Here is a 288358-nt window from a genome sequence, read left to right as displayed (position 1 = left end):
CCTTCCTTGGTACTTGTGCTCGGTTATGACCATTCCATCTGTGCTGTAGATCTAACTCTTGAATTTTCATTGCCGTTGATCCTTAACAAACTTCTTGCACGACATTCCAATCTTCTATAAATCTCCAACTCATTGGCATTCTTCATTTAATAATGTATTTATTCATCCAATGCATTCTGTTACTGCTCGGTTGATACTCGGTAAATACTGAACTTTACTCGGTAGACATTCTTTCTTCTTTAACCGACACTGATAACCTTGGTGTTTACCGACTAGCTCCTTTCTCGGTAAAATAGAATAGTATCAAACCTTTACTCATTTTATTACATGAAATCTTTTCTCCTTCTTATTCAGTCTTTGAATACACATATATAGGATATCAAAATAATCAAAATAACATAATCTCATCACTGTCTAACTCGGTAATAGTTGCCCATTGAATAACTTATTACTCCCCTTCATTTTTCACATTCTTTCTGTGTCACTTACTGACATCTTTATACTCATCAAAACATACTCTTTAAGATATGGCAACATCATACTGAATCAGAATATCAATTGCTTGACATCAATGACAAAATAATGTTATTAAGACAGTAATCATCCTTTATCAATTATATCATCAATCTCCAACAACCTTCTCAATATCCTCATACAAACAAACTTAATGAAATGCCAACAACCAAGTGGAGTCAATGTCTAGTACCTGCAAGATCCTGCAACCACAAAACAACAATACAACATATGCATATATCTCATAACAGACAAGTGATAGGGAATCATGACGGCACATCCCGCTCGCAATGAGTGATGTGACAACGTCCCTCTCACAAAGACAGTTATACAATAATCAAACACATCTCATAAACATCTCATCATATGTAGACATAATCATAATCAATGTCAAATCCATGATCAACATAACCTATCAATGATCCACCATATAGTAAGCATATGAAATCATCACATACATATATCCATCAAATCACATGATCAATAATGATAGTATCAACATCCATATAGATCATCAAAATAGCATATGCCCAATAGCGTCTAACATCAATAGTAAGTAACTGAAACACATGAGTAACCATCATCCAAATCAACAAATATAGTCTAGATAAGTCTATCAAACATAAAATAATAGTCAACTCTAGCTAGAAATAAAGGTGTTCAAACATGTAGAAATGTAATTAGATATTATAAAGTATTGATTACCAATGAACAAACAATAATGACCATGCCCTCTTAAATATCTAAGGGCCATTTAAAATAAAACCAATTAAATAATTAAATAGAAGTTGCCAAGGCTAATAAAATAAAAGTCGACTAAATAAATAAATAAAAAATAACCAAGGCACAATAAATAAATTAAAAGCCACCAATAAATATTAGTCAACATTAAAATATGAAGGCACTATTAAACAATAAATAATAAATAAATAAATGCCAACTAAATAATAAATCAATAATAAATAAATAAATATTAAATACCAAATAAATAATTAAACCATAAACATTAAATGAATAAATAAATAAATAATTAAATAATTAAATATCAAATAAATGATCAAACGTCAATAAAGATTAAACAATAAATATTAAATAAACAATTAAACATCATAAACTAAATAAACTTTAATTATCAAATAATTAAATGCTCAAAGATAATAATTTAAAATATTAAATTAAACATTATTAACTATAGAACCACACATCAAAGATCAAATAATTAAATAAGTCAACAATTACTAACATACTCACAACACTGAGAAGAACGAGCTTACTAATTGAGATGGCAAATTATGCCAAGATGCTAAGGACTCATAGTGAACAACTTAAACCTAGAGTATTTAAGGGGAATTAATGTCATCTTTGAACCACATATACCATTGGGATTAAAGACATGCTCAGACCTGTGGAGCCAGGTGGAGTCGATGTCTCGTACCTGCAAATCCTGCGACCACAAGGCCACTATACAACATATACAAATATACAAATATATATATATATATATATATATATATATATATAAAATAACAAGCAAGTGATAGATAATCACAATGACACTCCCACTCGCAATGAGTGATGTGACATCATCCCTATCATGAAGACAGTTATACAACACTCAAACAAATCATAATTCCAAATAATCACATGTAATCATGAAATGAGGTTAGTATATCCATAATGTTATCAAATCCATAATCTATATAATCCATCTAACCTAACAAGTGCATATAGAGGCCATTAATATAAATCCACCATATCATGATCATCAATAACAAGTATCACCTTAAACATCTAGAATATAACTAGAGTCAGCGCATAGTATATTACCATCAAATATTATCATAAAGTAAGCTAAGCTATGTCAATAGGGTCCATAAATGTACAAGGAGGAGTATGAGTTAGGGTGGGACACTACAATTGTAGAGGATAGTTAGCTCATATTTCTCAAGTTTATGATCCTACAACTAACTTAACCGACAATATTAAAGGACAAATTTTGAATATCATGGAGAAGATTAGGAATTTTGAGAAGGAGAAGGAGAGGATGATCAAGCAAACAGGTGAACTCCAGAACCTAATTGGTCCCTGGTTGGACACCTTAGTGTATCATAAGATGGACTTCATTCAAAACATGTCTCAGGAGACTCCTATTGAGATTGCAGCTATATAATTTCATTCTTATGTTTTGAATGGTTTTGTTTCAATTTTGGAGAAGTTACGAGTAGGATGGAACACATATCTTGGGTTTCTTAAGATGGCATATGGAGATGTCCTAAAACATGTATAGATTTGATCATCAAGTGAATGTGTATATATGTAAAGGCAATTTTGATGCACACCCTATCTTTGGCATTACTGTCAAAGGGGGAGAGGTAAGATGAAAAATGTATAGGCTGATTGTATGTATGGAGTGTACAGTCTGGTGTAATGCAGATTTTTGGATTGTTGATATAAGGGGGAGCCTTTGAATTCTTTTATTCTTTCATTCAGTGTATAGGTTTCAACACTTAGAAATTTTTTATAGGAGTTGCCATCAATGCCAAAGGGGGAGATTGTTGGAAATCGACACTCATCCGGTGATCTTCAATGTCTAATTTATGGTCTAGGGTTGTCTTGATGGAAACTCTTCTTGGAGATTCGATCCGACAGTCGCGATTCATCTTATTCAGAAGATGGAGGTAATCAGTAGGCAGTTAACTAGTAAAATAGGGTATCTCAGTGATGTTTTGGTTCGGAATGATTCCCCATGATTGCGGTAATTTTGGTGGTTGATTTTGTGTTCTTGATGAATGGTAAGATCCTTAGGAAGTTGTGATTATACTCTTTCAGTTTGGTGCTATATTTTGTTTGAGATTGAAGCCAACTTGGAGCTACACGTTACACTTCTTAAAGCCGACTTGAAGGAAATTGATTTTGTGTTAAGACCGGATATATAAGATCAAATAGGCGATTGATTTTTAGTGTATAGGAGGTGTGGTGATCCATTTTGGTGTGATTGAGTGCACTTTCATGTGTGCAGTTTGGTTATTGACAATCCAGTAGCTGACTGAGACAAAAATAGAGTATTCAGCAGAGCAAAGACAACCATAAATTTAGTACTTAACCGGAACTCATTCTTGCATTGTCAGATGCTTCTTGAGAGTTCATTTCATTTTATTTCCTCATTGTAATCAAATTGTAAGTCAGTGAGACTTCCCTAAAGATTGTAGCCTTCCAAGCAATTGTAATTAAGCAGTGAGTTGTAGGCGATGGGCCTAAATGAAAGTGCATTCCCATCTATGTAATATTTATGTACTCCTGGCCATAGTATATGAATATTGTGGGTCCCCACCATGGTTTTTCCATTTCCAGGTTTCCATATAAAAAATTTGTTGTTCTAAATTTGTGGATTATTTGTTGCATGTTTATATTCTTTTTTGTTATGCATTGTTATTGGTGGATAAAGAATAATTTTGTGGATCTGATTTCTAATAGATCACTGATTCACCCCTCCCTCTTAGTGATCCCTAATTCTAACAAATTGTCTATGTCTTGGGTTGGTTGAGCAGACAAAGAGATTAGCAACTTTTTAGTATTTCTTCCATCAAAGATAGTCATATCTCTTGAATGACATCCTATATAAGCATCTATTATGGCCAACCATGGCCTTCCCAAGATAACATGATATCCTCCCAGTGTTGCTTTAGGGGAGAGTATCATAAAATTTGTTTGATACTCCCATGAATCTAAAGTAACCTTTATATCTTCCATGATACCATCAAGTTTGACACTGGAACTATCAGCAAGCTACAAGATGGTAGTAGTAGGCCTTTGATTCATAATATTTATTTATTTGATGATCTCCTTAGTCATCACATTAATTGTTGCACGTAGGTCTATCAAAGCATTGTTTATTTGTACACCATTGATCATGATTGTCACTATAGGGCTACATGGATCAACATACTCTGGGACATTTACTTTCCCAAACATGATGTCTACCAATTGGCCTACCACATGAACAGTAGTGGGATCTTTTGCCTTTCATCTTGGATTTTAGAGACATGCCTCTTTTATTGCTTTCCCATAGTTTGGGACATCCTTAATGGTCTAGAACAAGGGTATATTGACACATGTGTTTCAATTGATCCAAAATGTCAAAGGTGGTTTCTTCCTTTTTCTTGACCATTTCCAACCCGTTGGTTCTCAAATCAATAGATTGGAAAAGTCTATGAGTATGCCTTTCTTAATGATGAAATATTCCAATTGATTTGGCCAACTAATAGAGTGAACCTTTCAATTTTTCTAACTCCCTCACTTCAGGCTCTGCAGAACCTAGGTGGGTGTACCTACTCACCAATTTATTTTCTTACTTGGTGCCTTTTATAGAAGATTTCACGTTGTCTCTTCTACTTCAAATTTTATCTCAAATTGGCATATACCTTTGGGATAAATTATTTTACTATTTTGATTATTTGATTTCTCCTATTTCTTGGTTATCTTCTTTTAACTGATTAATTCTTCTACTTTAATCCAATTCTTACTGTACCTCCTTTAACTATTTCTACTCTAAATCCAACTTATATCTCCTACTAACATAAGAAAAAATGAAAATAATTTGATTGATCCTGAATTGAATTATATGTGTAACTTAACCAGTGCCTTATTTCTTTTGGCCAATAGAGTCATTCACTTGCAAATCTTATGTATATTTTTGAAAGACAATTTTTAAATCCTCTCTTGGATGGATCTGTCAACTACACAACCTCCAATGCTATATAACTGTATGAAGTTCTTCATAGTTAGTTTAATTGAATTTAACCTTCCTTATGAAAGATCAATTAAACAAGACACAATAGGAAAAATGATTCTCATATGTATCTTGATATTCCAACTATGTAATAGCACACAATTTCATTACACAGTGACTTAGAGTAGCAATTATCAACCACAGATAATTATAACAGAGAACTGATTCAAAAATGAAAGATTCCACATCACAATTTGCAAATGAAGAAACTAATTTCTTTGTATTACTTTGAAATGAAATCTTGTTCTTGAAACATCAAATTGTTTGAAACATAAACCTTTTAAAAAATTCTTAAACTTTTGAATTCTCTTCAAATGATTACATTGAGTACTTTATAACATATCAAAGGGTTACATCCTTTGAAAGAAGACTTTTCAAAATAAACTAAATACTTAAAGAAAACTAATCACCTATTTAAACATAAATGCACACTAGTCAAATGTGCCAAGTATTTCTCATTATATTGAGTATCAAAATCATGGATGATATCTCAAGCTTCTACTTCCATTAGCACCATGCTTTCAATGTGTTCTGCCACCCTATCAACATATTCATTCTTGGCAGCCTTCAGTGCATCCTTGAGCACCTTATGACATTCCCGTATCTAATCTACCTTCTCTTTTTGATCTCCATCTTCATCAAGCAGGAGTGGGATGTCGTTTGATCCATTACTAAGGAAATCAGCTCCCTCAAATCTCAATGTCTCCAAATACTATTTATGTACTTTAATCAGTCTCTCAAAATTCTACACGGCCTCGGGATCTGCTTCATCTCTGCCCTGGATCTCTTTGAATCTCTCATGCAATCATTCATCTTTTATATTCCTCAATAATAGTCTAATTCTTAGTGTATACATCCCAATACTTATCCATCCATGCCATCAAGTTAGTAAACCTTTTTTGAATAATCATTGACATGGTTTCACTTTTGGTTTCTCTCGATTTACTAGCCTTAGTTTGAGGTTGTGAGCTCTCACCTTGTATTAACAATCTCTGCGGTTCCTTTTGTTTCAACATTTACTTCAGATGATCAATTTCTTTATTCAGACTGATATTTTAAAGTTTACCAGACTTGTTCTCTTTCAACAATAATTGAATCTGAGCCTTGTTCAATTTAGCAATATTCACCCCCAAATTAGCTTTAACTATGGGGTCTGGTTCACCAACATTCAAGGTCATGATATATCCGAAGGCCTTTTGTGTATCAATCACTATAGGTTTCTTGTTTCGAGGATACAATGACCATATTAACATAGACTACTTATCAGGGTTGTACAATGACCCCATGTATACTTGGGTCACACCTTCTGGAGATAACTTTTGTTTTGCATCAATATTATGAATGAAAATATCAAACACTAATGTTGAACTCATATCCCACCCAACAAAGATCAGGACACCTGCTTCTTCAAGTAGTTTTCTAATGAATAATGATGAACAAAAACTACCCTAATTGATACTGAGAGGCAGGGGGGGTGAATCAACACATACAAAAACTTCTCCACAACTTATCAAGTTAAAACAATGCTAACCAATTGTCTTCATCACTAAACTTAACCATGGAAATACCGGTTAAACACAATAAGAGTTCGGACATCTAAACCAGTAAAACTAAATACTTCAAATAACATTCAACACTTGATAACTACTTCACCAATATACTCATGCATGTGTTGTATCAGTAATACCATAACCATTAGCTTTGCATGCATATTCACCTAAACAAAGACTACTCAATCATCACATGGAAAATGCACAACTCATGACACATAGATTTTTCACGTGGAAACCCAAATGGGAAAAACCACGATGGGGATGAATACCCACAAGCTTGTTTTTGAACTCTTTTGAAGCTCGCTTTGTTAGGAGCCTAGTCTAGTTAAAGACTTTGCAATAAGGTTCTGCTAGGAACCAATCCTGTTAAAGATCACTCGGTTAAGGGATGGTTATATACCTTGTTAAAGGTTCAAACCTTGTTAAAGGTTACCTCGCTAGAGGATTTGAAGAGCTCAATGTTCTTGAGTCACCTGGTTAGAGGATTTGCAATAAGCCTATTAAAGCTACCTGGTAAAGGGATTTTCCTACTGTTGAAATGGTTAGAAGAGAATAGGTAAAGCTCTGATCTGATAACAACACTACATTCCTCTACTTTGCAATCACACTCTGTAGTTTTCTACTCACTAGACTGGAAAGCATCACATCACTCAGATACAAACACAACATTTGCCAACACAAACAATAACAAACATCATCAACCTTATAGACAACAATTAGGTCGGTAGCATAAACCCTAAACCCTAAACATTTTAGGTTTACAATTACAAGCGGTCCAATCTTGACCGTTCAAACACTTTGCATAGAATAAAACAATATCAAACAGATCACAAGTCATTCTGGATCGTCCATACTTTCACCGCATATGGAAATCAGTAACCCATCATGCTCTCTTCAAATACCGCTAAGAAGAATGTTCATTCCTGAGGTAGACATTTAATGCAATCGATCTTCACATGCAAGATCCTCAAGGAAATCCTTCACGTGCACAAAACTAGCATGGCATCTAGATCTCATCCTTATCTCTAAGCTAACTCATCATAGAATGTCACCGCTTGCATCACGCAAGCTAGATTTCCAAACCAAAACCCTAGAGCTGAGAATACCAACTAGTAGTCACACTTAGTGAAACCCTGATACTAGTCCACTTCATCCCTTCATACAGGTTCTCCTACTTGATCATCAATAACAACTTCTTCCAATCTTCCTATCAGTTCACCTATACTTATTGACATCAATGATGACATACATTATCATCATACCGGTTCATCATGTGCCAACAATCAAACACTAATGCTGAACTCATATCCTACCCAGGAAAGATCAGGACACCTGCTTCTTCAAGTAGTTTTCTGATGAATAATGATGTACAACAAATACCCTAATTGATACTGAGAGGGGGGGGGGGTTGAATCAGTCCATATAAAAACTTCTCCACAACTTATCAAGTTAAAACAATGCTAATCGATTGTCTTCATCACTGAACTTAACCATGGCAATACCAGTTAAACACAGTAAGACTTCAAATAGCTAAACTAGTAAAACTAAATACTTCAAATAACATTCAACACTTGATAACTACTTCACCAATATACTCATGCATGTGTTGTATCAGTAAAACCATAACCATTAGCTTTGCATGCATATTCACCTAAACAAAGACTGCTCAATCATCACATGGAAAATGCACAACTCTTGACACACAGATTTTTCATGTGGAAACCCAAATGGGAAAAACCACAGTGGGGATGAATACCCACAAGCTTGTTTTTGAACTCTTTTGAAGCTCGCTTTGTTAGGAGCCTAGTCCGGTTAAAGACTTTACAATAAGGTTCTGTTAGGAACCAATCCTATTAAAGATCACTTGGTTAAGGGATGGTTATATACCCTATTAAACGTTGAAACCCTATTAAAGGTTACCTCGCTAGAGGATTTGAAGAGCTCAATGTTCTTGAGTCACCTGGCTAGAGGATTTACAATAAGCCTATTAAAGCTACCTGGTAAAGGGATTTTCCTATTGTTGAAATGGTTAGAAGAGAACAGGTAAAGCTCTGATCTGATAACAACACTACATTCCTCTACTTTGCAATCACACTCTGTAGTTTTCCACTCACTAGACTGGAAAGTATCTCATCACTCGGATACAAACACAACATTTTCCAATGCAAACAATAACAAACATCATCGACCTTATAGACAACAATTAGGTTGGTAGCATAGACCCTAAACCCTAAACATTTTAGGTTTACAATTACAAGCGGTCCAATCCTGACCGTTCAAACACTCTGCATAGAATAAAACAATCTCAAACAGATCACAAGTCATTCTGCATCATCCATTCTTTCACCGCATATGGAAATCAGTAACCCATCATGCTCTCTTCACATACTGCTAAGAAGAATGTTCATTCCTGAGGTAGACATTTAATGTAATCAATTTTCACATGCAAGATCCTCAAGGAAATCCTTCACGTGCAAAAAAATAGCGTGGCATCTAGATCTCATCCTTATCTCTAAGCTAACTCATCACAGAATGTCACTGCTTGCATCACACATGCTAGATTTCCAAACCAAAACCCTAGAGCTGAGAATACCAACCAGTAGTCACACTTAGTGAAACCCTGATACTGGTCCACTTCATCCCTTCATACCGGTTCTCCTACTTTATCATCAATAACAACTTCTTCCAATCTTCCTATCGGTTCATGTATACTTATTGACATCAATGACGATATACATTATCATCATATCAGTTGATCATATGCCAACAATCAAACAGTAATGCTGAACTCATATCCTACCCAGGAAAGATCAGGACACCTGCTTCTTCAAGTAGTTTTCTGAAGAATAATGATGAACATCAAATACCCTAATCGATACTAAGAGGGGGGAGGGTTGAATCAGTACATACAAAAACTTCTCCACAACTTATCAAGTTAAAACAATGCTAATCGGTTGTCTTCATCACTAAACTTAACCATGGCAATACCGGTTAAACACAGTAAGACTTCAAACAGCTAAACTAGTAAAACTAATTACTTCAAATAACATTCAACACTTGATAATTACTTCACCAATATACTCATGCATGTGTTGTATCAGTAAAACCATAACCATTAGCTTTGCATGCATATTCACCTAAACAAAGACTGCTCAATCATCACATGGAAAATGCACAACTCATGACACACAGATTTTTCATGTGGAAACCCAAATGGGAAAAACCACGGTGGGGATGAATACCCACAAGCTTGTTTTTGAACTCTTTTGAAGCTAGTTTTGTTAGGAGCCTAGTCTAGTTAAAGACTTTATAATAAGGTTCTGTTAGGACACAATCCTATTAAAGATCACTCGGTTAAGGGATGGTTATATACCCTGTTAAAGGTTACCTCGCTAGAGGATTTGAAGAGCTCAATGTTCTTGAGTCACCTGGTTAGAGGATTTGCAATAAGCCTTTAAAGCTACCCAGTAAAGGGATTTTCCTATTGTTGAAATGGTTAGAAGAGAACAAGTAAAGCTCTGATCTAATAACAACACTACATTCCTCTACTTTGCAATCACACTCTATAGTTTTCCACTCACTAGACTGGAAAGTATCTCATCACTCGGATACAAACACAACATTTGCCAACACAAACAATAACAAACATCATCAACCTTATAGACAACAATTAGGTCAGTAGCATAAACCCTAAACATTTTAGGTTTACAATTACAAGCGGTCCAATCCTGACCATTCAACACTTTGCATAGAATAAAACAATCTCAAACAGATCACAAGTCATTCTGCGTCGTCCATTCTTTCACCGCATATGGAAATCAGTAACCCATCATGCTCTCTTCACATACTGCTAAGAAGAATGTTCATTCCCGAGGTAGACATTTAATGCAATTGATCTTCACATGCAAGATCCTCAAGGAAATCCTTCACGTGTACAAAACTAGCATGGCATCTAGATCTCATCCTTATCTCTAAGCTAACTCATCACAGAATGTAACCCCTTGCATCACGTAAGCTAGATTTCCAAACCAAAACCCTAGAGCTGAGAATACCAACTAGTAGTCACACTTAGTGAAACCCTGATACTGGTCCACTTCATCACTTCATACCAGTTCTCCTACTTTATCATCAATAACAACTTCTTCCAATCTTCCTATCGGTTCACCTATACTTATTGACATCAATTACGACATACATTATCATCATACTGGTTCATCATATGCCAACAATCAAACACTAATGTTGAACTCATATCCTACCCAGGAAAGATCAAGACACCTGCTTCTTCAAGTAGTTTTCTGATGAATAATGATGAACAACAAATACCCTAATCGATACTAAGAGGGGGGGGGGGTTGAATCAGTACATACAAAAACTTCTCCACAACTTATCAAGTTAAAACAATGCTAATAGTTGTCTTCATCACTAAACTTAACCATGGCAATATCGGCTAAACACAGTAAGACTTCAAAAAGCTAAACTAGTAAAACTAAATACTTCAAATAACATTCAACACTTGATAACTACTTCACCAATATACTCATGCATGTGTTGTATTAGTAAAACCATAACCATTAGCTTTGCATGCATATTCACCTAAACAAAGACTGCTCAATCATCACATGGAAAATGCACAACTCATGACACACAGATTTTTCACATGGAAACCCAAATGGGAAAAACCACGGTGGGGATGAATACCCACAAGCTTGTTTTTGAATGCTTTTGAAGCTTGCTTTGTTAGGAGCCTAGTCCAGTTAAAGACTTTACAATAAGGTTCTGTTAGGAACCAATCTTGTTAAAGATCACTCGGTTAAGGGATGGTTATATACCCTGTTAAAGGTTACCTCGCTAGAGGATTTGAAGAGCTCAATGATCTTGAGTCACCTGGTTAGAGGATTTGCAATAAGCCTATTAAATCTACCCGATAAAGGGATTTTCCTATTGTTGAAATGGTTAGAAGAGAACAGGTAGAGCTCTGATCTAATAACAACACTACATTCCTCTACTTTGCAATCACACTCTGCAGTTTTCTACTCACTAGACTGGAAAGTATCTCATCACTCAGATACAAACACAACATTTGCCAACACAAACAATAACAAACATGTTCGACCTTATAGACAACAATTAGGTCGGTAGCATAAACCCTAAACCCTGAACATTTTAGGTTTACAATTACAAGCGCTCCAATCCTGACCGTTGAAACACTTTGCATAGAATAAAACAATCTCAAATAGATCACAAGTCATTCTGCATCATCCATTCTTTCACCGCATATGGAAATCAGTAACCCATCATGCTCTCTTCACATACCGCTAAGAAGAATGTTCATTCCTGAGGTAGACATTTAATGCAATCGATCTTCACATGCAAGATCCTCAAGAAATCCTTCATGTGCACAAATCTAGCATGGCATCTAGATCTCATCCATATCTCTAAGCTAACTCATCACAGAATGTCACCGCTTGCATCACGCAAGCTAGATTTCTAAACCAAAACCCTAGAGCTGAGAATACCAACCAGTAGTCACAATTAGTGAAACCCTGATATTGGTCCACTTCATCCCTTCATACCGGTTCTCCTACTTGATCATCAATAACAACTTCTTCCAATCTTCCTATCAGTTCACCTATACTTATTGACATCAATGCCGACATACATTATCATCATACCGGTTCATCATATGCCAACAATCAAACACTAATGCTGAACTCATATCCTACCCAAGAAAGATCAAGACACCTGCTTCTTCAAGTAGTTTTCTGACGAATAATGATGAACAACAAATACCCTAATCGATACTGAGAGGGGGGGGGGGGTTGAATCAGTACATACAAAAACTTCTCCACAACTTATCAAGTTAAAAGAATGCTAATCGGTTGTCTTCATCACTGAACTTAACCATGGCAATACCGCTTAAACACAGTAAGACTTCAAATAGCTAAACTAGTAAAACTAAATACTTCAAATAACATTCAACACTTGATAACTACTTCGCCAATATAGTCATGCATGTGTTATATTAGTAAAACCATAACCATTAGCTTTGCATGCATATTCACCTAAACAAAGACTGCTCAATCATCACATGGAAAATGCACAACTCTTGACACACATATTTTTCATGTGGAAACCCAAATGGGAAAAACCACGGTGGGGATGAATACCCACAAGCTTGTTTTTGAACGCTTTTGAAGCTTGCTCTATTAGGAGCCTTGTCCGGTTAAAGACTTTACAATAAGGTTCTGTTAGGAACCAATCCTGTTAAAGATCACTCAGTTAAGGGATGGTTATATACTCTGTTAAAGGTTCAAACCCTGTTAAAAGTTACCTCGCTAGAGGATTTGAAAAGCTCAATGTTCTTGAGTCACCTGGTTAGAGGATTTGCAATAAGCCTGTTAAAGCTACCTGGTAAAGGGATTTTCCTATTGTTGAAATGGTTAGAAGAGAACAGGTAAAGCTCTGATCTGATAACAACACTACATTCCTCTACTTTGCAGTCACACTCTGTAGTTTTCCACTCACTAGACTGGAAAGTATCTCATCACTCGGATACAAACACAACATTTGCCAACACAAACAATAACAAACATCATCGACCTGATAGACAACAATTAGGTCAGTAGCATAAACCCTAAACCCTAAACATTTTAGGTTTACAATTACAAGTGGTCCAATCCTGACCGTTCAAACACTTTGCATAGAATAAAACAATCTCAAACAGATCACAAGTCATTCTACATCGTCCATTCTTTCACCACACATGTAAATCAATAACCCATCATGCTCTCTTCACATACCGCTAAGAAGAATGTTCATTCCTGAGGTAGACATTTAATGCAATCGATCTTCCCATGCAAGATCCTCAAGGAATTCCTTCACATGCACAAAACTAGTGTGGCATCTAGATCTCATCCTTATCTCTAAGCTAACTCATCATAGAATGTCACTGCCTGCATCACCCAAGCTAGATTTCCAAACCAAAAACCTAGAGCTGAGAATACCAACCAGTAGTCACACTTAGTGAAACCTTGATACTGGTCCACTTCATCCCTTCATACCGATTCTCCTACTTTATCATCAATAACAACTTCTTCCAATCTTCCTATCGGTTCACCTATACTTATTGACATCAATGACGACATACATTATCATCATACCGGTTCATCATATGCCAACAATCAAACACTAATGTTGAACTCATATCCTACCCAGGAAAGATCAAGACACCTGCTTCTTCAAGTAGTTTTTTGATGAATAATGATGAACAACAAATACTCTAATCGATACTGAGAGGGGGGGGGGTTGAATCAGTACATACAAAAACTTCTCCACAACTTATCAAGTTAAAACAATGCTAATCGGTTGTCTTCATCACTGAACTTAACCATGGCAATACCAGTTAAACATAATAAGACTTCAAACAGCTAAACTAGTAAAACTAAATACTTCAAATAACATTCAACACTTGATAACTACTTCACCAATATACTCATGCATGTGTGGTATCAGTAAAACCATAACCATTAGCTTTGCATGCATATTCACCTAAACAAAGACTGCTCAATCATCACATGGAAAATGCACAACTCATGACACATAGATTTTTCATGTGGAAACCCAAATGGGAAAAACCATGGTGGGGATGACTACCCACAAGCTTGTTTTTGAACTCTTTTGAAGCTCGCTCTATTGGGAGCCTTGTCTAGTTAAAGACTTTACAATAAGGTTATGTTAGGAACCGATCTTGTTAAAGATCACCCGGTTAAGGAATGGCTATATACCCTGTTAAAGGTTGAAACCCTATTAAAGGTTACCTCGCTAGAGGATTTGAAGAGCTCAATGATCTTGAGTCACCTGGTTAGAGGATTTGCAATAAGCTTGTTAAAGCTACCCGGTAAAGGTATTTTCCTATTGTTGAAATGGTTAGAAGACAATAGGTAAAGCTCTAATCTGATAACAACACTACATGCTAAGGCATATCCTTTTCAGCTCCTCTACTCTACAATCACACTCTGCAGTTTTCCTCTCACTGGTCTGGAAAGTATGTCATCACTCGGATACAAACACAAAATTTGCCAACACAAACAATAACAAACATCATCAACCTTATAGACAACAATTAGGTCGGTAGCATAAACCCTAAACCCTAAACATTTTAGGTTTACAATTACAAGCGGTCCAATCCTGACCGTTCAAACACTTTACATAGAATAAAACAATCTCAAACAAATCACAAGTCATTCTGCATCGTCCATTCTTTCACCACATATGGAAATCAGTAACCCATCATGCTCTCTTCACATACCACTAAGAAGAATGTTCATTCCCGAGGTAGACATTTAATACAATCAATATTCACATGCAAGATCCTCAAGGAAATCCTTCACGTGCACAAAACTGACGTGGAATCTCGATCTCATCCTTATCTCTTAGCTAACTCATCACATAATGTCACCGGTTGCATCGCACAAGCTAGATTTCCAAACCGAAACCCTAGAGCTAAGACTACCAACCATTAGTCACACTTAGTGAAACCTTGACACCGGTCCACTTCATCCCTTCATACCAGTTCTCCTACTTGATCATCAATAACAACTTCTTCCAATCTTCCTATCGGTTCACCTATACTTATTGACATCAATATCAACATACATTATCATCATACCGGTTCATCATATACCATTAATCAAACACTAATGCTGAACTCATATCCCACCCAAGAAAGATCAAGACACCTGCTTCTTCAAGTAGTTTTCTTCCTCTTCCAGGAGTCATTTGGCCCATTTCTCATTCTATTTCATTATCCAAAGCAACTGACAATTTTTTCTAATTAGAGGTATCCACCTCTCCAACACTTTCTCTTACTGCTTTTCCCTTTACTTTATACAAAAAGGACATGAATTCAGGAGACTTTATGAAATTATCATCAGATATAAAATATTTGTAGGCCAATTGTCTTGGATCTTCTTCTATTGGAACTTCCTCATCAAGATCCCTAATAGGTGATACTTGTTCCTTGATCAACATTTTGGAGAACTGCTCAAATAAAACCTCATCACCTTCTGACGACTCTTCATCTTCTGAGGATGACACATCAATAGACTGTCTCTCCCTTGCCTTTTTCTCCATCTCCCTATTGTGGTTATCAATGGCTAATTTTGTGTCCTTTTCATTCCTTTTTCTAATCAAATCATCCCTCATATATGGGATATGCTCATAGTCACCAAGTTTCTATTTCTTTCTATCCGAATGAATATATCCTTCAAGATCAAAGTTCTTTCTTGGAGCACCCATCTTCATATCATATTGGACCAATCTACTCCATGTGAGCTTTTTCCCCTCTCTCCTATTGCCAATGAATTCACCAATGTATAAGATTTTGGGCATAAAAGTCTGCTTATCATGTGAACCTAAATGCATATGGATTGAATCCCCCATCTACCTTATGATCTCTAAATAGCCTATTCTATCAGGCACTATATTGGGTAACAATAATGTAGATCCTTCAAAGCCATAGACTCTAATCATGGTTACATCAGGAAAGAAATACCAGTCACTCCAGTTGTGTTTAAAGGTCTCAGGTCCTCCAAAATCTGTAGGCCTTAGGAATCTCTTTATATTTTTTGATAGTGCAAAATTGCAAGGGTAATCATAAAACCTGTATAAAGTTTTCACAAAGTATTCCTCATAATGAATGTAACTAGATCTAAAAAATCTGCAGTCCCATATTGAAGTCCATAATTGGACTGGTTGAGGCTTATCATCATTAGCACATCACCGTATCTTCATCTACTTAGGCCAAAGACCCAATTCTTGGTCAGAAAACAACACCATATGCATCAAAAAGGAGTAATATGGAAAATGGATCCAGTATGGATCTCTCTGGATAGCTGTATGGCCTGCCTCAAATTTCCCTTCTACAAATGTAGCATAATCAAATTCTTTGGCCTTCAGGGACTAAATGTTTGCTACAATGATCATGGATTCCACCCTCATGAAATATGGTGTGTTCAACCCTAAAACTTGACCAACTGAGTGTTAGGGTTTCAAGTAGATCTGAAGCAAATATGAACTAACAATTATATGCAGATTTAAATACAAAGATAAAGGAATAAAATAGGACACATATAACACAGAGATTTAATGTGGTTCACCCAGAATGGGTTATGTCCACCATACACAACCATCCAATCTTTCTTATTATCCACCAAAAATAGTACATCAACATTACAATACCTTAAGCATCCCAGCCGCTTATAACATGCATTTTTAGGGCAACAAACAAAGTCGGCCTTTTTAGGGTTTTATTACAATGTCGGTTTTTATCAATAAAATACGGCAAAAAAATTTCAACACTTTGTTGATCAGTTGCCACATTTCAACACCGAGTAGTACATATACTTGAAATAATTTTTGAACATATTTACATGAAATTCAAGACCTTCCCTTGTTTCCAATGGTCCATCAGGATTAATAAAGTGAAAGGGCAATCTCCATCCTGCATATGTGGTATCTAAACTCCGGTATTCTTTGAATAGATTCTGAAGGATAATGGATTAATCATAAATCCTAGGCAAGTTAAAAACTTCAGAGATTGCTTCTCTAGATATAAAGAAACAGGGATTTCCATCTCGGTCACAAATTGCCCTCTTTTTGGGATTGTAATTTTGTATGAACAGTTTCAGGAGATCCACATTACCATAAACATTTGGGACAACTAGTTTTCCCAAGTTCAATTTCCATGGTTTTCCAATTGGCTCAGGCTCTTCACGCCTATGGAAGTGGAACATGAATAATTCATAGCCTCTGATGGTTGTGTATATATCTCCTACATCACCATATTCATCTTCCAACTTCAATTCTATAGACCTATTAGGTTTAGGGGTGGAACCAGGCAATTGGTCTAGTAGATCTTGATTTGATTTTCTCTCTTCCATCTCGGTTTCTACACTAGTCTCCTCGATTTTGTATTTTTTCCCCTTTTCCTTTCTTGTTTCTCCTTTTTGCCTCTTCCTAGAACCGCTATAACTCTCCATTTCACAGTCAATTCAATGAATTTCCTGAGGAAATCATAAGGGAATCTCTTAGGATACTTACTTGTTGCTTTTACTATCCCTTTCTGTCCACTCCAATGTCTTTTCTCTATGTTTGCAATCCTGGTGCAGAAATGTGTTTCTCAAAGAATATCATTCACACAACAATAAATGATCTAGTTTGTAAATCAATGGGACAATATTTTCAAAATTTGAATTTCTCTAATGACATGCGGAATCGACTTAACTCCTTCTGTTGATGTTTCTAAATTTGGTGCCCTTCTCACAATTTTAGCCTCTGTAGATAAATATGGCACTCTCTATAACTGTTTCCTTTTTGCATTATTTCAGAATAGGTTATACCGATAGGTAACCATCAGTTCAATTTTGATCTTTGGGTTACCTATACTGAACACATCTTGGATGATGCCTATCAGTGTCACTTTCATTATCAACATATCAAAAAACAATCCTTTCAACTTCTCAAGTCATCCCAATGAAGATTCTACTCTTGAATTCGCTATGAATTATCTTGATAGAAGTATTTCAACCAAAAGCACGCCATTGGAGTGACTGTTCTGATGTCCACCATCATTCCTATTTTGAAATAAGTTATACCATTGGATCATAAGTGATTTAATATCCTGATCTCATTAGTTATAGCAATAAAGATTCATTTTTCATTGTCCTTTTATCGCCATAGGTTTCTCCGATATTGATTTCTTCAGTCATGAATTCACAATCGGGATACTTATCCCGATATTTTTCTACTTGTTTTTCATTGGGATAGTTTTAATGATCAGAACCCTATTGGTATGCTATTCCAACTTCATAAGTTATCCTAATGAGGGTTCATAAAACATTCTTTTACATTTTACTTTATTGGGATAGCTTTCTCTATCGACATTATATAATGTTGCTACTCCGCCTCTAGTGGTTACTCTGATAAATGTTTATATGTTACGTTCGGTATAATTACACCGAAATAGTGATATCAAGATAGTTTGTTCCATAAGGATTACAAAGAATTGTCGTTTCGCCTTTATTAATTATCCCGATGGGTTGTCAAGACCTTATGTTCAGTAATACTATCCCAATATTAGTGTTTAACATCGATTTATCAGATCAGAATAGCTATTTCTTTGCACACATGAAATATTGACTAGTGAAGGTTATTTTGTTGATTTTTCTTGGGTCTATCAGGAATTCACATGTAGGACTGAGGCACAAGGGAGATAGTTTTTGGGTTTTAATACTAGGTAAAAGAAAAATTATTTAGCTTCAACCTTTTATCATCCTAAATAAAAAAAAATTTTGATGACTCACATGCCACGGATACTAAGTATTGAATTTTTGGGGTTTCAACACAACCTTTTAGAAAATGGTGGATCTGGATTAGATTCAAGATCCTTGAATTTTTCTAGCTAAGAAAGTTCCGCAACCAAATTTGAATTCTCCTCTTCCTCCTTAGGTAGTTCAGTTATGAGAGGAGTGGAAGGAGTAGGCAGGGTAGTTCCTGAACGTAGGTGAATATCACCTAAACTCACAACATATTCAAGATATAAATTTGGATCAACATAATAGACTTGTTGATGTTGTGGTTTATTATTTGGATTAGGTGTGGGTTGAACTGGAAACTGAGTAGGTCTTGGTGTACTAGCATTAGGATTAGGAGGGGGCATGATAGCTTGTTGTTGAGGCTGTGGAGGTGGATTCATGTAACCAGTTGTCTAGTTCGATCATTGTTGTCTGACTCTCCATGGGGGTGTTTATTTTCAATTTCCTTGGGACTACTCCTAATTCCATTGAGAAGGTTGCCATTGAGGTGGATAATTTTGGTAACTAGGCCAAGTGTTTTTAGGGTTATTCCAAGACTGTGGTGGATACCCCCCAAAATTTGATGGATATTGGTATTTCCACTAGTTATTAGATGCATTATAATTCATGATAAAGGTTAAGGTAAAGGATTTAAAATGCAAAATAGGTCCTAAACTAAAAGAGAATGGATCAGGTGTCATACCTTGTCTTCTTTGTGAAACATAGAAGACTTGTTATTCATCTCCATCAATTAGCTTAAACTCAAGTGGAATTTTCTTGCTATCAATGTTGGCCACCATTTTACATTTGCAATCCTTCTTTTGTCTATAATGAGGATACTATTCTACCAACATTGCTTCTACCTCCTCTTGTTTATTTCTTAATTTTAGGGTATCTAGCTAAGTGGCCATATCATTTTTGATATTCTACTTAAAATTTGAAAGAATATTAGTAGTCTCCATCCTTGAGACCCCATTAGCGAATGATTTTCCCATTTGGTAGCCTCTTCCTTTCTTGATAGCTGCTCGAGAGCAATTCTGGCATATCTTCTTAATGTCACCCCAAGGAACTTGAGTAATGTATCATCCTCCTATTAGATCCAAGGAGTCAGTACAACTATCATTGATTCCTCTGAGGAAGAGAAAATTTTAAGATTCTTCATTAAGAGTATGGTTTGAATTTTTCTTAAGACAAAACAATAACCTTGAAATGCAATCCTCCGAATTTTCATCTTCCCTCTGTTGCATTCTAAAGATGTCATCCCCCTACTCATTTACAATTCTATAGTATTCCTTGTACTTATCAAGAAATTTTATTTGCATGTCTTCCCAACTACCAATAGAATCTCTCCCCAAACTCATAAAGCATCTTAAGGCTCCTTCCTTCAAAGTAGCAGATAACAACTTAGTCCTATGATCATCATTGGTGTAGTCATGGCTTCTACAAAGGATGTCAAATTCAAATACAAAGGTATCTGGGTCCTCTATTACAAGGGCATAAAACTTAGGGAGGACTGAAGCAGGGATATTCTTGAGATTATTATTATCATGCTGGTCAATGATGGGGAATTCAAAAGTGGGTTGGTTAGGCTGATTTTGTGCTGCAACAAACATTATTGTTTGATTTTGAGAATAGACCTATAGCTTTCTTTAGTGAGAAGCTCAATGATGACAAGAAGAAGTATTCATCGTATGATCTCGAACTGTATGCTCTTGACCAAGCTCTTAGGAAGTGGAGGCACTACTTGTTACCTAAGGAGTTTGTTGTTTACAAAGATAATAAAGCTTTAAGTTTTCTGAATTCACAAGATAAATTGAGTCATAGGCATGTTAAATGGGTTGAGTATTTGCAGTCATATACTTTTTCTATTAAGCATAAGAAAGGATAGTGTAATAAAGTAGCAGATGCTTTAAGTAGAAGGCTACTAACAATGCAAGAAGTGCATATTTAGAGTATTGGAGTTGATTACTTCAAGGATTTGTACCCGAATGATGAAGATTTTGCAGCCATTTACAAGGTTTGTCAAGAATTTCAGAATCACTTTCATAATGAATATGCTGACTTTACTTTGCAGAATGGTTTGTTGTTTAAAGGTGGACAACTGTGTGTTCCCAAAGGATCGACGAGGGAAAATCTGATCCAAGAAAAGCACAATGGATGTTTGAGTGGTAATTTTGGCCTTAATAAGACAATGGAACTTGTTCAAAGGTTCTACTATTGGCCTAGAGTGCAGAGGGATATCAGAAGGTATACTGAGTAGTGTATGGTTTGTCAGAAAGATAAAGGTATAACTACTAATGTTGGTCTTTATCAGCCATTACCTATTCCTACAAGGCCATGGGAATGTGTAAGTATGGATTTTGTGGTTGGATTACCCAAAACTAAGCTTGGTTGTGATAGTATTTTTGTTGTTGTTGATAGATTCAGTAAAATGACACACTTGTTTTTCAAAGAGGTTATAAGAATCCATGGTTTTATGATTAGTATTATTTCAGATAGAGATATCAAATTCCTTGGACATTTTAGGAAAACTCTTTGGAAAAGACTGGGAACTAATTTGTCTTTTGGTTCAGCTTATCATCCCCAAATAGATGGTCAAACAAAGGTGTTCAATAGGACACTTGGAAACCTTTTAAGGTGTTTGAAATAAGAGTATGGATAGAGTTGGGATCAGGTTCTTCACCAGGCAGAGTTTGCGTACAATGGCAGTGTCAATATGTCTACTAGGAAGAGTCCTTTTGAGATAGTGTATGGTATGTAGCCACGAGGTGTTATGGAATTATGAGATCTTGGTAATCTATCACACAGAAGTGGTCAAGCTTATGATGTTGCTCAATCTATGAAGGACGTTCATGACCAAGTGCGATGAGATCTCTAAGATTCTTCACAAAAAGTTAAAGACAAATTTGATGCCACATGGAGAGATGTGCAATTTTCAGTTGGAGATTGGGTGATGGTACATTTGAAAAGGCTCAACTTTAGAAAGGGGTTCCCAGTAAGCTACAAATGAGGAAAATAGGCCCATGCAAATTTTTAGCCAAGTATGGCTCTAATGCCTATAAGATTGATTTGCCATCTGATATTGCTTTGTCTCCCATTTTCAATGTCACAAATTTGGTTGTCTACAAGGGAAAACTTCCCAAGGAGGATGCATGAGTTTCAGATGTTCAACACTCACTTGCTAACCTGCCCTAACTTTCTTCTTCCATGCCTTAGGTTGATAAATTGTTGGATTCCCGCGTTCTAGAGAAAACTAGACAACAGGTCTACATGGAACATTTGGTCAAATGGATGCATAAACCTGATTCTGAAGCGACCTGGGTCCCTGAATCAGACTTTGTTAAGTCAGGAATTGATCTTTCCTTCCTGTCGCGTGTAGTCACTTGACTTTTTTGTTTTGGGGGGAGTATGGTGCAGGAGCACCTAAGGGTTGAAATGCCCTTAACCAGTTTTGGCTTGCGAGACATTCTAGTGGTCATGTAAATACATAAGGATTGGCTCTAGTCCATTTGTTTGGTTGATTAGTTGCAGTTTTTGATTTTTCCTTATCGGCAAGACCTACCCCAATGAGGTCACCAGAGTTGGAGTGGTTGTATTGGGTATCGGCCAGAATGGTTCACACCTACTCCGATGACGCGATAAGTCATTGGTGTTTGGAGAAGTTGTTATCGAGTATTAGTGAGAGTATTTTCATGTTACCCCGATGTCCTGATGAGAAAGTAGTGGTTTGGAGTGCGTTCACTGGATAGAGTATCAAAGATCGACAAGAGTAGTTTCACGCTACACCAATGACCCAATGGAACCTTCTTCGTATTATCGGTTAATAGGTGAGCGAGTCCGGGATGATCAGACGATTATCACTATACTGCTATGGCGAGATACACCAAGTTTATTCCCCATGACTTGGTGACCATGGTGGGACCTAGTGACAAAGAAGAGCTTCATTCTGGGTGGTTAGTGAGATCGTGCTAAGGTGGCAGGGTAGGGACCTTGGAGCCAATCAGGGGGTGCCACTTGGTAGAGTGCAAAAAGAGAGATCAAGAAAGATCGGACAATCGAGATAGCTATTTGGTTGTCTTCCCGATGACCTGATGGAAATGTCCAGGAAGCAGAGGAAAGCATCAGCCATCAGATGAAGGGATTTCTTGCTATCCCAATGCCCGATGGGAAAAGTGCAAGTGGTGGAAATGGTTATCAGCCATCGGCAAAGGTGTGTTTTGGTTACCCCGATCACCCGATGGAAAAGTGCAAACTTTGTAAGTCACCAATGGGCATCAGAAGCCAGGTTCTAAGGCTACGTCGATGACCCATTATAAAACTATTTTCTCTAGTTTGTAACCATTTATGTTTCACAATGGATGGATGAGCTATAAAAGACTAATTGTAAGGCATTGGATTGGCTAGATACTATAGGAAACACATGAGAAATACATAGAAGTCTATTTTCTGGTTTTCTATCACTGAGTATTGTACTGTCTTGTTTTGTTAAGTTTCATTACAGTTCTATAATTAAAGCTTCCTTTTTGTTGTTCATTTTTTTGTTTTGAATCCACAGTGTAAATATGGCTCTATCTTTGACCTCCACTATGGGATCCACATGGCCATTGGAGTTCTTCAGGAAGATCCAAAAATGTACAGTAAGAGTAGAGTAGCAGTAGGAGGAGACTAGGAAATGACAATCACCATTTTTGCATACTGAGCCTAGGCGAGCTTGGAAGAAGTTCGGCTAGGTTTTAGTAACCATAAAGGAGTAAGTGTAGGGGAGGATTGGTGTAGAAGTCTAATTGCAAAATCAGACAGGAAGATGAATTTATAGACTGCAAGTAAGCAAGGGTAGTCCTACACCTCTGCAACTCATAGTGACAGAATCTAGGAGCATGGAGAACAAGCTTCTTTATGAGCTTGTATCGAGTGTGGTGAGAAAAAAAATGATAGCAAAGCCCTTAAGAGTCTATAGGGGTAGAATTGGAACCCGAAAAGGGATAGAAGAAAACCATCAAAGAAACCTAACTGATGACAAACTAGGTAGCCTTGCTATTTGATGGAGGTCCTACAAGAGAGATTATAATAGACAAAGCGTGACCTAGTAGCATCACAGGCAGAAGTAGCCACATATCATGGGATCATGATGGAGAGGGATCACAGGAGGTCATTGCGGAGTCACTCGTGGTCCATGTCATGATACACCCCCATGGGGCCATACCCATAGCCAGATCAGGAGGGGGCATCTAGCCACCATCTTCTAGCTACTAGTCCTAGGGATAGGAGATGATTTTGATGTATTTATGTATATATGAAGACACTCATGGCTATGTTATTTTAATTCTTAAACAATATATGCATTACTTATATTAGAAGTAACATATTGATTAATGAACATGTATGTCTAATTTTAATTTCCATGTGATTGATTTCTCAACGCTTCATGATTAAATTGATACATGTGTGATTTAATTAAATAACTAAGTATTTAATCAAATGCTACTTTGATGATGTAAAAGAAGAATGTATTAAGGCTAAGAACTATATAACTAATATGATTTAATTAACTCTTAATTAAACACAACATGATATAATTCTACTTAACACATAAGAAATTGTATAATATGCTAGCACATATGAAATGTAAATCTATTCAATTTACATAAAAGAATCCAAGACAAACAATAAAGTAATAAAAAATGCTTGTCAAGAATGAAGTAATGTAAACCAAACAATATAACATCATTTAATCCCACATACTTTAATGAAGATATGCTAACATATTACCCAATTTTGAAGAAAGAAAAGATATAGAAAGAGAACAAAAAGAAGACTAGAAGAGAGAGAGAGAGAGAGAGAGAGAGAGAGAGAGAGAGAGAGAGAGAGAGAGAGAGAGAGAGAGAGAGAGAGAGAGAGAGAGAGAGAGAGAATAGAACTAGGCATAGTATCTATAAAGGTGTATAACATTTATGGGTTCCTTGAGAGGTGTACCTTCCACATCTGCTATCCTGTAAGTACTTGATCCATAGACCTCAACAACAATGTATGGTCCAAGCCAATTAGGACTGAATTTTCCTTTCTCCTCAGGTAAGGCATTCACATTGCACTGATTCTTGTAAAGGACTAAATCCCCTACCAAGAAGGAATGTTGAATAACCTTATCATTGTAGCTTTTGTTGCAAATTTTTATGATATGCTTGAATATGCTCGAGGGTATTTATACGCCATTCATCGAGAATCTCAAGTTGTTTAAGTCTTTTCTCTCTATAGGAATCATCATCCACTATACCCCTAAGAGAAACTCTCAAAGAAGGAATTTCTAACACCAAAGGCATAATGGCATCAACACCATAAACAAGATTATAAGGAGTACAACTCATAGCAACATGTAAACTCATGCAATAAGCCCACAAAGCATAGGCTATATGAGTATGCAAATCTTTACCATGCTTGTTTATAGTCTTTCAAAGAATTTGTTCAATCATCCAATTAGAAGACTCAGCTTGACCATTTGATTGAGGATAATAAGGTGTAGAAAATTTATGCTGAATATGATATTTCTCGAGAAACTTCTTCACATCCTTATTTTTGAATGACGTTCCATTATTTGAAACTAAGGCAGAAGGTATCCCAAATCGAGAAATAATGTTTTCCAAAATGAATTGGCAAATTACTTTAGCAGTAGTGGATCAAAGAGGAACGACCTCCACCCACTTTGTAAAGTAATTAGTGGTAGTTATGATCAAAGTATGTCCTTGAGATGAAGGGGGAGATATTTTAACAACAAGATCCAAACCCCATGTAGAAAAGGGCCAAGATGCTACCTGTGATCAAAGTTCTTGGGTAGGGGCATGGATTAAATTGCTATGTTGTTGACACTGATGACATCATTTAACAAACACAAAGGAATCCTTTTCCATGGTTTGCCAATAATATCCCATTCAGAGCAATATTTGAACTAATGATCTACCCCCAAAATGCCCCCCACAAGCACCTGAATGTGCCTCTTCAAGAGCAATAGAGATGTCAACCTTGTTTAAGCATCAAAGAAGAAGACCATTATAACCCCTCCTATAAAAACATTAGAGAGGATAATGTATCTAGAAGCCAATTTGTGAATCCTAGCCCTAGTATTCTTATTCACGGAGTCAGGAAAGCTACCATCACTCAAATATCTCATGATATGGGAGTACCATTCATCAGAATCTATAATGCAACAATATGCCACATCACTAGGATTATCAGCAATAGCCAGGGTTGTGAGGTTGTGAATAGTGAATTTAAGATCTACCAAGGGGTCCTCTAGAGACAAAAGAGAAGCAACACATGCCATCGCATCAACATGTCAATTATCTTTTCGAGAAACAGGTTCCATGATATAAGAATTGAGTTTTTGCAACAAGGATAAAGGTATATCTCTATATTATGATAATTTGTCTTGCTTAGCTTTATAAACTCCTATCACTTGTCTTATGATTAGTTGAGAATATCCATAAATGTGTAGATGTTTCACATTCAATGCTAAGGCTGCTTTAATTCCAGCTATAAGAGCTTCATATTTAGCAATGTTGTTGGTACATAAGAAATTGAGACGATATGATAAAGGAATGGGCTTCTTTTAAAGAGAGATTAAAACCACCCCTGCCCCCGATCCTGTATGACACTTAGAGCCATCAAAGTACAATTCCCAAGTCTCATCAACCTCAATGGAAAAAATGTATTCATCAGGAAAAGACTCTGGATTAGGTAGGGAGAAGAGTGAAGGAGCATCAACTAAGTGATCAGTCAATGCTTGACCTTTTATTTCCTTTTGTGAGACAAACTTAAGGTCAAACTCGATCAACATCATAACCCACTTAGATAAGCATCTGGAAAGGTCAGTTTTGGAAAAAAGATGTTTAAGAGGATCAAATTTAATGATAAAATGGATCTCAGTATTCAAGAGACAATGCCTCAAATTTTGGGTTACAAAAACTAAAGCAAGGCACTGTCTTTCTATTGTAGAATATCAGACTTTGTAATCAAGTAGAGTGCGGCTTATGTAATAAACTGGGCATTCTCTACCATCCTTATCACATTTTACCAATAAGGCTGCAAGAGCTTGAGGGGAAGCAATGGTGTATAGAAGAAAAGGCTTAGTAGGATCAACAGGTTGAAGAATAGGAGGATTGGCCAAATCGGTCTTTAGGTCTTCAAATGCTTGACAAAAATCCTCATTCCATTGGAAAGTGATATTCTTTTTAAGTAATTGTTTGAAGGGAAAGGTACGATCCGCAAGTTGAGAGATGAACCTACGAATAGCTTGGATCTTTCCTTGCAAACTTTTTTAGTTGGGAGACATTCTTAGGAAGTGACATGTTAACAATATCATCTATCTTCTTCGTATCCACCTCAACACCATGATGTGAAACTATGAATCCCAATAGTTTTCCACTATCCACACTGAAAACCACATTTTTGGGGATTCAAATGCATGTTATACTTACGAATTTTCTCAAAGATTTGAAAAAGGATCTTAATGTGATCTGTACAAAGAATGGATTTGGCTAAGATGTCATCAACATAATATTCTAAGGTCTTATACATATAGTCATGGAAGATGAGAGTCATAGCACGTTGATAGGTTGCGTCCATGTTTTTCAATCCAAAAGGCATCACAACCCAACAGAACGTACCCCAAGAGGTGGTAAAAGAAAATTTATATTGATCTTGAGTATTAATGAAAATTTAATTATATCCTAAGAAAACATCCATAAAGGATAATAAATCATGCCTTGCTACTGAATCCACTATCATATCAATATTTGGGAAAGGAAAGTCATCCTTTAAAGAGGCCTTGTTTAAACCACGAAAAAATCCGTACACATCCTAATCTTGATTTCAGCTTTAGCTACAACCACAATGTTTGGAATCCATGGGGAATAATCAATTGGACGAATAAATCTAGCATCCAATAGTTTTTCAATCCCAACTTTAACAAGTAATGCCACCTTAGGGTGAATCTTTCAAATCTTTTGCTTCACAGGTTTAGCATAAGGAATTAGGACAATGTTATGAGTGACATTCTTAGGATCTATGCCAGGCATGTTAGAATATATCCAAGAAAAGATATTAGGGAATTCATGTAACAACTCAGCATACTATTTCTGCTCTTCTTCATCAAGACATTTCCCTATCTTGATAATTTTATCTTCAACACAAGGATCCATCTTGATATCAATGGTGTCATTTATTAGGAGATTTCTTTGTTGAGGAGCATCTTTCAATTAAGGAAATTATTTAACTATCCTATCATTATTTATTTCTTTCCCAAAGTAAGCTTCCACATTTAGACAATAGGGAAAACTATGGTTATGGTGAAAACGAGGAAGGTTGTCATAAGCTCCCAAGAATTCAGCTAAGGAATCATCGATCGAAAAAACATCCAAAGAAAAGACACAAGAAGGGTCACAGTCAGATATTTTAGTGAGAGTGAAGTATAAATGACATTAACACTAATAGATGGTCTCTTAGAGGCTTTAGTTGTTAGGTCCTAGAGACAACTGAGAGGGGGGGGGGTAAATCAGTTGTCAAAGAAATTCAAACAAAAAATAACTTAACCAACCTTAATGCTTAATACTAGTTATAGACGTCTAAAACTGGTCAACGCTTGCGGAGTTGTATTTTAACATTGGCGCATTGCCTTATTTTAGGGTTTTTGCATTGTGTTAACATTTCTCCTATTTTATGCACTTGGTCTTTATCATTTGTGAGCATCGAGTCCTTCTTCTGCATTCTTCATTTGTCTCGCTTTCAGATTTGGTCTTGTCGATAACAATCTTCAGTCATTGTTTTGGTCGATCTTATCCTGTCGCATCAATATGCGTGTTCATTTGTCATAATTTTGGACATTGTCAATCCTAATTAGGGTTTTGTCCTCTTTTCAATCTTGTCATCTGGCGATTGATTTGTCATTGATCATTGTCATTTTCAATCTTGTCATTTTGCGATCGATTTCTCATCGATCGTTGTCATTTTCAATCTTGTCATCTGGCGATCGATTCGTCATCGATCATTGTCATTTTCAATCTTGTCATTTTGCGATCGATTTGTCATCGATCGTTGTCATTTTCAATCTTGTCATTTTGCGATCGATTTCTCATCAATCGTTGCCATTTTCAATCTTGCGATCGATTTGTCATCGATCGTCATCCTTCTCAATCATGTCAATTTGGATCAATTAGTCATTGTTCCTCGTCAATTGGCACATTTATCAATCAAATCATTTGTCAGCATTGGTCTTTTATCAAGTCAAAATCATGATCAAATCAATCTTATGTCAAGACCTAATTGTCGTCCTTGCATTTCTAATTCATCTTCTAAGGTTTTATGATTTATTCATTTAATCTTGTTTGTCATTTTCCCTCTAGGTTAAATTATTTATTTATTTATCCTAAGTCTTCTTGTCACAATTAAATATTTATTTAATTGGCTAACTAATTCCTTCTCTCTTTGTGAATTAATTAATAAATGAAAAATTATTAACTAATTTACCTAATTTTCCAATTTACTAATTTCTCCTAATTCCTAATTTTCTAATTTTCATCAAATTTCTAATTTCCTAATTTCTAATTCATCTAATTTTCTATTTTCTCTAATATTTCTCCTAATTTCATGGGAATGACATAGCAAATTTGTCATAATTTGTCATAATTTGTCAATCAATCAATTTTGACATAGCAATTTGTCATAAATTGTCATAATTATCAATCAATCAATCTTGCATAGAAAGTGTCAATTTTGTCATAATTTGTCATATTTGTCATTCTTGATTTGAAATTTCCTTTCAAATCTCTTCATGCTAATCTTGTCATCTCTCCAATTTGTCTATAAATTGGATGAATTTCTTCAATCAAAGATCCCAATTGATCACATTTTTTGAATTTCCGAATCAATCACGCTTCTAGTATTCTTGCGCTACCATCTTGTCAATCTTTCTTTCACATTATGCTTATGCACTTGAAGGTGAGATCCACAAAACAAAGCAATTTGAAGGAGAAAGAAGGACAATGGAGAATCATGGAGGAGACATCCGCGTTTGAGATGGTTTGCATTTGAATTGAATGTTTCATTTCCAATATCTCTATTGAATATTTGTAGGTTTTGTTATCATTACAATCTGGTTTTGTGATTGAGCTAATCTAATATCTATTGCTTTGATGATTTTCAAATTCCTATCTACATTAATTGGTGAACCAGACGTGAAACTAACCTTTTAACCATGTTTTGAGTGCCTTTTGAGCTGATTTGCAAGTGAAAACCCAAGAAATAGGGCAATTCAAGGCTTTCTGGGCACTTCTGTGCCTGTGTAGGAGAGATATGCGCATGTGTCAAGGGATCTGCGCCTGTGTCAATGCATTTTGCACCTATGTCAAAGGGATCTGCGCTTGTGTCAATGCATTCTACGCCTGTGTCAATGCATTCTGCGCCTGTGTCAATGCATTTTGTGCCTGTGTAAGACATTCTGCACCTATGTAAGGCCAGAAACAGAGGTAAAATCAGTGATTTCACTTGCAAATTACTTTGTTTTGCATTCTGTTCTGGTATTCTAGTTTTCTTTGGTACTAATTCTCTATGTAGCACCTTTGCATTACGCATGGCGAAGACAAAAATGAAACTACTAACAAATCTTATGCAGGTTTGCTAGTCAAAGACCAAGCAAATCAAACTCCTAACTTAGTGATTTTGTAGGTTGCCTTATATTCCAACCAAACTTTGTGTTTGCAATTCATAATTAGGCACCTAGTATGTTTTCTAAGTAGGATGGAATGAACATGTGTTTGCTTTGATTGTCAAGTTTGACATTGGAGTAGGAGAGTATGCTCTCATCCTTCTTAGGATGATCAAAAATCTAGATCTTTGATACCATTCTCATGTCTTGGATTGTTAGTTACCTTTAGAGGGCTTGCCTTCCCGACCATTTGCTTTCTTTTGCAAGCAAGTGACAATTGTGAGAAGGGAACGACACAAAGTGAGCACAGCCAGAGTACCTTGGCATTCTAACTCACTATAAATAAATACCTGATGGGCAAAAGATTTGAAGGAAGGGTTACGTGGGAATTGTAGTTACTTGGGAAGTGATGCCCTTGGACTCTTTCTCATATCAACATCTAAGTAGGGCCTCACGGTCTAAATCATGCTTGCGCAACTACATTTGTTTGGTATCTTGGTGGACTTATGTCTCAATCACGCTTGCGTGACACCAAGGAGTAACGCTTAACAGAAATCCTTATTAAACAACTTGTATTTAGAGGCCAAAATTCCTTCTAGTTGCTTGAGAAGGAGGAGTTTAGATACTTGGAAGAGATACTAAGTTCACCATGGGGAGATTTTCATGGGGACTGATGCTTGGCTGCCCTGAGAAGTGAGTGCCATGGAGGGGAACCCGTGGGGTCAAGCATCTGTGTATTCTCCTTGAATCTCATAATGAGTCTACCTCTCAAGTACCTACTATCCTTACCTACAATAAGAAATGTGTGAATGAGCATGATTGTTTTGAGTCTAAGTTAAAATATCTTGTCTTCTTTTCTTGTCAAAAGTTGAGTTGTGTCTCATTTCAAAAACAAGACAAATTGATTCAAAACAAGGTTAAACACAAGAGTATTTCATTCAACAAAGTTCAAAACACCTTCAAACATGGTTGTCAAACATTTTTCAAAATCTTGTCTCAACATTCATGTCACTTAGATTTAGGTTCATCCTAGGTTTGCATTTTGCAAATTCAATGTCAACTACCAAGGTTAGGTTTCACCTAGGTCATACTCCTTTGCATATCAATAAGGGTCATCCATTTGCATGTGTCCTCTTGCATTAGAGTAACACCATTTCATAATTCAACCTTAGGTTGACATTTTCATACCCTAGGTTTCTTCATTAAGCTTAGGTCATTATCATATCATATTAGGGTCATTTGCATAGTAGTTGTCCCTTTGCATATAGTCTCAAAACTAGGTTTTGTCATACTTGAGTAATACAAATCTTTGATAAACCCTAAGTTATTGTTAGGAAGTCTAGACCTTATCAAACTTTTGTCTTTTTGTCATCCATGTCATTTGGTCAAACCTAGCTTAGCATCCAAGCATATAGGGGAGACATTGTCATTTTGTCCTTTTGTCACTTGGTCCTTTTGTCCTTTGAGGTTTAGACATCATTTCAATTTCCTAGGGGTCTTTTTTTTAGATTTGCATTCCAAAAAGTTTGTCAAAATCTTGAAAAACAACAAAAACATAGGTTGCATTCTTGCCATAGATTGCATTCTCATCTATTTAGTTTGCATTTAGTTGGATATCATATATTATCCTTGAAAAATTCCAAAAATATTGCATTTGCATAGTGACATGCCTGTTGAAACAAGGTCAAAATCTAAGAAGATGGGCGAACCAACATATCAACCCATTGACAACATATCAAACTCATAGTTTCAAACTAGTCAAACAGTACAAATTGAAGGTTCATCAAGCACATCATTACCACCATATGGAATGGTTCAACTTAGACCACCTCCATTATATGAACCAGTGTTTGTACCCATGAAATCAGGACATGGGAGTGTTCCACCAACACCAAGGGGAAATGCACCTTTTGATTGGAATCAACCAAATTTGCAACATGAAATTCAAACATTATATGAGGAACAAACTCTTTCACAAGGATTTGGTTCAGATCAAGGCATTCAACAAGAAATAAATCTAAATGTTTTACCAGATTCTTCATCAGATTTTGATGCTTCTGATGATGTTGATATGTTCCTTAAAGATCCTAAGATGACAAAAAAGATGGATAAATTCTTGGACAAGGTCTTTAAGATGTTCCCACAAAAATATCTTGACATGATGAGTAATGTGACCTCCTCAAGTGAGCAAATCAATGTGCAAAAACAACAAGGCGGTGAGCTGTTAAGTTTCTCTCCGCATCCAAACGAAGAAAATGTGCAACAAGAAACTCAACCTACCTTGATGAGTAAATGTGCTTCAAAGGCATTGATAGTGACTATTCCTCAAAAGTCACCATTTGAAACAATAAATAATCCATTATTTAACACAACACCTGTAACACAAGATCAAATGAGCACCACACAAATATTGACAGTTGTCCCTCAACAAGAAGTTGTTCCTTGCATGCATAAAATTGGATCAAAATCTAAGATGCAATAAAGCTTTACGATTGGAATGCCTGATCTCACCAATGTCCAAAATAATTCCACAATGCAACAAAGTTCCTATGTCCCATTAAGTTCAATATATTTTCCAAACACTCAAGTACCTATTATGCAAACTATTGTGACAGACCCTTCGATAATGGCGACACAAAGAGCTACAGATAGTGGTTTGCACCAACAGCAAATGTTACAACAATTGAGCAATACACAAAAGGTACAATCGAATGTGCAAACAAACAATGCACAACAACAACAATATCGCATTCGACAACAAGTTGCAGCACCCTCGACACCATTACAAGTTAATACAAACTTGCAACCACCACAGTGGATTGGAAAAACAACATAGCAATTCAATGCAAGTGCCATACCCCATCTTAAGGAGAAACAACAAAAACCTCCCAAACAAAGTTTTTTGCAAATGATGGGATTTACACCGAGACAACAACAATTGACACAAAGTCAGCAAATTCTGATTCGTCAGCATCAACAACAACATGTGCCAAGACAAACAAGTTATCATACTTCACAACCACAATTGACGTCTGTGCAATATCAACAACACCCTCAATTGCAATATCAACCTAGGCTACAAACGATGATTCCACCACAAGAAGCATAGCAACAAGGTCAATATCAAGGCATGGCACAACCACCACAACAAGAGGTGTACCAAGAACATTATATGCTAGAGACACCAAAGACGGCAATTTCAGATCATCAACAACCAATGGAAAATAGGATGTATTGACAAAGCATACACCCAAGAGTAAATGATGAACTTCCAAAATCTTCACTACCTAACACATTTGCACAATAGTTTGAGAAGTTGTAATGACAAGTCGATGCATTGGAAACCAAAGGAACAAAGAAGTTGTATACAGATCAAGATTTATGTCCTAATCCATTTGACAAGAGCTTGTACATGCCTCCCTTCCCTAAGCATTTTGAGGCACCTAATTTTGAGAAATATAAAGGGAATGGCAATCCAAAAGATCACATTCGAGCATTTTTCATGGCATGTACTGAAGTGAGTTATGAGGAAACATACTTAATGTGCTTATTTGCATGAAGTCTCATGGCACAAGCCATGGATTGGTATTCGCATCTACCAGGGAATATAAAGACTTGGTTGGAATTGGCTCAAAAGTTTATATCTCACTTCACATTCAACATTGACAGTGACGTGACCATGTCAGATCTATGCAACACCAAGCAAAAGCAAGGTGAACCATTAGTGACTTTCTTGCAATGATGGCGAAGCTTGTATAGTCATTCTTCCCTAGATATACCTGAAGAACAACAAGTGAACTTATTTATTCAAAATTTGGTCCCAGAAATGATGTATGAACTTAAATTGAAAAGTCCCAGTACCATTGAGAAACTCATTAAGAAAGGGATTAACATTGAAACCGCTCTTGTAGCTAAGGGAATCATTAAGCTCAACAAAGACAGTGACAACACAAACAATTCAGGGGACAAAAATAGATTTTGGTACAAAAACAAGAATGTCACTAATGATGGAGTTGTTGACGCAAGAGCGGTGAATGCAAATCAACCCCTATTCACAATCAAGAAATTGAGTGCTCCTAATATGTCAACTATGGAACAAAATCAAACACCGGAAAGCAATGTTACTCAACAATACACTCAACAATATAATCAACAACAAGGTCAGCAACAAAATCAGCAATGAAAACCTTTCCGATCAAGGGATGGACCTCCTCAACAATTAACACAATTGGGAGAGCCTATTGAGTCAGTAATGAAACAATTAATACAAGCAAAATTTATCAAGTTACCAGATATCAAGGCAGAACCACTGGTAAAGCCGCATTGGTGGAATGATAATGCATATTGTGAATACCATTGGTCAAAAGGACATAAAACTGCATCATGTTTTCAATTGAAACATATGATTCAAGATTTGTTAGAGCAAGGGGTAATTGAGGTAGATCCACCCAACACGACCTCTAACATTGATCATACAATTTTCAAAACTCCTTTGCTTGATCATGACAAGGGTAAAGCATCTTCTTCAAACTCTACCCAAACAGCAAATTATGCCAATACTGGTTATAACAATGTCATCAATTGTTTTCAAACATCAAATGAGTATGTTTCCACCCTAAGAATAAAGGAACAAGATCCTTCTTGCACAGTCACCACTCGTCGATCCAAAATAGTCTTGAAAGGAGCTCTTGTAGTTCCTCCCAAATCAACTTCTACAAGTCAATATAATCTCCTAGATCATCTGGGGAAGACACCTGCACAAATATCAATTCTTGAATTGTTGAAAATGTCCCCTATGCATCACGCAGTCCTAGATAAAGCTTTAATTGAATCCACTGTCCCGACATACATTGATGTTGACCAGTTTCAAGCCCGAATAGGACATCTAGTTGTTTCCCAACACGTTGCATTTTTTGATAATGATATTTCACCTGATAAGCTCCCTCATAATGATCCTTTACATCTTGAAGTCTATGTCCATAATTGCAAAATCCGATGAGTCTTGATAGATGGTGGAGCGGGTCTTAACATCTGTACCTTGAGAGTGGTCATTGGTCTTGGTTATATAGAAAATGATATTGATTCTTCCAGAAGAATAACAATCAAAGCATATGATGATGCTGAGTGCCCATCTAAAGGGATAATTGCATTGCCTATCAGAGTCAGTTCAGTGATAGAAAACACTTTTCTACAGGTCCTAGACCTCGATCTCCCTTACAATATGATTCTTGGCCGTCAGTGGATCCACACAATGAAAGCAGTTCCATCCACTTACCATCAATGTTTAAAATATCCTTACAATGGAACTGAGATAACAATTCCAGGAGATCCTAATCCATTTCAATTTTGTGCTACTCTAAAGGATTCTCCGCAGCAGCAAGTCCCAGTCAATAGAGAGGCCCACTCACATAGTTATGTGGATCCTAATGAATTGTTAGAAGCTATCAAAGGTAAATTGAAAATACAGGACCAAGGATGCAGAGAGTATTCAATGGCTCAAACATTCCTCATTGGGAATTTACCAATATCTCCAAAATCACATGGCAAACCACATTTGTTGCAAAAAGAACCTAAGATAGTCATTCAATATCATCCCCCCACTACATTTACAAGATGGGGTGAACTTGACAAAGAATCTTTGGATGATGATGTCATATATTGGCTTTATAAGGATCCAACTGAGACCCCACCTATCAGGTTGCCGGTGGAGTGGTACAGCAAAGGATTTACTATGCTGCAGAAGAAAGGATATGACGGCTACAATGGCTTAGGGCTTGACAAGAAAGGAAGGCTAGAACCTATTATACCCAAGATGCGACCTCCAACTTTAGGGTTAGGTTTTGTACCATTGCGAATTGGACCCTTGTCTACCAAAATGACTATGTGTAGAAAGGGGCATGACTCTGATGATGAAACAACACCTGAGGATACCTGACCCGAAACTGATTCCAATGAATGGGAGTGGAGTTCTTTCTCTTCTAGCTCCTATGCCCTTGACAATGTTTTCCTTGACCTTGATGATTTTCCCATGGAAGACAAACATGAAATAACTCCCCCTCCTAAAACATGTCCTAATGCTTGGATAGAGTCATTCTGGGATCCAAGCTCCGAATCAGATGCGAGTAGTTCAGACAGTGATACCACAGATGTTTACATCTTTACCATCTTAGCCCTCTCCCTCCTTAAAATTGATGATGACATGCCCCTTGTCTATCTGCAGCTTATCCAACATGATCAACAAGAACCACTCACATTGGATTGTTTTCAAAATGATGAAGCAATTGCAAAATTCCTTGGACTACGGGAAGGCATACCACAAGGTGATCATAAGGCAGGATTTGCTATTGATCTGGATTCCATAGCATATTTTGGGGAGTCAACTCCATCTTCTAGTCATAAAAATGAAAAAAGAAAAGAAAAAGTACAAAATCAAAAAGATAAGTCTTTGAGTGAAAACCGTAAGGTACTCTCTGATCATAAAAAAGTAAAAATAAAAGATGTACCTGTGGGTGAAAACCTCTCTGAGGTGCCCAAAGGTGGAAGATTGGACGTACCCTCAACAAGTCAGGATAAATCAACATTGCTTGTGGAAATGACCGAAGAAATAAATTTGGGTACACCTGACAACCCTAAGGTCATTCATTTTGCTGCTTCTCTATCAAAATAGGAAAAGATAGATTTTGTCAATTTCTTTCTTGAGAAAAAGATCAGTTTTGCATGGTCCTATGCAGATATGCCTCACCTTGATCCAGAATTAGTCCTTCATCACTTGCCATTAAAAGCAGATGCCAAGCCTGACAAACAGAAACTCAGAAAGATACATCCCTAGGTGGCTCTCTTGGTCAAGGTAGAACTAAAAAAATTACTAGACGTGGGCTTTATCAGACCCATTGAATATGCAGACTGTATTTCAAATTTGGTACCAATTAGCAAAGTAACTGGGGGCATCAGAATCTATATGGATTTTAGGGATCTCAATAAAGCATGCCCTAAAGATGATTTTCCACTACCAAATATAGACATCATAGTTGACATGACTACTGGATATGAGATAGTCTCATTGATGGATGGTTTCTCCGGCTATAACCAAATTCACATTGCTCCTGAAGATCAACATAAGACAACATTCACCTATGCTTGGGGTACCTACTATTGGAATGTGATGCCCTTTGGTCTTAAAAATGCTGGAGCAACATATCAAAGAGCTATGACAACAATTTTCCATGATTTCATGCATACTTTGATGGAGGACTATGCTGATGACTTACTATGCAAATCTGTCATAAGAGATAGTCATCTAGCCATCCTTGGCCCAATCTTTGACTGAATGGAAACTTACAAGCTTAGACTCAATCCAAAGAAGTGTGTCTTTGGTGTCACAACCGGCAAAGTACAAGGGTACATTGTTTCTCACAGAGGCATCGAAGTCGACCCTACCAAGGTTAAAGCAATAATGGATATGCCTCCTCATTCCAATCTCCATCAACTAAGAAGTTTGCAAGGAAAGCTATAGTCCATCTGGCGCTTTATAGCTCAATTGGTAGACAAATGTCATCCATTCCAGCATTTATTGCATAAAGGAGTCACTTTTAAATGGACTGAGCAATGTCAATTAGCATTTCAAACTCTTAAGGACTATTTGCTATCGCCGCCTATTTTAATGCCTCCTATAGAAGGAAATCCATTTATATTGTATATTTCTGCAACTGAAATGGCACTAGGAGTTCTCTTGGCCCAACAGGATGAGAAAGGCAAAGAGCGGGCTATTTATTATATCAGTCGAACACTAGTGGGCTTTGAGCTGAATTATTCAACTATTGAATGGGCATGTTTAGCAGTGGTCTTTGCAACACAAAAGCTTTGACACTATATGTTAAGTCATCAGACATTGCTAGTTGCAAAAATTGATCCCTTGAAATACTTGCTTAGTAGGGCAGCTTTGATGGGTCGCTTAGCAAAGTGGGTTATGATCCTCAGTGAGTTTGATATTGAGTACATAGCACGAAAGGAAATAAAAGGATAAGTCATAGCGGATCAACTTGCAGAGGCTCCTATTTATGATGATCATCCCATGTTGACGGATTTTCTGGATGAATCAATCTTCGCTCTCACATCTTCTAATGAATGGAAGTTATATTTTGATGGATCCCATACCAAGTTTGGGTTCGGAGCAGGTATATTGTTTGTCACCCCTCAAGGTGATGCTATTCCAAAATCCTACAGAATAACTTTCCATTGCACCAATAACATTACAAAATATGAAGCTCTGGTCACAGGACTCCAAGTAGCGGTCCACTGGAACATCACACATTTACAAGTCTATGGAGATTATTAGTTAGTCATCCGTCAAGTGAATGATGACTATGAAACAAAAGATGAAAAGATTATTCCCTACAAGCATATGGTAGATTTATTCAAGACAAAATTCACGACTATCCATTTCAGTCAAATTCCAAGAATTCAAAACAAGTCGGCAGATGCGATGGCTATGATTGCTTCCATGTTAAATATGCCCCACAATATGGACAAACGTGAATTTTTGGTCGAATAGTTGCTTGTCCCTTCTTTTGAAATTCTGATAGTAGATGTAATGTGTGTTCTTGTTGGTCCTAACTCCCCGTGGTACAATGATGTCTATCAATATTTGAAATCCCAAACCTTACCACCTAACCTTTCCGCTAACCAATGCCGAGCCTTCATCTGATAGACAGCCAAATATGTCATCATTGCCGACACCCTTTACCATCGTTCCTTTGACCATACCCTCCTCAGGTGTTTGGATTCTGATGAAGCACAAATGGCTTTACGTGAGGTTCACAATGGTATATGTGGGGGCCATTTCAATGGTCTGAGCTTAGCCAAAAAGTTGATTCATGCTGGGTATTATTGGCCCACTCTGGAAAAGGATGTTCATGATTTTGTCAATAAGTGCTACAAATGCCAAATCCATGGATATTATATTCTTGCGCCAGCCCAAGAGCTTCATTATGTCATATCTCCATGGCCCTTTTGTCAATGGGGATTGGATCTTATTGGCAAGATTCACCCGACATCTGCAAATGGACACAAGTTTATCATTACAGCCACAAAGTATTTTACAAAATGGATTGAGGCTATCCCCATGACCTATATCACTGGTGTGCAAATTTCAAAATTCCTATTGAATTATATCATATGCAGATATGGGGTTCCCCTTGCCATAGTCACAGATAATGGTCGTTCCTTCAAGAATAAAGATGTCAAAGAACTCTGTGAAAAGTTTCACATCCAATACCATTTCTCCAGTCCATACTATCCACAGGGTAATGGTCAAGCTGAAGCATCAAATAAAACCATTATCAAGATCCTGAAAAAGGTTGTCAATGATGCTGGTCGAGATTGGCATGTACAGTTGAATCCAGCACTATGGTCTTATCGTACTTCTATCCGCACACCTACTGGTGCAACACCTTATTCCTTGGTGTATGGTGCGGAAGCCATTTTACCCTTGGAAGTGGAGATTCCTTCTTTGCGTGTTTCCTTGCAACATCTGATTGATGATGAGACACACAGAGTCTCTCGATTGCATCAGCTTGAGATGTTAGATGAGAAACGTCAGATAGCCCTAACACATTTGCAAGCATATCAAAACCGTCTCCATCGCTCTTATAATAAGAAGGTCAAAGGGTGACACTTCGAAGTGGGAGATCTGGTTTTAAAGGCAAACCCTAAGAATGCACAATCTACTGACATCATCAAAGGCAAGTTTGAACCTAATTGGGTTGGGCCTTTCATAGTTACTACAGCTTATGGCTCGGGGGCATATCAGCTTGCCACCCCAGAAGGTGAACCTTTGTCAAATCCTATAAATAGCATGCACCTTCACAAGTACTGGGCATAATTTTCTATCAACAGTTGTTCAAATATGATCCTGAAAAAATACAAAAAAAAAATCAAAAAGCTCAAAAAAATACAAAAAAAAGCAAAAAAGTGAAAAAAGAGAAAAAAAAAAGAAAAGAACAAAAAGTAAAGAAAAATGATTCGCCCTCTAGTGAAAACCTGGCAAACAGGCGCTTTGGGCAAGTACCATGGTGAAAACCTAGCAAACAAGCGCCATGTGTAAAAAGATTAGTGCTCTGTCATCTATCATGACCTCTAGCTATGCTTTCTCTCTACAAGTTTATCGTGCCTATCCTTGTCCTGACCCAATGTTCTATTTCAGTCCTGGGATTGGTCAACATCATTGTCTTGCATACTCCGGTTTCTTGTGCATATGTTTCGGTCCTAGTCTCTATATATGTCTTTCAGATGTGCATTGGGTGCGTTCCCCTTGTCATGATCAATCACTGGAACTTTCGAATTGAAAAATGTCCTGAAATAAATCCAAAAACATCAAAAAATGTCCTGAAATAATCCCTAAAAATAAAAAAATGTCCTGAAATAAATCCAAAAAAATCAAAAAATGTCCTGAAATAATCCAAAAAAATAAAAAAAGTCCTGAAATAATCCCTAAAAAAATAAAAAAATGTCCTGAAATAATCCCTAAAAAATAAAAAAACTATCCTGAAATATATCCCTAAAAAGTCAAATAAAGTCCTGAAAAAATGAACACAAAAAAATTGTAAAAACTCGAAAAGCAAAAAAAAAAAAAAAATCCCCTTTGTGCATAGACAGATCACTGAGCATACCTCCAATGACACACAATCACACATTGTGCTTTAATGAAATCATGCAATTCACAGATGAACTTTTTCAATCAAACCAAGCATTCAAACTGATCAACATTGTCTTATCAATCAAACATCGACATCAACATTATCTGTCCTTATCACATTATCATGGGTCTTATATAGGGTGTGGTATACTTGAAACCAGACTATGTCTTGTCTTAGACGGGGTACCGCATTTCCTGAAACCAGACAACATGATCGTCCTATCAACACTTTCAACTTTTGACAATGAAGATCAAGATGTTTGTTTGACTTGTTGGAATTAGCGAGTCTTATCATTTATTGATTTATCTTCGATCATGTTCCTATGTTGCTCGATGATGTCACTGAGTGATTTAGAGTGACTGGGATGGTTCATGGTCCCTTTTGTTTTTTGTTGTGTTTGTTTTTTGTGGAATGTTTGTCACAAACTGGGGCAACTATATCATTGGGTGTCTGTGATAAGTACGTTCGCTTTGTGAATGCCGCACATACCTCGACCCTTGATGTATGCACCCTAGGATGCCTCACTCATTCCTTGTGTGCGATGTGTCTATCTTTTGCAAAAAGGGTTGCGTTTCAGCTCTGGCCTTCAATGCCATGATGCTATGCATCCGTTTTGGTACATTAAATAAAGGTTCTCACCTACAAAGTGCATTAGTGAAAGCAAGTTTTTCTTCATCTCTAACTATTGTTTGTCTCATTTCTTCCGTCAGTTTGGGCAGTCAATTCAGTCTAGTTCTCCGATCTCCACAAAAAAACACATATGCTGCATCTTGCATTCATTGGTTAGTACATTTGCATTATATCAAGCATTTTATCCATTTCATAAATGCATCAAAAACACATAAAAATATATCCATACATGTTCCACAATGGTACATCAACAGTGCATAAGCCATCCATATAGAGAAAATAACTATAAGTCATAACACACTGCATCCCATCATATCATATATCAAAATAATATTGGGGTACAAAATTGGACTGTCTGTCCTAAGTATGGCCCGCAGGCTGACTACATAATGTCACACTACATAATGTCAACTATCTATCATAAAGAGCATGTGCCTCTATCACTGGGTGTTCCCTCTATCCTCCTCATCCCTGCCATGTCTCAAGGATGATGTCCCTCCTTCCCCAGGTCCTGGCTGTGGTGGTCTCATAGGTCCACTCACCCCCATGCTGCTCACTGACCTCTGAGAATGTGACCTGCTCTCTGTCCTTGATCGTGCCCAATATGATGCTGCTCTCTGCTCTAGTGGAATTGCACTCTCATATAGTGTCCTCCAATGGCATATCTCCTCTCCGATCTCTACCAACATCTATGCCATCTCACGTGCAATGGCATCCCTAATCGACCCAATGTACTCAGTGACTCTCTGCCCTTCTTGTTGTGCCTGGGCTATTGCTGTATCTCGAGCTGCTATAAGTCTGGCTATCTCTGCTCTGAACCGATCATGCTCTATCCTCAAGATGGCATTCTGTCTCTCTAATGTCGCAATGTGATCATGCTGACTTACTATGGTAGCCCTGCACATCTCCATCTCCTCTATCCTAACTATCTCTTGCTCTATGGGTATATCCTGCAATGACTCTTGATCGACTGAATTTGGCTCATAATCTTCATCCTCATCATCTCCATCCTCATCATCCCTCTCATCCTCTCCATCCTTATCCTCATCCCTATCCTCATCATCTCCCTCCTCCTCTCTAGCAAGTGGGAAGTCCTCCTATCTCCTAGGTACTGGAATATCAGGATCTGTCAATGGCACTGGCTGCCGTCGTGCAAACCATCGCTCATACTCCTCTATCATCCTAGCATCTACCACATCTGATCTCCAATCCAACTGTCTCTGCTATAGCTGTGTGAAGTTAGCATAGGCTATGTGTGGCTAAATCATCCTTCCCCACTGACTCGTCTCTCTGTGAGATCGGGCAAAGTGTGCAGTCCCTCTAGGTACATCCTGCCTCTCTCCAAACTGTCATTTGACTCTCTTTGGTAGGTACATCTCAATCACTCTTTGGCAATTCACTGGTCACCCAATCAGGTATCTCTCCTATCTACAATACGATAGCTCATCACTATCATCTAACCATCAAGGGCAATCAAGATATGGCCTCCATGTGAACTCTCTCAATCTGTCTAGCTCATGTCGCCAATACAATATGTATCTGAAAGGACCCTATCTTAGTGCTCCCCCATAGCAGTACACATGTGGTCAGTGTGGTAATACCTGTCTCTCTGCAATCGATCGACATATGGCTATGTGCTCAAATGCCCATACTTGTAACAGTGTGACTCTATAGCTCAATGTCTGCACTCCTTGGTATTCTATATGATGCAACTGAAAATATAGCATAGCAAGCACACATGGTCCCCATGCATACACCATCCCCTCTATCGCCATCCACTCTAGCACTCTTCCCCATCTAGTAGGGAATCCATGTCCTCATTTGTCTCTTGCTAATAGGCATACTATAACCACTACTATCACTACATATAGTCGATCGTACTCTGATGCCATGGTCTCCCAGCCAATCTCCCTCTCTATGATATCCAGATCATATGCATCACACTCAAATAATCTCCACAAAGTGTCTCTCCCTATCACTGGGTCATACTCTATCATCTCCCCATGAATCATAATGCATAGGATATGCCATACATCCTCTAGTGTCACAGTTGCCTCTCCAGTCACCAAATGGAATGAGGAGGTCTTTGAATGCCATCGCTCTGCCAATGCAGTGAGTAGTCCTGTGTTTGCCCTAATCTCAGGCATGAATGTGATATAGTATAATCCAAGTCCTGCTAATGTATCTCTATCTATGCTCCTGAGTCTATGTCGTAACATGAAGCAGTCAGGTCGGTTCTCCCACGTAATCAGTGGATACTGTCGACTCTACATCACAATTGGGGCACACATTGCTAGTTTTAGGGTTTGTTCCTATGGGTTGCATTTCCTCATTTCATCCACAAATCAGGGTGTTCTTTATCTATTTTTACATATCCTACCCTTATCCCCTTTTTCGGGATACTTCACATGTTGTTTTTGGTCAAATTAGGGTTCCCAGTGCACAACTGCACCTGTGTAGCATCAACTTGCACCTATGTACCCTACACAAGCATAGGACACCCTACACAAGCACAAGATGCACCCACACAGGTGCAGAAGTCCTTTTTCCCATTCCCTGTGGGCCCTGCAATGTCCCGCATGCAAGTCAAATTCATGAAATTGACAATATGGGTTTTTGAGATACATACCGCTGCTCCCACATTGTCTGGTCATTTGTAGGTGCATACACATTCCCCTAGGTGATCTGCCATTGGCATGTTCACCATTTCTTTGCAAGTATCCTTTTCCAGAGCAACAAATCCTCCACTTTGGCTAGTGCAAATGAGCTCTTCTCACTCTCTTTGTCTCCTTTATAGATCTTTGTCAGTACATAGATGGATGTGCACTCTCTCCATCTTATGCTGGTCATGGTCTTTTGCACCTTCAATTGCTTGTCATTTATGCATCCGATCCTCGATTTTCAGTCTATTTGCTCCTATCATGTTCTATCATTCTTAACGATCAATTGGCCTCTTTTCTGGATGTTTCTGGCCAATTCCTCGAGGGGGCATGCATATGTCATTGTTATTGTCAGGGGCATTTTCATTATTGTTCTTTGAAACAACGCTTAAAATCGCATTGTCTCAAAGAGGGGCAAAATGTAGATGTCTAAAACTGGTCAACGCTTGCGGAGTCGTATTTTAACATTGGCACATTGCCTTATTTTAGGGTTTTTGTGTTGCGTTAACATTTCTCCTATGTTACGCACTTGGTCTTTATCATTTGCGAGCATCGAGTCCTTCTTCTGCATTCTTCATTTGTCTCGCTTTCAAATTTGGCCTTGTCGATAACAATCTTCAGTCATGATTTTGGTTGATCTTATCCTGTCGCATCAATATGCGTGTTCATTTGTCATCATTTTGGACATCGTCAATCCTAATTAGGGTTTTGTCCTCTTTTCAATCTTGTCATCTGGCGATTGATTTGTCATCGATCATTGTCATTTTCAATCTTGTCATTTTGCAATCGATTTCTCATCGATCGTTGTCATTTTCAATCTTGTCATCTGGCGATCGATTTGTCATCGATCGTTGTCATTTTCAATCTTGTCATTTTGCGATCGATTTCTCATCGATCGTTGTCATTTTCAATCTTGCGATTGATTTGTCATCAATCATCGTCCTTCTCAATCATGTCAATTTGGATCAATTAGTCATTGTTCCTCGTCAATTGGCGCATTTATCAATCAAATCATTTGTCAACATTGGTCTTTTATCATGTTAGAATCATGATCAAATCGATCCTATGTCAAGACCTAATTGTCGTCCTTGCATTTCTAATTCATCTTCTAAGGTTTTATGATTTATTCATTTAATCTTGTTTGTCATTTTCCCTCTAGGTTAAATTATTTATTTATTTATCCTAAGTCTTCTTGTCACAATTAAATATTTATTTAATTGGCTAACTAATTCCTTCTCTCTTTGTGAATTAATTAATAAATGAAAAATTATTAATTAATTTACCTAATTTTCCAATTTACTAATTTCTCCTAATTCCTAATTTTCTAATTTTCATCAATTTTCTAATTTCCTAATTTCTAATTCATCTAATTTTCTATTTTCTCTAATATTTCTCCTAATTTCATGGGAATGACATAGCAAATTTGTCATAATTTGTCATAATTTGTCAATCAATCAATTTTGACATAGCAATTTGTCATAAATTGTCATAATTATCAATCAATCAATCTTGCATAGAAAGTGTCAATTTTGTCATAATTTGTCATATTTGTCATTCTTGATTTGAAATTTCCTTTCAAATCTCTTCATGCTAATCTTGTCATCTCTCCAATTTGTCTATAAATTGGATGAATTTCTTCAATCAAAGATCCGAATTGATCACATTTTCGAATTCCCGAATCAATCACGCTTCTAGTATTCTTGCGCTACCATCTTGTCAATCTTGCTTTCACATTATGCTTATGCACTTGAAGGTGAGATCCACAAAACAAAGCAATTTGAAGGAGAAAGAAGGACAATGGAGAATCATGGAGGAGACATCCGTGTTTGAGATTGTTTGCATTTGAATTGAATGTTTCATTTCCAATATCTCTATTGGATGTTTGTAGGTTTTGTTATCATTGCAATCTGGTTTTGTGATTGAGCTAATCTAATGTCTATTGCTTTGATGATTTCCAAATTCTTATCTACACCAGTAAATCAGACTTCATGCTGGTAGATAGTTTATTAGTTAATTACAGTACTGGTAAAGATTAATGCATGAAACAGAAAGACAATAACATCCACAACACATAACAATAATGTTTGTATGTGGAAACCCTGTAAGGAGAAAAACCATGGTGGGAAACCTTACCCACAATCAGATGATACTACTACAGATAGTATGTGTATACAAATGGGGTCTGCACATGCAGAAAGGCCAAGCGCCTAGAGCTCACTACTCAATCACAAATAGGAGTCACATTGACTACAATTGGATGGTTAAATCCAATAATGATGTACTGTTCATGATAGCATCTTCATATGCTGGATTCAATACTTGTGTAGTTCTGATGCTTTCACAAAAACCTTGCTTCACCTTCAAATTATTTCCATGTGTATAGCTCTGCTTATTCTGGCATATACCTTCTTCCAATTCCTTTTTCTAATTGCATATCGATCTTACAAATAAGATCTTACATATATACCATAAACTAAGACCAATTTTAGTAGGTCAGCTCTAAAAGATATTAAAATAAAATAATTAAAAGTAAATCAATAACCAATGCAATATCCAATTCATCATGTCGGCTTAATGCATTTACAATAACAACAAAATCATTTCCAAAGCGTGTCGTGCTGATCTGGAATAGATAAGCCTGTTAGTGCATAACCTGGACCTATTTGCCGGTAACAACAAATATGCAAATACGAATATGTCAATGAACAAATCTCCAAGACAAAGTGTCAAAATGATGTCTTCAACATAACCAAATGTTTTTCATGTCATTCCAAGTGCCGGTGAACAATATATCCTGCCGGTGAACAAAATACCGGTGATTGTGCATAAGTCACTTGCTTGCTGGTGAATATTGTGAATCCTCCAAAGTGCCAGAGTTGATAAGTGTTAAAGGTGTTGAGATCAATGACAAAACCATATCAACATAACCAAAATACCAACAATCTCCCCCTTTAGCATTGATGGCAACACAAGATGGAAAAACCATCAAAGTGCCAAAATAGAAATGCCAAATACCAAAAACCAACAATCTCCCAAAAGAGATCATAACCAGAAATCAAAATTCAGATACAAAGATTAATCAATCTCTCCCAAAGTAACAATCTCTCCCCTTGAAGTAACATGTGTTTTCCTTGTGTTTTTCCATATCAATCTCTCCCCCTTTGACATTAAATGCCAAAGCCAAAAAGCCAAGTTCAAATACAAAATACCAACCAATTCATTATACCAACTATTCCCCCTGAGAAGTAGCTCTCCTCATCAAAGCTGGAGTAAAAGATTTCTCTATTAATTCTGTCGGTTGATGACAAACATCAACTGTCTAAGTCTCTACTGGTGGGGGTATGAACCCAAGCTAGTCTCTGAGATATTCAAAAGTCTCCTTAGGCAAAGGCTTAGTGAAAATATCTGCAATCTACTCTTTTGTATTCACATAAACCAACTTTACTTCATTTGCTTCAACATTCTCTTTCAGAAAATTTAGATTGATAGAAACATGTTTAGTTTTAGAATGTAATACCGAATCCTTAGATATATCAATTGCTGCAGTGTTATCACAATAGATAGTTATAGGTTCCTTGCATTTTACCTTTATGTCCTTCAACATTTGCTTAAGCCATAATACCTATGTATAGTTAGTTGCTACTGCAACATATTCTAATTCTACTATTTATAAAGATTTACAACTTTGTTTCTTACTCAACCAAGTAATTAATCTGTTTCCAAGAAAAAATGCTCCACCGGTGGTGCTTTTTCTATCATCCACATCTCCTGCCCAATTTGCATATGTGTATGCACATAATTCAAAGTTTTCATCTCTAGGATACCATAAGCCAAGATTTGTAGTGCCTTGTAAGTACTGGAAAATCCTTTTTACTGCTGATTCATGATTTTCTCTAGGATTACTCTGAAACCTTGAAACAATAAATACTGCATTCATAATATCAGGTCTTGTTTGTGTCAAATACAGTAGACCTCCTATCATAGATTTGCACCTAGTCGGATTAATAGGTGTAGATTCATCCCTTAGTGATAATTTGTCATTTTTAATCATAGGTGTGTTTACTAGTTTAGAGTTCTCCATCCCAAACTTCTTTAGTAACTCCTTCAAGTACTTGGATTGACTCAAGAATATACCTTTATTAGTCTATGAAATCTACAATCCTAAAAAGAATTTTATCTCTCCAATCATAGACATTTCAAATTCTTGCTGCATCTCAATAGAAAAGTTTTTACGTAATCCATCTTCTCCTCCAAAGATTATATCATCAACAAAAACTTCTATAACTAAGATGTCATCATTAGTCACTTTATAGTATAAGTTGTTGTCAGCATTACCTTTAGAAAATCCAATCTTCAAAAGGTATTTATCCAATCTAGCATACCAAGCTCTTGGAGCTTGCTTCAACCCATACAAAACTTTCCTTAACCTGCAAACCATATCTTTGTTATCTATTAAAGAAAATCCATCAGGTTGCTCAATGTAAACTTCTTCTTCAAGATCTCCATTCAAAAATTCACATTTAATATCCATTTGATATACTTTGTAGTTCTTGTGTGTTGCAAAAGCCAAGAATAATCTGATTGCCTCAATTCTAGCTACTGGTGCAAAGGTTTCATTATAATCAATTCCTTCTTTCTGAGAATATCCCTTACAGACTAGTCTTGCTTTATTTTTTATTACCTTTCCATCTTCATTAAGTTTTTTTCTGAATACCCATTTTGTTCCAATCACATTTTTGTCTTTAGGCTGGGGAACTAATGTCCATGTGTTATTCTTCTCAATTTGTTCTAGTTCCTCTTCCATAGCTTTAATCCAGTGATTATCTTCACATGCCTCATTAATTGATGATGGTTCAATTTGAGAAATAAGACATACCTCTTCATTTTCTAGTCTTCCTCTTGTCATAACTCCTTGATACTTGTTCCCAATTATCTGATTTTCAGAGTCGTTCAATCTTACATACCGAGGTGTCTTCATTTGCCATTGTTCCTCAGTTACAGTGGAATTTTTAGATGATACCGGTGTAACTGGATCTTCATTCTATACTGGTGGATTCAATGTAGGATCATTTGTTAGTATCTTTGTTGCCGGTTCAAAGTCTATATACCTTGAAGTTCCTCTAAACTGTTCATCAATCTTCACATTTGTATTCTCAACAATTTTCTGCAATCTTTTGTTAAAACATCTATATTCCTTTCTCTTAGATGAATAACCAAGAAATATTCCTTCATCACTTCTAGGATCAAATTTTCCAATATACTCATCTCTTCTAATATAGCATTTACTTCCAAATATTCTGAAATATTTAAGAGTAGGAGTAATACCAAACCATAGTTCATGAGGGGTCTTACCAGTTTCTCCTTTGATGTGAACTTTGTTCAATGTATAGACCACTGTTCTTACTGCTTCTCTCCAATATACATGTGGTAGATTCACTTCTGATAACATACTTCTAGCTACATCCAAGATAGTTTTGTTCTTCCTTTCTACAGCTCCATGTTGTTGTGGTGTCCAGGGTACTGATAAATATCTTTTGATTCCATTTACTTCACATAATGCATTAAATTCCTTAGATGTGAATTCACCTCCTTGATCTGATCTTAGACATTTGATTTTCTTACCGGTTTCATTTTCTACCATTGCCTTGAATAGTTTGAATTTCCAAAGTGCTTCTAATTTTTCTCTGAGAAAAGTAACCCAACACATTCTAGAATAGTCATCAATGATTAGCATGAAATATCTGTCACCTTGTAAACTTTTAGTTCTAGCTAGACCACATAAATCAGTGTGAATTAAGTCAAGAGCATTATTGGATTTTTCTGGAATACTTTTAAAAGATGCTCTAACTTGTTTTCCAAATTGATATTCCTTACATACCAGATTGTGAGGTTTAACAATCTTGGGTAAGTCTCTAACTACCTTAGTAGTAATGATTTTTACCATGCAATCAAAATTTACATGACAGAGTCTCTTATGCCATAGCCAACTTTCATCAATATGTGCAATCAAGCATGTCTTTTCATTGTTATTCAAATGAAAGATATTTCCTCTAGTTTGATTACTGGTTGCAATTTCCAAACTAGTTCTGTTCATAATTTTGCATTTTCCATTCTTGAATTGTAACTGAAATCCTTTTTTAACTAATTGACCAACACTCAAAAGATTATGCTTTAAACCTTCTACATAGTAAACATTGTCAGTATTATGTTTACCATCAAGAGATATAGTACCTTTTCCTTTTATCAAACAAGCTTTATCATCTCCAAATCTTACCAGACCTCCATTATATTCCTGAAAGTTTAAGAATTTACCTTTATCACTAGTCATATGATGTGAACATCTTGAATCAATGATCCATTCATCCTTAACTTCAACTTTAGTTGTCAGGGCCTTCTCTACCGGTTGAATAGTAGGTGCCGATTGATATTCTATTAGAGCAACAAAAACCCATCCATTGTCTGTCAGATCCTCATCAGAATCATCAGTGACTCCTTCATCAGCAAGATAACAAGATTTATCTTTATTCTTCTTAAATCTATATCTCTGATATTCAGGGTTAGGCTTGTATGTTCTTCTAGCTTCTTCTCTTAGTCTAGCATGTCTATAAGGGCATCTTGAAGCCATATGACCAATCTTATTATAGTTAAAACATTTAAAGGGTGTTTTACCTTCATACTTACTTCCAACTAGACCTTTAGGCATTTTCTTTGCAAATAGTGCTTCAAGTTCTTCAAGTTCTTCATTTTCTCTCCTACTTTCCTCAAGTTCTCTTGCATAAAAGGCTTTCCAATCATATTTGTCAAATGATGGTGCAGATGATGTTGATGCCTTAAAAACTAAATCTGTCTTTATAGTAGCAACATGACTAAATTCCTCAATTTAAAAAGTTGAAAGTTTTCCAATCAATGTATCCCTAATTACTGATGTATCAAGCATTGTTCTCATATCATTTATAGTAGTAATTTCATTTTATATGCTAGTGGCAATCTTCTTAAAACTTTTGAAACAATTTCATCTTCACTTAAGGTTCCTCCACAATATTTAATACCCAAAACAATTTCATTTACTCTTTCCATAAAAGCAAAAATCCTTTCATCTTCTTCCATTTTCAGATTTTCATACCTGACCCATAAGCTTTCAAGTTTTGCAATTTTGACTATGGAATCTCATTCATTCAATGTTTCCAAATGATCCCAAATAGCTTTAGCAGTAGACCTATCTGATAATCTCATGATTTGCTTTGCAATCATTTTCTTCATCTTTTCCTAAGGTAGGTGGATTCGGCTGACCGGGTGTAGGAGTAGTATAGCCATTCTTTGTAACTTCCTAGATGTCCTTTCCAATGCAATTCAAATGTGTCTCCATTTTGATCTTCCATATGCCATATTTGGTTCCATCAAGTTTAGGACTGTCCTTCCTGAAATAGTTAGTAGACATTGGATCTCCTCAAGCTGTTAAACTTCTGCAAAAAGAGGACTAGGCTCTGATACCAATTGTTAGGTCCCAAAGACAACTGAGAGGGGGGGGTGAACCAGTTGTCAAATAAATTCAAACCAAAAATAGCTTAACCAACCTTAATGCTCAATATCGGTACAGACTTTATGTCGATAGATAGTTTATCAATTAATTATAGTATCGGTAAAGATTAATGCATGAAACAGAAAGACAATAACATCCACAACACATAACACCAATGTTTGTACATGGAAACCTTGTAAGGGAAAAAACCATGGTGGGAAACCTTACCCACAATCAGATGATACTACTACAGATAGTATGTGTATACAAATGGGGTCTGCACATGCAGAAAGGCCAAGCACTAGAGCTCACTACTCAATCACAAATAGGAGTCACGCTGACTACAATTGGATGGTTAAATCCAATAATGATGTACTACTCAAGATAGCAACTTCATATGATGGATTCAGTATTGGTGTAGTTCTGATGCTTTCACAATAACCTTGCTTCACCTTCAAATGATGCCTGCATGTATAGCTCTACTTATTCTCACATATACCTTCTTCCAATTCCTTTTTCTAATCGCATATCGATCTTACATATATACCATAACCTTAGACCAATTTTAGTAGGTCGGTGTGAGGCCCTACCCTGACCCATCCTATCTCTTCAGTTATTTTCATATTGGAACTATTATGGATGCGAGTTTTGACACACTATGGATACAGAACTTTATATGGTCCCACGATTTTTGGTAATATTGATATATATTGATGCTCCATTTCTATGCCTTGTGGATTATAGAATATTATATGATTCTAGATTAGGGTAACATTGTGATGATGTATGTTATTGTCTGAATTTCAGGATTTGTTATAATGCTAGAAATATGTTTGCATATCTTGTAGATGGATCAAATTTTGAGGATTATGATGAATTGCTTTGATTTGTGACAAATTGTATTTTATAATGACAAGTCTTTGCAGAATGAATGTATTGTATTCGAATTATGTGTTTTATATTATATGAGGCTATTGGGAAGTACTAATGTTTAAATTGAGATGTGCAGGAAATTATCCATGTGACCATGGAAATATTATGGAGAATCAAGCCTAGGCCTATGTGTGTTAGTAAAACCAGGGGTTGTCTATTTGGAGAGACAACACCCCGTATGTATTGTATTTTATTCGTAAATGTAAAATGTTGCATGAGTGTAAATTGTATTTATTGAATTGTTTAAATCATTTAAGGGACAATTGCCATGTGTTTATTGTGATGTGGAATTATTTTGTAGTGTCACTTGACACCTATGTAGTATGTTGTGTTGGCAATTTGTCATGTCACCTTTTTGGAGAGTTTTATTTTTTTGTTAATTGTTATATCTCCTAATTATCCTTGAAGGAAATAAGAAATCTAGGTTAGTGAGCCACAAGGAGGGTCAACTCAGAGTTGACCCGTAGGTTAACTTCAGGTGGACTTTCTGAGGGTCAAATCAACACCTAGAGTCAATTTTAGAGCATTTCTATTAGACCTCATGGGGTACCTATGGGTGAAGGCCAAAATTGGCCATGTGTCTTTCCCTTAGGACTTGTTTAACCACCCAAAAAAGTGGTTTTCCCAAGATGGACGAATTCCATCTATAGGAGTGCCCTCCTTGGTAGGATAACCTTCTTGAAGGGAGTAATCCCTCTTCTCCATTCCATTTCCCTTCTCTAGGTACCTAGGTTAGGGAGTGTGTAAGACCTAGGGAAGACCAACCCAATGGGGGATCCCTCACTCTATCCAAGAGGTTGGAAGGAGTGAGAGAGGCCTTCTTAGACTAGGAATGGAAGCTTAGTGAGCTAATCACCCACTCTCCATCCTTGGAGATTTTTGGAGGAATTTTGGAGGAAAAACCAGTTTTTAGGATAGAAAATTTGGGGCTAAGGAATTGCAGAAAAAGATTGAGGATTGGGCAGCTCTTCATCAAGCTTTCCCCTAGATTTCCCTTGGCAGGTCAAGGTTGGTGTTACTTTTCCCTCTTATGTAAATGCAAAAATGTCTAGAATGCTTGAATGGAAATTGTTGTAATTTTTTTAATTGTGTTGTATTTGTAAAAGTCTATGTGATTTCTTGCTTATTTCAGTTTTATGTATTGCTGTGTTTGGGGAGTGTTCAAGACCATCCTTTCCTTGGGAAGAAAGATTGGTCTTGGGGGTGGAAGGAGCTTGACAGCCCTTAGGGTGAGAGGCTCTCATTATGAGAGTGATCTCAAGGGTTTGTCCATGAGACCCTTATTGCTTTCTTTTGTGTTATTTCACTTGGGGGTCATAAGGGGGAGCAAATATGGCATGTTTGCCTTTTTGGGGGTCATAAGGGTGTAGGGATTAAGGATGATTTTTGGTTATGCTTTCATGGGTGCCATGAGTTGGCTGTAAGTTCTATCTAGCAGATTTCTCCCCTAGGGTACTTGGTCCACTTCCACCCTAGTAAGACATCACATTTTGTGATGGAGTTTCAGCTTGGGAAGGGATGTCTCTGTTGTGTTATTTTTCTTTCCCTTTGCTTGTTGTGTTGCTTGGTTGTAACCCCGTCTAGGTCTTGATTCTCCAAGCTCGGGGGTGGCTTCTGGTAAGCCTAGGCTGGGAGGTGAGCATCCCATGGTCACAGCCCTAAAATTTTATATGCAGGTTGCTGGGAAAAGATCTAGGAGTTGTAGATTTTTATTCAGATAAAGATTTCCTATTTAGATGCAGAGAAACAAAAAAAAATGTAATTTTATGAATTGTTGCAAAAAAAAAAAAATATATGTAAATAAAGAGCTTTAGGTTGTTTTCTTTTATTCTCTGTATAAAGATTAAGAATGAGAGTCTGGTTGGATTATTCACCCATTTTATATATGGGCCATTGTAATTAAATAGTCTATAAGCAATGTAAATTTTACTTAAATTTTGATGCCTATTATGTTGCTATAGACTACATCTAAATCTTGTCTCAGAAAGAAGTTTGTAATCTTGTTTATTTTCTGCAATTTAAAGAAAAAAGAAAGGGATGCATTAGGTTTAAATATTTACTTGTATAGTTTATTTACTGCTATTATATTGCTTTGAACTCTGTTTAGGCATAGCTGAAAAGGAACTAGCATTTATACATTGCTGTAGAAAACATGTTGTAAGACTATTTAAAAAAAAAGAGAAGAAAAATAAGACTTATTCATATTGCTGTTAAAAGACAAAGGTCTGTATGCTTAGGTGTTAGAACTTCAAAACAAAATAAGGGTTTCCAGCCCTATTGTCTTAACATTTATTTATATATCTATAAATATATAAGTATATATATATATATTGAAAAATATATACTTATATATATATATATATATATATATATATATATATATATATATATATATATATATATATATATATATATATATATATATATATATATATATATATATATATATATATATGTATAAATTTCTATGTGTATATCCCTGCAACAATAAACAAAAGAAGAAACATATTTGGGACTTGTGTATTCTTGTTACAAAAAAAAAATATAAAGGATTGCATGCTTCTGTGTTAAAATAACTCAAAACAAGTTCCTAACCCTATCAGGTTGATATATATATATATATATATATATATATATATATATATATATATATATATATATATATATATATATATATATATATATATATATATATATATATCCCTGCATCTGAAAACATACTCTATGGATACCTTTTTAAAAACAATATATATATGTTTATGTTCTGGTTATAGCAGTGTTTATATATATATATATAAATATATATATATACAAATATATATATTTACATATATATATAAAAATATGTGCACATAAATATATATATATATATATATATATAAATATATATATATATATAAATATATATATATATATTTTAAAAATATATCATATATAAATCAAACACACACAAAAAAAAGGGAAAACAAGGGTACCAGCCGAACCACTGTGTTTACACATAGTGGGCGACGCGGAAGGCACCGCACTGTGTGTAAACACAGTGGAACGGCCGCGACTGCCACTGTGCTACACACAGTGAACGACGCCCGCCACTATGTGTATACACAGTGGGCGGCAGTTATACCATCCGCCACTGTGTGTGCACACAGTGGACAACGCTACCCGCCACTGTGTGTACGTACAACGGCGTCTAGGAGATCCCCGCGCCACTTCCTCCGCCCTCTTTGAAACCCTCTACCATGCCCTAATCTGCCCCGTACCTGTAATCACACACACACACTCCAAAACAAAAAAAAAGTGGTATAATAAACCCTAACCCATTTCGGGTTAGGGTATAAATTTATAAGAAAATAAAATAAAAATGGGAATAAATAGAAATGCAACCCTAACCCAATTTCGGGTTAGGGTTAGCATTTTATGAATAAGGGAATTCTTTATTTAAAAGAATTTTAAACTAGAGATGGGAAATTTAAATTGGAGTTTTAAAATTTAATTTTAATTAATAATTAGGGTTATTTTAATAATTGAATTATTATATGTTTTTATTCTTTAGAGAATTTAAATTTTAATATAGTTAATTCAAAGGGGTTTAAAAGTAAGGAGTTAATATATTTGGAACACTAGATACTAAATCAAATTAATTTATTTAATTAGTAAATAGATTATCCTCAATTTAAAATGTGGACATTAGGTTATATTGTAAATGGGGATAATTTAAAAAGGAGAAATTGTAAATTAATTTTATGAACCATAAGCCTTTGAGACCGGTTTTGGCCGAATTAATTAAATCATCAAAATTAAGGGCTTAGGGAAAATTAGAACTGGCTTTAGCTTAATATCGGTTTTAGTGGGCAAATGACATTATAGGAATTCGAACCCTTATCGGTTGGATTTAATTAATAAATTTGCTTGTGCATCAATTAATTTATAACATTATCATTTTATGTTGGGAATGATTTAATACATTAAGATAACCAATTAACCCTCATTTTTAATTAGCGACAACTTGATTTAGGTAATTGAGCTAGCTAACTAATCCATGACACTAACTAATCTCCACCAAATAGAGTCGCTCGTTCAAGTTGGTTAATTAACCCAACCTTAGTAAACAATTTTATTTTCACTCTAGATAAGACAAAATTCTAATAAAGTTCTTATAATGTAGGATATGTTGCGAGTTCATGTTGTCAAAAGAAAAAATGTGTTGTTCCGTTTTTGTGCCCAAAAGTTGGGCATGACAGTCGGCTCTAAACAATATTACAATAAAATAATTAAAAGTAAATCAATAACCAATGCAATATCTGATTCAACATGTCGACTTAATGAATTTACAATAACAACAAAATCATTTCCAAAGCGTGTCGTGCTGATCTGGAATAGATAAGCCTGTCGGTGCATAACCTGGACCTATTTGCTGGTAACAACAAATATGCAAATATGAATATGTCAATGAATGAATCTCCAAGATAAAGTGTCCAAACAATGTCTTTGACATAACCAGATGTTTTCCATGTCATTCTAAGTTTTGGTGAACAATATATCCTGCCAGTGAACCAGATACTGGTGAGTGTGCATAAGTCACTTGCTTGCCGGTGAATATTGTCAATCCTCCAAAGTGCCAGAGTTGATAAGTGTTAAAGGTATTGACATCAATGACAAAACAATATCAATATAACCAAAATACCAACATTAGTATGCTTGAAAGGATCATAACCAAGCCCAAATGTCATATCACGAAGTTGCTTTCTAAGGGAACCTTAATCCCTTGTTCTTGAGCACCACATCCATTTCCATTATATCCACACCTAGCTAGGATGTGAAAACCAGGACCATAAAGGTTAGTCATTTCCAAAGAAGGAGGATTTTCAAAAAGTAAAGGATCAAAATCCTCTAGACTAGAAACTAAGGGAGATGGAGGCTCAGAAGCCACCACAAAGTTATTACTCAATGGCCCAGACAAGGTAGATTACTTTTTAGTTTCTTATTCTTCTTCCTTATTTTCAACCTTAGGTTCTCTAGGGGGAATTTTGTATTCCCCTATAAAATTAGGATTGAAATAAAGGGATCCCCAATCATCTTCTACAAGAACCTTTTCAGGAGAAAGTTTTCTCAATCATAGAATTGAGCTAAGAAGACTCTTCCTCAAGAACCTTAGGTCCACTTGAGGAAGTATTGGGAATCAATTCAGATATAAGAGACAAGTTCGATGAATTGATCACACTAATTGGAGTAGAAGATTTAGAGGAATTATCTAAGATAGTTGGGGAAGAATTGATTGAGGAGGATTTAGAAGTTGATGTTTGCAAACAATCTTGAAATTTTGTGTCACCTAACAAGGTGTATGTTGTGTTGTTGTGAATAAACTTGATTTGCCTTTGCAATGTAGAGGGAATAAGTTGCGTGATATGAATCCAAGGTCTCCCTAGCAACAAGTTGTATGTCAACTCTCCAGACATGACATGGATAGGTGTAGGTAAAGTAACAGGACCTACCTTAACAGGTAAAGTGATGATACCTAGTGAAGATTTAGCAACATTATCGAAGCCACAGATGGTGAGATAATCGAGATTAATAAGATATGTATCAACATTGATCTTATGCAACAAGTTAATGCTACAAATATTAAGGCTGGAACCATTGCCCACTAGTGTTCATCTTATCGCACTATCATTTATAATAACCACAATCATTAAGAGATCATATTGTTGTTGAACTTCACTAGAGGGAAGATCATCTTGTGTAAGCACAATTTGAGCCTTGGGTGATGTAATAGAGTGAATCAAGGAAGCCATATTATTAGATGTCACTGCGGATGGAAATTCAATGTTTTCAAGGCATCTTGTAGCATTCCATGATGGGTTGAGGAAGTTTGAAGAAAATCCCAAAGGGATATCTTGGTAGGAGTAGCTTTAAGTTGTTCGACAAGATCATATTACTTGCCAAGGGTTTATGAAATGCAAGGTGCTTGAGGAAGAATGGGTTGAGGATTAGGTAGAGGAGTCAGACCAACCAGAGGAGGGTTAGGTTGCCTATTGTTTCTCGTGTTATAGGTATGGGAAACTACATTATAACTCTCCTTAGCTAGTTGTCTTGCATAGCTATAAGGACTCTTAGTAGGATTCCTTCCTTGAACCATAATGATAGGTTTGTTTGGAGTACTAAAGGAATCATGACTATATCCACCTTGAATTGTGAAAAGAGGTTGATTAGGAAGAGGTGAAGTTGGAGAAGAAAAAGAACCTTGGACAACAAAAAGTGGTTTGCTATGTTCATTCACATTGATCATATTGATCAACCTTTTAGATGCATTATTCTTGTTTGAAATTTTAGGCAAAGACATAAAGTCATCAAGTGCATCATCCAATAAAGCATGATAATAGTGATTGAAAGGCTTACCTTTGGACTCAAAAGGAGACACAACATCACAGAGAGAATTATGAGAGTCAACCATGTTGCTAGATCTAGTGGAGGGGTTGATAGGAATGTACCCATGAGAGGGATCATTCAACTTATCTTTCTCATAACCATGAAATGGCATAGTAACAAGGTTGATTAATTTTTGGGAAAATGAGGATTTAGAAGGCTAAGGGTTCAAATAATCATATAGAGCTTCATCTAATTCATCCTTACTAAACTAATAATCAACAAAATTGCATACATTATCAAAATAATGAACATCTTGCAAATAGAAATCTGACATTTTGAAATGAAAATTGCATGAAACTTAAACACACAATGCAAGGAAAATGAAAGAAACCTCTCTCTTTTTTTTTCCCTTTTTTTTAATGTTTTGCAAGAAAATTAAATAAAATAGATCTAGATCTAACAATGCAATTCAATGTAAATGACATTGGATTCATGTCGGGTTCACCAAAGATGTGTAGGGGAAAAAGTAAGACTAAGTATGGAAACCCTAATCCAACTCTCATACACACTCATGGAATACGAAAGAGCCTAGTGAGGTAACATGCATCAGCTACTTCTTACGAGAAAGAGAGAGTCATGGATTACCTCTTAGGTTTTCTATTCATTTTCTATAAATGAGAGAGAGGAATGATGCAAAATGCAATCCAACCTAGAATGCAAGTAAGCAAGCAAACCCTAATCTAAGAATGTAGATCAAATAACAACTGATACACTGCTGCAAAGTACATATCAGAAGGAAAAATCAGAAGTGCACCTATTTCTAAAATCTAAGTAGAGATGTCTGGGACCAAGGTGCCATGCCATTGTCCTGATTCTGCAATTCTGGAGCTGTAACTGACAAGAGGGATTCTGAGACCTACAAAGTGTTGTTTTGCCAAGTCCTACTGATAGAGGGAAGGACAATGGTGCCACACCACTTTCCTAGGTAGGACCAGAGTTCCATTCCCCTATCCTTAGGGATTTTGCCAAGATCTGTAACCTAGAACTATCCTTGTGTGCTATTTCGGTACCGAAACTTCCAGCGACGCTCGAATCCGAACCTATACCTAAAGATGAAAAAGAGGGTTTGGGGTGGCCATATAGGGTTTTGCCCTAGTAAAACCCCCATATTGGTGATTTCCTTCTCCACGAATAGCCAATAATGTATTGAAAATGTGTGTGCAAGATCCTAAGAATGAAAGTAAACAACCTAGAGCAACCCTAAAGAGTAAACCCTAATTTCTTATAATTGACAAAGTAAATGCTCTAAATCAATAATGCAAAGTGATATAAAGCATGAATGTGAATCAAAATGAAGCTTATGAAAAGATATGCAAACAACATGAAGCCATACCCAACCCCAAGGGAGAGGTACAAGCCAATCGTTAGTCGGTGATCTCGTATTGTTCTTCTAGATCTTCAAAAGCCCTCAATTGATAAAATGATGCTTGATGAATGTTTCATGTATGAATGTTGAATTTTGTTGAATACTATTACTACTTATCAAGTTGCCATTAGTTTTATATTCAAAGTCATACTATACATTCTAGTCAGTTAAGCACTACCGAATCATGCAGTCGGTATACACACAGAGAAGTCGGTATGCACAGTCTAGTTGGTTACAAAAGAAAGCAGTTACAGAACACAGTATACACCGAGCTGTCTACCGAGTATCTTTTTGAGACTATCGAGCAGTAAAGATGACACACCGAGTTGATATTCACCGAGTGAAACGTGTTACCAGATACATTGAACCTAGACATGCATATGAAAATGTGTTACAAGATTGAGGCACATCTAACCATTATTACATTGGAAATTGCACCAGAAGATTGTGTATGATTACAAGGACAATCTAACCAATGAAATATTTTGTATAGTTATTCATTCGATAAATCTTGTTTGTAAGATTGAAGCAATGAATTGGATCACCGTTTTAAGAGATCTATTTGTACAACATGAGTTAAGAGCAAGGTGTGTGCATGTATGAATGAAGGAAGACTGTTACAAAGACACAGAGGTCACCAAGAAGGTTTTCAGAGAACAGTCAAAGAACAGAGTAAACAGAAGGGTTTACCGAGTTACTATATGGGTTATCGAGGTATGCTATAAGCAAGGTAATCTTATTCTGAGCACATAGAATCTACTATAACATTTCAGATGTAAAGTTGCAGATATTTGTAATGATTTTATTGTAATATTGTGAAGTTGAAAGAGAAACCTTTAACAGGGTAAAAGACTCTAACCAAGTCTATAAATTTTAAAGCCTCTAACCAGGTGCAACATTCAAAATAAATGTTGTAAAATCCTTTAACAAGGTAGATCTAATAGAACTTGATACTCCTAACAGGGTAAGCTATCAGAAATAGCTAAATGTAGCTCTAACTGAGCATTCTTTATTATTACAGTAGTGAAGTTGTGGGTGCCATCCCCACCGCAATTTTTCTCTCTAACCAAGAGTTTCTGCATAACCAAAATATGTGTGTTATGGAGTGAATCATGTATGATTGTTACCTATTTGTTTTAACTTTATTTTATGTTTCTGCACTATTCGGTTTATGCATAACATTAAAGTTATTATTCAAGAAAAGTTTTGAAGTACTGATTCACCCCTCCCCTCTCAGTACATTAGCTTTCCATATTGGGCCTAACAATTGGTATCAAAGCTTGAATCTTGGAAAAGGGTTTAACTACCTAAAGAGAAAGCTCTTATCAATGGAAGGCTATAAACAATCTCAGAGGATTGTATATCTGCAAGAAGAGCTGGATCATGCAAATCAAGTGATTGCAGGCATGCAAAGGCAAATGCAAAAATCTCTGAAAGTAAGAAGAAGATTATCTGATGACTTGCAAGATTCTCAAGAGTTAGTGGAACAATTTGAGACATCATCTAAGAATAGTATATCTGAAGAAACTGAAGAAATGATTGGAGTATTGAAAGAAAAGAACAAAGCATTGGCTGGTCAACTAAAAGCAATGAAAAGAGAACATGAACATTTTAGCACACAGATGACTAAAAATCTAGATGCATTAAGGACAGTTGAGGATAAAGCAAGAGATCTACAGAGAGAGAAACAACAACTTGAAGTCTTAGTATCTGATAAGAATGATGAAATCATAAGGTTGACTGGGATTCAACAAATATGACAGATCAACTAGGCTATGCACATCATGAAGCAATTCTAAAGAATGATGAGAATCAAGCATTTAAACTTGAAGTATCAAGGTTGACTGATGAACTTGAAATAGAGAAGAAATCCAAAGAAACATTGAAGAAGAGTTATGAAGCATCAAAGATGTTGGATGAGCAATTGAATACAAGAAGACCAAACAAAGATGCAGGACTCGGTTACAAAGGAAAAGACTCTATCGAGAAAGGAATTCATACTCCTGAGAGAGGAGAATCATCAAAGTAAGCTGGAAACAGGAATAAAATCAAAAGGAAGAAGCCTATTTGCTACTACTATGGAAATCAAGGTCATACTACCAACATATGCTAGATCAGAAAAGGTAAGCAACCGAATATCACTAAGTCAAATGAGTATTGTTACAATTGCAATAAATATGGTCACACATCTAATCAATGTAGGACAAAGTCTGTTAACAACCATCAGAAGGCAAAATTCAAAGGGTTTTGTAAAAACTACAATAGATATGGACATAGGATCGAGAAGTCCTGGTTTAAGCAAAAGAACCACATGTGGTCTGCACACTGAGCAAACACTAGTGGTTACCAAACTCACACAGATCCTTACCAACAATATGCAGCAGTATCATGGGATTACAATACAAGGATATGGTGCGAATGTTGTGGAAGGTATAGACACATTAGTGCTAACTATTTTATAAGGTTTGGAATGAACAAGCCAAGATCATGGAGAAATCCTGGTATGGAATGTTTTCATTGTCACAAAGTTGGACATTTATCTGGAGATTGCAGAGATCAACCTAGAGGAGACACTGAAGAGATAAAAGAAAAATTCAAGATGGTTTGGAAAAAGAAGGAAATCATGTCAAATGAAGAAAGCACCTTACCTACCGAGTTAGGTGCACCTATTCCAAATTAATCAGAAAAGGTATGAAGGGATTGCCTTCTCTGAAGGTTAAAATCATAACAATTCCTATTCTATTATGTACTAAATTCAAAATCTGCATAGTTAAGATGCATTAGTAAGTTTGAAATTCTATCAAAAGTACTTTACAGAAAAAATGTCAAGTTGGTAAACAAGGAAATTTGGTTACTCGGTTAAAACGAAAGAAAAGAGAGTAAATCGGTTAAAGGTAAACCGAGTGCATTTAATGTTTTGACCTAACCCGCATGGATCCCGATAAGGTATTTTGTGTACTTAAAGGTATTTTAGCAGTCATTTTCATTCACCAAGTTTTCAAGAGAGCAGAGCAGAACGAATCAAGGCAATCAAACTTCAAAGTGAATCCAAGGTATTTACATCAAATCTCATCACATTGTCAAGTTGGTTTTTCGATCTTGTCAAATTGCTATTATCTACCGAGTGTGAATCGTCTGTCGTTTGTAAACCGTCAAACCCTAAGGATAGTTTGCTAAGTTTTATCTAAAATTTACAAATGGCACCCAAGATCCAAGATCCCGTAGTTGTCAAGAATGTGGAGAAGCCCTCACTGAAATACACTTTGACTCCTAAAGTTGCCTCTGAACCGAATGACAAAACTTCCTTTTCACTCATCCCGGATCGTGTCTTGTTAGTCGAAGATGTTAGATTCTTCACCAAATGCCATGTTGAAGAACTCGGTCATGTTGAGATTAGTGACACATATGATGAGCTATGTATCGATGGAAAAATGGATAGCAAGTTCGAGCATATCAAAATCAAGGGATTAATTGAAGCCTTAGCCTATCCTTGTGTGTTCAAAACCCAGTGGGTTAAGTTTGTTTTAAGCAGAGTTCATGATGATTTTATGTTGCTAGAGGAGCAACCATTCAAAATCACTAAGGAAATCATTCATGTGATCATCGAATATCCTATCTATGATCATGCACGAGCACAGAAAATGATATCACAGAAGGAATTAATCAGTTTAACTGGAGTAGAATCTGATTATCGAGGACTGAAACTAAATAATGTCACTGATGCAGAACTTAAATTTGCAATTAGAGTAATTGGTTACTGTTTTTTCCAATCAGCAAGGGAAAACAGTGTACCCTGTGCAGCAGTTGACTTAGCCTATGAAATAGTGAAAAAGGGAATGAAAGTAGATTTATGTGAAGTGTTATTGAAAAACTTATTTGAGAATCTGAACACAATAAGGAAGCCAAAAAAGAACAACTCAGCAATTACACTGAAGTTTGGTTCACTTCTTGTATGCATGTTTTTCTACATTGAGAAGTTCTTTCCCTCAGTTGGTAAAGTAGTTTGGGAGCTACACCGACCTATCACCCATCAAATTAATGACTTTATCAAGAAATTGGGAGAAAATTTTAATGATATCATGGATGACTACTTCAACAGATTTCAAGAAAATATGCACAATAGGTACCGGATTCCACCATAGCTGGTAGAGAAATATAAGGATGATATATATTTTGAGGTAGACACCGATTACTACTATGTGAATGTTGTATAACCTAGGACTCAGTCTTTGCCACCAATGGGTTACAAGATTGACTATGATATCACACAACAACAAATTGATGCATATCTTACACTACCAAGGCATGCTACTGAACTAAGATATGGAACTTATGAAGAAGTTAAGGAAAAGGTGAAATGAGCATTGTAGTACCTAAAGCTACAAGAAAGGCTACAAAGATGATAAAGGTTTTATCTAAGAAATTCAGAGAAGAATCCTCCTCTACACTTGTCAAAGGCACTCTTACCATTACTGAAGAGGAATCTGAAGCTCAAGAGGCAGCAATAACATTGAGTACCGAGTTGCCTAAGGGAAAAGTTTTGAAAAGAAAGAAACTGGACACTACAAAGGCGCTACCGACTCCACCAAAAAAGAGACCCAACACTAGAGCATCAGTTGCATCACCGAGTAAGAAACAAAAGAGTGTTAATGTTCCCAAGGTAACCAAAACCTACAAGAAATCTACTCGGAGACTCCTTTTGGCAAAAGAGTCTAGTGATACAGAATCAGAAGATGCCAACAAATTCCAGATTGTAAAAAGCAAGAAGGTAAATATTCATAGTGTTGAAAACTTTTGTGCCAATCTTAAAGAATATGGTGGATTTGTAGGATTTAGATATGTCAAGTATGAGACTAGGAATAATGATGAGAAGCGACAAATAGAAGAAGCTATCATCTGCACACTTCTAAAGTTCCGGCTAGCTCCATTAGAACTAGTAAAGTCACTTTTGAGTGAATTGTACGTACATATTGATAACAGGTGGAAATATGCAATGGACTCAGAGAAAAAAATTAGAGAAAGAAGTCTAGTCCATCTATTTCCTGATATGTCTGTAGTAGAAATAAAGGAGCATTTGACAACCTACAATTCTAAATTTCTTGTCAAATAGAGAGCCTTAAAATTGATGAATGGGCTATACATTGATGTAGAAAAGGAGACAAAAGAAAAGTGGTAGGAAATATTCAAACTAAAAGATGTCGGTGAACAATCTCAAGTTGAAATTGTTGATGTCACTGAGAAAGATCCTGATGTCACCGAGCAAGGTCCTGATGCTACCAAGCAAGACCCAGCTGACACTATTCAAATTGATGAAGATGTCATGGATGCAGAAGCACCAGAGCAGGAAATGATAGAAGGCACTACCTATGCAAAACTTGTATCTAGTGAATCTATTTTAGAACAAGTTTAGCCTTATCTGCCAGTCAAGCCACCTGTCTCTACCTAAGATCCTAAAGATATAGCACAAGGCACCAAAGGTCACAAGTCTGAAGCAACAGAAGGTACAACTAAAGATCAGACCTCTCAAGCACTGTCAAGCACTGAAAATGTTATAGTTGAGACCCCCAGTACCAAGACACCCAAGGAAACCACAATGGCTATAGGAACCGCCCAAAGTGTTGCCTCTACCAAGCAACCTACCGAGGGTCAGCAAGCCTCACAAGCAATTGTCTTGGTACAACCAACCAAAGGTAAAGAGAAGAAAGTGAAAAAGCATAGTTTTAAAGTTGATTTAACTAAACCGATAGTGTTGCCCAATGTGGATATCTCAAAATTAAAGGGGCAAGCACTTATTGATTTTGGTGAACCATGCAAAGAAAAGGTCAAACAAGAAAAACAGATGGCCATTCAAAAGAAGAATAAAGTACTACAAAAGGTGAAAACACTGATAATAGAAATGCTACCATCAACTACAATGTCAACCGATGCAACCATCCACATTCAACTGGATGAACTCCTTAATCAAATAGAAACATCTGGAGTTGATGCATCTGAGTACTTGAGCAAGCTAAAAGATAAAGAGCTTACTACAAAAATGATAGAAGAAGTACAAAAAGCTCTAGCTATAGGAAAAGTCAAGCTTGTCAAATTCATTACTGAGTTGTCCCCTCAAGTCAAGAATATTCTTTATTTATTTCAGTAACTTTGTACATTTTCCTTATTCATTAAAGATATCAAGAATAAAACTGATGCAATTGAGAAAGAGATCACCAATCTCTCAACTAAGTTGACCACAAAGCCAAATTCAGATCAGAATTTTTATACCAAGCTTCAACAGCTCATGGCTCAACAGTTAGAACTCAGAAATGAAGAGCATAAGATTAGGATGGATATAATGACCCTCCAAACATTATTCCTTCCTCATCTTTCATTAGTTCAAGAATAGATTCACCGAGCTACACGCCTATCTACTACACAAGAGGGAAGCACTCTTGATGGCTTAATATCACTATTGGCTGATATTCAAGCACAAAATTCTTTAATGGAAAGTGTAAAGGATGCACTCTCAGTCGCACTCACCGATGCCTGTAAGAAGTATAAATCTTTTTTTGATCAGTTACCGCCCCCAGATGGAAATTAAGTTTTTAATGTTTGTCAAAAAAGGGGAGTAATACTACATAAGGGGAGTAATATACTATATTTAGGGAGTGATACTAAGGGGAGTATATAGAGTATTGATAATACAGTTTTGAGTATTGTATACAAGGGGAGTATACAGAGTATGCAGAGAAAGCAGAGAGCACACTAGCACAGAACCGAGCATACAAAATCAGAGTTATGTATAGTATGATGATAAGGGGAGTATATCTGATTATACTATTTCATTGACTATTGTATATATTGTCATTTATAGTCATTTTGCAAACTATATAGATTTTTGAGTTATGACGTTGAAAGTAGTTTTTGTCAAACATCTCAACTAATGTCAAAAGGGGAGATTGTTACTACTTATCAAGTTGCCATTAGTTTTATATTCAAAGTCATACTATACATTCTAGTCGGTTAAGCACTACCGAATCATGCAGTCGGTATACACACAGAGAAGTCGGTATGCATAGTCTAGTCGGTTACAAAAGAAAGTAGTTACAGAACACAGTATACACCGAGCTGTCTACCGAGTATCTTTTTGAGAGTATCGAGCAGTAAAGATGACACACCGAGTTGATATTCACCGAGTGAAACGTGTTACCAGATACATTGAACCTAGACATGCATATGAAAACGTGTTACAAGATCGAGGCACATCTAACCGTTATTACATTGGAAATTGCACTAGAAGATTGTGTATGATTACAAGGACAATTTAACCAATGAAATATTTTGTATAGTTATTCATTCGATAAATCTTGTTTGTAAGATCGAAGCAATGAATTGGATCACTGTTTTAAGAGATCTATTTATACAACATGAGTTAAGAGCAAGGTGTGTGTATGTATGAATGAAGGAAGATTGTTACAGAGACACAGAGGTCACCGAGAAGGTTTTCAAAGAACAGTCAAAGAACAGAGTAAACAGAAGGGTTTACTGAGTTACTATATGTGTTACCGAGGTATGCTATAAGCAAGGTAATCTTATTCTAAGCACATAGAATCTGCTATAACATTTCAGATGTAAAGTTGCAGATATTTGTAATGATTTTATTATAATATTGTGAAGTTGAAAGAGAAACCTTTAACAGGGTAAACGACTCTAACCAAGTCTATAAATTGTAAAGCCTCTAACCAAGTGCAGCATTCAGAATAAATGTTATAAAATCCTTTAACAAGGTAGATCTAATAGAACTTGATACTCCTAACAGGGTAAGCTATCAAAAATAGCTAAATGTAGCTCTAACCGAGCATTCTTTATTATTGTAGTAGTGAAGTTGTGGGTGCCATCCCCACCGCAGTTTTTCTCTCTAACCAAGAGTTTCTACGTAACCAAAATATGTGTGTTATGGAGTGAATCATGTATGATTGTCACCTATTTGTTTTAACTTTATTTTATGTTAGTGCACTATTTGGTTTATGCATAACAATAAAGTTATTATTCAAGAAAAGTTTTGAAGTACTGATTCACCCCTCCCCTCTCAGTACATTAGCTTTCCATATTGGGCCTAACTTTCTACATCTTCAAAAGCCCTCAATTGATAAAATGATGCTTGATGAATGTTTCATGTATGAATGTTGAATTTTGTTGAATACTTCCAATATCTACTCTTTCGTTGCAAAGAAGGCTCTAATGCTCCAAAAACCTGCTCGTAGGTTCTTAGAAGAATGCCCCTTCAAATGAAGAAAGAGAGCACTTAAGTATGAAACCCTAGATCTTAATTTCATGTTTATGCCAACCTAGGATTTGAATTTCCCACTGATATTTTGGGGGTTAAGCATTATTATACCATAGGATTGTGCTCTTGAAATTTGGGAGAAAAAGTCATGGACCATGTGCATTCCTACCACGGTCCAACCAACTTTTCACCAAATTCTTGGGGCAATTAGATGTGGTGATATTAGAGTGCATCCCAAAGTTATAGCTGATTTCAAGATGTTTTGATATGCGAAATTGGGCCTAAACGGTCAAAATAAGACATAATTAGGGTTTATGATTAAATGATTCATTGGAAGAATAAGATGAAAAGGGGCACGCTTAGGGTAAAGGGCCCAACTTTATAATATGTAAAGTGATGAAACATAAACTTAGATTTAATTAAATTCTTAAAGGGGAATTAGAAATGTAAGATGCAAGACACACTAAGACGTGTGCTAACCTAAGTGTGAAATTGTACCACCCTAGCAAGGGTGTACAATTTACGATACTAGACCAGTTATTTATCTTCATATATAATTCCATCATCCATAGGTGATTGATTTTCATAAGCTCTATATGTTGAATATGTGCTACAACTATGAGTAGACAGGAATTCATAATCATAAGAGTTAGTTATGGTTTCAATGTATGTCTCAATGTTTGATCCTTCTTCATTTAGTTCATCACCTTCCTCAATAGGAGAAAGAGAATTTTTGACTGTATTGACAAATAGTCCAACATTGCTATGACTTGTAGATCCTTGCTCTATTGTACAAAAAGCCCTCATTTCTGGTCAAAGGCGTTCTAGTCTTTCTATAACCAAATCAGTCACTGGTGCTAAACCTATTTCTATCACCATGTTGGCCTATGAGGATGCTATAAGTTCCACATTATTGGATGATGCTATATTAGTATCTTGGGTAAAGAGTTGGAAGCTCTAGACAACTAACTCATTAGTAGGGTCATCTTCAGTCAATTCACTTCTTTGAGATGATGGGACAAACACCACTATTGAAGAATTTCTTTGAGGTGTTGATTTAGAATCTTGTGTAGGTCTATTTAAAATATCCAGTGTATGTTGTCTAGCCTTTGATACTTTTATTATTTTTTTGTATCCCAAACCTTGATTCTTTGGATTTTCCTGAGGTAAAACAAGCTCTATTATTTCTTTTCTTTTTGGTCCCAAGGCTATTGTACCATCATAGCCATGTTTCTGCAAAATTTTCAAACCATTTCCATACTGATCAAAACAAAGCTTGACTATAGTCATGTCATCCTCTTCTATGTATATCCATTAGTTCATATCTTCATCTAGAGATTAATCATGTAAATCTCCCCATCTAATGAATGAGCATGATTCTGAATATCTAACTATCTCTTTCCCTTTATCTTGTCTACTGAGAGTAGATTGAGGTTTCCCAAAAGATATTGGAGAGAGAGATAGTTGTTTAACTATTAGTGCCTCTGCAATAGAATACTCCCCACATCCCACATCTTTGATTTGCAAAGAAGGTGTCGTTGGTGTACGAGGTGTAGAATTATGTGTGTCACTGATTGCTAATGACTCAAATTGTGATGTGAGTGGAGCTTCTTGATTAATAGTCACTTGGTTATCAACACTTTCCTTCAAGTAATTACAATGTTGGAATGGGTCTAGATCTCCGTGTATAGTGATCTCAATGCCATTATGTGGGGACTTGACATATTGGTGAAATGTCGATGGCACAAAATTTATGGCATGAATTTATGGGCACCCGAGCAACATGTTATAACTGAGCTCTCTATCCAATACTTGAAATGTAACATCAGTTGTAATAGTTCCTACTTCTACTAGTAGAATAACCACACCTTTTGATGGGTGGTCTTCATCATCATATGCTTTGATGTTTATTCTCTTTGTGGTATCAATATGAAACTTGGAATAGCCCGATTATTTGATCAACTTGAGTGTAGATATGTTGAGATCTTCTCGTCTGTCTATCAATACTCTCCTAACCTTTTTCTTATGTATATACACTTATGGGTGTAGAAGATCCTTATGTAAAGGCCTATCTATAGGAACATCTTGATCTATGAAAGCAATATGGGTAGAAGCAACTGAATTTCCCACCATGGATTGAAAAGTGTTTTCATCTATGTCTCGTGCCACAACTGAATCTTGAAACACTTTATTTTAAGATAGCTCTGTGATTGGGCGATCTTTGTAGAAACTCAAAAAGTGATATCTGTGCAGGGGTCTTTTTCAACTGAACAACCACATTGTAACTTCCTACTATTGGAGGAGGGTTAGAAGGTACTCCTTGTAAGGTAAATTTTGATTAGTGTACTAAAGGATGTTTTTGGTTGATTTTGACTATTGATATTATAATAGTCAACTCTAGTCAGAACACCTATTATAAAATAATAGTCAACTCTAGTCAGAAATAAAGGTGTTCAAACATGTAGAAATGTAATGAGATATTATAAAGTATTGATTACCAATGCACAAACCATGCCCTATTAAATATCTAAGGGCCACTTAGATTAAAGCCAATTAAATAATTAAATACAAGTTGTCAAGGCTAATAAAATAAACCCAACTAAATAAATAAATATAAAATAACCAAGGCTCAATAAATAAATTAAAAGCCACCAATAAATATTAGTCAACATTAAAATATGAAGCCACTATTAAACAATAAATAATAAATAAATAAATGCCACCTAAACAATAAATCAATAATAAATAAATAAACATTAAATACCAAATAAATAATTAAACCATAAACATTAAATGAATAAATAAATATATAATTAAATAATTAAATATCAAATAAATGATCAAACCTCAATAAAGATTAAACAATAAATATTAAATAAATAATTAAACATCATAAACTAAATAAACATTTATTATCAAATAATTAAATGCTCAAAGCTAATAATTTAAAATATTAAATTAAACATTATTAACTATAGAACCACACATCAAAGTTCAAATAATTAATCTAAACATAATTAAATAAATCAACAATTACTAACATACTCACAACACTGAGAACACCAAGCTTACTAACTGACATGGCGAATTATGCCAAGACACTGAGGACTCATAGTGAACAACTTAGACCTGGAGTATGTGAATGGAATTCATGTCATCTTTGAACCACATATACCATCGGGATTAAAGACATGCTCAAACCTGTGGAGCTAGGTGGAGTCGATGTCTGGTACCGAGGCCACTATACAACATATACAATTATATATATATATATATATATATATATATATATATATATATATATATATATATATATATATATATATATATATATATATATATATATATATATATATATATATATATAACAAGCAAGTGATAGATAATCACAATGGCACATCTCGCTTGCAATGAGTGATGTGATATCATCCCTATCACGAAGACAATCATACAACACTCAAACACATCATAATTCCAAATAATCACATGTAATCATGAAATGGGGTTAGTATATCCATAATGTTATCAAATCCATAATCTATATAATCCATCTAACCTAACAAGTGCATATAGAGACCATTAATATAAATCCATCATATCATGATCATCAATAACAAGTATCACCTTAAACATCTAAAATATAACTAGTGTTAACGCATAGTATATTACCATCAAATATTATCATAAAGTAAGCTAAGCTATGTCAATAGGGTCCATAAATGTACAAGGAGGAGTATGAGTTAGGGTGGGACACTACAATTGTAGAGGACAATTAACTCATATTTCTCAGGCTTATGATCCTATAGCTAACTTAACCAGCAATATTGAAGGAGAACTTTTGAATATCATGGAGCAGATTAGGAATTTTGAGAAGGAGAAGGAGACAATGATTAGGCAGACAAGTGAACTCTGAAACCTAATTGGTCCTCAATTGGACACCTTAGTGTATCATAAGATGGACTGCATTCAAAACATGTCTCAGGAGACTCCTACTGAGATTGCGGCTATATAATTTCATGCTTATGTTTTGAATGGTTTTGTTTCAATTTTGGAGAAGTTACAAGCAGGATGGAACACATATCTTGGGTGTCTTAGGATGGCATATGCAGATGTCCAGAAACATGTATAGATCTGATCATCTCATGAATGTGTATATATGTACATGCAATTTTGATGCACACCCTATCTTTGGCATTGTTGTCAAAGGGGGAGAGATGAGGTGAAAAATGTATAGGCTGATTGTATGTATGGAGTGTACAGTTTGGTGTAATGTAGATTTTTGGATTGTTGATCTAAGGGGGAGCCTTAAAATTATTTTATTCTTTCATTCGTTGTACAGGTTTCAACACTTAGATATTTGTTACAGGACTTGCCATCAATGCCAAAGGGGGAGATTGTTGGCAATTGACACTCATCCGGTGATCTTCAGTACTTAATTTATGGTATAGGGTTGTCATTGATTTCAACTCTTCTTGGAGATTTGATCCAATGACTGTGATTAATCTTATCTAGAAGATGGAGGTAACTGGTAGGCAGTTAGCCAGTAAAACAGGGTACCTCAGTGATGTTTGGTCCCAAATGATTCCTGATGATTGTGGTAATTTTGGAGGTTGATTTCATGTTCATGATGAATGGTAAGATCCTTAGGAAGCGTGTGAATACACTCTTTTGGTCTGGTGCTATGTTTTATTTGAGATTGAAGCTAAATTGGAGCTACACGTTATACTTCTTGAAGCTAAATTGAAGGAAATTGCTTTTGTGTTAAGACTGGATATAAGATCAAATTGGCGATTGATTTTTAGTGTATTGGTGGTGTGGTGACCTATTTTGGTGCGATGGAGCGTAGCTTCATATGCTCACTTTGGTATAGACAATCTGATAGCTAACTAAGACAAAAATAGAGTATGCAGTAGAGCTAAGACAATCAAAGATTTGGTGCTTAACCAGAACTCATTCTTGCATTGTCACATGCTTCTTGAGAGTTCATTTCATTGTAATCAAATTGTAAGTCAGTGAGACTTCCCTGAAGGTTGTACCCTTCCATGAAATTGTAATTTAGTAGTGAGCTCTAAGCAATGAGCTTGAATGCAATTGCACTCCCATCTATGTAATATTTATGTACTCCTGGCCATAGTATATGAATATTGTGGGTTCTAGCCCCATCATGGTTTTTCCCTTTCCGGGTTTCCACATAGAATTTTTGGTGTTGCAGGTTTGTGGATTATTTGTTGCATGTTTATGTTCTTTTCTATTATGCATTGTTAACTGATGGATAAAGAATAAGTTTATGGATTTTATTTCTGGTAGAAAATTGATTCACCCCCCCTCTCAGTGATCCCTAATTCTAATAGATTGTCTATGTCTTGGGTTCATTTGGTAGGCAGATAGATTAGCAATTTTTTTGTATATCTACCATCAAAGATGATTTTATCTCCTGAATGACATCCTATATAAGCATTTGTTGTGGCCAACCATGGCCTTCCCAAGGTAATAGGATATCCTCCTAGTGTTTCTTTAGGGGGGAGTATCATAAAATCCACTAGATACTCCCATGAATCTAAAGTAACCATTATATCTTCCATGATACCATTAGGTTTGAGAGTGGAACTATCATCACGTTGCAAGATGGTAGTAGTAGGCCTTTGATTGATAATATTTAGTTTTTGCATGATCTCCTTAGTCATCATATTAATTGTTGCACCTAGGTATATTAAATCATTCTTTATTTGCATACCATTGATCATGACTACCACTATAGGTCTACATGGATGAACATACTTGGGGACAGTTACTTTCCCAAGCATGATGTCTACCAATTGGCTTACCACATGAACAGTAGTGGGATTTTTTCCTTTCCTCCTAGATTTTTGAGACATGCCTCTTTTATTGCTTTCCCATAGATTGGGAGATCCTTAATGGCCCGAAACAAGGGTATCTTGACACATGTGTTTCAATTGATCCAGAATGTCAAAGGTGGTTGCTTCCTTTTTCTTGACAATTTCCAACCTATTGGTTCTAAAATCAACAGATTGGAAAAGTCTATGAGTATGCCTTTCTCAATGATCAAATCTTCCAATTGATTTGGCCAAATAATAGAGTGAACCTTTCAACTTTGCTAACTTTCTCACTTCAGGCTCTGCAGAACCTAGGCAGGTATACCTACTCACCAATTCATTTTCTTACTTGGTTCCTTTTATAGAAGATTTCAAGTTCTCTTCTACTTCTAATTTTATCTCAAAGCTATATATACCTTTGGGATAAATTATTTTATTGTTCTGATTATTTGATTTCTCCTATTTCTTGGTTATCTTCTTTTAACTAATTAATTCTTCTTCTTTAATCTAATTCTTACTATACCTCCTCTAACTATTTCTACTATAAATCCTACTTATATCTCCTACTAACATAAGAAAACCAAAAAATAATTCGATTGATCCTGAATTTAATTTTATGTGTAACTTAACCAGTGCCTTATTTCTTGTGGGAAATAGAGTCATTCACTTGCAAACCTTATGTATATTTTTGAAAGACAATTTTTAAATCTTCTCTTGGATGGATCTATCAACTACCCAACCTCCAATGATATATAATTGTATGATGTTCTTCATAGTTAGTTTAATTGAATTTAACCTTCCTTATGAAAGACCAATTAAACAAGACACAAACAGGCAAAATGATTCTCAGATGTATCTTGATATTCCAACTATGTAAGAGGACACAATTTCTTTACATGGTGACTTAGAGTAGCAATTATCAACCACATATAATTATAATAGAAAACTGATTCGAAATTGAAAGATTCCACAACACAATTTGCAAATAAGGAAATGGATTTCTTTGTTACTTTGAAATGAAATATTTTTCTTGAAACATCAAACTGTTTGAAACTTAAACCTTTTAAAAGCTTCTTAAACTTTTGAATGCTCTTCAAATGATTACATTGAGTAATTTATAACATATCAAAGTGTTACACCCTTTGAAATAAGTCTTTTGGAAATAAACTAAATACTTAAATAAAACTAATCACCTAGTTAAACATAAATGCACACTAGTCAAATGTGCCAAGTATTTCTCATTATATTGAGTGTCACAATCATGGATGATATCTCAAGCTTCTACTTCCATTAGCACCATGCTTTCAATGTGTTCTCCCACCCCATCAACATCTTCATTCTTGGTAGCCTTCAGTGCATCCTTGAGCACCTGTTGACTTTCACGTATCCAATCCACCTTCTCTTTTTGATCTCCATATTCATCAAGCAGCGGTGGGATGCCATTTGATTCGTCACTAAGGAAATCAGCTCCCTCAGATCTCAATGTCTCCAAATACCCTTATGTACTTTCTTTAGTTCCTTACAATTCCGCATGGCCTCTGGATCTACTTCATCTCTGCCCTAGATCTCTTTGAATCTCTCATGCAATCGCTCATCTTTTATATTCCTCAATAATAGTCTGATTCTTAGTGTATACATCCCAATACTTGTCCATCCATGCCATCAAGTTAGTAAAACTTTTTTGAATAATCATAGACATGGTTTCCCTTTTGGTTTCTCTTGATTTTCCAACCTTAGTTTGAGGTTGTGAGCTCTCACCTTGTATAAACAATCTTTGTGGTTCCTTTTGTTTCAACATTTCCTTTAGATGATCAATTTATTTATTTAGCCTGGTATTTTCAAGTTTACTAGACTCTGAGCCTTGTTCAATTTAGCAATATTCACCCACAAATTAGCTGTAACTATGGGGTCTGTTTCAGTAACATTTAGGGTCATGATATGTTCGAAGGCCTTTTGTGTATCAATCACTATGGGTTTCTTGTTTGGAGGATATGGTGACCATATTAACATAAACTTCTTATCAGGGTTGTACAATGACCCCATGTATACTTGGGTCACGCCTTCTCGAGGTAACTTCTATTTTGCACCAATATTATGAATGAAACTATCAAACACTAATGTTGAATTCATATCCAACCTAGGATAGATCAGGACACCTGCTTCTTCAAGTAGTTTTATTCCTCTTTTAGGAGCCATTTGACCCATTTCCCTTTCTATTTCATTATCCAGAGCAACTGACAATTGTTTCTTATTGGAGGTATTCACCTCTCCAACACTTTCTCTAATTGCTTTTCCCTTTACTTTATATAAAAAGGACATGAATTCATGAGACTTTATGTAATTATCATCAGATATAAAATCTTTGTAGGCCAATCATCTTGGATCTTCTTTTATTGGAACTTCCTCATCAGGATCCGTAACAGGTGATACTTGTTCCTCGATCAACATTTTGGAGAACTGCTCAAATGAAACCTCATCACCTTCTTGGGACTCTTCATCTTCCAAGGATGACACATCAATAATCTACCTCTCCCTTGCCTTTTTCTCCATCTCCCTATTGTGGTTATCAATGGCTAATTTTGCTTCAATTTCATCCATGTTTCTAATCAAATCTTCTCTCATATATGGGATATTCTCATAATCACCATGTTTCTGTTTCTTTCTAGTCGAATGGATATATCCTTCAGGATCAAATTTTGTCCTAGGAGCACCCAAATTCATGTTGGCATTGTATTGTCATTGATTTCAAAGGGGGAGAAAGAGCCCGAATTATGAATAATATGTGTGTTGACATCAAGGCCAAAGGGGGAGATTGTTGGATTATGAAAAATATGTGTGTTGACATCAATGCCAAAGGGGGAGATTGTTGGTATTGTATTGTTATTGATGTCAGCCGGTATGAGATGTCAACCAGTATGGGATGTCAACCAATATGCAAGTTGATATTACTAGTATGCAGATTGATGTCAGATTGATGTTAGATTGATGTTACTGGTATGCATATTTATGTTACAGTTATGCAAGTTGATGTTACCGGTATTACAGATTGTTGACATGTTGTTGTCAACCAGTAAGTATGTCAATCGATAATCAATCAAAGAGGCAAATTGAAGGACTTGGATAAGAAGATGAAAGGATGTGAAGTGTTCACCACTTTGGAAAAATGATTGAGGACTGTCATTGGTAGTATGTTAACATGTCCTAACTGGTAGAATAGAGAAGTTCAGGATATGAAGGTTAACCGGTTAGTGTATATTAATAGAATGTTTGGTCAGTGACCAAGCTTAAACTGACATAGTCAAGTGAGTTGGATGCTGACACAGATGTCATGTGGAATCTAGGTGGCGAACATGCAAGTGGTAGGTGAATGGTGCATTGGTGAGGTAGTTGCCGACTAGGTCGGTATTAAATGAAGACTGTGAAAATCACTGATCGATTGCAGAGGATTGCGGCTCAAATCAGATCAAAAGGAAGAGATTTTCTTTTTGGTATTATGATCGAAGTAGGATATTTGATCTTCTTGTTGATCTAGAGAAAGAAACAGCTAGATCATTTATTGTGATCTACAAAATCAAGACCGATGAACAAGATCCAATTTGCTAGATATAGTAAATGTTCATTGGAAGAATAAATAAGGACAATGCCTTTTGTTGAACTATTTTAGGTTTTTGATTCAAGAAGATGAGATCTAATTTGATACGGATAGTGGTCGGTGAAGAAAACCCTAAACACGTGAAGTTTGAGTTTTTGTTTTGGTGGGAAAACATGTGTATAAATCTACAGATCAAAGACTTAAGTTGATTGAGGATGTCGGAAAAATGATGAGAAAGTGTGATTCTACTAGGTGAGAGTTGACCAGTCTGAGTGTTGGTAGCAAAAATATTGAAGTGATTGAGTGTTACAAGAAGAACTAGTAAGAAGGGTTTAACCAACAAGGCTCAAGGTAATCGTTAAACAATTATAGAGTTTAACACTTCATCTAATCGATAGTGTCTGAACCGGAAAGATAGCATGAGAGAGTGAATTAGAGAAGAGTGAATATCAGAGAAGGTTTGACAAGGTAGAAGCTGAGTAGAAGTGAATTTAGATAGAGAGAAATGAGATCCGGTAGAGAAGAGGTTGGGTAACAAAAAAGAGTTCAATCGACATAGTGATTTGTTTGCAGGGGTTACAAAACTCATTTGTAACAAAGCGTTTATCACTGTACTAGTTTATATCTCATTGTATTTCACTGAGTGGGTGCTCGATGTAGGGGTTGGTGCTCCTTGGCTTGGTACTTGGAATAGATTAGGGGTTGGTGCTCTTTTGGGTAGGTGCCCATAAATTGTTAGGGGTTGGTGCTTCTTAGGTTGATTCCCTAAACTTTGTAATCTATTATTTCATTGTGAGGTTGGATTGGAGTAGTAGATCTCCAGTAGTATTTCTCACCAATGTTTTTCCCATATTGGGTTTTCCTTATATATCCGGTGTTATGTGATGTGATCTTGTGTGTGGTTGGTTGTTAGGGTTTTATTTATCCTACCAGTTGCACACATTGTTTGAAATTGTTTATAATCATTGATTTACCCCCCTTTCAATGATATCTTGTGTTCTACAATTGGTATCAAAGCTTTAGGTTCCCCATTTGTGAAAGATTTCTCTAGCTTGGGTAGATTCTGGTTTAAGAAAATAATGGCAAGGAATGAATCCTCCTCCTCCAAAGATCTCATTTTTTATCATACCAACTATGTCCTCTAGAGTAGAAGAATGGAAACTTATTTGTCCTCCTTGTTCACAATATGGATGAACTGATTATGTGTTGCATTGATGTTTTGTCATTGATGTCAACATTAGCTGTTATGGTTGGTTACCGACAGATAGCTTTTGGTTATCAGTAGAAGATCTAGTGTTACCGGTAGAAAGTACTATATGTTGGATACTTCCAGCATGTTTGGATCAATAAAATATGTTTGAATTTATGTGTTACATGATTTTGGAGCATTATTTGGTCAGTTGGTACTGACTTGGTAATCAGATGCTATCACACACTCTTGTAGACCCTTATCGACATGGGTTTTAGGTTTAACCGACAAATATTTTATTGAGAATCTTGATAGGATGCATAAGTGGTGTTGGTGGGCTTCTAGATACATTTCAGGATGCTGGAGATTTTCTTTGATCGTGCCTCAACTGATTAAGGACATTGCTTTGGTGTGGTGGACCCAGATTAGGTCTGGCACCTATCTAGGTTATGGATCAGTATCATGTTAACATGATCTCTACATGTTACTGGGATGATTTATGGATTGGTTATTGTTGTTTTGGTCTCAAGACAACATGGCATATCATTGTAATATGGATGTATGTAATGATCTTATTGTAATATCTTTTAGGTGGCTGACCTAATTGGTTTAGGCCTTAGGGTTGGGATAAATCAATGTAAGATCTCATTGTAGATTACAGAATGGAATGGAAATTTAATATCATATGCGAAGGAGATTTGGTTGATCATAGATGATCGAATTGGGATTAAGGAAGAGGTCAAAGGCCTCTGGTATTGAGCTTAACCAGGACTATAATCAGGCATGGTAGATGTTATCTCTGGTAGTTCATTATTCTGGATTGTTGTTCATTTATCTTGAGGTGGTTATAACCTCTTTGTAGTCAATGAGACTCTTTTGTAATGAGTAGTACGCTCTAGGCAGTGTGCCTTCCTGCATGTGCAGGCCCCTCATTGTATCACATAGTTTTTGGAGAAGTATCATCTGACTATGGGTAGGCTTCCCACCGTGGTTTTTCCCTTTCTAGGTTTTCCACATACAAATCATGGTGTTATGTTGTTTGGTTGCATTGTGTTGATTATCTATTTTATTGTTAATTTTTATTGCTTACCGGTATCTGTTTCTGCTATTTCGGTACTTAATTTTTATATGATCCGGTTAAAGGTTATTAAGTAGCTTGGTTGATATAATCTATTAACAACTGATTCAATCCCCCCACTCAATTGTTCACCAGTTATCCTAACAATCGGTATGAGAGATTTGGTCCTCTTTTGTAGAAGCTTAACTGCTTGAGGTAGATCCTATGGAAGCTAACACTTCAAATCTACTGGCAACTATTTTCAGAAGAGAAATCCCTAATTTTGATGGAACAAATTATGGGATATGGAAAATATGAATGGAGACTCATCTTAGATGTCTTGGCAAGGATATTTGGGAGATCACTGAGAAAGGATATACACCTTATGATCCGACATCTGGCAATCCTACTTCTGTAGACCTGGACAAGAATATTGAAAATGATTGCAGAGCTAGAGAAGCCCTCTTGTGTGCACTTACTGATTAGAAAATCACGGGATTGACCAATAAATCATCGGCAAAGGCTATGTGGGATAAATTGAAAACTCTAGATGAAGGTGATCCTATTGTCAAAATTGCTAAACTTGATGTTTACTGGATAAGATATGAAAACTTGAAGTTGGAAGATAATGAAAGAATTGTTGTATTTATGGAAAGAGTAAATGAGATTGTTATGGGAATTCAATGTTGTGGAGGATCTCTAAGTGAAGATGAAATAGTTTCCAAAGTCTTGAGAGCCCTTCCACCAGCTTACAAGATGAAGGCAACTACAATTAATGAGTTGAGAACAATGGTGAACACTTCAGTTAACAAAGACATTCTGATTGGGAAATTATCTGCTTTTCAGCTTGAAGAATTTTGATCTTCTAGAGCTCTAAAGTCTGAACCTTGTTTTCATGCATCATCATCAACCGGAAAAAGTGATTGGAAAGCCTTATATGAAAAAGAATTAGAAGATATGAGGAAAGAAGATGAAGAATTTGAGCAACTTGAAGCCTTATTTACTAGAAGAGTACCTAAAGGACAAACAAGAAGTAAGTATGAAGGAAAAGAACCATTTAAATGTTTTGCATGTAATAAGATTGGTCATTTTGCATCTAGATGTCCTGAAAGGAATGCAAGCTTTGAAGAAAGAGTTAAGAAATTATTTAGGCCTAATCAGAATAGATATGGACAAGAAAAGCAAACAATGCTACATAACGAATGAGGAAGGAGTAAGTGATGACTCTGAGGATGAACCAGAAGCAAACTCTACTAGTGGATCTGGCAATGGAAAGGAATGGGTGTTTTATGCTTTAAAAGAAGATGAAATGGAACTGGCTATCAAGAATGAAGAAAATGCGTTGGCAGCAAAAGTTGAAGATAAGGATGAATGGGTAATTGATAGTGGATGCTCGTATCATATGACTGGTGATAAAAGGAAATTTCTATCCCTACAAGAATACAATGGCAGTCAATTCAGATTTGGAGATGACAAAGCATGTATGATCAAATGTAGAGGTATTATTTCTCTGGATGGCAAGCATAATACTGATAATGTCTATTATGTAGAAGGTTTAAAGCATAATATTTTGAGTGTTGGTCAATTGGTGGACAAGGGATTCCAACTTCAGTTTAAAGATAGAAAATGTAAAATCATTAACAAAAATAGTTTGGAGATTGCAACTGGTACTCAGACTAGAGGTAATATCTTTCACTTGAATACTAGTAATAAGACATGTTTGATTGCTCATATTGATGAGTTGGCTATGGCATAAGAGGTTGTTTCATGTTAGTTTTGATTGTATTGTTAAGATTAGTTCAACAAAGGTAGTTAAAGATATACCTAATATTATAAAGCCTCATAATCCAGTATATAAGGAATGTTAATTGGGAAAACAAGTTAGAACTTCTTTTAAGAGCATACATGATAAATCTAATGATGTGCTTGATTTGATTCACACTGACCTATGTGGTCCAACAAGGACTAGAAGCTTTCAAGGTGATAGGTATTTCATGCTGATTATTGATGACTATTCTAGAATGATGTGGGTGACTTTTCTTAGGGAGAAGTCTGAAGCCTCTGAGAAATTCAAGATCTTTAAAGCTAAGGTAGAAACACAAACTGGATTGAAAATCAAATGTCTAAGATCAGATCAAGGTGGTGAGTTCACTTCTCATGAATTTAACAGTTATTGTGAGACAAATGGAATTAGGAGACAATTATCTGCACCTAGGAATCCTCAGCAGAATGGAGTAGTGGAAAGAAAAAATAGAACCATTTTGGATGCAACAAGATCTATGATGATGGAAGCCAAATTGTCTCACATCTACTGGAGAGAAGCAGTGAGTACATCATTCTACACATTCAATAGAGTTCACATCAAAGGTGAAACCGGTAAGACCCCTTATGAATTATGGTTTGGACATACACCTACTGTTAAATATTTCAGAATTTTTGGAAGTAAATGCTATATCAAAAGGGATGATTCAATTGGGAAGTTTGATCCTAGATGTGATAAAGGAATATTTCTTGGATATTCAATTCAAAGCAAATCATATAGATGTTATAACAAAAGATTGCATAAAATTGTGGAGAGTGCTAATGTGAAAGTGGATGACCAATACAGAAATCAATCTATATCATATGGCAGGGAACCGACAATGGAAATAATCATAAGTGAACTGGAAATGCCTCAACCGGTACATGAAACCGAGACAGTTACACTAGTACAATCAAAAAATTCAACTGTGACTGATGATCAAAGAAGTGAACCTGAAGTTCAGAAGACACCAAGATATGTAAGATTAAATGATTCTGAAGATCAAATCATTGGAGATAGGAACAAGGGAGTTATGACAAGAAGAAAACTGACAAATGAAGATATATGTCTTATTTCTCAAATTGAACTGACATCTGTTATTAAAGCTTGTAAAGATAAACATTGGTTAAAGGCTATGGAAGATGAATTAGATCAGATAAAGAAGAATGAGACTTGGACTTTAGTTCCCCGACTTAAAAATAAGAATGTTATTGGAACTAAATGGTTTTTTAGGAATAAATTGAATGAGGATGGTCAAGTTGTAAGAAACAAGGCTAGATTGGTTTGTTAGGGATATTATCAAATGGAAGGAATTGATTATGGTGAGACATTTGCACCTGTAGCTAGAATTGAAGTTGTTAGACTATTTCTTACCTATGCAACTTATAAGAACTATAAGGTCTATCAAATGGATGTTAAATGTGCATTTTTGAATGGTGAACTTGAGGAAGAAGTATACATTGAACAGACTGATGTATTTTCACTGACAGATGATAAATATATGGTTTGTTGATTGAGGAAATCTTTATATGGATTGAAACAAGATCCTAGAGCTTGGTATGCAAGGTTGAACAAATATATTTTGAAGCTTGGTTTTACTAAAGGCAATGCTGATAGTAATTTATATTATAAGATCACTGATGATGATATTCTGATTATTTAAGTATTTGTTGATGATATAATTTTTTAAGGAGAAGATAAATTGTGCATGGAATTTTCTAATAATATGAAGAATGAATTTGAAATGTCCATGATTGGTGAGATGAGATTTTTCTTAGGTTTGCAGATTACTCAAACTGACAAAGGCATTTTTATCTGTCAAATTAAGTATCTAAGGGTATTGTTGAAGAAGTTTGGTATGGATAATTCCAAACCGGTAAGTACTCCTATGGTGACAAGTGATACATTATCTATCAAGGATAAGTCTATGATTGGTGGTGTTTTATATCTAACTCAGACTAGACCGGTTATTATGAATGCAGTAAGTATTGTTTCAAGATATCAAAGTAATCCTAAAGAAAATCATGAATGTGTAGAAAAGAGGATATTCCAGTATTTGCAAGGAACAACAGAATATGGCTTATGGTATTCTAGAGATTATGATTTCACTTTATGTGCATAAATTGATTTTGATTGCGCAGGTGATTTTGATGACAGGAAGAGAACTTTTGGCGGAGCTTTCTTTCTTGGAAAGAAACTGGTTTCATGGATCAACAAAAAATAGTCATGCATTTCTTTATCTACTGTAGAAGCTGAGTATGTTGTAGCATCAACTAATTGCACTCAAGTCTTCTGGATGAAGCAAATGTTGATGAATATCAAGGTAAATTGTAGCGAACCGATAGTTATCTATTGTGATAACTCTGCAGCCATTGGCATGTCTAAGAATCTGGTATTACACTCTGAAATTAAGCATATATTAATAAAGTATAAATTTCTGAAAGACAAGGTAGAAGGAAAGGAAGTCAAATTGGTTTATGTGAACACTAAAGAACATATTGTAGATATATTCACTAAACCATTGTGTAAGGAATTATTTGAGTATTTGAGAGATAGGTTAGCGGTTTCTGCCCCTCCGATAGAGACTTGATTGATGCAGTTTGTCATCAGTCCGGCATGCATTATCAGAGATACTATTCATTTTTGACACTAATTAGTGGTGGTACTACTCAGGGGGAGTAGTCGGCTTTGAGATTCAGAGGCTTACATTATTAATTTGATATTTTTGTTAGATTTCTAGCATTGATATCAAAGGGTGAGAGATAGAGATAGTGATGTGAAAAATAATTTCAAAGATATTATTCACAGGGGGAGAGTTATTGATATTTAGGAGATTGTTGGTTGTCTTCCACAGGGGGAGACATGTTTGGTATTTTTTGGTACTTAGATGTTTTTCACATCTAGTGTTGACATCAATTCCAAAGGGGGAGATTGTTGGCAATATGGATGAACTGATTATGTGTTGTATTGATGTTTTGTCATTGATGTCAACACTAGTTGTTATGGTTGGTTACCAACAAAAAGGTTTTGGTTATCACTAGAAGATATACTGTTACTGACAAAAAGGACTATCTGTTATGGCTGGTTACTGACAGACAAGTTTTGGTTATCAGTAGAAGATCTAGTGTTGCTGGCAGAAAGGACTATCTGTTGGATACTTTCGACATGTTTGGATCAATGGAGTATGTTTGACTTTATGTGTTACATTCTTTTGGAGAATTATTTGGTTAGTTGGTATAGACTTGGTAATCGGATGCTATCACACACTCTTGTAGACCCTTACCGACATGGGTTTAAGGTTTAACCGACAAAGATTTTAATGAGAATGTTGATAGGATGCATAAGTGGTGTTGGTGGGCTTCTAGATACATTTCAGGATGCTGGAGATTTTCTTTGATCGTGCCTAAACTGATTGAGGACATTGCTTTGGTGTGGTGGACCCAGATTAGGTCTGGCACCTATCTAGGTTATGGACCGGTATCATGTTAACATGATCTCTACATGTTACCGAGATGATTTATGGATTGGTTATTGTTGTTTTGGTCTCAAGACGACATGGCATATCATTGTAATACAGATGTATGTAATGATCTTCTTGTAATACCTTTTAGGTGGCCGACCTCATTGGTTTAGGCCTTAGGGTCGGTATAAATTGATGTAAGATCTCATTGTAGATTACAAAATGGAATGAAAATGTAATATCATATGTGAAGGAGATTTGGTTGATCATAGGTGATCGAATTGGGATTAAGGAAGAGGTCAAAGGCCTTTGGTATTGAGCTTAACCAGGACTATATTCAGGCATGGTAGATGCTATCTCTAGCAGTTCATTATTCTGGATTGTTCTCCATTTATCTTGAGGTGGTTATAACCTCTCTTTAGTCAGTGAGACTCTTTTGTAATGAGCAGTATGCAATGGGCAGTGTGCCTTCCTGCATGTGTAGGGACCTCATTGTATCACATACTTTTTGCAGAAGTATCATCTAACTGTGGGTAGGCTTCCCACCATGGTTTTTCCCTTTCTGGGTTCTCCACATAAAAATCATGGTGTTATGTGGTATGGTTGCATTGTGTTGATTATCTATTTTATTGTTAATTTTTATTGCTTACAAGTATTGGTTTCTTCTATTCTGTTACTTAATGTTTATATGATCCGATTAAAGGTTATTAACTAGTTTGGTTGATATAATCTGTTAACAACTGATTAATCCCCCCTTTTAGTTGTTCATCAGTTATCCTAGAACTCCCTAGGTTTTGATGTTTGGATGTCTATGAAGAATGGGTATACAGTCCTTAATGCTCCTCCTACAAATCTGAATGCTAAGGAGTAAGAAAACAATGCCAAGTCCAAGCATGCTATTCTGAGTGGTTTGTCTGATAATAAGTTTGTGAAGGTTATGCACTACTCATGTGCCACAAAAACTTGGGATAAGTTGAAGAGATTGTTTGAAGTAGATATCAAGGTCAACGAGGCTGAACTATAAACACTAAGAAGTCAGCTTGAAGCCTTGAAGATGAAAGATGAAGAAAAGATTGGTGATTATCTTCAAAGAGGTGATGAAACAGTCAACCCTATTAGAGGACTTGGAGAGGATATATCTAATGAAGTTATTATAAAAAAGGTACTTATATCCCTCACATCTAAGTATGATACAAAGGTCTCTACAATAGAAGAAGCCAAGGATCTAAAAACCTTTTCAATGGATTAGTTATTTGGATCCCTAACTGCTTATGAGATAAGAACAAAAAATGAAGGAACTTAAAAGAAAGAGGTTGCCTTCAACTCCATCAAAAAGGGTAAGGAATAAATTACTCTTGGATATTATAGTGAAGACTCAGATACAATGCTAGTAAAATTTGTAAGGAATAATAAAAGAGGATCCGATAGGTACAAAATAAAATTGCCTTTCAAATGTTTTTACTATGAAAATAAAGGACACATTTCCTCAAAATATCCCTATGGTGAGAATGTTGGAGAGGAGCAACAAAGCACCAGCAGACCTTCAACTAAGTATAAAAAGAAGGAAGTATACTAACAAGAAAGAAGAAGCTACCAGAGTTATATCTCATTGTATTTCATTGAGTGGGTGCTCGATGCAGGGGTTGGTGCTCCTTGGCTTGGTACTCAGAATAAATTAGGAGTTGGTGATCCTTTGGGTAGGTGCCCATAAATTGCTAGCGGTTGGTGCTTCTTGGGTTGATTCCCCAAACCTTGTAAATCTATTATTTCATTGTGAGGTTGGATTGGAGTAGTATATCTCCAGCAGTATTTCTCACCAATGTTTTTCCCACATTGGGTTTTCCTTGTATATCTGGTGTTATGTGATGTGATCTTGTGTGTGGTTGGTTGTTAGTGTTTTCTTTATCTTGCTAGTTGCACACATTGTTTGAAATTATTTATAATCACCGATTCACCCCCCCTTGCAATGATATCTTGTGTTCTACAATTGGTATCAGAGCTTTAGGTTCCCCATTTGTGAAAGATTCCTCTAGCTTTCATAGATTCTAGTTTAAGAAAATAATGGCAAGGAATGAATCCTCCTCCTCCAAAGATCTCATGTTTGTTCGTACCAGCTATGTCTTCTGGAGCAGAAGAATGGAAACTTATCTATCCTCCTTGTTGGCAATATGGATGAACTAATTATGTGTTGCATTGATGTTTTGTCAGTGATGTCAACACTAGTTGTTATGGTTGGTTACTGACAGACAGGTTTTGGTTATCAGTAGATGATCTAGTGTTATCGATAGAAAGGACTATCTGTTGGATACTTTCGGCATGTTTGGATCAATGGAGTATGTTTGACTTTATGTGTTACATGATTTTGGAGCACTATTTGGTTAGTTGGTATTGACTTGGTAATCGGATGCTATCACACACTCTTGTATACCCTTACTGACATGGGTTTAAGGTTTAACTGACAAAGATTTTATTGAGAATCTTGACAGGATGCATAAGGGGTGTTGGTTTGGCTTCTAGATAGATTTTAGGATGTTGAACATGTTCTTTGATCGTGCCTCAACTGGTTGAAGACATTGCTTTGGTGTGGTGGACCCAGCTTAGGTCTGGCACCTATCTAGGTTATGGACCAATATCATGTTAACGCAATTTCTGCACGCTTTCAGGATGATTTATGGATTGGTTATTGTTTTTTGGCGTCAAACTGACATGGAATATCATTGTAATATGAATGTATGTAATGATCTTATTGAAATATCTTTTAGGTGGCCAACCTAATTGGTTTAGGCCTTAGGGTCGGTATAAATTGATGAAAGATCTAATTGTAGATTATAGAATGGAATGGAAATGTAATATCATATGCGAAGGAGATTTGGTTGATCATAGGTGATCAAATTGGGATTAAGGAAGAGGTCAAAGGCCTCTAGTATTGAGCTTAACTGGGACTGTAATCAGGCATGGTAGATGCTATCTCTGGCAGTTCATTATTCTGGATTGTTGTCCATTTACCTTGAGGTGGTTATAACCTCTCTGTAGTCAGTGAGACTCTTTTGTAATGAGAAGTACACTTTGGGCAGTGTGCCTTCCTGCATATGCAGGCCCCTCATTATATCAGATAGTTTTTGCAGAAGTATCATCTGACTGTGGGTAGGCTTCCCACCGTGGTTATTCCCTTTTTGGATTTTACACATAAAAATCATGGTGTTATGTGGTATGGTTGGATTGTGTTGATTATCTATTTTATTGTTAAGTTTTATTGCTTACCGGTATCAGTTTCGTCTATTTTGATACTTAATGTTTATATGATCTGGTTAAAGGTTATTAAGTAGTTTGGTTGATATAATCTGTTAACAACTGATTCACCCCCCCTCTTAGTTGTTCACTGGTTATCCTAACACTCCCCAGGTTTTGATGTTTGGATATATATGAAGAATGGGTATACTGTCCCTAATTCTCCTCCTATAGATTTGAATGCTAAGAAAGAGTACGAAAACAATGCCAAGGCCAAGCATGCTATTCTGAGTGGTTTGTCTGATAATGAGTTTGTGAAGGTTATGCACTACTCATTTGCCAAGGAAACTTGGGACAAGTTGAAGATATTGTTTGAAGTAGATGTCAAGGTCAATGAGGCTGAACTATAAACACTAAGAGGTCAGCTTGAAGGCTTGAAGATGAAATATGAAGAAAAGATTGGTGATTATCTTTAAAGAGGTGATGAAATGGTGAACACTATTAGAGGACTTGGAGAGGATATATCTGATGAAGTTATTATAAAAAAGGTACCTATATCCCTCACATCTAAGTACGATACAAAGGTCTCTGCAATAGAAGAAGCCAAGGATCTAAAAACCTTTTCAATCAATGAGTTATTTGGGTCCCTAACTGCTTATGAGATGAGAACAACCGGTTAAGGAACTTCAAAGAAAGAGGCTGCCTTCAACTCCATCAAAAAGGGTAAGAAAGAAATTACTCTTGGAGAATATAGTGAAGACTTGGATATAGTGGTAGAAAAATTTGTAAGGAATCTTAAAAGAGGATCCGGTAAGTACAAAAGAAAATTGCCTTTCAAATATTTTTACTGTGAAAATAAAGGACATTTTTCCTCAAATATCCCTATGGTGAGAATGCTGGAGAGGAGCAACAAAGCACCAATAGACCTTCAGGTAAGGATAAAAATAAGAAAGTATAGCAACAAGAAAGAAGAAGCTACCGGAGTTATATCTCATTGTATTTCACTGAGTGGGTGCTTGATGCAGGGGTTGGTGCTCCTTGGCTTGGTACTCAAAATAGATTAGGGGTTGGTGCTCCTTTGGGTAGGTGCCCATAAATTGCTAGGGGTTGTTGCTTCTTGGGTTGATTCCCTAAACTTTTTAAATCTATTATTTCATTGTGAGGTTGGATTGGAGTAGTAGATCTCCAATAGTATTTCTCACCGATGTTTTTCCCAGATTCGGTTTTCCTTGTATATCCGGTGTTATGTGATGTGATCTTGTGTGTGGTTGGTTGTTAGTGTTTTCTTTATCCTACCATTTAAACACATTGTTTGAAATTGTTTATGATCACTGATTCACCCCCTCTTTCAATGATATCTTATGTTCTACAATTGGTATCAGAGCTTTAGGTTCCCCATATGTGAAAGCTTTCTCTAGCTTTGGTAGATTCTGGTTTAAGAAAATAATGGCAAGGAATGAATGGAAACTTATATTGGCAAGGAATGAATGGAAATAATGTCTTCTGGAGTAGAAGAATGGAAACTTATTTGTCCTCCTTGTTGGTGATATGAATGAACTGATTATGTGTTGTCTTGATGTTTTGTCATTGATGTCAACACTAGCTGTTATGGTTGGTTACCGATAGATAGGTTTTGGTTATTAGTAGAAGATCTAGTGTTACCAGTAGAAAGGACTATATTTTGGATACTTATAGCATGTTTGGATCAATGGAGTATGTTTGACTTTATGTGTTACATGCTTTTGGAGCATTATTTGGTCAGTTGGTATTGACTTGGTAATCCGATGCTATCACACACTCTTGTATACCCTTACTGACATGGGTTTAAGGTTTAAATGACAAAGATTTTATTGAGAATCTTGATAGGATGCATAAGTGGTGTTGGTGTGGCTTCTAGATAGATTTTAGGATGCTGAAGATGTTCTTTGATCATGCCTCAACTAATTGAAGACATTGCTTTGGTGTGGCGGACCCAGATTAGGTCTGGCACCTATCTAGGTTATGGACTGGTATCATGTTAACATGATCTCTACATGCTACTAGGATGATTTATGGATTGGTTATTGTTGCTTTGGTCTCAAGTCGACATGGCATATCATTGTAATATGGATATATGTAATGATCTTATTGTAATATCTTTTAGGTGGCCGACCTAATTGGTTTAGGCCTTAGGGTTGGTATAAATTGATGTAAGATCTCGTTGTAGATTATAGAATGGAATGGAAATGTAATATCATATGCGAAGGAGGTTTGCATGATCATAGGTGATTGAATTGGGATTGAGGAAGAGGTCAAAGGCCTCTGGTATTAAGCTTAACTGAGACTGTAATCAGGCATGGTAGATTCTATCTCTGGCAGTTCATTATTCTGGATTATTGTCCATTTATCTTGAGGTGGTTATAACCTCTCTGTAATCAGTGAGACTCTTTTGTAATGAACAGTATGCTCTAGGCAGTGTTCCTTCTTGCATGTATAGGCCCCTCATTGTCTCACATACTTTTTACAGAAGTATCATCTAATTGTGGGTAGGCTTCCCACCATGGTTTTTCCCTTTCTGGGTTTTCCACATAAAAATCATGTTGTTATGTTCTATGGTTGCATTGTGTTGATTATTTGTTTTATTGTTAAATTTTATTGCTTACCGGTATCTGTTTCTGCTATTCTAATACTTAATGTTTATATGATCCAGTTAAAGTTTATTAAGTAGTTTGGTTGATATAATCTATTAACAACTGATTCACCCCCCCCTCTTAGTTGGTCACCGGTTATCCTAATACTCCCTAGGTTTTGATGTTTGGATGTCTATGAAGAATGGGTATACTATCCCTAATGCTCCTCCTACAGTTCTGAATGCTAAGGAGTATGAAAACAATGCCAAGGCCAATCATGCTATTCTGAGTAGTTTTCCTGATAATGAGTTTATGAAGGTTATGCACTACTCATCTGCCAAGGAAACTTGGGATAAGTTTTAGAGATTGTTTGAAGTAGATATCAAGGTCAACGAGGCTGAACTACAAACACTAAGAGGTCAGCTTGAAGGCTTGAAGATGAAAGATGAAGAAAAAGATTGATGATTATCTTCAAAGAGGTGATGAAATGGTGAACACTATTAGAGGACTTGGAGAGGATATAATTGATGAAGTTATTATAAAAAGATATTTATATCCTCACATATAAGTACGATACAAAGGTCTCTGCAATAGAAGAAGCCAAGGATCTGAAAACATTTTCAATGGATGAGTTATTTGGGTCCCTAACTGCTTATGAGATGAGAACAACCGGTGAAGGAACTTCAAAGAAAGAGGATGCCTTCAACTCCATCAAAAAGGGTAAGGAAGAAATTACCCTTGGATAATATAGTGAAGACTTAGATACAGTGGTAGAAAAATTTGTAAGGAATGTTAAAAGAGGATCCGACAAGTACAAAAGAAAATTGCCTTTGACATGTTTTTACTGTGAAAATAAAGGATGCTTTTCCTCAAAATGTCCTTATGGTGAGAATGTTGGAGAGGAGCAACAAAGCACCAACAAACCTTCAGGTAAGGATAAAAAGAAGAAAGTATACCAGCAAGAAAGAAGAAGCTACTAAAAGAAGAACAAACTGTATAGTTTTGAAGATGATGCCACAGATGAAGAAAGTGCCTCAGAAGATGACTATTGTGAGGAATAAAGAGAAATTAATATCTTTATGGCACTAGATGAACCGATTGATGAAGCTAATAAAGAAGAAGACAATGAACCTGAAGAGGACTTGAAAGGTGAGATCATAAGCGCTCTTTAGGGGTTGATTAAAATAAGAAGGGAACTCAAAAAGGTTAAGTATGTTGCTACTGAAAAACAAGATTGTTTGAAGCAATCACTGGAGGAGACCTAGAAAACAATTTTTGATCTGAAACTCCAATTGGAAGAAGCTAAAATGATATGTGAAGTTACAACCTTTGATTTAATAAAGAAGGAGAAAGAGCATCAGAATCTGGAAGAAGAAATTGTAAGGCTTAGAAAGGAGCTTGAAAAGAGCAAGAATGAATTAAAGACAAGGAGCAAATATGAGAGCAACTAAAGCCTTGGACAATATGTTGAGTAATCAGAAGCACTCAAAAGATACCGGAGGTATAGGATTTGAGGAGGGACAAAGTTCCAACAACAAAGACACACCCTACAAAGAGATACAATTTACTTCTTCAAGTGAAAGTAAAGAAAAATAAACCTTTACAATCAACAAAGCTACTGAGAAGAAGACCTATGCTGAAGTTACTAGAAATCAGTCTGTGAACCAGAATGCTCAAACTTTGAATCAGAATGGTCACACTATTAGGATTCCCACAGATACTGAGAGGGGGGGTGAATCAGTATCTAACCGGTGGATTAAAATCCTTAACTTAAAACATGTAGAACATATTATAACAGTATACTGGTATGCAAGAAATAATGCAATAAATAGAATTAAAAGCATCCACATGAAAAGCACACCATGACACAAGGATTTAATGAGAAAACCCGATGTGGGAAAAACCTCGGTGGGATTTGTGACCCAAAATATTCGCTTATTGGCCAATAAGAGAATATTACTTACAAGAGGGGCCTGCACATGCAGGAAGACCAATTGCCTAGAGCTCACTGCTCAATGGGAAGTCTCACTGACTTACAATATGGATTATACAAATCCAATATCTTGTACTACTTTACAATAGCATCTATAATGCCAGATCCAGTACCGGTTTCTGCTCTGTTCTTTACATAAAACCTTTAACCTATATTTTGCATAATAGGTCTGCCTAATATCTTCTTTTTTTTTCGCTTATGCACTCCCTAAATGTCTACAATGATCTCTCTTATATATAAGAGTCATTTTACAACTTGCCAAGTTGTCTTACAAAGTTTTTACAATAATAAACAAAATATAATATAACAAAAATCCTATCGGCCTCTGTGCCGGTATGCTTCCTTTCTCTGTGTCAGTGCCAGTGGTCTGAGTGTCGGTGTAGAGTGTGATCTATTGATTCCGGTGAACTATCTTGCCGGTGTAATGCCTTGCTGATGCCATAGGATTGTAAGGTTGCCATCAATGAAAAAACCTTCAATCACCTATAATGTCTCATTGGAGTGTGCATATGCCAACAATCTCCCCCTTTGGCATTGATGGCAACACTCATGAGAAATTTCAAAAGTGTATCCAAAAATGTGAAGTCCAAAAATGTTACCAAAAATGTGTGCTCCCCCTGAGCATATGATTCCTGCAATATTGAATTTTCTCATACCACTACTCCCCCTTTGGCATCAATGACAAAGGTTGTCAAGATGTCAGTAGAGTTTGTAGTTTCAACCTTGTAACTGGGTAGTTACAATTTGAAATAGATCCGCCAAAATCAAGTTTATACTCTCCATAAACTTCTTACTGTCTCTTATTGTTGTCTCTGTTCTTTTAACTGTACCGGTGAGGTGCTTCATATGATCTATTGGTGTTTTCTATCCTTGTATTAGTGCCTCAGATATTTCCTTCCGCAATGATGCTAGATAGTCCAATATTGGACTCAGATTTAATCTCAAATGCTTTGCCTTATTTACTATTCTCTCCTTTTCTCTTTCTAATTTAAGTAACTCTTCCTCAAAATTTGTTATCCTTTGCTCAAAAACTGCTAATGTATCAAGTGAGTTAACAAAATTATTAGCAAGTTTATTGATTTCATCTTGTACCTTGCTTATTTTCTTATCTATATCTACTGTCAAAAAGTTTGTCTTGCAGGTGTCTTTGTATATAGTTTTGTATTCCTTTAACAAGTTACACAGTTCTAGTAGAAGTGTGTCAAATTATCTAGTACACTTCTTTATCTAAGCTTCAAAGAATTTTTTCTTTTCAATTTCTACCTTATTCTTCAAGGTCTCTTCCTTTGTTTTCTCAATAGTCACTGTGTTCTCAGTGATGTATTTACACAAAGTATCAAGTTGTCCTAAATAATCTTTATTGTCTATATTACAGTTAGGAGCAATTTACTTCAAAATTGGGATTGTGTCATCTATAGCTTTATAAGCCTGTGAACTACAATCTGTTATCCTTTTGATTGAATCCAAAAGTACTTCAGTTACATTTGTTGATTTGTGGCCTGCTGAGGAGGAACCAACATTCTGAATTCTGTCAGTGGAGGAAGTAACCAAGATTTTTGTGACCTCTAGTAGGTCTGTTTGTGTTTGCATTTCTTTAAGCAATGGTTTGTGTACTTCTCCAGTTGCCGGTTGCATTGTTTCCTCATGAACCTATTCCTGTACCTGTTCTGGAGCCTGTTCCTGTTGCTGTTGCTCTTCTTGTTGATCTATTTGTTGCACTGTCTTGGTCTGAGTTTCTGCCTATTGCTCTTTGTCATCTGCTAGTTTCTCTTGTGTGTTATTAGTTTGCTCAGCTACTGGTGGCTCACCAGCCATTTTAGTCTTACCAGTTGTATCTTTATCTACCACAATGTTGATCTTTTGTGTATCAACATCTACTGTGTATAAGACTTCAGGATTAGGATTGACATCCTCTACATCCATACTTTCAACTGCCGGTTGATCTTCTGTAGTTGTTGTTACCAATGATGTAAAAGGAGGTGGGGGTAAGTTGTCTTTTACTTTGATACTTGGAGGTCCACCAACCTTTCCTTTTCCTTTGTCTCTTTCTTTTTGATATACCTTTATTGGTTTGGGGTTCCTGTATTCCTCCTATTTTTCTTTCTCAACTAGGAATATATCCCATGCATTTTCTGTTTCTTCAGTCACCTCATTGATTCTTACAACCATTAATGCAATGTGTCGGTGTGCAGTAAAGAATACTGACCAGTTGGCTTCAACAATTAAATCATCAATTTCTTTAGGTGAGTTAACTGGATAAATAGCTACTAACTTTTCAATTTTGATTTTCTTATCGAGCTCTATAACAGCTTGTCTTCTTGCTTTCAGTATTTTGAACAATTCATCTGGTACTTCATCTACAACTTCCATAAAAAATTTCTTATACATGTCCATATGCAATTTAACACTATTTTCTACTTGTTCTTTTTCATCTACAGTCAGAGTGTCATACAATTTCTCTATATTCTTCAGTTTCCCTTCCTCTGTAATTTCATTCAACAGTATGTCAAGAGGGGCCAAATTTTGTTTTGTTCTCTTCTTCTTCTTGGGTGTCAGTTTCTTCTTTGGTGGTCTTTTTAACCGGAGATCTCACTGCTTGTTGTTTCTGTCTTGTCCTCCTAGGTGAGGGTATGGTTGCCAGTGAAGGATCTCTTTTCCGTACAACTCTTTTGAAAGCTGCATGCATGTCACTCTCCGAAGAAGTGCCTACCGGTGATAGGTGAGTCTCAGGCTATAGAGTTCCTAGCTCATCCTCAGTGATACCAGTTTTCTTTAATACATCTTCTTTAATAGCCTTTGCCTGTCTAGAACCTCTTCTCACAACTACCTCAACCTTTTTCACTCTCTTCTTAGATTGTATTTGTTTTTCTATGGTCTCAGCACTACCAAATACTTCTTCCTTTGGTTTTTTTGGAGCTTCCAGAAGTGCTTTAGCATAAGTCTCAATTATATGATCATCTGTCTCATAGCCCATCTCTGTTACCCAGATTGTTCTTGGGATGACTGCTTCCATCTTGATCTCATCCTTTTTTATTACAAAACATATATCATCCTTGTATTTGTCAACAATCTTTTGTGATAATCTGATTCTCTTCTTCATTTTGGCCTTAAGTGCTTGAAAGTAATCATGGATATTGTTTTCCTTATCTTCTCCCATATTGTTGAATAGTTCTGTCAATTGTTTTCCTACTAGTATATCAAATCCAAGTACTTTATAGCCTATACTGAGAACCTGTTTGGTTATGTGTAGCATCAAACATACTAGCAGATTTCCAAACCTAAAAGTTCCTTTCTTATCCTTCTTAATCTTGCCTAAGTTGTCAATTAACTCATCCTTCAACCACTCACATATCAAGTATGGAAAAACAAATGCAGCTAAGAGATCGAGGGAATGGAGAATATTGGAGAATATTCAATATCACAATTACCACTTTCTCCTAAATCTTTGGGAAAACCATCAATCTCTAAACAACAACCAATTGTGAAGCATCTTCCAATATTTGATGGAGCATTTAGTAGTGCTAGAACCTTATTAGAGGAAATAGAAGACAAAGATGTCCTACAATGGCTATACAAAGATGAATAAGTTCAACAAAAGGTCAATAATGTCAGAATACCTACAGAAAAATATGGAAAAGGATTCAACATTCTTCGAAGGATGGGATACAATGGGACAAGCCCTATAGGAAAAACAAAAGAAGGTATCTCAAAACCTATTCAACCTCATACTCAGCAGACTACAGACAAAACAAGCTTAGGGTATGGACAAGTCACTCTACCAGAAGACACATATTTTAATCAACAACAAGAGGAATATGAAAATAGACAAGAACAACTGGCAATTGAAAGGGAAGAAAAATCAGTTAAGCAACAAACACAAGCAAACACAAAATGGCAAAAGAAGCAAGCTTCAAATCAACAAGAGAAACAAACTAAAAACATCTCTCAAGCAACATTAAATCTCAATCAAAACAAGAAAGAAGCTAATATAAATCCAGGAGAACTCATAGAAAAGTTGACAAAACTCAATCTCAGTCCTGAAGAGGTTGAATATGAAAGAATAAAAAGTATAGCTAGAAAAGCAGAAGAAATGTTATATGACCAAATTTGTAGACTATAGGCTGCAAGTGATACATATTCTAATGAATGGGAATGGGATTCTTATCACTCTGAAGAATCAGCTAAAGAAAAATGCTTTGAAGGAGATATAGAAGTTGATATAGTTCACACGTATGCAAAACAAACATCAGGAACTAGGTCACTTAAATTAGAATCACATTTGGCTAACTTGGACTTAATCGAGGACGATCAGGAACTTCTTACACGAGGTTATTCTAATGAGAGTACCATTCTAGACATCGACACACATATTGAAAACTTTGATACATCCATCGTGACCCTTGAAACCTGAAGATCCCTTACCTCTAATCCACCCTGAGCTTATTGATTGGGCAAATGAAGGACATACTACCATTGATACCTTTCCAAATTACCATTCCATATCTGTATATCTTAACACAATCAAACCTATAACAACTCTCACCAGGAATGTCAGCAACACATCTTCCAGTCAAGTGGGTGCCAAATCTCCTAGTCGCAAAAGTGAAAATAAAGAAAACAATATCAGGTCTAATGTTGAAAACCATTTATTGGCAACGTTGGACCAGGAAAAAGTAAAAACAAAGGATGCATCTCATGGTGAAAACCTCCTTGAGGCGCCAAGGTGGGAGATTTGACACTTTACCTGAGCACTATCAAGAAAGATCATCCATTTTGATCAAACCAATAGAGGCAGTTAATATTGGCACAACAAAGCAACCAAAGATCCTTCATCCAACAACATCTTTATCAGAGGTAGAAATGCAACAATATGTGGAATTCTTCAAACGAAGGCAAATTGATTTTGCCTAGTCCTATGCAGACATGCCAAGGTTAGATCCAGAGCTTATTATGCATCACTTGAATGTTAGTCCAGTAGCCAAACCAATCAAACAAAAGTTAAGGAAAATGCATCCGCATATCGCTCTCCTAGTCAAAGCAGAACTAAAGAAATTACTGGATGTCGGATTCATCAGACCTGTAGCATATCCTCAATGGGTATCCAACATCATTCCTATTTCAAAACTAGATAAAAGCATCATAATATGCACACACTTCAGAGATCTTAATAACTCATGTCCAAAGGATGATTTTCCTTTGCCTAACATTGACATCATTGTAGATTTAATTGTTGGACACTCCATGTTTTCTCTAATGGATGGTTTCTCTGGATATAATCAAATCAAAATAGCACTTGAAGATCAAGAAAAGACAACTTTCACATGCCTATGGGGTACTTTCTGCTGGAACATCATACCTTTTGGATTAAAGAACGTAGGTGCTACATATCAAAGAGCTATGAAAACTATATTTCATGACATGATGCATACATTCATGGAAGACTATGTGGATGACATATTAGCTAAATCATACAACATAGAAGAAAATATAGAGATACTGGAAAAGATCTTTGATAGGTTAGAACAATACAAGCTAAGGCTAAACCCTAAGAAATGTGCCTTTGGTGTTACTTCAGGAAAGCTATTGGGATACATTGTTTTAGCAAGAGGTATTGAAGTAGATCCAGCTAAAGTAAAAGCAATCATGGAAATGGCATCTCCCAAGAATATCAGTCAACTAAGATCACTCCAAGGAAGACTCAATTCAATCAAAAGATTTGTGGCTCAATTAGCAGATAAATGTCAACCATTTATTCACCTATTGCACAAATGTGTTAATTTCAAATGGGACCATCAATGTGAAGAAGCATTCAACAAGATCAAGGCATATCTCATGCAACCACCTGTTCTAATCTCACCAATTTCTAGGAAATCCATTATTACTCTATGTATCAACTACCCAAACATCATTGGGAGTTTTCCTTGCACAACAAGACAAGGAAGGAAAAGAGCGAGCCATCTACTACATCAACAGAACACTAGTGGGATATGAGATCAACTATTCATCAATAGAAAAAGCATGCTTGGTAGTAGTTTTTGCTTCTCAAAAACTACTACACTATCTACTATCTCACTCCATTAAGTTGATAACTAAAATCGATCGTCTAAAATATTTGCTCAACAAAGCCATATTGACAGGACGACTAGCAAAATGGATCATGATTCTAAGCAAGTTTGATATCGAATATGTTGACAAAAAAACTATCAAGGGACAAGTCATCACAGACCAACTAGCAGAGACACCACTTCAAGATGACCACCCTCTATAGATTGAGTTTCCTAATGCTAATATCCTAAAAGTTACAACAAAAACATGGCAACTACACTTTGATGGTTCATATACACAACACGGATCAGGGGCAGGAATTCTATTTATCACACCACAAGAGCATACAATCTTGAAAGCATACAAATTAAGCTTTCAGTGCACAAACAATATAGCAGAGTATGAAGCATTAGTAACAAGTATCAAAATGGCCGTAGAATGGAATATTAAACAACTTCATGTCTTTGGAGACTCTCAGCTTGTCATTAATCAAATCAATGATGACTATCAAAAAAAGGATGAAAAGCTAATGCCTTACAAAAAGATAGTGGATGATTTCAAGTACTTTGTAGAAATAAATTTTGAACAGATCCCAAGAAATGATAATAAAGTAGCAAACACCATGGCTACACTTGCTTCTCTATTGTAGACACAGGAAAATCAACAGCGTTATGAATTCCTGGTAGAAGAGTTGTTTCATCCCACCTATAATTGTCTTGATTCTCAAACCATCTGTCAACTTATTGGACATGATTCCTCCCACTATGGCCAAAATTACACATTCCTGAAAGATAACACCCTACCTCCTGATTTATTGAAAAACCAAAAGAGAAACTTTATTCACCAGTCCTCTCATTTTACTCTTGTCGCGGATACCCTGTTTAAATGAGGTCTAGACGGTACTCTCTTACGGTGTCTCAAACAAGAAGAATATGAGAAGGCCTTACATGAAGTCCATAATGACATTTGTGGTACTCATTCAAGTGGTCTTACCCTTTCGAAGAAACTCATACGCTTGGGCTATTATTGGCCGACTATGGAATGAGATTCTTTCAAGATAGCTCGAACATGCAAACAATGTCAAATCTATGGCAATCTAATTCATGCACTAGCACAAGAACTTCATGCTTTAACAACATCTTGGCCTTTTTGTCAATGGGGTCTTGATCTGGTAGGAAAGATAAATCCTTTTTCATCTAATGGTCACAAATTCATCCTGGTTGCTATAGAATATTTTACAAAATGGATTGAGGCGGTACCTCTCATCAATATCACAAGAAAACAAATTGTTGCATTTATCTTGAACTATATCATCTGTCTCTATGGAATACCAATGACCATTATCACTAATAATGGGCGACCATTCAAGAATCAAGATGTACAAGAGCTATGTGAGAAGTTCAAAATCTAGCATAGATTCTCCACACCATATTATCCACAGTGGAATGGGAAGGCAAAAGCATCTAACGAAACTATTCTGAAAATTCTCAAAAAGACAGTGAATGATGCTGGAAAAGATTGGCATATTCAACTAAACCCTGCTCTATGGGCCTACCGCACCAGTATCCACACACTGATAGGTGCCACACCTTTCTCTCTTGTATATGGATCAGAAGACATATTGCTAATCGAAATAGAGATACCCTCTCTACGTGTATCACTAAAAGGACTCATCCCAGATGAAGAACAATGAGTATCTAGACTACAAGAGTCAGAACTGATCCATGAATGCAGACAAAATGCCTTTGATCATCTTAAGGTATATCAGAAAAGAATGTGCCAAAGATATAATCACAAGGTCAAACCATGAATCTTTCAAGTTGGAGAACTAGTGCTAAAGGAAAATGCACGCAACCAGGCAGATCGAGAGAAGAAAGGAAAATTTGAACCAAACTGGTTAGGTCCATTTATGGTCACACCAGTATTTGGGTCAGGAGCATATCAGCTATCAACACAGGATGAAGATCAACTTGAAGAACACATCAATAGCATGCACCTAAAGAAATTCTATGTTTAAAAAATAAAAAAAAATTAAAAAAAATGAAAAATAAAAAAAAATAAAAAACAGTGAAAAATAAAAAAAATTCAAAAACAATGAAAAATCAGAAAAATCAAAAACAGTGAAAAAGCAGAAAAATTCTAAAAAGTAAAAAAGAAAGAAAAAGAAAGAAAAAAATCAAATATGAGAAAAATTTCAATAAAAACAGATGGTGAAAACCTGGCAAACAGGCGCTATCTGTTAGCTAGCACTTCCATCTATTAGTTCATGCTTATTCCTACTTGCATTCATGCATTTTCTGTCAATGCTGACCATCATAAGCATTTGTACATACATAGCCATCGCAATTACTTTATCACCATGGTTTGGATTATTGGATATATCATAACGACTTTGTTTCTAGGCTTGGGGCAAAATCCTACCCTTAGCTGGGGGCAAATTCTTGATCATTTTGAGCTTAATCAAATAGGTAGAACAACAGTTAGACAACTCTTATCAAGTGAAAATTGAGACACATCTAACATTGAACACAAGATCAAAATATCAACTATCAAGCTATCTATGAGGCCCTACCCCGACTCATCCTAGCATTTTAGTGATTTTCATGTTGAGACTATTATGGATGCTTTATTTTTATGCATTATGGATTTAGAACTTATATGATTTCATGATTTGGATAACATTGATATATATGGATGCTTCATTTCTATGCATTATAGATATAGAACTCTATATGATTCTAGAATAGGATAACTTTGTGATGATGGATGTCATTATTGGATATGTAGGACTTTACTATGATGATAGCAATAGGATGCATGTCTTATGTATGGATCAAAATTATGAGGATTATGATAATTACTTATGTGGATTTATTTTGATACAAGATATATTGATTTTTTTTAATGTCAATTGTATGCAGAGTGTTTAACGTGTATTCTTATTCATGTGTTTAATATTTTATGAGGTTATTTGGAAGTACTAATGTGTAATTGAGATGCGCAGGAAAATTATCCATGTGACCATGGAAATATATGGAGAACCAAACCTAGACCTATGAACGTTTGTAAAACCAGTGGTTGTCTATTTGGAGAGACAACACCCTGTATGTATCATATTTTATTTGTGAAAGTAAATGATGCATGTGTGTTAAATTGAAATTTATTAATTTATGTAAATCCAACAAGAGACAAATTTCATGTGTAATTTTGTAATGTATTTTATTGTATCACTTGACACATGTGTTGATTTATGTCTTGATTTTTGACTTGTCTCTTGGAGGGAGTTGTTTCAACCATAGCTTTTTCAAACATTTGAATGTGGTTCTAAATTTTTCTTGGGTAGAGAGTCTTTGGAGTGGTCAACACAAGTTTGACCCGAAATTTAACTTCAGATGGGTTTATAAGCGGTCAAATGGACTCCTAGGGGTAGTTTAAAGGTGTTTCCTAAAGTCCATAAGGTATACCTATGGGTTAGGAGTATTTTTAGACATGTGTCTACTCCCATGTGACTATTTAGTCACCTCAAAAAGTGGGTTTCCTATGGTGAGCGAAAATTGAAATTAGAAGGTGCCATCTAGGTTAGATAACCTTCTTTTTTGATGAGAGATCCTTTTCCACTTTTTCTTCATTTTTCCTTTTTCAGTTTTACATACCTGTGAGAACTCTCACTGAGGTCTTTTTAGGCAAGAATGAGAGATTTTATGGGTAATCACCCACTCTCCATTTTTGGAGATCATGCAATTTTGAAAAAAAAAAAAGTTTTGGGATAGAATTTTGGCAAAGTGTAGAGGGAAGATTTGTGGATTTGGGCTACTCAACCTCAAACTAGTTCTAGCAAACCTTTGGGCAAATTGAAGGTTGGTTCATTTTCTTCTATTGTTTCTTTTTAAGCTGCATGTTTATGTTGGAAAGATTGTTTGAATGAAAAAGTTGTTGTCTTGTATGTTCTTTTGTAAAAATTATTATGTGAACTTTCTTTTATTCTTTTATGCATTTCCTATGATTTGGGAGTAACCAAGGCCTTCTACTCTTGGGAGAGTAGGATGGTCTTTCAGGTGGTTGGAGTTTGACAGCCGTCGAGTGAGAGACTCTCATTATGAGAGCGAACTCAAGGGGTGTATATGTGACCCTTGCTACATGGCCTGGTTTATGCGTTTGGGGGTCATAAGGGGAGAAAGTATGGCATGAATGCCTTGGAGGGGCATAAGGATGTGGGGTTAATGAACTTATGAATATATCTTTATTTTCCATGAGGTGGATTTGTGATCTACCATTCTTACAGTCTCCTCAGGGTATTTGGTCCACTACCACTCGTGTGAAAACATCACATTTTGTGATGAAGTGTAGCCTTGGTTGGCAAAGTGTTTGCTGTATGTTTTTCCCTTTCTTGTTGTGTTTGCATGTCTGTAACCTATCGAGGGCTTGGTTCTCCAAGCTTGGGGGTGGCTTCTAGTAAGCCTAGGCTGGGAGGTGAGCACTCCATGGTCAAGCCTTATGATTTATTTGCAGGTTGATTGGAATGGAAGGAAAAAGTCAAGCTAGGAGTTGATGTTTTTACTTAGTTTGCAGAAAAAGATTAAGAAAAGGGATGCTATATTTTCAGTTGCAGGAATGTAAATAGAAAGTTGCATGTTGTATTTACCTTAAAAAGAAAATGTATCTATTTTATTTAAATTCCTCATTTAATAGAAATGAGAGACTAGTTGGGTATATCACCCATTTGTATTGTTGGTTATATTGTATTTTAAACACACTTTAAAGAAATGCATTATTTTTATTAAGTATTATTTTGTTGCAAAAATGAAATGTTTATCTTGGATTAAGTTCCCTATAGTTATTGAAATAATATTTGTAGTATGCATGTTAGTTTTGAAAATAAAGGTTTATTTTATCTCCTTATGCATATTGAAAAAAATGGGAAATGAGTAAAGTAGAAAGCTTGCATGTTAGTAAACGAAAATTTTGCATTTAGTTTTAATTATTTATTTCCAAATACATATCATGGTTTAATAAATTCAACATGCATATCTCTAAGATTTATTTCAATGATTTCTAGTCTAATATAGTTGCTGCTTAAATTTATTTAATTATGTCATTTTACTTAATTGCAAAAACTAAATCTAAGGTTGATTAGTCTCTCTCTAATTTTAGCTACATGGTATTAAAAAAAAAAAGAAAATACATTGTTTTAAATCTGAAAATTTTAAATAAATCTGTTCATAAGTTATCCAAGAAATGATCCTGATAAAACAAAAATAAACAAATAAACTTGCTGGTTTTTTTTACTGTCATTTTTGTTAATATCCTGCAAGTTGGTTTATATATATATATATATATATATATATAAAATCGTGCCCTAAAATATCAAATGTATATTTAAAAATATCAAATATATAAATATACTTTTGAAGGTAACTATATGTATATTATATAGATATATATACATATATATATATATGTATATATACATATATATATATATATGTATATATACATATATATAGATATGTATATATATATATACATATATATATAGATATGTATATATATATATATAGATATGTATATATATATACATATATATGTATCTATATATGTATATATCTATATATATATATGTATATATATATGTATATATATATATGTATATATATCTATATAATATACATATATAAATATATATATATGTATATAATATACATATATATATTTATATATATTATATACATAAATATATAAATAATATATATACAGTATATACATATATATACATTTATATATACATATATATACATTTATATATATATATATATACCTATATATATATATATATTTTTAAAAATAATATAAAATAAATTTAAAAAAAAATAAAATAAATAACAAAGAAAAAAAAAAGAGGGCTCGACCCTTGCATAACCCCCACAGGGCAGCGCTCCCCGCACAATGGGCGGCGACCGCAACCGCCACTGTGGGCCACAACCCACAATTGGGAGGCTTCGGCCCCCACTGTGGGTGACGCCCCACAACGACGGCGCAGCTGGGTTGCGGGCCGCGCCTTATAGCGGTGGCCAAGGCCACCTCTGTGGGACATGACCCGCAAACATGGTTGCGACCGTCCATGCGGGGAGCACCCACCCATGACCTTCCCTCCATGGCCACACGTCCATTAAAACTCTGCCATGCCTTCGGCCTCCTCCCTACAACAAAACAAGAATATGAAACCCTAACCCGGTTTGGGTTAGGGTATTTCGAAATTATAAAAGTAATAAGGAAAGAATGTAAAATGAAAGGGCATTTTTTATAATATTTTAAATTAGGTTTCATGGGTGTTTTTTTTATAATAACGCTTGTTTTAATTTTTAAATTATTTTGGGGTTTAATCTTTTAAGAAATTATAATGACTTTGTAAGTTAATTTGGCCATAGGGGATTATTGTAGCCCACCTAAATTTTGGCTATTCCAGACTAAATTTTATAGAGCAATTTACATTATGGAATTTAATTGACCCTTTAGTCGAATTAGTTAACTACATTTTAATTCTTGTTAAAATAAAATAAATGCACTAATAATCTAAGTGCTAGAACTAATTCATTTAGTTCCTAAAGACAATTAATGGATATTGGAGATTAATACTACCTTTGTCAATTAATTTAGAGATTTTTGGTTAAATTAATTTATTGATTAAAATTGATGAGATAATAAATAGCTCGTTTAGTATTCCGCATTTAATTTAAATTATTTTTGCTTACTTGAGTTAGGGGTTAGAGTTAACTCAAAACATAGTTAAGACAAAACTTGTTAGTGCATTTCGTATTAGCAAATTTAATGTTATTAGGTTGTTATTTAAAAAATAAATTAAAAATTAAAAAAAAATTTAAAAAAAATTATCCCGTTCATGCCCAAGAGTTTGGGCATGACATTTTGGTATCAGAGCAAGGTTTCCAACACTAGAAACCTTTCTCCATTACGTTTCGCTTTAATTAGTTAATTAATTAATTTTATTCCATTATATTTCTTTTTGAATAATTAAAGATTTCTCCGAAAAATTATTTTTTATTTTATTTTATTTTTATTTTCTCATAAGGATGCCTCCGACTACGCGACAAGCTCGCAAATGTGGTAGAGGTCCTAGGTGTGAAAGCATGGCATGCGAAGAGGTCGATAGGGAGGAATCAGTTCCATAAAGGAACCCAGAGGCTCCTCCCAAACGACCGGTTGACCCAAACCGCGACACCTTAGAAGCACTCCAGAACTTGATAGGGATAGTCCAGGAAAGGCTTCCAGTAGAGGATAATCATGTTGAAAACCAAAACTCAGGGAGCCATAGATCGGTAGATAGGGAATGGAGTAGGATTCCACCTGATCCCATAAAGAGTCAGGCTGGGCATGAGCCCAACTCCGTTCACCTACCAGGACCACCTCCAGTAGCAGAGCTAGTGTATTATGAGAGATCACGTCGGGATCCAAGGGATCTAATCAGAGAGGTTATGCACCTCCAACCACCATCTTTTGGAGGATCTATCGACGAGGTAGAAGCGGACGCTTGGCTTTTGAGGCTAGATAGGTGCTTTGCATTGCGCTCCTACGAGAGCAATCTAAAGGCACATGTAGCAGTCCACCTATTGAGAGGAACGACCTCCACAAGGTGGAGACAGGAGGACTACAAGTGTGGTCTAGTTGCTGATACTCTCACATGGGAGATTTTTACACAGAGGTTCAGGGAGAGGTACTTGTCAGAGAATTACATATAGCATAGGATAGATGAGTTCCATGACCTCCAGTAGAAGGGTCTCTCAGTGACCCAGTACGAGAGCAAGTTCTTTGGGCTCTTACCCTACATGGACTACCTAAAAGACGAGAAGCTTCTCGTAAACCATTTCATCAGAGGGCTGAATGTTGGCATAACAGGACCAATGAGGATGTTGGCTCCAAGGAGCCTTCGGGTTGCCATGGAGAAGGCTTTGATAGTAGAGGAGATTCAGGTCAGGCCACAGGATACCAGGGATCGGTTCCAGAACTGAAACCCTATACACCAGACATACAGGTTTCATGAACCCCCATTGGAAAGGTAATAACAGACATACACTAGGGTTCTCCCAAACCCCCTCCTCTGCAACAGTCACAGTAGAAGTAGAGGTAGAGGCCTCCATAGAGTCAGTAGGGCACAAAGTCCAAGCAGTGGTAGTCTCAGGGTTAAAGGTGAGATCAGCGATCTCAGGTTCCTTACACACCTCCAACGAGGACTCAACAGTCCTCCAGGGGTGGGTACAATGGTTCTAGCAGGACAAGGGGACAGTCTTTTTTCTAGGCCTCAGGGCATCTAGTTTCAGGCATGCGGTGCTTGCTTCACATGTGGAGCCATGGAACACATGGTGAGAGAGTGTCCTCAGGGTCAGTTGGCAGTTAATCAGAGGATGGAAACATTAGAGCCAACATTTGGAGATATGGGCAGGTCCCATAGAGTCTTCGCAATAGTTGACAACCGCCGGGCAGAGCACCAGGCCATAGTCATTGAGGCTACAGGTATGATCAAAGGTAGCAGTGTATCTATATTTTATTCAGGAGCTACAGACTCCTTTATATCTCCATTGGTTGTGGAGCATTGCGGGCTAGTGGCAACTAGACAAGGTGTCAGTTGGGAAGTGGAGTTAGCTTCAGAGGCTAGAGTATCAGTGGAATCAAAGGTTAGGGCATGTCAGCTTCTGATTGGCAATACCACCACCTTAGTAGAACTTAGAGTTACACCACTTGGATCTTATGGTATCATACTTGGCATGGATTGGCTTTATGCCCACAAAGCCAAGATGGATTACCACCGAAAGGAGAGCGAGTGTGAGGATGATTAGGGTTCACCCATAGTAATCATCGAGATTTAGAGACCCGTGTCTCTTCGTATGATTTCCGCAATGCAGCTTAAGCGGAGCATGCAAAAGGGATGTCAGTTATTTGCCATCACCATCAGTGATAGAGAGGAAGGGGATGAAAAGGAAACATCGATAGATGACCATCCTATCCTTAAGGGATATTCAGATGTGTTTTCTTCAGAGCTACCTGGAATGCCGCCCTGTAGAGAGATTGACTTTCATATAGACCTTGTACCAAGAGCTGAGCCAATTTCAAGAGCTCCTTATAGGATGACCACAAATGAGCTTAATGAGCTCAAGATGCAGCTTGAGGAACTCCTAGACAAGGGTCACATTCATCCTAGTGTATCCCCTTGGGGTGCACCAGTCATCTTCGTGAAGAAGAAGGATGGATCTCTTCAGTTATGCATGGATTATTGTCAGTTGAACAAAGTAACCATCAAGAACTGATATCCCTTGCCCAGGGTCGATGATTTATTCGACCAACTTCAGGGTGCCAAAGTATTTTCCAAAATTGATCTGAAGTTAGGATACCATCAGTTGAGAATAGTGGAAAGTGATATCCACAAGACCACATTTTGCACTAGATAGGGCCACTATGAGTTCACCATGGTTCCCTTTGGTCTTACGAATGCTCTAGCTATTTTCATGAGCCTGATGAATGGGGTATTCTGCACATTTCTTGACCATTTTGTGATTGTGTTCCTTGATGACATATTGATATATTATCGGAATGAGAAGGAGCATGAGGAGCACCTGAGACAGGTTTTGCAGTATTTGAGGGACAATCAGTTGTATGGCAGTTTGTCTAAGTGTGCCTTCTTTCATTTTGAGGTCAAGTACCTTGGGCATGTTATTTTTGGTGATGGGATCTTAGTAGACCCATCCAGAATCAGAGCTATTATGGATTGGCCAGTGCCAACCAGTGTGACAGAGGTCAGGAGCTTCATGGGCTTAGCAGGTTATTACCGATGCTTTGTTGAGGGATTCTCTAGAGTCGCACATCCTATTACTTCTCTTCAGCATAAAGGAAAGAAATTTGAGTGGATAGAGAAGTGCGAGAGGACCTTTCAGGAACTCAAAAAGGCACTTACTAGCACACCTATCCTTGTAGTGCTAGATCCCTCAGCTAACTTCATGGTTTGCACAAATGCTTCCCTAGAGGGTTTAGGAGCAGTCCTTATGTAGGATGGTAGGGCTATAGCCTTTGAGTCTAGGAAACTTAAGACTCATGAGCTTAACTACCCTACTCATGACCTTGAGCTTGTAGCAATAGTGCATGCACTTGTGAGGTGGAGACACTTCCTTTTGGGTCATCATTTTGAGCTTCATTCAAACCATCAGAGCCTTTAGTACATATTCACTCAGCCGAACCTTAATGCACGTCAAAGGAGATGGATGGAGTTCTTGTGCAAGTATGATTTTGATGTTCACTACATCAAAGGGAAAGAAAATGTAGTTGCAGATGCTTTGAGTAAGAGACGTCACGAGGTATACACCATATCTATGGGCACGGATCTGAGAGATTGTATATTGGAGCAGTTTCCAGAGGATGGATGGTAATTAGAGGTTTGTCAGATGATACGATCTCAGGAAACTCTAGAAGGGAAATACATGGATTATTCCTTAGAGTCTGATGGGCTATTATGCCATAGAGGGTGCATCTATGTACCTTCTTCCAGGGGATTGCGAGAGTTCATTGTCATGGAGGCTCATAGAGCTCCTTATGCAGCACATCCCAGAGTTAAGAAGATGCATGCTGACTTGAGACAGTTATATCATTGACCAGGAATGCGGCAGCTCATTGCTGAGTTAGCAGCCCGATGCCTCGAGTGTCAGAGAGTCAAGGCGGAGCACCGCCATCCAAGTGGGTTGCTCGAATCTCATGCTATACCAAAGTGGAAGTGGGATACTATATCCATGGATTTCATTATTAGTCTCCCTATGTCATCTCGTCGCCATGATGCCATCTTGGTGACGGTTGACAAGTTGACCAAAGTGGCCCACTTTTCACTAGTTCAGACTACCTTCATAGCACCAGTAGTAGCATAGGTGTTCTTGTGAGACATTGTCAGACTTCATGGCATTCCATGCAAGATTATTTCTTACAGGGATTCCCTCTTCACTTCTTCCTTTTGGAAGGCATTACAGGAAGCTATGGGCACCAAGATCAATTTCAGTACAACCTATCATCCGAAAATGGATGGTCAGACAAAGAGGGTTAACCAGGTGTTAGAGGATATGCTTCGCATGTATGTCATGGATCATTAGACCAGATGGGAAGAGTACCTTCCCTTAGTGGAGTTTGCCTATAACAATGGGCATCACACTTCATTGGGAATGCCACCCTTTCAGGCATTATACGATAGGCCTTGTAGGACACCATTGAGTTGGGACCACATAGAGGACAGAGTTGCTATTGGCCCTAAGATAGTTCGAGATATGGAGTAGTAGGTGGATTTTATTAGGCATCATCTTAGAGAGGCACAGGATAGACATAAGAAGTATGCAGATGCGAAGAGGATAGATCGTAGCTACATGGTTGGAGATAGAGTCTTCTTGAGAGTGCGGCCGCATAAGAGTCCAATCCATTAAGGAAAGGGTTCTAATCTTGCACCTCTTTTGTAAGACCATTTGAGATCCTTGAGAGGATAGGACCAGTTGCCTATCGTTTAGTATTGCCACCTAGCCTATCACACATCCACGATGTGTTTCATGTATCAATTTTGAGGAAGTATATCTATGATGAGTCTCATATTTTAGATTGGGATGCCTTGCAGGTGGAGTCGGACAGATAGCTAGCTTTGGAGCCCATTCGCATTTTGGCATGCCAGACACTGGCCCTTCGAGGTCGAGAGTTGGACCAGGTTAGGGTCCAATGGGATTTATTTGATGAGGTTATGGCTTTATGGGAGGATGCAACACGTATGAGATCACAGTACCCCCATCTCTTTGATGAAATCCAAGAGGAAGTTCATGCCTAGAGGGGGAGGGTGTGAGGCCCTATCCCGACTCATCCTAGCATTTCAGTGATTTTCATGTTGAGACTATTATGGATGCTTTATTTTATGCATTATGGATTTAGAACTTATATGGTATCATGATTTGGATAACATTGATATATATGGATGCTTCATTTCTATACATTATAGATATATAAATCTATATGATTCTAGAATAGGATAACTTTGTGATGATGGATGTCATTATTGGATTTGTAGGAATTTACTATGATGATAGAAATAGGATGCATGTCTTACGTATGGATCAAAATTATGAGGATTATGATAATTACTTATGTGGATTTATTTTGATACAAGATATATTGATTTTGTTTAATGTCAATTGTATGCAGAGTGTTTAATGTGTATTCTTATTCATGTGTTTAATATTTTATGAGGTTATATGGAAGTACTAATGTGTAATTGAGATGCGCAGGAAAATTATCCATGTGACCATGGAAATATATGGAGAACCAAACCTAGACCTATGTACGTTCGTAAAACTAGGGGTTGTCTATTTGGAGAGACAACACCCCATATGTATCATATTTTATTTGTGAAAGTAAATGATGCATGTGTGTTAAATTGAAATTTATTAATTTGTGTAAATCCAACAAGAGACAAATTTCATGTGTAGTTTTGTAATGTATTTTATTGTGTCACTTGACACATGTGTTGATTTATGTTTTGATTTTTGACTTGTCTCTTGGAGGGAGTTGTTTCAACCATAGCTTTTTCAAACATTTGAATGTGGTTCTAAATTTTCCTTGGGTAGAGAGTCTTTGGAGTGGTCAACACAGGTTTGACCCGAAATTTAACTTCAGATGGGTTTATAAGGGGTCAAATGGACTCCTAGGGGTAGTTTAAAGGTGTTTCCTAAAGTCCATAAGGTATACCTATGGGTTAGGAGTATTTTTAGGCATGTGTCTACTCCCATGTGACTGTTTAGTTACCTCAAAAAGTGGTTTCCTAAGGTGAGCGAAAATTGAAATTAGAAGGTGCCATCTAGGTTAGATAACCTTCCTTTTTGATGAGAGATCCTTTTCCACTTTTTCTTACTTTTTCCTTTTTCAATTTTACAAACCTGTGAGAACTCTCACTGAGGTCTTTTTAGGCAAGAATGAGAGATTTTATGGGTAATCACCCACTCTCCATTTTTGGAGATCATCCAATTTTGAAAAAAATATAGTTTTGGGATAGAATTTTGGCGAAGTGTAGAGGGAAGATTTGTGGATTTGGGCTGCTCAACCTCAAACTAGTTCTAGCAAACCTTTGGGCAGATTGAAGGTTGGTTCATTTTCTTCTTTTGTTTCTTTTTAAGTTGCATGTTTATGTTGGAAAGATTGTTTGAATGAAAAAGTTGTTGTCTTGTAAGTTCTTTTGTAAAAATTATTATGCAAACTTTATTTTATTCTTTTATGCATTTCCTATGATTTGGGAGTAACCAAGGCCTTCTACTCTTGGGAGGGTAGGATGGTCTTGCGAGTGGTTGGAGTTTGACAGCCCTCAAGTGAGAGAATCTCATTATGAGAGCAAACTCAAGGGGTTTATATGTGACCGTTACTGTATGGCTTGGTTTATGCATTTGGGGGTCACAAGGGGAGAAAGTATGGCATGAATGCCTTGGGGGGGCATAAGGATGTGGGGTTAATGAACTTATGAATATATCTTTGTTTTCCATGAGGTGGCTTTGTGATCTACCATTCTTTTAGTCTCCTCAGGGTATTTGGTCCACTACCACCCATGTAAAAACATCACATTTTGTGATGAAGTGTAGCCTTGGTTGGGAAAGTGTTTGTTGTATGTTTTTCCCTTGCTTGTTGTGTTTGCATGTCTGTAACTTGTCCAGGGCTTGGTTCTCCAAGCTCGGGGGTGGCTTCTAGTAAGCTAGGCTGGGAGGTGAGCACTCCATGGGCAAGCCTTATGATTTATTTGCAGGTTGCTTGAAATGGAAGGAAAATGTCAAGCTAGGAGTTGTTGTTTTTACTTGGTTTGCAGAAAAATATTAAGAAAAGGGATGCTATATTTTCAGTTGCAGGAATGTAAATAGAAAGTTGCATGTTGTATTTACCTTAAAAAGAAAATGTATCTATTTTATTTAAAGTCCTCATTTAATAGAAATGAGAGACTAGATGGGTATATCACCCATTTATATTGTTGGGTATATTGTATTTTAAACACACTTTAAAGAAATGCATTATTTTTATGAAGTATTATTTTGTTGCAAAAATGAAATGTTTATCTTGGATTAAGTTCCCTATAGTTATTGAAATAATATTTGTAGTATGCATGTTAGTTTTGAAAATAAAGGTTTATTTTATCTCCTTATGCATATTGAAAAAAATGGGAAATGAGTAAAGTAGAAAGCTTGCATGTTAGTAAAAGAAAATTTTGGATTTTGTTCTAATTATTTATTTCCAAATACATATCATGGTTTAATAAATTTAACATGCATATCTCTAAGATTTATTTCAATGATTTCTAGTCTAATATAGTTGCTGCTTAAATTTATTTAATCCTGTCATTTTACTTAATTGCAGAAACTAAATCTAAGGTTAATTAGTCTATCTTTAATTTTAGCTACATGGTATTTTAAAAAAAAAGAAAATACATTTTTTTAAATCTAAAAATTTTAAATAAATCTGATCATAAGTTATCCAAGAAATGATCCTGATAAAGAAAAAATAAACAAATAAACTTGATTTTTTTACTATCATTTTGTGTTAATATCCTGCAAGTTGGTTTAAAATATATATATATATATATATATATATATATATATATATATATATATATATATATATTTACATATTAAATCGTGCCTTAAAATATCAAAAGTATATTTAAAAATATCAAATATATAAATATACTTTTGAAGGTATATATATATATATATATATATATGTATATGTATATATACATATATATATATATGTATATATACATATATATATATGTAGATATACATATATATATATACATATATGTAGATATATCTACATGTAGATATATATATCTACATATATGTATATATACATATATATATATCTACATATAGATATATGTAGATATATATATCTACATATATGTATATATATATACATATATGTATATATACATATATGTAGATATATATATCTACATATATATATACATATATGTAGATATATATATCTACATATATCTACATATATATATATATATATATGTAGATATATATATCTACATATATGTATATATTTACATATATATGTATATATATTATATACATAAATATATAAATAATATATATATTATATACATAAATATATAAATAATATATATATATATATACATATTTATATATATATATATTTAAAAATAATATAATATATATATATTTTTTAAATAAATAAATAACAAAGAAAAAAAAAAGGGCTTGGCCCCTGCGGAACCCCCGCAGGGCGGCCCTCCCCGCACAGTGGGTAGCGACCTCTAGTGGTGGCCGCAACCCATAGTTGGGAGGCTTCAGCTCCCATGGTGGGCGGCGCCCCACAACAACGGCATAGTCGGGCTACGGGCCGTGCCTCACAGTGGTGGCCAAGGCCGCCTCTGTGGGACACGACCTGCAGGCATGGCTGCGGCCGTCCCTGCGGGGAGTGCCCCCCCCCCCCTATGACCTTCCCTCCATGGCCGCACCTTCATTAAAACTCCACCATGCCTTCGGCCTCCTCTCTGCAACAAAACAAGAATATGAAACCCTAACCCAGTTTGGGTTAGGATATTTTGAAATTATAAAAGTAATAAGGAAAGAATGTAAAATGAAAGGGCATTTTTATAATATTAGGTTTCATGGGTGTTTTTTTAATACTAATGTTTGTTTTAGAATAAATATCCTCATAAATAAATATATAGGAGTTATATATATATATATAGTTAAGAATATGAATGTATACATCTAACTTAGTTTTAATTGATTTTAGTTAATTTGGCCACAGGGGATTATTGTAGCCCACCTAAATTTTGGCTATTCCAGACTAAATTTTATAGAGCAATTTACATTATGGAATTTAATTGACCCTTTAGTCAAATTAGTTAACTACATTTTAATTCTTGTTAAAATAAAATAAAGGCACTAATAATCTAAGTGCTAGGACTAATTCATTTAGTTCCTAAAGGCAATTAATGGATATTGGAGATTAATACTATCTTTGTTAATTAATTTAGATATTTTTGGTTAAATTAATTTATTGATTAAAATTGATGAGATAATAAATAGCTCGTTTAGTATTCCACATTTAATTTAAATTATTTTGGCTTACTTGAGTTAGTGGTTAGAGTTAACTCAAAACATAGTTAAGACAAAACTTGTTAGTGCATTTCGTATTAGCAAATTTAATGTTATTAGGTTGTTATTTAAAAAAAAAAAAAAAGTATCCCGTTCGTGCCCAAGAGTTTGGGCATGACACTATCATGAAGTCAATCTAAGCACATCACACACTTTTCAATAGATAATATCTTTTTGAATAATGATTTTAACATGATTGTTCAACTTTTCTATAATTTTTTTTCGCTATCATGATTTCTGAGTGACTCCGGGATGTAATTGACTAGAGGAACAAGGAAGAAACATGATATTTTTCTTGTCTGTTGTCTGAAAATTAATCATTAATATGTGCAAATTTGTCTCGAGACATGATCATCAGAATATCATAATATCATTGAAGACATTTATGATTTGCATATCGAAATAATTAATACTACTTGTTTTAAGCAAGCAACACTCAGGTCATCTCAGTTCAATTATACCTCGATGCTTGTGCTAACTTGCTATATCAAAATCCAGGAAAGAAGTGCTTAGGTCATCATGGTTTAATTATACCATCAATGTTTGCACTCACTTCCCACATTTCAAAATCTCAATGATGACAAAAATGCAAAATAATCCAGTGACTGATTAGGTCATAGTTTGCATTCCATTGCATTTTTCATTTGCATTTTAGCTTGCATTTCATTCTTGCATGAGATCCCGCATGCTCCTTTTATCCAAGGTTAAATCTATCACAAGAATCATCAAAGCATCATCACAAGTGTATACACAATCAAAATTATGACTCATATCTCTCTCGATATTGTCGACCAAGCCCAAATCTTATGCTATCTCTCTCAACAGAATTAACATCAGCATATCCACATATTTCTGCAACATGATATCAACAAACTGTTAGCTTTTTATCTATCAACCTTATCAAATCAAATCAATCAATCAAACCTAATCTGTTCTATCATGTCTTATACAGGATGTATCCTTCCTGAAACCAGACGCTCTGATCATGTCTTATACAAGATGAATCCTTCCTGAAACCAGACTCTTTGATCATCATTGTCTTATACAAGATCAATCATTCCTGAAACCAGACTAAATCTCGATCTTATCAATCTAATCAATCAAGATTTTTCAATCTTATCAATCTAAGCAATCAAGCTAATCAAAGAACTCACATTTTCATCAAACCACAGTTGCAGAAATCAAATCAAATCTATCGGGATATCAATATCTCAAAAACTCCAAAGATCAATTATCTCAATTGATCTCCCGAGGGGGCATCATCATAACAAAATTTAGCAATCAAGAGCTAGGGCATCCTATCAAATTGATATCAGCATCAAAATGAGATTATTCTTTGAATCAACGCATCATCACACCTCGCTTCAAAGAGGGGTAAAATGTATAAACCTAAAAATGGTCTGAAGATAATTAATTAAATAAGCAATTATTTAATTAATCCTCCTTCCCAATTTAATTGAATTCACTAAGAAATTTGATTAAATTTCCCCTTTCATCTACTTATTAATAAATCTAAGGATTTATTTAATAGGTTCATAATCCCCTTTAATTAATTAATTCAAATTAATTAATTCCCTCCATCAAAATCATTTCTTCTAATCCCCTAATTAATTAAAACAAAACAAATTCATGAGTTGTGGAAATTAATTAACCTTTTCCCATTATTTGAATTTTTAAATTCAAATTCTCCTAACTTCTACCACTCCTAAACCTAACCATTCCTAAACCTAACCCATTCTACCTACCCACATGTCCCCTTTCATCCAACATCTTCTAGAACCTTTGTGACACTTGTCACTAAGTGTTCCCTTTCATCCAACTCCTTCTAGAAGCCTCTTGACACTTGTCACCATAGAGATGACATATGTTCCCTTTAATCCAACCCCCTTTGCCATCCTCCTCCAATTTAACCATTGATATCTTCAAATCAATCTGGACCGTTGAGTCTTGCCACCTCACCCATAGCCTTGGAAATCCTATAAATAGACCCCATTTTGGAGCACAAAGGGTCCCAATTTCATATCATTTTGCATATCATTTGATCCCATCTCATTCTCATCTTATGCATTGTTACTATAGGCATCTAGTTTATAGCTTATCATCTTAGCAATGTTATCATGCTCATTTTAGCTTAAATCTTAGCTTATTTCTTATCATAATCATAGAATCATGTAGCTTAATCATGCTATCATTGATAGTTCATGCATTTTTATCATTCAAATCCTCCATCTAAGTGTAGTCAAGTCAATAGAATTTTGCATACCAAGATCTGAGAGCAAAATTCATACTCACATTTACTAGGAGGTGATAGATCGTTTAGCTACGGTTCTGTCTTTCTTTGATTTAATTCACTAACTATTGCTTGTAATTATTTATTTAGTGCATTATGTTTGCAAGTATAGGTACACTTCACAGAGCATGACAACAAGAATTCATATTATTCATTTGCTTCCCATGACCTGGCAGATTCCAGGAAGGGTGGTGGTTAGTAAAGTGATATGACTAAGTTCTCAGAGGAAAAGGTCATCTGTAGGATCGCTTATTGTTCCAAGTAGATTCAAATCAACCTCAATCTGGGCACCTGATGGATTAGGTATGCGGAGAATCTATATTAACTAGTCTGTTCTAGTAGCATCGTAAATTGTACGCACTTGCTAGGGTGGTACAATTTCACACCTAGTTTAGCACCTGCCTTGGCGCATTTTGCATTTTGCATTGCATTTCCCCTTTAGCACTTAATTAATTAAAGTAATTAGGTCTAAGGTCCTATTTCATCATCTTCCATATCATAAAGTTGGGCCCTTTTCATTAAAGTGTGCCCCTTTCATTTTATTCCTCTAATACATCATTTAATCAAAAACCCTAATTAGGTCCTATTTTGAACTTGGGGGCTTGATTTCGAGGGTCAAAACATCTTGAAATCACCTGTAACTTTGGGATTCTCTCTAAAATCATCATATCCGACGGCCCTGAAAATTTGGTGAAAAGTTGTCGGGACCATGGCGCCCGGAGTGCACACGGTCCCAGACATTTTTCCCGAAATTTTAGGAGCGCGATCCAATCATAAAATAAAGCTTAACCCCAAGAAATTGGCGGGAGATTCAATCTCTAGGTCAGCCAAAAGTTGAAATTAAGACCTAGGGTTTCATATATAAGAGCTCTCTTTCTTCATTTGAAAGGATCCAAATTTTGGTTTCAGGGGGCCTTCTATGCAGCGAAAGAGCAGATCTTTGAAGACTTCAACAACATTCAACATCCATCCATCAAGCATTCATCAATTTTATTCATCCATTTAGGGCTTTGAAGACATTGAAGAGCAATAGGGGATCACCGACTAAAGATTGGCTTGTACCCCTCCCTTGGGGTTGGATATAAGTGCAGATTTCCGAATTCGAAGGACGTCGCAAGTTGCAGATCCGACGGGAGCAAACTAAGATGAGACAACACACCAAATTGCAGAGCAGAAACCTAGGACAGGGGCGTGGGGTGCCCTGGTCCTAACAGGACAGGGGCGCTAGGCGCCCTGGTCCCTGGGACAGGGGCGCTGGGTGCCCTGGTCCCTCAGACAACAACACTTTTCAGCACTTTTTGATAGCTTTCAGGTTGCCAAAAGGAGTAGTTTCAGGTGCAGAATCAGGTTAGTGGCGCATGCACCCCCATCCCAAACATTTCCACTCAGATTTTAACCCCAAGTACACATCTGCATTCTCCTTTTATCCTTGTGTTTACAGCTTTTCATCACTTAATCTCAATCTTGCAATCTTGTTACTAGTTCATACTTACACTTTAGGGTTAGGAATTGAACTTGCATCATTTTATCTTTCAATTACAACAAAGGAATAGAAACCCTAATAGGTAGCCTGTGGCTCTCTCTTCCACAAAAATAAGTAGCCAATTGTGTGATACCTCTAGGCTCTTTCGTATTCCACAATGTGTGTCGAAAGGTAGGATTAGGGCATGTTAGCCTAGTCTCGCTTTTTCCCCTACACATTTTGGTGAACCCGACGTGAATTCCAATCTTCTCTAATTCTGATTTATGTTTTCAAATTTGAGTGTTTATGCTATTTCAAATTCAAATTTGTATTTACAAGTTTCAATTTCTTGCAAGATTCAAAAATTTAGAGGAAATTTTTGCTAAAACCCTAATTTTTTTCAATTCAAAGTTGAACTTGTGGATAGCTTAATTGGGATCAATCTGATTTAGGAACTCATTTGAATCATAAATTTCATTTTCTAAATCTACATTCTAGGTGCTTGCATTGGTTAAAATTAAACATTTCCTTCTATTTTGCATGTGTTATCATTTGAAAGAGGAAAATTGTTGTCATGATGCATTCATTTCATAGATGTGATAATGGGTTAGCTTCCCTTGTTTCAATTTTTCCTTCTCCTAAAGAACCTCCCCCCATCTATAACAACATTTTAGTGCCTAAAAGAGTTGCTACCGATCCCTTTGAGACTCTCCCATGCTCTAAGGATGAAGACTTTAAGAGTGATCTTGACAATTCTCCTAAAATGTGCCCTTCCTATTTAGCTATCCTAAAGGAAGAGAATGATATCATAAACACCTTTCTTAATGTTACTTCACCCTCCCTACATGATGCCTCTCTAAGTGAAAAAGTATTGATGGACATTGACTTATTTTCTCCTAAAGTTGGTCCTTCCAATGGGGGCATGTTAGTGCAACAAGAGGTTATGAACACTTCTTTCAAAGATCTCCTTCCTAAGCATGAATCTTTGGAGAAATATGTTCATGTTCCTCCTAAAAAACACTCCCTTCATGAGGATCCTTTTGTGTAAGAAGATGACATTATCCCTACATTTCCTAGTGATGGCATTTCCTTTTCCAACAAAATTCCCACCAGAGATGATGAATTAATGATAAATGCTTACCCTTCTCCTAAAGTTTGTCTTACCCATAAGCATCCCTTAGAGAAAGAAGATGAAATAACAAGCAATTTCCTTAATTCTCTCTCCCCTAAAGATCATATTGAACATATTTTGATGAAAGAGGACGAGTTTAACACATCTATTGATGCTCTCCCTCCTAAGGGTGAGGAATTAATAAACAATGTTATCTCCTCTCCCGAAATTGACAATACTTCAAACATTCCTTTCAACAACCTCACTATTTGGGATGAACCATTAGAAGAAGGTGTAGATTATTCTCTACCCCATGAGAGAACCCTAGCCAAAGGGGATGAAATCAAGATTGAAAACTCCCTTGATAGTTTCTCACCTTCCTTGAATCTCAATCGTTCTCCCTCTAAAAATAAAGCATCTCCCTCTCCTCAACTTGGTTCTACTCATAAGGAAACCCTAGTTCAAAACAAGATGGTTAACATCTCTTTCAAAGATCTCCATCTCAAAAGTGAGACTTTAGAGAGTAATGTTGATCCTTCTCCTAGAGAGTTTATTCCCCATGTAGATCCTTTGATGATAGAGGATGATATGACCTTTCCTAGTATTACTCTTCCTACTGGAACATCAATGCCTACCCCTTGTCTCTCTCCTAAAATTGATTTAATCTATGATAAGATTTTAGTGCAAGAGAAGACTATCAATAATTCTTCCAACACTTTTGTTCATTCCTCTAAACCATCCTCAATCAATTTGATACATGTGAATGAAACATCTAACAAACCTCTCTTCACTATCCAAGGTGCTTGTCCTTCTCAAAATTCTCAACCTTTAAATAAGCCTATCTTAGTGGTTCAAGGTGGTTATGCTAATGATTCTTTTTGCACTCCTAACAAACCTATTATTACTGTGCAAGGAGGTTATTCTACTAAGAGCCCTTATGAGTATGCTAAGCAACTGACTAGAGAGAGTTATAATGCGGTTGCTCATACCTATAACACAAGAAACAATAGGCAACCTAATCCTCCTCCAGTTATCCCAACTTCACTTCCTCCTTCCCAACCTATTCTTCAGCAAGCTCCTCGTATTTCACAAGTTCTTGGTAAGGAATATGATCTCATAGAACAACTTAAAGCTACCCCTGCTAAGATATCCCTTTGGGATTTGATCCAAACTTCTTCCGCTCATCATGGAATGTTACAAGATGCCTTAAAAGATTTGAATGTTCCTCCACCTAATACATCTGGTAATATAGTGTCTTTGGTTAACTCTGTGATGAATCCTAAAGCTCAAATTGTGTTTACTCAAGATGAGTTGCCTACTAGTGAAATTCAACATCAATATGATCCCTTGATGATTGTGGTTATCATAAATGACACTGCTATAAGACGAACACTAGTAGATAATGGTTCTGGCCTTAATGTGTGTAGCATTAATCTATTGCATAAGATGAATGTGGATACATCCCTTATTGAGCTTGACTCTCATCCCATTTGAGGCTTTGATAATGTGGCTAAGTCTTCATTAGGTATTATCACCTTACCCATCATAGTGGGACCTATTACTTTGCCTACTCCTATCCATGTTATGTCGGGAAATCTAACATACAACTTGTTATTAGGGAGACCTTGGATTCACAGTATGCAAGCTGTCCCCTCTACATTGCATAGACAAGTTAAATTTATTTATAATAATAAGACATATACCTTGATAGGTGATACTAATTTTCAAGCTTGTTTGCAAACATCTACTTCCAAAGGGAGTTCTTCTAAGCCTTTCTCTTCTAGTGATGACTCATTAAACAAGATACCTATGGATGAATCATCACCCTCTGATAATCAAAATTCTTTGGATGAGTCCGAAGTTCCTGAAGAAGATTCTTCTCAACTTGAATCTACACATGAAAAGGCTTTTGATCCTGAGAAGGTTCTCACAAAAGACGATTGGGGATCTCTTGATTTCAATCCCACCTTTGTAGGTGATTATAGGGTTCCTCCTAGAGAGCTGAAAGTTAAAAAGAAGGAAGAGACTAGAGATCAATCAGTCTTACCTGAACCTATGAGCAATAATTTTGTGGCTGCTCATCAAACTTCTTCTCCTCACACCTCTAATTCTGAAGAATTTGATTCTTTGTCTTATGAAAAACCACCTTTTCTTTCTAAAATGGCTAATCGTTATGGTCGTGGTTTTCATATTTTGGCTAAGAGTGGCTATAGTGGGAATGGTTGTGGTGCAAATGAACAAGGAATTAAAGTTCCTTTAGAACATAACATGCATGAATATTCATTTGGACTTGGATATAATCTTTCTAAGCCCACCAAAGCATCTAAAAGACCATCTCTCAATGTGAATGCTATATTTAGTAGTGATGATGATCTCACTTCAACTAAATCATCTTCTACTTCTATCAAATCTCTTTATGACTACCCTCAAATTTCTAAATCCAATTATGAATCTTTATCTCCTATTCATCATAAAGTCCTTTCCTCCAGGGATAAGGCTCTAATAAATTACACTCATCCCTCTTCTAAGATTTCTTGTGACTTTTCTTCTTCAATTTTTATCACTTTATACATGTTTTTGATCTCACTTATAGTTGAGCATTTAGCATGTCATATTCAAATACCTCATCTAATCTATCATGTCTTTAAATAACATTAATGGCTATTATGTTACTCATCATTATGTGACATTGGTAGCTCATTTACTGGGGGCTCATTGTCATTCATGATGGTACAATTTCAAGTGCAATCATATTTTTGAAGCAACATAATAGCCTAATTTTTCTATGTTATCTCTTGTTCCTATAGTGTGGAAATATTGATCATCTTTTCTTTAGAATCCTCTTTTCCTAGATATGGGAGAAGATGTGTATTCTCTTTCTTATCCTACCCACTTCTTGTAAGGAGAATTTTACATACACTAATGTCTTGCTTGCATGAAATCATGTGAGTATGTAGTACATTTTGCTTATGTCTAAATCTCTCCCTAGAAGATTGTGTAAGTCCTTCTCATTGTCCTTATCCTTGGGAGGCAATGATCTTTCCTTATTTTTATCTAAGGATCCACTTTTTCCTATTTCGTGGATGGTGTGAACTTTATTACTTGATGTTATTCCTTGTATGCATTTTTTGTTGTTTGTTCAAGGATTCTCTCTTACAAGAGGTGTAAGTCCTTGACTACAACCTCTTTTGCACTTGGTAAAATACATCCATAATGAATTCGCTCTCCCAATTGGGTTAAAGAGAGCGTCATCCTTCATTAAGAATCACTTTCACCTAGCAAAAGAAGGAAGTATTGCATTCTTATTCTCTTCTTTGTCTTATTCTAGAAGATGTTATATTTGTCTAAGACAATTCCTCTCGGGGATAGGTGTCTTTTGTACAAAGATCTCTTCTCCCCTAAGGATTTCCTTTACACATACTACAAGATATCCCTTTTCAACTATCTTATCCTTGTTTAAAGAGTGCAAAACTCTCTTGCTTGGATCAATGACATTGTTGCATTGTTGGGGTATCTTCTTTTGTGATGAAGGTAGGTATCCTTGTTCTACTTTGCTTATGACATAAACATTACACTTTTTGAGCAATGGGTCATTCTCGGAACTAGAGCACAGACTCTTAGAGTGAGATGTCACACTTTTGTACTATACATATACAGGTTGTAGCATACTCGGGCATAGACTCCTATGAGGTGCTTCTAAACTCCCTTACACACACATACACAAGGTTGAGTGGAACTAGCGGCATAAGGCTAGACTTTCTCACTCTCCTCCCTTACATGGATCACCTAGACAGACTCTAGGGGCTAGTTTTCCATGTCCTTTTCCCATGGATCACCTAGACAAGATCTAGGGGCGAGAAGTCCATGTTTTCTCTCTCACTATTCTTCTCATGGATCACCAATGTGTGTATTCATGCTTTGTTCCTTTCTTTTCTTCTCTTTGCATTTTGTTTCCATTTACATCCTTCATCTTGTGTTAGAGAACTCTCAAATCTTCACACTCTTTGTTGTGTTGGAATTGAGATTTAGTCCTCTTTCTTACCAAATGATTCTCCATTAGTTTCTGATCTCATATCAAATCTTCTTGTGAGCATTTGTCATCAATATTCTTTAACAATTCGAAGTGGTAAACATGATACCCTATTTCAACTCACTAAAATTAGCAAGCTGAAACAGGGGGGGGCATATAGCTACCCTCGAATTTTCATCACCTTCCTTAGTAAGCATTAGGTGATTTTGTGATCTAACATGTGGTTTTGTAGGTTGTGGTTCTTAACTAAGTACTGCAGATGCCGCTGGGGGCTTCATCCGACAACTTATGGATATATCCTTTTTCAAATAATGTTTACCTTTCTGTACTTTAGCTTGCATATGCACATAGTGTTCATATGACCGCTAAAGTGGGGGCTAAATGTAGCATCGTAAATTGTACACACTTGCTAGGGTGGTACAATTTCACACCTAGTTTAGCACCTGCCTTGGCACATTTTACATTTTGCATTGCATTTCCCCTTTAGAACTTAATTAATTAAAGTAATTAGGTCTAAGGTCCTATTTCATCAGCTTCCATATCATAAAGTTGGGCCCTTTTCATTAAAGTGTGCCCCTTTCATTTTAGTCCTCTAATACATCATTTAATCAAAAACCCTAATTAGGTCCTATTTTGAACTTGGGGGCTTGATTTCGAGGGTCAAAACATCTTGAAATCACCTGTAACTTCAGGATTCTCTCTAAAATCATCATATCCGACGGCCCTGAAAATTTGGTGAAAAGTTGTCGGGACCATGGCACCCGGAGTGCACACGGTCCCGGACATTTTTCCCGAAATTTTAGGAGCGCAATCCAATCATAAAATAAAGCTTAACCCCAAGAAATTGGTGGGAGATTCAATCTCTAGGTTGGCCAAAAGTTTAAATTAAGACCTAGGGTTTCATATATAAGAGCTCTCTTTCTTCATTTGAAAGGATCCAAATTTTGGTTTCAGGGGGCCTTCTATGCAACGAAAGAGCAGATCTTTGAAGACTTCAACAACATTCAACATCCATCCATCAAGCATTCATCAATTTTATTCATCCATTTAGGGTTTTGAAGACATTGAAGAGCAATAGGGGATCACCGACTGAAGATTGGCTTGTACCCCTCCCTTGGGGTTGGATATAAGTGCAGATTTCCGAATTCGAAGGACGCCGCAAGTTGCAGATCCGACGGGAGCAGACTAAGATGAGACAACACACCAAATTGCAGAGCAGAAACCTAGGACAGGGGCGTGGGGTGCCCTGGTCCTAACAGGACAGGGGCGCTAGGCGCCCTGGTCCCTGGGACAAGGGCGCTGGGTGCCCTGGTCCCTCAGACAACAGCACTTTTCAGCACTTTTTGATAGCTTTCAGGTTGCCAAAAGGAGCAGTTTCAGGTGCAGAATCAGGTCAGTGGCGCATGCACCCCCATCCCAAACATTTCCACTCAGATTTTAACCCCAAGTACACATCTGCATTCTCCTTTTATCCTTGTGTTTATAGCTTTTCATCACTTAATCTCAATCTTGCAATCTTGTTACTAGTTCATACTTACACTTTAGGGTTAGGAATTGAACTTGCATCATTTTATCTTTCAATTACAACAAAGGAATAGAAACCCTAATAGGTAGCCCATGGCTCTCTCTTCCACAAAAAGAAGTAGCCAATTGTGTGATACCTCTAGGCTCTTTCGTATTCCACAATGTGTGTCGAAAGGTAGGATTAGGGCATGTTAGCCTAGTCTCGCTTTTTCCCGTACATAGTTCTTAGTTGTTTTGAGGTATTATTCTGATACTATACCATTTTTAGCACCAATGGTTCACCATTTCGGGCTCAGGTGTTATTGTCGAGAGGAATCCCTGGAAGAACAATGCGATAGGCTCTTTGACATTGATGTTGACGGTCAAACTACAATCAAGGTGATAGTCCAAAATGGCCTTAGCGAAGATAGGCACTAGTGTGATGGACACATATATGAGATTGTGCTTTGCTTACTAGTGGATGTGATGTCGACCAAGGAAGCAGTGGTGGAAATAGTTACTTAGTTTTTTCAGGAATGTGACATGGAGGTGGTTGGGAATGTGGTCATGGAAGTAGAAGAGGAGTGGGAAAGCATACTAGGCCCTTATTTCAACCCGGGGTGTATACTATCAGAAATAGAGGTTTCAGACTCAGAAAATGAAGAGCAGATGGCAGCCGTTGAGTTGCAGAAAAGGAAGGAGAATTTTATGGTAGAGGCTTGGGAAGTTTTTCGTGTCGGAGTTATTAACGGGACCTTCACTCCATTTTGCAGGATGATGGATGAGGATCTAGGTTGGCTCTTAGACAATAGTATTGATAAGGTGGTGGACATTGGGGTGAGGGTTTCCACTATAGTAAGACTGATATAGTATGGAGGACTTCTTTATTTTGGATTGTTTTTGAAGTCTTGGTTACTCTATTCTGTTTGGTCGGGTTAGGTGTGTGTAATAGTTAGTAGCCATCATCTATAGATGGGATGTCTCTTGTGATAAGGATTGGGCTATTAGGCTATGTATTGAGATCCTATGTAAAAAAAAATTGAAATTAATATAGGGCGCTATCCCCACTAATAGATAGCACTTGCCTAAAAAAAAAAAAATCCAATTAAATAATTAAGACAAGTTGCCAAGGCTAATAAAGTAAAAGCAGACTAAATAAATAAATATAAAATAACCAAGGCTCGATAAATAAATTAAAATCCATCAATTAATATTACTCAACATTAAAATATGAAGGCACTATTAAACAATAAATAATAAATAAATAAATGCCAACTAAACAATAAATCAATATAAGATAAATAAACATTAAATGAATAAATAATTAAATAATTAAATATCAAATAAATCTCCATGTCCTCCTCTTCTTTGTATATCCATTGGTTCATATCTTCATCTAGAGATTCATCCTGTAAATCTCCCCATCGAATGAATGAGCATGAGTCTAAATCTAACTATCTCTTTCCCTTTGTCTTGTCTACTTAGAGTAGATTGAGGTTTCCCAAAAGATCTTGGAGAGAGAGATAATTGTTTAACTATTGGCGCCTCTGCAATGGAATACTCCCCACATCCCACATCTTTGATTTGCAAAGGTGTCGCAGGTATACAAGGTGTAGAAATATGTGTGTCAGTGATTGCTAATGACTCGAATTGTAATGTGAGTGGAGCTTCGTGATTAATAGGCACTTGGTTATCAACACTTGCCTTCAAGTAATTACAATGTTGGAATAGGTCTGGATCTCCGTGTATGGTGATCTCAATGCCATTATGTGGGAACTTGATACATTGGTGAAATGTTGATGACACAACACTCATGGAATGAATTTATGGGCATCTGAGCAACAGTTATAACTGACCTCTCTATCCAATACTTGAAATATAACATCAGTTGTAATAGGTCCTATTTGTATAGTAGAATAACCACACCTTTTGATGGGTGTTCTTCATCATCATATGCTTTGATGTTTATTCTCTTTGTGGGATCAATATGAAACTTGGAATATCCCAATGCTTTGATCAACTTGAGTGTAGATATGTTGAGACCCGCTCCTCCATCTATCAATACTTTCCTAACTTTTTTCTTATGTATATACACTTCTAGGTGTAGAGGATCATTATGTAAAGGCTTGTCTGTAGGAACATCTCGCTTTGTGAAAGCAATATGGGTAGAAGCGGCTGAATTTACCGCCATGGATTGTAAAGCATTTTCATCTATGTCTCATGCCACAATTGAATCTTGAAGAGCTTTATTTAGGATAGCTCTGTGATTGGGCAATATTTGTAGCAACTCAAAAAGTGATATTTGTGCAGGGGTTTTTTACAACTGATCAACCACATTGTAACTTCGTATTTTTGGAGGGTTAGAAGGTACACCTTGTAAGGTAAATTTTGACCAGTGTGTGATTACTACACAATCTCTATCTCTTGGATTCATCGTGATGGTATAAACTATCTCATCTCTTGCACTAATAACATTGATGGTATATTCGTATGTGACCTTTGTATGGTTTGCAGTATTGTCTTGTGTTCATGAGCCAGATGCATTTCCCTTGTTGTGTTTAACAAAAGGATCCTTAAAGATAGTATGATTTGTATTTGTTGATCCTTTATTAATGTCCACTTTGATGTCACCTTGGTTTATAAGATCCTGAATCAAGTTCTTGAATTTGTAACAGTTTGATGTCTTGTGGCCCTTTGTGCAATGATAGTCACAGAAGTCATTGTCATTCCACCAGGTTGATTTGAAGGGACCTAGTTCATATGCCCTGATTTCGGACAAAGTGATCACATTAGTTTTTATCAGTTTCTTTAATGCTAATTCAATAGGTTCTCCCAGTGGCATGTAGTTCCTTCTCGAGGTATGGGCCCTTGGAAATATTGAATTAGTAGATTGTACGGAATTTGCATTTGTTGACACTATATGATTCTCTTGAAACTGATTTTTGTTTTGGAAGAGTGATTGAACAAGTCCTTTTAATGATACTTTTGGTTGGGCCATGTTTACCACACGAGCATCTACAACACCATCATTGGTTACATTCTTGTTCTTGGACCAAAACCTTGGTTTGTCATTGTTAGCATTGTTAACTGAACCACCCTATTTCAAAATCTCTTGTTCTAAGAGTCCTTTCTCACATTTTAGGGATTTTTCTGTGCTTTGTTTGAATGAGGTAAGACACTACATTTGTATGAGATACTTGATCTGAAGTATCAGGTTTTTTGTGAACATGTCAACTTGCTCGACTTTCAGAATATGACTCTAACATCTACGGTAAAGAGATCTCCACAACTGTAGAAAGGATGCAAAGGTTTCATTTTCCTTCTATTTGGTAGCACATATATCCATCAAAGTGACTGGGGTGTCAATATTATGTGACAAATTTTCTATGAATTTATCGGCTAGCTCACCCCATGATGTGATCTCTGGTGGGAGATGTGAAAACCACTCTAAAGTAAAACCTCTGAGACTCTTAGGAAATAATCTCATCAAGCAGGTATCTTCATATGCAACCTCTATATAGATCATGAAAAACACTCTAATATGATCCCTAGGATCACCTTTTCCTCGGTATCTGTCGAATTTAGGTGTTTCAAAGTGAGGAGGAAAAGTTGACATGTATAGTGTGTGATCAAAAGGATACAGGTGTAAGTCTTGCATCGTGTAGTTTTTCTTATATTGGTTTGCATATTTGTCATTTGTTATTAGATATTTTGGACTTGATGAGGAAGGATCTCTATTTGATTTAATGGTGTATTTTTTTGCGTACACATTACCAACAAATGGGTTAGTGGTAGTATAGATGGGAGGTTGTTGAAATGTACCATAGTTGTAATTTTGTGTGTTCTAGGTTCTGCTAGGTGGTGTAAAATAAGAAAATTGTAAACTAGTATTCAGTTGAGTCATACCAATGTATTAGCGGAACCTGGATTTATATTTTGATGACTATATGTGGAGCCCATTGAATGGGAAACTTGAGATTGTGTTACATTTGTCAAATTCTAAACTTGTGGTGTTTGTGTTTGACCTTGTGTGGAAGTACTTGATACAACTGATGCAATTTGAGAAGTGACACCAGCCTGTGTTTGTGTGGTGACATTTATAGTTGATGATGCCATGCCAGTTTGTGAGCTATTAGTTGAAACTGTAGCTGCTTGGGTGGATGATATGTGTACTTTGGGTAGAATTTTGTGTAGAACTTGAAGTCGTAGCTTGTGTTTGTGGTATATTTGATGTTTGACTAGCATTTTGAATCAAAGTAACCCCTGATGGTAAAATTATTGTAACATCAAAATCTTGGGGTAAATAGCACCATTTTGTAATAATAGGGAGAGATACCTACTCTTGTCATGATTGATAAGTGTGTTGAGGATCATAATGACATGCGGGTCTAGTTGAGAGGCCTCAAGTTCTTCATGTGTCAATTTTTATTGAGTTTCTTGTATTGTTGGCATGTTGTTAAAGTTCAATTGTCGATGGGTTTGACTGTTTGATATGTCCATATTCCATGTAGGGTTACACAATGGGTAACTATTTGGATCCATCTTAATTTTTTCTTTCTGTGACCTTGTGACATGCATTAAGGACACTATGATGCAAGAGTACGACGCTCCTAGGATGTAAGTGAAAGACTTAAGACTAGAGGACTATAAAGTATGCAATCTATATCAACACACTATGGGGGATTAGGAGGAAGGATTTGTTGAGGACCTTGTTGAGAACATTGTTGTTGTAATGTTGATCTCTCAAGTCTTTCTTGAAGAAGTCCTTGTGCAATTTCTCTATCAATTTTGTGGGCCCTTCTATATTCTTGGTCTTTTTCAAAATCAAATCCTATGTACTGAGGATAACTTTTTTTTAACTCCCAAGCCAGGTTATCTAAGCCATCAAGAATTTCTCATTGACCATCGTTTGGCACTAGATTAGGTTATTCAAATGGGAAAAAACCATCACCTGGTAGACCCATTTTGACTCATGTTATGAGTCCTAATATGATTATGCGTATAATGGGGAACTATGACAGATGTAAATAGAGACTAGACGAGGACTAATGGAAAGGTTATAATGATTATGTAAGGACCTATGCAAGGATTATGAGGATGCTATTGGGATGTAAATGAAGACTCTATAAGGATAATGCTAAGACTTATGCAAGGAATTATGAAAATATTATGTGGACGTAGATGTGAACTCTATATAAGGACTATAATGAGGACTATATGGGGACTATGCAAGGACTATGTAAAGACTGATGCCAAGATTATGATGATTATGCAAGGACCTATGCTAGACTTATAGACTCTAGGTATGGCTATGATCGCAAGTAGTAAGATGTTTCTGGTATGAATGTTTTGGACCTTGTTTGTACTATTGATATTCTGACAATGGATTCGTTTGGTAACTTTGTTTTCAATGTGTTGAATGACCAATTTTTTTGTTTGTAAGAACAATGTTGTGAAGATAAGTATGGACAAAATGAATTTTGATCTGACACACTCTGAGAATTTGGAGTTATGTGAGTGAGGCCCAGAAATAGCCCAAGAATCAAGACTGACTCAATATTGGTTTAACACAAGCGATATACATTAAAACATAGCAAACAATTCCTAGGTTGGATATTGGAAACCATTCAATGAGGCCCTTAGAGAATAATGAAACAAAACAAATAGATAGAGAATCTAGTAGCACTGGCTCCACTCCACTACACACAATTCTTGGGCATGCTAGTTTCTTTTACCTCAAAGATCCTGAGATCTTATCATAGAGGTATTTCTATCTCATTAAGAAAGGTACATGAAGGGTATCCATGGGGTGTGATCCGCACTCTCAGAATCACGAATGTAGGATTTTTGGATACTAGGTTTTGTTCATATTGGGGGAAATTTTGGGTTAAATCAGGTAGCTATATACGGTGGCTAGGTAATTTAAAAGATATCCCAACCTATAGAACATAAATTTTTACGCATCTGACATACAAGCACTAAGGTATTTTGACTTTCGTCAAGACCACAGAGGTATTTTCATGTCGATACTATGGGAAACCATCTATATAACACAACCACACCAGTTGATTAATGGTTTTCACCAAAATCATAAATATTTATATAGTGGATCAAAAGAGAGTACCATTTGGGTTGTTCCCTTCTAGAACCAGTGGGGATCCAAAAGGTAGGCCCTAGTTTCTAAAAAAAAATAAAAATTGAGTGTCGTTAACACTTTTCTCTTGTACCCAGCTCCACGAAAGCTAGGGAGAGGATAGTGTGTGTTAATAGTAGGACCACTCCAGGCACCAAAATTTATTTTTCCTTAAGATATTTTAGTATGTGAGTTAATCTAATAATAAGCCAGGTTCATGTCCTTTTAAACCCAAAAGTGAGGTGTGAAATACACTTGCTCATGTCAATTTTTAAGCACCAAATCAAAAGATGAGATCATGCATGTCAATTTTATTTGCATCCCATGTCAATTTTAAGCACCAAATCGAAAGATGAGATCATGCATGTCAATTTTAAACACCAAATTGAAAACTGAATGAATATCCAAGAGATCCTATAATTAAAAGTATCAGTAGTTTCATAAATTTCTTGGATCGATTGAGCCTTCTTTTCTTTTTTTTGCCATACATTGCAAACAAAAAATTAGTAAAACCCAGAAAGCCTGAACAAAATGGAAAAGAAAGAGACAATAAACCTTCTATTTAAACTGACAAATGCAACACAAAATTCTAATGAATGCGATATGATGTCTAAACCTATGTGAATTATTGATTAAATGAATGTGAATTATTGATTAAACGAACACAAATTACTGATTAAATGAATATGAATTAACCTAAGGATGAATGTGACATGCAAAATAGAAAACATAAAAAAATAACAAACCCTGCAAAATAGAAAGTTATTGCCTAGCCAAATCCCTCATTAACCATTCTATGTTGATCAAAACATATTTCACGGTGTATGATTGAAAAAAGTTTTCAAAATTGGAAAAGCTAATTTGATCTTCCAACTCTTGGATTCTCTTTTCTGCTCTTAGGATTATCTGATAACACCTCTGATGTCTACTATATTTTGCCTTTCTCTTGGAACATGAAATTTTAAACGTTACCTTTCTTTCCATAAGATTTGATGTATTTTAAGAACCACATCAAGATAATAATTTCAGAACTGAGAAATCAATAATGAATTGGACAGAAAACTGAATTGCGACCTTAGATGACAAAGCAAAATGAATGGAAGACTAAGCTAAACAAATGTGAAATGATTTAAGAACAAATGTGAAAAGAATTCTGGACAAATGAAAAATAGTTAACTGCGCCTGTGAAATCCATACAAAATTCGCAAACCGGCAAAAAAAAAAAACCAAAAATTGAAGATAATTAGCCGTAGTTTCACCTCAGTTTTGTTCGATCTCAAATCAACAGATTGGATAGGTTCTAAGGAAATTCCAACTCCTATGATCAAACCCTCCAATTGACTTGGCCAATTTATAGAGTGAACCTATTTGGTTACTAACTCTCTCACTTTAGGCTCTACAAGACCTAGGCGGGTATACCTATTCACTAGTGGCTTTTGATAACTAGTGCTTTTTATAGCAAATTGATTATTTTGATCTAACTGACCCCTATCTCAGAATGGAAAAGGTTCTTGGAATAGATGTCTTTTAGATGAGTTTAAGATTGTTGTTATGGAAGCTATTCGATCTTTGTGCTTGAAATTCCTATATATGCACACTATTACTAACTAACTATACTTATTACCCAACTAATCCCTATTGCTTTAATGTAAAGGTGCATTGATATAATGATAATTATGGTTTATGGATGACCAGTGCCTTCATTTTTGTTTGGGCTACAAAGTCTTATACTTCTCTAGGACTTAATGTATGATTTGTGAGACAATTTTTAAACCTACCCCCTTTGCTAAATCTATCAGTTACTGTTTCTTATGGGATCTTCTAAATGTTTGTATCATAAACCGCCTGAATGAATTTAACCCTAACCTTAAGGGACCATTCAAGGAAGAACTACAAGGAACAATTACAGTTCATGAGTAGATCTTTTTAATCCAAATTTATAATATAGAAACATAAACTTCACTATCAGAATATGAATAACCTTATCTCCCTTAGATAATATCACAAACAACTGCCTACAGAAAATGAGATAATCCACAACACATATACAAAAGAAAGATGACTGATTCTATTAAAACTTCAAAATGGTACAATAGTATGCCAGAGGCTATAGTATCTGTCCAATCTCTAATCTTCTAATCCCTGCTTCATTTTACAAAATATGCTCATATAAATAAATCAGCAACACCTATTCTATGAGAAGTCATGTCCCTTCATCATTAATTCATTGAGTATCAATTAATAATTCCAGTTAAGCAATGGTCACACATATATTTGTTTGAATTTATGGTAATGTGACTTCACTGAGATTTGTTTTGTTTCTTCGTGGCAACGGATAATCATTTGTCTAGAAGTGCTTTGAATTTTCACCGATGTTTATTCAACCTTACACCTGTGCTGTACTTTGATGAAATCATATGTCTTGATGGCTTTATCTTATGTCTCCCCAAAACACCATATTCCATTGACATCATTCTTTATTTCGGTGGAATTGACATCATCACCGACACTTCTCTTGGTCTCATCGATATCTTTATTTCATCAAAGCCTCGCTATAAGTGTTTATATCGATATAATGTTTCATCAATTCATCAAAAACTTCCTTTTCGATGAAAACCCTTTTATCGCTAAGTCCCTCCATTGTTTTATAGATTTTAGAATTCCATCAAAACTGTTCTTCAATATCTGGCCTTCGTACTAGCATCGATGAAATTTCCCCTTTTGACAAAAGAAAAATATTCTTCTTCTACTCTTTATGTTCGGTTGATAACAAGTCATCGATGGAAATCTCTCGTATTTCATCAATCCTTTAATCTTCGATGAGAAATATATCTTCGGTTAACATCTTTTATGCCTCTTTTATACACTCTTTTCCTCAAAAGAGCTTCATCGATAACATATCTATTGGTTCCTTCAATATTACTCTCTCAGTCAAACTTCTTCCCTCGACGATCTGCTCACATATCTCATCGATACTGTAGTTTCATCGAAACTCTGTATTTTATCAATGGGACAACTTATGATTTCCTCGATGTACATTATGTCGATGGAACTAATGTTTTCAGTGAATCCCTTTGGAGATCCATCGTGGCCAAGGTTTGTTCGATAGATCACTTTATCGATAGGATACTAGTAGGCTTCTTCGATAGAATCATTTCAGTCAGACTGGGCATTTCGGTGAAAGATGAACATGTATATCCGATGGCCTTGGTTTGAGCGATAATCTTTAGGATTTTGATGTTGATGGAAATGCCAAGGGTTCTATCGAAATTCTTAAGGGCATGCTTGATCTCATTTTTTGTTCAAGAAAACTTTTGTAGCTTCAATTGAAACCATGAAATTCTATTTATTTAAATTCAATGATCAACAATAGCTTCGATTGGGGATGGTGGTATGCTATGGATGCCTTCAAGAATCTAGAATCTCTGGTGAATAGGGACCTACTAATGGTGGTTGGCGGTATATACAATGGAAAATGAACCCTAACCTACTGTACATGGAATAATATTTTAAGAGAAAAATTTGTTCAAGAACTGTCCATGTACTGGCAAATCCTAATTGTCTCCTGTTGCACTTTGTATGTAATAAGCATCCTCCCCTGCTTTCTCTATAATCACATATGGCCCAAGCCAAAGGGCCTCAAACTTTCCATGCCTACCTTTGTCTTGGTTTTTGGCATCCCACATCAGGACCCAATCACCTATCTCAAACTTCCTATTTGTTTCCTTTTTGTCATATAACCTTTTCATTTGATTTTTTGCCTTAACATTCTACCTCTGGGCCTTTGTCCCGATTTCATCCAACTCTATTAATTGCACAAGTCTTTCTTGCATAGGATCAATGATATCAATCTCTTCCTGTACTATGAATTTGTGAACAGGTAAGAGGTTATCTAGAGGAAGTCTAGCCTTCTTTCCATAAACTAACTCAAATGGAGATCTTCCTGTAGATTTCTTCACTATTATCCTATCTTCCTAGATTGCTAGACTCAATTTAGAATCCCATGCTTTGTTATTCTGTCCTAACACCCTCTTAATAATCTTGAGAATATTTTTATTACTAGGCTTAGCCTTTCCATTGCCTTGGGGATGATAGGGAGATGAATGAGATATCTCAATGCCATATTCTCCACAAAATGTGTTGAATTCTTTAGATCTAAAACACATATCATTGTCTATAATGATTCTTGCAGAGACACTAAATTTGACAATGATATTTTCCATCAAGAATTTGATCACTACTTTACTAGTAGCCTATTTGGTAGGGATTGCTTCCACCCATTTAGTTAGATAGTCAGTGGCTACCAAGATCCATCTGTGTCCTCCACTAGATTTATCACATATTTCCCCTATGAAATCCAATCCCCATTGTTGAAACGGTTCTTCAACTTGCATTGGTGTTAATGGGAGTGCTCCTTGGTATTTCATTTTTCCTAAGAATCTTTGGCATACTTCACACTTTCTAACATACTGATAGGAATCATTAAACACATGTGGCTAATAATACCCTACCCTTAATATCTTGTGAGTTGTAGTTCTGGTAGAAAAATGACCACCACACACTCCACCATGCATTTCTTGCAAGATTTTGTCTGCCTGACATTCATCCAAACACAATAGTAATATTCCATCTATGTTTTTCCAATACAAGCCACCATTAATGATCATATACTTTAATGATTTCAACTTCAAGGTCCTCTTTTGATTATCAGTCATATTGCCTGGACACTTCATATGTTTAAGATAATACATAACATCTGTGTACCATACTGTGTGCTCGATACTAAAACTGGCTTCCTCAAGTCTCACTTCAATTATTTGAAATCCTTCAGAATCTGCTCTTACCATGAGTTTCTAATCCCTGACCCTTAATGAATTGTGAAATCTTGAGCTCAATGTTAAACTCCTAGATTTGATTGATCCATTTGTACCTTTTTCCTATTACTTTTGTTTGCCTGAAAAATATCTCACTGCTGCACTAGGAACATAAGCTATGATTTCTGCCCCTACCAGGTATGGTCTGAAGTGTTTTTCCACTTTTACTAGAGCATAGGCCTATTTCTCATGTATATCATACTTGATCTTGAATGGGCTCAACGATTTGCTGAAATATACAATGGGTTGCTCACAACCACTTTGGTTGTTTTGTAATAATACTGCTACTACCATGTGACAAGAGGCAAAAGAAAAGATTAGAAATGGTTTGCTAAAATCTGGTGATATCAGTACTGGTGCCTCAGATATTTCCCTCTTGATTAATACAAAGGACTCCAGTGCTTCTACATCTTAATTTATTTTGGCTCCTTTCTTCAACATCTGCACTATAGGTTTTACAATATCTGCAAAGTTTAAGATGAATCTCTTGACAAAGTTGATTTGTCCCAGAAATGATTGAATGGCTTTAATAGTTTTTGGAATGGGGACTTCATTGATTGCAGCCACTCTTTCAGGGTCAATTTTTACTCCCTCCATAGATACTATGTGTCCTAGGAGCTTTCCTTCCTCAACTCCAAAATGACATTTCTTTGTATTAAGAAAGATTCCATATTCTAAAGCTTTTCTGAATATCCTTTCAAGGTGATTGCAGTGGTCTTCAGTCCTTTTTGAGTAAGCAGTTAGATCATCCTAATATACCACCATTATCACATCTATTAGCTCTGTAAATGGTACATCCATTTCTCTTTGGAAATTTGTTCCAGCATTAGTTAGGCCGAATGGCATCCTTGCATACACATACGTACCCCATGGTGTTGTAAAGGTTGTCTTGTATTGCTGAGCCTCCCTGACTTTTACTTAGTTGTTATCTGAGAATCCATCCATCATAGATAATAGTTCACATCCAATTACCTTTTGCAACATGATATCCATATTTGGTAATGGGTAGTTATCTTTCAAAGATGATATATTCAAGTTCCTAAAGTCTACACAAAGTCTTATATCTCCATTCTTTTTTCTGACAGGCACTAGGTTTGAAACCCAAGTGGAATACCTACAAGGTTTGATTATCCCTACATCTTTCATTTTTATTATTTCTTCTTTCATCTTAGGTAGCAAGGTTGGATTTATATGTCTCTATTTTTGTCTAAATGGCTTGGCATCAGGTTTAAGGGGTATTTCATGCTGGAAAAGATCTTCTCTATAGGCTTTGAGGTCATCATATGACCATGCAAAAATGTGCCTATACTTTTTGAGAAAATTTATCAATTGTTGCTTCATTTTAGGAGATAATTTCTTTCCAACAAACAAATGCCTTGGTGACTCCTCATTTCCCAAGTTAATTTGTTCAATACCACTTTCTCTAGCTGGTGTCACTTTAGTTTCTATTCTGTCCTGTGCATTGAAAGTTCTTTCTAATGCAACCAAACCTCTTTGTAGTTTGTTCAATTTCAGCTATATGATCTCCTATCCAAACAAGGTTTCCTTCCCATCAGTCTCTTCCACAAAGTCATTAAAGTTAATAGCTTGTGCCTGATAATGATCCACACACTGCAAGAAGTTTAGCAAGTCAACATCATCTTGGAAAAATTTCCAATTGTATAGGTTTTTAGGGATAGAAGGTTTGACTTTTATCTCCACTTCCGATATCCCATTCAATGTCACATGACTTTCCTTTAGCGCAACATTTTCCAGAAAGTCAGCCATTATGTTATTTGACCTATCAATCCAATTTATCTGAAAGACATCAAACAATTCAATGGTGTCCTAGACTACATTCTTGTATTGCTTCAATCTGATATGTTTAGAGGCATATTTTCCTTTAGTTTGGAACACTATCAATTTTGAGTCCCCAAATACACTAAGGATTTTAATTCCATGCTTAATTGCTAGGTTTAGCCCTGTGATTAAAGCCTCATACTCAACAATATTGTTGGTACATTCAAACATTAACTTGAAAGAATACTTAAATGTTTCTCCACTTGTGAAATGAACAAAATCCCAACTCTACTTCCTTCCTTATTGCACGAGCCATCAAAGTACATGTGCCACACTTGTTCATTTGTTTCTTTGATGCAAGACTCAATTGGAGACAAATCCTCAGTCTTTGGCTTCATCAATTGTACCTTAAAATCATCCATGTCTGACTGAATAAAACATATTGGCTTAGGCGTTTTCACATCCTCAATGATATATGAGGAACGATGCTCTCTTTCAATTCTCACTTCATGTCCATTCATTGGTATGGTTGCATATGATAAATCCAATTGGACATGTCTCCCTATCAGGTTTGACCATTGTCTAGATAATAACATTCCATAATTTGGAGGGACATCCACCACTGTGATGTCTATTTTGTAGGATGCTTCGGGGCATGCTACTAGCTTGAACTCTACATCTTTCATAACACCTACCACTAGAATAGATCTATTATCCATAGCGTAACACTTGTCGAATGTCGTATCCACCCTCATTCCAAGCTCTTTCATAACTCCCATAGGCATAACATTTATTGCTGCTCCTGAATCAATCATGCAGTTTTTAATCATCTTATTATTGATCATTAGAGTCACGTAAAAGGGATCTACTTGGGAAGGATTTTTTGTTATTTTTTATCCCAAATAAATGGCTGGAGCTAGATCATGTTCACCATTATTGTCTTGACCACCCTGCTTGTGTTCGTTCACTTTATTTCCCGAGACATCTATGATCATCCTTAGAGTCTTCTCTCTATATTCTAGGAACTTTATCATCTCAAGCAATGGCACAAAGACCTTCATTTGTGTCAAAGCATTGGTAATGTCAAACAATGTGGCAATGGGTATTGGGGAAGCAGCTGTCATATTCTCCCTCTCTCCCTTTTGCATTTTTGTTAGCTGAACCTCTTTCTCTTTGGTTTTTTCTGGGTCCTTATCTTGGATATTACTCATTCTATTTATTGGTTTAGATATTTTATTGACTTCTTTCATGAACATTCCTGAGGACTTTCCTTTCTCAGGGTTTATGGTTCTATTTCTGAGAGAGCATAGGTTCTTTTGGCTTGTTCCACTGCAGCCATCATGATTCTTTCCCTTTCTTCCTCAGTGGGGACCCTGAGTTTTATCTCTTCTTCCTCATCTGAGAATATTTGCTGCATACAACATTGCTGATTGATCCATCTGGAGCTTATGTAACCATCCCCTTCTTCCTCAGATTAGTTATATTATTAGAATGATAAAAAATTTATGGTGTGGTCATCTGCATATCCTTCACATTCTTCTTCTTCTTGCAACTTCTTTGCCACTATACATTGGTAGGAGAATGTGGCATGTCACATGCAAAGCACCACAGGTTATCATCTGACACTTGATTAACAATTATTTTTAGAGGATCTGGCATCTGCATATTATCCTTTTGATTCTTCTCCACTGGTTTCCTATCCTTCCAGGTAGTATTGTAAGGCATATCATGTAGTTTGGGTCTATCATGACGGAAGAACTATTGTTTCTCTATTTTATTTACCTTCACAGATAAATCCTGTAAAACATTCAATACTTTGTCCAAATTATCTTCTTCTTTAGTTTGTTTAGGAGCTTTTGGATTGAACAACCTAATATCTTCTCTCTTTCCAATTCTCCCAGCAGCTTTTCTATTGTTTTCTATAGTTATGGCAGCTTCCATAACCCCTTGAAGAGTCATAGGGTTTTTTTTCCTGAGTTCATAATTTGTCTTGTTGTCAAAGGCATTTATGTAGTACAAGATGCTTACTTCTATGACTGGTTTTATCCTACTAGGAATTTTGTTTATAACTCTATTAAATCTTCTATTGAAATCAACTACTATCTCATTAGGTTCTTTTTTGATACTTATGATTTCATGTAGTGCAAACTCAGGGCTATTTTGATCTCCATATTGTTCGAGAAAGAGTCTCCTAAACTCTGCAAGGCTACTTGTTGAAGCATTGGGTAATGTTCTGAACCAATCTCGTGCATCTTCTATTGAAGACTGCATGAATAACTTCCTTTTAACATCTTCATATGGGAGGTAGAAATCTTCCATGACTGTATCAAAAGCTTTGCAATGTGCTTCTCCTATGATAACATTACTCCTAGTGAATTTTGGTATTGCAGTCCTAATTTCATTTGGGATGGGATGAGGATACACCATCATTTTGGAAAAGTCAAATTGTCCAATACGCTCCATATTCATCAATCCATATCCTCTCTGGAAGAAATTCCCATGGTTTTGACTCATGTTATTATAATGGGGAAATTGGTTTCGGGGTTGGAATTGAGTTTGATATGAAAAGTTGTTATAATGATTGTACTGATGTTTAGGAGGTACATGGGTGTATACATAGTTACCATTCCCATGATCATATAAGGGGTTTTTAGTTATGTTATAAGTATTGTTCTTTACATTGGTTTCATCTTTATGATTTCTTCCCTTGTTTGATCCTTGGGTTGTATGTTCACAGCTTTCTTTGTACGTATTTAGGTCATGATCAATATCATTTTCATTAATATTGATACCCAGCCTAGCACATAATTCCACACACTCCCTTGTTCTTCTAGTATCTTTCATTTTAGTAGCTACATCTAACATTTGTTTTGTCAAATCTGCAAAACGGTCTAGTGCATCCATCCTGCTTGAACCTGAGGAACTTGATGTATTTGCTCTTGAATTTGAGTGATGTTTTTCAAAACCAGGAGGGAATTTTCCTTTTTGTGCTTTATTTGCAGCCACCAAATCCTCATTTCTTGGGCATGAATGAATTGTATGATCCTGTCTATTCCAAGCTGACTTTGAGTTATTTTCAGAGTAGTACTAGTTATACCTCTCATTCATGAAATCATTCATGTGTCCATTGGATTGTCTGTCGGTTCTTTGTTTGGTTTTTTCTTGCTTCTTTTCCTATCAAAGTTCAATTGTACTATTGGATGGCCTTGTGTTATTGACCTCCTTCTGTACATAAAACTTCTTCTCTTTTCTTTAGAGTTGCCACCTCTCCCTAGAGAGGAAATTTGTTTCTTTTTATATGAGTTCTTTCCCACAGTAGAGTCTTTTTAAATGAATACTCTCCCCAAAAGAGTCACCAATTTGTTGGATCTCAAATCAATAGATTGGATAGGTTCTAAGGAAATGCCAACTCCTATGATCAAACCCTCCAATTGACTTGGCCAACTTATAGAGTGAACCTATTTGGGTACTAACTCTCTCACTTTAGGCTCTGCAAGACCTAGGCGGGTATACCTATTCACTAGTGGCTTTTGATAAGTAATTCTTTTTATAGCAGATTGATTATTTTGATCTAACTGACCCCTATCTCAGAATGGCAAAGGTTCTTGGAATAGATGTCTTTTAGATGAGTTTAAGATTGTTGTTATGGAAGCTATTCGATCTTTGTGCTTGAAATTCCTATATATGCACACTATTACTAACTAACTATACTTATTACCCAACTAATCCCTATTGCTTTAATGTAAAGGTGCATTGATATAATGATAATTATGGTTTATGGATGACCAGTGCCTTCATTTTTGTTTGGGCTACAAAGTCTTATACTTCTCTAGGACTTAATGTATGATTTGTGAGACAATTTTTAAACCTACCCCCTTTGCTAAATCTATCAGTTACTGTTTCTTATGGGATCTTCTAAATGTTTGTATCATAAACCGCCTGAATGAATTTAACCCTAACCTTAAGGGACCATTCAAGGAAGAACTACAAGGAACAATTACAATCCACGAGTAGGTCTTTTTAATCCAAATTTATAATATAGAAACATAAACATCATTGTAAGAATATGAATAACCTTATCTCCCTTAGATAATATCACAAACAACTGCCTATAGAAAATGAGATAATCCACAACACATATACAAAAGAAAAATGACTTTCTATTAAAACTTCAAAATGGTACAATAGTATGCCAGAGGCTATAGTATTTGTCCAATCTCTAATCTTCTAATCCTCGCTTCATTTTACAAAATATACTCATATAAATAAATGAGAAACACCTATTCTATGAGAAGTCATGTCCCTTCATCATTAATTCATTGAGAATCAGTTAATAATTCCAGTTAAGCAACGGTCACACAGATATTCGTTTGAATTTATGGTAATGTGACTTCACTGAGATTTGTGTTGTTTCTCACGGCAATGGATAATCATTTGTCTAGCAGTGCTTTGAATTTTCACTGACGTTTATTCAACCTCACACCTGTGCTGTACTTCGATGAAATCATATGTCTCCTTGAAACACCATATTCCATCGACATCATTTTTTATTTTGGTGGAATTGACATCATCGTTGGAACTTCTCTTGGTCTCATCGATATCTTTATTTCATCGAAGCCTTGCTATAAGTGTTTATATCAGTATAATGTTTCATCAATTCATCAAAATCTTCCTTTTTGATGAAAATCCTTTTATCACTATGTCCCTCCATCATTTTATCGATGTTATAATTCCATTGAAACTGTTCTTCATTATCCGGCCTTCGTACTAGCATCAATGAAATTTCCCCTTTCGACAAAAGAAAAATATTCTCCTTCGACTCTTTATGTGCGGTCGACAACAAGTCATTGATGGAAATATCTTGTATTTCATCAATCCTTTAATCTTCAATGAGAAGTATACCTTCGATCAACATCTTATATGCCTCTTTGGTACACTCTTTTCCTTGAAATAGCTTCGTCGATAACATATCTGTTGGTTCCTTCAATATTACTCTTTCAGCCAAACTTCTTCCCTCGGCAAGCTGCTCACATGTCTTATCGATACTATAGTTTCATTGAAACTCTTTATTTTATTGGTGGGACCACTTATGATTTCCTCGATTTACTTTATGTTGATGGAACTAATATTTTTGGTGAATCCCTTTGGAGATCCATCACGACCAAGGTTTGTTTGATAGGTCGCTTTATTGATAGGATATTGGTAGGCTTCTTCGATAGAATCATATCAGTCAGACTGGGCCTTTCGGTGAAGGATGAACATGTATATCCGATGGCCTTGGTTTGAGCGATAATCTTTAGGATTCTGATGTCGATGGAAATGCCAAGGGTTCTATTGAAATTCTTAAGGGGATGCTTGATCTCATTTTTTTTTCAAGAAAACTTCTGTAGCTTCAATTGAAACCACAAAATTCTATTTATTTAAATTCAATGCTCAATAGGTTTCACCAAATGTTTATCTATAAAATTCATCATAATTAACTATAATTAAATAGGAAATCATGAATCCTATTCTAGTTAACAAATTCTGAATAAATCAATGAAAATAAGCAAATATTATAACAAGGATATAAAATAATCAAGTAAAACCCCTTACTATACAGAAGCACATTTCTTCCATTGTCCTTCTCTTCCTTGAGTATTGATGTTAGCTCTCAGATATTGTGCTGCTAACCTACATAAAAATGGCACAAAGATTTGAAGTTCATGATTGTTGAAAATGAAGAATTAATGTTGAATTTATAGATTTTCGGGTGAGATTGATTAAGAGATGGAACTCAAGTGAGCTCACATGCTGATTGATAGTTAAACTATTGATTGGGAGGTGGAACTCAATGGATTGAATTCATGACTAAATAGATTGAATTGTTAATTGAGTTAACTGATTGATGACATGTTAGGAAAAATTGATTGGAAGATAGAAAAAAGAATGATTGAGTTAACTGATTGAATGCTTTTTAGAAAAAAACTAATAGAAAGATAGAAAAAGAATGATTGGAGAGAATTAAAGAGATAATTTAATTAATCAATTAATTGAATTGATCAATTATTTATAAATTTAAGATGTGATGTAGGATATTTTATTTTAAATTCAATTCCCTTTGCAGCCTATGAAATAAATTTTCATCGCTCTACAACTTGGGATTAGGGCCTGATACAAAGGAGGCAGCTCGTTCGTGTGCGGCCCACATCACATAGGCCCAAGTCTGGCCTCATTAACTCATCCCTGCGGTGGTTTTTATGGGTGAACCTAACAAGAATAATGGAGATGCCTTGAATGTTTCTTCTCAAGACACCAATGACTCCCACAATGGTAACACCAAATCCTTCAAGCAAGCAATGGAAGGAAGACCTTCTTTTATGGAGGGCACCAAGTTCCTCATCAGAGAAGATCTTCCTGAAGATGGTGGAGGAGGATTAGGTAAGGGTCACTCTGTCAACTCTATGATTATTATTTCGAACGCTAAAATAATCAATGCCATTGTTTCTAAGTAATCTAGGCTTAGACAATCTACAATTTTTTAAGCAGCTCTAGACATTATGAAGTTACCTTCTAGGAATTTCTTTGGTTGCATAATGTTTGGTCTAAAAAGTTAGGGTTTACATTTTCCTTTCGTCACATGATACAAAAAGGGATTTTTTTAAATTTTCTTTAATAGTTCAAAAAGTCAGTCTGAATTCATGAGGAAGCAATATTGGAATATTGGTTCTAGCTATTTTAGAGCCCTCTCTTGGGGCCTAAAGGATAACTTTGAAGAGATTTTGGCTCTGTCGATCCCTAGATGTATTACCATTAAGAACATTCCTCCATATTTGTGGAATATGATCCCAAAAGCTCTGGAACCCCTTGGTAGGGTGATTAGGGTTGATGAAACCGCCTCCTTGCTCTCACACATGGATGCCTGATTGATGATTTCTCTAAACCCGGGGCAAGACCTTCCTAAAGAGCTCATATTTGAACTTATTTTTGAATCCATCACCTACCCTATCAAATAAATTGGTGGGATTAATGCTTGTTTCTTATGTAAAAAACAAGGGCATATCAGAAATAATTGCCCACTTATCAGGAAATAGGGTAAGCCTGGTACCCCTGACAATCCTCCCCCTAGCCCTTCTGGTTCTCCCTTGTTGATTCTTTGGTCAGCTCCATGCCTCCTTCTACCTTGCATTCCCCCTCCCCATCTCCTGTTGTTTCATTTCCTTCCTCTATTGGGGCCCCTCTGGTGACTAAATCTTCTCCCTCTCCTACTTCCTTGGTTGCTCCAGAGGGGGATTCGTATGTTTTGGAGAAGCTCCATGCTCTTATTGCTAAGATTAACAGAGTTTCTCACTCCAAAAAAGATATTCTAATGCCTCCCACATACTCAATACACTCTTCTATCTCATAAAAAAAAATGAAACTGAATGCCCAACAGATTATCTTGGAGAAATTCAAAAAAATCAATGCAACCCATGAGAGGGTTCAAAACTTTTCAATCATAGGCCTATTAATGAGAAGGGGAGATCTCCCAACATTAGTCCCCCCTTTTTTGTTCATAAAATCTCCACTAGTGACTCCCTTTCCACATCTGATAAGGAAGGAGATGAGGCTAAGATTTCCTCCACTATATGTGATGTCTCTCCCTTGATTAGGAAGAATGATACCAAGGATGATCCTTCGAAATATCCCCCTTCTACTTCTAGTACTCCTCCTTTTAGATATGACCTAAGAGCTACTAGGGGTGATGTTTTTCCCCTATTGAACCTAGGTCCCTCATTGGTAGAGGTGAATGGAGATAGTATGGAGGTGGATATGCGGAGTGCAGAGTTGAATGAGGATACGAAAGCTATTAAATGGGCCATTGTTCCTTTTAAAGGCAAGCAAGGTGACAATCTCTTGGATGAGGCCATGGTTAAATATGGTATCAAGAAGGTGGCCAACAAAAGGAAACATAAGAAACATGAGAAAGGGAAAAAATTTGAAGGGACCCCCCATCTGGGGGCTGACCAACCCTTCGTGTCCAAAAGAGGTAGAGGGAGACCTAATAAAGATAGTACTTTGCAATCCCTCAAAGGAACCTCCTTAGGGAAGTTTCCCAAGTGTTTCAATAGTTTTAAACCCATAGTGGATTCCTCCCCCTAATTCTTACTATGAGCTTGCACTTTGCTTCTTGGAATGTGAGGGGATTGGAGACAGCAGATAGAAAATATGTAGTGAACAAGTTTCTTAGGCTTTATTAAAACATTGATATTTTTCTTATCCAAGAGCCTAAGGATGTGGAATTCTAGCTTGATATCAACTTGATGTGTATTTGGAGAGATGATAAGTTCTTTGTTAACAATCATTCCCAAGGGAAAGGGGGGCTTCCATTCTTCTCTTGCCCAAGTGGGCTAATGTGCTACTAGATGGGGGTGCTCTTTGTGCAATAGAATGGTGTGGATAGTGTTGTGCTATAAGGAGAAGGAATTTGGTATCTTCTCTATATATGCTTCTAATGACTGTAAGGAAAGGACTGAACTTTGGAATTGGAGGACATTCCTTGGATTGTTGGGGGTGACTTCTACATTGTTGAATCTCAAAGAGATAAATCAGGTGGTAGTCATCTGGAGTGGAAAGGAGAGGAAAGGTTCTTTTGGTACATAATGATGGGTAAACTGAGACTTGTTGATCCCCTTGCAAAATCACCTAGAGAGGATCACAACCTATAGTTCACTTGGTGCAATTTCCAGAAAGGGGATAGGCAGATCTACTGCAGGCTGGACATATTCTATCATTATAAAAAGTTCTTCATAGTGGATTGGAACCAAGAGGGTGCACTTGTAAAAGTGACTCCCTACACCCTCTCAGATCATCATCCTATCAAAGCCCAGATCTCCTACATCAACCTCCCCAACAAGAGTTCTTGTCCCAGAGACAACTTTGACCTTAATTCCAATCTGCTAGAGGAGAAAGAAATGATTCATGCTTCTTATATTATTAGCCAATTCAATAAACATGTTAAAAAATGCAACTTCTCTCTCTCTGAGTGGTCTCAAGATGTTCAAAGATGGAAAAATCTATTCCAAACTATGGGGAAGAAATTGGTGAAGGATAGTAGAAAGGAAGAGACTCTTGCTCATCATACACTTCATAGGGCTCAAGAGAGAGTGCAACTTAATCCGTAGGATGAAGAATCTCAGAGGGCCATCGCCCTTGCTAGGGATTATTTGAGGAGGATTCAAAATAAGAGGATATAGGGTGCAAGGACCATAGTAAGGATTATTTGGCTGGATAAGGGGGATAGAGGTTCTAAGTATTTCTTCCAACTTCTCAAGGCCAAGGAAGCTAGAATTGGCATTGGCATTATTTTTGAAGATGGGTCCATGGTAACATATCAAAATAGTATTGTCTAGGCCTTTGCTCAGTTTTACCAAATAATTTTTGCTACAAAGGATAATAAGGGGGATAAGGATAGGGCTAGGGAGTACATCAAAAGGGAATCATTCCAAATAAAATTTTGAGGAAGACACTAGGAGGTTGAATAGTGAGATCTCCTTGGGAGATATTAATGATGCTATATAAGCTCTTGGAAATGGCAAAGCCCCGGGTCTGGATGGGCTAATTGCAAAATTTTATAAAGAATGTAAGGAGTGGATTGGGAAATATCTATTGAGAGTATATCAGGAAGCCATTGCCAAAGGACCCTTGGGTAAGGAAACTAATAGAGGCCTCATAAAGCTTATCCCTAAAGAAGGTGACAAAACTCAAATTAAGAATTGGAGACCAATGACATTATTAAATGTGACTTACAAGATTATGGCCAAAATGTTGGTCAAAAGACTAGAATCTACTCTTCCCAAGATTATTATCCCCACCTAGACATGCTTTGTTAAAGGTAGGTACATCCTTGAAAATATTCTCTCTCATTGGGAAGCTATGCACTGGGATAAAGAATCTAATCTGAAGATATCTCTATTGTTACTAGATTTTGAAAAAGTATCTGACCGCATTGAATGGAGTTTTACTGGTATGATGATGGAGGCTTTGGTTTCCCAGTCACTTTGTAACATGATTAAAGTTCTGAGGAATGATGCTAATGCTTGTGTAGAGGTTAATGAAATTAAATCATATTTCTTTGATCTCTCTAGATCTATTAGACAGGGGTATCCCTTAGGCCTGACACTCTTTGTTATCACAGTTGATGCTCTATACTATCTCATGAGAGACTGTAGATCCTCTAACAAGGTACAAGGATTCATTCTTCCCAATGGGGAGGACCTGTCCAATATTGAGTTTGTTGATGACACAACTATTCTAACTAAAATTGACTAGGATAATATGGACACTCTAATGGCCAAGTTGGAGCTCTTTTGTAAAGCCTCTGGCAACAATATCTTGTTAGGTCCCAAAGACAACTGAGAGGGGGGGGTGAATCAATTGTCAAATAAATTCAAACCAAAAACAACTTAACCAACTTAATGCTTAATACCGGTAAACCAGTTCAATATGTCGCTAGATAGTTTTAATAGTTAATTGCTATATCGGTAAGGATTAGTGTATGAAACATAAACAAAAAGTCATCCACAACACATAACACCAATATTTGTACGTGGAAACCCAATAAGGGGAAAAACCATGGTGGGAAACCTTACCCACAATCAAATGATACTACTACAGATAGTAAGTGTACATAAATGGGGTTTGCAGATGCAGAAAGGCCAAGCACCTAAAGATCACTACTCAATCACAAAATGGGCTAGAGTTGGATGGTTAAATCCAATAAGAATGTACTGCACAAAATAGCATCTTCATATGCTAGATTCAGTACCGGTGTAGTTCTGATTGTCTTCACAAAAACCCTCCTTTGATCTTCAAATGATGTCTGCATGTATAGCTCTGCTTATTCTCGCATATACCTTCACACAATTCTTTTTGCATTCCACATATGATCTTACAAATAAGATCTTACATTTATACCATAACCTAGGACCAATTTTAGTAGGTTGGCTCTATAAGATATTACAATAAAAACATTTTACAAACAATACAATATCCGATGCAATAACCAATTGAACATGTCGGCTTAATGCATTTACAACAATAATTAATCATCTCCATAGTGTTCCATGCTGATCTGGAAAAGATAAACCTGCTGGTGTAACCCTGGACCTATATGCCAATAACAACAAATATGCAAATATGAATATGCCAATAAACAAAACTCTAGGACAAGATGTCCAAACGATGTCTTCAACATTACCAAGTGTTTTCCATATCATTCCAAGTGCCAGTGATCATTATATCTTGCTGGTGTACCAGATACCGGTAACTGTGCATGGGTCACTTGCTTGCCGGTGAATGTTGCTGATTCTCCAAAGTGCCAGAGTTAATAAGTTTTTAGTAGGTGTTGACATCAATGACAAAACCAAACCAAAATACCAACATATCTCATTGCCTAAATCTATCCTTCTTGTTTGGGACCCCCATCCTCCTCTTTGGTGTAACAAATTTTCTCTCTCTTGGGGTGGCCCCAACCACTTGGTTAGATATCTAGGGATCCCATTTGCCATTGATCCTAACCTGAAAACCATGTGGGGATGGATTAGAGGAAAGATTGATAAAAAGTTGGGCAAATGGAATAAGCATTTTCTTTCTCCTGTTGGGAGAGTGCAAATTTGTTAGAAGATTCTCTCCTCCTATAATATTTACTTCACTTCTACATGGCTCTTTTGTAACTATCAATTTTGTCATATCCAAAAGCAGATCAGAAACTTCTTGTGGTCAAATGGTAAGGGTAGAAAAAAAATTCATGTATTTAAATGGTAGTGGTTCACCCTGAATAAGGAGATGGGAGGATTGGGGCTTAAGGACTTAAGATTATAGGGTATCTCATTGGCTACTAAATGGATTTTCAAATCTCTACAAGGGGATGAACCCTGGAAAGTTCTTGTTAGACATAACTTGGCTAGATCTACACCCAAGAAAGTCCCAACATGGAAAGGGATCTCTCTTTATGATATTATGGTAGATTGATTTGATGTTAGACTAGTAGGTTCCTCAATGTTTAAATCTATCTGGAATTCTTCAGAGGTTGTGAGGAGGCACATCTCCAATAATGGTATATGTGGTTTGGATGGGGTGATTTGTGGAGAACACTCTATTTGGTGGAATTTGAGGTATAATGATAAGCCACTTTCTTTGGTCCAAGGTTTCTTAGCTAGACTATGGGTAGCTAAAGGCATCAATACATTGGCAGACATTCTTAAGGATGGACAACTCCTGAGCTAGAGCGATCTCTCTACTATCTTCAACTTGCCTCCATCTCACCATAGGACCTACTCCTTTCTTCTTACTGCCTGCTCTTCTCTTTCACTCCATAATCCTTTCCTCTCTAATGATTTCAAATTCCTTTCATACAAATGGACTAATGGTTCCTACCTTCCTAACATCAAATCCAAGTCTGTCTACTTGTCCCTTAATAAGGATGGTTCAATCTTAGCCCATGTCGAGTCTTGTTGGGGTTTGGGTCTTTATAATGAGTCCTAGCATAAAGTTTTTATTAGTCTATAGAGCAAGCCTAATGAGCCTAAGAAGAAGTCATTCCTTTGGTTGCTTATGTTGCACAAACTTCCTATTAGGAAGCCAGATGGGGACATTGTCATTTTCTCTTATTGCAGAACACCTGAATCTGTCTTTCATATTTTCTTTGACTATATGTTTGCTAAGGAAGTTTGGAATCTGTTTGGCATCTCAGTTGGTACTAATGTTAAGATTTTCAATATTGTTATTGGTAGTGTTTGTGTGTGTGTGAAAAGTGGTAATCTGCAAGTTGTAAGGCACAAACACTTCAACAAATCATTGCATGTATGGTTAGATAGATATAATCATGAATATAAAAAACTATAACAAATCGACCTATTGCCTTCTAAAAGATGCGAGTATAGACTTGCTCTCATATTTTTCTAAGAAATACCAGTGACTAGAATACACCAAGATGAAGGATTTAATCTATATGAGCACAAAATTGAGCTAAATGGATGCAAGATTAAGCTAGATAGATGCAAGATTAAGCTAGATGAATTCAAGAAATCATGATTAAACTAATATACAATAAACTAAGAGGTAATATTCTCATTGCACAAAATCTCAATGAACCTAGAGAAAAAATAGCATAATAACAATAAATCTCCAAGGTAATCTGAATGAGAGATGAGAGCCTGAATTTATAGAAAATCCAGAGAGAGACCAATGGTCAAGATCGATTAATGATGAGCGACTGAGATTCTCCAAGAGGAAGCACAATCTAGGTGAATTGATGTGATTGGCTTCTTTTCTCAACTTTAAAGGAAATTGAGCTAAATTTAAGATAAAATCAAAAAAACTGATTTATTTCATATTTTTATTGATTTTTTATATTTAATTGATTTAATTGCTTTTTTGAGATTTTTCAATTTATCTCAATTTGATTCCTTTTTCCAAATTTAATTCCTTTTTCAAGTTAATTTGTTTTTGCAAATTAATTCAGTTTTAATGATTTAATGGCAGATTGATTTATTAATTAAATATGCTAGGATATTTAATTGAATAAATAGGATAATTGATTAAAATGATTTACTTGGAATGATTAATTAATTAAATAAATATTTAATTAATATAGAATGATTTATTTGCTATGTGACATTGATGATTGAGTAATTAATTAATTAGGTGCTCAATATTGATTTAATTTCCTTTGGTTAGGATCTTGGTGATGTAGCCTAGATTAGGGGCCCATGGTTTAGGTGATCATTTTTAGGGTATTACAGTGTCCATAGCCTCTCTAGAATTGCTAATTTGTTTTGGTCTATTTTTTCTAGTGAAATTCTATGGCTTATTTGGATATTCAGGAATGATAATCTATTTAATGCAGAGTTAGATCCCTTACTGAGTCTCTAAGGAGACTCATTGTGTACAAAATTGATTTGCAAGTTATTGTGACTATGCAACTAGCTCAGAGAAAGTTTGATAAGTTCTTACAAGATGGTCATGCCAGTGTTTTTGTGTGGGAAATTTTGCATGGTTTCTCTTGGACTAGGACCACTAATGAAAGGTCTACCTTTGAGGAAGGGCTGGCTGATTTTGTTAGAGAGCTATAGATCCACAACAGGCGACTCCCTACTCTAGAAGTACCAGTGATTGTTCCATTTTTTCACCCATATGTTGACCCCATCCTATGGGGAGGAGAGATGAAGTGGTCTGAGGGCCCCCTAGGTTGGATGGCCTGGATTGAGACAGTGGATGATGATAGGGACCCTGATGTGGTTGTTATTAGTTGATCTTCTAGCTACTCAGTTGCTATCTTTTTGGTTGAATTTTGTTAGATCTTAGTTTTTGTTTTGACCTACAGACTCTTTGAGATATATATGTAGACTCTTTGTGATGTATATATAGTGAGGGGTCAGTTTTGACCTTCATGCTTGATACTTTCTAGTTGTATACTTCTACTATATAATTAATAAATTAAAAAAAAAGAATTTGCTTTGCATGTGAGTTTAACATGATTTAGGAATTCAATTTGAATTTTGCATGATATTGATTTGATTTAGAAATTCGATTTGATTTTAATTTAGATTTTCAAAATCATGAATTTAAAATGCACATGCATCTGAAATTAGAGTTTGGGGAAATTCAAATTCAAATTTGAATTAGAAGAATAAATGAAATTAGATGAAATTATAATTTGGGGACTTGGATTAGAAGAATAAATTAGTTAATTAAATAATTTAAAGAAACTATTTAATTATTTAGAAATTGAGTTTTAATTAAATAATAAAGATTACTTAATTAAAGGATTTGAATCATAATTAATTAAATAATAAATATTTAATTAATACTTAGAAAAAGGGTTAAATGATTAATTGATGAGGAATAGAAATAGAAATTGAATAATTAGTAAGATGGTGAATTAATATGAATATAGAAGAATATGATTAATTAGCTTAGTTAAATAATTAAATAATTATTTAATCAATAAGAGGAATAATAAGTACATGATTAATGAGACAATTTTAGGTGTCTACAATGCCTATTGTAGGAAAGATGCATTTGTTGACATGCATGAATTGTTTTGATAAAATTAGTCAAGATTTGTAGTAAGGATAAGAAGAATTTTTTTAGATGGTTTGGATATCATGTTGGATTTTATAGTGAGATGATATTGATTAGGATTTTTTTAGATCTATTTGATTTTATTGAATTTCTTTATAATAGTTGACTTTTTTAGATTTTATGGACTATTTCTTTTATAATTTTCAAGATTTTTTTGGATTTTCAAGACTTTTTTCAAATTTTCAAGATATTTATTTATTTTGAATTTTTTTAGCGGAATTTTTTTGAAAGGTATCTAGATCACTAAGCGATCTAAAATACATATATCAAGATTTATTTTAAGGCAAGATGTAATCACTTGCCACCAACTTGTCTAGCAAAGCATGGAACATTATGCATAGACTTGAGTGGACTAGTGATGGGAATGGATAGATGAAAAAAAGGGGAAGATATTATTTTGGAATTGGAGTAAATTTTAATTCAAAAGATAATCTCCCAATGGAATATTATGTTTCATCTGAGCTAAGAGGTTAGATAGAGCTATGTAGATGATGGCATGAAAATAGATGGTATGTGGTTAAAATAATTGACCATGCCCAAAGTTTGTAAAAAATGATCAATATCAAAGGAAGAATTTGGATAGGATGGAAGTATATTTATGATAAGGGATATGGAATGGAGGATATTGAAGTATTGGATAGGAATGGAGGTATATTCATGATAAGGGATATTTCTTTAACCTTATCAATATCATAGATGGGAAGGGGGAAGGAGATAGGATATGGATAGACTAAGGAATATGATATGGAAGGTGTGGATAAGGTGAATTAAATAGGATATAAGTTTTTTATGAAGATCCTAAAGTATTTTCAAGATTAAAATTAGAAAGGGGAGGATGGATGGGAAATGAGGGACAAAAGGGTGTGGTAGGTGGGATAGAATGGATGAATCTTGATCCTAAGTGTAGAGCTCAAGATGATGATGAATTAAACATGATTCCTATTTCCCATATTTTCATCATGGTGCTTGCCCAAGGTGCCACAAGAAGTGGTTTTACCATTTGACAAATTATTTCCTTATACTTTTTTTCTTTTGGATATCAAACATGATGCTTGTTTTCTAGGTTTTCACTATGATGATATTTTTGGATGATAATGGATACATGCTATAGATATGCAAGAGGGAATCAAGAACCTAGTTCCTTGGATGGTATCCCTTGAACATGTGCTACAATGTACCATGGCTATTAAAAGTATGTCCACACATGTTGGTAGTCTAACGATATAGAGGGATGAAATGGATACCAGTAAGATGGTAAAGACTTATGATTTAAGAAAAAGCATGGATCAAAGGAGAATGATGTGGAATGAAAACTGGATGATGGATATGATTTTAAGAGACTTTTAGACCAATATATGAAAATAGTGGTAATATTATCATTGGAACATGCCTTGAGGGGTGGTAGAGTGGTGGAGGAAAAGTGAAATTTGGATTTGGAGACTTAGATGGGGGAGTGAATAGAGGTTATTGACATAAGGACTAAAAAGGGATGGAGTGTTAGATTCAATGATAGTCCCAAAGACATTGAGAGGGGGGTGAATCAATGTCTAACCAGTTAATGGAATATTTAAATTTATTCATAACTTTGCAACCCAAGTCAATGTACCGGTAAACAAGAAATAATGCAGTAAAGAGAAATAATAGAGACAACATAAATGCACACCATAACATAAAATATTTTGGTGAGGAAACCTAGTGTGGGAAAAACCTCAGTGAGATTTGTGACCCACAATATTTAGTCACTCGCCAATATGAATAAATATTACTTACAACATGGGCCTGCACATGCAGGAAGGCCAAAAGCCTAGAGCTCACTACTCAATGAAAGAGTCTCATTGACTACAATATAGATAATTAAATCCAATATAATGTACTGCTCAAAATAGCATCTCTAATGCCTTGTTCAATATCAGTTTAAGCTTAGTCAAATACCTTAACCAAAAAATTTCACTATCTTTACATAATATCCTTCTATTCCATGCTATTACAAAAATGTCCTATCCTTCTGCAAAATGATCTATAATATCTCATACATATATGAGCCTTTTACAATACACCAAGTCCTCTTACAAATAATTAATTACACTTACAATACAATTTATATAAGCAAAAATTTGTCTCATGTCAGTTTGAGTGTCGATGTACTTCATTTCCAGTGTAATTTGGATGTCGGTGTCAGTGCTTGCCGATGTATGATGTCTATGATGCCGGAGCATGTGTAGAAAACTACTACCAGTTATTTGACATCAATGAAAACATCAACCATATTCCCATTAGAGTGTAGAATTCCAACAATCTCCCCCTTTGGCATTGATGGCAACACTCATGAGAAAAATCCAAAACTATTATCCAAAAATGAAGTCCAAAAAGTGTACTCCCCCTGAGCAAGTGATCTCCTCTGTGTATTTATTTTTCTCCATACTACTCCTCCTTTGACATCAATGGCAAAGGATGTAAAAAATAATCAAAGAATACAAAAATGCTACCTCATAGCCTGTAACCGGTTGGTTACAATTTGAAAAATGTCCGCCAAAATTAGATTCAGGCTCTACATGAATTTGTTACTATCATAAAGAATGGTCTCTATTTGTTGGATCATGCCGGTTAGATAGTGCATCTATTGCTCTAGTGACCATTCTTCTTGAACTGTTGCCTTTGATAGCTCAACCCATTGAGTAATGAGACTGTCCAATCTTGGACCAAGTTTTCTTTTCAATTCCCAATCCTTTAACCTTATCCTTGCTTTCTCTTTTTCCAAATTTTTAATCTTTTCCTCATAAGCTACCATCTCTTGATCAAGAACAAATGTAAGTTCCAAAGAACCTATCATATTATCTGCAATGTCATCTATCTCCTTTCGTGTCTTCTTAATGTCCTCATCAATATCTTCAGTCAGGTGGTGAGGTTTGCAAGTTTCTCTATATAACTCCTTATATTCCAAAATTGTTGAGTTAAGTACCAGTAATAATGAATCCATGTGCTCAGTACAGTCTTTGATATTTTTCTCAAAGAATTCACTTTTCTCTTTATCTACTCTTTCCTTAACAGTTTCATCATTCACTTTATCTATAGTTAGAACATTTTCAGCAATGAATTTGGACAATGCATCCAACTTACCTAAAGAAACATTTATGTGATCTATCTTACAGGTTGGTGCAATGATCTTCAAAATAGGTAATGTGTCATCAATAGCCTTAAATGATAAGGCATTTCAATCTATTATCCTCTTAATTTAATGGTCTATGTTATTACCTCTGCTTCTGATGATTTTTCAGTCTCAGTAAGTACCTTTGCATCTACCTATTTCTCAGTCTCTGGTTTCTTAGTGTTAGTTACCTTAGCCTCTGTCGGTATCTCAGTGTTCTGAGAGTCAACAGTGTGTTCCGGTGACTCAGAGATCTCAATGTTTGTAGCCTTAGCAGTCTTAACCTCTGTAGTCTCTTTATCCACAACAATGTTAAGAGCTTGTGTATCAACATTCATAGTGAAAAGAATTTCAGAATTTGGGTTAGTATCATCATGTGTTACTTCTACAGTTGCCTTATCTAGTTGATTGTCTGTACGTACTGGTGTATCTAAAGTTAATGATGGAGTATCCTGTGTTGGTGGAGGAATTTTATCACTGACCTTTATAACTGGTATACTACCAATTTTTCTTTTTACCTTTGTCCTTTTGGTATACCTTTGCAAAAGATTTATCCATTTTTTGTCTTTCCCTTTCCTCTTTCTTTTCCTTTTCAACAAAAAATATATCCCAACTGTCTGCAGTTTCATCAACAATCTCCTTCACTCTACTAGCCATTAGGCTAACCTGTCAGTGTCCACTGACACAAACTGACTAGTTTGCTTCAGAAATCAGTTCATCAATTTCCTCTTTAAAGTTTACAGGGTGCACTACCAATAATGCTTCAACTTTTAACTTTTTATCTAATTCCATTATAGAAATTCTTTTAGCTTCTAATCTTAAATACAAGTCATATAAGAAAAATTTTGTCTCATGTTGGTCTGAGTGCCACTGTACTTCATTTCCAGTGTAATCTAGATGTTGGTGAATGTGCCTATCGGTGCCGGTACCTGCCGGTGTATGATATTTGTGATGCCGGTGTATGTGTAGAAACCTGTTACTGGTTGGTTGCCATCAATGACAACATCAACCATATTCTCATTATCTTGATGTGATGCATCATATCGGCTCAATAAATTTACAACAATATTCAATCAATAAATCATCTCCATAACGTGCCATGCTGATATGGAATAGATAATGCATATCGGTTCATAACCTAGACCAATCTGCCGGTAACAACAAAAATGTCAACCTAATTAGAACAATTGTTAGATTCAATGACAATCCCAAAGACACTGAGAAGGGGGGGGTGAATCAATGTCTAACCGGTTAATGGAATATTTAAATTTATTTATAACTTTGCAACCCAAATCAATGTACCGGTAAACAAGAAATAATGCAATAAAGAGAAATAATAGAGACAGCATAAATGCACACCATAACATAGAATATTTTGGTGAGGAAATCCAGTGTGGGAAAAAGATCGGTGGGATTTGTGACCCACAATATTTACTCACTAGCCAATATGAATAAATATTACTTACAACATGGGCCTGCACATGCAGGAAGGCCAACAGCCTAGAGCTCACTGCTCAATGAAAGAGTCTCACTGACTACAATATGGATGATTAAATCCAATATAATGTACTACTCAAAATAGCATCTCTAATGCCTAGTTTAGTACCAGTTTAAGCTCAGTCAAATACCTTAACCAAAAGCTTTTGTTGTCTTTACATAATATCCTTCTATTCCATGCTATTACAAAAATGTCCTATCCTTATGCAAAATGATCTATAAGATCTCATACATATATGAGTCTTTTACAATACACCAAGTCAACTTACAAATAGTTAATTACAATTACAATACAATTCATATAAGGAAAACTTTGTCTCATGTTGGCCTGAGTGCCGATGTACTTCATTTTTGGTGTAATCTGGATGTCGGTGAATGTACCTGCTTGTGTCGGTGCCTACTATTGTATGATGTCTACAATGCTAATGCATGTGTAGAAACCTGTTACCAGTTGGTTGCCATCAATGACAACATCAACCATATTCTCATTAGTGTAGAATGCCAACATGGAGGGGATGATGTAGGACTTATGATAGTGGATTTTGGGACATAGGAATCCAAAATATATTCGAATAATGAGAGGTTTTTAGACAAATGATTGGGGGAGTTAGGAGTTGAGGAAGCTCTTGGATTAGCAAGTTTGGATGCCAACTTTGATTGTGCATTAAGATGCATTGCTTTTATGTGTAACTTGGGAATCCACATGGTTTTTAATTTTTTTTCTTCATGACCCTTTGTGTCCTTTTGAATTTTTATATTTGATTTTGGATCACATTTTTCTTTATTTTTTCATGTAATTTGGATGAGACATATTGACCCTTGAATGTGTGTGGAATTTTGGATTTGTGGATTCCATGCTTGGCATCCAAATTTATTCTAAGATACATGGAATTGTTGGATGTAGATGAATGATATGGAGGTTTTGTGGATGGGTTGACATAGGTAGGATGTTGGAAGGTGTTGATCACTAAAAATTTTCCTAGGAAAAAAACCTTATGGGAAACTCAGTGATGGGGAACTTGCACAGTTTCACTGAGTAACCTCCAGGATTTTAGAAGCCATCTCTTCATTCATTTTGGGGGAGAAAAGGGGAAGAAAGAAACATTAAAAATACAACTATCCTAAAGTGGTGCATTGAATTAATTTTTCTGTCAAACTTAAGAGCACAAAGAACTTCAAATGCATGTCATTCTCAGGCCCATTCAATAATCTACATGCCCTGAACACTAATTAAAATACATCCAAATATTTCTTTAACATGAAGCAACATACGCCATGCATCTACTAGATAAAGGGTATAAGACCATGATTTAATTAGTAGAATAAGCCAGAATTTCAAAGATGCACAAAACGCTATCAATGCACACCGAATAAGCTAATCTCAGAGGCTGCAGGCACAATTCAATTATCCTATTCCAGAAATACAATAATAGATTAGAGGCTAAATTCCTGCCTAGAAAACTTGTCTATATCTTTCTTAGTAAACTAAAAATTTTGAACCCTTTTGCAAAACAAACATTGCACTTCTTATAGAACGGGACCTAATGGCCCAAAACTGAAAAACAAGAAAAGCATCTTCAAAAGACATCATTGACACTTCCTCTGCCCTCATGGAAACACCCAAACATGTAGGCAAAATTTCTCTCAACCCCTAGCAAAATTGCATCCACCATTTTGTTATTCGAATAAAAAAGGATCACAGTGGTTCTTTTGCAATCTTTTCAAAATATCTAGAATGTAGTCCCAAAAATGATTAGCAGCTACCCATGACACTGCCCTTGCTAACCGAATGTGTGAAGCCTTTAGACTATTGCTTTGAAAGACACATGGAAATAGGAGGGAAGGAGTTGGTCCTTGACAAAACTGTGATCTCATAATCTCCCGGGGAGCTGCCACATATCGCAACAGCCTCATTGTAAAAATGTGGGCCCAACTTTGTACTTTCAAAAATATAGAATTCCATGTGTTAGACGAGCATGACTCTTCCACAAGGAAAAGAAAGAGGCACCAAGAATGTGTGTCATGCTAACACGTACTGGGCATGTGCAAACCTATCAAAACATAGTGTGGATAAATAAAATCCACAACTCTTGGCAACTGATGGGATGGGGTTTGGGATAGACTAGCCTAGTCTATGCTCATAGATCCTTTCCTTGGATCACCAGGTGTACTAACCACACCCTAGGGTCTCTAGGAATTCCCCTTCTTGTGGAATCCCCTGATCTTTCCCAATCCACCCACCAACAACTTGAATTTTTGCTCCTAAGGTCTCACCTACTCATGAGATCCAAAGAACCCTTAGGCTAATAAAGGTTTGGCTTGTTCCACACCTTCTGAGGTCCTAGAAAGGATAGATCAGGTCTAAGACATGGTTTTCCACCCATTCATGTGCCCCCAAGAGGTTTCAAGCTTCCTAACCCTTACCGATTTCACTATTTTGTCTTTTACCTACAAAATAGGGCTACAAGGATTGTGACCAATTAGGCCTCCTATCTAGATTTTTAGGGCTCCCTCTTGCAAATGATGCACATTCTTGTGAAACTCCCTAAAAGACCTTCTATTCATTTGGCAAGGACTCAAGGATTTTTCTAGTTTTGGGCCTCCAAGTGTCCGTACACTGCCCTAGGTGGATTTTAAGGTTTTTAAGGGTTTTAAAGAGGGTTTTTAGGCCTGCCAGGGTCACAGTGTTGGTTTGTTGATTTCACCACCTTGTCTGGATTGGTGGAAGCTCCTCCTTCTCACCAATGGTGCTCTATTCACCCCTCTACATCTCCTCCAAAGGGTGCCTCCTCCACTATCTTTCCTTGCTCTCCAAGACCTCTGCAACTTAACCCTTCGTAGTTGGGCACTGTCTAGTCTCACCTAGGAGTCGGTCTTTAGATGGCCTCCATACATCTTCAAGGGCCCTGCTTGCTTTGAAGTAATGTAAAAGGTCTAAACTCTCATTCCCCATGGTTTCATGGTGATTCCACAATGGGGAATGGAGTTATGAACCCATTGACACAAACCAGTCCAAAACTGGGTAGTGAGAAGCAAGTTTACAAGATATTTACAAACACACACAACTTGCAAAAAAAAACCTAATCTAAATGCTCAAGATGAAATTATTTACACCATAAAAGACTCTCTACATAGTTTTGTTTGAAGATCAATCCATTATCATTCCTTCATTGCTCCATTAGTGCCGACTGACAACAAAATTGCAGTCACAGTCAAGTCACTTTGCTTGGGTCGTACAACAACTAACATCCAACCCATTATCTTAGAGTTTTCAACTACATATACTACCCTTTCCTCAGTCTGTGTGACCATATTAGGGTTTTCCATGCTACACTAAATATTTTGACCACTAGGTGGAAAAGTTGCTTGACAACTTTGAAAAGTTGTCATGCAACTTTTGAGCAACTTTCTCAATGTTTCTTTTCTTGACTCCTAGGCCCACATTGGGCTAATCTAAGGACACCACCATGCTAAGAAGGACCCTAAACACCTCAAAGGCACACATACCCTCTACTTTCAAGAAAAAATCAACTTTGACTTATGACCCTAGGACCTCAACTAGGACCTAAACTAGACCCAATGAGCACATGGCTTTTATTATATATACAATGGCTTCTTAAAGAAGCAAGAACACAATCAAAATCAAATGGTGGGAGCCCTTTGAAGGGTGCTCTTGCACCATACTCCCCCTCTACAATAAACTAATGAATTAGGGGAGTGAGAAGAGTCGGATCAATGCCAAGCTTCTTGAACTTGCTCTCCTCAACCCAAGTAGATTCAGACACAGGTTGACCTACCCATTTCACCAAGTGCTCCATGTAGACCTGGTGTCTAGTAGACTTCTTCACCCTTGACTCCAATATCTCCTCTACTATGGGCTGCTTCACTTGAGGTAAGGCATTCACATCCAAGTCTTGTAGTATCTTGGCTTGATTCTCAGTTTGCCCTGCTATCTCACCCTTGTACATGATCAGATCAGCAACATTGAAGACTGGTGAAATGGCTAAGTCTGAAGGAAGATAAACCTTGTAGGTGTTCTCACCTTATTTTGACAGAATTCTACAAGGTCCTACCCTCTTCATTTGTAGTTTGGTAGGCTTACCACTTTGCATCCTAGCTTTGCTCAAATGGACCATCACATAGTCACCCACCTTGAACTGAACCTCTCTCCTTTTCTCATCCATTTTGGCCTTCAGTTTTTGAGTAGATTCAAGGATGACTTTCTTAACCTGCTCTTGTACTTCCTTGATGGTTTGAGTGAAGTCCTTTGCTTGCCCACTCTTCATCTCCATGGAACCAAGTTCCTTGAGTTCACACACTCCCCTTGGATGTCTACCATAGACAACCTCAAATGGATTTCTTCCAGTGGTCCTATTTACACTGTCATTATATGCATGCTCTACTTGAGGGATGATTAGATCCCATGTCTACCCATACTTCTTGGTTAGACACCTCAACAAGTTACCTAACACCCTATTAATGACTTTAGTTTGACCATCAGTTTGTGGATGGTAAGCTAAGCTAAATGAGAGATTAGTTCCTAGTCTCCTCCATAAAGTTTGTCAAAAATGGCCCATGAACTTGCTATCCCTATCTGAAACAATGCTTAAAGGAAGTCCATGAATCCTTACAATCTCCTTAAAGAAAAGATGTGCAATATAGCTAGCATCATGTGTAGTCCTACATGGAATGAAATGTCTCATCTTGGAAAATCTATCTACTACCACATAGATGCTATCCATACCTATCTTTGTCTTGGGAAGTCCTACTACAAAGTCCATGCTTACACATTCCCAAGGCCTATTAGGGACCAGTAATGGTTGATAGAGACCTGCATTACTTGATCCTCCCTTTTCTTTTTGACACACACCACATTGCTCCACATACCTTTTCACATCTCTTGGAAACTTGGGCCAATGGTAGTACCTCTATACTAAATCCAAGGTTTTGTTGACCCCAAAGTGTCCACTTAAACTACCATTGTGTTTTTCTTGGATGAGGTTTTCCCTCATGGATCCTTTAGGCACACATAACTAATTACCTTTGAACAAGAGACCATTTTGGAGAGTGTAATCTGCATACTCACCATGAAAATAATTCTCAAACTCCTTGCAAACCTTGTAGGCTGATGAGAAGTCTTCATCTCCTTCATAGAGGTCCTTGAAACCTTCTATTCCTATGCTCTGCAATTGTAACTCTTGAACTGTCAACAACTTCCTGCTTAAAGCATCTGCCACCTTGTTGAGTTGCCCCTTTTTATGCTTAATGGTGAAGGTGAAGGATTGGAGATATTCCATCCATTTCAAATGTCTATTGCTAAGCTTCTCTTGAGTGTTAATTTAACTCAAAGCCTGGTTGTCTATGAACACCACAAATTCCTTAGGGAGTAGGTAATGTCTCCACTTTTTGAGAGACTGAACTAATGCATACAACTCTAGGTCATAGGCTGAGTACTTCTTCTTTGCTTCATTGAGCTTCTCACTGAAAAATGCCATTGGTCTTCCCTCTTGACTCAATACACCCCCTACTGCAATTCCACTTGCATCACACTCCAATGTGAATAGCTTGTCAAAAGTAGGTAGGAGTAGGATAGGTTTTGTGGCTACTTCTTGCTTCAATAATTGGAATGCTTTATCAGCCTGCTCAGTCCATTTGAACTTAGTTTTAAGGCCTCCCTTTATAGTGTCAAGGACTAGTGCACATATTCCACTAAAGTTCCTCACAAAATTTCTATAGAATTGGGCTAAACCATGGAAACTCCTAACTTCAATCCCTATTCTATGGGCAGGCCAATTCAAGATTGCCTCCACTTTGCTTGGATCCATCTTCAAGGTTCCCTTAGACACCACAAATCCTAAGTAGACCAGCTCTTGCTTCAAGAAATCACACTTCTCTAGGTTGATTGATAACTTCTCTTCATGCAACCTCTCTAAGACTAACCTCAAATGCTCAAGGTGCTCCTCTTTGGTTCTTCTATAGATGAGAATGTCATCTAGGTACACCACCATAAACCTGCATGTGAAGTCTTTTAACACCTCATTCATCAACCTCATGAAGGTGCTTGGGGCATTGGTGAGTCCAAATGGCATCATAAGCCATTCATACAACCGTTCTATGGTCTTGAAAGCAGTCTTCCACTCATCACCCTCCTTAATTCTAATCTGGTGATAACCACTTTCAAGGTCCAACTTGGTAAAATACATAGCATCTCCTAAAAAGTCCATCAAATCCTCTATTCTAGGAATAGGAAATCTATACCTTATGGTGATCCTATTGATTGCCCTTGAATCAGTGCAAAGTCTCCACTTGCCTCCCTTCTTGGATGCTAGCACTACCAGGACCGCACATGGGCTGATGCTCTTCTTGATCAGTCCTTGTTCCAATAACTCCTACACTTGCCTTGCCACCTCCTTGTTTTGGTCAAGTGTGAGCTTATATGCAGTTTTTTTAGGTAGGGATGCATCGGGAACAAAGTCTATTTGATGGCTTATAGACCTTCTTGGTGGGAGTGTTTTAGGTGCTCCATCACTCACTATGTCCTTATACTCTTGCAACATTTGCTTCACCTCCTTGGGTACCTCTGCCTACAACTTGTCTTCCTCCTCCTTTGGCTTCACAAAGATAGCACACCTCACCATCTCCTCCTCATGTAGCAAGTGTAAGAACTCTTTACCAGTAGCCAATAAGACACTAGGTGTTTTTGAGGTTCCCTCTTCATTCTCTGTCAGAGACTGAATCTTAAAGGTTTTGCTATCCTTCTTGAAGGAAATGGAGTTCTCCTCTCCATCATAGATCACCTTCCTATCAAATTGCCAGGGTCTACCTAGTAATAGGTGACAGGCATCCATGGGTAACACATCACAAAGGATCTTATCCTTGTATCCTCCAATAGAAAACTCTACCCAAGTCTGTTCATTGACTAGCACACTCTACTCTTGATTCAACCATGTCACCTTATATGGGTTAGTGTGGGGTATCCTTGTGAGTTTCAACTTCTTGGTTGCCTCCTCTAATATTATGTTATCAGTTGACCCTGAATCAGCTATCATCTTGCAAACTTTACCAAGGATCTTACATCTCACCCTAAACAATGCTCTCCTATGCTTAGGTTCATTCTTAACTGGCTGTCTTATCAAAACCCTATTGAACATCAGGTTTTCTCCAATCTCTGATTCAATATGGTCCACCTCAGGTGTCTTTCTACTTGATGAGTCTTCATGAGCATAAACAACCCTCTTTCCATTGTTTGATGATGTAGGCTTGTCAGGGCATCTATAGGCTGGGTGTCCCAATTGTCCACAATTGTAACATTTTATAGTTGCAAAGTAGGAGTTACCCCTACCAGTACCTCTACCCCTACTTGGACCACCTTGTGCACCTCTTCCTCTAGAATGGCCCCCTCTGAGATTGGCTTCACTGCTATGCTCAATCAACTTGGCTTCTCCTTGGTTCCTTTGCTCATTTGCCTTGCTTTGGTAACCACCTCGGTGATTCATCTGTTCTCTACCTCTGCCTCTACCCCTGCGATTAGAGTCTCCTTTTATTTTCTTCCTCTCTTCCACCTTGGCAGAAAGTTGATGACATTTTTGGACAGTGGTAGGAGTCCATAGGCTTATCTCCTCTTGAATGTTCCACTTTAGGCCTCTTAGATACCTAGCCACCTTGATAGATTCATCTTCTTGGACTTTGGATCTAAGACAAAGCTTTTGGAATTCTTCAGTGTAGGAGGTCACATCAAGGTCTTTTTGCTTCAGTCCCTGTCTCTTCTTATGAAGTTAGACTTCATAATCCTCTGGTAAGTAGTTCTCCTTGATCTTACTCACCATGGCCTTCCAATTTGCAATAGGTAGCTTCCCCATGCTAACTCTCTCTTCTTGCAAGTAGTTCCACCATGTCAATGTTGCTCCCCTTAATCTTGACTTGGCAAATTTAACCTTTTGAGCTTCTATCACAACTTCACACTCAAAGTGGTTCTCCATACCCTCAATCCATTCTATGATAGTGTCAATGTCCATCCTTCCACTGAAATGTGGCAATCCTTCAAAAGCTTTGGTGTTCAAAGCCTTAATAGCCTTTACAAAAGGTTCTTCATTGAATAAGGGATCTGGTTTAGGTATAATCTCATCTATATCTATAGTTTTCTTGCCTTTATCCTTGGTGTCTTCACCCCAAGGTCCATGTGTCCTCTAATCCACCACTTCTTGCAGCTTGTCCCTTATCTCACTCATAGCTTCTTCAAGGAGTGTATTCTTCTCCTTCTACTCTTCTACCTCCCTAGCCAGCTCTACATTAGTGACCATTCTACTCTCCCCTACTGATTCACCAGTATATAGAGACATGCATGGTCCAGCAAATCTTTAACTTTGCTTTGATACCAATCTGATGGGATGGGGTTTGGGATAGACTAGCCTAGTCTATGCTCTTAGATCTTTTCCTTGGATCACTAGGTGTACTAACCACACCCTAGTGTCTCTAGGAATTCCCCTACTTGTGGAATCCCCTAACCTTTCCCAATCCACCCACCAACAACTTGAATTTTTGCTCCTAAGGTCTCACCTACTCATGAGATCCAAAGAACCCTTACTTAGGCTAATAAGGGTTTGGCTTGTTCCACACCTTCTGAGGTCCTAGCAAGGATAGGTTAGGTCTAAGACATGTTTTTCCACCCATTCATGTGCCCCCAAGAGGTTTCAAGCTTCCTACCCCTTACCGATTTCACTATTTTGTCTTTTACCTACAAAATAGGGCTACAAGGATTGTGACCAATTAGGCCTCCTATCTAGATTTTTAGGGCTCCCTCTTGCAAATGATGCACATGCTTGTGAAACTCCCTAAAATACCTACTATTCATCTGGCAAGGGCTCAAGGATTTTTCTATTTTTGGGCCTCCAAGTGTCCGTACACTGCCCTTGGTGGATTTTAAGGTTTTTAAGGGTTTTAAAAAGGGTTTTTAAGCCTGCCAGGGTCATAGTGTTGGTTTGTTGATTTCACCACCTTGTCTGGATTGGTGGAAGCTCCTCCTTCTCACCAATGGTGTTCTATTCACCCATCTACAACTCCTCCAAAGGGGGCCTCCTCCACTATCTTTCCTTGCTCTCCAAGACCTCTGCAACTTAACCCTTCGTAGCTGGGCACTATCCAGTCTTGCCTAGGAGTCAGTCTTTAGATGGCCTCCCTTCATCTTCAAGAGCCCTTCTTTCTTTGAAGTAATTTACAAGGTCTACACTCTCATTCCCCATGGTTTCATGGTGATTCCACAATGGGGAATGGAGTTATGAACCCATTGACACAAACCAGTCCAAAACTGGGCAGTGAGAAGCAAGTTTACAAGATATTTACAAACACACACAACCTGCAAAACAAAACCTAATCTAAATGCTCAAGATGAAATTATTTGCACCATACAAGGCTCTCTACATAGTTTTTTTTGAAGATCAATCCATTATCATTCCTTCATTTCTTCATTAGTGTCGACTGGCAACAAAATTGCAGTCACAGTCAAGTCACTTTGCTTGGGCTGTACAACAACTAACATCCAACAAATTATCTTAGGGTTTTAAACTACATATACTACCCTTTCCTTGGTCTGTGAGCCCATATTAGGGTTATCCACACTACACTAAAGATTTTGACCACTAGGTGGAAAAGTTGCTTGACAACTTTGAAAAGTTGTCAGGCAATGTTTGCAACTTTTGAGCAACTTTCTCAATGTTGCTTTTCTTGACTCCTAGGCCCACATTGGGCTAACCTAAGGACACCACCATGCTAAGAAGGACCCTAAACACATCAAAGGCACACATACCCTCTAATTTTAAGAAAAAATCAACTTTGACTTATGACCCTAGGACCTCAGCTAGGACCTAAACTAGACCCAATGAGCACATGGCTCTTATTGTATATACAATGGCTTCTTAAAGAAGCAAGAACACAATCAAAATCAAATGGTGGGAGCCCTTTGAAGGGTTCTCCTACACCAGCAACTATTGGGATAATCCTACCTATGAGATGTCGATACCCAAAATTTATAGCTTCAAACTAGACTTATGCATATGTAGAGTAGAGTCGGTCGAGGACCTGTTGCAAAGGGACCCAATCATCCTCTGAGAGTTGTTCATAAGATTCAAGGATTTTATAACTTTGATCAAGGAAAATAATCTCATGAAAAGGTAGGTCACCCAATTCATTATTGACCAGTTTGAGAAAAGTATGGAGCCAAGCCAAAGGATGCAACAACACTTCAACCTCGATAGTAGCAGGGGGAACACTTAGATTCTAGAGAAAGGTTTGCTCTTGTTGCTACTCCTCAATTAGGTTCAAGATCTACTCAACTCTAAAAAATGAATCATTAGAAAGAAAATGAGAGGGTAAGCCGAGACTTACAAAACATTCAAAAATTTCTTTTATATGCGAGGTCAAGGACTTGAGTGTTCTTAAAGTGGATGTAGCCTGCATTGCTGCATTGTGGTGATTTATAAAATCATTATCTTTTCGAGCCAAATACTTATGATCATTGACCTCTATAGCCATCATCTCTATATTGGAGGTAGTATACAACCACTTGATCAATTTATGAGAAAATTTAGGTGTGATAGATTATGTGACTTGGTTAATGACACTACTCACCTCGACACATAAAGATTGTGTGTCATTCAGAAACTTCAAGCCAGCTGTAAAGAGGGATAGAACTATTTCACTATCTCCCAATGAGAAATGTATAGCTCTTGAATGAAATAGATAAAATCTATGTGAGTGGCTAGAGGAATATCAGTAGGTTTTGATGGGAGAGCGATCTCTTCCTCCTTTGCTTGAACATCCACATACAATTCTTTAACTTTTTTCCCTATCACAAATGCTTCATGCTCTAATGTTATGATTATTGTACTCTTGTCTTGCAAATTTTCTTGCATTTGGACCAAGTTATTGCGTTCACTCTCTAGAGATTTATTTAAATCTTGGAGCTCTTCATCTGATTGGGCCTGTCTATTCTTCCATTCTTGCGCTACCCATTCTCTTTCCTCCTCCTTTGAGAGGAGTGCCTATGCATTACTTAGATCTTGGAAAAGTTTCTCCTTATCCCATATTGCATCTTGTAGCTAGGTTTGGATCTTAGTTACATATGGGGAGCTTGCCTAGAGTTGAAAGAATTCTTGTTCCTTATCAAAGGAACCTCTTAATCAGCTTATTTTTCTCTACTTTCTCTTCCTGTAGCTGAGTTGTCACAATGTTTAAGGCACTTTGCAGATTTTCTCTTTCTACCTTCTCCTTCTAGACATCGGCTCAAAGGTGAGTTATCTTGACATTTTTGGCCTTCTCTTCCTTTTTCATATAGTCAAGTGTATCTTTGACATGGTTCAATTCATCTTTGACTTTCTCTAGGTGCCTGCTCCTTTTGAGGAAATCAGATGACATGACCTTTTGCGTCTCTTCCATCATCTCTATTTTGTCATGTGGGTGAGCTTGCTTCAAATCTATATCGATGACATACATTGAAAATTCCTTTGACAACAATTCTCCTTGTGTTTTGATGATGTTAGAAAACATGGCTGCGTATAATAGGTTCTATCTTTCCTCATTTAAGTGCATCTAAATACTGGTCTGGGCGGGTCTCCAAAAATCTGTCTTTTTTCTTTGTAGCTCTTTGAGCTCAAGCCAGTTTAGTGGAGTTCACCTGTTGCATGAAATCTAATGGAGAAGGGAGCACCTACCTTACAAAGGGAGTGCCAGGCGGGAGAGAAAAAGGGATTGAAACTATAGGATCTCTCAGCTATATGTGAATATGCTAGGGAAGAGTAGTAGGAGAGAAAGGGGGAATTCCCTACATAGTGCTAGTAGGAGGGGATGAAAATGGACTATCACTGGATGATGTAGGAGGTGTGGGAGTTGCAGAACCTAACATCCATGCAATAGAAAAGGCAGATGTAAATTGAACAGGGGTCTTTATGGATTACGAAATATATGAAGTTGTGCCCAAGGTAAGAGAATCATATAAGTGTTGGCATTGAGTTGTCATTGATGTCAACTAGTATTGTAGGCAGGCTACTAGTATGACAAAGAGTGTACTGGTATGATGAAAGACAAATAAGGTATTGAGAGGATTAACATGAAGTCTTGTCAACCGATATGGTGAAACTTCATTGGTATGAGGTGAGATGTATGTGTGTGTGAGTGTGTTAAGTGATAACCGATAGAGTTTAAACCAATCTGGATTTGGTTGCATGTTTATGATGAAGAGGCAGAATGTTAAAGTAATCACAAACCATCAGAGGTGAAGATGTGCTACTAGTATAGTGTGCACTACAGATTAGCAGGAGAAGGTCTCACTGGTAAAGGTCTGTATCAGTATGAGTTTGTTGAATGTTCAAATGTAAACCGACTGTGTGTCGATGAGCTAAGTGTATGATCATTGTGATGCCATGTGGAGGTGAAGTGGCAAACATGCAAAGGTCAGTGAGGCCTCCATCGACATTGTTGGTGAAACAACTAGTTCACATTAATGAAACAACCAAAAATCATGGGATTGTAACTGACTGATGCAGCTCGAGGAAGAAAGAATGATAGAGGAATATCAGGGAGTAGTTGGCACCTGGATCGAAGCAAAGAAATCAGATTGCAAGAATATCTCGAGAAGGATACAGCTGAGCTTTTTATGAGTCGACAGATTTCAAGGTAGAAAATCATGTATGAGATTGCTATCTTTAGCAAGTATGCATTGGATAATAGAAAATGTGTATAGATGCATTCCTCGAGTACAGGTGATCGATCCAAGATAGAGTGGATCAGATCTCATGTAGATTTTGTTGGGTGAAGGAAACCCTAACTGCCCCAAGTTTGAATTGATTCTTGGTGGGAAAGCTCAAGTTTGAATATGATGACTTTAGACTATGATTGTTGTTGCTGTAGTGTGAAGACAATTGTGAAATTATTGAGAGCCAAAGAGATAAACTCTTGAAGTGTTTATGAGAGAAGTATTCACTGATAAGGAGAAGCAGAGTAAACCGGTATAAGGAACTACTAGTGGAGAGTGCGATGAACATAGAGGTGACAAACCGGTAGAAGCAGTGCCTGATTAAGAGTGATCGAGTGTGAGTTGAGAGAAGGAAGTCATTGTGAGATGGGATTGAGAAAAGTGATCGGCAAAGTCAAGTTGCAGAGTGATTGGAGAGTATACAAACTGGTAAGGCTGAAACCGGCAAGGGAGAATATAGTAAGGTTGCAAAACTTCATTTGCAATAGTGATTTCATTTGAGCATCTGAGTCTAATATTGTTTGAACTAAGTTTTAGCTTAGTAAAGGGGTTGTAGCTCCTTTAGTTTGCAGCCTATAAATAGTGTAGGAGTTGGTGCTCCTTTGAGTTGGTACTCATAATTCAGGGGTTGGTGCTCTAAATATTGTAATAAAAGATTCATTATGAGGCTGGATTGGAGCAGAAAATCTCTAGCAGCTATTCTCACCGAGGTTTTTCCCACATTGGATTTTCCTTTTATATATCTGGTGTTGTGTGGTGTATTCTTGTGCATGTGGTATGTTAATGTTTTAGCAAGTCCTTTTACACACTCTGCTTGCATTGTTTAAGTTACCAGTTAGCACATAGTTTGTTTTATATGTTAACGGTATCTCCTTGTTGAAGGAAAAGAGTTTAAATCACTGATTCACCCCCCTGTCAGTGATCCATTGTGTCCAACCATTGGTATCAGAGCATAGGTGTCATGTTTTGTCAAAAGAATTCTCTAGCTTGGGTAGATCCTGTCAAGTGTTCACAATGGAAAGAAATGAATCTGCCTCCTCAAAATCTCCTATGTTTGATGGTGTCAACTATGCCTTTTGGAGTAGAAGGATGGAAACCTATTTGTCCTCTCTAGGTTTTGATGTATGGATGTTGGTTGTGAAAGAGTATACAGTCCCTAATAATCCCCCTATTGATCCATATGCTAAGAGGGAATATGAGAACAATGCTAAAGCTATGAATGCCATTCTTAGTGGGTTGTCTGATAATGAGTTTGTTAAAGTCATGCACTTCTCCTCTGCCAAGGAGACATGGGATAAGCTGCAGAAGATATTTGAAGGTGATGCTAAAGTCAAGGAAGCCAAGTTGTAGACATTGAGAGCACAACTTGAGGGCTTGAAGATGAGAGATGAAGAGAAGATTGTTGACTATCTCCAAAGGGTTGATGAAACAACAAATACCATTAGAGGGCTTGGAGAAGAAATAAAAGATGAGGTGATAGTGAAGAAAGTACTTAGATCTCTTACATCTAAGTATGATACAAAGGTCTCAACAATAGAAGAAGGAAAAGATCTAAAAGTATTTACAATGGATGAGTTGTATGGCTCTCTAACTTCTTATGAGATGAGGACAATCGCTACTGATTCTATGAAGAAAGAAGTTGCATTCAAGACATCAAGAAAAGGAAAGGAAGAATCTGCTCATGATGCAATCGGTGAAGACTCTGATGAAATCATGAAATTTTTTTTTAGAAGACTCAAGGCAGGTTCAGGAAAATACAAAGGCAAGTTGCCTTTGAAATGTTTCAACTGTGGAAAGATTGGACATTTTGCTGCTAAATGTCCTTATGGTGACAAGAATGAAGATGATCAATCAAGTGGTAGCAGATCATATAGTAAGGATAGGAAGAAGAATGTCTACTAGCATGGTAGAAGAGGCTACTGGAAGTAGGGTAGTCTTTACACTCATGAAAATGATGCCATGAATGAATAGAGTGCCTCACATGACTGCTACAGTGGAGATGAAGTTAGAGAAAACCTTTTCATGGCTCAAGAGGTTCCAGTACATGAAGAAGCAGAAGAGGAAGAGCAAGAAGGAGAAGTAGATCTTGAAGCAGAGCTCATTTGTTCCTTAGATGAGCTAAAGAAAACAAGAAGAGACTTAAAGAAGGTAAAAAGGGCTGCAGCTGAAGAACAAGAGTTGTTGGAGAAATCTCTTGAAGAGTCCAAGAAAATTATTGTAGATCTAAAAATCCAGCTGGAAGAGGCCAAGAGGATGTGTAAAGTCACTAGTACCAGTTTGAGTGAAAAGGAAAAGGAACATCAGAATATGGAAGCATAAATAGTTAAAATTTGGAAGGACTTAGAGAAAAGTCGGGAAGAAATGAAAGTGAGAAGAAAATATGAAGGTAGCACTGAAGCCCTGGACAAGATGCTGAGAAAAAAAAAAGCAAGTTAAAGATACCGATGGGTTAAGTTTTCAAGAAGGCCAAAGTTCAAACAACAAAAACACATCCGATCAGGAGATACAATTCACTTCCTCAAATGAAGGTGAAGAGAAGAAGACATTTACGGTAAGCAAGGATATCGGCAAGAAGACATATGCAGATGCTGCTAGAAACCACCACACAAACCAGTATACTCAATCAATGAATTGGAGACCATACTCAATGCACTGACATGCAGATCCAAGGAAAAATACATGCATTGATCATGAAGGATTCACAAGGGTTAGCAGCATGAAAGGAAGACCCCCAGTGAGGCAGCCATTTACAAGTTCAAGATACCCTAACCGGTATGTTCCAAATTTTCATGGCTATTGTCATCGGTGTAATAAGTTTTGTCATAGAATGGTAGATTGTAGGAAAATGAATGTCAACCCTAATTTTGAGAGTAGAAACTCATTTGCTGCATTACGAAGTACAAATGTCATATGTTATAATTGCAATGAGTTTGGTCCACAAGAGTTATGAATGTAGGAGTAATATGCAAATGTCCTACAAGAATGCATTGAGTACATCTTATAGTGCTAATGTGAAATGCTATAAGTGTCAAAATTTTGGTCACATAGAAAGGTATTATCAACTGAGAACTGACAAGCAAAAGAGAATTGTGCTGGATGAGAAGTTGGAAACAAAACTGGAACACAAAGTACCAAAAGAGGAAAAGAAAGAAGTGAAACCGGTTTGGGTAGAGAAGGAGAAAAATAAGATAGAGTCTAGCCTGATTGTATAGACTTCTCTACATGCTGAAAGGAGGGATTTATGGGTAGTTGATATTTATTTCATAAATCACATGACCGAAGACAAGAAAAAGCTCATCAAGCTTGATGATTGGAATGGTGGTTCAGTCCAGTTTGGAGACAACTCCCCCATCAAGATCAAAGGTAGGGGTACACTGAATATTGATGGCAAGCTCAAGGCTCACAATGTGTACTATGTTCAAGGACTGAAGCATAACCTACTAAGTGTAAGTCTGATGTGTGACAAAGGGTACAAGTTCTCATTTGACTCTATCGAGTGTCAGATAAGAAAGTAGAGTATCGGTCAGGTGGTAGAAGAAGGAAAGAGAACAAAGGGAAATATCTACAATTTGAAGGAATGCTATGAGTCCCAATGCATGATGGGACAGGTTGATAAAAGTTGGTTGTGGTATTAGAGACTAGGCCATGTAAATGTTGATAATCTGGTTAAGACAAGCAAGAACCGATGTGTGAGAAACATACCTCAGATCATAAAACTGACAAGCACATTCTATGATGAATGTGTCAGAGGTAAGCAAGTAAAGGTCAGCTTTAAAACAAAAGAATATAACACCTTAGGACCTTTGGAGTTGGTACATACAAACTTATGTGGTCCAACAAGGACAAGAGCATTGGCCAGAGAAAGGTATTTCATGTTGTTCATAGATGATTACTTAAGAATAACTTGGGTAATCTTCTTGCATGACAAGTCATGAGCATTTGAGAGATTCAAAATTTTCAGGAAGATGGTGGAAAATGAAAGTGGGCATCGATTAAAATACTTAAGATTTGACCAGGGTGGAGAATTTTCTTCAAATGAATTTGTTGACAATTTTGAGAAACATGGAATTCAAAGACAGTATTCAGCTACAAGGACACCTCAACAAAATGGGGTGGTAGAGAGGAAAAATAGGATAGTGAAGGAGATGGCTAGGACTTTGTTGAATGAGGCCAACATACCAGATATATACTGGAAGGAAGTAGTTCATATTGTTATCTACACTTTAAACTAAGTATAGTTAAGAGCGAATAATAGAATGACTCCTTATGAGTTATGGAATGAAAGGAAACCATCATTCAAGCACTTCAGAGTGTTTGGAAGTAAGTTCTTCATCAAGAGAGATGCTGATGGATTAGGAAGTTTTTATTCCCGAAGTGATGAAGGAATCTTCTTGGGATATTCAACCAACAGTAAAGCCTACAAATGCTACAACAAGAGATTGAGATATTATACACAATGCATCACTGAGGGGGGGGTGAATCAGTGGTTCTCAAACTTTTCCCTTTTTCTATCCTATGTGTGCATACCGTCTATTGGATCTAACTAGAAACATACTTACTAGTTAGTGAGGAGACCAACTCAAATGAAAACACACACAAGAGGCATCACATAACACTATCATGTATGAGGAAAACCCAAGATGGTAAAAACCTCAGTGAGAAATGTTATTGGAGTCTACTACTCCAATCCAGCCTCACAATGAAAAACTATTAGAATGTTTAGGGCACCAACCCCTGATTTAGGTCACCAACACAAGGAGCACCAAACCCTGATTTAGGGCACCAACCCAAGGAGCACCAACCCCTAACTTGTTTATGGGATGCAACCCCTACACTGAGCTACAATTCAGTGTTCACAATAAAAACATCAATTACAAAACTAGTTCTCTTGTTACAAGTGAATATTGTAACCATTTCATATACCTTACTCTGTCGGTGAGATACCTTCTCTGCTACACCGACTCACTCTTGTATTTCTCTCATCTGCTTCTTTGCTTGCTAATAAACTCTACTAGTTCACCTCTCTTCACTTCTTCTCTTACTGAATCTCCTCCTCACTGCTCTGCACTTCACTGGTACTACACTTTGTCAGGTCCATGTCTGCCTACTCTACAACTTCCTTCACCTCTGCTCTGCTGGTATGGACACTACCGGTTTTTCTCTTCTACTAATTGAACACTTCAACCAGGTTCTCCCTGACTCCCACTCTCTTCTCAATTACTCATTGATAACTTGTATAATTTTCTCTCACATGCAGAAGCAATATACTTTGCAGCAGTACAATATTCTTCTATTCAACAACAACTTAACTATGTCTTTGGCCTGCATATTTATAGACTGGTTTTCCCACCAGAAGCCAATTCAAAATCTAGGTGGTTAGGGTTTCCTCATCACACTCGAGGCAAACCAAATCCAATCAGATCCTCCTCGATTTGATCTTCCAGATAGCCAACTGTACACCTCTACCATTGTCGCACGTTCTTGATCATGCCTTCTATCTCTAGTGATCTAATTTTTCCTTATCGACCGATCTCTTGGTCAAACACCAAGATCTATCTTGTTGTTTCCTTCATCTAGCTCAATCTCCTCAATCACTCTTAGCTGGTTTGTATTTGTCCTCTAGACCTCAAGCCGCAAACCTCTGCAACACGTCAAATGATTTGTGGGATCTTTCATCAATGTCGACCAACTCTGCAACTACCCCGTCGATGCACATTCCTTCTTCATCTTGAATGTAAGTCCACCACCTTGACTCCATGTGGCATTCATGTTGAATAGCTTCCAACAAGGCTCTTCATGTCGGTCTAGATAGGATCACCGAGTAAACACTCTACTGATTTCTCTTCTCTGCCAGTTTACTAACCCTGCTGGTATCTCACACTGTACTGGTTGACTCCTCATGTTTGCACTTTGCTGAACTATCAGTGGAACACCTAAACCAGCCATTAGACATGTCTAGCCAAAACATGCACATTCCCACAAAGTGGGAAGATAACTTCATCTACACCTTTCTCATGGTACCGATGGACTTACATACCAGTAAACACCCTTCATCTCTACTGGCATCTCAACAAGCCAACTCAGCCGATCCAGTGCATATCCCTAATTTCATGCACTTAATGCACACCTCTTCTTCCTTATCTCATAAAACTATAATGCAAACAATAAATGATAGGAGATAAGTTCCACTTACTGATGGAGTGGCACCTTGTCTTCTGCATCCTGCAGTGTGCTCATGTGACTTCCCTGTTTGTGCAGCATATTTTCAAATAGGCACATGTGATCCGATGGCACATTCATTGTCATCCATTGCTTCTCATGATGATTGCATCTTCATTAGGTGGGAGTATTGTTGTCCTGCAACCTTACAACATACCTGTGATGTGTTCATTATTCTCTTTTGGTGTTGATTTGATTCAGGTAACATTCTACCTCTTCATTACAAACAACATCCAAGCACCTTGCTCTTCCTGCTTGTACACTGGTCATGACCTTTGCAGGCTGACAACCACTCACTTGGTTGATCTGACTTCCCTATGTCAAGACATCCTTTCCTTACCGGTGATGCACTATACCAGTACCGATCACTTTACCATTCCATCCACACAAGTCAGGCACCAACTTATGTACCGGTGACTCCTGGGGTCATCTTCCTTACCTTACCAGTTGTCTACAACACAAGGTGATATCAAAGATATCTCAACCTGTACTCATCCTTGATAGTGTTGCACATACATCTCTCATATGGGTAGTCATCCCATACCGGTTGACATAAATGAAAACCCAATGCCAACATGAGAAGGGTGGTTGAGAGTGTAAATGTGAGAATAGACGAAGAATCACATAGAGGAAATTCTACACCAGCACCTTACATTGATAATTTAGATGTTGAAAATTAAGAACAATCTGATAATGGATCGGTAGAAGATACACCAAACAAAATCCCCAACCAATATGTGTAGAAGAATCATCTGGAAGAATAGATCATAAGAGACAGGAATGAAGGTGTGCAGACTAGAAGGAGGTTAGCCTAGAAAGGTGAGCAGGAAAATTTCTGCCTCATGACTGAAGTAGAACCCAAATTTTTTGAAGATGCTAGAAAAAGTGAGAAGTGGGTAGATGCCATGGATGATGAATTGAGACAAATTGAGAAAAATCATGCTTGGGAACTTGTTCCTAGACCAGCAGACAAAAATGTCATAGGTACCAAATGGGTCTACTAGAATAAGATGAATGAAGAAGGTAAGATAGTCTGGCATAAAGAAAGGTTAGTTTGCAAAGGGTATGCTCAAGTGGAAGGTATTGATTTTGAAGAAACATTTGTACTGGTTGCTAGCTTAGAGGCAATAAGAATGTTTTTACCTTTCTCAGCCTACAAAGGATATAAAGTATATCAGATGGATGTGAAATCTTCTTTTCTCAATGGAAATCTTGAAGAAGAGGTGTATATGGAACAACCAGAAGGGTACTTGTTGCATGAAGATGAGAGCTTTGTATGTCGGTTGAAGAAAGCCCTGTATGGTTTGAAGCAAGCTCCTAGAGCATGGTATTCCCAGTTAGACAAATACTTGAAGGAGCAAGGATTTCAGAAAGGGAATGCAGACATCAACTTGTATGTCAAGGTAAATGGAGATCACATGATTATAGTTGTTGTATATGTGGATGATATTATCTTTGGTGGAGACAAGAACATCATGTGCAAAGAATTTGCAGATCAGATGAAGACGGAGTTTGAGATGTCCATGCTGGGTGAGTTGCTCTATTTTCTTGGTTTGCAGATCTCATAGAAGGAGAAAGAAATTTTAATCTCCCAAACCATGTATGCGAAAGACATGCTGAATAAATGTCAAATGGAGGATAGAAAACCAGTAAGTACCCCCATGGTTATTGGCTATAAGTTGAGCAAACTAGATGAATCACCGAAAGTTGAGCAAACACTGTATAGGTCTATGATCGGTAATATGTTGTATTTAACAACATCTAGACTAGATATTGTACAAGATGTTTGCATGGTAGAAAGGTTCCAAGTTGCTTCTAAATGGTCTCACTTAAATGCACTCAAAAGAATCTTCAGGTATCTATAAGGAACTATCAGCTTTGGTCTTTGGTATCCAAAGAAAGGAGACTTCTCTTTGCAGGCTTATACTGATGCATATTGGGCGGGAAGTATTGATGACCAGAAAAGTACAAGTGGAGGTTCTTTCTACTTAGGAGACTAGTTAGTATCATGGAATAGTAAGAAGCAAGATTCAGTGTCACTATCTACTACTGAGGCAGAGTACATAACAACTGCTACATGTTGTTCATAGGTTTTTATTGGCATTATAATATACAATAAGAGATTGTTGGCATTTCAATTAGGATATTGAGAAGGTTGTTGATAATTATGGATATAACTGATTAAGGATGTTTTTTGTCTTCACAATATTATTTTATCATTGATGTCAATAAATTGATTTTCTGATTTAGTATGATGTTGCCATACCTTAAGAAGTATGTTTTGAAGAGAATTAAGATGTCGGTAAAAGACATAGAAAGAATGTGATGAATAAGGGGAGGAATAAGTTATTCAATGGGAAACTATTATTGAGTTAGACAATGATGAGATCATGTTGTTTAGATTGTTCTGATATCCTACATATGCTATTGTTTGTAAGGTTAATACTATACTATGTTACCGAGCAAGGAACCTAGTCGATAAACCCTAAGGAACCTAGTCGGTAAACCCTAAGGTTATCGCTATCGGTTAATGAAGGTGGAATGTAATAGGTCTCGGAGACAACTGAGAGGGGGGGGGGTGAATTAGTTATCTAATAAATTCAAACCAAAAACCAATTAACCAACTTAATGCTTAATACCGGTAAACCAGTTAAATATGCCAGTAGATAGTGTTAACAGTAAATTTCTATACCAGTAAGGATTAATGCATGAAACACAAACAAAAAGTCATCCACAACACATAACACCAATATTTGTACGTGGAAACCCTGTAAGGGGAAAAACCATGGTGGGAAACTTTACCCACAATCAGATGATACTATTGCAGATAGTAAGTGTACATAAATGGGGTCTGCACATGCAGAAAGGCCAACAGCCTAGAGCTCACTGTTCAATCACAAAATGGGAGTCACATTGACTATAGTTGGATGGTTAAATCCAATAAGAATGTATTGCACAAAATAACATCTTCATATGTTGGATTCAGTACCGATGTAATGCTGATATGCTTATACAAAAACCTAGCTTCACCTTCAAATGATGTCTTTGTGTATAGCTCTACTTAATCTCGCATATACTCTCACTCAATTCTTTTTTCGCATTTTCACACTTGATCTTACAAATAAGATCTTACAAATAAGATCTTACATTTATACCATACCCTAAGACCAATTTTAGTAGGTCGGCTCTACAAGATTTTACAATAAAATCATTTTACAAACAATATAGTATCCGATGCAATAACCGATTAAACATGTCGGCTTAATGCATTTATATCAATAATAAATCATCTCCATAGCGTGCCATGCTGATCTGGAAAAGATAAACCTGCCGGTGTAATCCTAGATAACCTGGACCTATTTGTCGGTAAAAGAAAATATGCAAATATGAATATACCAATGATTAATTCTTCAAAAAAAAGTGTCCACATGATGTCTTTAACATTACCAAGTGTCTTCCATATTATTCCAGATACTGGTGAACATTATATCCTGCCGGTGAACCATATACCAGTAACTGTTGCAAAGTTTACTTGCTTGCCGGTGAATGTTGCTGGATCTCCAAAGTGCTTGTTTTCAGTAGGTGTTGACATCAATGACAAAACCATACCAAAATACCAACAATCTCCCCCTTTGGCATTGATGGCAACACAAGATGGAAAAACCATCAAAGTGCCAAAACAGAAATGCCAAATACAAATAATCAACATCTCCATTTCTCCCCCTAGGAGCAACATGTGTTTATCCAAGGATTAATACCAAATCTCCTTAAAAGATAATGTGTTTTTCCATAGATATCTCTCCCCCTTTGACATCAAATGCCAAAGCTACAAAATTTAAGTCCATACAAAATACCAACTACTCCCCTTGAGAAGTAGCTTCCTCATCAAATACCGGAATAAAGATTTGTCTTTTTAATTCTGCCGGTTAATGACAATCCTCAACAGTATAAGTCTCTATCGGTGGTGGTATGACTCCAAGTTGATCTCTAAGATATTCAAAAGTCTCCTTAGGCAAAGGTTTTGTGAAAATATCTACAAGCTATTCTTTAGTATTTACATAAACCAGTTTTATCTCCTTTTCTTCAACTTTTTCCCTTAGAAAATTTAGTTTGATAGAAACATGTTTAGTTTTAGAATGTAATACCGGATTCTTAGATATATCAATTGTTGCAGTGTTATCACAATATATAGTAATAGGTTCCTTACATTTTACCTTTATGTCTTTCAACATTTGCTTAAGCCATAGTACCCGTGTACAGTTAGTTGTTGTTGCAACATATTCTAATTCTGTTGTTGATAAAGATGAACAACTCTATTTCTTACTCAACCAAGAAACTAATCTCTTTCCAAGAAAGAATGCTCCTCCAGTAGTGCTCTTTCTATCATCCACATCTCCTACCCAATTTGCATCTGTGTATGCACATAGGTCAAAATTTTCATCTCTAGGATACCATAATCCAAGATTTGTTGTGCCTTGTAAGTACCAAAAAATCCTTTTTACTGTTGATTCATGATTTTCCCTAGGATTACTTTGAAATCTAGAAACAATACATACTGCACTCATAATATCAGGCCTGGTTTGTGTCAAATACAGTAAACCTCCTATCATAGATTTGTATCTAGTTGGATTAGCAGGTGTAGATTCACCCCTTTGAGATAATTTGTCATTTGTAGTCATAGGTGTGCTTACCGGTTTAGAGTTCTCCATCCCAAATTTCTTTAGTAATTCTTTCAAGTATTTGGATTGACTCAAAAATATACCTTTATCAGTCTGTGAAATCTGCAAACCTAAAAAGAATTCTATTTCTCCAATCCTAGACATTTCAAATTCTTGCTGCACTTTAAGAGAAAATTCCTTACATAATCCATCTTCTCCTCCAAATATTATATCATCAACAAATACTTCAATAATCAAGATGTCATCATTATTTATTTTGTAATATAAATTGCTATCTGCATTTCCTTTAGTAAAACCAATCTTTAAAAGATACTTATCCAACCTTGCATACCAAGCTCTTGGGGCTTGTTTCAATCTATATAGAGCTTTCCTTAACCTGCAGACCATATCATTGTCATCTGTTAAAGAAAATCCATCAGGTTGTTCAATATATACTTCTTCTTCAAGATCTCCATTCAAAAATGCACGTTTGATATCCATTTGATAAACTTTGTAGTCCTTGTGAGCTGTAAAAGCCAAGAATAATCTAACTGCCTCAATTCTGGCTATCGGTGCAAAGGTTTCATTGTAATCAACTCCTTCTTTCTGAGAGTATCCCTTACACACTAGTCTTGCTTTATTTCTGACAACCTTACCATCTTCATTAAGTTTGTTTCTAAATACCCATTTGGTTCCAATTACATTTTTATCTTTAGGTCGGGGAACTAATGTCCAAGTATTATTTTTCTCAATTTGTCCTAATTCTTCTTCCATAGCTTTAATCCAAAATGTATCTTCACATGCCTCATTGATAGATGATGGTTCAATTTGAGAAATAAGACATACCTCTTCATTTTCCAATCTTCCTCTTGTCATAACTCCTTTGAATTTGTTTCCAATTATCTGATCTTCAAAATGATTCAATCTTACATATCGGGGTGTCTTAGTTTGCTATTGTTCTTCAATTACTATGGAATCTTTTGATGATACTGGAGTAACTAGATCTTCATTTTGTACCAGAGGATTCAGTATAGGTTCATTTGTCACAATTTCTGTTGCGAGTTCAAAGTCTATATACCTTCAAGTTCCTCTAAATTGTTCATCAATCTTTACATTTGTACTCTCAATAATTTTCTGCAATCTCTTATTAAAACATCTATATGCCTTGCTTTTAGATGAATAACCAAGAAATATCCTTCATCACTTCTAGGATCAGATTTGCCAATATACTAATCTATTCTAATGTAACATTTACTTCCAAAAATTCTGAAATACTTAAGAGTAGGAGTATTACCAAACCATAGTTCATGAGGGGTCTTACCGGTTTCACCTTTGATGTGAACTTTGTTGAATGTATAGACAGTAGTGCTAACTGCCTCTCTCCAATACACATGTGGTAGATTTTCTTCTGATAACATACTTCTTGCTGCATCCAAGATAGTTTTGTTTTTCCTTTTAGCAACTACATTTTGTTGTGGTATCCGAGGTGCTGATAACTATCTTCTGATTCCATTCACTTCACAGAATGTATTAAAGTCCTTAGATGTGAATTCTCCTCCTTGATCTGATCTTAAACATTTGATTTTCATACCGGTTTCATTTTCAACCATTGCTTTGAATAGTTTGAACTTCCCAAGTGCTTCTGATTTTTCTCTGAGAAAAGTAACCCAACACATTCTAGAATAATCATCAATAATTAGCATGAAATATCTATCACCTTGTAAGCTTCTAGTTCTAGCTGAACCACATAAATCAATGTGAATTAAATCAAGAGCATTATTGGATTTTTCTGGAATACTTTTGAAACTAGCTCTAACTTGTTTTCCAAATTGACATTACTTACAAATTGTATTTTGAGGTTTCACAATTTTAGGTAGATCTCTAATTGCCTTAGAAGTATTGATTTTTTCCATGCAATCAAAGTCTACATGACATAGTCTTTTATGCCATTACCAACTTTCATCTATATGTGCAATTAAGCATGCCTTTTCACTGTTATTCAAATGAAAGATATTGCCTCTAGCCTGATTACCAGTTGCAATTTCCAAACCAATTCTATTCATGATTTTGCATTTTGCATTTTCCATTTTTAAATTGTAACTAAAATCCCGTCTCAACTAATTGACCAACACTTAAAAGATTATGTTTTAATCCTTCAACATAGTAGACATTGTCAGTGTTATGCTTACCATCAAGAGATATTGAACCCTTACCTTTGATTGAACAGGCTTTGTCATCTCCAAATCTTACTAAACCTCCATTGTATTCTTGAAAGTTCAAGAATTTACCTTTGTCTCCAGTCATATGATGTGAGCATCCGGAGTCAATGATCCATTCATCCTTTGTTTCAACTTTAGCTGCTAGGGCTTGTTCTATTGGTTGAGTAGTAGGTGTCGGTTGATCTTTTGTTATAGCAACAAAAACCCATCCATTGTCTACTGGATCCTCATCAGAATCATCAGTCACACCTTCATCAACAATGTAATAAGATTTGTCTTTATTCTTCTTAAATCTGTATCTTTGATATTCAGGATTAGGCTTGTATGTTTTTCTATCTTCTTCTCTTAGTCTAGCATGTCTATCAGGGCATCTTGAAGCCATATGACCAATCTTATTGCAGTTAAAACATTTAAAGGGTGCTTTACCTTCATACTTACTTCCAATTGGACCTTTTGGAATTTTTCTTGCAAATAGTGCTTCAAGTTCTTCAAGCTCTTCATTCTCCTTCCTAGTTTCTTCAAGTTCTCTTGCATAAAAGGCTCTCCAGTCTGATTTGTCAAATGATGGAGCAAATGATGTTGATGCTTTAAAGGCTAAATCAGTTTTTATAGTAGCAATAGGACCAAATTGCTCAATTTCAAAGGCTAAACGTTTTCCAATCAATGTATCCCTAGTTACTGTTGTATTAGGCATTGTTCTCAACTCATTTATAGCAATAACCTTCATTTTATATGGCGGTGGCAAACCTCTTAAGATTTTTGAAACAATTTCATCCTCACTCATAGTTCCTCCACAACATTTAATTCCCAAAACAATTTCATTTACTCTTTCCATAAAAGTAGAAATCCTTTCATCTTCTTCCATTTTCAGATGTTCATACCTGACTCAGAAGCTTTCAAGTTTTGCAATCTTGACTGTGGAATCTCCTTTATTCAGTGTTTCCAAATGATCCCAAATAGCTTTAGCAGTAGACCTATCTGATAATCCCATGATTTGTTGATCTGATAATGCGCTCAAAAGTGCTTCTCTTGCTTTGCAATCATTTTCTTCATCTTTGGCTAAGGTAGTTGGAGCAATCTGACCAACTACAACATCAGTATAACCATTCTTTGTAACTTCCCAGATGTCTTTACCAATGCGATTCAGATGTGTCTCCATTCTGATCTTCCATATCCCATAGTTGGTTCCATCAAGTTTAGGACTGTCCTTCCTGAAATAATTAGTAGACATTGGATTTCCTCATGTTGTTAAACTTCTGCAAAAGAGGACTAGGCTCTGATACCAATTGATAAGTCCCAGAGACAACTGAGAGGGGGGGGGGGGGGGGTGAATCAGTTGTCTAATAAATTCAAACCAAAAACCAATTAACCAACTTAATGCTTAATATCGGTAAACTAGTTAAATATGCCAGTAGACAGTGTTAACAGTAAATTGCTATACCGGTAAGGATTAATGCATGAAACACAAACAAAAAGTCATCCACAACACATAACACCAATATTTGTACGTGGAAACCCTGTAAGGGGAAAAACCATAGTGGGAAACCTTACCCACAATTAGATGATACTACTGTAGATAGTAAGTGTACATAAATGGGGTCTGCACATGTAGAAAGGTCAACAGCCTAGAGCTTATTGCTCAATCACAAAATGGGAGTCACACTAACTATAGTTGGATGGTTAAATCCAATAAGAATGTACTGCACAAAATAGTATCTTCATATGCTGGATTCAGTATCGGCGTAATGCTGATATGCTTATACAAAAACCTAGCTTCACCTTCAAATGATGTCTTCATGTATAGCTCTTCTTAATCTTGCATATACTCTCATTCAATTCTTTTTTCGCATTTTCACACTTGATCTTACAAATAAGATCTTACATTTATACCATACCCTAAGACCAATTTTAGTAGGTCGGCTCTACAAGATATTACAATAAAATCATTTTCAAACAATATAGTATCCGATGCAATAACTGATTAAACATGTCGGCTTAATGCATTTATATCAATAATAAATCATCTCCATAGCATGCCATGCTGATCTGGAAAAGATAAACCTGTCGGTGTAATCCTAGATAACCTGGACCTATTTGTTGGTACAAGCAAATATGCAAATATGAATATACCAATGATTAATTCTTCAAAACAAAGTGTCCACATGATGTCTTCAACATTACCAAGTGTCTTCCATATTATTCCAGATACCGGTGAACATTATATCCTATTGGTTATCCATATACCAGTAATTGTTGCACAGTTTACTTGCTTGCCGGTGAATGTTGCTGGATCTCCAAAGTGCTTGTTTTCAGTAGGTGTTGACATCAATGACAAAACCATACCAAAATACCAACAAAGATCATTTTAGACATTTGTAATAGTGATGCATGAGCATAAAAGAAAATATTAGGCAGACCTAATGTGCGAAATATAGGTCAAGGGGTATATGTAAAGAACAGAGCAGGAACTGGTACTGAATCAGGCATTGAAGATGCTATTGTAAAGCAGTACAAAATATTGGATTTGTATAATCCTTATTGTAAGTCAGTGTGACTTCCCATTGAGCAGTGAGCTCTAGGTAGTTGGCCTTCCTGCATGTGCAGGCCCCTATTATAAGTAATATTCTCTTATTGGCCAGTGAGTGAATATTGTGGGTCACAAATCCCACCGAGGTTTTTCCCACATCGGGTTTCCTCATTAAACATCTTGTGTTATAGTGTACTTTTCATGTGGATGTTCTTGATTCTGTTTATTGCATTATTTCTTGCATACCGGTACACTGTTATATTATGTGCTGCATGTTTTAAGTTAAGAAATTCTAATTATCAGTTAGATACTGATTCACCCCCCCCCCCCCTCTCAGTATCTGTGGGAACCCAAGGTGGAATGTCTACCGAGTGAAGTTTAGTATTTACTGAGTTGCAACTGAGTAATAAAAGAATGCATTGGATGAATACATGTGTTATTTAATGATGGAAGCTGATGAGCTGGTTATGATTAAATGATTGATACAACATGTATGAAGTTTGTTAAGGATCTATGGCAACGGCAGGAAGATCTACAGCTTAGATTGAACCGCAATATCCTAGCACAAGTTCCAAGAAATGTATGCAAGTTCGAAGGCAAGGTAAAATGTTTTTAGATTGAAGGATACATTGAACCTAGTCAAGATTGAAGATCTGATGTCTATGATTGATCATGGGAAATGTGATCAAAGAGATAAAGCGGTTAGCAAATTGTTTATAAATAAGGAACTATTGATAAACAATGAATGTGGGAAAGTGTAAGCACAGGGATGCTACATAGTGATTACCGAGCACAGAAGCTTGAAGACCTGTTTGAATAACATAGTAAGGAGCCCAGCAGAGGGACAAGATAAGTCCTATGACTAGATTGTATTGAGCAAATAAGAATCTTCTTTAGCATTTTAGATGCAAAGTTGCAGACATACTCATTATTGTTATTTATTTGTAAGTGATAGAAAATCTCTTAATCGAGTGGACTTAACAGTCTTATTTGTAAATCCTCTAGCAAGGTGACATTCTGATTGAGTGTTTGAAACCCTTTAACAAGGTCACCTCTAACAAGGTGAAGATCTTAACAGATCTAAGGGAAATCCCTTAACCGGGTCACATCTAGCAATGTGTTTGTAATCTTTAACAAGATTTTCTTTTAACCGAGCATACTCTAGAAGAGTATATTTCTCAGTGGGTTCAAAATCCCATAGTGGTTTTTCCCTATTTGGGTTTCCACGTTAAATCTAGTGTTATGAGTGTTGTTATGATTATGTGTTCTTAAGTTTGCATGTTTTATAGTTTTGGTTACATATATCTGTTAAAGCTACCGAGGTTGAATCTATTGAATATATTGAAGATTAAGTTTGTATGATTCACCCCCCCCCCCCCCTCTCATCTTATTAACAATTGGCATCAGAGCTAACAAATGGTATTAGAGCTTTGGACTCTGAAAGAAAATTTTAAAGGTACTTGAGGAAAATATCCAAAGATGTATAAGAGGGATGCACCGAAGCTAAACAAGTCAAGTTTCTCTACATGACAGAAAAGGATGAAGCTGCACCTATCAGGAATTGGAGAATAGTTGTATATTATCTAGAGAATGATTTCATTACACCTAACACCTATCCATTGACAATAGAAGAGATAAAGGCAAAGCAATAACATATTCAAGCAATGATTGAAATAACATCTGCATTGACTGACTCAGACTTTAATGATCTATAAGGCTGCAATGATGCCAAGGCAATGTGGGACAAGCTCATATCTGTGTATGGTGGTGATGAACATGTTCAAAGAGAAAAAGTGGATAGTCTAAGAGGACAACTTAAATCTGTGAGAATGAATGAAGGTGAGAACATAACCCAGTACAGTACAAGGTTAAAGGAGATTGTCAATCAAATCAAATGAGCAAGAGGAACCATTGAAGAGAAGGATGTCACAAGTAAGTTATTAAGAACCCTTCTACCTGCTTATGCAATCCGAGTCTCTACAATCAATGAATTGAGATCTGTACCCAATATGCCAGTTTCTTTGGATGCTACTATTGGTAAGCTACATGAATTTGAGTTAAGTAACTTTTATAACAGTGGGTCTTTGGTAAATAAAGTTGAGTCTGCATTTAGTTCTTTTCATCCTGATGAATCTAATGATTACAATGATAGAAAGTATAAGTACTCTGAAGGGAATCATAGTGGAGCAAGTGAAAGATTTTGCAAAAACATGGAGGAGGTACACAAACTTTATGAAGAAATCAGAAAGCAAGAAGAGTTTGAAGCACTATTAGCCAGAAGGCTACCAAGAGGAAAAGGTAAGTACAAAGGAAATTTGCCTTTGAAATGTTTTAACTATGATAGAATAGGACATATGGCTTCTAATTGTCTTGACAAAGAATCTAGTGAAAAGAGAGATTACCGAGATGACAGATAGAAAGATAATCATTACAGAGGACACCGAAACTTCAGAAGAAGAGATAAAAAGACATGTCTAATAGTTGATGAGGAATCTAATGATGATAAATCAGATGAAACTGATACAGAGAAAGTTGTTTATGTGGCTATCAAAGGTGGATCAGATGAAGAAAGGTATGAAGAAAAAGCTTTAATATCTCACATAAATACTAATGATTCTTGGATCATAGATAGTGGATGCTCACATCACATGACAGGTGATAAACACAAGTTTGTTATATTAGAAGATTATGATGGAGGTTATGTAAGATTTGGTAATGATGCACCATGTTGAGTGAGAGGTAAAGGATCTATAACACTTCTTGACAATGCTAAATGTAATGATGTTTATTGGGTTGAAGGTTTGAAATACAATTTGTTGAGTGTAGCACAACTAAACAATATAGGATACCGAATAGAGTTTCAGAAAGGAATTGTCAAAGTTCATGACACACATGGAAAGTTAGCAGCTACCGGGACACAAACAAAAGGTAACACATTTCACCTTGACTCAACTCAGAATAAGTGTCTATATGCAAAGATAGATGATACCTGGTTATGGCATAAAAGGTTTTGTCATGTAAATTTTGATAATCTGATCAAAATAAGCAAGAAGCACCGAGTAAGAGGTCTACCGAGTCTTGAGAAACCTGAGAATGCTATGTGCTGAGGATGCCAAATGGGTAAGATGACAAGATCAAGCTTTACAAGTAAGTCCTACACTTCTAAGGTAATTTCAGATCTTGTGCATACTGATCTTTGTGGTCCTATGAAAGTTCAGAGTTATTATGTTGATAAGTATTTCATATTATTTGTGGATGATTACTCAAGGATGATAGTAATATTTTTAAAAGAAAAATCAGAAGATTTTCGAATGTTTAAATGGTACAAGGAAAGAGTTGAAAAAGAAACAGGAAGACAACTGAAATGTCTTAGATCTGATAGAGGAGGAGAGTTCACTTCTAATGAATTTAACTTATAGTACAATGATCATGGTATAAAGAGGCAAGTATCTACCCTAAGAACACCCTGGAAAAATGGGATAGCCGAGAGAAGAAACAGATCAATTGTGGATTGTGCAAGAACCTTGATGATAGAAAAGAAGGTACTTCAAACATTTTGGAGAGAAGCAATCAGCACTGCAGTTTACACCCTAAACCGAGTACAACTGAAGAAAGGAACTTTGAAGACACCATATGAAATTTGGTATGACAAGAAACCTAATGTAAGTTATTTTAAAATCTTTGGAAGTAGATACTATGTTCACAAAGATGACAGAAATGGTAAGCTTGACCAGAAAAGTGAAGGAACATTTCTTGGTTATTCTTCTAGAAGCAAATCATTTAAATGTCTGATCAAATCATCTAACAAAATAGTAGAAAGTGCAAATGTGAAAATTGATGAATTTGCAGAAAGAAATGATGAAGTAAACTCCAAAGAACCAGAAGATTATGAAGGATTTGTATATGTTCAACCGAGAAGTCCTACCAAGAAAACTACTGAAGGAAATGAAGAGAATATCTAGGTACCGAGTGATGAAGAAGATCATATAGAATCTACTGAGCCTATATTAGCCAAGTATGTCAGAAGGAATCATGCATCAAGTTATATTATAGGAGATAAGAATGATCCAGTGATGACAAGGAATAAACTGAGACAGAACACATGTCTGATATCTGAATTTGAACCAAGGATAGTGAAAGAGGCATTTAACAGTGAAGATTGGATAAATGCTATGACAGAAGAGATTGATCAAATCAAGAAGAATGAAACATGGACACTGGTCCCAAGACCGAAGGACAAAAATGTAATCGGTACAAAGTGGATTTTTAGAAACAAGCTGAATGAAAAAGGTGAGGTTATTCAAAATAAAGCAAGACTAGTTTGCAAAGGTTATGCTCAAGAAGAAGGAATTGATTATGGTGAGACTTTTGCACCTGTGGCAAGACTTGAAGGAGTAAGAACATTGTTGGCATACAATGCTTACAAGAATTTGAAAGTATATCAAATGGATGTAAAATCTGCATTTTTGAATGGTATATTAGAAGAAGAAGTTTTTATTGAACAACCTGGAGGATTTGTTGTAGGAGAGAATAAAGATGGTCTGAAACAAGCACCTAGAGCATGGTATGAAAGATTGCACTCTTATTTAATCAAGATTGGTTTTATAAGGACAAGTGAAAATAGCAATATGTACATGAGGAATGATGAAGACAATGGAATACTGATCTCAGCCATATTTGTTGATGATATTATCTTTTGTGGAAATGACTCTTTATGCAAGAACTTTGGAAATGAAATGAGCAAAGAATTTGAGATGTCATTAATCGGTGAGATAAAGTATTTTATAGGTCTACAGATACTGCAAATGAAAGATGAGATTTTCATTACTCAATCCAAGTACATAAAGGAAATCTTGAAGAAATTTGGAATGGAGGATTCAAAAACAGTAAGTACTCCTATGACTACCAACTGTAAACTATCAAAGAATGATGAATTTGTATCTATTGATGAGACACTTTACCAATCTATGATTGGAAAGTTGCATTATGTTATTCACAGTAGGCCAGATATAGCACATGTAGTAGGTATAGTTGCAAGATTTTCTGTAGATCCCAAGGAAACACATATGACAGCAATCAAGAGAATTTTCAGATACTTGAAAGGCACTGAGGATTATGGCTTTGTATATTAGAAAGGAAATGAATTTGATTTAAAAGTTTATACTGATGCTGATTGGGCAGGCAACATAGATGACAGGAAAAGCACAAGTGGTGGAGCTTTCTTTTTAGGAGAAAGACTAGTGAGTTGGCTTAGCAAAAAACAAGGATTTATTTCACAGTCAATAGCAGAAGCTGAATATGTTGCTGCAGTATTGAATTGTACCAATATAGCATGGATCAAACAACTATTGGAAGGCATAAATGAGAAAGTTACTGAGCTAGTAACTATATTATGTGATAATACTGGTGCCATTAACATTTCAAAGAATCCTGTTATGCACTCTAAGACAAAGCACATCTCTATCAAATATCATTATCTTAGAGAAGAAGCTAAAGAGAAGAAAGTGGTGTTGGAGTATGTTAGCTCAAAGGAACAAATAACAGATATTTTCACCAAGCCACTACCAAGGGACACTTTTGAGTATCTCAGAAGTAAGTTAGGGGTCCTACCCCTATCTTCTACTCACTGACCGAGTTCAGTGAAAGCATCAATTCGATGACTCTGAAGAATACCTTTTAAGAGTTGATGCTGATTTACATGCTTTAGGATGTTTTCTAAAGGTGTGCAGGAAACAAAAAAATAGGGAACAGGAATTGAAGAAAAAATGCTCTAACTGAGTCTGAGTTGATAGCGAACAACAAAGGAATTACTTCACACAAGAAGAAATTATGTATTAGTTTTCTTTTGGCATTGTTGTCAAAGGGGGAGAAGACTAATGTATGGGGGAGAAGACTAATGACAGGGGGAGAGCATTTCAGCAATCTGAGCAATCACAATCATAGCAATTTGAATTCAAATCTTTTAGGTCAAATCAATTGGTTTTGCCATCAATGCCAAAGGGGGAGATTGTTGGCATTATAACAGACAATAAGAGATTGTTGGCATTTCAATTAGGATATTGAGAAGGTTGTTGATAATTATGGATATAACTGATTAAGGATGTTTACTGTCTTCACAATATTATTTTGTCATTGATGTCAAGAAATTGATTTTCTGATTTAGTATGATGTTGCAATATCTTAAGAAGTATGTTTTGAAGAGAATTAAGATTTCGGTAAAAGACACAGAAAGAATGTGATGAATAAGGTGAGGAATAAGTTATTCAATGGGCAACTATTACTAAGTTAGACAATGATGAGATCATGTTGTTTAGATTGTTCTGATATCCTACATATGCTATTGTTTGTAAGGTTAATACTATGCTATGTTACCGAGCAAGGAACCTAGTCGATAAACCCTTAGGAACCTAGTCGGTAAACCCTAAGGTTATCGCTATCAGTTAATGAAGGCGGAATGTCTACTGAGTGAAGTTTAGTATTTACTGAGTTGCAACTGAGTAATAACAGAATGCATTGGATGAATACATAAATCATTTAATGATGGAAGCTGATGAGCTGGTTATGATTAAATGATTGATACAATGTGTATGAAGTTTGTTAAAGATCTATGGCAATGGAAGATCGGCAGGAAGATCTACAACTCAGATTGAACTGCAATACCCTAGCACAAGTTCCAAGAAATGTATGCAAGTTCCAAGGCGAGGTAAAATGTTTTCAGATCGAAGGATACATTGAACCTGGTCAAGATTGAAGATCTGATGGCTATGATTGATCATGGGAAATGTGATCAAAGAGATTAAGCGGTTAGCAAATTGTTTATAAATAAGGAACTATTGATAAAAAATGAATGCGGGCAAGTGCAAGCACATGGATGCTACATAGTGATTACCGAGCATAGAAGCTTGAAGACCTGTTTGAATAATAGAGTAAGGAGCCCAGCAGAGGGACAAGATAAGTCCTATGACTAGATTGTATCGAGCAAATAAGAATCTGCTTTAGCATTTCAGATGTAAAGTTGTAGACATACTCATTACTTTTATTTATTTGTAAGTGACAAAAAATCTCTTAACCGAGTGGACTTAACAGTCTTATTTGTAAATCCTCTAGCAAGGTGAAATTTTGATTGAGTGTTTGAAATATTTTAACAAGGTCACCTCTAACAAGGTGAAGATCCTAACAGATCTAAGGGAAATCCCTTAACTGGGTCAAATCTAGCAATGTGTTTGTAAGCTTTAACAGGATTTGCTTTTAACCGAGCATACTCTAAAAGAGTATATTTCTTAGTGGGTCTGAAATCCCATAGTGGTTTTTCCCTATTTGAGTTTCCACGTTAAATCTGGTGTTATGAGTTTTGTTATGATTATGTGTTCTTAAGTTTGCATGTTTTACAGTTTTAGTTACATATATATGTTAAAGCTACCGAGGTTGAATCTGTTGAATATATTGAAGATTAAGTTTGTATGATTCACCCCCCCCTTCTCATCTTATTAACAATTGGCATCAGAGCTAATAGTTTTATGGATGAAGTAGACACTGAAAACATACAGGTGGAGATACCGGAACCTATTCCAATCCGGTGTGATAACTCAAGTGCAATCAACATCTCTAAGAATCTATTAATGCACTCAAGAACAAAACACATTGCAATCAAGTATCACTTCTTGAGGGAGAAGGTAGCTGACAAGGAGGTCATAGTAGAGTATGTTCCCACTTACGAGTAGATTGCTGACATATTTACCAAACCACTTCCTTTGGGCCCATTTGAGTATTTGAGACAAAAGATGGGAGTTGTCCCACCATCTGGCAACACTTTAATGCATAGGAGATTGCATGATTCAGGGGGAGTCAACCATTGCTACAATCTTGAGACTCTTGAATCATGAAGCGTGGACACAGGGGGAGAGTGTGTCTTAACTAGATGCAGTCAAGGGAGAGTTTATTGGTGTTAGACTAAGGTTCCTTTTGCCATTGTTGTCAAAGGGGGAGACAGATCAGAAAAGAAGATGTTGACATCAATGCCAAAGGGGGAGATTGTTGGCATTGAGTTGTCATTGATGTCAATCGGTATTGTAGGAAGGCTACCGGTAGAGGTATGTCATCTGGTATGAAGAAGAGTGTGTCGGTATGGTGAAATAAAAATAAGGTATTGAGAAGATTAACATGAAGGCTTATCAACTGGTATGGTGAAACTTCACCGTTATGACGTGAGATGCATGTGTGTGTGACCATGTTAAGTGATAACCAATAGAGTTTAAACTGGTCTAGAGTTTGGCTGTCTGTTTATAATGAAGAGGCAGAATGTTAAAGTAATCACAAACCACTGGAAGTGAAGATGTGCTACCGATATAGTGTGCACTACTGATTAGCAGGAGAAGAAGGTCTCACCAATAAAGGTCTGTAACGGTATGAGTTTGTTGAATGTTCAAATCTAAACTGACTATGTGTCGGTGAGCTAAGTGTATGATCACTATGATGCCATGTCAAGATAAAGTGGCAAACATGCAAAGGTCAGTGAGGCCTCCATCGACATAGTTGGTGAAACAGCTAGTCAACATTAATGAAATAACCAAAATTCACAAGATCGTAACTGACTGATGCAGCTCGAGGAAGAAAGAATGACAGAGGAAGATCAGGGAGTATTTGGTGCCTGGATTGAAGAAAAGAAATCAAATTGCAAGAAGATCTCAAGAAGCAAACAACTGATATTTTTATGAGTTGATAGATTTCAAGGTAGAAAATCAGGTACAAGATTTCTATCTTTAGCAAGTATGCATTGGATAATGGAAAAGATGTACAGATTCATTCCTCGAGTATAGGTGATCGATCCAAGATAGAATATATCAGATCTCTTGTAGATTTTTTTGGGTGAAGGAAACCCTAACCACCCCAAGTTTGAATTGATTCTTGGCGAGAAATCTCAAGTTTAAATATGATGACTTGGGACTATAAATGTTGTTGTTGTAGTGTGAAGACAAGTGTGAAATTATTGAGAGCCAAAGTGATAAATACTTGAAGTGTTTATGAGCAAAGTATTGACCAATAAGAAGAAGCAGAGTAAACCGGTATAAGGAATTACTAGTGGAGAGTGCATTGAACACAAAGGATAATATTGTAAGGTTGCAAAACTTCATTTGCAATAGTGATTTTATTTGAATGTTTGAGTCTAATATTGTTTTCACTAAGTTGTAGCTTAGTGCAGGGGTTGTATCTCCTTTAGGTTGTAGCCTATAAATTGTGTAGGAGTTGATGCTCCTTGGGTTGGTGCCCTAAATATTGTAATCAAAGATTCATTGTGAGGCTAGATTGGAGAAAAAGATCTCCAACAACTATTCTCAACAAGTTTTTTCCCGCATTTGGTTTTCCTTGTATATATCTGGTGTTGTGTGATGTATTCTTGTGCATGTGGTATGTTAATGTTTTAGCAAGTCCTTTTACACACTCTACTTGCATTGTTTAAGTTACTGGTTAACACTTAGTTTGTTTTATATGTTAATGATATCTCCTTGTTCAAGGAAAAGAGTTTAAATCACTAATTCACCCCCCTCTCAGTGATCCATTGTGTCCAACAGTAAAGACGCAGCGGGAAAACTAGTAGATGCGAGGGCCGACTGGGATAGAGATGTTGCTATGGAAACCGTAACTATAGAAGAAGAAATAGTAGTGACAGTTGAAACAAGTGGAATAGTAACAGAAGGAGAAATTAAAGACTAAGAGGAGAGAAGAGGGGAGAGAAAAGTACCAGAGCTGAAGACATTGCTGACGTTAATGAAACTTGGGCTGCAATGGGTACTTGGGTCTGAGAACTCCCTAAAACTTTTGGTAGTGTCTATTTCTTCCTTGGAGGGGAAGATCTAGCGTGTGACTCACTAGACCACTCGATTGATAACTGGGAGTGGGGATTTTCAATAGGTTAGACAATGGCTAATGATATAGCTACTTGGTAAGTTGATCTTGACTCAACCTCCTTCCCATTATCGGTCTGTTGTTTAATATCTTGTTGTGGGGTTGGCTTTGGAGGGTAAGTGCCACCTGGAGGAGGGTTGTATTCATCTTCTATGTCTATATTGTATTTTTGCCACTCCTCCTTGAAGTTCTAATCCAAAGGGTAGTTTCTTACCAAAATTTGGAGTTGTTGAATCTCTTGTCGGTACATCCAAAAAGATAACCTCTTCTCTTGCCACCAATCATCTTCATCCATCTTTTTTACAAAATTGATAGGAATTGGTTTAACTAGATTCATTTTTCTTGTTGGGGTGTAAAAATTCAACCATGGTAGTCATTCCTTGGGGATGACATCCAAGTCCACATACAGCTAGGGATCATTTTTCAGAGGGTTGATCTAGGCTTCCTAGAACTCGTGTGACATATGTGCTAGGAGATTCTTTCTCTTTTCTAGACAGTCATCCGAGTCATAGCTCCATGGGCCATAAATAAAAACAAGACCCAATTGTACCAATTTTAAAGTGAGAACGACCTTAGCCAGGGGTCTCTTTTCTAGAACAGTAGGCCCTATAATCTTATGATTTTGGGTGATGGCGATATCATGCTTGACTGAGCCTATAGAATTTTTAGTCACAACTAACTGCCTAATGATTTCTAAGGACAACCAATGATCAATCAAACAAGTGGGGAGGCAAAAAGGCTCCTCTGTAAAACCATGTATTCTAACGAAAGAGAAATCTTTGCCCAAAAACCAGTCACAAGGGGGGCTACATGTAGACATGCAGCCAATTTGCAGCTTCGTGAAGTGGGTAAAAGAATTTGGGACTTTTTCTATTAAATATTGCATGGTAGGGACTAGGAAACAATCAAAAAAAGAGTATGCATCATGTGTGGCAGACAGTATGGGAGTCCATGTGGTTACAGGCTTTCATCTATTATGCTCGTCAAAAACTAATAGTTCCATGTACTAACTAAAAAATTCCTTATTTTGATGTACGAACATGTGAACTAGAAAAAAAGTGTACCTAAACGTGAAGTGCATCTAGAAATTAGTTAGTTGCTCCATTATTCCTCGAGCAATGATTTTAACGAATTCGTATAAGAAAGCTTCTTTATTCTTCCAAAGCTTAAAGAGAATACCCATTTGGAAGGTATAGATGCTTAGATCATTATCAAGGCCACAAACGTAAGCCATAATTGAGGCAACCTATCGCAAGTCATCCTACTTCAAATCACTGAGTGCTAATCGCAATTCTGGAAGCTGGGTGAGTCTCTTCTCCATTGCATTGCAACAAAAACTTAAATCATCTTTCTTGGTTCACCAATATGTTTTTAACACCCCTATTTTGAAAATCATTGTTTGACCGGTAAGCCAAGGGATGCACAACATGTCTCGGATATCTTCTATGCTTATCTCCACTCTTAGTGAAGTGCTCTGAATAGCAGGGGGTTTGGACTGAAATTGTGTGAGCATGCCTTGATGAATTTAGGACAATGAGGGACCATTGGGATGATATATTGCGGAAGATCACAATTCCAGAGATTGATCACTGGGGACTTCAAATCCCCTTTGTGGTTGAGCATCCTAGCATAGGAATCTTCTCAAAGACCCTTTGGTTTCTTTTGTAATTTGAGATTAATGACCTCTTCAAACCTATCCAAAACTAGAGCAAGAATTTTAGCCATAGTCTTCATCTTTGGCTTGGTTCTTAGGTAAGTAGGCTTAGGAGGCATGGGATGATAAGCATAGGAAAATTCCCCATACACATCTACGCAAGATTTAGGCCTAGAGGAGCTTGACATTTCAACTAACATCCATCTCTGTAAAAAAAATTCTCTTTCTTTCTCTGCTTTTCAAAAACTTTCCTTAGTGCTGAGAGATAACCCTTTGCAAAATAAAACTCTGCATGCAGCGTTCAAAAACTTTCCTTCTTTAAGACGCTTCATGCCTTGATTTTTCACACTGAATAGTGCCTTAATTATGAATCTCGCCTTGTACATGTGCCACCTTAGTCTTTCCAGTGAAATTAATTTTGTATGACACTTGCATAGCTGCCACCTCAACTATACTGGAAAGCCACTCTCTTCCTTACACCCCCATTTCAAGCAATCAGATAGTTGCCTTGGAAAATGTGCATCCTTTATTTAGTTCAATTAATATGGCCAGCTACACAGATGCAAGAAAAATGCTAGTGATGATTTACCTTGATTTGGAGAAGTACATATGGAAGGAATCATGGCACATTCTCATACACTATACACCCCCCTAAACTCTAAACAACTCGATTATTATTTGGTTCCATATTTTTCACTTGTTGCAAGATAAATTCAAGTTATGTATCAACTTGTGCAGATTTATGAGCCCTCGATTTTCCCTTTTAGTTTGAAGTCCTATCATGTCTATAAATACAACCTTGGTGCACACTTATCACCATTTTAACATTTGTCTTGATTTGCAGAATACAGGGAGCATGGACACTCCTATTAGGCTAGTGAGAAATAGGCCGCAAGTAGCTTTCTTAGGGAACATTTCAGACATGTACCTTCAGTGCCTAAACATAAGGAGTAGTCAGGTCCTTATTGCTGCTATAAAATGAGTATTTAGAGAAGACTTCATTGGTGCAGAAGATAGGTACCCCATGAACAAAGACATCTGCTTGTGCTTCATGGATTACCTGTTGGACATTGGCATGGATGGGTTGCTTATAACCCATCTTACTCAAGCACTTTTTCCCAAAACATACCTAGGTGGACTAGCTAAAGTGATCCATTTTATTGTACCCTTTTTAGGACTTCCCATGGCTTCAGATTTGAGGTGTTTCATTGATCACAATGAGGTGGTCCAATGGAACCAATTTGTTTCCAGTTTTAAAACCATGACTCTGTCTCAACATCACTATTGTGTTGAAAGTGTTGCCAACTTTTTGCTTCATCTGCATTGCCTAATACCTTCAGAGGGTGTTACTTGGTACCCCAACTTTTGAGACTACATATTCCCAATAATTTTGACCCCTGAAGATCCTTCTTCGCTGGTGACAATTATTCTTCTTTCTGACTCTGATTGTGACTCCTACTATATGGAGGAGGATGATACTGAAGTAGAAGAATATGAAGACAATGAGGAAGATGACAACTGAGAAATGCCATCATCTATTGTTGATCTTTTTGGCTCTTCGCTAATGCTAAGAAAAGGCCTAGGAGCCATTTTGTATATATCTATGTAAAGAACGATACATAATAATATAACACTATTTCCTTTGTGTTACAACAACTTTGGCTGAAACGTGTGCATTTATGTTGTCTTTGATTAATAATTTTCAAATTTTTGCTTAAAAAACCTAAGGGTTCAAAAGGATTCTAGACTTAAGATAAAGGCCTCCAAAAAAATGGAAAACACACAATCTACAATATTTACACATTAAGGCAAAAAGAGCTTAATTAAAAGGCTTAAAGATGGATCCTGTTGACTAGGATCTCCAATAATTTGCCTTACCTATTCTCTAGCATTAAAGAATTAAATTCTTTGCATTCAAAAATACAAAATGGGCCCTCCCACAAGCTATCAAATTTTGCATGTTGTCTTGGTTTGGCACCCTATTCATTGTATTTCAAGACAACGTCTCCATGTTTAAAACCAGGGTTTGAGCCCTTCTTTTCAAACCATGTCTTAACAATTTACTAACAATTGTGGAAGGAATTAAAATATTTTTCTCTCTTCTCTTGTAACTATTGGAGTTATTCCATCCTTACCTCCATGGGTTCATTGTCCTATAACTCTAGAGACTTTAAAAACTGCAAGGCAGGAATCTCTAGTGAGACTGGTAACTGTGCTTCCTTTCCATACACGATCTCATATGGGGAATTCTTTAGTATCTTTTTGGGAGTCATTCGATCTACCCAAAGTGTTCTCCTCAAATGATGATGCCATTCTCTTTTATGTTTGGCATCAATTCTTCTAATGAGTCAAATCAATTTTTTGTTGGTTGACTCAACTAAACTATTCCCTTGCAAGTAATAGCTTGAGGAAGCTTTTAGATAAATGCCATGTCTAAGGGAAAATTAGATAACTCTGGAGCCTGTAAAAGCTCTAGTAGTATCTAACATTATAGTTTTTGGTGGACCAAACCTTGAAACCAACTACTCCAAGAAGCTTAATATCTTAGTCTTAGTGGTATTTTTCATAGGAACTACCTCTGTCCAACGTGTGAAGTAATTTGTCGCAATGAGGATCCATTTGCGACCAGCAGAGGACATCAGGTTGATCATTTGAATGAAGTCTAATCCCCATTAGGAAAAAGGCTCTTCCATTACTATGGGTTTAAGTGGCAACACTACATTTCTATGTTTCCCAACATAGAACTGGCATTCTTTACATTCTCTAACTAGAGAATGTACATTTAGAACAATGAAAGCTAGTAATAGCCTTCTCGAGTGATTTTGATAGCAGTTGTCTGAGCTAAGAAATGGCCTCCCAAAGGGCCATTGTGGAACTCATGCAAAATATTTTTGGCCTGATGCTTATTCACACAATGGAGTAGAACTCCAAAATTTCTTTTAAACAAGACTCCTTCGACCAAGCGATGAACATTGTTTTATAATCTATAAAACCTTATTTTTTCAGGAGGAAGCTCTGAAGGGAGCCTTCCAGTTTGCATGAACTCTTTCTTGTTGGTAACCCAACACCTTTTAGTTGGTGTTGTGTTTGTTAACACTATTTTATCTTGCACCTCACCTTTTGGGAGCTCGTCATCTTGGGCCATATATTCACATAGACCTTTTCCATAGATTACCTTGGTAGGTTTGACATCGATGTCATATTCTAGGATTTTGGTAATCCAATTGGCTCTTTTCTCTATAATTTCTCCTTCCATAATGTACTCACAGACAGCTGAGTGAGCCACATATACGACTGTCTTATTGTAGGTGATGAAGTGTCTGAACTTCTTTAGACCTTTCACTATAGTGAACGCCTATTTTCTACAAATTTGTATTTGGTTTCATAACCCTTCATGGTTCTTTAATAAAAATCAATAGGATGTTCTCTGGTTTCATCTACATCTTTCTGCATCGGCATGATATCATTAATGAAGTCACTGTTATAAACATACATCAAAAAATCATGAGACATGTTAGGATTAGCCAAGACTTGAGTAGATGAGATGGCTTCATTAATCTTTTTGAATGCCTCTTTGGCCTTAGGGGTCCATTTGAAAACTAGATCCTTTTTCAACATAAGAGTGATGTGTCTGACCATTATGGAAAAATCATATATGAAACATTTTATGAAGTTGATCTTTCCTAGGATTATTGGACACCTTTCTTGTTTGCTGGCAAGGGAGGTTCTTTGGCAGCCTTTACATGATCTTGATCAATTAACACCCCTTCTCTGGACACTACATGTCTCACTAATTTTCCCTAGGGAACTCCAAAGATACATTTCTTTGAGTTCAAGAATACACCGAACTCTAGAAATTTCTAGAATATGAGTTCTAAGTGATCAAAATGGTCCTCTTTGTTTTTTCAAAACACTGTCAAGTCATCTAGGTAGATGAGAATGATCTTATTTATAAGTTCTTGGAAGGCTGTCCATGGCTCTTTGAAAAGTATCTCTGATATTAGACAACCCAAATGACATCTTTTGATAGGAAAAAGTTCCCCATTTGGTGGTGAACGTGGTTTCATGTTGGTCATCCGGTTTGACAAGAACTTGATTATATCCAGAAAAACCATCGACCATAGAGAACTTTCTGACCCACCTACTGTGTGTAAAATTTTCTCCATAGGTGGTAGGAGGTAGTGGTCCTTTAAGGACACTATGTTCAAGTCCCAAAAGTCTACGCAAAAATGGATGTCTCCATTCTTCTTTCAGACCGGTACAAAATTAGAAACCCAAGTACTATGCTTGATTGGATAGATAATCCAGGAGTTGATCAATTTTTGGAGTTCCTGAGACATCAGGGATTCAATCTTCAGATTAACAAGCCACTACTTTTGTCAAACTATCTTTTCTCCTTCAGAGAGCTCAATGGTATGTTAGATTATATCGAGGTTATAACCCTTTAGTTTGCTATATGACCATGCTATCACTCCTACATCTTCATCACAAAAATGAACCAGCCTGTCTCTATCATGCTAAGGGACATTTTTTCCCACTTTAATCTTCCACCGCTCTCCAATTTGAAGCTTAGTGTAATCTCCTTTATCCATTGTAAATTTTATTTTATCATTTCTCATGTCCTCACAATCAAATAGGCTCCCCAATGTGATCAAACCTTTTGGGAGCTTATTTGATTTTAATTGGATCACTTGATCGTCATATGCTTCAGCAATCTTGGGTTGTAATTGATTAGCAAATTTGCTAGACTGTTGTATGAGCATAGCTATATGTTCATCATTTTCAAGAACTTTCCAATGTACATCATTATCTGGTATAGCTGGTCTCATGATCACTCGAACCAAGTGTTCATTCTCTAGTAATTCTGAAATGGGATCAAACTAAGATCTAATCATCGCAATACAATTAGCAACTTCATTTTCCTTCTAGGGAACTCTCTGAATGTTGGAAAATTCAAAGCTCTCGATTAGATCCCAAACTTGATGGTGGTATGAACCACTAGCTTTGAATCTGCCAATACTTTCATCTGTTTGACACTAGACGGTCTGTAAGACTCAAACCATGAACCAAGCCTTCATAGTTGGCTTTATTGTTCGAATAGGCAAACTAGAAATGAAAAGACCTCAATATTTTCTCTCTGAAAGGGGAAGTTAGACAAACACCCACATTGGATCTGGTTTTGCATCTTGCTCCATCAAAGTGTAGGGTCTAAATTTTTGAAGTCAAGTCTTCCTTTTTCTTTTCCCTGTCTTGCGAGTCTTTTGACACTTTAGGAATTGTCTGATCTTCATCAAAGATCACATAAGTCCCAATTCTTATGGCATGATATTAACCATAAGGATCCATGTCTATAAATTCATTTAGGAAAACCTCTTGGTCTGGAGTTCGGTCCCTAGTAATTTCTTCATCTTCAAACAATTTCACGCATCTCATCTCATCTCCTGAGATGGATGTATCAGTTGTTTCAAAATTGGTCATAGCTTCATCATCTATATGCTTTGAGTGCAAAGGCTCGAACAATATTTTTAATTTATCCCCATGCTTGTTTCTGAGGATGAGGTGAGACCTGTCTAAAGAGAGATATCCCCCGACTTTTGTAGTGAAATCTCTAGACAAGCAAAGACCAAAAACAGGGGGAATGTCAATGACTGCTACTTCTTGGGAGATGGTGATGCTTAGAGAAGAGAACAAGGTAAGCTAGATATTTTTAATTATACCCATAGTTTAGACTTTGTTACCATCAAGTTGCATGTCTCCCTTATTTACGGGCTCATATTTTAATTTCAAGACCTCTGCTATTTGTTTGGGCATAACCATAGTGCTTGCACCGAAATCAATCATAGAGTTGTGGAGTACTTTTCCCCAACTATAAGAGTTAAAAAGAAAGGATTAGGTTTAGGCTTACCTTCCTTTATTATAGTAGTAGCCTCTAAGCTTTCATTTGTAAGCATGGTTGATGCTCACGACTGATCAACCAACTTAGGTTCTTTATCTCTTGCATGTGCAAAGTTTGTTGTTGGAATGATCGAAGGTTTCTCTTCTTCACCAAACAATTCCCATAAATAGTTTTTATATTCCAGAATGGCGAGAATATCCCATAGGGACACATTGGTAGGAGCCTTCTTTAATTGCTCTACTACATCAAGGATCATAGGAATGGGAGCTTTGGATTCTCTATCCTTGTAAGGAATGAAGTCCTTAATATTTTTAAAGTGGGAACCATAATAGGTTTCTCCTAAGGTGTCTCTATACTTGCTTTTGCCTATTGTATTATAAGTTCTCCCGTAAACCGACACTTGGATTGGAGGTTATAATCAGGCTGCACTTGAGGCACCTTTGGAGATGATGTAGAAGCATCATTTGTAAGAACAGTTTCTTCTCCCTCCATCCATGAAAAAAGGGTGTGATCTGGGGTGATTTTAGCCTCTTGTTCGATAGACATGCTCTCCATTTGGGCTATAACTGTAGCATTATACATCCTCGGGGAAGCATATACTCCAGCATCAGGACCCATCCCTTGTCTCCTTTTCTCTGCCACCTTCTATTGCAATTTCCTCGTGGATAATTTTGTGGGATGTGGGTGTTGTTGCAGGGAAAGCACCAAGAATTGGTATGTTCTACTAGATTATTTTGGCCAACAATTAACTCCTTGTTTTGATTGGGAGGTATAGCTTACAAAGGGGTTGGCCCAGGTACAAGTTGGTTGTTCGACTAACCTTGATTAACTCTTGTACCACCTTGAAACTGATTTTGTTGATAAGGAGGCCTTCCTCCTTGGTAATTATAAAAAGGGGTCCTAGCGAGCGACACTTGCTTCCTCTTAAGGTTGATTATTTCATTTGAAAAAGTTATGAGTGAATTCTTCATATCATTTACTTTATAGTTAGGGAAGAAGGATCATAAGTGCTTGCTTGCTAGGCATTTGGGTACACGTACATGGATTATGGGGTGGATGTGCTCGAGGATGAAGGCTCAGGTGCTTGGCTCTTCAACTTGGGAAATACCAGCATGGGCGGTCTTGGTGGGAGTTTGCCAACATCAATTAGGTTGTTCTCTGCTCAAAATACAAGGTCATAGGCATCTGAAAGAGTGTTGTTTCCTAGAGATTGAATAATAATAGATATATCAAAATTGAAATCTTTTAGGTAGAACATGAAAGCCATATTTGTAGAAAGATGAGTGGATATGGGTATTCTTTTCCAGGTCTTTTGGAACCTAGAGTTGAAGTTAGTTATAGACTTTTGAGGAGCCCTTTCAATGGTTATTAGTTGTTGCAACAAAGATAATGTTTCCCCTTTTTTGGTGAAGCATTAAAAGAAACAATCTCCCAGTTGGTCCCATCCACCTATTGAGTTTGGCATGAGAGATCTATACCAATCCTAAGCTTTTCCTTTAAAAGAAGCTGCAAGCAATATTAATGCCACATTTTGTTGTGTGACATTATTCACAACGCATACATCACCTACATCTTGTAAGTGTTCCGCTGAGGTTTTAGACTTCTCTCTAATGAATTTTGGTAATTCTTTTAATGGGGAGGTCAAGATAACTATTCGCAACAATGTAGCAAAATAAGAGGGGGGTGAATAAGTTTGCACAAAATCTTACTGTAACTTAAACCACAAATCAAATCTGATAATTAACAGTTAAAGAATGAAATAACATCATATCAATGACACAAATAACACCAAGATTTTTGACATGGAAAACCCGGTTAAGGGAAAAACCATGGTGGGAACCTACCCAATTTAAGATAATACCTCATTAGGAGTAAATGTAAATATTATAATGGGAATGCACATGCATTCAGGCACAATGCCTAGAGCTCACTACTCAAGATAAGAAACCCAGAAAGGATACAACCTAAAGGGAAGTCTCACTGACTTACAAGAACATTCAGACTACAATCCTGATTACATGAACTACAAAAATAGCATCTCCATATGCTTGAGTACAGTTTTGGCTAAGCACATACTCTTCTCTACACCACTTCTCTTCTTCACACTTCCGAAAGATCAAATCACTTGTTTTCACATCCAACTCGATCATATACAACGTACACACTCATAGACATACATCTTACATGATTATTACGTATATTTATATAAACCCTCAGCCCATGAAATAGAGGTTGGCTAAACCCTCAATACAAATTACAAAATAATATCCTCAGATGCTACAACAAAACATGTAGATCAAAACAATGTCAGCTAAGACATAGTATAGACCCAAATCAATACCGCAAACATGCAACACCTCCAAGAATTATGCCTTGATCATCCACAACATGCTACAACCATCAAGAATGTCGCATAACATGAATAACATCACTGGACAAGGAAAATCTTCAATAATGTGTACAATAATCAATACAGACAACCAATATACATAGAAAATGATGTAGAGACTTTCACAAGCAACATGAATTGCATCACAACAATCACAACAACTTGGATTACTAGAATCATCATCATCTCTCTATCGGAGCACAAGAACATCAACATAATTGAATATCAACTTGAAATATTTTCTCGTGGATATCCAAATCATGAACCAAACTAAGGACACACATCAATATCCAAAATACATTCCACTCATCCATAACCAGAGATATAGAAATTTTAGAGAAATACGGAGCATAAACCAGAATACCGAATAACATGAATAATTGCGTAACATCCCAATACTGGATCTCATAACTCAATCAAATAATCATACAGACCTTTGAAAATGGGAATGAACCATGTATAGACAACATACCAAAAACCCTTTGAACCACATCGGCTCATCTACAATGTACAGGCTAATCCAACTCATCCAATCAAACTGGAATACATAGAAGAAAACTTTCCAACAATCTCCTCATCAACAATCTCCACATATGTTGACATCAATGACAACATATCAACCAATATTCAACAATCTCCCTCTTTGTCATTGATGGAAACATAGGAATGTGAAAAATAATCAATACAAAGAAAGAAATTAACTCTCAACAATCTCCCTCAAAATCACAAGGATCAGCTCCCCCTTTGACAAACAACTCAAATCTCTAAATGCTCTACTCTCTTACTAAGTTTTTCACATGCTTCTCTCCCCCTTTGACATCAATGACAAAGGCTCAAGAATTGGGCTTCTCTCCACAAATATGAACATTTGAACCACCAACACTGACATTGACTAGTCCCCTTGAGTAGCAGCCTCACTCATCAATCCAAAGCATAAAATACCTCTATGAAGTTCACTAGACTGATGCAAATCCATGCACCTTAGTTCTCATCAGGAGGGGAAATTTCCTCTAACTTCTCTTTGAGATACTCAAAAGTATCTTTAGGCAAAGGCTTCGTAAAGATATCTACAATTTGTTCCTTTGTAGATACAAACTCTAGTCTAACTTATTTCTCATTCACCTTCTCTCTCACGAAATGAAATCTGATTGATATATTCTTTGTCTTGGAATGCAACATCAAATTCTTTGAAATAATGATATCACTTGAATTGTCATAGTATATAGCAATAGGCTCATCATAAATAACTCCTATATCCTTCAACATCTTCTTCATCCAAATTATTTGAGTACAATTGCTAGTAGTAGCAATGTATTCAGCTTCTGTTGTAGATAAGGAAATAGCATTTTTCTTCCTACTTGCCCAAGAAACCAACTTCTTACCCAAAAATAATGCACCACCAGTAGTACTTTTCCAGTCATCAATGTCACCTACCCAATCAACATCTATAAAAGCACTCAAAGTAAAGCCATCATTCTTAGAATACCACAAACCAAAATCAATTGTCCCTTTCAAATATATGAATATCCTCTTTATAGCAGTAACATGAGATTCCTTAGGATCATCTTTAAATCTAGCAACATGACACACAACATTCATTATATCAGGCCTAGTCCGAGTCAAATACAACAAACCACCAATCATAGATCTATATTTGGTCTGATTATCTTTTAGAGAATCATCATCTTTTGTCAGCTACATCTAGTCACCATAGGTGTACCAATAGGTTTAGAATCCTCAAAACCAAATTTCTTTGACAATTACTTCTCTTACTTAGACTGATATGGAAATATGTTTATCCAACTCAATAATTTGCAATCCCAAAAACAATTTTTATTTCACCAATGATAGACATTTCAAATTCATTCTGCATTTTTTCAGCAAATTTCTTACATAGGAAATCATTTCCTCCAAAGATAATGTCATCAACAAAAAACTCAACAACCAAGATATTATTCTAATCAATCTTGAAATAAAGATTACTATCAATGGTGCCTTTATTGAATCCAAGCTTCATCAAATACTTATCCAATCTGGCATATCAGGCTCTAGGGGCTTGTTTAAATCCATACAATGATTTCGTCAACTGACAAACCATGTCCTTTTCATCTGTCAGTTGAAACCTATCTAGTTTCTCAATGTATACTTCTTCTTCCAATTCTCCATTAAGAAATGTTGATTTGACATCCATCTGATAAACCTTGAAATCTTTATGAGTAGCATAGGCAAGAAATAATCTAACAGCTTCAATTCTAGCCATCGGAGCAAAAGTATCCTCCTACTCAATTCCTTCCATCTATGAATATCCTTTACAAACAAGTCTAGCTTTATTTAAGACAACTTCACCCTATTCATTCAACTTATTCCTAAATACCCATTTAGTTCCAATTACATTTTTATCCTTAGGTCTAAGAACAAGAATCCATGTATTATTTTTCTCAATCTGATTCAATTCGTCTTCCATAGCTTTAATCCAATTTTATCTTTGCATGCTTCATCTGTTAGGGTTCCCATAGATACTGAGGGGGGGGGGGGGTGAATCAGTATCTAACCGATAATTAGAATTTCTTAACTTAAAACATGCAGCACATAATATAACAGTGTACCGGTATGCAAGAAATAATGCAATAAATAGAATCAAGAACATCCACATGAAAAGTACACCATAACACAAGATGTTTAATGAGAAAACCTGGTGTGGGAAAAACCTCAATGGGATTTGTGACCCACAATATTCACTCACTGGCCAATAAGAGAATATTACCTACAATAGGGGCCTGCACATGTAGGAAGGCCAACAGCCTAGAGCTCACTGCTCAATGGGAAGTCACACTGACTTACAATAAGGATTATACAAATTCAATAACTTGTACTACTTTACAATAGCATCTTCAATGCCAGATTCAGTACCGGTTCCTACTCCATTCTTTACATATACCCCTTGACCTATATTTCACACATTAGGTCTACCTAATATTTTCTTTTATGCTCATGCATCACTATTACAAATGTCTACAATGATCTCCTATATATATAAGAGTCATTTTACAATTTTTCAAGTCGGCTTACAATAATAAACAAAATATTGTATAAAAAAAATCCTGTCGGCCTCTGTGTTGGTATACTTTCTTTTCTCCTGTGTCGATGCTGGTGTAGAGTGTGATCTGTTGATGCCGGTATAATGTCTTTGCCATCAATGACAAAACCTTCAATCACATACAATGTCTCATTGGAGTGTGCATATACCAACAATATCCCCCTTTGGCATTAATGGCAACACTCATGAGAAATTTCAAAAAGTGTTCAAAAGTGTGTAGTCCAAAAATGTTACCAAAAATGTGAGAGCTCCCCCTGAGCATATGATTCCTGTGTTTTGAACTTTCTCATCCCACTACTCCCCCTTTGGCATGAATGATAAAGGTTGTCAAGATGTCGGTAGAGTTTGTAGTTTCAGCTATCCATAAACTCAACCTTGTAGCTAGGTGGTTATAATCTAAAAAAGATCTCCCAAAATCAAGTTTATACTATCCATAAACTTCTTACTATCTTTTATTGATGTCTCTGTTCTCTTTACTATACCGGTGAGATGCTGCAAATGCTCTGCCAGTGTTTTGCTTCCCTATATTAGTGCCTCAGAAATTTCCTTCCGCAGAGATGCTAGATAGTCCAATCTTGGACTTAGTTTAGATCTCAAATGTTTTGCCTTATTTATTATTCTTTCTTTCTCTCTTTCCAATTTGAGTAGTTCTTCCTCAAAATTCGATATCTTTTCTTCAAAAACTGATAGTGTATGAGGTGAGTTGACAAAGCTGTCTGCAAGTTTATTTATCTCATTCTGTACCTTGCTTATTTTCTTGTCAATATCTACAGTCAAGAAGTTTGTTTTACAGGTATCTTTGTACAAATTTTTGTACTCTTTCAACAAACTACGTAATTCTGGTAAAGTGTGTCAAAATCTCTATTACACTTCTTTATTTGTTCATCAAAGAATTTTTGTTTTTCAATCTCTACCTTGTCCTTTATTGAATCTTCCTTTATTTTCTCAATGTTCTTTGAGATATATTTACACAGTGTGTCCAATTGTCCTAAAGAATCTTTGTTATCTATATTACAATTAGGTGCAATTACCTTCAAAATTGGTATGGTATCAACAATTGCTTTGTAAGCCTGTGAGATGCAGTCGGTTATTTTCTTGATAGAATCAAGTAATACCTCAGTCACATTTGTTGATTTGTATGCTGATGATGATCCAACAATCTGAGTACCGGTGGAAGTTACCAAGCTTGTATTGACCTCTGGTAGGTCAGTTTGTGTCTGCATTTCTTTAAGCATTGGTTTTCCTATTTCACTGGTTGTCGGTGGCACTGTTTCCTTATGTACCTGTTCTGGTTGTTGTTGTTCTGGAGCCTTTTTCTCTGTTTGTTTCTCTGTATGTTGAATTGCCTCAGTCTGTGACTCAGTCTCTGCCTTTTTCTCTTTATCTTCTACCGGTTTCTCAGTTTCCCCTGCTACCGGAGGCTCACTAGCCATATCTAACTTTTTAGTTGTATCTTTGTCTACTACTATGTTGATCTTCTGAGTATCAAAATCCACAGTGTATAGGACTTCAGAATTAGGATTATTATCCTCTACATCCATACTCTCAACTACTGGTTGATCTTCAGTAGTTGTTGTTTTCACCGGTGGAGTATTTAAAGAAGGTGGGGGTAAGTTGTCTTTAACTTTGATGCTTGGTGGTCCACCAACTTTACCTTTCCCTTTGTCTCTATCTTTCTAATATACCTTTATAGGTTTAGGGTTCCTTTACTCTTCTTGTTTTTCTTTCTCAACTAGGAATATATCCCATCCATCTTTTGTTTCCTCTGTTACTTCATTAACTCTTCCTGCCATTAGTGTGAAATATGCCAGTGTGCAGTAGAGAATACTGACCAGTTTGCTTGAGCAATCAAATCATCAATTTCTTTTGGAGAGTTTACCGGATATACAGCAAGTAACTTCTCAATTTTTATTTTCTTATCCAATTCTATCGTTGCCTATCTTCTTGCCTCAAGTCTTTTGAATAATTCATCAGGAATTTCATTTATTACTTCCATCAAAAATTTCTTGTACATGTCCATATGTAATATAACACTGTTCTCAATTTGTTCTTTTTCATCAGCTGTTAGAGTGTCATATATTTTCTCTATGTTTTTCAGTTTACCATCCTCTATGATTTCATTTAACAATATATCAAGAGGGGCCAAATCTTTGTTTGTCCTTTTCTTCTTCTTAGGTGTTAGCTTCTTCTTTGGTGTGGCCTTTCTAACCAGAGATCTCACTGCTTGTTGCTTTTTCCTTGTCCTCCTAGGTGAAGGTGTGGTTGCCGGTGAGGGATCTCTTTTCCTTATAACTCTTTTAAAAGTTGCAAGCATGTCACTTCCTGAAGAAGTACCTACCGGTGATAGGTGAGTTTCAGGCTGTGGAGCTGCTAACTCAACCTCTGTTATGCCAGTTTTCTTCAATACATCTTCCTTAATGGCTTTTTCTTGTCCGGATCCTTTCCTCACAATTGCCTCAACCATTTTCACCCTTTTCTTTGATTGAATTTGGCTTTCTATGGTTTCAGCACTACCAAATATTTCTTCTTTTGGTTCTCTGGGGGCTTCCAGAAGTGCTTTGGCATATGTTTCAACTATGTGATCATTTGTTTCATATCCCATCTCAGTTACCCAGGCTATCCTTGGGATGACCGCTTCCATCCATATTTCATCTTTCTTGATGACAAAGCATATATCATCTTTGTATTTGTCTACATTCTTCTGAGATAACCTTACTCTTTTCTTCATTTTGGTCTTTAATGCTTGGAAAAAGTCATTAATATTGCTTTCCTTGTTCTCACCCATGTTATTGAATAGTTCAATCAATTGTTTTCCTACTGGTATGTCATATCCAAGTTCTTTGTAACCTATACTGGGAACCTATTTTGTTATGTGTAGCATTAGGCATACTAACAGATTTCCAAATCTGAAGGTTCCTTTCTTGTCCTTCTTGATCTTTCCAAGGTTGTCAATTAGTTCATCCTTTAACCACTCACATATGTCAATTTTTGCATTGTCTGTGACCATGTCATAAGCACTCTTAATGCATAAACTTGAAACTGAATTAAGTCTATTAGCATGAGTTGCTTTATACCCTAATATCATATTGATGAACTCACATTGATATCTTTTATATCATTAACCCTTAGAGACCTCTTGTCAAATGTTGCACCAATTAGTTTTATAACTAGGTCATTGGAAACCTTCTTGGTTTTATCTGGCCTTTTACCAGTGGTCGGTAACCTTGTGATAGCTTTCACAACTTCCTTGGTGATCTTATGGATTGCATCTAACCAGAAAAATTCTCCATGTACCCTGCTTAAAACTATCCTAATCACATCCTTTGGAAATTTAGGAATGCTAAGGATCTCTGTAAATCCTAGGGTCTCAATGATTTTGTGTTCATCCTTTACATTGCTGGTATCATCACATATCACGGTTTTATACATGGTTTTGATATCCTCATCTCCTAACTCTTCAATGTTACAGTGGATGTACATTTGGGGGTCTTCAACATAAACAAATCCCTTAGGAATTTGAGAAAATGCACCTAAGGTATCATCCTTCTTTTCTATTTCGGGAACTAACTAAAATACGGGCCTAGGTCTTTTTATTACCTCAACAACAGTAGGGTTTGCTATGTATTCAATTGCAGAGGTGGATGCCATGATTAAATACCTTTTACTGCCTTGGATGGATGATTGTTTGGAGTGTGCTTGCTTCTTGCTCGAAATGCCTTAACTCGGAGTCTTCACGCTCTTTGAAAATTTGAAATCTCAGTGAAATGAAATGGAGCCAAAACCTTAACTTTATAGTGTCTTTTCGCCATCTACCACATTAATTGCATGCCAGTTAAGTATTCACTTAACATTGTTTGCCAATAATAAGTAATTTTCAACTTCTTATCTCTAACCGAGGGAATAATACCACATGTATCAATAGATTGCCAAACCCTCAAGGAAATTTTTTTCAATTTGATGAAGACCTTCCTACCAGTGGAGCACTACTCTATCCCTCCGGTGAAGAATCGCTCTATCCTGCCGGTGAAGTATTGGTTTCTTCTACCAGTGGAGGAGTATTCCCAATATTTAGATCAGCTTTTCTAATCCATTGTTTTGAGAATTCTTTCTTAACCTCTTCAACTTTTTCTTTACCTTTCAAGCTAATACTTTTGTTGTCTACCGGTGTTCCTTTACTTCTACAAAATTTAGCAATATCCCCAATCTTGTTACATGCATAACAAGTTACATTATTCTTCTGAATAGCTTTCCCATAACCTATGCCAGTTTGTGTTCTGCATTGATTAGATAAATGTCCAAATCTTCCACAAACATAACATCTTACATTCATTCTGCAGTTTTCAGAGTTGTGACCAACTTCGTTTCATTTGGAACATTGACCCGTGGGTGTGTTGATATTCTGATAATTTCTAGATCTACATTCATTTGCTCTATGACCATACTTATTACAGTTAAAGCATTTACCATTGAATTTATAAGCATTAGGTTGTTTTACCAGTTTGCTGTGATCCTGAGTATTTGTAGTACCGGAGCTTTCACCAACTTCAAAGCCAATTCCAGAAGTGTCACCTTTAGGTTTTTGATTCTTTAGCAAGGTGCCAAGTTCCTCTAAGCTTTTCTTGAATTTTTCTTTGTGTTGATTTGCAGTTTCCAGTTCTCTTTCCAAGATTTCCTTTTGTCTCATCAATTCATTTGAGTCATTATGAGTATGCATCAGATCTGTCTTCAACATGTCATTTTCATAGCTAAGTCTTGTATTATCATTTCCTTCATCACTTAGTCTTCTGGTCAATTCTTCTTCATTCTTTTTCCTATCCTCAATCTCTTTGCAAAATCTCATAGTCATATCCTGCATTTCATTTTTTGTTGTCATGATCTCTTGTTTCAACTTGCTTATCATATCATTAAGTGATTCCTTTACATCATTCTCATTTGGAATTTTTCACAAAGTTATCTTCTCTTATTTCTTGCAACAGTAAAATTTTCTTGAAGTGCCTGAATGAAATCCTGAGCTCCCCTTAAATCATCTTCTAGTTTGATATTTTTCAATTTCTCTGCATCATAGTCTGTAAGAGCTCCTTCAAGTTGCTTCATCAGATTTTCCATCTTTACCGATGTCAAGATCTTCCTCAACCTATTAGGCTTCTGAAAATAGAGGACCAAGCTCTGATACCAATTGTTAGGGTTCCCACAAATACTAAGAGGGGGGGGTGAATTAGTATCTAACTGGTAATTAGAATTTTTAACTTAAAACACGCAGCACATAATATAGTAGTGTATAAGTATGCAAGAAATAATGCAATAAACAGAATCAAGAACATCCACATGAAAATTACACCATAACACAAGATGTTTAACAAGGAAACCCAGTGTGGGAAAAACCTTGGTGGGATTTGTGACCCACAATATTCACTCACTGGCCAATAAGAGAATATTACTTACAATAGGGGCCTGCACATACAGGAAGGCCGACTGCCTAGAGCTCACTGCTCAATGGGAAGTCACACTGACTTACAATAAGGATTATACAAATCCAAAAACTTTTACTGCTTTAAAATAGCATCTTCAATACTAGATTCAGTACTGGTTCCTGCTCTATTCTTTACATATACCCCTTGACCTATATTTTGCACATTAGGTTTGCCTAATATTTTCTTGTATGCTCATTCATCACTATTACAAATGTCTATAATGATCTCCTTTATATATAAGAGTCATTTTACAATTTTCCAAGTCGGCTTACAATAATAAACAAAATATTGTATTACAAAAATCCTATCAGCCTCTGCACTGGTATACTTTCTTTTCTCCTGTGTTGGTGCCAGTGTAGAGTGTGATCTACTGATGCCGGTATAATGTCTTTGCCAGTGCCATAGGATTGCAAGGTTGCCATCAATGACAAAACCTTCAATCACATACAATGTCTCATTGGAGTGTGCATATGCCAACGTCATCAACATTCTTAGGCTCAATCTTAGAAATCAAACAAATTTATTCAACAAGTCTTCTTCTAGTCATCACACCTTTATCCTTATCACCAATAATCTAATTTTTTGAATGATTCAACCTTACATACTTGGGATTTTTAGGATTTTCTTGAATTTTGGGCTCTTGAACTCTTTCTTCTACATTAACATCTACAACTTCATTCTCAAACTTTTCTGGAGCATTCAGAACTTGATTCTACATTGGCTTTCCACTTTCAGAACTAGCATCCTGATCATCAGAATCATATCCACAAGATATAATATGTCTTATATTACCTTCATCAACCTTCACATTATCACTTTCAACCATCTTTCTCAATCTTTTCTCATAACAATGGTAGGTCTTACGTTTAGTTGAATAACCAAGAAAAATTCCTTCATCACATCTAGCATCAAACTTTTCAAGAGATTCATCTCTTTTGACATAGCATTTACTACAAAAAATTATGAAATATCTAATAGTAGGAGCATGACCAAACCATAACTCATAATGAGTCTTACTAGTATCACCTTTGACATTTACCTAGTTAAGAGTGTATATTGTTGTACTCACATCTTCTCTACAAAATACATGCGGAACATTTCCTTCAATCATCATGGTTCAAGAAGATTCCTGAATTGTTCTATTCTTACTCTTCACAACACCATTTTGTTGTGGTGTCCTAGGAGAAAATAATTGTCTCTTAACTCCATGCTCTTCACAGTATGCATTAAACTCACTGGAAGTGAATTCTCCACCTCTATCAGATCTTAGACACTTCACCTTCATTCTAGTCTCAATTTCGACTCTAACCTTGAAAATCTTGAACTTCTCCAATGCTTCAGACTTTTCCCTTAAGAAGGTAACCCACATCATCTTTGAATAGTCATCAATTAGAAAAATGAAATACCTATCACCTTGCAGACTTCTCACTCTAGAAGGACCACACAGATTAGTATGCACAAGATCCAAAATTCTAGTAGAATTATACTATTTACTCTTATAAGTAACTCTTGCCTACTTCCCTAATTGACATTCCTTACATACCGGATTAGAAAAATTTATTAACTTTGGTAGATCTCTCACTGCCTGAGTAGAACTTATCTTAACCATGCAATCAAAATTTACATAACACATCCTTTTATGCATATCCAACTTTCATCAATCTGAGAAATCAAACAACTTTTACCACCAGCATTTAAGTGAAAGTTATTACCTTTAGTCTTTATCCCTAATGCAATCTCAGTTCCAGACCTACTCAAGATCTCACATTTCCCATTCTTGAATTGCAAGTTATATCTCTTATCAACCATCTAACCAAGACTCAAAATATTATACTTTAAACCTTCAACATACAACACATCATCATTAGTATGCTTACCATAAACAGAAATAGAACCTCTGCCATATATTACACAAGATTTGTTATCACCAAATCTTACTATACCACCATCATACCTTTCCAAGTTAAAAAATTTACTTGTCACCTATCATATGATGAGAGAAACCACTGTTAATTACCCTTTCATCTTTCTCCTCAACTTTAGCAGCTATATATTTCTATTCATAAGTGGATCTTGTAGAATCTGTAGTTACAGAATCATCTTCCTTGATAGCAATGAACACAAATTCATCTCCTGAATTACCTTTATCTGACTCATCATCTATCACACCTTCATCAGGAGCATAATAACACTTCTTCTGATATTTAGGCTTATATGGCTTAAATGGCTTCTTAGGATTTCTCTTTCTATTACATGAAAAGAATTTAAGAGGTAACTTTCCTTCATACTTATCGACACCTTTAGGCAATCTAGTGGAAATAAGTTCTTCAAGTTCCTCAAGCTCTCTTTCTTCATCTTCCATCTCTTTCATCTCTTTCTTATATCTAGATACTCTTGTAGATCTTTCTCCTAGATCATATCTATGCTTCCCAGAAACAGTAGCTTTGAATGCAAATTCAATCTTAGGAAGAGACTCTTCAAACTCACTCAGCTCAAAAGAAACAAGTTTACCAATCAACATGTCTCTTGTCACATTTGTCACAATCTGGATCTCATAAATAGAAACAACTTTATGCTTGTAAGAAGGAGGCAAGGATCTCAACACTTTAGCAACAATCTCGGACTGTTCAAGGATTCCACCAACACATCTGATTTCACACACAAGCTTGTTCACTTTCTGCATATAAGAAGTAATATTCTCATCTTCACCCATCTTTAAGTTCTCATATTTACCCTTCAATCTCTACAACTTAGCAATATTCACATGGTTATCTCCTTCATGCAAGGTCTCCAATTTTACCCAAATCTCATGAGAGGTCTCTAAGTCCATCACATTAGTCATCTCAAAATCTGACAAGGCACTCAACAATGTTTCCTTGGCTCTAATATTGTATTGTGCTTCCTTTATTTAATGTGGAGTAGTAGGACCATTCTGAGGAGCATTATATGCATTCTTAGTAATCGTCCAGTACTCTTCTCCAATGCATGTCGAATGAACTTGCATCCAGCTCTTCCAGAGAGTAGTTCTTTCCATCAAATATTGGACTATCCTTCTTTAAAGCAAACGTTACCATCATAGATCTCCTCAAGTGGTCAAGCTTCTTCTAGAGGATCTAGCTCTGATACAAATTATTGGCAACAATGTAGCAAACTGAGAGGGGGGGTGAATCAGTTTGCACAAAATATTACTACAACTTAAACCATAGATCATATCTAATAATTAATAGTTAAAACATGAAACAACACCATATCAATTACAGACATAACACCAAGATTTTTGATGCAGAAAACCTAGTTAAGGTAAAAACCACAGTGGGAACCTACCCACAATGAGATAATACCCTATTAGGAGAAAATATAAATATTATAATGGGAATGCACATGCATTTAGGCACACTGCCTAGAGCTCACTGCTCAAGATAAGAAACCCAAAAAGGCTACAACCTTAAGGGAAGGCTCACTTCCTTACAAGAAGTCTCACTGACTTACAAAAACATTCGGACTACAATTCGGATTACATGAACTGCAAAAATAACATCTCCATATGCTTGAGTACAATTCCTATTAAGCACACAATATGCTCTGCACCACTTCTTTCCTTCACACTTCTAAAAGATCAAATCACTTGTCTGCACATCTAACTTGATCTTTCACTTGCATATACAATGCACACACTCACAGATATACATCTTACATGATTATTACATATATTTATACAAACCCTGAACCCATGAAGTAGAGATCAACTAAACCCTCAATACAAATTACAAAATAATATCCTCACATGCTACAACAATACATGCAGATCAAAACCATTTTAGCTAAGACATAGTCTGGATCTAAATCAATATCGCAAATATGCAACACCTCCAAGAATTACAGCTCAATCATCTGCAACACACTACAACCATCAAGAATGTCGCATACCACGAAGAACATCACTGGACAAGGAAAATATTCAATAATGGGCACAATAATCAATGCAGACCACCAATACGCATAGAACACAATTTAGAGACATTCACAAGAAATGTGAATTGCATCACAATAACTGCAACAACTTGGATTACCAGAATCATCATCATCTCTCTACCGAAGCACAAGAACATCAACATAATTGACTGTCAACCTAAAACATTTTCTTATGGATACCCAAATCATGAACCAAATGAGCTGAGGAAACACATCAATGTCTAGAACACATTCCACTCATCTACAACCAAAGATATAGAAATTCCATAGGAATACAGAGCACAAACCAGAATATCAAATAACACGAACAACTACATAACATCCCAATACCGGATCTCATTATTCAATCAAATCATCATGTGGACATCTACAAATGTGAATAAACCATCTAAAAATGACAAACCAAAAACCCTTTAAATTGCATCATCTCATCTATAATATACAAGCTAAACTAACTCATCCAATTAAACTGCAACAATGGAATACACAGAAGAAAATTTTCCAACAGACTCCTCATCAACATTCTCCTCATATGTTGACATCAATGAGAACATATCAGCCAATATTCAAAAATAACATCCCACTAAGTAGGAGAAGCAGGTGGAATAAGAGGGATCCCACTATTCTAAGTAACAAAATTTCTAGGAGGTTGGGCTGCCATCGGTACAGGGACTGCCTGGATTGGGATTTGTATTCCTCCTCCTATTACTGCTTGGACTGCTACTAGAGATGGTAATAATAAACTTGGATTTGATGCAAAATGACTACTACTAGTAGTTCTATGGCTCATACACCCACTTTTAAAAAATAATAAAAAATGGGTCCCACCAGGCATTGCCAGAAAAAGAACTATTGATCGCTAAAATTGCTCCTAGGAAAACAACCTTATGGGAAACTCCATGATGAGGGAATCACACAGTTCAACTGAGTAACTGTTGACTCTAAATTTTACTTTCAAAGAGGACAACCTTATGGTAAATTTAGTGATGGGAGACCTATTGCACATAACTCACTGAATGACCTCTAGATTTAAGAAGTCGGCTCTTCCTTGTGGTTGGGAGGAAAGGGAAAGAAGAAACTTAAAGAAAAATGATCTAACTTAGGCGATGTGCCATAACATTTTGTAAAAGCATTAACAACATATAAAACCTAGAAACATACGATTTTAAAGCCCATTCAATAATATATATATCCAAATAGCACCACAATTAAGACAAAATCAAGATCCCTTTGAAACATTAAGAAATGCACATCATGCATCCACCAGATAAAAATTCCAAAACATAGTTTAATCAGCAGAGTATTAGATATATATCTCTAAAGTCATTAGAATTAAAAGAAAGCACATAAAACTATCAAAGCATACTGAAAAGAGCCATCACAAAGGCCATAGGCACAATTTTATTATCCCTTACTCAAAAACAACAACAACTAAAAGGCTAGAATTCTATCTAAGATACTTAATTGTTCTTTTCATAAAAAGTTTTGAATTGTGAAAACAGGGAAAAACAAAGCATAAATAGAGCCCCCATCTCCGCTAAGAGTTCAAAGCATCCACTAGCCATGCACAACCGCTTCTGAAATAGAAAATACTACCATGGCATCTCGCAAGAACACACCCAGCAAAATCACTTCTGGGGTTGTTACTTCCACCCTACCGTGGTGATCTTCATTCCTACCCAAACAAAAGATATTTTGTGTGAACTGCAGCTTGGCAGACAACTCACCATAGAAAACCCGCGGTAGCTCGGGGGACATCCGCAAAGAGGCATATAGATGGAAATAATATAGGCAGCATAGAGATGCCATGTGTCCCTATCTTCGCAAGATGTATGGTGGGGTCCAATAGAATGCCCAGTCCTTAAAGATGAGCTGCTTGGAAACCCTATGTTTCTTCAAACCTCGAACATAAAAGCGGGCCATCAGGGACAGAGTCAAGATGACATTTGGCCCGTACACTGAGCACAGCTGGAATGTTAAAAGGAAAATAAAGGGGTCCCTCAATCAAAATTCAACCTTCGGACATCAACTTAAAATAATGTTAACATTTCTTGGCGACTAAAAGGGGGAATTCTGCCTATGAAATGTGAGAACCCAAAATTGTTGGTTCGGAGACCAGACTTCATGTCAGGATAGAGCAGAGTAGATCAAAAACCTATTGCAATGAGGACCAATCTTCCTCAGAGGGCAATACTTATGCTTCCAAATTCTGATAATGTTGATCCAAACATATTATTTCATCGAAAGGAAAGCCTATCAGTTCATCATGGACCAATTTCAAGAGCGGGTAGAGTTGAGCTAGGGGGTGCAGGAGATGTTCAAGCTCTTCTGCCGAGATAGGGTCATTCAGGCACTGGATGAAAGTGTTGTCTTGCTGCAAATGCTTGACCTGATTTAATACTTAGCTCCCAGTACAAAACCATCTGCAGGGAATGGAGAAGGCAGGCCTAATGAAACATACCTCTCTATACACTGCTTGATATCTAGGATGGAGATCTACAATGGCTCAAGTGTCACTGATATGTGCATAATCAGTCTATGTTGGTTGATGAAAACATTCATCTTCTTGATCAATTATCAGCAGTCTGCTATTCCCTTCTCTCACAATTCTTCATTTTGGACTCCATACAACATTTGGATTAGGTCCTGAGCCATGGGGATCTTAGGACCAAGGATTAACATAGAGATTTTGATGAGGGCTCCCACCTCAGTGCAAAGAGATTGCGATTCTTGAATGAACCTCAACACGGGCTGCAATGAGGGGCTGTATTGCTTAATTCTTTTCCAATGGGAAACGTACAATTCCACCAAAATTGTTGAAAAGTCTTGAGAAACCTGCATGGGGGGAGGAATATTCGACAATTGTGAGACTTCCTCTCTCTTTGTAGTTACTTCATGTTGCAGCTCCTTGTGCCTGTCTTTCTCAATGATCACCTGGCTTTCTAGAGCGAGGATCTTGGCTCTTCCATCCTGCACAGCTTGTTGGAGCTGCGATGTATGCTCCTGCTCCTATTGCAACAAAACCTCCACGTTTAGAAATTTCCTCTCAGCCTGCTCTAGACTATTCTCCCTTTCACACAACACTACTTCAAATCTTTCTTTCTCCTCTAAAAGCATAGCCTGTGCATCACTTAGTTGCCAGGCGTACTCTTCCTTTAGACAGATTTATTCACGCAATTGTGCTTGCACTTGGGTGGCATGTCTAGAAGCTTCTCTCAGCTGCTGGATCTCCAGGTCTTTCTCCTATAACTCTTTTAAGGCTATGTTTATTGTCATTTCCTATCCCTTCAACTAAGAACTCACATTATTAAGGGCGAACTACAACTTTCCTTTTTCTGAATTAGCCTGCGTCAACAAACCATGGAGGCGATTGATTTCTATGCTCTGAGCTTTGTCTTCTTTTCTCTGTTGGGCCAATGATTCTTGGAGATTCACATTCTCTACTTGAATTTTCTCCAAGAAATGACTCTTTTTGATGAAGTCTGAAGACACGGCCTTTGAACTTTCTTCCATCATTTCAACCTTGTCAAATGACGTAGCATTTAGAAGGTTGATGCCGATAGCATGCAAAGTGTAATCATTGGGCCTCATTTGATATTTTAGCTTATCAACCTTGGGGAACAAGTTTGCAAAGAAAAGACAATCTTTCTCTTCACTGAAATGTGTCTACAGTTGTGGACAGGCTAGCTAGGCACCCTCCTTTTCTTTTTGTTTCCCCATTCTACCAATGTGGGTAGTCTTGGAATAGGCAACTTGCTGCTGTAAATCATCTGGGTTGTCGATAACCTGGCTTGTAAATGTTGCGCCAGGGGGAACTGCAAAGGGGAACTGGGAAATGGGCCCTGTTATCACTGTTTTTAAAATTGGGTTCTTCTTTCCCCATAATTCGCTATGGTACCTTGAAAATTTTTCGAAATGAGGTGTAATCCTAAGTGCTTCAGCTTTGTTCTAAACCTTAGGGGTTTAAGGGTTTTAATTTTTTAGACTCTTTCCTTGCTAAGCCCTCTGGTTTCTATTTTGTCGTTACTTTATTTCACTTAAGTCATGGGTCGTGGGATCGTAGGAAGTGTCCCCCCTTGTTATTTACCTAGGCGGTTATGTTGATTATTTGAAAAAATTTCGCCTTGTATTACTTCATTCTAAAGTGTCGGGCCCAGTAAACGTCGATCAACTTGAGAAAGGATCTGACGGTCAGCGCTATTTCGCAAGGGTTAAGTGCTCACCCTTTAAGGCCACAAAATAGCGAGAATGAATATCAGCCGTCCATGCGTCATGACGGAGTAAGTGAAAGGCATAGCTGTCAGAGATAGCTGGAGCCCCATGGCTTTCTTCTAGCGTATTAAAAGGTAGCACGTGGCACAAGACACCACAGTCAGCGGGCCCACCATTCCTCAGGACCAAGGGTTCAAAAGTGGGCCCCAAAGATGAGTTGGCTCATAGGTGTAGATGACCTGGCAAGGATAGCTCTTACAATTTACTGAGACCCCGTGGCTCCTTCCAGCGAATAAAAAATTGACAAGTCAGCTCCGACAGTGATAAGGCGCCAGGTGTCCATGACGTGTCCGTGGGCCCACCATCTCTGAGAGCCTTCTTAAAAGGTTAAATACCGATCGACTGTAGAGATGATTCGATGGTCAGCGCTATTTCGTAAGGGTGAGGTGCTCACTTCTTAAGGCCGCGAAATAGCGAGAATGAATATCAGCCGTCCACGTGTCATGATGATGACATAAGCGACAGACCTGTTGAGACGAAAGTGGGACCCCCCATGGTTCTTCTTTTGGCCAGTGACGGAGCGACAAATCAACATAGCAGGTGACTAGGTGCCAGATGTTAGTGACGACTCAGCGGGCCCACCATTCCTGAGGACCTTTTCGAAGGATTAAAAGGTGATCAACTCGAAGGATGATCCGACGGTCCACGCTATTTCGCAAGGGTGACGTGCTCACTTCTTAAGGCCGCGAAATAGCGAGAATGAATATCAGCCGTCCACGTGTCATGATGATGACATGGCCAAAAAGGGGAAAATATGGGCCCACCACAGTATAAAGGGAGATATTTGGCCGGTATCAAAATAGAATGCGAAGGGATTTTCTAAGCCAATGGTCGGATGCCGCATGGTATTATGTAGCAAATAGAAAGACGGGACCCAGACTAAAGACAAAGCCGTCAAAAATAAAATTAATAGTGAGACACTTGCAGGAAGGCTGCGACCTGTTGGAGCCAAAATATGAATTCTCGTATGAATTCGATTTTGAAGGGACAGCCGAAGCATGCGGAATCAATGTTATAGTTAAGGCCCAGAGTACAAGCATTTGATTTCCTAACAACCAAGTGTAGATGTCTTTTAAAAGATTTTGCAGAAGAATAACACAGAGTTATCTTTTTCAAATACAGAGGAGGTGAATCAGTTGCAGAGCGAATTCCTTCAAGCAAGCATCAGGTTCTTTCTTATTTTGCAGCTATTTTTGTGTGGTGTAATAAGTGAAATTATTCTCGTGTTACAGGATTGTTTAAGAAGTGATATTCATCTTGTTGCATTTTCAAATGGCTCCTAAAAGGGAATTTTCTGGCAAGGTTAATTATTTAGAAAGAAGTGTATGTGATGACTTTTTAGAGTAGTTGATGTTGTCAACTAACCAGGCATCTAAGGCCAAAGAGTTAGTACCCAGGGTTCCCCGTCTGAAGATTGGAGAAGGATTGTATGACAAAGGTAATTGGTTGAGAGACTCACAGGTTGGAATGTCCGGGTTGGGGCTGTTTAGAGTCGGATTTGGAATGAGAAATTCTCCTGCTCCTCAAAACAGTGTTTAGGAACTAGATGTTGGGAAATTAGTAGTCCCAGGAGTATTCATGGATACAGACTTGTTAACCCAAATGGCATTAAACTATGATTCAATCACAAGGTGCATCCGGGATGTAAATGGGAAAACCCTCGTGGAAATCAACGTAGAAGAATTGAGAACAGTGTTCGGGCTCAGTGAGTTTACAAGCTTCTTGGAACCCATAAACTTCACACAATTAGCCCAGGTGTACAGTGCACAGAGGAGTCATCTTCGGAATGGGCCTCTTAAAGAACTTTTTCTGAAAATAGGAGGGTTAGCAGTTGTAGGGCCTAACACACAAGAGCCTTTCTCATTGAGTATGTTCACCTTGAGGGCGAAAGGGATGTATTGGGTGCTTTGCCAAGTTCTAGGAGAGGATGCTGAATCAAATATGCCAAACCATTACTTGTTAATGATTGTTCAAATTTTGAATCCCTCTCTTGCTATTACATTTGATTATGCTTCTTATATTGCCGATGCTATCCATGGAGGGTTGATAGGAATAAAAAATGGAAAGGTGGATAGGCCATTCGGATGGTACTCACTCTTGATGCACCTTTTTCTCTTCAAAGGTGGTGATTATTTCGCCAGTGGAATGGACCTGGTAAAAGAAAAGGAAGGAGAAAAGATGCCAGTACAACTATGGAGTACTGTGTTGTCATGGGACAGAGAGGATGCTAGCTTTCTAAAATTCGATAAATATTTTGCATCCAAAATAAGGACTCTCCTTTGCTCTGACAATCCAAGAGTCCCCAAGGTTCTTCTGGAATTCTTAAGGCCAAAAGAATTCACAGAGAATATCAAGATAGTTCATAACTGGGGTGATATGTACTTATATCCAGTCTCCACAGTTTTCAGAGTTTTTGGTTTCAAAGGTACCCCATTTTTGTTACCCTACCAGGTCCCCCTCAAAGTGGGAATAGCTGAGATTCTTAGACAAATTGGTGGCCTACAAGAGGCAGAGCTAACAGGCAGAGGTAAAGGAACAATTTTCCCTGCAGCTACAATAGCCCACCAATTTGTAATCACCAAGGGAGGCTGGAATTGTTTTGAGGATTTCCTCAAACCCTACCATTTGTCCACTGCAGTGTCTAGATGTGCTGATCCTGAGGACTTTTACAATGGTATGTTTCGGAAGAAAGTAGCATGCAGAGGTAGGCCTCATCAATTCCACTTTCTTGAAGACCTCATCAGGAATGAATTTGATTTAGATGAACAGGAGTTGAGGAAGGAAAAATGGGTGGCTTACAAGAAAGCCCTGGATTTTGTGCATCAATTTGATGCTAGCTATGACCCATTGTCTAGCTTCTTCCCATTGGAAGAGAAGATAAAATTTTTGATTATTTGCTTTGAGGATGCGATGCAAACAATAAAGGAGAAGAGGGAAGTTGTAATTAAGGATAACTCTGAAAAAGCAAGAATGATATTAGGAAAATCAGTTTCCACTAAAGCAATCCCCCCTGGTGATTACACCCTGCATAAGAAAGCAGGTTACAGTGTGTTGGTGTCTACAACAGGGGAACCCTCTTCATCCAAAGGAAAGAGGAAGATACAAGAAGTCATTGACATCCAGGACAGCCCAAAAAAGCAGAGGGTGGGGAAGGAAGTGCAATCAGATACACCCCTGTATTCCCCATCCCAATCCCCTCTCCACATAGGAGATGAGCAAGCAGCAACTGAATACCTCTCTTAGTTGGGCAGCTTGGGGGAGATCGCATACACCTATGATGAAGTGGAAGAAGAGATGCCAGAAGAGCCCACTGAAGCACAGATGGACATCACTTCAACTGAACTCAAAGGCCAGGAGTGGGATCCTGAGATAAAGGAGGCCACTAGTGCCTTTCTAGCTGATGATAGCTTTGTCACATCTGAAGCATTCATGCAATTTATCTGGAAGCAGCATATAGATAAATATAATGCTAGATGTGAAGCAAGAAAGGCAGAACAGCCTAATAAAGATCCAGCCTCAGTGGAGGAAGAAATAAAACAGGAGATGATGGAAGAATTCAAAACCATCACTCCTAAATAGGGAAGGGATCTAGTAGCACAAGCTGGAGTGCTCATTCTACCAGAATGGAATATTGCTGATGCTCTGGTACTAGATGCAGTAAGAAAAGAGACTAAACCCATGGAAGGGGTTACTTTCAGTAAGGAAAATGCTGCACTAGTCATGTGGTCCCTTAAAAGAAATGAGGATAAGAAAGGTAAAGATATCTCAGGGACAAGTCACATGGGTGGACTAATGATTAAAAGAGTAGAAAGTACAGGGGTAGTAGAGGCTGCTAGCACTGTGTTAGAGACAGCCAAATTTAGTGTTGTAGTGGCTGAGAAGGAAGCCAAAGAAAAAGAGGTCCTTCAGCTTAAATTGGAAATAGTTTTGAAGGCTTATGATAGTGCTAAGGAGGAGATAAGAGGCAAAGATAGCATTATTGCCAAATTGCAGAGCCAGCTGGTAGGACAACGCCAACAAGGTGAGTCTTCAACATTAATGATCACCTCTTCTCCTTCAAGACCTCCACCTGCTAGCCCCATCATTGAGCTCCCACCATCTCCTGCGCTTTCCAACTCTCAAATGATTGAGATAACTCCCCAAGAATTGGAGAATCTAAAGCAGACTCAGGCCTATTATGCGGGGAAGTATGAGGAGAAGATAAAAGATACAATCTCTAGTTTTGCAGACACTATAAATGCTTCACTGCTTCACAATAGTGTAGGAAAGGTCATGGAGATATGGAATGAATTAAGAAGAGATAAGGCCATTTTGACACCCATTTTTGACAGACGGAGGCCTAGGGAGCAAGACTTAGAGTTCATGTGTGTTTCCTATGATGAAGCAAGAGCTAACACCATTATCAAATCCACTTCTGATATCACTAAGATTTTATTGCAATTGGCAACAGAGGTGGATAATGTGGAAAGAAGGGTTTGCTTAAGAAGGAATACACTAATCAAGTTTGTGAGTTGCTCCCAGGGATTTTTGCCAATCCAGATCAGCTGAAAGATAAGCATATATGGCTCAATGAGATAAATGCCAAATTGTCAGCAAGGGTCAAGGGAATCATTGATCTGGATGATACCTCGTTCTTTGTTATAACCATACAGGAAATAGAAAGAATTAAATCACACTATAGTTTTCTTAACTCAGAAGTCAGCAAACTGAGGAATTCTTGGAAAAGGTTAACTAAAGTTAAAAATGATGTGATTAGTTTTGTATGGACGACAGAGGAGACATATAGTGAGTGGGGAGTTAAATATTCCACTCGTGATCCGGAACAGTTGGAGAGTGTCCCTGAAGAGCCAGAAGAGGTTGCAACTGAACAACCCATTGAACAGACTGCTGGGGAAGCTGAAAAGAGCGCATAACTACTTTACGCAAAATTTGTAAACTCTTCAATATTTGAAATAATTGTAACAAACTTTCCTCGAGAAGTCCGAAGCTTTGTGCATCCATATTGTTATAAATGGATACCAGGACTAGAGGAAGGGGGGATCACAAAATTTTGTATGAAAACGCTGCAGAAAAATTATCTGAGCTTTTCAAAGTTAATGGAGAAACAGAACCTTTTTATAAAATCTTTCGAATGAATATCAATATACAGGCCATCAGTTTTGAGTAGAACACGAGATCATTCATGAAGAAACATCCTCATGAAACCTTGCAAGATGTCATTATGAAACTATTTGTTCAATCCCTGGTTGATGATGCAAGAGATTGGTACAGAGGTCTTCCAGTAGCTAGCATAGGTTCATGGGAAGAGTTCAAAAATTGCTTTCAAGAACAGTACGGTGATAAGACTAATGTGAGTTTCATGCTGAATGAGTTCAATAATATTAAAAAATTTGAAAATGAAATAGTCACTGATTTCAATGCTAGGTTCCAAAAAGCTATGCATAGGTTGTATCAGGTAATGAGGCTAGATGACAATATGTGCCTTAATACATATTACAATGCATTTGATTCCAAAATGGCTTATATCCTGAGAGATAAAAATCCTCATAACCTGAGGGATGCCTTTAGAATTGCCATAAATGTAGAAAGTAATAGAAAGGCATCTGGAAAATTAGGAAGAAGGATAGATGGAAGATTATGGCATGAAACCAAACAGCAACCTAACAAAGTTGCTAAAGAGGAGGATAAAATAGAAAAACTAGTTACTGCTATGAAAGATTTGACTGCTAAGGTCAACAAAAATGATAAGCCTCACTATAACTGGCAGGATAGACCTCCAAGGTTACATGATATGCCATACAATACAAATTGGAAGGATGGTAAGCCCCAAGTTGAGAAGCCTAAAATTTCCCAAAGCCAAGATACACCAAATCCTTTGAAAGGGAAAACTGTTAATAATATAGAAAATACTCCTTGGTGTATTGCTTGTGATGGACCACATTCTCCCCATCAGTGTGCAGTGGCTCAAGCTTTGGAAGAATCCATGAGACCAGAAGCAGAGCTTGACATTAATATGTTTGAAACTATCATAGAAAGTGATGAGGAATCTATACAAAGTGAGTACAGTGATGTGCTAGATAATGAAAGGTTAGTGCAAGGACAGTTAGCCTTAGGTTGGCATCCCACACTGAATGTGGTAACAATTGAAGATGAAGAAGTTCATCTTAGGAGGCCCAGTGAAGAAGAAGTTAAAAATCTCACTAAAGCTGCAATTGCCAAAGCAAAACATAACTACAACCTGAGAAGCACCAAGAGAGATACTGATCAAGGTGAGCCAGGTTCCATGTTTGTAAAAGAAGTCACTAAGAAAGGGGCATCAAGCAGTATTACTGCTACTTTTAAGGCTAGTCAAGAAAAAGAGGAACAAGTTAAAGATGTACCAAAAACCACAGATGTCAAAAATGCTGGTGATGTGCAAAAGGCAGAGATAATAAAAAAGGCCAGTCAATTTAAAACAGAAAAGGTTAAGGTAAATACTGAGAAATGTAATAATTCTACATTTGATATGGCCCAGGCTCTAACTCAAATGAAAGTCACTATTCCATTAATAGAATTACTAAAGATTAAAGAACATAAGGATGCAGCTTTGTCTTTATTCTCTGGTATATTTGATAGTGACTCGGTATTACCCACTGGCTCGGATAAAGTTGGAAAGGATCAAGAGCTCCAAACCCCAGAGGTATATGTTGGAACTACTATCACTCAAGAGACTTCTCAAGTGGATCCCTTTTATGTTACTTTGCTAGTCAATAACCGGTTAATTAAAAACTGCATGATAGATTCAGGAGCAGCTGCTAATGTAATGCCCTATGGTGTCATGAAAGAATTAGGATTGTCAGTAACTACTGTGTATGGGAAATGTTATGCCATGGATAACAGAGAAGTGCCTGTGATAGGTACAATGAAAGATGTAGAAGTCAAAATAGCTGCATTTCCTGAGGCTACTTATAAAATGGATGTTATTGTCACTGATACTAAACCCCATTATGGCATGTTGCTTTCTAGGCAGTGGGTAGCAGCAGTGGGGGGAAATGTTCAACTGGACTTGTCTTATGCTACTATTCCTATTGGTGGCAATCAGGTCAAACTATACAGGGAGCCACGAGCTCCTAAGGTAATTGAAAATGTGGACCCTAGTATGCTTAATTGTATGATTGATGTGGATTTAGATAACTTCAGAATTCAGCCAGTATCACCTCAATTGAAGAACACTGACCCAATTGTAGTTGAGTTACAAGCACAGCAGTATGGGTTGTGGCAGATGTATTTTGATGGAGCTTGCTCCAAAGAAGGATCTAGAGCAGGGGTTCTTTTTGTATCCCCATCAGGTATAACTTTTAAATATTCATTCTTGTTGGCGTTCGAGTGCACAAATAATACTACAGAGTATGAAGCCCTGTTATTAGGACTTGAGGTTGCAAAAAGGCATGGAATCCGATTGTTGAAAGTGATGGGTGATTCAGAGCTGGTTGTCTCTCAGGTAAGATCTAAATATGCATCTAAGAATGATAAATTGAAGCAATATAAGCATGCTGTTTGGGATATTATTGAATATTTTGATGCCTTTTCTATCAATTGGATAGAGCGAGCAAAAAATATTATGGTAGATTTCCTAGCTAATGTTGCTTTAAAAAATGATGATGCAACACTAACTGGTATCTCCACTATGGAAATAAAAGCTAGGCCCGCTATCCCTGATAATGTATATAATTGGCAAGTTTTTGCTGACGATGAAGATATTCTTAGGTTTATCCAATGTGTTGATGATTATGATGGACAAAAAATTGATTGCAATGCATTGGTGGAAGTGGTGGATGACAGAGAGATAGTGTTTGGAAATGATATTGTCCAGTTGGAAACTAACGAGATACCTAAAGGGCTAGTGGAGTTAGAAAGTATGTTTAGTTATAATGACAGTCATTTACACCAACAATCTACCACCAAGTTAGAAGAGTTGGAGGAGGTCAACCTGGGGACAGAAACATCCCCCAAGTTGGTATATATTGGAAAGAAATTACCCCCTCATGTTAGGACTAATCTTATCAATTTATTGAAAAGGTATAAGCATGTCTTTGCTTGGTCTTATGAAGACCTAAAGGCATATAGACAAGATCTTTTTCAGCATGAAGTTCCTTTACTTCCAGATGCTAAGCGTTTCAGACAGAAACAGAGACCTATCAACCCCTTATTAGAAGAAAAAAATGCAACAAGAGTTGAAAAAATTGAGAGAAGGGGGAATTATTAAACCAATAAGGCATTCTTCATGGGTCTCTAATTTGGTCCCAGTAAGGAAGAAGAATGGAGACATCAGATTGTGTGTGGATTTTAGGAATCTGAATGTTGCTTCCCTAAAAGATAATTATTCATCTCCAAACATGGAAGCAATGCTACAAAGAGTGACAGGTTGTGATCTTTTGTCCATGATGGATGGTTTCTCAGGATACAATCAAGTGCTTGTAAAGGAGTCTGAACAGTTTAAAACAGCTTTTACTACTCCATGGGGAACCTATGTATATGTGAGAATGCCATTTGGATTAAAAAATGCAGGGGCTACATTTCAGAGAGCTATGGATGTGGCTTTTAAGGAATTCATAAATATCATTATGGTGGTTTACCAAGATGATTTAACTTGTTTCTCAAAGAGAGCTGATGATCATTGTGGACATCTAGAGAAGGTGTTCGATAAAGCCTTGGAATTTGGTGTATCACTGAATCCTAAGAAATGTCATTTTGGGGTCACTGAAGGAAAGTTATTGGGACACATAGTTTCCAAGGAAGGGGTAAGAATAGACCCTGAAAGAATTGAAGCAATTAACAGGGTCTCTGAACCTAAAAATGTGAAAGGTATTCAATCCTTTTTAGGCAAAGTGAATTTTGTCAGGAGATTCATTGCAAATTTTGCTGAGATAGTGAAGCCTATTGTCAAGTTGCTCAAGAAGGATGCAAAGTTTCATTGGGATCAAGAAGCCTCAAAAGCTTTTAATGAGATTAAGAAGGCAATCCAGGAAGCACCAGTGTTGAAATCCTCGGATTATGGTAAGCCTTTTTCTCTGTTTTCTTTTGCTTCATATCACACGGTGGCTGCAGTATTACTACAAAAGGACAATGAAGGATATGAATATCCCATAGCTTTCTATAGTAAATCTTTGTAAGCGGTAGAATTGAAATATGAAACCATGGAGAAACAAGCTTATGCCTTGGTTAAAGCTGTTAAAGCCTTTAGGCCATATCTGGTGAATGCAAACATCATTGCATATGTTCCACATGCTGTAGTTAAAGATATTTTGTCTCAGTTTGAGGTTACTGGGAAGAGATGTAGGTGGATCAATAGAATTCAAGAGTTCAATTTGGAAATAAAGATCACTAAATTGGTGAAGGGGTTAGGTTTGGCTAAGCTCATGACTGAGTCAAATCTCATGAATGTAGAAGTGTATAATGTTGAGGTTAAAGATACTTTGGTTACTAGTATTGAGAGACAACCATGGTACACAGAGATAATCCAAGTATTGAAAGGTAATATGCTGTCAGAGGAAATGACACAAAATCAGAAGAGAACTTTAAAGCTCAAGTCTCAAAAGTATGTGCTCATTCAGGGTGATCTTTTCTGGAGAAAAAGAGATGGGGAGTTACTAATGTGTTTGGATGAATTTCAAGCTAAACAATTATTAGTTGAAATGCATGATGGAGTATGTGGAGGTCACTATTCTACTAAGACTACTGCTGGTAAGATAATACGGCCTGGGTATTATTGGCCTACCTTGTTTAAAGATACCCATGCATATGTTCGAAGATGTGATTCATGTCAGAGATTTTCTTCTAAGCTCAAGTATGAAGGAGCCTTACCCCTGAACCCAGTCTCTGTAGAAGCTCCTTTTGTCCAATGGGGCATTGATTTTATTGGAGAAATTGCTGAGAAGTCAGGAAGGGGCCATGGATGGATTATAGTGGCTACAGATTATTTTACCAAATGGATAGAAGCTATTCCCACAAGAAGAGCTACTAGTAAAATTGTCATTGATTTCCTGATGGATAATATTGTGACTAGATTTGGAACACCTGCAAAATTGGCAATGGATAATGCTATGTGTTTTAGATCAGAAGAATTTGTAGGTTTTTGCAATAGTCATGGTATACTCATGTCATACTCATCGCCTTATCACCCTCAGGGGAATGGACAAGCAGAATCTAGCAACAAAAGCTTGTTAAATATCATCAAGAAGATCCTGGAAGAAAACAAGAGGTCTTGGGATCAAAAGTTGAAGTTAGCTCTGTGGGCAGATAGGATAACAGTTAAAAAATCCATTGGAATGTCACCTTTTGAGTTGGTTTATGGTACCCAAGCCAGATTACCGGTAAATAACCTTCTTCCAGTGTATAAGTTTTTGCAGGAAGAGAACATGGAAATATCTGAACCGATGGAGAACAGAATGATCCAAATTATAGAAGTGGAGGAGCTTAGAACTTCTGCCCATAAGAAAAATCAGAAGCTCCAGTTACAGTCAAAATATCTTTTTGATAAAAGGACATCATTAAGAAAGTTTCAAATTGATGACATGGTTCTTCAATGGAATGCAAAAGGGCAGGATAAAGGAAAACATAAAAAATTTGAATCATTATGGATTGGCCCTTTTCTAGTTTGTGACTTGAATGGTAAGGATTCATATTTTTTTAAGAATATGAATGATGAGATGTAGGAATTTCCAGTGCATGGACAATTCCTGAAGCATTATTTCTCTTAATGTCCATGCACGATAGGTCCTTTGTTTGTATGTATTTTGTTTTCTTTCCTGTTTTCTGGTTTTGGTTTGTGTTTTGGTCTGTTTCTCTAGAATTTCTGAGTTTTTTTGTGTTGATCTCGCAATCAACCATCCCCAGTCAGAGCCGCTGTTATCACTGTTTTTAAAATTGGGTTCTTCTTTCCCCATAATTGGCTATGGTACCTTGAAAATTTTCCGAATGAGGTGTAATCCTAAGTGCTTCAGCTTTGTTCTAAACCTTAGGGGTTTAAGGGTTTTAATTTTTTAGACTCTTTCCTTGCTAAGCCCACTGGTTTCTATTTTGCCGTTACTTTATTTCACTTAAGTCATGGGTCGTGGGATCGTAGGAAGTGTCCCCCCTTGTTATTTACCTAGGCGGTTATGTTGATTATTTGAAAAAATTTTGCCTTGTATTACTTCATTCTAAAGTGTCGGGCCCAGTAAACGTCGATCAACTTGAGAAAGGATCCGATGGTCAGTGCTATTTCGCAAGGGTTAAGTGCTCACCCTTTAAGGCCGCGAAATAGCGAGAATGAATATCAGCCGTCCATGTGTCATGACGGAGTAAGTGAAAGGCATAGCTGTCAGAGATAGCTGGAGCCCCGTGGCTTTCTTCTGGCGTATTAAAAGGTAGCACGTGGCACAAGTCACCATAGTCAGCGGGCCCACCATTCCTCAGGACCAAGGGTTCAAAAGTGGGCCCCAAAGATGAGTCGGCTCACAGGTGGAGATGACCTGGCAAGGACAGCTCTTACAATTTATTGAGACCCCGTGGCTCCTTCCAGCAAATAAAAAATTGACAAGTCAGCTCCGACAGTGATAAGGCACCAGGTGTCCATGACGTGTCCATGGGCCCACCATCTCTGAGAGCCTTCTTAAAAGGTTAAATACCGATCGACTGTAGAGATGATCCGATGGTCAGCGCTATTTCGCAAGGGTGAGGTGCTCACTTCTTAAGGCCGCGAAATAGCGAGAATGAATATCAGCCGTCCACGTGTCATGATGATGATATAAGCGACAGACCTATTGAGATGAAAGTAGGACCCCCCATGGTTCTTCTTTTGGCCAGTGACGGAGCGACAAATCAACATAGCAGGTGACTAGGTGCCAGATGTTAGTGACGACTCAGCGGGCCCACCATTCCTGAGGACCTTTTCGAAGGATGATCTGACGGTCCGTGCTATTTCGCAAGGGTGAGGTGCTCACTTCTTAAGGCCGCAAAATAGCGAGAATGAATATCAGCCGTCCACGTGTCATGATGATGACATGGCCAAAAAGGGGAAAATATGGGCCCGCCACAGTATAAAGGGAGATATTTGGCCGGTATTAAAACAGAATGCAAAGGGATTTTCTAAGCCAATGGTCGGATGCCGCGTGGTATTATGTAGCAAATAGAAAGACGGGACCCAGACTAAAGACAAAGCCGTCAAAAATGAAATTAACAGTGATACACTTGTAGGAAGGCTGCGACCCGTTGGAGCCAAAATATGAATTCTCATATGAATTCGATTTTGAAGGGATGGCCGAAGCATGCGGAATCAATGTTATAGTTAAGGCCCAGAGTACAAGCATTTGATTTCCTAACAACCAAGTGTAGATGTCTTTTAAAAGATTTTGCAGAAGAATAACGCAGAGTTATCTTTTTCAAATACATAGGAGGTGAATCAGTTGCAGAGCGAATTCCTTCAAGCAAGCATCAGGTTCTTTCTTATTTTGCAGCTATTTTTGTGTGGTGTAATAAGTGAAATTATTCTCGTGTTACAGGATTGTTTAAGAAGTGATATTCATCTTGTTGCATTTTTAAATGGCTCCTAAAAGGGAATTTTCTGGCAAGGTTAATTATTTAGAAAGAAGTGTATGTGATGACTTTTTAGAGTAGTTGACGTTGTCAACTAACCAGGCATCTAAGGCCAAAGAGTTAGTACCCAGGGTTCCCCGTCTGAAGATTGGAGAAGGATTGTATGACAAAGGTAATTGGTTGAGAGACTCACAGGTTGGAATGTCCGGGTTGGGGCTGTTTAGAGTCGGATTTGGAATGAGAAATTCTCCTGCTCCTCAAAACAGTGTTTGGGAACTAGATGTTGGGAAATTAGTAGTCCCAGGAGTATTCATGGATACAGACTTGTTAACCCAAATGGCATTAAACTATGATTCAATCACAAGGTGCATCCGGGATGTAAATGGGAAAACCCTTGTGGAAATCAATGCAGAAGAATTGAGAACAACGTTTGGGCTCAGTGAGTTTACAAGCTTCTTGGAACCCATAAACTTCACACAATTAGCCCAGGTGTACAGTGCACAGAGGAGTCATCTTCGGAATGGGCCTCTTAAAGAACTTTTTCTGAAAATAGGAGGGTTAGCAGTTGTAGGGCCTAACACACAAGAGCCTTTCTCATTGAGTATGTTCACCTTGAGGGCAAAAGGGATGTATTGGGCGCTTTGCCAAGTTCTAGGAGAGCATGCTGAATCAAATATGCCAAACCATTACTTGTTAATGATTGTTCAAATTTTGAATCCCTCTCTTGCTATTACATTTGATTATGCTTCTTATATTGTCGATGCTATCCATGGAGGGTTGATAGGAATAAAAAATGGAAAGGTGGATAGGCCATTCAGATGGTACTCACTCTTGATGCACCTTTTTCTCTTCAAAGGTGGTGATTATTTCACCAGTGGAATGGACCTGGTAAAAGAAAAGGAAGGAGAAAAGATGCCAGTACAACTATGGAGTACTGTGTTGTCATGGGACAGAGAGGATGCTAGCTTTCTAAAATTCGATAAATATTTTGCATCCAAAATAAGGACTCTCCTTTGCTCTGACAACCCAAGAGTCCCCAAGGTTCTTCTGGAATTCTTAAGGCCAAAATAATTCGCAGAGAATATCAAGATAGTTCATAACTGGGGTGATATGTACTTATATCCAGTCTCCACAGTTTTCAGAGTTTTTGGTTTCAGAGGTACCCCATTTTTGTTACCCTACCAGGTCCCCCTCAAAGTGGGAATAGCTGAGATTCTTAGACAAAATGGTGGCCTACAAGAGGCAGAGCTAACAGGCAGAGGTAAAGGAACAATTTTCCCTGCAGCTACAATAGCCCACCAATTTGTAATCACCAAGGGAGGCTGGAATTGTTTTGAGGATTTCCTCAAACCCTACCATTTGTCCACTGCAGTGTCTAGATGTGCTGATCCTGAGGACTTTTACAATGTTGTGTTTCGGAAGAAAGTAGCATGCAGAGGTAGGCCTCATCAATTCCACTTTCTTGAAGACCTCATCAGGAATGAATTTGATTTAGATGAACAGGAGTTGAGGAAGGAAAAATGGGTGGCTTACAAGAAAGCCCTGGATTTTGTGCATCAATTTGATGCTAGCTATGACCCATTGTCTAGCTTCTTCCCATTGGAAGAGAAGATAAAATTTTTGATTATTTGCTTTGAGGATGCGATGCAAACAATAAAGGAGAAGAGGGAAGTTGTAATTAAGAATAACCCTGAAAAAGCAAGAATGATTTTAAGAAAATCAGCTTCCACTAAAGCAATCCCTCCTGGTGATTACACCCTGCATAAGAAAGCAGGTTACAGTGTGTTGGTGTCTACAATAGGGGAACCCACTTCATCCAAAGGAAAGAGGAAGATACAAGAAGTCATTGACATCCAGGACAGCCCAAAGAAGCAGAGGGTGGGGAAGGAAGTGCAATCAGATACACCCCTGTATTCCCCATCCCAATCCCCTCTCCACATAGGAGATGAGCAAGCAGCAACTGAATACCTCTCTCAGTTGGGCAGCTTGGGGGAGATCGCATACACCTATGATGAAGTGGAAGAAGGGATGCCAGAAGAGCCCACTGAAGCACAGATGGACATCACTTCAACTAAAGTCAAAGGCCAGGAGTGGGATCCTGAGATAAAGAAGGCCACTAGTGCCTTTCTAGCTGATGATAGCTTTGTCACATCTGAAGCATTCATGCAATTTATCTGGAAGTAGCAAATAGATAAATTTAATGCTAGATGTGAAGCAAAAAAGGCAGAACAGCCTAATAAAGATCCAGCCTCAGTGGAGGAAGAAATAAAACAGGAGATGATGGAAGAATTCAAAACCATCACTCCTAAACAGGGAAGGGATCTAGTAGCACAAGCTGGAGTGCTCATTCTACCAGAATGGAATATTGCTGATGCTCTGGTACTAGATGCAGTAAGAAAAGAGACTAAACCCATGGAAGGGGTTACTTTCAGTAAGGACAATGCTGCACTAGTCATGTGGTCCCTTAAAAGAAATGAGGATAAGAAAGGTAAAGATATCTCAGGGACAAGTCACATGGGTGGACTGATGATTAAAAGAGTAGAAAGTACAGGGGTAGTAGAGGCTGCTAGCACTGTGTTAGAGATAGCCAAATTCAGTGTTGCAGTGGCTGAGAAGGAAGCCAAAGAAAAAGAGGCCCTTCAGCTTAAATTGGAAACAGTTTTGAAGGCTTATGATAGTGCTAAGGAGGAGATAAGAGGCAAAGATAGCATTATTGCCAAATTGCAGAGCCAGCTGGTATGACAATGCCAACAAGGTGAGTCTTCAACATTAATGATGACCTCTTCTCCTGCAAGACCTCCACCTGCTAGCCCCATCATTGAGCTCCCACCATCTCCTGTGCCTTCCAGCTCTCAAATGATTGAGATAACTCCCCAAGAATTGGAGAATCTAAAGCAGACTCAGGCCTATTATGCGAGGAAGTATGAGGAGAAGATAAAAGCCACAATCTCCAGTTTTGCAGACACTATAAATGCTTCACTGCTTCACAATAGTGTAGGAAAGGTCATGGAGATATGGAATGAATTAGGAAGAGATAAGGCCATTTTGACACCCATTTTTGACAGATGGAGGCCTAGGGAGCAAGACTTAGAGTTCATGTGTGTTTCCTATGATGAAGCAAGAGCTAACCCCATTATCAAATCCACTTCTGATATCACTAAGAGTTTATTGCAATTTGCAACAGAGGTGGATAATGTGGAAAGAAGGGTTAAATTGCTTAAGAAGGAATACATTGATCAAGTTTGTGAGTTGCTCCCAGGGATTTTTGCCAATCCAGATCAGCTGAAAGATAAGCAGATATGGCTCAATGAGATAAATGCCAAATTGTCAGCAAGGGTCAAGGGAATCATTGATCTGGATGATACCTCGTTCTTTGTTATAACCATATAGGAAATAGAAAGAATTAAATCACACTATAGTTTTCTTAACTCAGAAGTCAGCAAACTGAGGAATTCTTGGAAAAGGTTAACTAAAGTTAAAAATGATGTGATTAGTTTTGTATGGCCGACAGAGGAGACATATAGTGAGTGGGGAGTTAAATATTCCACTCGCGATCCGGAGTAGTTGGAGAGCGTCCCTGAAGAGCCAGAAGAGGTTGCAACTGAACAACCCATTGAATAGACTGCTGGGGAAGCTGAAAAGAGCGCATAACTACTTTACGCAAAATTTGTAAACTCTTCAATTTTTGAAATAATTGTAACAAACTTTCCTTGAGAAGTCCGAAGCTTTGTGCATCCATATTGTTATAAATGGATACCAGGACTAGAGGAAGGGGGGATCACAAAATTTTGTAAGAAAACGCTGCAGAAAAATTATCTGAGCTTTTCAAAGTTAATGGAGAAACATAACCTTTTTGTAAAATCTTTCGAATGAATATCAATATGCAGGCCATCAGTTTTGAGTAGAACTCTATGTTGTCTTCAAAGTTATTTCACAAATTTATTTGCTGTTTTCATTCTGAAATAATCTAGGATTTTTCTGTTTGAATGGAATTGCAAAGCAATCTCAGTATAAGTGTTTCTAGCTTTTCTCTTTAGGAGGGAAATTAAATATGCAAGACCACTTATACCGGTAAATTCTTTGGGAGGAACTTTGAATTTTGAGGACCATAGTTTATTGTGAAATGATAAAATTCTTGTATGTGTCAGGCACATGTAAGGATTAATAGAAACTGAGCAGATGGGAAGCATATAGATATATTGTTTTAGGAAGTTTTATTTGAAGTTAGGTGACTCTATGACCTTGGATAAGGCACTGGTATTAATGGAGGTTGTTTATTGCATACTTTGTTGATCAAAATGCTGAAGTCAAGTATCGTATTCATGCTTTGTTTTCAGTTACTTTCAAGGTGAATAAATCCACTGGTTTCTGGACTGGTTTGCTGTGGGTTTGTTGCTTAAGAGTGTGAAGTTAATTTCACAAAGGGTATACCCACCTGGGCTCAAAGAAAAGCCCGAAGTGTAGAAGGTCAAACCAAACCTTGTCATATGTTGTCTCTAAAATTTCTTTATCCTTGATGTCTTCTCGGCACCCATTTTAGATTGTATTATTTTAAGGGCATTGAAGGGGAATCAGATTTTGAGAACAACAGGCCCACCAAAAGTTATCTAAATAGGATGGGCAAGGGTTGCTAGAAAAAACAATGGGACGAAGGGAGAGGCTCCTGAAGGAAAAGGATCAGTGGATGCTACCCTAATAATTGGGGGAAGAGTGGACTTTCCAAAACCAAGCCTACGTGAGATGGAGATTTCTTCATTCATCTATGTGGAAAAAGCTGGGGGGATAAAAGTGGGGGTCAGGAATGGAATGGAGGCCTACAAAAATGCATCTTGGGGTTCAACCGGCGTCCTAGTGGGTGCTAATGTAAGGGCAATGGGAATCTGGGTTTGCATTGTGACAAGAGGGACAACAGATGAAGTAGCTTGAGTAAAAGAAAAGGGAAAAGAAGGGCATACTTGAATCATGGAAGTCACCAGCTGGTGAGGATCTAAGGGGACCCCTGGGGCTTGAGGAGATGAACTCTTCTTTGCAGAACTTGGATACTGCTTTTTCCTAGGAAGGGAATCATGTACCTGCTTCTCAACTTGTCTTTTACTAGTCATGGAACGGGGCCTACGAGCGAAACCAAGTAGAGGAAGGAGAATATGGGGCTTTGGATCTTTCTCTTCAATACTTATAACCTCGATGTTCTGCTGCTGGGCCACCTCGGGAGATGAGTCACCACGTGGGGAACTCTATTAAATTTATTGTGCTAATGCCATTCTAGCTCAAAGTGCTCATCTAAGGGGCATTCCTGATATTAGCTCTAGGCTGACTCACCTCCTGCCGATAGATCCAAAAATCCTCCCTCTTCTTTCTGGGCTAGGAATCCAAAGTCATGACTTTGAGCATCTCCTGAGGAATAGGCTTCATGGGATTATACCTTTTCATGACTGAACAAAAGCTCAACCATGGGGGGCTCTTGAGGATAGGGAAATCATTGAGACCCACATACAAATTTGGGTCATTAGCCTAAGGATTTGTGCGACCCTCCCATGAGTTCCACGGCTCATGATTTACTACATTTTTCCTCCTATTGAGGCAACCATCTGGGTCATAGCTCCAAGAATCATCAATCACTACTAACCTGAGTTGTACTAGCTTGGATGTCAGGACCTCTTCTGTGATGTTCCTCCGGACCATAGTGATTGGACCAATTGCCTTGTGGTCCTTAGTGATAGAGGTATCATTATTTCCCGACCCGATGGCCCTCTTAATCCTCACTAACTGTCATGCGATTTCCAGAGCAAGGGTTCTCTCGGTCACATAGATGGGTAAGCAGAATGGTTCCTTGGAGAAACCATGCACTCGGATGAAAGAAAAATAACTGCCTATGAACCAGTTGTAGGTAGGGCGCTCATTTTGCATTCAGTTCATCTAGATCTGAGAGAAATGGGCCAATGGTTCGTTAGGAATTGAACCAAAATCCTTAAGCACGGGAGTCAAGAAATAGTCAGAAAATTGGTATTCATCAAAACAAGCTAGTAACAAGGGTGTCTAAGACAACACCGACATCTTGTTTCCTGACTCGTTGCAACTATCCAACCGCATGTTTTGGCTGAAAAAGGACTCATTCAGGTGCAAGAGTAGATGGACCAAGAACGAGGTAAATCTAAACCACCGCAACTGTTGAAACTTTGATAATTGCCTTACCATGGCTCTAGCTATAAAAACCAAGAAGTTAAAATGGAAAGACTCCCTCTACTTTCTGCATTTGAAAAGAAATCCCATCATCGCGCACATGATTTCCCGGTCATTCTCATGACCGCATAGCCATGCAAGAGTAGATGAGATATCTTTGAGGTCCTCGTGTTTCAGGTCACTATAGGACAAAGGGAGCCTTGGGAGCTTGGAAGATAGACTTCGGTTGAGTGTACTCTAGCAAAAAGACAAGGCATCGCTTCTAGTGTTCCATAATTCTTCCATGGTAGTCTTAGAGAACACTTCTGTCCCTTCAAAAATGAGAGCACATCATGGCCCTTATGGCTTCTGGGGAGATCACTACTCTAAAAAATGAGCCGCTGATTGAACAAGATGTGGGCTTGAACTCGCCAACGCATATAGCCATGAGCTATGGACAATGTGGAACTAAAGGGACCACAAATTAAGGTGCGCCACTACTCTAGAACTGAGTCACCATTGATTGTGGTTCTGCCCTATGGTGGAGCATTCTACTGCATGTAGCCTCCCTAAGGTTCTTGGGCTTCTTGCGGATTTCAGCCTCAAATACGTTCTCAAAATAATCCAGAATAGCGGAAGTATTGTGGGTGACTGTCTTCAGCTTGACGTTGGTTTTTGGATATTCCATCCTAGGGGGAAGAGCATGTGATGAGTAGGAGAGCTCCCCAAAAACATCTACCCACAATCCCCCTTGAGAAGAGCCCGAGGATGTAGCTTCGACTTCCATTTTTTGCTTGAGATCTTTTCTCTGTCAACCTTCCAAAAGAAAAGTGAACACTTGGGTTACAAAAAGAGCAATAAGATGAAAATCAAGAAACCTCATTCCTTTAATGCATTGTGTGCCTATCTTTTCATGAAAGGGGACGCTTAATGGCAAGCATTCATTTACACATATGCCAACTCACTTGCAGTTGCAATTAACTCTAACGAGGACGAGCGCCACCATATTGGCTTTCCAAGGGAGAATTTATTTAGCCCGCCATTGATTGAAGCCACTTGAGATGAAAAAAGTTGTCTAGATGGATCTCCTCCTTAACCAAGAAAATTGGCAGATAGCGGGGCTCGCACAAGCTAAGACAGTCCTACGGAAGTCATGGTTTAAAACGCGATGTACTTACACATACACATGGAATTTTTTTGCATCAACTCCCACTTTGAGGTACCAGGTAGGATATCACCAACTCTGAATCAAATCTCATTTTCTTGTGCAAATTAATGAAGAATGACAGGAGCATTGGCATCTCAACCACTTGTCACCTTGAGCTCAAATTCATTATAAATATGTCTTTTCAGACATTCTTTTGCATAGTGTTAGCCTCAGCGATGAAGTTTCTTTAGAAGATGGATACTCCTGTTAGACTCGTTAGCAATAAAGCTCAGGTTGCTTTCCTTGGGAACATTTTTGACCAGAGGCTATAGATGATGACAAGGCGAAAGAAACCCCTGATAATTTCCACTATCAAATGGTGCGCGACAAAGATTTTATTGACAATGTGGACTGATACTATGTAAACATAGACATCTGTTCACGCTTAGTGGCCTCGCTGCTAGATTCTGGGCTAGCTGGGTTGTTGGCCTCATAGCTCACCAAGGCGCTCTTTTCCCAGGATTATCTAGGTGGGCTGGAAGATGTGGTGGCATACCACATCCCCTTCAGGGGCCTTCCCCTAGTGTCTGATCTAAGGTGCTTTATTACTTATAGTGAAGAGGTGACTTGGCACCCACTTATTGGAGGTCTAAGGATGATGATGCTATCAGCCCACCATTTTCACATGGAGCTTGTTGCAGAGTTCCTCCTATGAGTCCACATGATAATTCCTGTCCTGGATGGTACTGAATCATACTCTGATTTCAGGGACTACATCTTTCCACGGGTCTTGACGCGGTACATACAACCAAATCTGGTTGTTATCTCCATGGTTGGGGTGCCTCGTGGTGATCATGGCCATGAGTGGTCAAAGGGAGAGGACACTCCAGATGATAGTGAGGACCCAGATTTTAAGGTGGAGGACGATGAAGATGGGGAGGATCAGTAAGAAAGTGGCGGCTCATCGTTGATGGCTTCATCTTGTTTCTTTTTTGTAAAAAGGAAGGCCAAGGGCCTATTCATGAATTGTATAATAACAAAACACCCATAATATAATGATTTTTCTTTTCTCTTGTTTAATTATGGCATATCTTATGATTGCATCTTGCTTGCTTGGGAAAATGACTGGGAATAATTAAAATAAATAAGGCACACAAAAGCATTATTTACATTATGTACATTTAGAGAGGAAAAACCTAATGAAACGGTTTGAGGTGGAACCCATTGATCAGGATCCAGAGAGAGTATCCCTACATATCCTCGAGGTCGAATGAATTGAAACCCTTGCAATCTATGATGCAGAAAGGTCCCTCCCATAAGCCATCAAACTTAGCATGTTGACCTAGCTTGGCTGCTCTTTCATTTTATTTCAACACAAGCTCACCTGGTCTGAAAAATGGATTAGAACTCTTTTTGCTATCGAACTAGCTATTGATGGTTTGTTGTTGGTTCTAGAGAGATGCAAAAGTTGTTTCCCTATCTTCTTCTAGTTCCATAATCTTTGCCAACCTCACATCCATGGGACTATTTTCTGCCACTTCGATAGACTTGAGTAACTGTAGGGCTGGAATTTCTAAGGAGATGGGAAACATTGCATCCTTACCGTAGACTAGCTTGTATGGGGAGCTTTTTAAGACTTGCTTGGGCATTATCTAGTCCCCCCACAACGCGCTCCTCAAGTGGTAATTCCATTCCCTCTTGTATTCAGAGCCTATCCTTTTGATGAGTCTAATAATATTCTTATTAGCAGACTCAGCGAACTCATTTCCTTGTGGGTAGTAGTTAGAGGAGATTTTGAGATAGATACCTTTGCTGAGGTCAAATTGGGTGATTCGCGAGCCGGTGAAGGTATGCGAGTTGTCTAATATAATGGTCTTCAGTGGACCATATCGGCACACCAAATCCTCCAGGAATGTCAGCACCTCACCTTTTGATGAATTCTTTAAGGGGATGACTTCAAACCATCTGGTGAAGTAATAAGTAGTGGTCAGGATCCACTTGTGTCCAACCAAGCTCGGGGGATTGATCATTCCTATAAAGTCAAGTCCCCATTGGGAAAAAGGCTCTTCCACCATTATGGGTCTGAGCGGTATTGTTGCCTTTTTACTCCTACCAGTGTAATATTGGCATTCCTTGCACTCTCACCAAAGCATGCACATCTTTTAACATGGAGGGCCAAAAATATCCGGCATGAGTCATCTTGATGATGTTTGTTTTTTTCAAAAAGTGATCTCCTGATGAGCCATAGTGGAATTCATGTAGGATCTTGTCAGCCTAGCATTGATCTACATAGCGGAGTCGAACCCCATCAAAATTCCTTTTGAAAAGTATGCCATCCACCAAGTGGAAGCTGTTGTTTTGAAGTCTATAGAACCTCTTCTTTTCAGGAGGGAGGCCTTCGGGAAAACTCCCCATCTTCATGAAATGTTTTCGGGCCTCCATCTAGCATGTATTTGGGGGCTTGGAGGAAACCATCATGACTTCCTCTGTGGCCACCTCGTCTTCTCGGGGTTCGCACTCCTGAACAATATATTCACACAAACCTTTGCCATGAATTATTTTGGTTGGCCTAACATCAACATAATATTTTAGGATCTAAGTGATCCAATTAGCCCTCTTTTCAGTGATGTCACCTTCCATGATGTATTCCTTGACTGGAAGACGAGCCACATACATGGTAGTCTTGTTGCAGGCAATGAAGTGCCTAAATTTTTCAAACCCTTGACTATGACCAAAGCTTTCTTTTTGACAAAGTTATATTTAGCCTCATATTCCTTGAGAGTTTTTGAATGGGAGGCTATAGGATGCTCACTCCCCTTTTCCACATCTTTCTGGGTCAGGACCATAGCAATGCTATACTGACCAAAAAAAGCATACATTATGAAGTCTTTTGACATACCTGGGTTAGATAACACAGGGGCTGAATAGATGGCATCTTTGATTTTGTCGAAGGCTTTGTTAGCTTCAGGAGTCCATTTGAAATGTGTCTCCTTCTTGAGCATCAAGGTGATGGGCCTTATCATTTCGGCAAAATCAGAAATGAAACGGCTAACAAAGTTGACCTTTCCTAGGAAAGACTAAACTCCCTTTTTATTGACCAGAAGGGGGAGCTCTTTTATTGCTTTGACTTGGTCAGGGTCGATGGAGATGCCTTCCTTGGATACTATATGTCCTAGTAGCTTACCTTGAGGGATGCCAAAGATACATTTCTTTGGGTTTAAAGAGATCCCAAACTCGAGGCACTTTTGGAAAACTAGCTCGAGGTGATCAAAATGATCTTATCGATGTTTAGAAAACACTGTTAAGTCATCCAAGTATATAAGGATGATTTTGTTGATGAGCTATTTAAAAGACAAGCCCATAGCTCTTTGGAAGGTTGCGCCAACATTTGACAGCCCAAAAGGCATTTTTTGGTAGGCGAATGTTCCCCACTTGGTTGTGAAAGTTGTCTTGTGTTGGTCCTCTGGCTTCACCAAGACTTGATTATAACCTGAGAAACCATCGAGCATTGAGAACATTTATGATCCCACCACCATACTCAACAATTGTTCCATTCATGACAAGGGGTAGTGATCTTTTAGAGATGCTTGGTTTAAGTCTCTGAAATCCACACAAAGCCAGATGTCTCCATTCTTTTTCCTCACACACCCATGTATTGTGCTTAATGGGGTAGATGATCTTTGATTCAATTAGCTTCCTCATCTCTTAGGCCATGAGGGACTCAATTTTCGGGTTGACCGGTCTTTCCTTCTATCGGACTAGCTTAGCCCCATTAGTGAGTTTGATGGTATGTTGAATGATGTTGGGGTCATAACCTTTCAATTCTTCATAGGACCATGCCAGGATACCCATATATTCATCACAATATCAGGTCAAGCATTTTTGGTCTTCTGGAGAAACATATTTTCCTACTTTGAGCACTCTCATCTCCTACCGACATTTTGGTATAATGTCCTTTATCGGTCGTAAGATTTTGCCTATCATTTTTGGCATCATCATGGTCAAACAAATTCTCCAGGGTGATCAGACCATTAGGAAGCATGTTGGATCTTAGCTGGATGATTTGGTCCCCGTAAACCTCCTTCATCTTAGGTTACAACTGATCTGCAAGCTCCCTTGAATTTTGAATGAACAGTGCAATATGCTCATCACTTTCGAAGACTTTCCAATGGGTGTCGTTATCAAGAATAGTCGGTCGGACGACCACACAGACTATTTGGGAATTGGCAAGCAAGTCTGTGGTAGGGTCGAATTGTGATCCGATTGTAGTCATCTGATCAACAACAACATTTATTTTTTAGGGAATGCTCTGGATATTGAAAGCATCAAAGCTTTCAATTAAATCCCACGTTTTGTGATGGTAGGACCTCATGTAGATATGTTTTGCACTAGAAGTTCCTCAAACTTGGTGTACCACCAGTTCAGAGTCACCCAAGACTCTCAATTGCTTCATACCCATCCTCTCCACCAAGCTCATACCTTGGACCAGTCCTTCGTACTCTGCTTCATTGTTCAAACATGCAAATTGTAGATGGAAAGACTTCATGATCCGTTCCCCTGAAGGTGAAGTGAGGCAAATGTCGGCTCCGGAACCTACCTTGTGTTGGGACTCATTAAATTTGAGTAAAGTTTAGAGGCCCATTTCAAAATTTTACCCTGCATTTCCAAATGATAAAAATGAGTTAGTTTGAATGGCCTAGTTAGAGAGGGGGTAAAATGGAGCCAGTTGATTTTTAGAAGGTAAGGCTCGGGATTCATGTCCTACACCTTTCATTTGGCCTATGTAGTGATGTGCAACTTTCAGAATTCAATTTGGATAAGTTTATGAGGTACCCATTTTGAGGGGTGAGCTAAAAGTGCATTTTAGGCACAAATGCAGATTTTATTGAGTAGCCTAATTTGAGAAATTATATCTTTTTCCCTGTTGATCATCATGGAGAATTTCAAAATGGATTCAATTGTATGCATAAATGTGAGTTAGCTTGCAAAATTTAAAGTTCTTATGAATCCATCTGCTCAGTTTTTGAAGATCAATCTATTTGCAGTTTGTATGTTTTGACAAGTCCCTATTTCAGTGCCTAGTCGGAGCCCTATTTCGCACAAGTGTAAAAGTTGCCTCAGTGGGTGTCATGCCAAAATGTTTCTTCCAGGTTATTGTTGGTATAAGTGAAAATCTAAGTTTCAAATTTCAAGCCTCTGTCAATCCATTTGATCGGTTTTCAAAAGGGTTCATTGAGCTATCATTTTCAGTCTTCTGCACTTTCAGTATTATATTAGTTAATGTAGCCATTTTCATGAGCGCACCATTTGCATCCTGTCAGTCTTGTGATCAAATTGAGAATTCTAAGTTTTAATATGTACTTCAAGGTACCTATGTTTCAAATTTGAGGGCCTATGGAGGTCGTTTGATATTTTTGAGAAAGGCGTCATGTGTTGCCAGAACATTGACTTCATCAGGTCCCCAGTGTTGACAAAGCCAGTTGGCCATTTTCACCAATTAATATCTCTTCACTCGAGACTCATCTTGAGAAACCATTTGGTAGATTTCATGCTTGTGTATCAAAGTACACGCCTGTTAGATGGCGATCTCCAGAAAGGTGTTTTGACCACCTTGAAAAATGCACCTTCGCGATTAAATGCGAAAATGTGGTGCAAGTGCCTGAAAGTCGTAAAATACGGATTAATGATCCAAAAATGATGTCAATCATTTCCAGAGGTAAGCTTAAGGTGTCTGAATCATTTCGAAGGCCAGTTGCTTGAAAATGAAATTTTTTTTAGTCGGACCCACTTTGGGGTCCGACTTGGCTCATGCCTGTGCATCAATTTTATGGCAAAATAGTCTTAACAAAAGGGGCATGTTTCTTCCAGAACCAAGTTGGGTATAGACGCATTATATTCTCTAAGTTTTCTGCATGTTTTATTCTTCAGAGGTGCCATCCCGAGCTCCATGGTTCTACATGGTAGATTCAAAGTTTGAATAAGGCATGGTATATGACACATAAGTGTATAAGGGGCACCACATTTAAATTCCACATGGGGCTTAGTAGAATGTGTTGAAGCCAATAGCATCTACAGGAGGTATAATTTGTTTTGAGTCAGCATAATGGCAAGTTCATTGTTTGTAACCCTCTCATAAGACAATGTCGCTAAATACCCAATTTACACCTTACTGAGACAATGCATGCATTCACCATGGTGACAAGGGTAGCGTGGAAACCAATATTGCAATTCATGAGGTTTTTAAATTTTGAAACTTGGGTGTGGAAATGGTATTGAGGAGAGTATAGAAAGATTTCAGCTCCCTCCATGTGGGCCATGAATTTTTCAAAATACTTTATTGCCTCCCCCTATGTAGAGTTTAGTGTGGAGAGTAAGAGACCGCTGGTAAAAGGCGTTGAAGCTTTAGAAGAATGTGAAACATACAAACAGCACCATAGAAACCATTCAAGTAAATGCATCATGGTAGGTAAGCTCCTCACGTGCCCTCCAAAATCTTTCTCCCAGTAGCTACGTGAAGCACCCTTGCCAGCATCCTCCTTTCTCTTGCAGTGGAGTTTAAGGCTACAGAGGCTTTCATAAACTTAGTAAGCACTAAATGTAAAATGGGAGTCCTACGTGGTTTGTCCCTCCACTCCATTGCCATGTTTTCCTTTTCCCTATTGTGGTACGTAGGGTTTTCAAACTCTAGCATATATCAAATTGCAGTCATCATCCCCTCTGCCATAGCATTTTGGAGGCCAATCATAAGCTTGGCAATTGACGTGGGCAAGTGGATCCCAGCCTTTTCCCCAGTTCTCCCCGTGGATCCTTTGCGTTTAAAGGGGAGGCATGTAACAACAAATTCATTGGCATATGGAAAGTTTTTTATACTCTAGCAAATGCATCTCACAAGTGTAGAATCAGTAATACTATCCTCTGCGTGTGAGATGGAATATGAAACAATTTATGAGTTTTATGCAAATGCCATTGCCCATTTTTCTCCTCTATGTGGTTTGTGAACAATGTAGAAGCTTCTGAAGCAAAGACATGGTGAGTGAAGAGGCAAATAGGAGAACTTTCAATCAAATGCAGAAAAAACGCTATTAAAGTTGTAGATAAAGCTCCAAAATGCAGTCCCAGGCTTAATGTTTTAATCCCACATTGGCTGGGCGGAGGTCTTTTTTGGTATTTAAATACAAATTCACACCCATCTAATATGTCAAATCCATCAAGGATTTTGATGGACGGTTCTCGTTGGGTGCCCAAGAGGACCCCACGCACGTGGGCATGGATCCCAAGGCGACCGGAGGAGGTGATAGACACGACAGGTGGACCAGTGAGCAGGTCTGAGATGATCCGATGAAGAACATTGATTCGTAGGCCAAAGGTGCTCACCAGTTAAAGGCTGCGAAATGGCAAAAGGATCAGACCGAAAATGAAGCAAAAATGAAGTGGTAAAGATCGTGCATGTTTTAGGAGATCGGACGATCCATGCTACTTCGCGAAGGTGAGATGCTCACTCCTTAGAGGCCACGAAATGGCGAAAGCCAGGTGGCGCTCAAGTGGCAGGTACAGTCAGATATCCAGCAGGTGGGTCCCATCTCGATGGTGCCTAGGTGGTGATGATGTGGCACACAGATGGCGACAGGTGGACAGATAAGTGGCGGTGATTTGGCATACACATGGCGGTGATGAGGTGTCATCCCAGGTGGCATCCGGTAGACCCTGCGAACCAATCAGGTCCCGTCATGTGGAAAGGCGTCAGGGCACAATTAAAGCAAAAATCAAAGTTAAATGCATGTTAATTATATAGTTGAAAGTATATTAAAAATTCAAAAATTTAAATGATTGTGCTCATGTGAATGATTAATTCGCCTAGGGCTCCAATTTTGGTCAAAATGGCAAGTATCATATATCACCAGAAAGTTCTCGAGATGAGGAATGCAGTTATGTAGTTTGTTTCAACAAAGATTAGATCTTTTGAGAGTACTTTCCATGGAAAAAAGGAAGGAATTGAAATTCAGTTGGAAAAGGAGACATCTGGCAATTTCGGTTGCAGACCTAATTTTTTCCCTCCTCTTCATATTTCCAATTTCTTCTCATTTGTAAGGATCTCAAGAATTTTGTAAGAAAACTCTGGCAAAAAATATATTTGGGGGCCTTTTTTCTGGATTTGAAGAATTACTCTGAGTTAGATGTAGAATTTGATGATGGATATCAATATACAGACCAGATCATTTTGAGCTCACATTTTTGTTGTCTTCTTGCATGCATTTATTGATTTACTGTGTTCTTCTAAATAATCAAGGGTTATTTGATTGGATGGGGATTGCAAGGCAATCTTGCAGAGGTATTTTAGGTTTTTCTCTCAAGGGGAGGAATTAAATATACGTAGAACCCCTCTGTTAGTGAATCAGTAGTGTTTTCTGCTTGAATTTGATGAACAGGTTTAGCATAAAGACAAAACTTACATATATGTCAGGCATATATTAAGTTAATGAAGTTGAAGTGATAGAATGTATTGAAATGTCCAAATTCAGAATTCTTGTATAGCTTAGGTGACTCTGAAGCGCAGGATAAGGCACTGGTATAGTTTTTCTAAGTTCTATAACCTTCTTGGTGATCAATATTGAAGATAAACGCATATTATTTTCAAATGTTTTCAATTATTTGCAAAGGTGATGAGGTCCATAGGTTTTTATGCATTGGTTTAATGTGGATCTCTGTTTAAAAGTGTGAATTTATTCACAAAAGGTATACCCACTTGAACTTCAGACAAGTTCAAAGTGTATAAGGTTCTCAAACCTTGTTATATGTTGTTCTTGAGTTCTATTTCCCTGATCTCTTTGTATGCAGACATAGTTATTCATTTTCTTACAAGAGGATAGGAGGGAAATCAGAATTTGTGACCAACAAAAGTGGCGACTCTGTTGGGGAATTGCTGAATAAGAATTGCCTAATTTCATATCTAGCCAATCTGTCCATTGTGTATGCACAGAGTTTTGAGATTGATTTTATGGTGAAGAGAGTGTTTAGTGTTCTGGATCTGCAAAATGATATGTTTTCTCATGCCATATATTATGAAGGAGTAACAGTAAATTCATGTTCCTCAGTTGTGAGCAAGTCCTTGCAGCTGTATGCGAATTTTTCCCCAATTCCTTATTGGGTGGCGAATCTCTGGTTCATACCAGTTTTTAATGTCTGTGCAATTAGTATTGCACAAGGTTTTTATGGTTTTTTATATAAGTGCAGAGATATGGGTTATCACTCCTAATGCAGATCTACACATGAATTCTTCATCATAAAAGTTTGGTATAAAGTGCAGAAAGATATACATAGATGTGGTGTTGATTATTCCCAAATCTATGTGTTTGTAGCCTGGAAGAGTGTTTATTGCAGCGAGATCGAAGGAGTAAAGAGAATTAAATTTGTGATTGAATGGTATCCTGTTGTTCAAAATATCCTCTATGCAAGAGGTAGCGACTCTGAGGTAAAAGACAGTGCTGAAAGTGGAAGTTAATCTTCAAATCTACAAGAGTTTACTGCTACAAATCTCCAGGTATTTTCAGAGGTTTTAAATGCAAGACATCTCTTCTAAAAATTTGAATGTGTAATGTTGTTTTCCCATTTAGTGAACAACACTAGTCTAGAGGGAAAGAAGAATCCCAAAATAAATTTGCATAGCTCTTTTGCTGAAATATCCAGTGTTTACGATCTTCCATAGTATACAAATTTAGGAAAAACTTTGTGTCAAGAAATGTTATGAATATTTTCAGTATGATGTTATGTGCTTGAAGTGTTTTATCATTCAACACAAGGTTGCATAATCATTTGTGGAAGTAGGAAAAAATGAGCAGTGAAGTTTTTCAGCCTTGTGTATTTCCACATATGACCATGCCTAGTAAACCAGAACAACCATGTAATAGGAAGAGTTTCAGTATGAAGTATTATGCTGCTCTAAACTTTGAAGGTATTCCGGGTTACCCAAATCCCATACCCATAGAAATTAGAAAGTATTTGCCAATTTTCAGTGGGAAGAAATCAGAATCAACATGTCAACATTTGAAAAGATTTTCAGATTTGATAGGAGAGTATGAAATTTGCCAAGAAGATGTATGCATGAAGTTGTTTGTTCAGTCATTGAAAGAGGATGTAAGGGATTGGTTCTCCTTTTTGCTAGTAGATTGTATTTCCTCATGGGAAGAATTAGTTTCAGATTTCATGGATCAATTCGATGAGAAGATGAGTGATTATGATATGATGAAAGAGTTCACTTATATACAAATCAGGGAAGATGAATTGGTACCAACATTTAATATTAGATTTTCACAAGCTTTGTCTAAAATTTCCAGAAAGTATAAGTTTGATGATACAGTATGTCTGGATATTTATATGAGTGCTTTTGGTAAGAAGATGGGTTTCCTATTGAGAAACAAAGAACCTAAGACTTTGTATGAAGCTTTTAACATAGCTAGGGACATTGAAAATAATTTGAAATTTGGGATAGCCAAGAAATTTGTGTCTGCTATAATTTCTTGTCAAAGCACCTTCAATGGTGAAATACCATGTGAAGAGAAAATCATTCCGTGTCTAGGTGCATCAAGCTCTGTTGTTCTGAATGGTTTTGTTGATGCATGTGCTTCAAATTTGAATGAGTCAAGATCCTCTGTTGTTAATGTCGGTTGCCTCTCATAGTAATGATGGAATGATTAGTGTACAATGTTGTGATAATGCTGATATGGACTATGTGACTGCCAATTATCAAGCTAATCATGTATGTCGGCTAATGTTGATATGGACTATGTGACTGCCAATTAGTGTACCATTTGATTTGTATGTCGGCTATGCTGACTATGTGACTGCCAATTATCAAGCTAATCATGCATCTCCTAAGGTTAAAAATAATGAAAATTATGGTAATGATGACCATCAATCTTTACATGCTATTGATGTATTTGATGTTGAAATGCCAAGTACTGAAGGATCACCAAATGTGGTTGGTTATGTAAGTGAAGATGTGCAATATGATGAAAATCAGATTTTGGTTAAGTCTGATAAATCTGAAAATGAAAATGTGAATGATGTTGATGATGTGTTCAGTGCAAGTATACCCAGTGATGAATGTGTTTTAGAATGGAGTGGTGTTGCTGATTATGAGGACATTGAGTTCTATTCCCAACACCTTGAAGGTATGCAAATGAACAATGAAGATCAATTTTAGAATGAGAACGATCTTGGCAAAAGTGTTTTACTTTCTTATGATCAGCAAATGAATGCCAATCATGCAGCTGAAAGTGGTTATGAGAATTCTTATTATTCATCTTGTGAAGATGATATGGGAGGAAACCAAGTTATGTATCTCAGCTATGAATCTGAAAATGAAGGTGTTTGTGAAGATAAAAACATGTGTGAAAGTGTTGATAATGTTTTATTTTCAGATTTAAATGAACCCATATTTGAATGCTTTCAGAATTTGAAGTATCATGAAGAGGATGTGAATGTTGATAATATGCTTGAAGCGGATATGGAGTTCTTTGCTTTTGATACAAATATCCATGGTGTTGATTTCATTGATGAAAAAGATGAAGTTTCCCCTTGTGCGGAACAAATTTGTAATGTTTATGTAGTTCTGAACAGTAGTAACATGGGTTGTAAAAATTTACTTCATGATGAAGATAAGAGGCATGGGTTGTGTGATGATTATTTCATACGACAAATGGAAGTGTTTCAGGTGGATGTAAGCCTAAATGAGGAAGACTTAGCTGAGGATTTGCTTGAGCCAAAGGTATGCATTCTTTTCCATGAATGGGATGTTGAGAATGCGGAGGTTTTTAGTTTGATAAGCAAGGATAGTATGAGGTTTGATCAACATAGTGAAATGTCACATCCAGATTGTAACATGTATGTTCCTTGTTTGCATCAGTTGGTTAGTAGTGCCCCTCGTTCTATTAATTTAAATTGTAATAAGACATGTGTTGATAGGAATTATAGTGTTGAGAATGAGTGTTTTATTTTTCAAGTTCAGCATGATGATGCCCTTGCAAAAGATAGAGTTGAGTGGGACAATGAAAGGTATGGCAGCTTGTGGGAAAGCCTTTATGGTGAGTTGTCTCATGGTTTTATTTTTGTTGAAGTTGCGTGTGATTACAAATTTCAAAATCAGACAAATGGCATGTACACCAGTTGTTTCAGCAGTATGATGGTAAGGTTTGATTATAATGATTATGCTCAGTTGTTACTAGAAGGTGCCTTTGTTTCGATCATGATATCAAGAGATGAGAATCAGATTTTTGATAGAGGTAAATGTTTGTAAGTGGAGCAGTTATAATCAGTTGTGAGTTTGTTCGTATATATTGTATAGTCGCTTTGCTTTCAGTTGTGCGGTTTTCAATAAAGTGCCCTGCTGTTTGGGTAGAATAAGGAAGCCTTGCTTTTGAGAAGAGAAGAGAAGTGATCCGTTTTTGGGTGGTCTGCTTAACCATTGATTCTATGTTCTTGTGTTGATCTTGCAATCAACCATCCCTAGTCAGAGCCACTGTTGGGACTCATTAAATTTGAGTCAACTTTAGAGGCTCATTTCAAAATTTTGCACTGCATTTCCAAATGATAAAAATGAGTCAGTTTGAATGGCCTAGTTAGAGAGGGGGTAAAATGGAGCCAGTTGATTTTCAGGAGGTAAGGCTCAGGATTCATGTCCTACACCTTTCATTTGGCCTATGCAGTGATGTGAAACTTTTAGAATTCAATTTGGATAAGTTTATGAGGTACCCATTTTGAGGGGTGAGCTGAAAGTGCATTTTAGGCACAAATGCAGATTTTATTAAGTAGCCTACTTTGAGCAATTATATCTTTTTCCCTGTTGATCATCATGGAGAATTTAAAAATGGATTCAATTTTATGCATAAATGTGAGTTAGCTTACAAAATTTCAAGTTCTTATGAATCCATCTACTCAGTTTTTGAAGATCAATCCGTTTGCAATTTGTATATTTTGACAAGTCTCTGTTTCAGCGCCTAGTCGGAGCCCTGTTTCGCACAAGTGTAAAAGTTGCCTCAGTGGGTGTCATGCCAAAATGTTTCTTTTGGGTTATTGTTGGTATCAGTGAAAAGCTATGTTTCAAATTTCAAGCCTCTGTCAATCCGTTTGATCGGTTTTCAAAAGGGTTCATTTGAGCTATCATTTTCAGTCTTCTGCAATTTCAGTGTTATATCAGTTAATGTAGCCATTTTCATGAGCGCACCATTTGCATCTTGTCAGTCTTGTGATTGAATTGAGAATTATAAGTTTTAATATGTACTTCAAGGTACCTATGTTTCAAATTTGAGGGCCTATGGAGGTCGTTTGATATTTTTGAGAAAGGCGTCATGTGTTGCCAGAACATTGACTTCATCAGGTCCGCAGTGTCGACAAAGCCAATTGGCCATTTTTGCCAATTAATATCTCTTCACTCGGGACTCGTCTTGAGAAACCGTTTGGTATATTTCATGATTGTGTATTAGGGTACATGCCTGTCAGATGGTGAGCTCCAAAAAGGTGTTTTGACCACCTTGAAAAATGCGCCTTCACGATTAAGTGCGAAAATGTGGCGCAAGTGCCTGAAAGTCGTAAAATACAGATTAATGATCCGAAAACGATGCCGATCATTTCCAGAGGTAAGTTTAAGGCGTCTGAAGCATTTCGAAGGCTAGTTGCTTGAAAATGATTTTTTTTTTAGTCGGACCCACTTTGGGGCCCGACCTGGCTCATGCCTGTGCATCAATTTTATGGCAAAATAGTCTTAACAAAAGGGGCATGTTTCTTCTAGAACCAAGTTGGGTATAGACGCATTAGATTCTCTAAGTTTTCTGCATGTTTTATTCTTCAGAGGTGCCATCCTGAGCTCCATGGTTCTACATGGTAGATTCAAAGTTTGAATAAGGGATGGTATATGACACATAATTGTATAAGTGGCACCACATTTAAATTCCATGTGGGGCTTAGTAGAATGTGTCGAAGCCAATAGCATCTGCAGGAGGTATAATTTGTTTTGAATCAGCTTAATGGCAAGTTCATTGTTTGTAACCCTCTCATAAGATAGTGTCGCTAAATACCCAATTTACACCTTACTGAGACAATGCATGCATTCACCATGGTGACAAGGGCAGTGTGGAAACCAATATTGCAATTCATGAGGTTTTTAAATGTTGAAACCTGGGCATGGAAATGGTATTGAGGAGAGTATAGAAAACTTTCAGCTCCCTCCATGTGGGCCATGAAGTTTTCAAAATAGTTTGTTGCCTCCCCCTATGCAGAGTTTAGTGTGGAGAGTAAGAGACGACTGGTAAAAGGCGTTGAAGCTTCAGAAGAATGTGAAACATACAAACATTACTATAGAAACCATTCAAGTAAATGCATCATGGCAGGTAAGCTCCTCACGTGCCCTCCAAAATCTTTCTCCCAGCAACTACATGAAGATCCCTTGCCAGCATCCTCCTTTCTCTTGGAGTGGAGTTTAAGGCTGCAGAGGCTTTCATAAACTTAGTAAGCACTAAATGTAAAATGGGAGTCCTGTGTGGTTTGTCCCTCCACTCTATTGCCATGTTTTCCTTTTCCCTGCTATGGTACGTAGGGTTTTCAAACTCTAGCATATATCAAATCGTAGTCATCATCCCCTCTATCATAGCATTTTGGAAGCCAATCATAAGCTTGGCAATTGACGTGGGCAAGTGGATCCCAACCTTTTCCCCAGTTCTCCTCATGGATCCTTTGCATTTAAAGGGGAGGCATGTAACAGCAAATTCATTGGCATATGGAAAGTTTTTTATACTCCAGTAAATGCATCTCACAGGTGTAGAATCAGTAATACTATCCTCTGCATGTGAGATGGAATATGAAACAATTTATGAGTTTGATGCAAATGCCATTGCCCATTTTTCTCCTCTGTGTGGTTTGTGAGCAATGTAGAAGCTTCTAAAGCAAATATGTGGTGAGTGAAGAGGCAAACAGGAGAACTTTTGATCAAATGCAGAAAAATCACCATTAAAGTTGCAAAAAAAGATCCAAATGCAGTCCCAGGCTTAATGTTTTAATCCCACATTGGTTAGGTGGAGGTCTTTTTTGGTATTTAAATACAAATTCACACCCATCTAATATGTCAAATCCATCAAGGCTTTTGATGGATGGTGCTCATTGGGCACCCAAGTGGACCCCATGTGAGTGGGTGTGGATCCCAAGGCAACTAGAGGAGGTGATAGACGGTGATAGGTGGACCCCACGCAGGCACGCTTCCCGAGGCAAGAGGGTGAATTTTGCAGAGAAGGGTCAGCTTAACCAGTGAGCAAGTCCGATATGATCTAACGAAGTGCATTGATTCATAGGCCAAAGGTGCTCACCAGTTAAAGGTTGTGAAATGGCGAAAGGCTCAGACCGAAAATGAAGCGAAAATGAAGTGGTAAAGATCGTGCATGTTTCAGGAGATCGGACGATCCGCGCTGCTTCGCGAAGGTGAGATGCTCACTCGTTAGAGGTCGTGAAATGGTGAAAGGCAGGTGGCGCTCAGGTGTCAGGTACAGTCAGATATCCAGCAGGCGGGTCCTGTCCTAATGGTGCCTAGGTGGCGATGATTTGGCACACAGATGTCGACAGGTGGACAGACAAGTTGCGGTGATGAGGTGTCATCCTAGGTGGCGTCCAGTAGACCCTGTGAACCAATCAGGTTCCGTCACATGGCAAGGAATCAAGGCACAATCAGAGCAAAGATCAAAGTTAAATGCATGTTAATTATATAGTTGAAAGTATATTAAAAATTCAAAAATTTAAAAGATTGTGCTCATGTGAATGATTAATTCACCTAGGGGTCCATTTTTTGTCAAAATGGCAAGTATCATATATCACCGGAAATCTCTCGAGATGAGGAATGCAATTATGTAGTTTTTTTCAACAAAGATTAGATATTTTGAGAGAATTTTCTATGGAAAAAAGGAAGAAATTGAAATTCAGTTGGAAAAGGAGACATCTAGCAATTTCGATTGCAGACCTAATTTTTTCCCTCCTCTTCATATTTCCAATTTCTTATCATTTGTAAGGATCTCAAGAATTTTGTAAGAAAACTCTGGGAAAAAATATATTTGGGGGCCTTTTTTTGGATTTGAAGAATTACTCTGAGTTAGATGTAGAATTTGATGATGGATATCAATATACAAACCAGATCATTTTGAGCTCACATTTCTGTTGTCTTCTTGCATGCATTTATTGATTTATTGTGTTCTTCTAAATAATCAAGGGTTATTTGATTGGATGGGGATTGCAAGGAAATCTTGCAGAGGTATTTTAGGTTTTTCTCTCAAGGGGAGGAATTAAATATACGTAGAACCCCTCTGTTAGTGAATCAGTCGTGTTTTCTACTTGAATTTGATGAATAGGTTTAGCATAAAGACAAAACTTACATATATGTCAGGCATATATTAAGTTAATGAAGTTGAAGTGATAGAATGTATTGAAATGTCCAAATTCAGAATTCTTGTATAGCTTAGGTGACTCTGAAGCGCAGGATAAGGCACTGGTATAGTTTTTCTAAGTTCCATAACCTTCTTGGTGATCAATATTGAAGATAAACGCATATTCTTTTCAAATGTTTTCAAGTATTCGCAAAGGTGATGAGGTCCATAGGTTTTTATGCATTGTGTTAATGTGGATCTCTGTTTAAAAGTGTGAATTTATTCACAAAAGGTATACCCACCTGAACTTCAGACAAGTTCAAAGTGTAGAAGGTTCTCAATCCTTGTTATATGTTGTTCTTGAGTTCTATTTCCCTGATCTCTTCATATGCAGACAGAGTTATTCATTTTCTTACAAGAGGGTAGGAGGGAAATCAAAATTTGTGACCAACACCTTGCATCTTGCACTGTCAAAGTGCAGGGTCCAGAGTGCAGATTCCAATTCTTCCTTAGAAAATGGTTCTTTGGTAAGCTTTGGGATGACTTGGTTTCCATCAAAATGTTGTAGGTACCTAGGCCAATGGCATGGTAGTTGGAGAATGGATTAGAGTCTATGAATTCAATTAGGAAAACCTCTTGATTTGGTGGGATCTCCCCAATTACTTCTTCATCCTCTAGGAGCTCTACGATTTTTCTTTCTTCATTTGAGATGGAAGTATGAGTGGGTTCAAAAATTAATCATGGCTTGGTCTACTATGTGTTCAAGATGAAGGGGCTTTGAAAGGATTTTGATTTTAGCACCATGCTGTGTGCGGAGGATGAGGTGGAACCAATCTAAGGACAGGTAGCCTCCTATTTTGGCAGTAAAATCCCGAGAAAGGCAGAAACCAAAAACAGGTGGGATGTCAATGACCACTACTTCTTGGGACACGGTAACACTAGCACATGCGAACAATGTCAGTGGAAGATTTTTGATAAGGCCTATGGTTTGGACTTTATTCTCATCTAACTGCATGACCCCTCTTCTTAAAGGCTCATACTTGATACTCAAAACCTCAGCGATTTGCTTAGGCATAATGGTGGTGCTGGCTCCGAAATCTATCATAGAATTATACAAGAGTTTGTCCCTGACTATAAGCGTCAGATAGAATGGGTTCCTCTTGGGCTTACCTTTCGTTTGAGACTTGGGAGGTGTGGCCTTGTTGGTTAACATGGTCGGAGAGCACAATTTGTCCGTAGAGGGTTGAAACCTCCCTTCATTGACCTGTAGAGCTTTGGCTGCATTTCTTCTTGCACTTCTCCCGACGTCGGACAAGGCCTCTTTCAGTCGATTCTTTTGCTCCGGGATTCTAAGGAGATCCCATAAAGATACATTGGCCGAAGCTTTCTTCAGCTTCTCCACCACATCTAGTATTGTGGGCATTGATTCTTTTGGCTCTCTTGGCTTATAGGGGATGCAATCCTTCCTTGGGTATGTGGGGACAACTACAGGTTGTTCAGGAGATTTATCTGTGGAAGTTCTCCCTGGTGTGCTCGTATTCTCCCCGGTGAAACATCTTGTAGAGAAGAGATTGTAATATGATTGCATGAAGAGGCCTCCCTCCTTCAAAGTAGTTGCACCATTGGTGAGCACTACATCTTCATCCTCCATCCAACAGAATAATGCGTGATCTAGAGCTATCTCTATTTCTTGTTGCATCGACATGCCCTGCATTTGGGCGATGAGAGATGCGTTATCCATACCAAGGGTTGCATAAAAAAACTCATCCAATGTCATGCCTAGGCTCCGTTGCTCTGCAATTCTTTGCTGTAAATTTCCTCTTGGACAATTGGTTGGAGTGTGAGCATTATTGCATGGAAAACACCAAGAGTTAGTATCATCCACTAGATTATTTTGACTCACTGCCAACTCTCTGCCGGTGTTGGGGTAAATGGTCTATAAAGGATTGGGGGCTGAGACTATTTGGCCATTTGGCTGGGTAGATTTATCGACACAACGATTTGCATACTGATTATGTTGGTATGGGGGTTTGTTTCCTTGGAAGTTTTGCTGAAAAGCGGGTCTAGCATGTGAGATTTGGGCTCTTTTCAGGTTGACAATTTCGTTCGAAAATGATCTCAACAAGTCCTTCATGTCCCTGACCTCCATGGCTAGAGACGATTGCAGAGGGACATGTGTTTGCTAGGGGCCGGGGTACATATACATAGATTGCGGGGTAGATGTGCTAGGAGTAGCCTCTTCAAGAGTTTGGTGAGATATCTCAAGAAAAGCTGGCATGAGGGTGTGGGGTACAAGTTCCCAACGTCGATCAAGTTATTTTCTGCTTGGACTTGCTGACATTTTTGATGATTATGTTGTGATTATCATTGATGGACACACACTTGTATTGAGATCATTTTTGTATGTATGAGTTATGCTCAACCGGCAATTGTTCCAACCGGTATGATGCATTATAGTCCTTAGACTATTAGTGTTTTGTAGAAAGTGTTTACCGATCTGAAGCGGTATGTTAACCCCAAGCAATTCGAGGATCTCAAGTAGTACGAAGGATCAAAGTGGCAGAACACATATTTCCCAGTCTTCATTTTGTCAAACCAGCAACTGACATTTTGCTTGAACCAGTATTTTGTATGAACCGGTAATACTCTGTGATGAGTTATCAACTGACATTTTGTGATGAGTTACCATCCACCGATTGTTTGACGGTGCCGACACTTTAATGGTGCTTTTTGTGTCATGTTACCAGATATATCTAGATGCATTGAACCTAGGAAATTATATTGTAATCCTATTGGACCGACATGAAATCAGATTCCTTTATAAGGACATCATGTCTAGGGTTTTAGGTTGTTGTTGTTGTTGTTGATATTGTTGCTAGGGTTTAAGGTGGTTGAGGAGTCAGAGAGAGTATGAATATGTAGAAGACTGAAGTAATGTTGGAATGCATTAGGAACGAGCTATCAAGGATCTAACCAAGCAATCTGTGCTATTTTCTAGATCACTCACTTGTTGATTACTCACATCTTCGACAAGTTTGTAGCCCTTAATCGGGTAGGCCCAAAAGCCTTTTGTAAATCCTCTAACAAGGTGGTTCACATCTGTGGATCTAAAATCCTCTAGCAAGGTAGTCTTTAATTGAACTTATCTCCTAACAGAGATTGAGATTCCTAATAGGATCTGTTTTGGTAAAGAACATTGTAAGACATTAACTGGTCTGGTTCCTATTCTGTAGATAGCTACTTGTGAGTTCCATCTCAACGTGGTTTTTCCCATTTGGGTTTCCACGTCAAAATATCTTGTGTTATGGTGTTTGTGCTTCTGTGGGTGAATGTCTTAGTTGCATTTTGGTTTGCATGTGTGTTAACTGGTTTGTCTGTTAAACTATTTTACCGGTTTATCACTAGACTGTTTAAGTGTTTGAGTATAGTGTTTTTTGGCATACTAATTCACCCCCCCTCTTAGTATTCATCAATTGGTATCAAAGCCTACCTTTCTATAAGTTTAACCGCTTGAAAAGAGATATGGGGGAATACACATTGAGGGAACTTACTCATCAGCTCACTCAGTCTGAGAAAGCCTATGATGATCTTATGGTCAAATACAAGGCATCTCAAGCAAAGAGGAGAGAACATGCTGAAAAGTTGATGGAGCTATCTAAAAATAGTTCCTCTAATGAAGAAAACATGGAAGCCCTAATTCAAGAAGTAGAAAGTTGAATGAATCCAATTCGAATCTGAGAAAAGAATTGGAAGGACTCACTATCTGAATGTGTCAAGAGCTTTAGAACTGGAGGAAAGTTGAAGATCTGGTCAAAGACAAAGATCATGAAAACTCCAAGCTAAAGCAAGAGATCAATGCCCTAACTACTCAACTCCATGCGAGAAAAGTGGAAAAGGAAGACATGCAAGGAGAATTGAACATTGCCATCTCTGAAAATGAAAACCTGATGGAAACAAATGCTGCTATTTCCAAAGAACTCTCTGAGTCAAAGGAAATACTTGCTAAGTTCAACAAGAGTACTGTCAAGCTAGAGCAAAAGCTTGAATCTGCCAAACCTGTCAAGAATACCGATGGACTTGGTTATCCCAGTCACGAGGAAGGTGAGACCTCTGGTAAAAATGCTGGAACATCAAAGAATCAACTGGCATCAAAGGATAAAGGTAAGCAAAAGTTTAAACCTATTTGCTTTAACTATCTTAAAGAAGGACATACTACCAATGTGTGTAGGAGTAAGGCTTACAATAATTTTCCTTATTTCCTAAATGATAAGCCTAGATCCTATAGATTCAATGGTAATTGTTATGCATGCAACAAGTTTGGGCATAAAGCATATGAATGCAGGTCTGTTATGAATAACACTGGAAGATATCCTCAGAGGACCCAAGGAGTTGGTCCTGAACCTTTTGTGAACCGAAATCACAACCGGTTTAATGCCTTCAATCATCAGCCAAGAAGTGGTGGCTATCAAGCGGCAACCAGATGGAGAGCAAACTGTTGGATTTGTCATGGTCATGGTCACACTATTGCAACATGCAGAAGGAAGAATAGAAACATGAACAATGGACCCTGGAGAGCACCTAGATTAGTCTGCTATCATTGCAACAAACTGGGTCACATTGCCAAATTTTGTAGATCAAGAAAGAACATATCTTATGTTATATTGGTCACTCCGAAAGGAAACATTGATGTTGAAACTATTAAAGCAGATATGAACAAGACCTAGAAGAAGAAGCCAGCGGTTTTACATGAGGAACCGGTTTCTGCACCTAGTGTGGAAATCATGGAACCGACAAACTAAGCTTCAGAAAAGCTTAGGGGGAGCAAATGGTGAAATGTTTCAAACCCCCGGTTTACACCGGTAAAAGACCTTAACCAATATGCGATAACTGTCATTTAGCGAAAGACCAGAAATGGTAAAAGGAAAATTAGGGTTTACGCCCTAATGGTGGAGCATTAATTGTGGTAGGTGAGGAATATGTTTAAAAGGAATTTTTCAAATCATTTCTCACTATCAGTTTTTGAGCAAAGACGGTTTTCAAGTGCAGAGTGAAGAAAAGTGATTTGTGCTGCGATTCTGAGAAATTTAAGGAACCTTGAAGGAGATTCAAATTTAAATTGCAAATGGTCAAGTGAAGAATGCAAAGCGGTGATTCTGCAACCGACGAAGTGTGAGGTGGAGAAGAATCTGAAAGCCCTAAATTCAGGATTTTCAAAAGGTATTTTTTGAGTTTTCAGTTTCTATCATGGCTTCTGCATCCCATACTAGCTCTAGTACATCTGTAGATTTAGTAAGCTTTATTCAACGGAAGTCTAGATATAATGCCCTATCACAAGTTTCAGCTGGTGTGATAGTAGAAGAGGGAATCTCATATTACATAGATTGTAAAATCGAAGACCTAGGGTCTCTAGCAATTCACTCGTAACTAGGTTTATTTTGTGGAAAAGATAAAAAGATCAAATCGGAGTATAGTATTTTGGAGAAGAAGAAGCTCCACAATGTTGTTTATTTCTTGGAGGTTTTCGCAGATGATCACATTAGGATCATTCTGAGCAGATTTCATAGTGATAAAATGTACCTAGAAAGAATGCATGATATAACACCACAAGCAATTCATGCCATCACCAATTTCTGCAATACAGGGGAAGTGCCAGCCCTAAGGATGGTAAGCAAGATGGAAATGTCCAAGCTCACCGATTCAATGAGTGACTCACGAGGAATGACTATTAATTCCATCAAGGATGACCTCGTGAAATATGCATGTATGGTGATTGGATACCGAACATTCTCAGCCAGTAGAATTAACTCTATATCTGCTGTAGTGGTAAATGCCACTTACCAAATGATCAAGGAGGATGCATCATTTGACCTATGCACCAGTATGAAAAGGCAACTTCTATTGAATCTTAAATCAATCAAACAGGATAATGCATTGAGGTTCAAGTTTGGACAACTACTGGTAGGGTTGTTCTTTTACTTCCAAGGATACTTTCTAGGAGTAGGTGATGTCCAGTGGTCTGTTGACCAACCGGTAACCAAGCAAATCAAGGAAAGCCTTCAAGTAGTTGGAACTGGTTACCTTGAAGTTATGAATAGGTACTTTGATGAGTTCAGATGCAAAATGAGTCAGAGGATGAGAATATCAGGTGATATTGTCAAGAAATATGAAGATGATATTTGTTTCACCATTAAAGTGGATCAATGCATAATGGAGGCTATTGAGCCCAGACAGGAGGAAGTGGAGCCTATGGGCTATGAGGTAATGAATGATATGCTAGAAGGATATGCCTCTACCCTTATTGCCTCACCACTTGATCCAAAGGCAAAGACAACTGACACCTACCTAGAAAGGATAACACCGGTTGAGGAACCCTTAGCAAAGAAAGGAAAAGAACCTTCAATGAAGAAGGCAAAAGTAGTGCTGTCAGCATCGGCACCGGCTACTACAACTAGTTCTACAGTGACCAAGTGGTCACTGGCTAAAAAGAAACCAAAAGTGGCACCTGCTAAAGTGTTTGAGAGAAAGAGGAAGACAAGGAATGCCTCACCAAACTCAAAAGATACTATGTCTGAGGAAAAACCTAAGAAGACACGTCAAGCAAAGAAAAAGACAAAGAATGAACCGGCATCATCGGCACCGGTAAATATTGACATCTCCTCCTACAAACCTTTGACACATTGTCAAAGAACTATCAAAAACATTAGGAGAAAAGTGTTGAATGATTTGATTGATTGTTTTGATGATTTTAATGATGATGAAAAGGAAGCAGTTGAAAAAGAAATAATTCAGTATTTATGTGTTAATGACCGGTCGCCTTCAGAAATTAGATCTAAGACACCAAATTCTTTGTATAGGTCCTTAGACAATAAATGGTGCATTTCCATAGAGCAGGAACAAGAAATGAGAGAAAAAGTTTTTGCTAAAAATTTTCCTGATGTATCAAATTCAGAACTGTTTGAAGTAATGAATAAATAGAAAGGCATCTTCTTCATGAGAAGAAGAAGACTCCTATTAATTGAAGGGAAGGGTAAAGAAGTGCTCAATAATACACACACCCTTTCTCTAGAAGCCTTGAAGATGCATCAAGTGGTTGAAGCCAACAGGAAGGCTGAACAAGAACCAGCAATAACTAAACCGGATGAAGTGTTTGATGATGAAGGAAATCTGGTTGTTGAACCTATCGACACTATTGATGTCAATGCTATGGATGGAGAAGATGTTGCTTAGGGTACACCATCGGAAGCTACAGGACAGGAGAAGCAGGCAGAACATAAAATAAAGCAAAAGGAAACTGAGGATAAAAAGGAGGAAGCAAAGAAGCAAGTAGAGAAGAAAAAAGAAGAAGAGGAGAAGAAGAAGAAGGATGAAGAGGAGAAGAAGAAGAAGGATGAAGATGAGCAAAAGAAGAAGGATGAAGAGGAGAAGAAGAAAAAGGAAGAGGACAAGAAGAAGAAGGAAGAAGATGAGGAGAAATAGAAACAGGAAGAGAAGTGAAAAGAGGATGAGAAGAAAAGAAGAGAAGAAGATAAAGACAAAAAGAAACAAGAAGATGCAAAGAAGAAGAAGATAAGGAAGAGGAGAAGCGGAAGGAAACAGAGAAAAGGAAGAAGGAAGAGGAAGAGAAGGAAGAGGAAAAGAGAAGAGAAGCGGTAAAGAAGAAAATAGAGGAGGATAAGGAAGGAGAAGCAGCAAAGAGCACGCAGATGGAGACACCTAAGGCAACCGGTAGTCAAGCCAAACAGGCTGACCTCACTAGTCCCATTGACCTGTAGTTTGCAAGTGAAATGGAGCTACTGCAAAGCATCAAGGTTTCTCAAGAATGCCTTGAAGTAATACAGAGGAAAAAGGAGCAAGATGTGATCCAAGCAGCAGTGGACACTCTTACTAGTTTGTTACCTGGTACAAACCTCACCAGTACTGACTCATCTTTGGCCCAATTGAAGCTCCTATGCACAATAGTGGATGATCAAGTGCAAAGCTTAGAAGAGGTAGCAGACGCAAATGCTAAGAAAGAGCATCAAAAGGCTCTCAACATTGCCCTAGTGAAGAAGCTTAATGAGCTCCAGTCTGAACTACAAAAAGCACAGAAGGATATAAGGAATGCTCTGGATGAGGGGAATCTTCTACTCAACAATATTTGTCAACCCCATCTGTTCTGTGACGATATTCTTGCACAAAAGTAAAATCTTCAATCTAATTTGCAGTTATATATGAGTACCTTCAAGCTGGCATATGACTCTTTTACAACTTATGGGCCAACCGTTCACCGGTTTCACATCCAAACTGCCAAATTAGAGTTGGAAATAAGCACCCGGTCATGAGATTTGTAGGAGCTACAACTGGTTCTACTCCCACATCTACAAATAATTTAGAAGTGCTATCTTAATCTAGATGCCTTAACAGCAACACAAGAGATGACCACACTAGATGCCATGGAATAACAGGTCTCCCAAATGCAGACAGAGAAAGAAGTGGCAACCTCCCTACTTGAGTCCTGGTCCTTATCTATGAAACAATTTTTGCAGGACTACAAATCTGTTTTTGACAAGTTTTATTCCTTATTGTCATAAACTCTTATTCTTTTAATCCTAATGACACAAGTGTTAATCTATAATATTTTGTTGTCATTGTTGGCAAAGGGGGAGAAGTATAAATTTTGAATGTTTTGATGTATACTTTCATGTTATTTCTGTTAAGAAGTAGTATACATTGTATTTTTTGCAAAAGGGATAGTGTATATGCTTAGGGGGAGTAATTTTGATTATGGCATATTTTTGTTGTAAAACACTTAGATGTCAAAATTTCCTAAGTGTTGCCATCAATGCCAAAGGGGGAGATTGTTGGCATTTTTTATGATTATGTTGTGGTTGTCATTGATGGACACACACTTGCATTGAGATCATTTTTGTATGTATGAGTTATGCTCAACTGGCAATTGTTCCAACTGGTATGATGCATTATAGTCCTTAGACTATTAGTGTTTTGCAGAAAGTGTTTACCGATCTGAAGCGGTATGTTAACCTGAAGCGGTTTGAGGATCTCAAGTAGTATGAAGGATCAAAGCGGCATAACACATATTTCCCAGTCTTCATTTTGTCAAACCGGCAACCGGCATTTTGCTTGAACCGGTATTTTGTATGAACCGGTAATACTCTGTGATGAGTTACTATCCACCAATTGTTTGATGGTTCCAACACTTTAACGGTGCTTTTTGTGTCATGTTACCAGATATGTCTAGATGCATTGAACCTAGGAAATTGTATTGTAATCCTATTGGACCGACATGAAATCAGATTCCTTTATAAGGACATCATGTCTAGGGTTTTAGGTTGTTGTTGTTGTTGTTGCTGTTGATATTGTTGCTAGGATTTAAGGTGGTTGAGGAGTCAGAGAGAGTATGAATATGTAGAAGAGTGAAATAATGCTGGAATGCATTAGGAACGAGCTATCAAGGATCTAACCAAGCAATTTGTGCTATTTTCTAGATCACTCACTTGTTGATTACTCACATCTTCGACAAGTCTGTAGCCCTTAACCGGGTAGGCCCAAAAGCCTTTTGTAAATCCTCTAACAAGGTGGTTCACATCTGTGGATCTAAAATCCTCTAGCAAGGTAGTCTTTAATCGGACTTATCTCCTAACAGAGATTGAGATTTCTATCAGGATCTGTTTTGGTAAAGAACATTGTAATACCTTAACCGGTCTGGTTCCTATTCTGCAGATAGTTACTTGTGAGTTCCATCTCAGCGTGGTTTTTCCCATTTGGGTTTCCATGTCAAAATCTCTTATGTTATGGTGTTTGTGCTTCTGTGGGTGAATGTCTTAATTGCATTTGGGTTTGCTTGTGTGTTAAACGGTTTGTTTGTTAAACTATTTTACCAGTTTATCACTAGACTATTTAAGTGTTTGAGTACAATGTTTTTTGGCATACTAATTCACCCCCCCTCTTAGTATTCATCGGGATTGCTACGTCAAACGCTTGTGGGAGGGTATTACCTCCTACAGACTGGATCATCACCGATATGTTAGAATTGAAAGCCTTCAAGTAAAAGATGAAAGCCATATCCATAGGAGGGTGGGCGAACAAAGGTATTTTTTGCCAGGTTCTCTAGAATCTTAAGTTGAATTTTGTCAGCATTTCATGAGGGGCTCTCTTTATTGTGATCAACTGGTGCATCAATGATGATTTGTTGGCCTTTTCAGAGAATCTCTGGAAGAAGCGGTCACCCAGCTGATCCCAATTTCCTATAGTATTAGGGCCCAAGGATCTGTACCAATCTAAAGCTCTTCCTTTGAAAGAGGCTATGAGCAATCTCAAGGCTACATGTTGCTCGGTAATACCATGGACAGTGTAGACATTGGTTATATCTTGTAAATGTTCCCCTGGATTCTTTGACATTATCCAGTAAACTTAGGTATGGCTTTCAGCGTGGCTGACGGGATTGGCCCCCAAATGACAGGTGGAGTGGGGGGAATGAGAGGGCTCCTATTATTCTAGGTCACAAAATTTCTAGGAGGAATGTGTGCCATTGTTGTAAGGGTGACTGCAGGGAAGACATGCAAGCTTTGGGAAGAAGAAGATGCAGTCAAATGAACATTTACGAGGGGTGGTAGGAATAAACTAGGATTTAGGATTGTTTGACTCGTGGTAATGGGCCTATGACTCATAAACTGGCTTAGGGCTTATTCAAACTATGGTCCCATCGGGTGTGCCAAAAAAGAACTGTTGACTCTAAATTTTACTTTGAAAGTGGACAACCTTATGGGAAATTCAGTGATGGGGGACTTATTGTGCATAACTCACTGAATGACCTCTGGATTTAAGAAGATGAATCTTCCTAATGGTTGGGAGGAAAGGGAAAGAAGAAACTTAAAGAAAAATGATCTAAACTACTTAGGCGATGCGCCATAACATTTTGTAAAAGCATTAACAACATATAAAACCCTAGAACATACGATTTTAAATCCCATTCAATAATCTATATATTTGAATATAACCATGATTGAGACACAATCAAGATCCCTTTGAAACATAAACAAATACACATCACACATCCACCAGATAACAAGTGCAAAACATAGTTTAATCGACAGAGTATTAGATATATATCTCTAAAGTCATCAGAATTACAAGAAAGCACAAAAAATATCAAAGCATACTAAAAAGAGGCATCACAAAGGCTGTAGGCACAATTGATTATCCCTTCCTCAGAAACAACAATAGCTAAAAGGCTAGAATTCTATCTAAGATACTTAATTGTTCTTTTCATAAAAAAGTTTTGAACTGTGAAAACAGGGAAAAACAAAGCATAAATAGAGCCCCCAGCTCTGCTAATAGTTCAAAGCATCCACCACCCATGCGCAACCACTTCTGAAATAGAAAATACTACCGTGGCATCTTGCAAGAACACACCTAGCAAAATCGCTTCTAGGGTTGTTACTTCCACCCTACCGTGGCGATCTCCGTTCTTGCCCGAACATAAGATATTTTGTGCGAACCACATCTTGGCAGACAACTCACCATATTCAACTGATGGCAACTCCAGGGACATTTGTAAAAGGGCATATAGATAGAAATAATACAGGCAGCATGAAGATGCCATATGTCCCTATCTTTGCAAGATGTAGGGTGGGGTCCAACAGAATGTCCAGTCATTAAAGCTGAGCCACTTGGCAACCCCATGTTCCTTCAAACCTCTAACAAAAGAGTGGGCCATCAGGGACAATGCTGAGATGACATTTGGCCCGTACGCTGAGCGCAACTGGAAAGTTAAAAGGAAAAAAAGGGGCCCCCCAATCAAAATTCAGCCTTCAGACTTCAACTTAAAATAATGTTAACAGTAACCTCAAAGATTTTAGAAGCTATCTCTTTGTTCATTTGGGGGGGAAAGGGGAGAAGAAAGAAACATTAAAAATAAAACTATCCCAAAGCAATGCATTGAATTAATTTTTCTGTCAAACTTAAGAGCACAAAGAACTTCAAATGCATGTCATTCTAAGACCCACTCGACAATCTACATGCCCTTAACACTAATTAAAATACATCCAAATATTTCTTTAACATAAAGCAACATATGCCTTGCATCTACTAGATAAAGAGTATAAGAACATGATTTAGTCAGTAAAATTGTGAGCATATATTGATAAAGTTAAGCCAGAATTTCAAAGATGCACAAAAAGCTATCAATGCACACCGAATAAGCTAATCTAAGAGGCTGCAGGCACAGTTTGGTTATCCTATTCCAGAAATACAATAATGGATTAGAGGCTAAATTCCTTCCTAGAAAACTTGTCTATATCTTTCTTAGTAAACTAAAAGTTCCGACCTTTTACAAAACAAACATTGCACTTCTTATAGAATGGGAACAAATGGCCCAGAACTGAAAATCAAGAAAATAATCTTCAAAAGACATCAATGGCACTTCCTCGACCCTCGTGGAAACACCCAAACATGCAGGCAAAACTACTCTCGGCCCCTAGCAAAACTGCATCCACCATTTTGTTATTTGGATCAAAAAGGATCCCGACGGTTCTTTTGCAACAACCTTTTCAAAATATCTAGAATGTAGTCCCAAAAATAATTAGCAGCTACCCATGATACTTCCCCTACTAACCGAATGTGCAAATCCTTTAGAGTGCTTCTCTGAAAGACACGTGGCAGTAGGAGGGAAAGAGTTGAGCCTTGAAAAAATTGCGATCTCATAACCTCCTAGGGAGCTTCCACGTATCGTAAAAACCTTATTGCAAAACTATGGGCTTAGCTTTGCGGGTTCAAAAAGATAGAATGCCACACGTCAAATGAACACAACTCTTTAGCAAGGAAAAGAAAGAGGTGTTGGGAACGCGTGTCATGCTAACATGTTGCGAGCATTTGCAAACCTATCAAAACATAGCATGGATGAATAAAGTCCACAAATGGATTTCAAGGATGTATGTATGCTTTTTTGATGTTAAATTATGATAGAATAAAAGATTGTGAGTTAGGGGTGATGTGGTTAGTAGATGGAGGGATATAAGGGCCCAAGATGGATGGAAGGGATGATGAATTTTTTGGGAGATAAGGGATGGATAGAAACATTTGAAAATTATAACCCATTTGTGAAGCTATCACCAACTTTTCTTACTGCAAAAAATGACCTCCTCAAGATTCAAACTCTGATACTATTAAAAAACCCATATTTGATACTAGAGCCCCATATTTGATGGTGATAATATCTTCAAACCTTACTAAAATCTCTCAAGCTATTCGGAATTTGAAAAAACTTAATGAACAAACCCTTGATTAGGAAGTTCAAATCCATCATGATCAACTAGTGGCCACTTCCCTACTGTAAATAATTTTTGTTTGGAACTTATATGATGACACGATATATGTAAGAGGAGCTCTACCTTGACTATTCAAGTGAAATTCCAACAAAGATCTTTTCCCTGAGTATCCAAGCAAAATTCCAAAAAGACAAAAAACCTATTGTGAAATCTTTGTACTTTCCATTCAAGGAGCCCTTTGAAGAGGCTATGTCCAGCGGTGTGGGAAATGAATTGGGGTAGTCACATGGGTCTATATCTACATGCTTAAAGTGCACTCTTATACCATGAAATTTAGAGATGGCAGAAGACACCAAGTTGTTCCCAATTACATATATATTTTGCTTTAACCAAGAGCGAACATGAATAGAGGATTCATACTTAAGGCCATTAACCTGTGAGATGAAAAGGGATCTTTCAGTCGACTCTTCTAGGATTTCCCCTCTATTGAGAAACCTTTCTATCCATTGATCTCCCTCAAACAAATTGTAATTATCTAGTTGTTGATTTAGCTCCTCCTAGGTGAAGAATTTTGGTTGCACCACGAACACAACAACATACTTGGTGAATTGTGTTGATCAAGACATATCCATGATCATAGTCGCTAGTCTAGACACCACTGAGGAAGGTGGATTGAGTTGATTTGCCTCTAGTCATTCTGCTCCAATTACTTCCTTGATACATTTTTTTACCTTAGAGCAAGGGATGATGAATGTTGATGAAAGATTGAGATGGTTTTCTTGGCCTTGAGGGAGAACAACATGAAAGCGGTCTTGTAAAGATAACCTTGATGTCATAAATGAAGTAGCCCAATTTGAGAAAACAAAGATGCAGACAAGTAATTAAAATGGCAATAGATATAATGAGTTGAAGCACATATGAAAGATTGTTTTTATTATGAAATCTATTGTGAGCATATTTCAGAGAATCTTGGAGTTGCTGAAGAAAAATGTGTCCATCTCTCATACTAGAAGCCTACGAACCCTTCCTCACTCTAGTACACAAGGCTTAAATTGGTGTGTGTGAAGATCAACAACAATCTACAAAATCCAACTTCAAGGGAATTTGCAATCATGTCAAAAAGTACAAGGTTCCATATTAGTGATTGTCACTAATAATGAGGGTTTGTGGTGATGCAAGTGGCCACCAAATTTAAATTGGAAGGTACTTATCTGAGAACTGCAAAAAGCAGATTAAAACATTAGTTCAAAAAAAACACTTTGTGTTCTTGAAGTTCCCTTAATTTCAGCTAGCCTCTAATTTGATTAAAGCCTCCAATTCTGAGACAGAGGGCAAGTCAATGAGAGAGTAGCAAAAGACTAGTTATTATCTGTAGCATCAAATTTGTCTTGTTCAAAGAGTTCAATATCTTCTTTAATCTACGAACTTGAGATTATACTCTCCCTCTGCTAATCTACAACCTCTATTATCCAAATTATCTGCCAACTTATTAGCTTCCTTGTAACAATACATGATACAATAATAAAAAAGACTTGCAACCAATACCTTAATCAAATGGATTATATAATATATAGTCTAGGATGTTGCTTGAACTTCTTGAGGACTAAAATGATGTTCATCGAATCACCTTCAATAACCAATTTTTCTATCTTCAAGGAAAGAGCTAGTTTTATTCCAAAATGTAATTCCCTTGCTTCTACCATGTTGTTTGTTTCATTAGGAGCTCTTGCAAAACCTGCTATTATGACCTTACCTTCATGATTTCTGATCACACACCCAAGAACTGATACACCTAGATCACCCCTTGCGGATCCATCAAAGTAAAATTTTAGGTAATTCAATTGAGGGGATCACATCTAATTTCATTTCGATCAATCCTCCCTCTTGAATTAACCATCATACTACCTTTAAAAGGTAGTTTCAATAGCTTCATCTTCTCAATATCTCATTGTCCTATGTTGTAAAAGGAGAGTCCAATTTCTCTACATTTCAAAATAAAATTCCACATCTGAGATCCTTTGGGAGGATCTAAAACTATAAATATTTTGTCCGGTCTATTAGAATCTAAGTACGTACTCCTTATAATTGAAGCCCAAAGAGATGATGGATCAGAGTAAGGTTTCTAGACAAGTTTTGCACCAAGATAGAAGTTTCTATACTCAAAATTAGGAATACCTGCTCCCCCACAAGCTTTAGGAAAATAATTTTTTTCCCAAGCTAATAAATGGATCTTTTTCTTAGGGTATTTGTTCCCTTTCCATAAAAAAGTCCTAAGAGTAGATTCTAAGTCTATCCTAATATTGTAAGGCATTGGAAGAACAAACATTATGTATTTAGGAATAGAGGACAATACTAATTTAATCAACAATAATATGCTTGCAAGAGATAACCAACTATTCTTCCAAGATGAAATATTGTTCTTAATTTCCAAAACTATAGAGGACCAATAACATCCCTTATTAATTCCTAAAAATAGGGGAATTCCCAAGTATTTACAAAGTAGATATTCCTACTTAAATCCAAGGATCAACAATATTTTGGAAGAAATCACTGAATCTAAGCAATTACAAAGGAATACTTTAGATTTGGCCTCACTCACCTTTTGATCAGAAACCTCTGTATATTGTTATAATGACCTTTGCTTCCATAACAAAAGCCTCCCCAAACAAAATAGTGTCATCAACAAACAAACAATGAGTAGCCTTAACTTTATTTTGGGGAATAAGAATACCCTTCCATGAGAGAGAACTATGGAGATAAGAAATCAAATGACTGAAAGCCTCTGCCATGATAATAAAGAGAGAAGGAGATAACAGATAACCTAGTATTACACCCTATGAGGGGGAGAAGAAACCCATTGGGCTACCATTAACAAAACAAAAAACTTAGCTCCAGAAATACAAGACATAATATACTTACACCATAATTTTTAAAACCCAAGTTTGAGGAGAACTTGGTGCAAGAACTGCCAATTGACCCTGTTGTATACCTTCATCATGTCTAGTTTCAATAGCATTGCTTCCTTCTTATAAGACATGATTGAATGAACTATTTCATGGACTACCAATGCTCCTTCAACTGTCTCCCTCCTTGGGACAAAACCACCTTCTTGAATTGACACAATTTTAGGAATGAAATAAATCAATCTAATAGAAATGGCTTTAGTAATGATCTTGCAAATGGTGTTACAAAGAGATATTGGCAAAAAATATGCAAAGGATATAGGATTGGCCATCTTTAGGATTAAAACAATTAAAATGGTATTGAATTGTTTCAATAAATTTCCACTTTCTCAATTCCTCCACCACCTTCCACACATCCAACCCCAAAAAACTCCAACATTTCTAAAAAAATGAAGCTAGAAAACCATCTAGCCTTGAAGCCTTATCTAGAGGCATGGAAAACACTACATTTTTCACTTCTTCCAATGAGAAAGGTTTCAGTAATTGCAAACTATCTTTATTTGTGATCAAAGGGGGAGTATGTTGTAAAATATCTTGGGTTTTCATCTCCAACTCATCATTCTCCTCCTCAGATTTAGAAAAAAGAGAAACAAAGAAATTCACAGCTTCATTCTAAAATTTGTCAACATCCATAACTATCTCACCAAATCCATTTTTAATCTATGATATAACACTATTTTCTCTTTATTTTAACCAAAGCATGAAAGAATTTCATGTTTCTATCTCCTCGAAAACCATTGCACCTGAGACTTTTGGTTCCAAAATATTTCTCCACTCAATAGTATTTCTTGTAGGTGTGAATTGAGGAATACTTGTTTCTTGTAATAATCCTCATTGATACCATGCTTAATAATATGCTCATTTAGAGCACTAATAGATTCTTCTAATTGAGCCTTTTCCACAAAAATATTTTTAAAAACCAATGAATTCCATTCCTTAATCTTTATTTTGAGCCAATATAATTTCTTATAGAATTGATAGATCCTTGAGCCTTGAACAAACCGAGCCGAAAACCACCACTCTTGAATCTTTGGGATGAAGGAAATATCTATAAACCACATCTACTAAAACCTAAATGAAGAAGCATAATTTTTAAAAATAGGCTTAAAAGAGATATTCACTTGTAGAGAAAAGTGGTTCAAGCTTGATAATAGTAGGATTTGACTATGTGAAACTCCATAAGAAAAACACCACGATGGATTCACAAAAAATCTATCCAATATTACTACAAATTGGTGAAATTCTTGTCTCCTATTCGACCAAGTGACTGATCCATTACATGGCACACAATTATTGGGGCCATTATTGAGAAAAAAATCATTAAACTCCTGCATAGTCTTAGGGGGGGGATTATACCCCCTTTCTTATCTCTTAAAGACATGATTGCATTAAAGTCTCCCCCCAAAATGAATGCCTCTTTCAGAAACTGAAGAAGAGATTGAGATAAAGAATCCCATACAACTTTCTTACCTGCTGAAGAATTTGGCCCAAAAAGAGAAATTAGATGGAATGCTCCTTTGTTTGCTAAAACTTGAACATGAATGAAATTAACCTTGACCTCTACTAACTGCACTTTAACTTTAATATATTTCCATAGAACTGCCAACCCACTTGAAGCATCAATGGCATGGGATGCTATATACTTCCACCCTTTTCATAATCTAAATGGTTGTAACTCTTGATATCTGAGAACTTAATTTCTAGCAATAGGAAAATATTAGCCACACAAGAATCCATCTGAGACTTGATAAGGAGTCTCTTATTAGGGGCAGTAATGCCCCTAACATTTCATGTTACAATCCTTATTTTTTACCAGGAGAGCCAAATGCTCTCCCCAAATAAAATTTATCATCTAAAGTGGATTGCACCCCTAGTTGGAATTCCTCTTTAGTTTGTTTGATCAATCTCTTCTTTTTGGTGGTCTTCCCACTCTCCCTTTGGGTTTAGGCACAATAATTACCTTCTTAGACATTGTTTGATAAATGGAAGAAACCACCAGACAAATATCCTAAACTTTAACTTCCTGCAACTGCTCAAATGGAATAATCTTTTGCCTTGTCAAACCATTAGAATGTGAAACCTCCTCGACAACCTTTAACAACCAACTGCTACTCAAAGGAAAAAATTCTTTGATCTACCATTTCATTAGAATAGGATACCTTCCTAGGAGGGTCTTGTAATGAAGTTAATTAGTGGAAAAACTTCCTACACTAACCTTGAGAAGAGGGTAATGAAAAAACATTTACAGATCGTTATAGCAATTACAGAAATATACATAATAGAATGCATACCACAACATAGTGTTTTACGTGGGGAATGATGGTATAATGAAAGAACACGGATCCGGTCAACTACTGAGAGGGGGGGTGAATCAGTAGATAGAAAATCTGACATTAACTTTCACCAATCTCAAAATCAACCTCTCAAAGTAAAATTAGAACTATCAATGCAATATCACTATCAAGATTAAACTATCAAGTTAAACTGGTTGTCTGTTACAACAAATTAATAGTAAACAACTTGAAACTCATAAACATCCAAATACTTTTCCTAACATAAGTAAAACTTCATTTCATATTGTTTCCAGTTATCATGACTTATCAAACTGGATTAAGTAGTTAAGCAAATCAACCATAATAAACATAACCACAAAAACATTCACCACTCGACACAATATTTTTGACGTGAAAACCTAAATGGGAAAAACCACAGTGAGATGAGACTCACAAGATAACTATCTAAACTCTTCTGAAGTTTGCCCTATTAGGAGCCAAGCCTATTAAAGCTTTACAAAAAGGCCTGTTAAGAACTGTAGTCACATAAATCTATCCATTTTAGTTAAATAAATATTTCGTATTTATTTGATTAAAAATCCACTAGCCATCAGTCAATTAAATTAATATTTAATTAATTCATCTTCAAACATTCTCCTATTAATTAAATAAATTATTCAATTTATTTTAATTAATTCATTAAGCCAAAATTCACAATCAATTAAATGAATAAATTCTATTTATTTTATTTAATCCTCTTTCCTCTTTTAAATAAATTGAATAAAACATTTATTTAAATCATTATTCCCCCCCCCCACTTGCATTTTCCTACAAATGCAAGTTGCAACCACAAATTGAAATAAATTAATTTTATTTTAATTAAAACCCTATTTTCCCTCACCCACCAGATCCACTTGCACTCCTAAACCCCCTTCTAGATTCTTCTAAACCCTTCCTAATTAACCTAATCCATCCCCTTATTATTGTCACATTCCTAAGCAACTTGGAGTCACTTCTCAAAGACTTCAAAGTCTTTGAAAAGCATTAAATGCTTTGTGTGTTCAACAATTTAACCTCCAAAGTCTTCTAAACCACTTATGGCTCTTACATGACCATTTATGGTTAACCCCTAACTCAAACCTCATGTGACTCATGTGTTTCCTGAAGCATCTATTGCTTTGACCATGGTTATCCCTTTTACCTTTGCACAAGAGTTTATCCATTGGATAAAAGCTTTATTCTTTGAATAAAGAATTTATTCACTCAACCCAACCTTGACCTTAACTCCCAAGTTAACTCTTAGGTCATGTCAAGCATTTAATGCTTCTTCCCTCTCCTCTCAACCCATCTCATGTTGACACTTGTCATCCTAGGATTGGGTTGAAAGTCCTCACATGGATTGAATATCATTCAATCCTAACCCTTGTTGAGATTACTCAATCTCAACCATCCATTACTCCATTTTTCCTATAAATAGAGCTCATTTCTTCATAATCCATATCCTGAAAACTTGTATGCATTTAATCTATAGTGAATTTTAGAGAGAGCATTTAGTATAAATCACATATATTGTCATTTTGGACTAAAATAAATCTTAGTTCATTTCATAATATGTCTAATTAGTTTGTTTTACACTTGCATAGCATAGTTAAAACATTTCAATATTGAACCTTAATAAGCATCCATAGCGCAAAAAGCTATTGAGAACTACACTAATTTGGAACTTGGAGAGGAGAGAAACAAAGGAGAAGGAGCTAAGAGAATGTTAGAAGGCATTTGGAGATGCCTTGTGATATTTGTTTCCCTAGTTAAATACTTTAGCACGTTTTTAGTGTCTCTTTTGATATGCCTGCTTAGATTAGTTTTTGGTTGAATAACACTAACTTTGATCCTTGTTTCTTGTTGTTTTTGTGTGTTATATGACCACAGATTTTAATCTAACATTTGCCATTTCATAGAGCATCATTTAGTGAACTCGACGTGAATCCAACACCCAACAATAAATTTTTTTACAAAAACTAACTTTTTTGACTGTTTAGCTTGACACACAGGTCACGCTTTGGCGCTTTTGCCCATGCTTTAGCGCTATTACAATTTGACATTTTAGCACTATTGTTCTTACAATAGCGCTATTGTCTCAAATTTGGCACTATTTCCCGTATTATAGTGCTTTTGCCCATGTTGTAGCGCACTTGTTATTGCTGTTTAAAATTTTAGTTTAGCGCTTGTATTTTAGAAGCCCACCATATGTTTGGATTTTCCTAACTATTTGTTTCATGTGCAGGTTTAAACTAACTCCTTTTATTGTTTCAAGTTAAAATCCATTTCAGCTGGTGCTCTAAAATTCACAACACAAATTTCATTTCTTGCAAGTTAGGATCCATTTCATTTGGTGCTCTAAAATTCACAACACAAATTTCATTTCTTGCAAGTTAGGATCCATTTCATTTGGTGCTCTAAAATTCACAACACAAATTTTCTTTCATTGCAAGTTAGGGATACACTCTATTTTGGTGCTTAAAACAAGACAAGATGAATTTTCTTTCTTGCATCAAACTAAAAAAATTCACAATCAACACTTCAACTTATTGCGCAAGTAAAAAGAACAATCAACTTGTCTCAATTTTGCAAAAATGATTTTACTTCATGCAAACGTGTTTTTCATTAAGTCGACCAAGATTTCAAATTATAGTTTACTCAACATTTTGCCTTTGAAGTTAAAAAGAACATCATGGTTGTTGGAGCAACATCTCCAATTAGATAGAACATCATTGCAATGACAAGTTAAAAAGAACAAGTATATTCTATGATTGGTGCGCTTGTGCAAAAGAGTTGGTTGAGTGGTCCTACTTCTAACACACACTATCCTCTCCCTTGGCTTTCGTGGTCCTAGGTGCAAGAGAAAAGTGTTAGTAACACTCAAGTTTTATTTTTTTAAGAGAGGCTTGCCAAGAGACACATCACTCTTGGGAATGACCTCGCGTGGTAAATCTTTTGAGCTGCTAAATAAATCAGGTGAGAGTGAAAGTTGTAGCCTTGGGTATAGTTGTCCCTACAGTGTAACTTGCCGAAAGGACAAATGGGCCCCACCACAAGTTACAAGGCTCTTAAGTGAGTCATTGCAGAACGAACTTATGTCCAAAGACATCAAAAATTACTAAACACTTTTAAGTAGTAGCCCACCCGTTCTATTGATTGAGGATATTTGTGATAAATTCAGTGCAAGAGTATAGATGGTTTTGCTCCCAAGATACTCACCATACATATTTACTTGAGTAGAAACATAGCTTTTTGAAAGGTTACTTGTAGCCCGATAAAAGTGGTGACTCCCCCATCATAGGGATCATCTATTTGTTATACTCATGCAAGACTTAGTATATCACATCCTTACCCGCCACAGCGGGATTCATAAGGTATGTAGTACCAAAGTTGAAGAAATATCAAGATGTGGGCTGAAATTATCGCAACTGGCCATTTGACCTTAGGGATAAAAAGTGCTTGAAGTGTTTTCATTTTTGAGTCAAGACCAGTACAAATTGAGCTGACTTCAGGCTTTGGAAACACCTAAAATACATTTGAAAGAAAGGGTCATAAAAAGTTGAAAGGATTGGGTTGATCTAGACCCACACCTATTTGTGCCTTTTGCGGCAACATTCTTGTGTTTGTGTGCTTTCTTTGTTTTCTTGTCAAAGAAACATCTTAAATCCAAAAAACCAAAACAAAATATTCATCCAATACAAACATTTCCAAAAACACAAAAAGATCAAAAACAAAAAATAAACAACAAAAAGTATCAAACTGTATGACCATTCTTCACATCCTGAGAAAGAAGAATCTTTATCAAAACATCAACTTGAAGAAAATACCATTGAGCTCAAAGGCTCTTATCAAAAAGAGGAAATTATTCTATCTCAATAGACACATCTTTGTCTCTCATAGAACCTTCCTACATCGCATGTGTCTATATCTTCAAGGGAAATCAAACGAATTTGATCAAGAGTCATTAAATCGCAGAGCTTTTATGCAATATCGAGCTTCGAGTTATCACAAGATCAAAGGAGGCAAAATCAATCTTGATTTCTTTCCCAACATTTGCATCACATATAACTCAGCTAGGGTAGAACCACCAACCCCTGAACAAGAAGAGGAAGAATTTGTTCCTTTTGTAACACAAAGTTTCTATTGAAGTAAAACATCCCATTCATTATCATATTCATATCTCATCAAACCCATTCCAACTCTCAAAACATCAAAAGGTTTTTTTTATCCTTAGTTCTATTTCGATATTACTTGAATCAAACACAATACATCACTTTTTAGAGTGTCCCTACATCTAGGATAAACTCATCCTAAGAGGCATTTCTACACAAGTTAAAACTAGTCTATGAGTGAATCCTCTCATTACTAGGTAGTTGAGTCTGTAACACATCTTTGATCTCTCTAAACCTTATCACATCAAACATTGTCAATCAAACACAACAAGCAAAATTCAAGAAAGAACTTTGGTACCATCTACCTTTAGTGCTAGAGATTCATATGCAAAACACTTCACCAAACATCAATCTTTCATTTCATCACCAACTTATCATCATTTTCATCAAGCTTCAACAAAAACTTGTAAACAAAATGGCTCAAACCAGATCAAGGTCTAGACAACAAGAAATTGAGGAAGAGGAGGAGGAAAATATCAATGAATTCCAAGAAGCTCTTGCAGGAAATCCAAATGATAAAAATCCAAGTACTCCTACTCCTGCAACAATAGAAAGGGCACAACACAACCCTCTCTTTAATAGACTTTTTTATGAAATACTCAGGAGCAATGTTAATGCTCACTTTTTAAGACTTGCTTAAGAGGGACCTAAACTACCCTCTGACTTTGATGTTGCACAACTAAGACAAGCATTAGAATGTCAAAGTCGTAATGAGGATGAAAGAGGTCGAGATCACATCAGATATAACCTTCATCAAGGTAATCCCCCACCTCCTCCTCCTCCAAATGAAATAGACATGTTGCGGCAAAAAGTCAAAAATCTCACCCAACAACTTCATAGTGGTGTGAAAACTAACTAGTTTTCACTTAATGATATTTGTCCCTATCCCTTTGATAGGAATCTACATGTGCCACCTTTTCCATGAGGGTTTGAAACACCCAAGTTCAAAAAGTATAGAGGAAAAGGAGATCCTCATGATCATGTTAGAGAATTCCATTCAGCTTGCCTCGAAGTGGCATACGAGGATACATACCTAATGCAACTTTTTCCCCAAAGCTTGGGAGGAACAACCACATCATGGTTTTCCCAATTACCAGGTGGCATTAGGACCTTCGAAGAGCTAGTCCAAAAGTTCCTGGCACATTATTCACACAATATTGAACATGATATCACAATGGCTGATCTATGTAACACTAAACAAAAACTAGGTGAGCTATTTTCAGTCTTTCTGCAATGATGGTGTCAAATGTCTAGCAGACGTTCTCTTCAGTTACCTTAACAAGAACTAGTGGAAATATTTATTTCCAACTTAAATGATGAAATGGAATTTCACCTAGACGTAAAAGACACAAACTCTTTCAATGACATGATCACAAAAGGCTTAAAATGTGAGTGGGCTCTCATCAAAAAAGGCCTTATCAAAATATATAATGAACCAAAGGATGGCCCTTGTCCATGCTTCAATAGTGACAAGCCTAACTTCTGGAACAAAAACAAAAACGTCGTCAATGACAGGGTTGTGGATGCAAGAACTATCAAAAGTGCACAAGCTGTGGTACGATTTGCAGGACAGAACGCCCCACCCAAGAATAACATAGTTGCTCCTCCAAGTCAAGGATGCATTACATCTCAAGAGGAACCCAGACAACGTCAACAAAATTTTAAACCTAAACGAACATACACTCCCTTAGGGGAACCCATTGAAATGGTGTTACATTAGTTGGTTTCTCAAAATCTGGTGACCTTACCCAAAACATCAAATTATGAACCTCAAGTCAAACCTTCATGGTGGAGGGATACTGAGCATTGCGAATTCCATCAAGGGAAAGGACATAAGACAAGCAATTGTCACAGATTGAAAGATCTTATTCAGGATCTTATTGACCGAGGTGAAATTGAAATCGAAGGACATGACCCAAAGATGACAAACAATGATCATCTCATGTTTAAAAATCCACTTCCATCACATGATCAAAGGGGTCCTTCCACTTCAAAGAGAAACACAAATACCACTGATTATACACAAGCCGCATATAATTACACTATGAATCACCTATATGATACTAGTGAACAAAATGCAACTATTACTATCAAAAATCCCAGCTCCACTTGCAATGTTGTTACACGTCGCAGCAACATTACCATAAAAGCAGCTCCACAAGGCACCCCACTATCCCAAAGTAGTATAACCTTGTGGACCAATTAGACAAAACGCCCACACTAATATCTATCTTAGAGCTATTGCACCTATCTCCATCCCATAAAACAATTTTGGATCAAGCTCTCCAAGAGGCGTCAGTCCATGCAAACCTAAATATAGATCAGTTCCAAGCCATGGTTGGAAATCTAAGGTCATCACCTTGTCTCACTTTCTCTGAAAGTGACAACTTATCCTTCCAGCAACCTCATAATGCCTCACTCCACATTGAAGGGTTTATCAACCAACATAGGATCAAGTGAGTCTTGATCAATAATGGAGCAGGCCAGAATATCTGTACACTACAATTAGTCACAACTTTGGGATATGCAATTGAATCAGTGGATCCCCGCAAGAAGATCACAATCAAAGCCTATGATGATGCAAAGCATTCATCCAAAGGAGCAGTTGTGCTACCAATCCGAGTGGGCCCTATGGTGAAACACATCATCTGTCAAGTTCTAGACCTTCCTCTGCCATACAATTTATTGTTAGGAAAACCTTGGATACACGCCATGCAAGCCATTCCATCCACCTACCATCAGTGTATCAAGTTCCCGCATAAAGGTGTAGAAATCACAATCCTAGGTGATGCAAACCCCTTTGCATATTGTCATAATATAAGTCATCAACCAGATATTACCGTTCCCAACAATAGAGAAGCCATCTCATCCACATCATACGCAAGTCCAACCTCTCTTTCCAGTTCAAACACCACTATACCCAAGCAAGAGAAGCTCAAAATGAAAATAGAAGAGAAAAGTCTCGGGGAGTACAATTTGAGCCAACTCTTTTGTGTGGGACAAATGCCTACTTCTCCTAGGACACATGGAAAACCTCAGCGGTTACTTCAAATGCCACTAGTCAAACCAGCATGTACTTTGACACCATTCATCCTTGGAAAGAGTCAAGAAGAAGAGACCAAAGATGAAGACTTAGCAAAATGGATCTATAAAGATCCCATCACCACCGATATTCCGCAAGCTAAGATTCCCACAGATCAGTATGGCAAAGGCCTTCTCATTATGCAAAGAATGTGTTATGATGGTCAGAGTACTCTAGGACCTTGCAAGCAAGGATGACATGAACCGCTGTAGTTGGAATTAAAGCCCAAAGATAACACTAGCCTAGGCTTTCAAAAGAAGATTCTTCCTAAGCTTAGATTCAAAGGGAAACCCAACAAACCACTATATCAGCCTATTACAAAGAGGTCACCATTGGTTATAAAAGAAATGTCAAACACCATAGCAACTGCCCCATTGAGGCTAAAAATCCCAGCAAAACCATCTACAACACCCATCATCCCACCAATCAAACCAGTAACCCCATCAATAGCAACAATAACATCAATAACATCAATAACACCATTAGCAGCAGCAACTGTATCAAAACCCATAGCAGTATCTATGACACCAGCAATTCCAACAGAAGTAGTAGAGTCAACACTACCAATACTCCCCGTATCAGATTCATTGATCCCCATAATCCTTCTTGCAACACCAATCATTTTACCTCCAAAGGTACATCAACCGATCACACTTGCAGTGTTTAACTCAAAGGATATCCCCATATGGTATAGTAATCGGATACTGGAAATTGACTTAGAGACTGACTTGCATGAGTGGGAATTTGATTCCATATAGCTTAATACTTTAGATGAGGAAGAGACATCACTACCTCCACCCCGCAAATACATTCCTATTTATAGAGAAGCACAGATAAAGACCTCTTGGGTTCCTAAACTGGAAACATATTCCAAAGACCCTATGTCACATCCTACGCCTGATTCTGGTAGGGAGAGTACCATCAACGACCTTCATCACAATGTCTTAACCCTCACTAACACATCTAACAAACTTAACCTAATCGATGAGGTAATGCCCATTATCCATCCTGAACTCATCGAATGGAACCAACCTAATCCCCCATGTCTTGACCTTTTCCAAAATGATGAGGCGATCATTGACTTTTTGGAACTATGGGATAACATACCAAGTGGGGATCAAAAGCTGGATTCGCCATAGAAATTAAAAGCACAACATACTTTAGGGCAGATGTCAAACCTTTCAATTGCAAAAATATAACAATAAAACACAGATCTTCCAGTGAAAACCACACTATGGCACTGTTTGATCCCATAAAAGTAAAAAGAAAGAGCGTATCCAATGGTGAAAACCTCTCTGAGGTGCTTGAGGATGAAAGGTTTGACATTCTCCCCTCTAGTACACAACAAGAATGATCAACAATTCTCATTGAAAAGACAAAAGAATACAATGTGGGGACTCCCGAAACACCTCACCACATACATCTGGCATCTCTTTTAACTCCAGAGGAACAACCTAAGTTTGTATAATTCTTCAAACAATGCCAGATCAACTTTGCATGGTCCTATGCAAACATGCCTGGTCTTGATCCTGATTTAGTCATGCATCACCTCACCATTGTAGAAGGAGCCTGTTGGCATTATGTGAATTGGTATGTGGACATAATGACATTGTATGTTGTCATTGATGTCAATATGTTGAAGAGGTATGAACTGGCATATGTGAGAACCGGTATAACACTATGAACCAGCATTTGTGCCAAAGTGAAGCGGTGTGCTTGTTCAAGATGAACTGGCATATGGTTATGGGAACCAGCACATGGAAGCGTTGTATGACTACTGGTTGGTAGTCTCAACTTCAGGGATTCCGGTTGAAGTGCTTCAAGCCTATATGGCTCAATCGGTGACCTTTGTGTACTGAGTAAGCAGTATAAAAAAGAACAAATCATGTTGCCACGTCATCCTTGTGTGCGTGAAGGATCTTGCATGAAGAAGACTATCCCTATCTACCTCGGGAATGTG

This window comes from Cryptomeria japonica, chromosome 10 (genome assembly GCF_030272615.1).
Source record: "Cryptomeria japonica chromosome 10, Sugi_1.0, whole genome shotgun sequence".
NCBI classification, from domain to species: Eukaryota; Viridiplantae; Streptophyta; class Pinopsida; order Cupressales; family Cupressaceae; genus Cryptomeria; species Cryptomeria japonica.
This window is presented reverse-complemented; position numbering follows the sequence as displayed.